This window comes from Xiphias gladius, chromosome 12 (assembly GCF_016859285.1).
Source record: "Xiphias gladius isolate SHS-SW01 ecotype Sanya breed wild chromosome 12, ASM1685928v1, whole genome shotgun sequence".
Classification (NCBI taxonomy): Eukaryota; Metazoa; Chordata; class Actinopteri; order Istiophoriformes; family Xiphiidae; genus Xiphias; species Xiphias gladius.
Genome location: NC_053411.1, coordinates 5,972,568 through 6,260,160, shown reverse-complemented (window position 1 = coordinate 6,260,160; position 287,593 = coordinate 5,972,568). Strand labels below are relative to the sequence as shown.

Genomic DNA, 287,593 nt, shown 5'->3' with positions numbered 1-287,593 from the left:
TGGGTGTCTGAGTGTCATTTACAGATAATGAAACAACGCCAAAGAACTGGAATGAAGAGGCTGAAATGCTGAATGACTGAGAACTAAACCTGAGGACTTCAGTGGAATACACAAGAGAACTATTCAGTGACTTGAAAGAGGTTGCTTGAAGGTGAAGGACAGAAAAGGTGCTATTCAGCCAAAAGTCCTCGTGTGACCAAGTGATGAAAAGAACCTTAAATTAGGATGAAAACACGAGAATATAAGCTATAAATAAGATCTTTACACAGAGATCTTTAAGATCCCAACACACTGTCAGCTATGAATCAATTAATTTCTTAACATAAACATCAAAAATCAACATTAGACTTATATGTGTTTATTAAAATGTAGCTTTAATATTGATTATTTATTATTGAGTCTTTCTTGTAATAGTTATTACATATTTATTTGTACCAATAATTTCTCAGTTATTGTAAAATTGTATTCATCAAATCATTCTTTTGTCAGCTAAGAATAATTATCATTATGTGCTTACACACATTTCCTCATGCTTGATGATTTCTTACAAACATCTGTTATCAAAAACACATCCTTTGCTCTTTTGGCTTCATGGAGACAGAGGGGCTGATCTCTAAATTGTTATTTTGTACAAAAAGCATCTAAGTTATTTAACAAATAATAGAAAAAACAAGGTATGTTTGTGTAATGTACAGTATTTTTCAGATATTGAATATTTCATTTTATACAACACTTTCCTTCAAGGCGACAGCAGAGGAGAAATAGACGGCGCGTCTGACACTGTAGAGAAAGGACATATTTATATAACCTGTTATCAGTGTTGTATCTTTACCTGAGGCACACAGTAGCAGAAAGAGATGAGGGGGGGCAAGAGAGGGGAAAACAGTAACAAGAGAACAGGAAAGAGTGAAACAGATAAAGCAGGAGAAGGAAAAAGCATATGTGTGCTGACGAAGGAGCAAATAAATGATTAATGGAGAAATCATTCTTAAATATGACTCCTTATTAGAAAGTATTTGCTGCTTTACATGATGCCTTACATTGGTTTCAAAAGATTTTTGCTCACACGCACACACACACACACACACACACACACACACACACACACACACACACACACACACACACACACACACACACAAGTTCAGAGAATGTGAGGGTTATACATACTGTAGGTGTCTTTGTGTGATTTCTGTCCATTCTATCTATTCTGCTCATGGTTATGTGTTATGCCAAAGCTTATCCCATCATTGAGAGGGTACACCCTGGAAAGGTCCACAGCTGTCACAGGGCTGATTACATATAAACGGACAACCATCAGAGTCATCAAATCACTCGACCTGCACCTGACCCCATCTGTATGGATTTCTTCCAGGCATGTAGAATAAACACAAATCCAGGACTTTTTATTTGTGAGGTAAAAATGCAAACTACCGCCACTGTGTTCTCTGTCTTAAAGTCTATGAATTTTATTGATGTATTTCTTCTTATTTGTCCGAATGAAGTCTGAGGTGTGATTCCACTTGGTATTTGTCCCGTGTACATCCTTTTAAAATTTTTAACAGCTGGAATTCTGCAAAGTATAAGACCACTGAAGCAGAAAGGCTGTTACATTGATATCATGTTTTCACAGACATAATATCAATGTGATTTTGATGTTTTTTTTTCTGTGCTCAGCTACCTCCACTGTAAGATTCAACCCACTCTGTGCCACAGTCACTATTGTTTCATCCTCCAGAGGCGTTCTAAAGTGCTCCTGTTTAAAGCCATCTGTTTGTCTGTCTGTCTGTCTGGAGATATCTGTCCCCAATGCACTGTGGGATGGAGGGGGTGAGTCATCGTGGAAATGACCTTCACTCAGACAGACAGACAATTAAACAACTTTCACTGAGACCTTTTTGCTTGGCGCACACGCACACACAGGGGAACATCCATCACATATGGCATGCATGCCTCTGCACATATACACGCGCAGTATTATAAAAAACTATTTCAGAGAATGTTCCAAACAACCCGACCATCAACTCTATAGTGACGATAACATTAACCATCTGTCTCGGTCCCACTGCTTACACCACAACACATAAAAACGCACACACTAATTACCTCATTTTAATGTGGAATGAAGGCTGCCTATTACTCGGGTTGTGAGAGCACAGGAAATAGATTAGTTAGGGGTTGAAACCATTAGAGAGAAAAAGGCTGGCATTGGTATAATGAGGGCAAACTGTAGCTTTTGTGGCGTTACTGTAGCTACTCATGTGAGACCAGATCATGTGGCAAACAGAATGCCCCTGCACATTAAAAGGTTCGTTGTACACTCTTTCTTTATCTTTTTTTTTTCAATATTCAATTATTCAGTGCGATGACCCCTGAATGGAACTACTTCATTTGAATATACCATTTATCAGGGATAGGCAGCCATTGTGCAAGGCTGAGAGTCTGCAGGCTTTCATTCCAAACAGCAGGCAGTCTCACTGAGTAACAGCCCTGCAAGGAGGAACTATTCAGCTGCTTTTGTGTTTGGCTAAAATGATAATCTACATATTCTGGGCAGTTAACGCCACATGGTTGGCTATGCCTTCTATAAACTGTTACAAATTCTGATATCAATCCTCCATTCGCCAAAGCTGAAGAACGTAATAATCAAAAACTCCACCAACAAACGCACAAAAGAGAAACAAAAATTTGTTGGGTACAAGTGGAAAGTCTGACCTGACTGGCACTAAAGGAAACATCTGGGGTGTTGCTCAAATCATTCGGAATCATCCTTGGGGGACTATGAATATCTATACAGATAATTGCTCTGTGCACATGTGTTGACAAATGAACCAAGCAGCTGACTGGCTCCATCCATAAGCCCGCCACTTTTTAAATTTGACACAACAGAGATGCAAAGCCCTAATGTCACCTCTGGGTCAGCTTCTGTTCCATTAGCTTCTGTAACTCAAAGCAGTCTCTCATTTAGCACGTATTTCATTAATCTTTCAGAAAGAAAAATTGCTGTCCAAACTGTCCATATTCTAAGACAAATTAACATCCATTGCAGCAATTGCTATTAGTCGTAGAAACCTTTGTTATTTAAACAACCTTTAATTCGTTAGCATACAAAAAAGTGAAAATTTACCAGTGCAGCAGCGTGCATGATTATACCATCTTAATTTGGTTTTGTTCATATCAATTATGAACACTCAGCTTCCAAAAATGTTTATAACATCTTGTCTTCTCTGTTATCATAAACATGTCTGGACTAGCCACAGCCACTGGACTCACCGGTGAACTTGCTTCTCCTCTTGACCTGGTGACATTTATACCGGGATGGTCTAAGGCAGGGCTTTTCCAAGTATGACACTGTGGACCCGCCTCAAAATCAAAAGCTCTTTATCAGCAAAATAAAGGCAACTATGCCCCCCTGAAGTAAGCAGGAGGTATAACTGTAATGTTGCCATGGAGTCAGTGAGTTAGCTGTGGGTTACATCTTGAGCCCTGTTTTTTCATGGAATATATTTGTTTACATTTTGGCAAACTGGCACTAAAAAAAATGCACTGAATTAGCTTTTAGCAGCTCCTGTTTGCAAAATACCCATGGCTGTACAGGCAACCATCACCAGATTACTTTGATAATGAAGAAAAACTTAAAAGTGGGATGATTCTCAGGCAAGTTCTGGAGTTATAAGATGCATCGTTTTTCTATGATTTTCTAAATGGATTTATGGACATTGGAGATAATAAAACACCCAGAAAGTATAAGCTGGAACTAAATATGTGCATCAAAAGGGGCATGATTTTTTATGCAAATTTTGGCAATTCCGTGTCTATTGAAAATGGTTTTCTTTAAAACCAACTAAACACAGAAATATTTAATAAAAAACAATATTAATTCATTTTTTTAATTGCCATCTACATATAGACACATGGAGTTGAACCACACAACATATTTTGAGTAAGGTTCTATTCCAAGGCTGGATTGAGAAATTGATTTGTTTCCAGCTTGAATTTTAAAAAAAAAGAAAAAAGAAATGTTGTGCAGCACTGTTAACAAACCTATCCAATAACTTCTCAGACAAAATTCAAAAAGACAAAAAGAAATCCACTTTTTATAGAGTATTTGGAGAGGTTGTTAAAAAATTGTATGCTCCACCCCTCCAGCCAATCACAACACAATCTGTGGCATTGCAACCAATGAAAGATCGAGTAAAGGATCCATATGGGTGTCCATGGCAACGGCATGAAGGCCACAGGTGTCTATCCTTGAGAAAGACGGCAAACGAGATAGACAACAAGATCCTGTTGGGTTTATGAGACAGAACCTATAAAACTTCAACCAGCTGAGGACTAGATTGTGTGAGTGTGTGTGCGTGTTTGTGATTTTGGCTTATGCACACAACCAAAAGGTTGAAAACAGGTTCACTGATCTCTTGCCTTGACATTACCTTTGCTGTCATGGCAACGGAGCGCTGTACTGGCTCCAAGGTAGGAGGGCAGCGGAGTACATCCGTTACCAAGGGAGAGGATGACAAATGGAGGAAGGGTAGTCGGAAGAGAAGCAAGGGAATGTCAGGCAGGAGGCAGGAGATTGATGGAGCAGGCAAACAGAGGTGGGAAGGAGAGATTGAGGGAGTGGATAACTCAACCAGCCTGAGCGGTCTGCGCTCTGTCGGCCTGGCAAGGAGGCAGAAGAAACAGCAAGGAGGCAGCATGAGATAATGGGCATGAAAGGAAAATTTTGGCCCGACTGCACTGATAAATTCTTGCTTACAGCAACAATTCCGAGCACTGAAGGCCTGTCCCTTGTTTTTAGAGAACAATACAATTTTTATGATGAGGTCTAAAATAACAGTAAATTGAAAAATATACATACAATGGAGAAGTAGACAGGAAATGTGGGAGGTACATTTGAAGGAAACATCAATGGGGAGAACAAAAGTGGTGGGATTAAGCAACACAACAGTCAATCATACCAGTGAACAGTCTCTTGGGCTCACTTCATTTCTCTGTTGGTGTCTCTTTGCAGGAGCCAGAGCTCATGAGAAAGACAGAGAAAGCAAGAGGAGATGTAAAGTCGCCGTCACATCTTAATCTGGTCACAAAGCAAAAACTCAGATGGCGAAATAGCCTTTTAGGATGTAAACAGATTTGATGGATTGACCATTAAAGATGGTACATGCAGCAGCTGCAACAAGGGACACTTTAACATACGGGGCTTTATGCAGTTATGCAGTTCTAAATGCTGCAACAGTGCTCTTGAGGATTATTTAGCATGAAAATGATCAAATTTCAAGAACATAAATGATGGCAATATTTATGTAATGTATTTGCTATTGAAAAAGCATGTCAAACCCAAATTAGAAACCTATCTAATTTCCTGTCAGAGTCACTCCGAGCAGCATCAGTCAGACAACTTCATCTCCAGTTCTCCAGATTTAGTCCAAAGCCATCTAGGAATCACAGAAAATACAAGCCCATTAGATATTAGAACAAGTACTTGCCGTCACTAGCAAAGCCTCAGAGGTTGTATACCCCTGTTAAGGCTGCACAACCCTCACAACTTTTTACTTAATAACAAAATATTTTGTGCCACTCAATGAGTGATGTTTTGGAAAATGCCTGAATCCTGTCGGCAATATCAGAGCTTTTGATAAGGCTGAATTGTGCAAAAATTCCAAGTGAGGCACACTCATGACCTCTGAGTAATTTCCGTTTAAATGTATTATGTTTCTGTAGAGCCATCTGTAGATGCAATGTCATTAAACATTTTGCAGGACTGCTTGCGGTAGATACATGCACCTGACATCTTAATTTGGTTGTAATTCAAGTTAGTGCAGTTAATGTCAAATTATTCTCATCTGCAAGACTTCAGGAACCAATTATAGCAAATGGTAAAAACAAATGCTTTTTTTGGGTAGGTTCATCCACATATGCTACCAAATGTGGTGAAGTTTGGACTTAATCCGTGGGCGATGAAAAATACTTTCATAACACAAACAAAATGGCGGAAAATCTCTTCTAATGGAAATAAAGAACAAACTCGCATATTGTATTAGATTGTACGGGTGTTCAAGATTTTTTATCCACACCCTACAGTATAAGCGGCGGTCGAGCAAGACACTCCAGAAGCTCACCATGTCAACAACCCCATACTCCTCAGATGAGGAGTCCTGCATGCAATGGTTTTTACTTTGTTTCACAGAATAGTCACAAGTCAAGTATCCAATTAGTACAGTTTCAGGTCGAGCTTATGCTTCTGATCTGCTCATGACTGCTTTAACACCTGTAAATTATGATGCGATCATGCTTACATATTGTGAAAAAATGTAACTATTTGTGTTTGGTTGTTTTTCATTCAGTTTGTGAACATTGGCTTGTAAACCATTTCCACACAATATTACACGCAGATTCCTGGTTGGAGAGAGCTGTTGTCACAGTATCATCCAATATTATGCCAAAATGAGAAACCTAACATGCCAGAAATATAGCTAGCGTTGTCATTTGCCCAAAGTAGCTTTATGATATGCTCACATCCAATTTAATCAGGGTAACCAGATTTGCACACTATGGTATAATACTCTCCCAGCAAGCATTCAATGTGCAGGAAGGCCAACACCAAAAGAACATATTAACATTTAACATCCAACAAAATAAAGGCAAAGCCTTAACATTTGATGTTTTGGAACATAAAATGGCCGGTGATATTTTATCATATAAAATCATTTTGTATTGTTTTGCATTGTATTATATGGCATTAATTGTTCAAAAATGTTTGTTTTAAAGAGGTATGAAATCCGTTTTAAAACAGACAAAGCAACATCTGTCCCATTGTTCTGGTTGGCTCTGGTCCTTGGTTAGAATGGATGATTGTAAAGCATCTATACCATGGCTGTTGATCTAAATGTATTTTTAACATGTTTGGAGAAACATGCGAATGAGATCAGTAGTACCCACTGAATTCTTCAGAATCCGCTGCCTTAGACGCTTGTCTCTAAGCAAAATGGAAAGCCAAATTTGTTTCTCGGATTGAATCTCCAGTCTGACAGACCTTCATCGTCTTTATGGCCTTGCGTTTCCTCCGCTGCTTGCAGAGACAGGGGGAAGGTATAGCGGGTGGTCTGCGGAGAGGAAGAGGAAGATCAAAAGAGCAACCAAATCTGAAAAGGCAGGACTATGTAAGAACATGAGACTGGTGTGAATTTCATGTGTTGTTAACAGACATTTTACAGCCTAAGGCGACAGTTGAAAGCAGAGAAAAACTTCCTTTTGATCTCTCCCATGCCACCCCCACTCTCACTTTCTGCTTTTTCTCCATCTTCATCTCTCTCCCTCTTTCCTTGTTTTTATTTATCGCCCTCATTCTACCGCTCCCTGTGCAATTCCCAGAGCATCTTCTCCTCTTCCTCGCCGCATCATCTTTCAGGTGCAGCTCGTGTTACCAACCATCCTCTCAGCTCTCTCTGACCTTTTTCATCACATTCCTTGTGGTCGGTAGTAGCCTGCCATGCAGAGCCATCAGTCAAGTCACACACACACACACACACACACACACACACACACACACACACACACACACACACAAACACACACACACACACACACAAACACACACACACACCCTTGATCTCTGACCCCTCTTTCTCTCCAACATTAGTCTCCCGCCATTTTGTAAAACCACAGAACTCGTTTATCCCCCATCGATTGCCACTCACTCCTCTTACTTCCATCCCTTTTCAGTCTTTTCCTCATGTTTTTCCATTTGAATCTCTACTTGACTCAGAAGAAGGAAGTACTGACAACACTGACATTAGATTCTACAACATGACTCACTTACCAAAGCACTGCACTGTATGACAATTGACAACATGGAGGCACACACAGCATCTCTATTGAGTCCCGAGTGAAATTAAGAAAGATACAGAGATTGTAACCAACACACATGCACCACATTCTGTCCATGTTTAAGGCTAAGCTCGGTGTAATTACCTGCTTAACCTTTTGCTGACTCCCCATCACTCATGATGTGGATGCATCTGTGTGTTTTTTAACAGTGTCTTGGGAAAAAGATAACTTCTTATTAGAGTCAAACTAATACTAGTCGTTTGTTTGAGACAGGAACATATTCAAGGTGAAGTCAAAGTTTTAAACGGTAAATATGGTCCTTTTTGTATAAATGTGAACCACGTGACTTCCCTGGATTTGACCATGGTAACTGGCATCCATATAAAGTATGGGGCCAAAAAGATACAGTAACTGTTTTGCTAATTGAAATGGCTTTAATTTGATGAAATGGAGAACGAGAACCAGTTTGTATGAGTTTATATTTTAGTGTCCCGGGATAGATGTGTGTGGAAGCCTCCCAGCATGCACTTGGGCAATTGCTCCTGACATTATTGTGTTTATCCAACTGATTGCATGCAGGTCAGAAATTGTGGAGGTCAGATCAAATTAGGGAACACTTTAGTTATAAAAGGCTCTTTGGAGTTCACAGGTGCCAGGCTGGGTGGATTACCAGCTGAACTATGCTGTTGCAGTTGGTGTTAAGGAGGCTATTTGCTTGCATGGTGCTGTTTGTGCTGCAACTTAATTTGCATAAAATTCAAAGTAAACAAGATTGTGCTCTTTCAAGCTTTAAGATCCAGGAACTGAGGCAGAAAAAGTCACATATTACCCTCATAACAAATTGTCTGCAAAGCTAAACAACTCAACCTATTTTCCCAAATTTTCCCCTAAACCAAAATTCTCAGTCTGAATGTGTGGAAACTGAGGCTACAGATTGATGCCCATTTACCTCTTTTGAGGTCCCAGTGACTCTTACTCTGGCACAGATAATCCATCCTCCTCCACTTCTTGTTGTCTAGACTTAGCAGAGGCAACCCAGATTTTAAGGGCCAAGTCTTGGCCAAGAACCCCGGAGACAGGCTTCAGCTGTGGTCCTAGCTGAGGGTCAGCGCTGGTTTGTCTGGGACACAAATGACATTGACAGTGCAGACATGACTGGCTTGGGCAAAGAATGAGATAGACAGACAGGCTGACAGATTGTGCATATGTGAATGTGCTGATGCTGCATCCCAGAGCGGCTGTAAAGACAGAAATCTGCATTTCCCTACGACATTAAAATGCTTTGGAATGGGCCCTAAGGATACTAGGCGAAATTTCTCGAGCTCACTTTCCTGGTGCAGCCATTAAATATGACATTTTAAATGCTACACTTTCAACAAATTTCCCACTTGAAATTGCAGCATTGCATCTAATAAGAGCCGGAGGAGGGATGAAGAGTATTAAGATCCGAGGAATAGATTCCAAAAGGCAGAGTCATGTCTAGCGATTTTCTCTGTCGACCACAGCAGAACCTACACATTTACTGAAACAGGAAGAGATACAAAAACACACACAGCAAGCATATAAACACTCATAAACGCATATGTCATTGTTAGGGCTTAGTCCCCGTAAAGATCCCTTGTCTTCGACTGCTTCTGCTGGTTAAGTGCTCAGACGCTGGAGGGAAGAAGGAAGGTTATTTCACCAACTTGACACAAAAGTTTCACTCATCTCAATCACACAACTCTCTAAGAAAGCAGAGAGTTGTGTTGCGGCAAAATTAAAACATCTCGCCATGGTGTTCTGAAGAAATTGTCATGGTTATCTACAGCAAAGCTATGTTCTGATGTGGTCACGCCTTTAAAAACCTGTTCCGAGAGGGAAACATATTTTCAGATGTGCAGGAACAGTAGAGTATGAAAACTGATTACAAGAAAATTACATGCATTTGGGGAGCACGTTGCTTTTTTAATTTGAGATTTGCAGCTGAATGAGGATACGTGGGTAGATAGGACACGCTGGAGTTAATCAAACATGTAATCTGAGATCAGTAAGGGAGAAAAAGGAAGCTTTTCTTCAAAGAAGTTTTATTTCTAGGGAGTGCTAAATATATATAGGTGCTAGAATATAAGGACTTAACATGTTGGGAAAAGTTTTTCATTTTATTGTGACATTAATTGAAGGTTTGACTTTAAAAAGTAAATTTTGTTGTAAATAGAACAGTTTAACCTGAACTTGACATCAAGCTATCAGAATATTTGTTGTGTTTTTTGTCTAGGAGCTGTGGCTTTGAATCATATATCTTACATAAGAGCATCAGCTAAATTCCTACTTGAAGTGTAGATCTTTGGTTTGTAACAATAGTCTGGCAGTTGTTTGTCATCCCATCTTCCTCTGTAATAATGAAAGAAATTGAAATTTTCTGAGGCAAGATCATTGCATTCAATTCACCTCCTAGGATTTGAATTGCTTGTGTACAAAAAAGTTGAAAATGCAGCTTTATTTTTCAGCTGAAGCCCAGAGGAAAGAACATAAAATGTTGATCTAACACGCCGACATTTTGGGGAAAAGCATCCCAAACTTCCTGTCAAGCTTTCACTGAAAACTGCTGTTTTCACAGCCTGAGATCCAACAGCTGACATAAACTACATAAAAAAATATTTTAAGATCAAGGACTTCATATCAAGACTTTGAGCTTTGATAGGACATATGAAATGTATGGATATTTTTAGCACAACATAAACGGTTTAGACTGAGCAAAGTCTAAATTCCTAACAGCTCAGATTGCAAGACTACGCCCCTGTAAAAAAAACTAAAAAAACAAAAAATGAGCCCGAAGGTCGTAAACACATTATTATGACCCATGGTTCCATTCTATGGTTACGCGACCTCTAGCAGCCGTAGTAACTATGACGGGAGCAAAGGAGGAAGTCGGGGGACGTAGTGTATATAGCGACAAGGTCCGCGTTAGGAGGAGGCTGGGGTGGATGGGTGAGTCAACAAAAGACAGGACTTTCCGATAGGAGACCGCCTTTTGCTTCCCATCTGAAACCGATAGTCAGCATTTTTATCGTTTATTATTGTAACCATGATAATGAAGAAAGTGCTTATTTTAACCCAAACCATGATCTTTCCCTAAACCCTAACCAAGCAGTTTAGTAATCAAATCATGATTTTTCCAAAACCGTAACTACGTGTTTATATGTTCTGTTACCATGACACCGAAGGTCCAGTACATCTGCCACTGGCACACTTCTGTGGGTTGTGATATCGTTACCATGATGGCAAAGGTCTAACACTGTCACAGTTGGTGTATGGAACACAGACAAGAAGACCCAAATGCACACAGGCAGGCCGGCAGATGCAGTGAAGAGACTTCAATAAAACAATGGCCGAGGTTTGCAGGTAAGAGCTTAGGTGACAAAACCAGGAGTCCACGGCATGAAAAGCACAAGGGACAACAGGACATACTGTGATTTAGCAGGGAGCAGGTGGAAAAGGCAGATTTAAATATAGTCTGGATATCTGGGAAACAAGGAACAGGTATGCAAGTCGGGGAAGGTCACGTGACTGGGACAGGCGGGAAAGTCCGGGGGCATCTGGTGGACGCCTGAGGAATGACAGTTGAGAAGAGTCCCATACAAAATCAAGGGCCTGAGGGAGTGAGACTGCCACTGAGAGGGACAGAGGGGTAGACTGGACAACATTAACAAGACCAGGGCAGGGATCGTGACACATCATATTATTGTTACCTTGACAAAAACGTTTCAGTACACCTGCCAGTGGCAAATTGGTCCCAAGCGACCTGTATAGTCATTTAAGTTAGAGGGCTTGTTGGAGATTGCACATGTTTCAACCAGAGTTTTCTGAAAAGTAAACACTTGGCTCAAAGTTGCCGTCTGTCCAGTCTATTTTAATTTACCTATAAACCACTTCTTTTAATACAGACAGAAGTGGCAATTATCTGCCATACCCGCAATACTAGGATGAAATTCATAACATTTTACAGGCTATCCATTTGACACTGCTATCAAATACCATCTTACCAAAAATACAGATTGAAGTGAAATAAAGTAGGGGAAAACTACAGAACTGAAATAGTAACCTAAACAAAAGGTCTTAAAAATTGATTTTGAAGAAGTCCTGCACAAACAAATTAAGCTATGTGGTCAATCCTACAGAGCATCAAACATTTATGGGCTTCACAGGGGAGGTCAGAGTACCTCTGACTGGTGTCGTTTTCAAGGACATGTTAAAAGAGATGGAAACCGAATCTGGGCTTCCCTTGTGAGGGAATACAGCGGGATCCGCCAGGATACCTTTAACTGTCAAAGCTGGTAAATCCCCTAATCTGGACGAAAACAATGTAGTTTATATTCATCTTACTTTGATTCAAGGGTACCACAAAGATGCAAAAAAAACAGCCCCCTACAGCTGGGATTAAGTGTTAGCTCAAGGGCGCTTCAGTGGACATTAGTTTGTGAAACTTTTAAGAAGGAGTAAATCTGGTTCAGTTTGCCTGCTGTGATTTTATCTGCGGAAGTGAACTGGACCCTTAAACTGAAGTTAACTCTGCGGCACAAACTATTTCAACACTTTTGAAGTCAAATACAGTAGCTGATTAATTTTTCTGAGGTTCAACTGATGATTTCCCTTTCTAACCTTTAAAGGCCATTCCTCCACTATATAAACAATCTAAAGTGGCTACAAGTTGATTGAAAAAAAACAACATGCAATAGATTTTTCTTTACTCAGAACTAGGACAAACACAAAAGAAGGAGTCCAATAGTTTTGATTGGAATTTAGATTAAATGATAATGATGATTCCTTTTGAGGAAGAGTTAGTTACTTAAAGCAACGTTTTACATCTTGAGAAATATGCTTATTCTCAATGAAAGTTAAAAGAGAAGATTGATACCACTCGCGTGTCTGTAGGCAAAGTAACTGTAGCTAGCAGCTGTGAAAAGTAGTGCCAAAATACATAGTAAAAGTGATTATGTCTGGGATCCTCTTGAAAATATATGCATGCAGACACAAAAAGTAGTGAAATTAATTTTTCAAATAATTTAAATGAAATACCTTTTAATAATGGCATTACATACACTTACAAATGAAAAAACAGACGGCTGAAAAGCCCTAAAGTGTTTTTGCTTGATATATAGATCTCATTTTCCTCTTCATTTCATCAGCCCTGATGTCACTTTGGTTAAAACGGTTCATGCCTATATAAAACACCCAGCCAATCCGTGCAGTTACATGCACAAGACACAGCTGGTGTATCACGTCCTGCTGAGGAGCTCAGTAGTCTCGGGTGATGAGTCACAAACACCCAGCAGTCACTCACCACCTCCATGTTGTCTGTTCTTTTTTCCTCCTCCTTATGTCCTAAATTAATTTGATTGGACTAGGTTTGGTTGTCCTCATTTCTGCAAGAACCAAACAAGGAAACATTCATTGAAGGAGAACTACGGAGCGAGGAAGGGCTATATTTAAAATCCTCACTGGATTAAATTCGCTGTGGCTGTGGACTCATCGACCAGCACTGAGTTTCTGGGCTTCTACTGTGAGATACACACACTGACTAAAACCACACAAGGGTTTACACACTGTCTACTTAAAATTAGGAACAAGGTAATCAATTCTGAAAATGAAACTGATATGCTTTTTGTGTGTATGTAAGAGGGAGAAAGAAAGAGTTATCACCTTGGGGAGAAATGAAAGTAGCTAATAGCTGTGAGTTGCAAGGTTTGCAGCTTTCATGTTGTAAATATTTGATGCCCTTAACTCTCCAGTCATTGCGTCTACTGATTAATATCATTGTATTTTTCCAGAACAGTGAACCTCAAATGATGGCAGAGCTAAACAGTTCCTGTCCTTGGGTGATGTACAAGGTTCTGCATTTCAGGGAAGTACCACACTAAATTCACAAACACGATGCATGAGGCATAGGTTTAATATTGCTCTGTCAGATGTGAAGCACTGTTTCAGAAAATGTGACAGGATATGTTATGTTCATGTGCTTAAACACAAATACTGTAAAACAAAAGCTTGTTTTTGCCAGGAAAAGGGAAAACATTGATAAAAAGTTATTAATGAAAAAATAATAATAATACTCATCTTCAAGCAGCTATAATTAACATTTTTATAATTACAATGATGACATTGTGAAAACAATGTTAAAATGTGAAAGGGATCACTCATAGTGATGAACCTGCAGAGAATTATCACCCAAATTTGCAGCTCCCTTCGGCTTTACGGAACTTTTTAGTGAATTTCAGCGCATCATTAGCTTGTCCAGCCCGCAGCTTCTACTGTTTTTCTTCACTCACACTGCTCCTATGGCTGCAGCAGGTAGCTGTCTAAAAATCCGCAGGTAGCTGTCTAAAAATCCGCGGTACACTATCTGATAAGCGCCAACTGATGAACAGACAAAGTGAGCAACTAGCTGGTGAACATAGTGGAGCATTCAGCAGCAAAAAAGCCAGATTCCTTCAGGAGTTGGTAGAGACCAGAAACCCAGGTAAAAGAGAGAGCAGGTGGTCAGCGACATGACTCTAAAGGAATGATAACGTTTCTCCGTAACTGCTGGATGCCGCTAACACAGGTCCTTTCCACTGCCCCCAAGAGGCTAAAAAAATCTGTTATGTTAGTTTTAAGTCAAAATTATGAGATAGTATGAGATGGTGTCTCTAAAGTTTGACTTATTGAGTCACAGTTATGACAACTAAATCATGCGAAAGTAAATCAAAATTATAACAGATTAAATCAAAGTGTTGCTGTAGTAGTGGTTTAGGCATATCGTTTCATAAATTTGACTTATCTTATCATCCGCCTCACCATCTCTTAATCTTGAATTATTAAGTGAAAATATGATTTTTTGAAAATATACCTAACTTTTCATATATATTTTTTTTCTTTTGATGGCCTAAATGAGCTTCCATACTATATACAAAATTTTGAAATTGTAGCTACTCGAATGTTAGGAAGAGGCAGGGCTACCCTTGATGTATAAACAATCTCATTGGTTGTTTTAAAGTTTGTAGATTGCAGACTACTTAACAGACAAACAAGGAACTCAGAATGTAAATGATAGTGACCTTTCATTTGTATTCATATTAGTCAAAATGTTTTATCCCGAAAGACACAACCCACTGATTAGTAATCCTTATCTGTTGAGGTGATCAATTGGAATGAAAACCTGCATACTGCTGACGCTCTGTGGTTCTGAGCTAGTTTTGCCCATTACGGTTTTATTCCACATTTCAGAGCAGTTAGGCCATAACTGCAAATTTGGCTCTGTTGTCTGCAGCTGCCACCCAAATTTAGTGATAAGGTGAGGGGTTAGAAAAAAAGATTACAGCTGCCACACTTTTTTCATTAACACACAAGAACTAGAAACTGGAGACGTGATTTTTCATATGATATTTCCTTTTCTTGTCTACTAAAAAAAGTAATGATCAATAATAACTATAAGTAACTCATATGTTCCAAAATTAGCTCATAAACACAGCTCATGTTGGGTACAGTTGGAACAGTACCATGGTGCAGAAACACCCATGTGTAATGCTGTAAAGCTGCCTAACCAATTCATTGCAAATGTAAAATACCTTCAAAATTTGACCATTCTACAAAAATATTTACTCTCAGTTCATCATTTTATTTGTTGAGCAACGGTTAAGAGAGTTAATTTGTAAAACACTGAACAGCAGTTGTAAACAGTAACAACACAGATGGAGGCAACAACTACACAACTAATACAAACAATAACAATAGCCTAATAAACCATAAAAACAAAACAAATAAAGGTCATTCAGTCAGTTACTCACTCTGTCAGTCACCTCAGTCACTCACAGTGGTAACAAATGTAGTTGTGGCCTCCAGCGGTGCATTCTACAAGTGACCCCAGATGGAAAAATATCCATTGCTTCCATGGCCGGGAGCTTGAATACCATTCATCACAGAAAAGGCACTTTTCTTGTTTTGCTTTTTTCCTCCCTCCTTTTGTTCTGGTAAGAGTTTCCATTTCACCTCCCTCTCTCCTCTTCAAGGGCTGCCTTTACAGGTGTCTCCACCATTGTACATTGTCCTTCCAGGGACTAGCTTTGGGGTATATCCTTAGCGTTTGGGAGAGAATTCTGGGACATGCTCCTGCTGATTGTCAAAACACACACACACACACACACACACACACACACACACACACACACACACACACACACACACACACACACACAGGCATGATTATTTCATTTTCAAAATTTGATGGGCATACACTATTAGAGGTGAAATCAATTAATTTCTCTTACTTCAGTGGTGACTTCCTCCTCTTGTAGTGATTGAGTAACTAAAGTGAGGGTAACCGCCTCAAACTCCCTGAGTTAATGGCACAGGAAGAGAACTGTTGGCACAGGAAGAGCCAGGGACTGGCTACTGGATACAGAGCAGTAGTGACTGGTTCGGGGGGAGATGCAGCAGTGGATGGCCTGGGGCGAGATGGAGATGCAGCAGGACGGGGTCTGTCAGTCGCTGAAGCTGGGAGAAAGCTGCCTTCACTGAAGATTACTTGGTTGTACAGCCAGTGCAGCGAAATCGCTGCCGGCAGCCAGATATTGCTCATCATTTCACCATCCCACTTGCCCACCTCACTGTTCAATGTCTGTCTGTTGGCTGCGCCAATTGATCCCTCTGGACCACCTCTGATTAAAATTTGTAGCGCTCGATAAGCTTGTTGCCTGAGGCTTTCTCATAGAAAGTTGTGCATTCGTTCTCATGAAATTGGTGAACCAACTTTCACGGCCCATGCCATTTTCGAGCCATTTGCAAGGATCAGGCAATCCATAAAAACTAGCCAGTTGAAAGGCCAATTTGCAAACCTGAGACAATAAAGACATAATTTAGTTGATAATGCAGTTGTACTAGTATAATTTAAGTTGTTTCCTTTTATAATTTAAACATTTCATATTTATCTTCAGTGCAAATGTTCATTTATTTACTGAACCCAAAATTTCTGTGTTTTATGTGTCTTTGATGATAACATTGTGCTTAATCCTGGACATTTCCTATTGGTACTTTAACATTTAGTCTTCAGTGTATTCCTACCTCTTTTTGGGGGGGCTGCTGCCTTTCTGACATAAAACTGCAGCTTGAGCTCCTGCTCATCAGTATTAACTGCAACGTGGCCCTCTCTTATTTGACATATCGGGTCAGGCTGGCAAGGGGAATGCTCATTTCCTGTGCCATGCTCCTAATTGATTTTCATTCCTCAGCTGCTTTTAATGTCCTCTCTAAAAGACGCCTGGCACTCCCTTATTTGTACATCCTGGAGGATGGAGCTCCACTCATCACAAAGGGGGCTCTCTACTCGAGCACGATGGATGATCTTTTCTGTCAGTCGTTCAACTCCCCCTTCCTCTGTCTTTTTACTTCACCAACGCTTTTCCTAATAGACCGTGAAGCCAAAAAGCCTATTGAAATGATACTCATGCTTGAGAAGTCAGTGTTAATTAAGATGCTACTGTATGTGTGTATGTTAATGTTCTAAGGGCAGAATGTCTTCACAAAAATTATGCTTGGACAGGCTGATTAATGATGAAAATAGAAGGAAAAACATCTGTACAATGGCACTTCTCAAGGTCAAGGATGAAATGGTTTTCGATTTACAGTTGCAATCAGAAATATTCAACCCCCCAAAGATTTTAAGGATTTATCAACTGAAGTTTTCTAAAAGAGCAAGATCCTGCTTCGGATGACTTCTTTATGAGTTGAGTGATACATAAAATCAATACAGAAAATGTATGGTGTAGTACTTGTGTGTAACAGTATATTTTGTTAAGATAGCCGTGTCACAGTTATTCAACCCCTATATAATATTGTTGTTTTCAAAGCTGTCTGACAGTTCTTATGGCCTAAAGTGGAGCTGAAACATAATTAGGCCTTTGGGAACTCTATAATGATCCTTCATTTGCTTCAGCTGTGATGCATATATAAACCCCTCCCATGAAGGTATTCAAGGTGAGTTGCAATCATGGAGTTAAACAAAGGAGCTTCCACAAAAGCTGAGAGAGGAGATTATCTCAACACACCTGAAGGGCCTTGGGTATAAGAACATTTCCAAAAAATGTAATATTCCAAGAGACACCATTGGGAGCATTATAAGGAAGTTTAAAACTTATGGAACAGCTGCAAACCAGCCTGGCTGTGGAAGAAAGCCCAACATTTCATCAAGGGCCCCTTAGAAACTTAGTCAGAACAACTAAGAGAAACCCGCGTGTGACTGCAAGACACCTACAGGATGACCTGATGGAGGCTGGTATAAGTGCTTCAGTGGCAACTGTAAGACGTGCACTGAATAAACAATCATTGGACTTTCCAGCAAGACAATGATCCCAAGCACACCTCAAAGTCAACCAGAGCTTGGTGGAGAAAAAGATCCTGGAACGTCCTGGAGTGGCCTTCTCAGTCACCAGATTCAAATCCGATTGAAAATCTTTGGGATTTAAAGAAGGCAGTTGCAGCACAGAAGCCATCAAACATCACTGAGCTTCAGGCTTTTGCACGTGAAGAATGGGCAAAGATTACGATCGAGAGGTGTAAGAAGCTTGTAAGCACTTACCGAAAACGTTTTTTGGAAGTTATAACAGCTAAAGGATGCGCCACAAAGTACTGAAGCTGGGGGTTGAATAATACTGCACATGCGCATGTGCTAAGAGTTACATTTTTCCTTTGAACTTCACAGTTAAGTCAACTTCTTTTGTCAAAATATCTCATGTATTAATAAATAATTTTTGTTGTTTAATGTGGTTTTCTGTCATTTATTGTCATTATCTTTCATCCACACCACTATGGCTTTTGAGGTGAGGGAGTTGAATATTTCTGATTGCAACTGTAAGAATCAGGTCTGTAAGGTCAGGATAAGTAGGGGTTGTTACTCTTTTAAATAAACTGTGTCTTTGTGGTCAGGACAAACAAAATAAAATCAAATAAAACCCTCCTGAGCAAGTATCAGGTCACGGTCAAATCTCAACAGGCCAAGACAAACAAGAGAAATAAAAACCCTGAGCAAGAGTCTGGCTCTGCTGATCAGCTCACCTATAGTTTTGATCCCTACTCTGTGGATATTTGCACATTTCAGAGTCAGCATTTCCTACAAGAAGGTGAATTGTCAAGAAGGTAGAGTTCAACCAATCCACAGTGCAGTCAGAAAGTATTAGCATAATGAGCTGTGGTGTTGGCTCTGTGCTGCAGTACACTGAATTTTGAAATAAAACAAAGTTGACTCTCATCTTTAATTTATTAGTCTTTGCATTCACATTATATTTGCATTGCAGGAACTGTAGCCCTTCTTAGATACAATACCCCCATTTTAGGAGACCAAAAAGTAATTGGACAAGATAATATAAACTTAAATTAATAATAGAATATATACATGTACTGTATATTAGTCAGTCAAACAGTTATCTCAGACACAGCATCCTATAAAAAAATCAACCAATTATTTTAGCAACAAGTAGTTAGCTGGTTTGTCTAGTGCACTACTTACATACTGTTACTTACTTTCTATAAAAAGCTTTACATTCTCTTGTTACACGTCTGAACGCTGGGCTCATGAACTGGCCAAGTTTTACAGCTACAAGCAGCATAGCTACTGAAAGAGGGCATTCTTGAGCCATAACCCCCACACCACTGGCTTCATGGCACACTGTAGAAACCCTGTTACACTCTGCCAGGCCTGGGCCGCAACCACCTTCACCTCCTTCTGGGCTTTAGCGGATGAAACACATGATCAGCAGGATTGAGGTCAGGTGACCGATTGATCAGTCAAGGATATCACAGTGCTTGACCTTAAAAGTTGTTTCTGGTTAATACGTGTGAGTAAAGGTTCTGGATTAAGTTAGTTTGCCTTTTTGTTGAAAAACCTAAATTTCTATTAGATACCTGCAGACTTCCAGTAATACACCAATGTCCCAGACTGAAAGCGTCTGTCAAAGTGGAGTCCAAACTTTGACATTTCAGTGTTTTGCAGTGAAGGCGGGATGCTTTTGAGCCGCTCACCTTGACTCTTCAGGGCTTTGGAAAACTGTTTCAATCATCAGGTATCATGTTAAACTAAAGTGGCGAAATGAGTGCGCATGTCACACAGTTTTCCTACTTCAAGCATGCATTTCGACACAGGAGGAGAGAAAGAGAGGTAGAGAAGAAACAATGAGGGGAATGTCCATCGCCTTGGAAACTGGGAAATTATTGCACATTTTCTTCTCCTCTCCTCTGCTCTCTAATCACTCTTCTAGATAACACAGTAATCTCGTGTCCTGCCTGTTATCAGTGTGTCCTCCACCCTCGCACCAGGACTGTCTTCTTTGGGGTTTTAGTAATTCACTGCTTACACAGAAAGGAAATGCTAGAATATTATAAATCGATTAGCCCTTTAGTGTTGACTTCTGGGAAAACTCTGAAGCTAAGTACCATGATGAACAGTTCAGATGGGCCGTAATTTCAGCACCTCATTTGTGATGTTATCAGGGCCTCATGCTTCATTTGCTTTTGAGATTGGATTTTTTTTTCAACTGTTTGAGTAATTAGATATTTTAGTAGCTTTGGGGAGTTTCTGTGAACTGCTTCAAACACTTGCATTAGTTTTCATTGTTATCTTGTTATTTATTTAAAACCTGCCTGAGGTTAATAACATAATACTTGCAAATAAAATTGTGTCCCTTTGAAGTTCAGAGGAGTTGTTGGTACTTCTGTGTTGCTCCGTTCTCAGTGGGTTTTAGTGTATCACCAAAGAAAAAATAGAAAAAAGACATGCACAAATTTAGCTCATACTATGTGAATTAAACTGTGAGTTAGGCTGCTGCTGTGGGGATGTAACTCGGTTGTAGAGCATGTGCTTTGCTTGTACAAGATCCTGGGTTCAATCCCCAGCATCTCCAGGTTCCCACTGATGATTCTGAAGTTACAGGGGTGTAGGTTTATGTTTTGGTGTACAGTTTGCCTTCAGTAAAACCCACATCGACTCACACGGTACCTGTTTAATTCTTTAACAGGCAGCTGCCAGTGGGCCGGTGCAGGCTGTTATTGTTCAAACACACAGAACTTTATTTTAAAATCTAATGGAGCTCGCAGAGTCTCCTAAAATACCAAACACTGTGTGTTAAGGAGAATTTGAGCAAGAAAATAGTGCAAAGATATGCTTTTGTTTTGTGTGTATTTTTTGTTGTTTGTTTTGTTTTGTTGAGATGTGTGTATTTCTCTCAAGGCCAATCCTGGGACATGCATGGCTAACTAGCTTGGGCTATGAACATTGTGGTCTGTGGCATTATTCCATGCTTTATACTTCTCCCTTGTAGTTATTGAATTAATAGATAAATGCAGAATCCTTCCAATTGATGAGGTGTTGCCACAAAGACAGAGTCTTGTTTTTTAATATTTTGCTCATAGTAAACATCATCACTGTATAATTTCAATGGAAGCAGGGACAGAAAACTTTAGAGCTACTTAAGGGAAAAAGTGGAAAAAGTATTTTAGTAGGTTAGCTGGTGGCCGAGTTCCAGGGCATCTACATTGTCTCTCGTTCACTCTCATTGATTAGCAAAACCACACCCTACTTCACGATATTTTTGAGTATTATAAGTATTAAGAAGTACATGTTGAAAATTAGCAGTTTGAGGTGTGTATTGTGCTGTTATTTGTGTTACTGATGCATGAGCGTGTCTTCAACTGCATTCGCCACTAATAGCCGTTCCTCTTGTGCCCCAACTTTCTCCATTTCAGGTCAGTTTGACCGATTGTTGGGCTGCACAAGTAGTTACCTCTTATTTGTGTGGGAGAACCACCCTGTGTAACACTTTCTGAAATGCACATTGCTCTGTCTGCATATTCTGTCAGCATACACATTTAATACAAACACAAGAGTTTCTTGCTTTTTTTGGTCTGTTTACCTCTTACTGTTAAGCGTTACACAGAGATTGGAGCACACGTGTATTGTCTTGCAAATTTGCAAGTCATGATGCAAACAGTAAAACTGAAAGTGGTGGAAATTGATTTTTCCTCAGAACAAAGGTCTTTATGTCAAGTCGTATCACTGGGGTCAGTAATCAGTTACACACAGGTAACACATTAGTGCAGACAAGCACATACTTTATACTTCACTGTATGGCTCCACCATCTAATTGTAGTGTATTTATGCATTCAGTGACCTTTGGCCTGTGTTAGAATTAGTCTGGAATGGAGCACACAACATGAATATTAAACCTGACTCTGACTACAGTATGGGGGTTAAGCCTTAATGTTGTGTATATGTGCGACTGCATGTATCTTGGGGTTCTTGCGTTAACAAAACTATGTTTAAGTTTAATCTTCCAAAGTTTATCTGCATCTGCATCTTACTACAGCCCAGACTGCCACGTCTGTTCATCTGTGCCTTTTTTTTCCCTGGGCTTTGCAGTCTGCAATTGATGGAATGATCCAAGGAGCAGAGACAGACAGAGGAAGGCAGATGTATTTACTGAAGCAAATAAAAGATGGATAGAGCGAGAGAGAAAGAAGAAGTGACAGAGAGAGAGATGAGCTTGAATGGCACAGCGATTTCCACCTGCAAAAACAACTTGCTGCACTTTGAACCTGCTTATGTATGTGCACCAATGGCCATACATATTCGCACAAAGATAAACACATAACTGTTAATACACAACGTCACATTTTTCTGTTTCTCAGGTGGACGTGAAATCAAATCATTTTTCTGTTGTTTCAGATCATTCTGTGAGTCAGGTATAACTCCAAAATTGGAAAAGGGTGACTACAAGAGGTAGAGTTGCGGGTACGCATGTAAACACCTACACACACTTTTTCTGATCTCCAAATGTCCTCAGCTGTACTAGAGTAGAGAGAAAATAGAAGGAAGAAATACTTTAAAGGCAGAAGCAGGGCGAGGAGCTTGTTGAAACTGATGTCAACAGAAAGTCAAAAGTAAAGTAAGTGCCTCCCAGAAGTGAAAGAAGAATGTAGTGTCAACAATATTCTCCTCCTCTGCATCTCAAAGAAGGCAGAGCACCAAAATTAGCTGGATTATATATTACACCTTTTGGAAAAACTTGAGATAACACAACACCCACTAATGGCTTTACAAATGAAGGAAAGACAAACATTCTTGCTCACGCTGCAATAAAAAGTGGATGAATAGCTTAAAGGGACAAACAGTGAGCGGGGAGATGTCACAGTGGAGCTGACAGAGAACAGGAAACTGAGGAACGAGGTGATTGTGAAATGTAGAAACAGAGTAGGAGGGAGGGATGGACCGATCTCCCTATTTTCGACCAGTCCTGATGAGGGTGGACTTTGTTCTTCTCTGGCACAGCCGGTCAAGAGCTGAGTGAATACGTTACCTGGTCCAGCAGTTTATAAGTCATCCCCTTAAACCTCACTGGAGAAGGAGAGAGGGAGAGAAGGAACGGGGAGAAGGGATGAATGAGAAGCAAAGTGAGAAAGAAGCAACAGGAGAACAAACAGAGGTGTGAAAAGAACAAAAAGAACCAACAGAGTGGAGAAAAGCTTTGGGTTTTTCCCAGCATCGCTACAACATATTTATAACATTTATAGCACTGTGGTCCAGCAGCTGCTGTGATGTGGATGGAAACAAAAGCAGAGGTGGAAGAGGCCAGCAGGAGTCGTGCCAGCCTCAGCCGGCGTGTGTTGAGCAGCCTGCTGTTGTGTACTGGGGACATGATGCACTTGAATGAGTACATGCAGGGTAGGACGACTCCACGCTGCTACATCCTGAATTTTGTCTTACTTCTAATCTTTGAAGTATAAAATGGCATGACCTTTTTAAAAATGTATTTCAAAAAAATGCATTATTCATCTAGTCCCTTCATAATGTGATTAATGACAGAACGTTTTGAATAGAGGTAGTTCTCAAACACTTGAAATGTGTTAAACTGCCATAATCATACATAAATGACTCTGAAATGCTTGTATTGCCATTAAAAATGCAGATGTAATCATTACACAACTCCCAGGGTTAATGCTGTTGCACATAGAATATAATTATCATTAAAATCCCATTTTGATTCTTTTATAAAGTCCTCAATTGGCATCAAGAAATCCAACTGAGAACAAGTTTTGTGCTGCAGTTTGCTTCTTTAGTTCCACTTTTTCAGGAATTTGTGAAAAACAAAACTGGAAATATTAATCATCTCAACATTGCTATAAAGTGTGGTTTTCAGAGTCCATGTTTTTCTTCCTGTCCTCAGACAAGTCATTTGTGCTGCAGCTGGCAGTGTGGGGCCTGAGAGGGGTGACCAGAGTGATTCTAGCCAACAACCCGCTGAGCGGCGCTCTCATCCTGGCTGCATTGTACTGGGCTTCCCCCTGGCAGGGTCTGCTGGGAACTCTGGGTATACTGGTCTCTACACTAACAGCTGTTGTCATGGGACAAGACAGGTGGACGGATATGAACAACTACACACAAATAGTATATAGGCTCAAAAATGCACTCAATTATTTGTCCATTTGTAATTATCTAGGTATTTATATAAGCACACAACATAAAAAATGTCCCTTTTAAACAATCGAACCCTCATTAAAAACACAAGCCTATAATTTACTCTGCCCGTATGACTAAAGTTGATTCAGGCCACTACTTGAAATTCGTGAGAAGAACAGCTCCATGACCAAAGCCCTGTGTGCACCTACAACCACCGTTTAGCAATTCTTATTTCAGTCCCTGTCCCAATATTTACGCCACACACAGTATAATATGCCAATAGGCAACCTTGTTTTACTGCATTAAAAAATAATTCCAGCTGACTTGGGGCCACCAATGTTTTTTGTCTGACATTTTGAACATATTTAGTGTGACCCTAGGGCCTTTTCTCATTAAAACTGAACAACTGGTTTCATGAGGACCCATAAAAAGCTATGCTAATGAGTGTTTTGGTCATGAAAACAAAAAACATTTTTTTGATCTTAATGTACATCGCTGTGCAGTAATGTTGCCTTCTTTTGTCTTCTAAATAGAAAAAGCAAGACGTAATAATATGTGTATCTCCCTGTTCGGTGTGGGGATGTGTGTGTATGTGTTTAGCGCTGAGGTGTCAGGAGGTCTCCATGGTTTTAACGGCATGTTGGTGTCTCTGCTGATGGGAGTGTTTAGCTCGGCTGGGGACTGGTACTGGTGGCTGCTGCTGCCTGTCTGCTTGGGGTCAGCTACGTGGTGAGACACACACGCGCGCGCGCACACACACACAACTCGACAGTCATGGCAGGCCCCACAACTCCTCCAAACTAAATGAATAAGTAGGTCATTTTACACTGGGTTCCCTAAACCACCTGACCTGGGCCTTTCAAAATTACATATGACCATGACAAAAAAATGATTCATCTAACTGTTTTCTGAATAAATTCGTGGTATTTTGGGCCACGGTGGTTGTGAGTCACTGTTAGAAACAGTGGGATCCGCTCCTGTCTCCAAGGGCACCAAAAGACACTATTCCTATAGTTTGTCAACTTTCAAATATTAAGACCTTTTACACAGAGTTCAAGACTTATAGCTAAAGAAAATATGTCAGCAGATCTCTTCTCACTACAGATTGTCATCGTTCTCCCTCCAGTTCACTTGCACTTGTAAAATCGATGCGAAAGTGAGCCCATTTTGGAAGGGCTCTGCATTCATTCTGCATTTGAAACACACCTGTCTGTACAAATTAAGTTTGCACATTTCATTGCAACATGTAAGTAACGTCCATTTTATTAAATATAATCGGTCCATCCACTCTTTTGTCCCCCTTCCCTTTCTTCAGTGTCTTTCTGTTCAGTGGTCTCTCCTCAGTGTTGGACCGCTGGGACTTGCCGGTAGCTGTGTTTCCCTTCAACATCATCATCATCCTCTACCTCCTTTGTACCGGCCAAGACAATCCCTATTTTCCGCAATACCCGGCTGTGCCACCAGGGGTGCTGGGGCCTAATGACACCAAACTCGTTGCAGTGGAGGTAAGGAAGCAAGCTACCGTTGATTAAATGTTTGTGCGGGGGCTAAGTCAAGAAAAAGTCGATGCTTGTAAGCTGCCTCACATCTCAGATGGCAGAGTTTGGTTTACTTCACCGAGAGCATTTTCCTACTTTTTTCTTAAATTGGTATAACCACTGGTCTGTTTACAGGGCTAATGACCTGTACTGCATTATACAGAGAGGTGTTCGCTTTATTTAGCCTATCCTCATTGATATAAATGGTGTGGACAAAATCACAGACCACCATTGAAAAACCTTATGACATAACTGTACTGAAATACTAAAAGAAGAAGACAGTTTTTATTAAGTAACTCTAAAAGCTCTATAAAGAACGTTATATACCGTATGTTAAATATTTTTTGGCAGTTATATATATACAAAAAACCCCCCCGCCTTATTCCATTTATAAATCAAGCACTATTGATGCAACTTCAGTACAATCATTTCATTGTGTATTTCAGTGGTCTTCCAATTATTGTTAACGCCACTGGTGCCAAACAATGCGTGAGAGTGCCAGATTTAAATTTGAAAACATGGATAACTCCCTGATTTTCATACCCCAGGTGCACCTTGCCCAGTGCAAAGAGGATGTTTTAGCATGTATGGAAAAGGTGCACTGGGAGAATTTCATTATAGTACTTCTAGAGGTAAAATGGGGGGTTGTTTGGATCCAGTGCAGATCAAGGCCAACCTGTTTAATGATGCCATGAGTCTGGGCCATCTTCTGACAGGAAACTAATATTCTCATCAAAGATGTACTGCAAGTGTAAATAGTAAGCAGCTGAAATATGCTGCCAAGGGCAAATAATGTCTAGTTTTGTTATTGATTCATGATTTGCTAGTCCAGCAGCCACTACATTTTGGCACACAATTTTCACAAAAACCCACAAAGAATGACCTTGTTACCATGTATAAATAACATATATGGTGCATTCATTTAAATAAAAAATTTGGTCTATTGTTTTGCCTACATTTCAAATCATATGTGCATCAAGTCACTGCAACAAAATTTTAAACTGGAGAGAGAGGAGAGTAGAGGAAGTCACAAAATTATCCAAATCCAGTCTCTTCTGTGAGTTAGAATGTAATGGTGAATGACCATTGACCTTATTGTACATAAGGTTGTGTTTGGATTAAGCTGTTTATAAAATCTATTTTGCATCCTATTCACGGCATATAGCAACACTCAAATCTCACCAGTAGCTTAGTTTGTCAGCTGATGACTTCAACAGCTGAAAAACTATTTTTAAAATCATGTCTGAACAGCAGTAAATTATTGCATGGTTATTTGACGTAAGTGTTTGCCTTGGTTCTCCTCAATCATAGTTACTTTTCCTAGTGTCAGCTCCGATGGGAGGGAGAGCACGCTTCGAGGCTCAATTTACATTTTTACTTCATCAGCATTTCAAACAGCAAGCTTCCATCATGAGGCTATCTGTCAGAGTAACATTTGCATTGATGTTTAAACAGAGGCAGCCCATTAAGTCACATGATGAGAACAACAGGCTCAGTTCATCAATAGTCTCAAAGGGAAACGTTAGATTACATAATGAAGCAAGAATACAAAAAGGCAAAAACCAAGCTGAAATAAGGCCAGCGTTTTCCTCTGTGCGGTTGCCACGTTGCAGTCCAGTCTCAAGGCAGATCAAGTTACTGATAGGAGCACAATATGCATAAGATCAGCCAGCGATGACTCCCCAGTTACTTAGCAACAGTCACTGATGGAGCTCCTGTTAGGAAATTATAATCAGCCCAAACTGTTTTAATTAACAATTCTGGTGACTGAAACTCACGGTGGAGGTGCATTCAAGACACTGTGTTTTTCATATTTCGTTCACTTTCTGTGGACTGAGATTGTGTATAATATTTAGAACTGTGATGGACGAGGTAGCTGAAGATTAAATATCATGAGTTTCAGTCAGATTTACGGAATGGAAAAATTGAACGGGAGTTTATGGGCAGCTGTTACCTTGGTAACCTAAGGAAGGAAAAAAAAACAACAAACAATAACAATAAGACCTTAAAGCCTAAATTCCTGTGCTACTGAAAGTCCTGACGAGACCTTGGCAAAAGAATCCAGACTCCCGCCACCTGCTGCACTGGGCTTTTGATCTCTGTGAGCCAGCTGGCATCTCAGTGCTTAAAGAGCGACTGAATTTTAATCTTCATGCTTTTGTTTGGAAATAGGCAGAACGGATTATGTGATCCGAATCGGAAAAGCTCAATCTTCTTCCAAATGTAATGAGAGTAAAGAAAGATAGAGAAATCTGTGTTTGTGTATTGACAACTTATGGTTTGACTGTATGAGCTGATTAAATGGATAACAAAACTCCATTCACAGATACAACAAACTATAGAAAGTCCTATGAACGTATGCACATATACAAATATATTTAAAAAACATCATTACACAATATATATTATGAGCATAACACATTGTATGAAAAATATTGTATTATATCCAATACATGAGATAATTTAAAGCTGCACCAATCAATATTTTCATATTAACAATGGCTCAGATAAGTATGTGTAATGTGGTAGAGGTCACTCATTGTAGAAAAGTATCACCCAACTCTGCTGTTCCCCTCAGCCCCTCATAGTTATAAGCCAAGTGAATACTGGCTTTGTACTTTTCTGGTCACCAGAGACATGACTCCAAATGAATGCTAATGTTGCTCCTTGTCTGCTGGATGTGTAAATGAAAATTGCTAACGCATTCACCACATTAACTCTAAAGGGTGCTCCGCTGCCCCCAAGTGGCCAAAAAAATCAAACGAATGTCTTTTACGATGACAAACTCCCGCATTATGCTATAAAGTATACACCCAAAATGACCCTTTCCACACAAGGCTGACCTTAAAAGAACATCTGCATTTTGCAGAGAGGAAACAAAAACCGTAAACGGTAACAAGATACAAATGTGGTACCTGAGAGAACAAAGAGAAATAAAAAATACAGCATTTTAGAACATCATCTGAGATGTGCCAGTGGTCTAGGACCACCTAACCGCCATGTCCCGAGTTCAGTTCCACCCCGAGACCCTTGCTGCATCAAGGCTGAATGTAAAATTCATTACATTCATCCACTACATTAGCCTGACTGTAGATGTAAATGATCATACTTATTATATGGTGACAAAACACCTTTTCTGTGTCTCCAGTATGACCTTGCTTCAGTGTTTTTTCCTGGAAAAACCCTCTTGAAACATAACACTGAAGACACGTCACTAGACGTATAAGAGGGCTTCTCAGTGTGAAACTATCCGACAAAGACAATTGACTGAAGTGGTTGGGTTTATTTAGAATATGGCGATTGTGTGTGTTAGAAGAGAAGGATGTTGTATAGTGTATTTCTGCATACAATGATCTGCAAACTGACTGTGAAGTTGTGCAAACTAGATTAGCTACGCTGACTAAACCCTCTAAGCGCTGATAGGTGTCCTGAATATAGAGCCAAGATTTACACAGGATTCTATTAACAAGCATCATATCCCGTGGCAAAGTATGTCCCTCACGCTAAATAATTACTTTCCACAAGTTTCAGCCCTTCCACCTGAGATTATTTCTCTCTCTTCATATTTCTTACTCTATTTCAGAGTCTCTCCCTCATTTCTAACCCCTCCTTCAATCTCTTTTTCTTTCTTTTTAAAATTCCAAATTTTTTCCTTCCTGTTTCCCTCCCTCTGTCTGTCTCTCGCCTTGTAAATGATATCTCTTTCATGTTATTAATTCCCTTTGGTTTGTTACTTGGGAGATCTGAAACCTCTAAATCTTACTTTTATCTCTGATAATCCTCTCCCCAGTCTCTATCCATCTCTCTGCTCTGCTACGCAAATGGCTTTCCTCCTCCTCCTTCCTCTTCTTCCTCCATCACTTCTTCAATCGTCTCTGTCTTTTTTTTAATCCCTTTTCAGTTTACAATAAACAACTATCTAACCACATTTTCAAGGACAACATAACAGAGTCATAGATTTTTTTCTGTTATAGTCCTTGTGACACAATCTCACCCCCCCATTCACCTCTCTCTTTCCTCCTCCTCTTCTCTCTCTATTCTCCCCTTTTCATCCCATGTTACTTCTCTATTGCTCTCCTCCTTCCTTTTCCTCCACCCATCTTCATTTCCTCCCTCCTTCTCTTTCCCATGGTTCTCTCTGGAGATGACGATGACGTCAGTCCTATTTATATTTAATGTCTTGAGCTTTCACTCTGCTGAGGATGGCGCTCCGGCTGCACTACCGCAGCAGCGTATTTAATCTTACTGCACACAAACACGCACATCCATACGCACACGTACAAGCACAGAATCGTGCAGGCACGCTCAAACGGTTGGTGGTGAGGCAGCGATATAATTGAAGACCATTTATGACTTGTAAATAAAGGCAGGTGCACCCATCACGTCGCCATGGAAACTTCTCACCGAGAGTTGGGAATGCAGCATATGTGTGTGTAAGAGTGTGTGTGTATTTAACTGGGTGATTTCACATATGTTGTCATGTTTTTGCGAGTGTGTCTCTTCTCTTGGGATTTCATAATTGCATATAAGACTTGTGTATAATCATGATGCATCTCAAGCCCTTTATTATTAAATGGTGCCTCTCTTTTCTGACAGATTGTATCCAGCATGTAAAGGTCGATAACATCCTCTCTAGCACCAAATCAATCAGTACAGGTACCACCCAGTGTTGTGTGAGCTCTCCAGTGCTTTTCACATTGTATATATTAATAAGTGTGTGTGCATACACCCGGATAACTACATATTTAAATTCTCTGATTACACTATCCTGAATTTACTGTACAGACACAATGATATATCACCCTACTAATCTGAAATGGAGAATTTTGTACATTGGTGTGATGTTAACCACCTCATTTTGAATGTGAAGAAAACTGAAAAGACGGTGTATGACTGTGCGATTATCCACAACACTCTCATTAATCAGGTGTGCTCCTATAAGTAGCCTGGCGTTTACCTGGCAAGCCCATGTTGACAGCCTATGCTGCAGGCTACAGCAGAGGTTGCACTCTTTGAGAAGGCTCAGAGTGTATGGGATTAACCAGAAATGTATTTATCTGTTCTACTTGGCAGTGTTGGAAAGCCCAAACAGGTACTGGATACAGGCATGGTATGATAACCTCCCAGTACAGTTCAAATCTAGGCTGGCTCGTCTTATTCAGACCGCCATGAAAGTTACAGGGAAGATAGAATACCAGTCCCTTCAATCTATATAGGAACAGTCCGTGCTAGGAGAGAATGCTCACTGATCCATCCCAGGTCCTCCACTCTGAGTACAAGCTTTTACATTCAGACAGACGATATAGAGTAGCCAAGTGGCGACTCAATAATTTTAAAAACTCATTTATGCCTTCTACTATCAACATGTTAAATAGTAAGGACATTGTATGAGCCATAGAGGCCATAGTCCCCAAAGTGAGTTTTTTGGGATTGACGGGTTGTGAAATATGTTGTTTTTAAGTTTTTACTAACGGCACTTGAATGTATGTACATATGAATACTAGTATCTGGGTGTCTTGTCACATAGCTACATAATCTGTATGTAAAATGTAGAATGACATTTGTTAAATGCAGCAACACCAGCCCAAATATTTCCCTAAGGGGACAGTATATCATATCGCATGGTATGGCATTGTATTGTATTGTATTGTATCTTATCGTATGTGCAATATGCTTCATAGTGTGATCTCCTTTCCAAATCCGCCTCCATTTTCTGACTCCTTTCTCTTGACCATGCAGGTGATACGTGGCATACCTCTTGGTGTGGGTCAGATCTTTGCCTGTGGAGCCCTGGGGCCCTCCCTCCTCATCCTGGGAGCCGTTCTGCTCTATTCACCCCTGCTGGCCATCCACGGTCTGCTGGGATCAGCAGTTGGCACGTTGGCTGGTGAGTCTCAATCCGTGTGTTCATGTGTCTGCGTGGGAGGAGTGGGAGAGTAAGTAAAAGGGGGAATATTATTGGATTCATTTGTGGTAATGTAATACAAGCCAACACCTGGTTACTTTTTAACATTTGTTTTACATAGGTTGCAACCCTGACCTCATACCTGGCTACAGTTGGTGTTGTTTTTAGGTTGAACTAATCAGGGATTAAGTTTCACATTGAGATTTCATTAGTGTCTATGGGCACCACACATTTCTCAGTGCTAGCATCGCACTTAGGTAGGTCGTCTTAGGTATCATTACATCCAGGGAAACTACTAGTTGTATGGAGCACTACTCATCCTGTGAACATTCATGTAATACAATGTCTTCTGGGGCTCTGAAGGGGCTTTGTGAAGTTTGACAAAATAACCCCTAATGATGTCGTCAGGGTTATCTCAGCTTGGGCTCAGAGACAACATTTATAACAAGAAGCTTCCAACAAATTTCTGTGCATGGAGTTTGAAAGATGTTGCTTTAACCATGTAGGAAGGGTCTAACAAAAATATTGTATGGGGTTGCATTATGTGGAGGTAGGATCCAGGATTTTTAGAGCTTGACCCAGAACCCCCTAGTATTTTTGAGGATACACCCCCCGTTCTGTCTTTAATGTCTCTTGTGAGTTCCCCAACTTGGAAATCCATCTATTATCTACAACCATTTACCTTTTGTATGGTCGCGGGGGGTTATAGTCTATCCCAACTGAGTTTGGGTGAGAAGCAAGGTATTACCATTTAGACGGACAAACGTTCACATTCATATTCACACCATCCAAATAGCCTGCATGTCTTGTCTCATGGACTGTGGAGGAAAACCAGGAGGAAATTGTGCAGGCATGTTGAGAACATTCAAACTCCAAACAATATTGCAATTTAGATGTACAATAGTAAATGGCTGGAGCACCTTTTACAAGCACAATATATAATCTGACAGTTAAATCACATCAATTCATATTGTTTACATTTACTTTACTAATTCCTCGAGTCATTTGTTATACTGTACTGCTTAGCAGTGGGAAATTATTATTGGCTGCAGATGACAAAAATAAAAGCATAAAAGCATACAATACTTTACCATGCCTTATTTTGTTACTGAAACCATGTACTATGTTCATTTAGAAAACCATCAGTCAGGACCTCAAATAGATCGCAGGATTAGCTGCCTGCATGGCAGATGTTAAATTACAGTACGTTTTACCGAGGTTAAAATCGGGTGAGGTTTATGAATCCCTTTGGCAATAAGACAAAATGTCAACAGCACATTTAAATATGAAGCTGTAAGACAGGCAGCAGCAGCCTGTGGGCGGCTGCTCAGCTCCAAAAGAAACACAGCAATTAGCCAGGGTGCTGATAACCACCGGCTTATATTGAAACACGCAGGCCTGTAGCTACGTATGCCTTTTACATCTGCCTCACTGTGACTATTCAGGGAGTTAGAGAGAGCGAAAGAGAGAAACAGAATAAGAGATGCTGAGAATTTAAAACTTTAGTCCCCTGCTTCCGTCTTCTGCTATAAGTACAATACAGTGTCCTAAAATACTTTGGTGTGGATGCGTGTTTGTGCATGTGTTTAAAGCTATGAGTCATACTGTAAAATAACAGAGGGGTGGGAGTGAGCTCATACATACACACACTTGGACAAACTTCTGGACCGATGCTTACAGCGGTGGGAACACACACGCACGCTGCTGCAGTAAAAACAACAGTGTGACGAGAAAATGATCAAAGCGATGCGGCCGTAATGAGATTGTGTAGGCAACAGAGCCGAAAGGAGTAAGGCTGGAGACACTTGATACTTTTCTTACTGTCAACAAATCCCATAAAAAGATCAAAACTAATTATGATTGGAACCTAGTCTGACAAAGCTTGTTCTTCTGTGCAACAGAACTCCACAAACTATTAAGAACAAATCAATAAGCCCCACTGTTGGACTGCGTGTTCCTTCATTATGATAAACATTTGCACTGTTGTTTATTTGGAGTCAATCACACACACAGTCTTGCTGTATATACTCATTAGAGTACCAAATGTATATTAATCCACAGTTACAATTGTCCCCAAGAAATGGACTGTTTACTCCTGTTTGAGTAACATTTATTAAAAACTACAGCCTCAAAAATATAAAGGGAATTTTCTTGTGTTTATCCCCCTTTTTTACCTCTGTGTTTCCTCTCATTTAATAATACTTTAGGTCTCTTTATTCTTTCTTTTTGTCTTGTAGTTGCTTCTTATATTGTTACTCTTGTTAGTGTCACTTTTTGTTAGGACAGTTTTCAAACTTTGTTTGGTAGAATGTGATGAGCAAGTTCATTATCACTTTTGTTGGTGGTCATAAGCAGAATATGGAAATTTGATGTACAGTATGGTGTATCTTTTTCCATGGAGTTCGGTAGCCCTGAATAAATGTAAATGCACTAAAACACACCCACGCACAGAAACAAATGAAGCCGCAGTACAGAGTGGGAAAGTTAAAAGTGTGAATAGGTGCTACAAGGTCAGATTCAAAACTTAATCCTGTCTGGGGAAAAGAAGGATCAGTGTCAGGAGACAAAGAAAAAAGTGTCAGATGGAGAGGAGAGAAAAGAGATGAAGAGCCGAGGAGGAAAAAAAAACGGGGGGCATAAATTGAGTGAAAGAGAAAAAGCTGCATCAGAGAAAGATGCTAATAAATGCAACAGAGAAGAAAGAGGACTCCAAGAATGAGCAAAAGATCTGAAAATGTTTGTGTGCCAAGGGTATTGTTGACACCGTCTTTTTTAACAGTCTCCCCCCCAGATACTCCTTCCTTTTCATGAAAGAGAAGGTGGGGGTGTGCATGTGTCATGTGTTTGTGTGGGTGTCTGTTTGCGTGTGTGTGTGTGTGTGTGTGTGTGTGTGTGTGTGTGTGTGTGTGTGTGTGTGTGCGTGCGTGTGTGTGTGTGTGTGCGTGTGTGTGTGTGTGTGTGTGTGTGTGTGTGTAATGTCAGCGTCATCACCATCCCCACTGTTAACTGATAACTGACAAGAACTCATAATTTTTGCGTAAAGCCTGTCCCCAATCACCCCCAGTCCGTGATTGTCCAATCACAGCTTAGCAACCCTAATCAGGCACAGCAAGCCTGTCAAGATTTGGACTTCTTCACATGCTGCAATGGTGTGCAAGGCCCTCTAATAAAAGATACTCAGTATCTCACAGTTTGGAGGGTGGTGTCTTTTCTAATCACCTTCTAACGTTAGAAAGAATAACTGTCATTATTTTTATTCATAATACTCTACAATAATAACTATCTCTCTGCTTGAATACAAGAGCAGTGCTGCTTCTTTATCTCCATGTCTTCTAAATAATTTACTTTGTTTAAATACATTACATATTTAAGACCTTTTTATAAGCTTCTTGGTTTGAAATAAATCGGCTGGAAAAATTAAAATGGCAGCTGGAGTTTTCACCCAACCCACAGAGGATTAGCGTTAGCATTAACTGACACTTTGCACAACATTTACCATTATCCTCGTTGTTACCGGTGTCATTTTCCTCATGTCATCATCATCCTCTTCATCCTTAGCTATATGCCTCCCCTCACTGTCATAAGTTTCAATGGTTTATTATTTTCATCATTATTTCCATTATTAATCTCTATATTATAATCAATACTTCTGTCATTTTCATTTGACATCACCATCATTTTCCATTGTCTCCACCGAAAACACTGTTGCCACCATTGTTTTCATTCACCACTAAAGAATATCATTGCTGGAGTCACCCGTCTTATTCCTCCACACCTTTGGTGCTGTTGTTATTGGTTTATCTTTTTTTTCTTTCAAAGATAAAGCTAAGGTGAGAGACCAAATGTGGGCAGACAGTAAATGTTTGGAGATGTGTGTATGACGACAGGCGGGTAGCTCTCTATGAGTAATCAGCTTCATCACCTTAATTCCTGCTTTGCCTGCGAAAAGGAGCGAGAATGACGGCGAGATACAGCAACGTGGGTCAGACTGAGAGAGGAAAGAGACATGAAATGTGAGGCCATATTTAGAGCTATCACTCAAAGCATTGTGGTGTCAACTATTCCCACAAGGGGTTTCCGGAGGAGGGGATCACGGGCTGTATGTAGGCCAGAGCCTCTACCTTCTGCTGCATTCATGTCGCGGGAGAATAATTGTAGAAATGCTTCAAAGAGGGATCAGAATCGGGAGGTAAGAGGAAGTGAGGCAGTTAAAGAAGTCAACTGGGGTTCACTGCTTAAGTCTGAGACTTTTAAGTAGCTTTATGTTTATGATGTGAAACCCCACATAAAAGGCATTTTCAAGTAAAAATCTCACATCTGCCATCACTGGTTTGACAAACTGTCTGCAGCATCAGACAGGAGAGAAGTAAAAAAAGCAGGGGGCTCTCGGTCAGCCACTGCAAGCTGAAAGTAAATATTTTTTTAGGAGGGTATTTGTCTATGATCTGTATTACAGTAATGTCGTAAACCATAGGGAATGCGATTTTCTTTTTGCTATTGGCAGAGTTATTTTCAAAACTGTACACTAATAGTCTTTGAGTCAGACCTCTGGGTGTTACATAACAGGCCTTAAGAGGAGCTACTGTCTGTATACAGTCTGGGGCATGAATGAGAATTCCTTCTAAATGACTGAACTGAACAATTTGAACTGTCTATTTAGAAAAGTTATCCATGCTAGCGTGGATCTAGGGATGGCTATGCCGTTCGATCATTTGATCAGTCTGTCAACCACTTTTGTCCAAACTGACTCTATCTCAAAAACTATTGACTAGTTTGTCGTGAAATTTTGTACAATTATTCATGGTCCATTAAGGAGGAATCTTACTGACGTTGACTTTTCATCTACAGCCACCATGAGGTTGACCTTTGTGGTTTTGAGTAAAATGTCTCGATAACTATTGAGTAAGTTAACACGAAATCTGGTACAGACCTTCAGAAGGAATTTTATTTATTTTAGACATCCCCTGAGTTTCCTTCTAGTGCCATCATCAGGTCAAAATTTAATTTTTTTTTTAAATAATTTGGTTTATGACCAAATACCTGCAAAACTATCTACATGCCCATCAGCCTCAGCTGTACATTGTTTTAAGTTGTAATTAGCAAATGTTAGCGTGCTAAAATGGTAAACTAAATGGTGGTATTGTCATTGCAATGGTGTTAGAACACTGATTTTAGCACTTTAGCATATTAGCAAGGATTTAACTTCTAAAAAGAGCGGAGAATTTCATTGACCTAATGGTAATCCTAGTAGGATAAAATACAGAAATTCTTGGCACGCATTATTAAAAGCAGTAAAAGCATTCACAGAGAAAGAGAGTTACAGAAATAGGCCAATACAACATCTGAAATGAGGCTATTAACTACAGAAATGTTGATGTAAATAGAGACTTATCACACACACAAAGCAGTGCAACACTTAAAATTCTGAAATGGTGAGCAACAAACAGTTCCCTCTACAGCTCATTTTGCTGATATCTGGACAGTGTTAACAAATGGGCCCTCATCCATTTAGCTGCATCTACAAACAGTTTTCCCCTCGCAGGCATCAAAGGACACAATGATGGATTTACCGGCTGAATGAAGAGCAAAGGCCCAAATGCAAAGTTAGCCATTACCCACTCACACCACAGGAGATATTATGTACAGTTCATTTCAGTGTTTCATTCCAACCTATTACACTGTCCTCCATTTAGTCCGCAGCCAGTCACTGTGGTGTGATGCAGGCAGCCACTGGAGGAGAGGAGAGGATATATTGGGCTTCATATGATGAAGAGCTCTCTGACTCATTCTATTAGCATAGACAACATCATACTGGGAGAGATTCACGAACAAACATACACACAGACACACACACATAGTAGAAAAACAGTAAAAATTTTAGTATCCTCTGGGGCCTCCCGCCCACATTGCCATTAGTCTTTAATGACACCCTTACACGGGGAGGAAACAACTAGACCAGAGGGATGTGATGAAGGGAGTTAGGAAGCAAGTAAGGGAACGAGGGAAGTACCGTGAGGGAGAAACAAAGGGAAATGGTGACAATGAACAACAGAAGGACGGCGAGCTGGATAATGAAGTGTGGAATGAGGAAGCGACGAGATGAGTGCGGAGGGAATTGGAGCATTTAAAGACCGCAGGAGGGGTAGCTGTGAAAGAGGAGTGGAAAGAGGGAGAGGATGGCAGAGTAGCCCACCAGACACACAGAGTGAGGAGGCAGTACTGGGGTGTGGTCAGTCTGCTTCAGGACCAGACTGCTAAACTGCAGCCCACAATGCCTGGTAATAAGGAAATCAATCATGGCACAGCCTGAGGATCATTTATCTACCGAAGAGCTTCCAAAATTTACAGTTACTGCAGATGAACTCTTTGGAAAATCCTGCAGTATTAATACAGGGAAGATGCAGGGTGGAGCAGCTGCAGCAAAGGCCAGTGTGACAGGACTGCTTCTGTAAAATGATCACAAAATTTTAGTCCCCCAAGTGGAAATGTGTTCATATGACAATGGAAACAGACTAAGGAGCAAAGGACAATTCCTTCCCACTCCCCCAGGAGCACATTCCGCTGTCTGCATGCTGCATGTGTGCGTAAATAATATATGTAGCTAGAGCAAATGGAGGATTAGAGGGTCACTCTTCTCCGCAGTCAGACAGTGTTCAGTAGTTTTTTATTATATTACTCTTACCCAGGAAGGTAAAAATACACAATTTATGCTGAAAGGTTCATGCTCCCACAGACATAAGTGCGGTATACATCAATGAAACAGTCAGTGAGCAGGTTTAAGGCTCATTCCTTTCCACAGCTGAACAGTGGCAGCCGATTATGAACCTGGGTGGGGCAACAGGGCTGACGGCCTCTGCTTACACACACACCGCAGGTTTGTGTCCATGTACAGCTGAATGCAATGCAACTCTGGAATGAACACGTTTTGCTGATCAGAATGCTTTGTTTGCTCATGCCATATGCAACCAATGGAAATTAAGTCAGAAAGACGAAAGCATTAACCTCCTGTCGAAACGGGACAAAATTTGAGCAAGAGTTCAGATTAACATCAGGATACGGAAAAGAAGAACTGAATTAAATATACTTACAAATGTAAATATTTAAGCATCGTGCTTTCTGATTCTGATTGAAGCTTGATGGCCTTTGCAGCTGAACTCAGTAGCCTAGTCTTGCTGATTCTGATTCCCTGTCACATGTGGGTTGAAGGACACGGTGCAGGTACTGCTGAAAGCCAGCAGAGTAAAGGACAGTGCTTCTGGACTCGCCGAGATGTATTAGGGTCAACGTGCCCCCCTGTGCAGTCTGCTTATAGCTTCAGCATCACAGTGGGGCGTTTGTTTAGAATGGACGCGAGTCAGAGTTGAGACACTGACCTCATGCTCATCCACCTACCGCATCAATACTCTGCAGCGAAACGACTGGATGATGGAATCAGGACTTAAGAATGTAAATGTGTAAGTGAATGTGAATGTGTAACTCCAGCTCACTGGAGGCAGGCAGGGTCCTTGTTATCATTTCCCCTTGGCCTGGCCCTACTTGCCATCGTTACTTTGCTGAACACAAATGGTCTGTTCCAAACTGGGAAAATCACAAATATAACAGACAAAGGGGCCAACTTAGCAATGATGGTACATAATATCCCATAAACACTCCAAAGACCTGCAGACAACAGAATGATGTTTTTAGCAAGTATTAAAAATATCCTCCATGTTGGATCAGATACCTGTATCCCTCCTATGTAAATATGGGGCAATAAAAAAGGAAAATCAAGAAATGTCCTTATTAGGTTACACACAAATAAATACAGCTATGAAGGCAACCATACAACAGTATGTGCCTACCACCACCACATGGATAATTCTAGTACTGCAGATTCAGCAGGACATAATTATGATCTGTGTGTTTGTGTGTTTGTATTTGCGTGTGTGTGTGTGTGTGTGTGTGTGTGTGTGTGTGTGTGTGTGTGTGTGTGTGTGTGTGTGTGTGTGTGTGCGCGCGTGTGTGTGGCAGGTTTATCCGTGGCGGTGTGTCATGATTCTCTGTACTCAGGTCTGTCAGGGTTTAATGGAGCTCTGGGCTGCATGGCTATCGGAGGACTCTTCTTCACCTTCAGCTGGAGGACCCACCTCTTTGCCATTGCCAGCGGTGAAAAAAAACAACACACACGCACACGCACACCCACAAACACACACACACACACACACACACACACACACACACACACACACACACACACACACACACACACCCCCAGACACAGGTGTTATTTGTTGTTCCAAGTGCATAATGACAGTGTTAGTAGCAAATATAACTGTGTAGTATTCTTAACTATAAAACGTGGGGGGTTTTTTTTTAAAGGTTTTTGACAGAAAAACAAGAATTGTATGATCATTATTTTCAGGGTTTTAAAAAATAAAAAAAAAAGTTTCTACTTCAGATGAGTTGGCCTTATTTTTATTTGGCAGTATTACTGTACTCAGCCACTGGAGGGATACAGAGAAAATCAAGCTCCATCAACATGCTCTGTCCATGGTTCTGAAACATTCCACTTCAGTCGCTCTTGTTGTCTCTGTCCAGCGGATTCAAATAATCACATCTTTCTCTTTATCTCTGAAAAAGTCAAAGCCATTTTCATTCTCTCTCTTTCTGTTAATCTTGACTTTAATTTAACTGAACGCCCACAAACAGATATCAAATGCAATGCACTGCATGTCAAATGGACAATAATAGGAAAGGGTTGGGAGCAATGCTAAGCCCTCACCTTTTTAAATCCTTCAACCTTCAGCCATGGCCCTCAAAACTTCCTTTACAATTTCAACAGGTCCCTTTGAACTTTACTGCATTGAATGTTACTATTCTGTGTACTTTTTGGGGAAGAACTTGTTTCACATCTTACCAGACTTTGTGATGCATCATGTTGTGAGTTTATTTAATTTGCCTGAGCCCTTCCAGGCAGCAAGATGTCGCTTACTGCACCGTTGCTCCTCCCAGTAAATCATGAACTCATTCTTCTGCTGAATCAACCACATGCTGAATCTGAGTCATTCCTTCTGAAGGAGGGAAAGGGCTCTTTTTTGTAAACGGGGAGTACTGGGTCCTACAGCCTGGTTAAACTCAGCGGTGCTACTAAAAACAGCTAGTAGGTAAAATAAAACAAATTAGCTTATTCAGCCCATTCGTTTTACTCTACATTCTTTGCATCTCTCTACTTATCTAAACCCATCTTCACATCTTTTTACAATGTCTCTGTGCTGAATGGCTGTAATGCAGAGATGAGGTTAAAAATTTTGTCAATTCAAAGCCTGATTGAATTGATCTATTTAGACTGGGCTTTCCTGTCTCCCTCTCTACTTCTGCTCTCACTCTTGACAACAGACAAATTCACAAAATTACATGTGCACACATACACACAACACATCTGAAAATGCAGCTGGAGCACCATGGACATGAATACTTACCAGTTTTGCAGGGAGCTAATCTATTCATATTAGGCAAATTGGTCTCAGACCAACTGCAGCCAACCTCTGTCTGTTCATCCCACTGTATGTACATCAGCAACCTGGGAAAAGATACAGAGTGAGTGTGTGGAGGATATATTTAGCCTAAATCTCCTCTCCTCTGCCTGCAGCCTTCCTCTCTGCATATGCTGACATCGCTCTCAGGAATCTGCTGGGAACTGTAAGTACACACACTTTAAGCCATGTGTGTATGAAGCTCCAACACATTTTTTCCATTTCTTTTTTTTTTTTTTTTTTCCATTTCACACACTGAAGAGGTCTGGTCCATTTTGTTTTGTGGATTCTTGCTTTCATTAACTAGCACAGTCTTGTGCAAGAAATAAAACACTTGGGAAAAACATTGGTTACCATACAGTGGACCCCCCCCCCCCAAATAATTTACTTGTCCTTCATATGTCAAACATCCAAAAAATATAACATGTATCCTCCAGCAATGCATAAAACCAAATGAAAAGAAAAAAAACACCAGCTACAATATTATATGAACTTTTACATACCCTCAAACAACACATTTATGTGAAAAACGCCACACGCCCTGACACACTTTTATGCACTGGAGCACTGCGGTTGTTCAAGCAGGCACCGAAGTCCTGCATGACCTGCCTTCTGCAGTAAAACCCCCTCCATCTCCTCAGCCTCCTTTAGTATTAGCATTAGGTGTGGTTGCAGGATACGTATTCTCTGTGGTTGTGTTCATCAGATATTGTGTATCTCAAGCTTGCTAAGATTCGCTCCAGAGCAGCACATGAGCATCCACACCGCAAAAGAACAATGAATGTCATGTTGAAATAAATGGTTAAACTTGAAGAGTCCTGTCTAAATTGGCATCAAAAACCTAACAGGAATATTGGGTTAATGCTAGAACTCTAAACTCTTTGCACATATATAGTACAGAGCATATACATTTACATACGTATAAATTGTACTTGGACCTTTTGAGTCACTTCACTCATTTTTATTCATTGTTATTCTCTCTGCCTAGGTGGGTCTCCCAGCATGCAGTTGGGCAGCTACTCTGATAGCCACACTGATGTTGCTGCTGACCGGCAGTTTAGCAGCATACCGCATCCCTATTGGTCAAGTTATGGCCCCTGAACACAACCTGCGCTCTCGCAGCCAATGGGCAGCTGGGAACAATGCCGAGCAAGAAAGCACTGATGTGTAGTGCTAGGAAACACACACACACACACACACACACACACACACACACACACACACACACACACACACACACACACACACACACGTACACAGATTGCTGTGCACCATTTTATCAAAGCCTTACAAGTGACTTAAAAAAAGTTGATTCAACAATTTGAGGAAGCCCTCACTACCTTTTGTCCACAAGGTGGCAACGTGTGCTCAGCAAGAAAATGTTTCTGAAGCATCTCAACCTTGTTATGTAAGGCCCTGTATTCAGACCCACCCCTTTCTATTAAATGTCAAATCTTCGACCACGTATTGTGCACGTTTTTGCCATCGGTTTTATTGCAGTATGTGTTTCCGTGCTTTGCATCAGTTACCCAGCTTTTTATTGTGTATTGTATTCCCTGCCATGATACACGTAAAAGCCAAAAGACAACCAAGTTAAAGGGAAAGAAAACATCTTTTAATTGGCATGAAATCAACAAGTCAGTTCAATAAAATCATTAATTGTTAAAATGACAGTTTTACTGTTATTATTAAAAACACGGAATGATTTCTACAGAAATTATTTGTAACCCTTCATTACCCTGCATAGACATACTACATAGCACTACTGGAACTCACTGTATAAACATGAACTTCAATGCAGGCAGTGAGACAATGAGTACACACAGACGAGGTAATGTGTTTCTGAAATGGACGGAGTGGTCGGCTACTTAGGCCTGGAGTTTGAAGGCAACTTTTATCATCATCATCATCATCGTCATTATTTTTATTATTATTATTGTTATTATTAATCAAAAATGATCTTAAATGAAAAGCAAAAATATTTTTGCTCTGGTTTGTTAATCAGATTTTGTCCTTTTTCACAGTGCTTCATGTTGCCTGTGCACAATTTATGTATATTCCCCATCACCAAACCTATTCCCAAACACACACATGCCTACATTCACACACATTTTTGGGTGAAATGACAACCTTGTGCGAAAAACAGTGACATCTTTTCTAAAATGTTTCTTTACGTCATGCATTTCTATCTCAGTGCTTTAAGATTTTTTTGTCTACATAATTTTCAGTTCTGGGACTAGACTCTTTTACCATGAAATACCTCACGGACAATGGTAATGAGGTTGGTAACAAGAAGAAACATACAAAAGTGCCTTTCAGTCTGTGATTGATCAAGCCTAATTAAAAAAAAAAAAAAATCAAAAGTATCAATATAAATACTTGCACAAACAGTAGTTGTGTCTTTTTTAAGCTGTATTACAAAAAATGAACATTCATATTTCTACATACTTTCAGTTGAAGATCTGATTGAGTGCTGTTGTGCTTCTCTTAGCATGACTGTGTGTGTGTGTGTGTGTGTGTCTCTGCTTGTATGCTTGTGTTCATCATGGTTTAGAATAAAGGCAGAACGACATATTGTAGCTGTCTTAGTTGGTACATTTGGCACACACTCACACATACATATGCCTCATACAAACTATACACAGACATTATACATACACACCGGTGATGTTTAAGGTATGGGACAACAGTGTAAATTATGTGAAATGAGGGAGAGGTATCTATTACATCCAACTGAACCAAGTGTAAACTTCAAATAAGTGTGTGTGTGTGTGTGTGTGTGTGTGTGTGTGTGTGTGTGTGTGTGTGTCTGTTTTATGTCTCTTATATGTCCGAATGATCGTTTTCATGCGCAGAAATCTGAAAACTTGATACTTTTTTTGTTTTTTCTGATGAATTTTAGAGTGCATGCACTTACGTTTTTATTATGTTTCCTCCTAAGACCTTACAGCTACTGTATGATGGCTGAGAAAAGCCGAATAAAAGATCTTCATTAATGTTGCCATGTTAGAGAATTCCATTGAAATTATATGTTTATGTTTGTGTCAGTGTCAGAACATGTACTCCCACTATGTGAACAGCCACACAATCATTTGTTCTTCATGCATGTAAACATTCATCTAACCTAAACAGGTGTAGACAGTGACACTGTGCCTGGGTCTGGTCCCGTGTTAGCAGACCATTTAACCAACAGGACAGGAGCTAGAAAAACAACATCCTAACTTTTAATTAAAAAAATGATTGTTTACAAGAAGCAGAGAGGGAGCAGAGCACAAGACGGACCATAGCAGCTTAACTGTGGTCATGATCAGGAGGTGATTATTTTATGTGATCTTAAAGGAATATTTTGACATTTTGGGAAATACCCTTATTCTCATGTCTGTACTCTAAATATGTAGCTTAGTTTAGCACAAAGACTGGAAATGGTGGGAAACAGCTAGCCTGGCTCCATCCAAAGGAAACAAAATCAACCTACCTGCACCACTAAAAGTTCACTAAGTAACAAGTTATATCTCTTTTGTTTAATCTGTACAAAAGACAAAATGTCTCCGCTGCCTGTCTGGCAACCACACAGTAGCTTGAAGTAACTTACTAATTATGGCCAAGAAAGAGTCTGGCACATAGCCCCTCATAAAACCACGTTTTTTTACATGGTTTTTGTGGGTTTAATATTTGCCACTCTCCAGGTAGGTCAGAGGTCATGTCTGACTAAGAACGGTCGCTCTGAGGCTTGTAAGGATTTAGGGCCTTGCTTAGGGACACTTCAGCAGGGTAGATCCTTGAAGCCACATCCAACTCTCCAAGCTTTTTCGCTGAAAAAAGACGCTTGGAACTGTTGAAGGCTCCAACAGTGAAGGAAACAGTAAAGTTGTGGGCCGGAAAAACAAAACAATGAGCTGAAAGATGCTAAAACGTGCCGCGGAGCTGAGGAGAACTGCCGTGGAATGATATTTCTCTGTGAGCTCTCCAAGTCACTATGATCAACCCCCTTCACATACAAGAAGTCATGTGATCCATTGTTACTAAAAAATATTGATTATAGCCACTTAAAAAAAAATATTCATATGATTGAATAACACGTCCCACAAAGGAGAACTTTGTTGCTGCTGTGATCTAGCACTCTGCTCCCATATCAGCCTATTCTTTTACGGACTTCCTTGAAACTTGACTAAATCTTGTAATCCTCAGCCAGGGGTAGAAGCCACGGAAGATTAGCACAGCTCTGCTCAAGGTTTAAATTCAAAGCTTATTTTATATTTTGTAAATCCCTCAGAAATCTCTGGGCTCATCCCCATTACTGCCACACAGACTCACAGGAATCCAGGACTGTCCCTTAAGAATTTTCTAACTCCTCAGTATGTGTGTGACCATGTGAGTCTTGGCGTGTATGTGTTCGTGTGTGTGAGATTGTGTGTGTGTGTGTGTGTGTGTGTGTGTGTGTGTGTGTGTGTGTGTGTCTGTTTTATGTCTCTTATATGTCCGAATGATCGTTTTCATGCGCAGAAATCTGAAAACTTGATACTTTTTTGTTTTTTCTGATGAATTTTAGAGTGCATGCACTTACGTTTTTATTATGTTTCCTCCTAAGACCTTACAGCTACTGTATGATGGCTGAGAAAAGCCGAATAAAAGATCTTCATTAATGTTGCCATGTTAGAGAATTCCATTGAAATTATATGTTTATGTTTGTGTCAGTGTCAGAACATGTACTCCCACTATGTGAACAGCCACACAATCATTTGTTCTTCATGCATGTAAACATTCATCTAACCTAAACAGGTGTAGACAGTGACACTGTGCCTGGGTCTGGTCCCGTGTTAGCAGACCATTTAACCAACAGGACAGGAGCTAGAAAAACAACATCCTAACTTTTAATTAAAAAAATGATTGTTTACACGAAGCAGAGAGGGAGCAGAGCACAAGACGGACCATAGCAGCTTAACTGTGGTCATGATCAGGAGGTGATTATTTTATGTGATCTTAAAGGAATATTTTGACATTTTGGGAAATACCCTTATTCTCATGTCTGTACTCTAAATATGTAGCTTAGTTTAGCACAAAGACTGGAAATGGTGGGAAACAGCTAGCCTGGCTCCGTCCAAAGGAAACAAAATCAACCTACCTGCACCACTAAAAGTTCACTAAGTAACAAGTTATATCTCTTTTGTTTAATCTGTACAAAAGACAAAATGTCTCCGCTGCCTGTCTGGCAACCACACAGTAACTTGAAGTAACTTACTAATTATGGCCAAGAAAGAGTCTGGCACATAGCCCCTCATAAAACCACATGTTTTTTTACATGGTTTTTGTGGGTTTAATATTTGCCACTCTCCAGATAGGTCAGAGGTCATGTCTGACTAAGGTAAGGTTTTAGGGCCTTGCTTAGGGACACTTCAGCAGGGTAGATCCTTGAAGCCACATCCAACTCTCCAAGCTTTTTCGCTGAAAAAAGACGCTTGGAACTGTTGAAGGCTCCAACAGTGAAGGAAACAGTAAAGTTGTGGGCCGGAAAAACAAAACAATGAGCTGAAAGATGCTAAAACGTGCCGCGGAGCTGAGGAGAACTGCCGTGGAATGATATTTCTCTGTGAGCTCTCCAAGTCACTATGATCAACCCCCTTCACATACAAGAAGTCATGTGATCCATTGTTACTAAAAAATATTGATTATAGCCACTTAAAAAAAAATATTCATATGATTGAATAACACGTCCCACAAAGGAGAACTTTGTTGCTGCTGTGATCTAGCACTCTGCTCCCATATCAGCCTATTCTTTTACGGACTTCCTTGAAACTTGACTAAATCTTGTAATCCTCAGCCAGGGGTAGAAGCCACGGAAGATTAGCACAGCTCTGCTCAAGGTTTAAATTCAAAGCTTATTTTATATTTTGTAAATCCCTCAGAAATCTCTGGGCTCATCCCCATTACTGCCACACAGACTCACAGGAATCCAGGACTGTCCCTTAAGAATTTTCTAACTCCCTCAGTATGTGTGTGACCATGTGAGTGCGCGTGTATGTGTTCGTGTGTGAGAGATGTGTGTGTGTGTGTGTGTTTTATGTTCAGAGCAGCCTTCCCATCACCACTCCCTCCCTGCTCCTGGCTTCTCCTCTGAGGATCTCCAGGAAGCCCAGTTTTGTCAAAAACTCCAGCCTCTGACGGTCCGTTGGCTGCACTTCACAGAACACACCTTGAGAACCTACACACAAACACACAAATAAACACACACACACACACACACACACGCAAAAGAAAAAAATCATTTAAAAAAATGTTGTTTCAAGACTGTTAAATGATTTACAACTAAATGAATTTAGTGTCTTCCCACTTGAATCCTGCTCGCATTAATGGAGTATGTTAAGTGTTACTTTGTAACTGCTCCACCCCCCCGTATTTTTCTGCTCTTCTGTTTAGTGTTGAGCCGGTGAGCACGGAGCAACTAATAGTTTTAACATTTCAGATTGTACCATCATAATCCTCATTTTGTCAGACGTGGGGGTTAATAGCACTTTTAGTATTCCATGACCGGAGTTTAAAGCAAATGAGGAACACACATACATACGAACACACAACGACTCAACACTCTGTCTTTACCGTTTGCCTTGAGCGCAGTGAGGAGGGCGGTTAGCAGGGTGCGGCTGACGCTGATGTCCACTAGCTCAGGCAGGGCATCCAGTCGCAGCTGAGAGGGGAAGTGATAGAGGAGAGAGTCCGGGTACTCACCCTGGTCCTCCTCCATCAGCTGGATCAAGTCCTACATAGAGGACACAAGGATGTTCTCACAGTGCGTTGCTGATGATAGATAAAGATCCTGAAAGATAACTTGGTCCTGTCCAGCCTAAATGATTGTTGGGTGGTGGACATTTTTCTTGTTGGTGCTTGTTGAGGAAAACGGCTTTTGAACCGTATACTCTATATTCCTATGTTGTTGTAGTTTCCTACAGCTGCCACTAGATCTTACTAATGAGCCATATTTGACTGACTGCACCTTACAAACTCATTAGACTAGGGTGCTTTCAAGTTACCCAGCAACCAACACCAAATTATTTTGGAGCATACATTCAATGCCTTGTAACATCAACAGAGTCTCTGCTGCATCAGCTTTTATTGTGTAGTCACAGACCTCTGTGAATGGTCTAATGTACTTCCTGTCTGAGAAACTGGTAAGAATTTTTTCTTGAGGTTTTCTTTGTCTAGTTTTTATGTAATAAATACACATTAAGGCAGATATATGTATGGGTAACAAAATACTTACAGTACTAAGTGATTACATAAAACACTGGTGATAGTTCATTAACCCTGTTTAGCCAGTAAACAGTAAATCCTTCAACTGTATCGCTTATACATCTGTGGCTGCAGCGTAAATGATAGTCACGCAAAGTGGGACTGTCAGTGTGCAGCATGACGCACAGAGTGGGCAGATAAATTCTCCACAGATGTCGGGTAGTGACTGTTTCTGTTGCTCACCACCGGTTCTGTTTGGCTCTTTACCCGAGACCACTGAACTGTTTGTCATGATGGGCAACAGCAACACTGTAACCAGGTGTGTTACAGTACATCCTCCCGTTTTCAAAAAAGATACTTTAATGTAAAGTGCTCTATATTCACAAGTGTGTACTTACCAAAAGGTTGTCATTGCAGAGAGGAAAAATAACTTGATTGGTCATGACTGGCTTTTCTCTACCATGACTACTGATCTATTTTTTTCTTTTTTCTTTTTACAACTGCATCACTGTTGGGCTAAAAGCACCTGGCAACACAATTGCCAAATCTGGTTGCCAATGCGGTGCACTGCTGATCCAGAAACTACAACCCCGTAGTAACATGGAGAGGTGGAGAGAGAATACTAAGGTTGTGTCTACATTTCTGTAAAAAAATATTGAGTCTAATCTGTGTCTGTGTGTGTCTAAGTGTATCCGTATGTGTGTGTGTGTAGGTGTGTGTTTTTGTGTGTGTCATTCGCTTTGTTTACCTGAGTGTGCCATCTAACTCCCAGTGGGTTATTGATTCACCACAGAGGGATCCAGATTGTGTGACTGCAGGTACTGATATGTCTAAACATTTGTTTTTCATGATTGTACATGTGTGTTGGGTTTGAGTGTCTGTCTCTAAAATGGTTAGACTCCTGTGCTGTTGAGAACGACAGAATAGCTATTGTTAAAAAGTGGATGTTCAGTGACTTCTTGGCTTCTTCTATTCCTCGTATTCACCTGTGTGTTGGGGTGTGTGTTGCCTCCTTTGGGTGGGTATTTGTCCCTCATGGCAGGCATCCAGCTGGCCTGGCACCGTTTGGCAAAGGAGCGAACATCCAAGACACCCAACACACAGCCACACACACCCAGCTCATCCTCCAGGATGAAGCTGTACTCGGGGCACAACGCCAGGCACGGTCCGAGACATCTATAGAAATGATAAATGAAAAGACATGACTGTTTAAAAATATGTGAAATGTGAATATAGTGGAGTAATGTGATAAATATCTATTATGGAAATGTTTTGAAATGCAGAAGATTTCACTCACTCCTCTTTCTTCCTCTCTCAAACACATACCTGTCTCCTACGACATCTGGGTGAGCAACACTGGACTCTTGGCCACCCTGAGTCCTCAGGTGAAGTTGGCGGACCATCCGATACAACTCCACCTACAGACACACACACACACACACACACACACACACACACACACACACACACACACACACACACACACACACACACACACACACACACACACAATGGAAAGACCATTGTAAAAGAATATTTGGTATCGGTTTGAGAGATGGCTGTGATTTTATGTCTCTGTCTCTTAGGCCGTGTGTTTCCCCTACCAGTGAGGGGAAACATTTTGAACTAAAAATCTACAGGTGACTGAACAATCAGGGTCCTTTAAGAAATCTCTCTTTAATTTTGCAGCATTTCTCCATATAAGGATCCTACTGTGGCACTGATTGAAAATTCCATAAATTTTGCAAGACTTTCCGTCACTAAGTCAGAGCATCTGCATGACCTAAAAATATTCTTCCTTCCTGGTTTGCTTCCAAGTAAATAGTGTACTTTCCAAAGCAGCTATGCCGAAATGTTTCAGCTGATGCAGTGATTGTGTATTCTGTATCTGAAAAAATTTACACAGATATTCCCTGACTTTCCCTATCTTGAAAGCACCTCTTTGACTTCCATGATATTCCATGAATTATCCTGGCATTATGTGTGAAACGATAATGTGTGTGGGTGAGACTTCTCCCATATACCTTGTCCTTGTTGTGGTAGGGCCTGATGTTATAGAGACGAGAGGTAGGGAAGAGAGGAGGAGGATGACTGAAGAGTTCACTGTTGCTGCCTATTGGGAGAAGCATCTACACACCACACAAACACACAAACCAAAACATATACGTTAATGCGGCTGAGCATTAAACGACCAAGGCAGGTAATAAGTAATTTACCGAATCCATGGAAAAATGACATGTTATACTAACACACACCCTACCTGCACCTCCCCAGACACACCCCCTTTGAACACCCATGGCTCTGACTCAACTCCCAGTAGGTCCGCCCCTGTGGTCTTCCCACACCCTACCACAGACAAAAACCGGATCTCAGGTTGGTGACATCATGCGGTTAAGGCCAATGAAATGCCAGAAAAGTTATCAGCGTAGACGGAAAATTATCGCACAGTTACACCTGCTTAAAATATTCGTGCCAACATAAAAGTTCAGTGTTTGAACGCATTACAGATCCTCAAGAGATGTTGGCTGAAATAAACTTCTTTTTCAGTTTTTATGCCGCTGAGATCCACCGAGCTAGTTGGGTGGCAATTGGTCAGGCCAAAGTTACTTGAGGTCAGGATTGATTTGTGCAGCAGAGGCTACCTTTAGTTACCTCCCTATCTATGCCTTAGATAGGGAGACAAAGAGTTTAAAGGTCATGCCTACTCACAGTGGAAGCAGTTCCTCCAGGAACCCAGGGTGGAGCTGTCACTCAACACTCGTCCATCTGAGAGAGGTAAGTGAGTGGGTGGGGCGGCGTGCAAGGCAACAGACAGAGTAATTAAAATGAGACAGCAACACCACACTAATCTACAGAACCTTTTCAATTATCCCATGTCCTCTCTCTAACACAAGTACTACATGTGTAGTATTGTGTGTTTAGATTATAGTATATAGTATGGTATAGCATAACAACGAATAGAAGAGCTATATTATACTTCAGTATAGTATACTAAGCTCTACTATACTATACTATACTATACTATACCACGCTATGCATATATAGCTACCCAGCTATCTATACAGAGCTTATAAACTGTATATATAGCTTAGTAGCTATACTAAGCTATAATATACTACACGATAGGAAAAGTATTGTTGAGTAGTATAGCATAATATTACTATACAACACTACATTATACTATGATATGCTATTCCATATTATACTATAGGGTAAATATTATAGGGTTGTATAGAATAACATACTACACATCACTGTACTATACTATACTATAATGTACTATAAGCTGAGTATTACTGGGTAGTATTGTATAGTATAGTATACTACTGGATAGCTATAGCTATATATAATGTACTATGATATACTATACTATACTATACTATACTATACTATACTATACTATACCTTGTGTTAGCAGAGCATAGTACATTCTAGTACAGGTAGAAGACCAAAGAATAGCATAGCACAGCATTTTACAGCACAGAGATAGTATGACAATAGTAACAACTCAGTATACAGTAATACAGTACAGTAAAACACATTATATTACTCTGTTTCCAGTATTTTTCCGACTACCATCTCTCTGTATCCTTACCCAGCCAGCATATGAAGGCCTTTGCCACCAGGGCGGTGTTCCTCAGGTCCCACACATAGGGGTAGAGGTCATAGAGCACAGCCCTGTTGGCCCCGGCCACCACGCTGCAGTGGAGCTGCGCTATGTCTTCACAAAGTGACAGGAACCTGGAGGCCCGACCACGCCACTCATCAAGCTGAGGACATACATACATGTAACAAGGTCATAAGGACACTGTCATTGTGACTATCATGCCCTAACATACACCATTTGTGTGACTAATGCAGAGTTTGAAGTTATAATTAGTAGGAAAAGACATTGAAATAGAGAATGTCAACTACACAAATTAAAATTTCACTAACAAGAAATCCACACAGAACAAACACCAACCTTCTGAGGCGGTGTCTTCTTACTGTTAGCGCTAACCAGGTTGCAGTTTGTTTTAAGCCAGGTCAGATCCTGTAGCAGTTTCTGGGCAGATGGGCCGTGTTCATGGGGAAGAAAGTGAAGCCCAACCAACAGCCGCACCTGGGACTCACTTAGCAGGCCCTTCCCACTGCAGACCCCCCGACCCTGGGCCTTCTGTCCCCGGCTTCCAGCTGAAGGTGCTCCCGGTCTGGTTCCTGGAGGCTGGTGATTTTGACTAGGCTGGTTTGACCTCTTCTCCTCACTGTCTCGCCCCTCCCTCTGCCCCTTGAGCTTAGTGGGTGACGGTGGGGGTGAGCTGGAGTTCAGGGGGAAGACCGGGAGTTTGGCCACAGCAGAGGTCCCTCTGATTGTGGAGGGGCAGTCCGATCTGTCCGGAGGTTTGCAGCGAGACATTGGATCAGAGGAACGCTGGTCTGCTCGTGTGCTCTGCCGACCTATTATGATTTTAGAAAAAAAATGGATTATGTTTTTAAGCACAAATACAATGCTGTGGTCAATAGAAACTCTTGTTCCGTTTGTTGTCAACAAAGCACTGAAAAAATGGCGTTAAGGTATACATTGATTTCAGCGGTCCGTTCAAAGATCATGAACGTGACTGAGCAGCTGAAGCGTTTGTGTTCAGTCTAATATCAACACACAAATACACAAGCGCAGCACCAAATCCTAATTATTTTACCTGCTTGCAGTGGTTGGTTGAGTTCCTCCATCCAATCGTGTAGTGCAGAAGACAGAGCTCTATCAGGACAGTACTCACACTCCTCATCTAGAGCATTTAAAAACATTGTGTTACTATATATGAGGATACTAAATTACATATATTCATGCAGTGAACAATAGAGAAAACGACGCTCAAATTCCTTCGCATAATCAGTCAGGTGGACAGATCTATGCATTACTAGAAGATACACACCTTTCTCAGAAGGCAACTTATCTTGTGTTTGCTGGTCTGTTGAAGCTACTGCTAATGGATAAACTGAATATATATTCATATATAAATATGAAAATATAATTTTACACAGTTTCAAGAGGACTAACACTAAAACATGACAGGTGCAAATGTTCTTCTACATTACATTTTTTGCAAAAAAAAAATTCCCTTCTGTACTTACACTGCACTATTATGTCATGTGTATTTGAAAAAAAAATGAATTGTGGGAATTAAGACAATACAGCATCAACCAAGAAAATGACCCCAGAAGTGCAAGCAACGTAAACAAAGGCTGTCTGGTGTGATGAGTGTTCAATATGACAAACTCAAAACAAATAGACAAGGGCAATTAAAGAACTAGTATAACCAGATCAACTTGACCTTGATGCTTAAATGCAAAACATTAAACACAATTACATGTCTAATCTAACCTCTGATCCAACCTGTAATTCTTCCTACTCCAGAAAGTAAACATTGTTCTTGTTTTGTATTGTTTTCATCAAATTCGGACCACAGTAGAAATCAGAAAGTTAGGTCCCTACCTCTCAAAAACACTGCATCCAGTAATTACTCCACATACTACCAACAACCCATCCCCCTCCCGCTCATGTAATCATTAAGATTCCTTTCTCATTTCCCTCCACATCACAGGCCTCAGCCTGCCCTTCATCTCTTTCCTCATCCCCTCCCTTAAAGCCTATTTCTTCTCGAGCCCTCCGCCTTGTTTCTCCTCCACAGAGGGACCTTCCTCTCTTCTCATTTCTTCCTTCATCACACCACACAATTACCTCCATTACCACCTCTCCCCCCACTTCAGAAAAAACATCACAGTGGTGGCTCCCCTACATTTTTTAATCCAACTTCTTTATTTCCTCTTTCTTTCTCTGGCTGTATTCTCATGTATTTTACCGTCAGGGTAAATCAAATACAATAAATATGAGCCAAACGTGAAATTAAGGTGATGCAAAGGCTACCACAGCTCTACCACTGTATGGGTCTTACACAAAGTCTTATAGTACGAAGGCTCAGACGAAGCTCTTAATTCCGAGAAGTTAATTTACTTGTTGTGTAATATCAAACAAAATTTCTGCCTGGTGGTTAAAACTGTGTTTTGTTGCCAAGCAACACTGGCTTATTAAACACTTTTCCGGAAGTAATGAGACTAGCTGCACATTGCTGTGGTCTGGCAGAGCCAATATTCGTTTATTAACTCGGGACATCCCCTGCCTCATCAAGGCTACTTCCTCCTTTCATCTGCCTTCCCTTAGCCGATCCCCTCACCCTTCCATTCCTTTTTTCCGGCTCTGTACCAGCTCCCCAGCGTATGCAGTGGGATGTAGTTGGCTTCAAACTCGCAGTTAGGGTTGAGCAACAGGCCCCTAAGGTGGCTCCTCAGCTGAGGCTCTCGACCCTTGAAAGGCCCCAGGAAGAGACGTCGGGAATCGTAGTCATTAGCGTGCAGGTTGTCCCAGATGAGCGGGGGGCGCTGGAGGACAGATTCCACCTCAGCCAGGCAGTCTACAGAAAGTTTCCTAGAGATGACCTTATTGCCTGTAGGACCGAGAGAGAAAAAGAGTGAAAACTGTTTCTCTGAATAGACTATCAGGTGTCCCAGCTTTGCTCATATGTTCCTAACACAGTGATCGTGCATATATCTTGAATAGCTTTGTAGAATATTTGCCCTATTGAGCTGACAGTGACCTGTCTTTGTTCAAATAGGCCTCCTGGAAGTGCTTCTGTTTTCCTAATTCAATGTCCTATAGTGAAAACTTCTCAGAAAGTTGGAAAAAAAGACCTAATCCATCATACAAAGGTTGCAGATCCGAAGGAAGCATGTACCAATGCAATACAACCATACTTGTGATCAATGCATGAGCACCTGACCCGCAATTTTATCTGCAATTTGCAAACAACAAGAGTGAGCGAAGCATGTCAGGGCTGAACATAAATACAGTATACAGTATAATATACATGTATGTGTAGAGGAAAGTTTGCTTTGCCTTTTCCTCTAATGCTGTTTTAGTAATATAAATAATATAAAAAAACAACATTATGTTGCCCAATGTGACATTACAATGAAAATTTTAACAATCACAATGCAACAGAGTGGCTACTGGAGAATATCTTCTGATGCTGAAAAATAGAGACAAGATATAAAATTCAAGAAAAGAAGTAAAAGAGAGTGGGCATAAAGTGTGTACGTGTGCGCTTGTGTTCCTACTGTACTTCCATATGCATGTGGGCTGGATGTGCACCTAAATCACTTTTTGGTCTGTGGAGGAGGTTGTGTGTGGAGTTATTTGCATGTGTGCACGCTGAGCTCTCTTATTAGCCAAGAAACTGTAGGTCAACTAATGAGGCTAAAAAACCAAAAACAAGAAACTGTACTTAAAGATCCTGGTTTATGTCTGCAGGATTACAGCCACATTACACAGTACAGTGTGGTAAAGAAGAGAGTCTCACCCGTCCATATTACTGTTATGTTGGGCAGTAGGTCCTCTCCAACAGTCTGAAGGTATGGAGACTTAGATATACTGGGAGAACACAGAGAACCACAGTATTCTACAGGGAGAGAGAAAGAGTTACGTTTATTCATTAAGTGTAATGATCGATTTTATGAAATCCTGTAGACCAAAAGTTTTCCACCTCTACTCCTACCTGTTGGGCAAAAGAGGAAGACTGGTGGTTCCCCCAAGAACCGATAGATCTCATTTGTTACATTGACCTGAGCGTGGGCAAATGAAGAGAAGGCCTCGCTGTCAGCCTGACACATGGAGTGATCGATGTCATCAAACAGAATGGCAAATGCCTGGCAACCCAGGTCTGATACCTAGAAAGAGAGGGATGAGGTTGTATATGAGAGATTAAAGACACAGAGGGTCAAACAACGAATCGATGACATTCAGCAGTATTTATTATCTTATTTCATGTTATTATACCTGTCTCAGCTTGCGTTTGAGCAGTGTCAGGTCACAGGGAGAAGAGAAGACGATGTCCTGACCAGGAGAGAGGGCGTAAACAAACCTCAGGCCTCTCGACTGGGCCTCCACTATGAGAGTATGCAACTGACCTGAGAGGAGGAGGAGGAGGAGGAGGAGAGAAGAGAAAAAATCTTGAATTTGAAATTTAAGGTGAAACAAAATGAGACAGGCGGGCCAAAATAAAAGAGGAATAAAAATTATCGTTTTAACTAATAGAGAAGGAAGGATATATGAGGGAGTGTGATGCATGGAAGGGAGGGTAGTAAATTGAGAAATACAGAACTTTTTGCTAGAGTCATTCAATACAGTGCATATGCAAGAACAAAAAATGTAAACAACAATTGCAGATGTCTGGGAGAGGTGTATTTGTTCTCTCTAATCTCTATTTTATGCATCTCTGAGGGAATCCAGCTTGGCTCTAAAGCCTCCTGACTAACGCCATGCAGTCTTCCAGGGTACAATACAAATAAAATAAAGGACAACATAAAAACTGTTGACGCTTTTATGATGGTACTCAAAAATAAAATTTAAAAGTAAAATCAAAAAAGTCAATTTCATATTTGGCATAGTGAATATCCACCCTGATGGAAGAGAGAATATCTTGGTGCAGTTCCGGTGCAGCTCTCAAACTAGTTCGTCTGCAGTCAGTCTACAGTACATATTTGAGCTCAATTCATAAAAACATAAGAACTGTGGTACACCACCGATTTAGCATTTCACTCCTATAACATTGTCAGACACACGAGGGACAGTTAAAAAAAAGCTGATGGAAATTTATAGCTCAGCAGCAAAAACTGGTTGCATATATGGGTGGATGGATGCTCAAATACATAGCTTGACAGATGGGTAGATCGATGAAAGGGATGTCCTTACTCTCCTCTTCAGGAGAATACACTTCTCTCCACAGCAGTCTGTGCTTTAGGTCATCTTTCGGACCATACAGGTAGGTGTTCAACCCCCAATGTTGCATCCTGGTGGACAAAGACAGGGACATTATTTCATTGTGAAATCTGTGTATCAGGAGCAAGGCTGGGAATACAGATAGTAAGAGAGGGTTTTTAATTTCACAAATCAAACGTCAGAACTTTCATTTTCAATCCCTGCAATTTTATTCTTCTGCAACCACTTGATGCACAAGATGCTTTGTTAAACTCAAACATGTTTTTCTTTTACTTAAATACTCCTTTTTGAGCAACATCAAAGATGATCTAGCTTCTTCCATCCAGGCTTGCCACTTACAAAATAATATCTTAAAGCAGATCCAAGCAGTTAATCATTATTCATTAATCATTAAATTAAATTAGTGCTTTTTAAATTTAATTTGCACATGCATCATTTGAATCCACTATATCTAGATTCTGCAGATCACATTTTGATTGGATTTTATTTATATTCTGCTTTAAAGTCCTATTATTCTATAACTCTCTCTGTAAATACTTTGTAAATATAATTTATTTCTTTGGATTTATTATATCAGATGTCGGGTTGGACTCCTGGAGGGACAGAGAAGAAGAGCTGAGATTGATTGAATGAGGCAAGGACAGAGGGCGGGGGGGAAAAAAAGGAGAACAACAAGCAGTAAGAAAATACAGTTAGGTAGGTAAATATTAGGACAGTGACACAATTTTCGTTATTTTGCCTCTGTAGTCCACCGCAATGGATTTGAAACAAAGCCATCAAGATGTGGGACTCTGTATAAAAGCGGCTGTAACTCCTAAAGGGTTAATGTGATATTTCTGTTAAACTACTTGAATTAAAGCTGAAAGTCTACTCTTCAATCACATCTCGATGGCCTCATCAATTGTGTCACCGTCTAAATACTTATGGACCTAATTGTAGATCCACTGTATTGATCCAGGGGCTCAATGGCCGCCTCAGTTACAGGAAATGACCTCCTGAATTATAAATAGAGCATAGTACATGGAGTGAAACAATATCTACATCAGCATGCACTCACACACACACACACACACACACACACACACACACACACACACACACACACACACACACACACACACACACACACACACACACACATAAAAACATGAATCTAGCTCTCTCTCTCTCATTCTCTCTCTCTGGACATGGACCAGCTCTCGTCTTCCTTGACATTTGCGGGTGGACTGTGTTCTCACTCTCTCTCTGCTTCATTTCCTGGACAGATGGTACGTAAGTCGCCTCCACAAAGCTGCAGCCTACCTCCCTCAAACACACAACCACACACACACACACACACACACACACACACACACTCACATACTGTACACACATCCACAGCCCCACTCTGCCTAACTTATGCAACACACAGTGAATATGAATTTTGCCTGCACCCCACACTTGAGTCTAAAAAACAAATCTATAAATAAACCTGGAGCCCACACACTCAGCTGCTGCTACACTGACAAAGTTTTGGAAGTCAAATTCATCTTCATATTATCTTTATAAAGCAGTGATGGCCTGTTCAACAAAGTGTAGCTACATCTATACAGAAAACATGCATCGTAAGCATATATCACAAGAAAATCAAAAGAAGATTAGGGACATATTCCAGTGACTTGATCATGATTACGGATTGTCTGTTTTTATTACAAATATTATCAAATCATAATGATTGGAACCGAAATATTACAGTATGATGGTTTGGTCTGTATATTAAAGAACAGTGGAACGCAGAGAGCAGATAGAACAACTGATCTCTGGGGATGCAGGTGGCTCTTACTATTGGCTGCTGAGCTACAAAACTGTGTCACGGCTCCCAACAGGGATTTATGTCGTTCCACTCATATATCTCATAGATCAGTGTGTCATCAAGAATTAATTGGTTCCCTACAAGGTAAAAACATGACTCAATATAAATGCGGATGAAAAAGGGAATGCTACATACTTCATTAGTGTATAAATTCATATTTGACACACTGTTGTTCCATTACCAGTGTGTTCATGTTTTGATCTCCAGATGCTTTAAATGGCACTTCAACTGAAATTATCTTTCAGTCTTTTACCGTAGTTCACTGTGATGGAAATCCCTGTGAGCTAATGCACGCTAAAAGAGCGTGTCTCTCTTTGTGAGCTGATGAAACTGTTAATGAAAACTGCTGTTGCAGACTCAGTAAGGAGCTGCCTTGGTTTTGTTTAGTCAAAAGAGACTATTCTTTATGCTTCCGTCCTTTATATTGGATTACCGTCTCTTGGAGCACTCATATTTTATAAAACATTTGATTATCTCCTATTTTCCGTTGGCTTTTGTTCACATTGTTTATGTTGTCATGATGCTTAGGTCTCATCTGCAAAAGAGGGAGTCCAGCATTAAAGTGGTATCGTCGCATACTCTGTGGCCAACAGTGACTGAGCAGCTCTCTGGTATGAAGGTCTCTGCATGGAAAAAAACAATGCTGTTGCTATATCAAGAGCTTGGGGCCCAGCAAAACTTACCCCAGTAAAGGTTACGAGGACACATAAATTATGTCGTAGTTATTAGATTAAGAAAATGTAGCAAAAAATAACTTTTACTACCATTTATTCATTCTTCATTACAAGGAAGCAGAATATGTCAGAGTTGTTTTTACCACTGCATAGTTTAACAGAATTTAACAGGCTTCTCAATCCTAAGCAAAACACACTGGAGGAAACACTGAATACTTGTGTTTTTGTGCCATTAAATGGACATCAAAAAGTCTTTGGAATTCTGCAACACACCATTTACTGATAGTGCTGACATGCAAACATTGGACAATTCTACAGCCATGCTAGTGGCTCTGTGAGACTGTGCAGCTGTGTATTGAGCTAATGCTAATGTCAGCCTGCTAACAAGCTTTAGCAGGTTTTAGTTTAGTGTGTTACAATGCTAACATTGGCTAATTAGCACTAAATACAAAGTACAGTTTAGGCAGATGGGAATATCATTGGTTATGCAGGTATTATAGTCATAAAATAAGGTAATGGATAAACTGCAATTTTGACCTGATGATGGTGCTAGTAGAAAAGTTAAAGGATCACCAACATTATTACAGTTCACCTGGAGGGGAACATGAATGTCTAAACCAAGCTGCACGGCAATCCATCTGATAGTTGTTTAGACATTTCACTTAAAACCAACAAATGCCAAATTCATGGTGATCACCACAAGTGATCACCAAAGTCACAAGAATTCATCCTCTGGACACCACAATTCTGTACAAAGTTTCATAGCAATCTTCAGTAATCGGATTGTTGTTTAGAGACTTCAGTTTTCACCAAAGTGGTGGACTGACAGACAGAGAGTACCATCCCTACATCTGCAATGCTAGCATAGCTAAAAACAATATCTACGGAACCAAATGATCTCATATTTGATCCTTTTTTCTATCCTTAAACCATAAAAAAATGCATTATCTGCCCCCTCCTTCGCCCCCTCCTGTCATCCATGGCTGAGCCTCAGGCCTGCGGATGAGCCTCCCCTTTGCTACGGTGTCCTTCTGCGTTAGTGATTTCTTTCTGCTCTGCCTGTCACTGAAATGAACGTGGGTTTAGCCCAGAGGCCTCAGGTCAGTGGCTCCTAATCTCATACTATTCATGTGAACACAGAACCATCCCCTCTGACAAAGTTAAAAGGACATATGCACACCTGTGATCACATACTGTACATTCAGAACAGTATATGCAGGGTTGCAGACAAAAACCAAGTTAATTACAGTTTACAAGCTTCTTAAAAGGGTGGTGACAGACTTACCATTGAAAGAGAACTTTCCTCTGATCCATAGACCAAGGTCTCCCATAGAATCCTGGAGTGGAAAAATAAAAAGGAGTGCATACATGTCAGGTCAGTACACATGTTAGCAGGTGTATGTAAACCCTGAAAAAGAGACTTTAACTATAGATGTTATTTTTCCTGCAAATGTTAATTTCCCACATTTGAGTTCAGACAGATGCATATTCACCGAAAATACATCATGGGAATGAGGAAAATGCACTGCATGTTTGTAACTCAGTACTTTGTGAATATATATTACATTGTAAAATTTTCAATATAACATTGATAACACTGATGGCCAATATTAGTATATGTCATATATAGTTCCCTGTTTTTCAGTTCATCTGCAGCTCTGTATCTTTTCTTCACAAACTGGACAGTTATGAGCTACTGGGAACAAACAGCTGACATTACAGCTACAGCTCTGTATGTATGGGCATATAAAGCAATGAAAGCTCCTCCAGAGCTTTCAATGTGTTTGGCGGAGGCAAAATTCCTCTCCAGCTACACTCTTTTAGAAATGGGAGCCTCTCCAGTGTTCGTTTCCCCTCCTTTGTGTATTTGAATAAGTCTGCAAAGTGGGTGTGTGTGTTTGCATATGTGTGTACAGTAAGTGGGTCATAGTGACAAGTAAAACAGAACCACTAACAGTTGAGACTGCTTTCTGCTGCGTGCTTGTGGGAAGTGTGTATTTTGGTGTGCATGTGTATGATACGTCTACCTGTTTGCATACATGTTTGCATGCGAAGTGCTCCCCTCTAAGCCAGACCCAGTTACTAAGAACTCTGTTGGATGCCACCACATGGGATTTCGAAACACCCAGATTTGAGGGGTTCCACCAAGAATTTGTAATAAGGTGTGTGTGTGTGTGTGTGTGTGTGTGTGTGTGTGTGTGAGAGAGAGAAAGAGATGGAGAGAGAAAAAAAAAGAGAGAGAGAGAGAGAGAGAAAGTGTTGGAGCTAGAACTGCAAAGCATGTCATACTTTTATGAACAGTGCCATTCGAGTTTCCACAATAAACACGTCCAGGTGGGTCTGTGAAAGCAGATTAGCTGAAATTCATAGGGCTGGAGTGTTGAGACAGTGGACAAACAGACTGGTGCTGAAGCAGTTAGTCCACTGACCAAAACTAAATTGGCAACATTTTCAACCATCGATGTTTTTTTTTTTTTTTAATTTAACAACCATAAATACCAAACATTTGGATCCACCTTCTCAAATGTGAGGGTTTGCTGTTTTTCACTGTTTTATAATTCTTTAAGTAAGATATTTTAGGGTTTTGGACTAGTGGGCTGACAGAACAAAACATATAAGGATGGCTCTGCTAACTTGCAGTTATTTAAATCATTAAAATAAATATAACGGATGAAAATATTTTTTTAGTTGGAGCAATTGCAATTCAGCTTATTCACGAAGGTTACAGACATATTTCCGCATCATTTTAGCATCACATAGGAGTGCTCTCACTATCAATAAGCCACCCTATTATTTTGTGATAACATAAAATCTCATCATGTTCCTGATAACTACTCAACACAATATATTGTGGTATCATGGCAGCACAACTATAAAAAGTAACAAATGTTGGTATTGAATATTCTTTTGTATAATTGTGGATGTTTCGATGGGATTCACAAGAGACAGAAAGTTGTTGTTTTCACCTGCTCTCACTGGTATGAACAAAAATGTATGAAATGCATATGGATTGTTGTTATTGTTGTCTGTTGAAAAAATATTAGAAATCCTTCAGATTTCTTTACACAGAAAACACTACTTTTGTCCTTGTCATAACCTGTAGCGTCATTATTATTATTATCACTACTGCTAGTGTTGTCGTTATCTTCTCCTATTCTTTATCATCATTATGCACATTATCGTCACCCTTATCTCCATCACTTTCAACATCATCATCTCCAATATTAATGCTCTTCACTGGAAATATTTTTATTGGGGTCCTAAAATTGTCTTCTTCTTCATTGTTTCATCATCATCATCATCATCATTATCATCATCATCATTACAGCCTTCTTCCTCACATCCTGTGCCAGTATCTCCACCATCATCATCATTACTGTCATGTCATCCCAACAAAACACATCCTCAGTCTCCAGTCATCAGTACTATCATAATCATTATCATTACCATCTTAATCCTCATCTTCACCTTTAGCGTTATTATCATTATCAACATCCTCACAGCATCTTTGTTTCCACCATCATCTTTGTTATCATCCCTATATTCATCACTTTATCAATCATTATCATCATCATCTTCGCTACCACCAGCCATTATCCAGAGTATTTGCTTCCCTTAGGCTGCAGCCTTAGAACCAGTCATTACTGAAGGTTTTTCACCGCCTGCTCTTTGATCTCCACTTCAAGCCTGACTGATCACCACCACATCATCTCATAAAGACCTTTGCATCCTACCTACGCCAGGGTCCTTACACATATTCCCACTCCCACGCCCCCCCTTACAATAGGTGACCAAACATTGGGTTGCAAATATAGGTCAAACGGTGGTCTATTCGAAGTCGCCCCCCCAAGGGAAGAAAAACGAAAATCACATGAGCTGACAGGAGGTCAGTTATGAAGTCGGCCGCTCTTACCTTCCACCACTCCACAAAGAAACTGCTTCTTCTTCTCCTCCATCCTGTTCTCAGCCCCGCTGCTTCCCTCCGCTTCCAGTCGGCCCCTAATCAGTGAGGGAAGACGAGATGCTTTTCCCCTCTGTCAGCTTAGATACCGGGTATATTCTTCATGCTTCTCCTCGATCTGCCTTCCACCTCCTCCTCCTCTCCCTCTCTTTCTCTCTACTACAGGAGCTCTCGTGCTGCGTTCAGGTGCTCAGCAGAAACCCCTGCTTACGAGCACCAAAGTTGCAATTGCAGGTACAATAACGTGATTTATCATAATTAAGGATCATGAAAGATAAAAAAAACAAAAAAAAAAACAATCACAAAACTGTGCCTGCAAAAGAGGTCGTTTTTGGTGGCTGAGTTTTTTCAGCAAAATTATAACAGAGATACGCCTATCCAATTTAGGTTCATTGTTAAATATTAGGTTAAGGTTTAAATAATAATAAAAATCTAATTATAACTTTATTTTTTATAGCAACAAGGCTATCTAAACAGTTAGGGTACTTCAACGTGAAACAATAAATTATGCTAAAGTAAAGACAAACATAACTGTAAAATTTTAAAAGCAGAACTGTATACATATATATATATAAACAACAATAAAATAAAATTAGTATGGTTTTTAATGGGCATATATAGAGAGAACATATTTTCACAATTGAGACGAGAAGCTATTTGACTACAGCAGAAATCGTGTCTAGATCACCAAGTATTTCATTTCAAAGTGCTTTACATAATGCATTAAAACCACTAAAAAAGAAAAAACTGCAAAAAGAAAAAGAAAAAAAATACAAATTAAAAAAAATTATACTCGTTTAAAGAAAATTAAAAAGTGAAGAACAGTTACATAAATATGGCATAAGTACATATGGTAGATTAATTTGTTATATTTTTGTAGCAAGTTTGGGACTAAAAAAACTGCATCAACCATATTCATTGTGGCAGGAAAAAGCACAGGCGTATCTCAGCTGAGGTGATTCGCTTCCACGGCCCTGGTTTTATACCTGTTGCCTCTCTGACTTGGCAATGGGGGAACGGGGCCTCCTAAAGCCGTGCCCTATTTTGGCCTGCAGGGAACAGGGGACCTCGGACAGACACAGCCTCCGTAACCTGTAAAGGTACACCGACCCAGACCAACTTTATCATGCTTTCGAATTGATGTGTCTTGCCTCTTGACATGAAATGTAACGCTATTTGTGATATTCACTTGCCCTTTAGCTCTGTATGGTCTTCACTAACTCCTTAGCTAAACTGTTAGCTAGTTTGACATTTTTTCATCAGCTAGCTTAACATTAGTTGCTAATTTTGTCGGCCGTTTAGCGCCGGGAGGGTAACATTAATGTATATTAGGTTGATCTCTGCAACTAAGTGCCCCCTTTCCCAAAACTGTTACAGGTAATAATTCCATTCAGTGTTAATATGAACATTTTGAGTAATGCCACTAACGTATAAGCGAGGTGTCAAAATAGATGTACAACTTTCTTTGCATAATATAGCTAACGTTAGACAGATTTTAAGATTAATAGTTATCGTTAAAAGTGTATTTAATTATTAAATGTTTTCTATAATTAAAGTATAGCCAACTTAGTTATTAGAAAGTTACACAAAGCATGACAGATAAAACAATTACGGGAACACTAGCTACACTATAGAGTAAAGATAGCTGTAGACAGATTTTCACAGGTCCTACTCTTTGTTACCAATCGCACATAAAAATTTGCATTCAAGATACAGCTGTTGTCAATATCTTTATTTTAAGATAGAAATACATGTATTTTCTGTAAATAAACTTAAGTTTCACACGCCATTTCAGCATGGTCAAAATTAATCTATGGTTAAAGTGTAGCCACATTCATAAAATAAATTTGTAATTGATTCTGTGACAGAAGTGTGCGATAAAAACAATCTCAACAACCTCTTCCCTGTGACAAGTTCTCCACTAACATTTGTGGGTTTTTTTGTTTGTTTGTTTGTTTTGTTTTGTTTTTATCATATTTCAAATTTTTTCGGTAGCCGTGAAGGCAGCCTTCGCTTTCAATCTCCAGCCGCACAGGCGCACTGGCTTCATGCTGGCAAGATGAGTAAGTGGTGTGTGTGTGTGTGTGTGTGTGTGTGTGTGTGTGTGTGTGTGTGTGCGTGTGTGTGGCGCGCACGGTGAATGAGTATCCTAATAATCACATTCAGTGGCCATTTCGTTAAAGCCTAATCTGTCATATATGAATCATTTGGCAAATTCTGAGATGTGTAGAGCATGATGGTGAGATGTCTTTACTGACCTTAACCTGTTCACTGGATACTTCAATTCTACACACTGCTATATGAGATGCTTTCAAGGAGACGTTTTGGAAACTATCAGGATTATAGGTGTAATTATAAACCTAACTGAATGTATCTTAAGCAGTCATGCCAGTATGCTGTCCTACTTTCTGTCCTTTGTATTAAAATACTACGTGATACACTTTGTTACACACTTTAGTACACTTAAAATAGTAGATTTTTTATATGTCTGTTTGTAGCCTAACAAATTCATTTATCATGGGATATTTGTATAATATCTTTGTACATTTCCTATCCTATCATTGTTAATAATGTTAATAGGCTACTGTATTAATCTGACTGTGAGCACCCCTTGCTGGAATTGAATTTAATTACACCAGTGCCACATCAGAGGGTGAACTGATAGTAGGTCTGGTTAATTTCTCATAGTGGATACCAGAGAAAATATATTATATATTTATATATATAATAAATCTACATTTTGACAACCTTTTATTTGTGTTTGTTAATGACTTATACAGTATACACAATAACATATATAAAACAGAGGGTACTAATCACCCACAAACAAATCATATTTCATTTTATTAATTCTTTTAAACAATATGAGAAAAACAACTTGGGTTTAGGTAAGCAGGAAATTGTTCTAAACTCATTAGCTAAACTGCTAGCATCAGGTTTTAAAGAGGAATTCACTGCACTAAAGTAAGTTTTACATTTATGAAATTTTGGTGAAACTGATGGTGTAACAATTTAAGTTAAAATAATTCATTGGTGTAACAACAGAATAGAATAAAGTTATTAATGATGTTGTTTTTTTTCCACAAAAAAATTAAAAAAAAAGACTGAAATCTGTTATTTTAAAAAACTAAATAGAGAGGATTATTTATGTGAAAATTAACCAACACAATAGCTATAATGTGATTCTGCTTATAAAATTGGTGATGGGTGTGATTTAGAATGTAGCGAAGCAATATTCTTCCATTTAAACATCCTTAGTAAAGGTAACACACAAAATACTCAAAAGTGCAGTACAATTGAATATAAAAGTTAACCAGTGACATTAATGAAGCTTAATGTAAATTGTTACTTTTATTTATGAGAACACATTAATCATAAATGACAAAAGACACTGCTCTATACTCTGTAGTGTTAGACAAAGGAGGATAAGCACGCAGAGTTAAACAGATTGGGTTTGCCCAGACCTGCATATCTTTCCATAAATGCACTTTGAAGAAAAAATGGCTGATAGTAAATTGTCTGGCTTAGCTTTTACTTCCTGATTCCTGCACCAATGTTGTCTTGGCCATAAAAGAGTCTTTTTTCCTTCTCTAAAGAAAGTACACCCATGATTAAGAACTTTCAACACACAGCAGCTGAGCACTAATAAGCGTCAAACAAGTACCCAGCTACCGTACAATAGCATAGAGTAACTGACAGTCACGGATGTTTGAGGTCCTGAATTTTTGAGCAGCAAGAGGTTAAAAGGATAATGGTAAGTAGAATTAATAACTACAATATTTTGCGGGGAAATGTATTGGGAATTTATATACTGGCAAATATCCACACACACGACATAAAATGTGAGTGGAAACTTTAAATTAAATTGAAGTTTATGCAGAAAAATAAATAAATTAACATTATGTATCTTTCAAAATGCATTTTTTCAAATTTTTAACTCATGGATTATGGGCTGATCATCTTTTTGCTCACATGTTGGAGCCTCTTGTTTGACTGTTTGTCTTTATAAAGCAGGTACAACTTAATTAGTCTTCACAGAGGGCTGAATATAGGTATTTCTGCACTAGGTGGAACTGAGAGAAAGGGGACAATTTATTAGAGAGAAATTGCATAAAATGACAACAAATGTTATTATAATGTTATTTCATTAGTTTTTGATATAACACAGTTTATTCCTTTCCAGATTTTTGTGGAAGGAATTACATTTTTTTAGATTCTGACCTTAGTCATAAGTGAAGATGATGGTACAGTGACAAAGAAAGTCAATAGATGCAACATTCAATAGGGAGAGAAGAGAATGTGTGTATCAACTTACTTTGAACACTGCAAATGTAATCACACGCATTTATACAAATATTTCTCGAAATTATGGACTGTTGTTTTAATGAAAAAGGCTTATGAGGGTATTTTTTTAAGCTCACTAGAGTCCAGTGCTGTAACAGTTTATGTTTTCTCCTCAGTTTCTTCGGGTAGTTTAGCTGGTTCTCCTCTCTGTTTTCAGTGGTGAACAGTGAACACTGATTTAGTGAGACAAACTGAAACTTGATCTAGCTTAAGCTTGCGGTGGACAAATTGTTCAGGCATTAGACATTAAATCCAGCAGGGCTGTTTAGGTTCACTGGAGCATTCACTGTTTCCTTGCACATTAGTCATGATACAACACAACCCAGTCAGTGACATAGCAGAAGAGTTGGGGAGGGAATTTTCCACAGTGTTTAAATATTTTACTATGATTAAATGAGAAACTTAGATAGACCTCTCACTGTATGAGCAGTATCCAAAAACATTTCTGCTCCGTTCAAATTTCTGTTTATTGCTTGCAGATCAGAGTTAGCTTACGGAAATCTCATTAATGAGGAAGAATCTTTGTAAAACCTCACAATAATGTTGCTTAACCCACCGCATGATGCATGGTGCATGGTGCATGGTGCATGGTGCCTCTGCATATTTACTGTAAAAGAATATAAAGTTGACATACTTCTTAAAAAAGTAAGTAATAAAAAACTAAATATGCTTTGTTTTAGGAGCACTGGTCAGCCTTGCCTCTGCCCAAAACTTGTAAGTACCACTTTGTGAGCAGGCCACTGAACTGGACTGAAGCTCAGAGCTTCTGCAGACAGGTCTACACTGACCTGGCCACCATATAAAACATTGCTGACATCAGTGCAGTAAACACCACCATATCGAACTATGCAGGTAAGTTCTCAATATTGGATTCATGTACTGTACATTAGGAGCATTAGGAGCATGTTTACCAACATGCAACAATGTTGGTAAACTTGCCTCAAATACAGGCAGTTGTAAAAGACTATAATGTGGATTGTGAAAAAATGGTTAATAGAGGATGCATAGTTTCAAAAAATTAATCGAAGTCTATTCAGTAAAATCATTGACATTTTAGGTCAATTTAGCATTTGAAACAATTTCTCACTGAAAATGAAAACATTCCTGATGGTGAAACACACTATGAATGCCTAGTGTATCTCAGAAATAGACTTATGCCAATTTAATGATTTCTATATTAGCTTCCAGTGTCTTGGCAGCCATTAACAAGATAGCAGCAGGAAAAGCGATAGCCACTGTGACTGAAACAAAACGAAATGTGGATGAGAGTAAATGTAAATTATTTTCAAATTTCAATATCCACAACTACTTTACAATAAATACTAGCAGCAATAGTACATGGACACGATCAATAGATTTGTGGTGAGGGCTCTTAAATAGTAAGCTCTGTTGAGTAAGCATCACTGCAGTTACTGGTGAGATTTCACTTTTTCAGTGTGTCATTAATTTAACTACAACGTTCCTGTTCTATCACTGTACTAGATGATGGAATATACATTTGAATGACTAGTGTATAACAGAGGTGGTTTTATTGTTAACGACCTTTTGAACTTAGTTGCAATGTATTGGTGGCCACTGCCTAGTGACTGAAAGTTAGCATCAGCAAAATCAGTTAGCAGCAGCAGTAGCTTATTTTGCACCAGATGTAGGTGAAAGCTGATTCATTTTCACATTGCAATGTGAGTAGGTTTTGCAAGGAGAAAATTAATCAGTTAATAGTAATACTACGTACCTGCAGCAATATTAGTCTTTTGCTTTTTACATTTAAAAATCCTTCCCCTTCCTCCTTCATGTACTTAAGAGCTGCCCTTCAGATTTTCGTGCCTTTTTTTTCTTTGCTCTGTAAAGCAATAAAGTAAATTATGTTTCATTTTATTTTCAGTTTTAAATCATGCAATTAAAGTTTGAAACATTTTATAGAGACATTTACATATCAGAATTTCTAGAGTTTTTAACAAAATATTAATTTATCTGAACATATTTTTCTTTCCATTTTGCCAAAAACGTTTTTGACACCACATGCTACAACAAAAGGGCCTTGTCAATACGTGCATTGGTTATATTCGTTGCATAGTCCTGAGCCTTTGCTTTGAGTGCCCAATTAATAAATGTATTCTCATCAGCTCAATTATAATTCATATCCTAATCATAACTTTACTATTTTTATTTTATTTTACTTGTATGTATTTTTTATTATCTGTTATGTTGTTGGATCTACTTTAACTGTTGCTAAAGCAGTAACGGGGCTAATATTCTTTGTGTGTTTACAGAAGCAAAGAATAAATGCACAATTTTACAATTTTATAAATATATGAAATTTAAACATGATTTATAAAATAGTGACGCGTACTACTTAAAGTAGTATTGTGTACAGAAAATACATGTCAGTTTTTGGTCTGTTTCATAAATTTGTAAGCGTAATAGTTTTATATAAATATGGTGAAGCAATTTTTATCAATTATATATAACTCATAATTACTAATAGTATAATCTGATATAAGTACAGTATTTGTAACATATTGTGCATTTATGTCAACTGATTATGTTGTTGGATTGAACATCAGATTAAAGTCATTTATTCAGCTCTCAGACTCAGACATGGATAGTGTGTTGGTGGAGGTGAAACTAACCGCTGTTTCAGTATCATGCCTAGTTTGTATTCATTATTAATTCAAATCTAATAATCTACAAATTATTTTGTTCAGTATTAACATAATTTTTCTCTGTGTGTGTGTGTGTGTGTGTGTGTGTGTGTGTGTGTGTGTGTGTGTGTGTGTGTGTTTGTGTGTGTGTGTCTAGCTCTTCAGACAGTACAGATTGTCACCACGGTTGTTGTCCCTGAAGGTTCAGTCTGTTGAGACAGGAGACCTGTGGAGGAAAGACAAAATGAGATGGAGGAGAATGGAAATCTGTTTATCAGATGAAATGTAGTTTAACCTATTTGGAGAATTTTCTTAAAATAAGACATGACATATCCAAAATCTATACTTCAATAACAATTCTTTACAGTGTGCCCTACATACTAATGACCATATAATACTGTTTAACAGTCACCATACAAAATAATTTGATGATACAATACATGCACTAATGAAACTGCAGCTTTTGAATGCACTGCTAGTCAAATAAAAAAAAAGAGAAATCAAAGGTCTTCCTAAAATGTTGTACTGTTTTTTTGTTTGTTTGTTTTCCAAGATCTTTTGGAGCTGTTTCACCACCATTCAAAATTTTTTCAAAATTGTCCAGGTGTGAGTAGTGCTTCCTTTGTGCAGTGCATTATGGGAAAATAGTGTCTATCGACAGTAGACTTAAAAAAAATCAACTGTATTTATTGTGCATATTGTTTGGTTTGAGTATACTTCACTTCATCACTTCTTTGTGAAGATACTGAAAACGTACTTCAACTGGTTAGTATGGATTTCGGAGGTGCCATGATGATTCGCAGTCAAGTAGAGGTCAATTTAGCCAGGATTTTTATTTTTTTTTAATTTATGTGTTTTAATGTGAGGTTTGAAAGAACTTTATGCAACCTCACTTTATGCACTCCATGTAGCTGTAACAGTTGCAGAGATCAGTCCCAAAACACATATACAGTACTGTACTTAGCTCATCTTTTCTGTAATAGTAGAATCATCTCTGCTTAGAAAGTGGTTATAGCTGTGAGAATTTTTCTTTGTCAGTAAGATTAAGATTTTATTTTTAAAGTATTGTGGAAATGTGTGTGACTATACATGGTATGATTCAGTCAGTATGAAATAAAGACCCTTGGAGTGGTGAAGTGATAAATGTGACTAAACTTTATCCAAGTACTTCCTTGTTGTCGCTCAGTGCATTTCAAAACAGTACAAATACAATACTATCATAAAGTACAATACAAAGAAATGCTAAACAATACAAACCCAGTAAGGCACCTGTACTAGACGTTACTCCTCCCATCTTGGAACAACACGGTGGTTATACTGTAGAGCTCTGGAGTGAAAAAAATTCCCAGAGGAAGTGGTAACAGCAAAGGGAGGAGGACTTTGGCTATGCAGCCTGAGTGTTTGCCTTTGCTACTTTACAGGTCAAGTTTCACACTGGGCAACAAGGTAAGATCAAAACAAACTTAACAGACTGGTAGGTTTAAGTTTTTGATTAAACAGATACAATCATTTCAGTGATGTTTGTGCTTAGTTTTGTGCCAAGCAGGTAAAATGGAATATAGGGGACTAATATTTGAAGCCATTAGTCTTCATCTCCTGGTGGGGTGTACAGCGAATTATGGGAGCATGGTACATTAAAACACTTGAAGGCTGATGAATTACACCGGGTGGAAAGGAGCATGCATGTTAGTATTTGGATTTTAATGGGTGTACTCAGTCCATGATTGAAGTGGAACTTAGAGTGAATTTCTGAGAGTGAAAGAGAAGCTGAGTCATTGACCATGCAGCTGGACTTTGGCCAGTGGGCAGCTGTGATTTGTTTAAAGTTAATGATAAGTAAGTTTAGATGTTTCTGGCTGTAATAAAAGTACTTACAGTGCTTTCATTAACAACAATAAGGACAAAAGCTCTGAAAAATTCTGTGGCCTATTCCATATGTTTTGTTAATGTCTTTATTTTTTATAGTGATTGGTAATGTTACCAAAACACTTTTCCTCTGTGACTCATAATTAGTTAACACTGATATTCTTTCTTAATTTCTCAGGTCATGGCTTCCCCCAGCATTCTCCTGTCAGAAGTGCAGTTTCAGTGTTGCGTCTGTCAGGATGTTTTCTCTGAGCCAGTCTCCATCCCCTGTGGTCACAGCTTCTGCTTCACCTGCATCACCTCACACTGGGACAACAGCCTTGCCATCAGCTGTCCCAAATGTCACACAGTCTTTGAGGGCCGTCCAGAGCTTTGTGAAAACTATTTTGCCAAGGAAATGTCAGAGCAGATCCGAGCAAGAAGGCAGAACGGCATTATGTCGATGGTAGGAAATACCATATATTGTGATGTGTGCGTCAGGAAGCAAACTGAGGCCTATAAGTCCTGCCTCGTGTGTCTAACTTCGTACTGTGAGAGTCACCTGGAGCCTCACTTGAGAGTTGCCACCTTGAAGATTCACAAGCTGATTGAACCTACTGCAATGCTGGAGAACAGAATGTGTAAAAGGCACCAAAGGCTCCTGGAGCTGTATTGCCGGAGCGACCAGAGGTGTGTGTGTGTGCTGTGCACCGAGACCAACCACCGCTGTCATGATACCGTCCCAGTGGAGCGAGAGAGTCATGAGAAAAAGGTGAGGTCCTAAAATACTCATCATCATTTTGCCATCATCCCATCAAATACTTTGGCAGCCTTTGGACTTTGACTCCAGTTTTGTTTTAAATTCTTGTTGTGATATTTCAGACTCAGATGAAAAGGATCGAGGCTGATGTTCAGCAGATGATCCAGGACAGGCTCCAGAAAGTAGAGGAGATCAAACACTCTGTGGAGCTCAGCAAAGTGAGTTGATATAAGATCATAGAACGATTTAATTGGATGTTTGGAAAACTGTGTACTATTTGTAGCAGCAGTTAAAACAGTTTATGTATAAGAATGTAAGAAAAGAGGCTGAACACACCCAACTAACTGTATGTATAATATATATATATATATATATATAAATATGTTTGTGTACATATATATATATATATGTAGATGCATATATATATATATATATATATATATATATATATATATATATATATTTGTTTGTATATATATATATATATCTATAGGAAGATGCATATATATATATATATATATATATTTATATAAATATGTTTGTGTACATATATATATATATGTAGATGCATATATATATATATATGTGTGTGTGTGTGTGTGTGTGTGTGTGTGTGTGTGTGTGTGTGTGTGTAGATGCATATATATACATACGTGTGTGTATTTATGCATATTTATACACTTAAACAATTTTTTTTTTTCCTCATTCAATGTCTCCAGGAAAATTCAAAGAGGGACATTGGGGATAGCATGGAGGTCTTCTCCGTTCTGTTTCGTTACATGGAGAAAAGTCAGGCTGAGCTGCTTGACATGATCCAGAAGAAGCAGGCAGCAGCAGAACAGAGGGCAGAGAGGCTCATCGCAGAACTGGAGCTGGAAATCACTGAGCTGGAGAGGAAGAGAAGTGAGATGGAGCAGCTCTCTCACTCTGAGGACCACCTCCATCTTCTGCAGGTCAGGAGTTGACTCACAGCAGGATGGAAAGATGAATGGGAGAAGGATCATGTGTCATGGTTTTGCTATCAATTCTTGCAACAACAGTTTTTTTTTTTACACTCACCATGAAAATGTGATTGTCATACAGGGAGAAATCCATAGTAGAAACAGAGTTGGTAGAGTTCTCTACTATGGAGTACTATGGAGTTCTCTAACTAAAGTGAAGTTTGATACTTAGTACAAAGTTCTTGTTTTTCTACTTTCTCATTTATTTTATCATTATTCCCATCCCATGTCACGTTGTCCAGTCTCATCTCTCCTTTAAAGCCATTTCTAACTTATATGGCTTATTGTGCCAGAGGTTTCCAGCTCTGAGTTCTCCTCCATCTACCAAAGCCTGTTCTGACATCATCGTCCATTCAAACACATGTCTGGGAACTGTAAGAAGAGCGGTGGCCAACACTGAAGAGCAGCTCCAGTTGGCTTTGAAAAAGCTTTCCATTCGAGGTCAATTTCTACAGAGATTCACCATTCCTCTGTGCTACAACACTACAGCTATTTTAATTGAATGTCAATGATCACAGTTTGAATACATGAATGATGTCTGTCTCATTTTGGCTCTTTTAACTTACAGAGCATGAGAAGATGCAGCAGTATGCAGGTACAGTTTGACTTAGACAGTAAAACAAAGTCAGAAAGAGTCTCGCATCTTTCATCATCCGTCACTGTTCTCTTTTTGTTACGTCTTTTGTCGTGTTTCTCAACAAAACTGGTGTCAGTAAATACAGCATCAAAGGATAGAAAATGAAAAATTAATGTAAAAATCCAACTGAAAAGTTGGAAATATATAATGAATATATAATTTAATATATAATTTAATATTTAATATGTTATATATTTTATAAAATATACAATGTTTATAAAATTTATAGAACGGTTTAGGACTACAGCGTTTGTCTCCATTCTCAATTAATCTATTGATTTTTATTTATTTTTTTTAATTTATTGCCTTGTCTATAAAATGTCAGAAAATAGTGACAAATGCCCGTCACAGGTTCGTAAAGCTCAAGACGACTTCTCCAGCTTGTTTATTTTCTCCAACCAACAATCTGAAATCCAAAGATAGTTAGTTTAAAGTAAAATTTAGTAAAACAGCAAATCCTCACATTTTAGAAGATGGCACTCGTGATTTTTTTTTTTTTTTTGTATTTTTTGCTTGATCAGTTGAAATCTTGCCAATTCATTTTCTGACTATTGACTAATTGATTGATTGATTAATTGTCTCAGCTCTGATTGGGTTTTCTCAGCCATAAAAACAACAAACAAAACTCCAAATCATCTGTGTACAATTTTTCTGTGCATATTGTCAAAAAGACAATCCACAGGATACTTAAAAGTTTTGTAACACACTGAGAAACAGTGATTTAGTTACTTTTCATCAAATACTTTTCCTGAACGCCTCAACTGATAATTTGATTTTAGGAGAAAGAGGATTATGAAGTTAAAGGTCCATATAACCTGTGTCTGTCTACCAGTTGATGTTCATCTGGACCCTAGGACAGCCAACCCTTGGCTGGTTCTATCAGAGGATGGGAGACAGGTCTGGGATGGAGATGTTGAACAGAACCAGAGTGACATACCAGAGCGTTTTGATACAGCGCCATGTGTCCTTGCCACCCAGGTAAATAAAGATGTGGTTTGAATGTGTTTGTCCCTGTAGGAATGTTAATGTCTTTCTGTTTCACACTCTGAGAAATGAGTGACCTGAACCGGTCTTGCTTTGCAGGGTTTCACCACAGGGAGGCACTACTGGGAGGTGGACGTGGGAGACAAGACCGCCTGGGACTTGGGTGTAGCGCAGCAGTCAGTCAACAGGAATGGTGTGGTGACGCTGTGCCCAGAGGATGGCTATTGGACTGTTTGTTTGAGGAAGGGCAGTGAGTACTGGGCATGTGCAGGACCGGCAGAGCTGCTGTGTCTTTCTCGGAGGCCGCAGGTTGTTGGGGTGTTTTTGGATTACGAGGATGGGACGGTGTCCTTTTATGATGCAGAGGCCCAGTCACACATCTATTCCTTTACACAGTTCCAATTCACTGAGGCCATGTTTCCCTTTTTTAACCCAGAAATGAGTGACAGCGGAGACAACACATCACCACTTATCATCCGCCCTGTCAGTGGAGTCAATAGAGGCGGGGATGTAGATGATATTACAATATGAAGTGAAATGTATATACAGTGTCTGTTTTTATCCCAAGGTTTTTTTGTGTGTGTTTTTTTTTTAAACAGCATAAAACAGCTGTCTGTGTCATCTCAAACACTTGTGGTTTTGCTTCACAACTTTCAAACACTGTATTCTGAAATCTCTTGTACAGAGATACGATTAGTTATGCTCTTCATCACCATTTGATGTTTCATTCACAATAGCTACTTTCACACATGGATCATACATATCCTATTTCCAACTTGCCTCCTTGCCTTAATAAACTTTAACTGTTGTATCTGTATAAATTTACGTTTACTCCCCCTCCTTATTCATCTTCCCTTCCCTTGTGCTCTCTAAAAAGTAACACTCTCTTAAAACATAACACCTTGAGCACAGATCTTAGACCTGCCCTTTTCAAATAATAACTGTCCATAGTCATTACAGGCTAGAGGTTAGATAGTACAGCCTGACAGTTGCTAATCAGATTAGCAAAGAGACAAGATTAGCTTCGAGACAGATGGAGCACTGAGATGGACTTCAAGATAGAGTCTTGGGAAAAGGAATTATACACACATGCTGTACACAAACAGGTATGTCACTGAAGTAAATGCATGCACAGAAACACACAGTCGTTGCACATAATCATTTAACATTGTTGTTAATTGCTGAAAGAATTTCAACCAGGAAAAATATCTGTAAAGACTGAGCCAAAAGTGGCTGTGAAAAAAGAAGAGAGGAAGGGATCAAGAGAGATTAAAACTGATATCATCCAAGCATAGGGCGGAGACACACATGTAGAGAGCCTACAGATTACAATGGACACCAGGCTAAAGCAGGAGCATTACACATTTCTTTACTAGAGGTAAACTGCTTTAGATGGCCAGCAAACAACGGTAAGTCAAATATTTAGTTGATATAGTTTTCAATCTTGATATGTGATAGTGTAGGAGGGAATATCAAAATGTTCCACTGTCCTACCAGTATGATTCCTACTGTTAAACACTAACTGTACAGCATTGTAGACCTGGAAACAGCTAACTGTCAAAATTGAGCAAAGACATCATTAAAAATTTGTAGTAAAGCTAAAACTTTTGGGGATGACAGGTTTTCCAGGCTTGAACAGATTATAGTCTTTTATGCCATTTTTACAACTCGGTTTAAAAGTTCATCTCTGTATGTGTGTAATGGAAAGCATTTCTTCCAGCAGCTTGGGTCTACATTAAGCCCCACAGTGAAGTAAGGGTTGAAATATAGAATTCATTCATCATAATGACAAAGACTAGGAAAGGAATGATCTTTTAATGCTCTATAATTACACAAACGTAATGTTTAAATTTATCAAGTCATTGTCACAAGATTGAATTATACTTTTTTTGTTTTTTTTTTCAGTCCTAAGAATCTATAATATAACCATTTTTCATCCACATGTCAGTTTGTAATTTCACCTGGATGGAGGCCAGTGAACCAGCAGTTGATATCAATGTGACAAGTTTGCTGTTGTGACATTTTGAAGACTGGAGCTCTCTGATTGGATGAATCGGTGTGGAGAAGTGTGATGTCGCCAGTTGTGGACGAGACAGCCGGGGATCTCCCAGTCAGAGATGTGGGACTGATGAGGGGGGGGCTTATGCCAACTGTCCCAGGTTTGTGTGCAATGGTCTGTATTATGTGAATATGTAACACCAGAGATCATAAGTAAAAAAAAAAAATAAAAAGGAATTTTGGGAGATGGGTCAAAAATTACAAAATAAATAGAAAAATTAAGATTATTGGGTCATGTGATTGTTCCTTATTCATTGTAAGCAGGATAAGAAGACTGGCCTTTCATTAGTTAAAATCATCATGGCTTTTAATTAGTTGGGTTTTCATTTTACTCATTTTACGGCGAATTTCGTGAACTGAATTTGTTCGTGTAGCTTAGTTTATTTTGGAACAGTTTTAGGACACCAATTATGTATAATGTATGAGCTGATGATCGATGCGAGAAACATAAATTATCTGTACAACCTCAGCAAAAGTCTAGGGTATTCCTTCAAGGTTAGAATTACAGTTAGCTGTAGCTTTGAGTTAAGATTAAGAAAAGACATTAATGGTGAGAGTGGAGGTAAGGCTTGGGGGTTTATACAGAAGGTCTTCATGAATTCTGCAATAAAAGTGCATTTGTTTACATTATGGTAAATACAACTTTCCCCAGATACTCTACGTGATGTAAAGCCATGGAAGAAGCATCCTGTCATAAAGACAAAAGGTAAAACCACTTTACAAAGATTTTCAGACCCTCAATGGAAAGCATATAAAAGAACATTTCCTACTAATATATAAGCAATTGTTACTGCACCAAACATACAAAGAAATAATGCTTTTCTGCATTTTTTTTTTTTTTTTTGCTTCTTTCTCTCTCACTCTCTCTCCAGCAGATCCTCAGCGCCTGTTTCGCTTTCCCAGAGAGCACCTTGAGGATCTATGTCTGCGGCTGCAGGAGGAGAACAGTGTGCTGAGGCAACACACACGTACACAGGAGCAGAGGCTACGCAGGTAGCACACATTAACACAAAAACATTGATACATACTCTAACACCTGTACTTAACACCAGACGTCTGGGCCAACACTGCAACAAACATAGTATGTCATTTATTACCAATGCTTATCTTTGTTGCAGCACTATGATGTGATTCAAAGAGATATATCGTGAAGACAGTTAGCCCTAATAAGGCTGATTTAACTCCTCCTCCTTGCCCCAGGATGTCCACCAGACTCATGCGTCTTCGTCAGGCCTGTCCTGGCTCCAGTGGTGTGAAGGAGAGGGACATGGAGGACACCATACAGGAGCTGGAAGCTTGCGTGGCTATGCTGGAGAGCCAGAAAGGGGTGCTACAAAACAAACTCAGCCTGGCCAAGCAGCACATTATGGACCTAGGGGGACGCACACCATACAAGTTCAACAAAGGTGTCTGTACTGTGAAAAAAATCTAGCACGTGAATAGAGTCCAGGGTGACTGTTGCTTCCTCTTCCATCTCTGACCTTCTTCCTTCTCTTCTTCTTCTTGACAGGTAAAAGTATGGAAGTGGAGGGCTCAGTCAGGAGGGCAGCCCAGACAGCCCCACCCCGCTATGGCCCCACGATGGAAGACAACAGGGCAGAGATGGAGAGATTGTAAGTGTCTAGTCTGTAATGTATTAGATGACCACAGCAGAAATGCAAAGCAAAATATTTTTCTGGTAGTACGTTATTCACATTTCTCAATATGACATGCATCCCCCTTGCCTCCTCCTTGACCTCACCAACTCTCCCTTCCAGCAGGTCCAGTGTGTCAGAGCAGGTGAGGGTGGCAGAGCTGGAGCTGACTGCCCAGGCCCTCAGAGACACACTGAGAGAGAAAGAGAAAGAGATAGAGGGAACCGTGAGAGAGATAAGGAAGCAACAGGCCGACAGACACAGGTGGCTACAGCAGAGATATTACCGCCACTACTCTTTCTACTATTTGTACTGATGTTACTGTTGCTGCTTAAGTTTTCTCAAGTAGAAATTTTAAAACTTAATTTATACAATAACTAAAATATCAGTGAAGCAGCACCTTCTCTACACAAGGAGGGCAGTGTAGTGCTCTTTCCACCAGTAGCCATTCTTACTGCAGGTACAGCTACAACTTCTTGTACAACAACAATGTAAATAAAATATTTTCCTGTCAGAATAACTATCAGAGAGAATGTGGATTTGATTCGTCTACAAAAGCAGCTTTCAGACAAGAGCACCACCCTGAGAGTTACGCAGGAGAAGTTCAATGACCTACAAGAAGTAAGATGGCCTTTCTGTCGGCCGTTTATTCTGTGCATTAGTCGTTTATTCTTCTGTTTTTTATTTGGTCTGTTTCTCTCAATTTCAGTACCGTATTTATTGGTCCACAGAATAAATTGTGTCCTTTCTTTCTTTCTTTCTTTCTTTCCAGGCATATGAGAATCAGCTAGAAGAGGTAAAAACCTTGGCATAAACAAAGATCAATGAATATTTTACTACATGAGTAAAGACTCATAGATTAGTTTCTGGTCATAATTATTTTGAGGGTGTAACGTTTTCACCCCAGAGTCAGAGGTCACTGAGGGAAAGTCAGGGGGCTCTGCTGGAGAAAGTGGAGGAGCTGACTGAACAACTGAAGCAGGAGAGACAGAGAGCGCTGGCCCTGGAGGGACAACTTTCCACTGCTACCCTGTCTCTGCAGACCCTGGACAAGGTATTGCATCTGTATTTGCATGTATGAACTCCGACTAAGACACAACACTGCAGATGACGAAAAGGGGGAGAAGATTTAAAAATACAAGACTAAAGATCATGTAACGTCTTTAAACTTAAATTTAAATCTTTTTCTTTCAGCTCCAGGAGAGGATATCAGACCTGGAGGGAGAGAGGGATCTGATAAAAGAAAATTATGACACTCTGCTAGAGAGGTAAGAGTTAAAGGTTTGTAGCCATCTAGTTGCCATCCAAGAGTACATGAGACTTCAGAAATGGTTTGGTTATGACGGTTATGAATTCTTGTCTACATCTTAAATGACACTATCAAATCAATATCACTGAATTAAAAAGGGCAATATTCACAATATAGATCACAACACATTGCATGTTGTTACCATTATTGTTTATACCTGCCTGTTCCTTTCCTAGTACTTTGTCTGCTCAAAGAAACCATAACGGCCATGTGGAAAAACATCGCAAAGTGGACCAGAAGAGTGCGGAGGTGGGGGAAAACTTCTGCAGGCTGGATATCCGGAGACTGGAGGAAATACTGCAAGCAGAGAGGGAGGAGAGAGGCAGACTGGAGCTGGAGAAAGAGAAACTCAGACAAGAGAAGGAGGCATTAGAAGAGCAGAGAGACCGAGAACGAGGTAGGAGTCTCAGCATGTTGGCACTACATCTGTTGCAGCTTGATGAAACAAATCGATTTGGAGATAATCAATGAAGATTCACTTTTGAAGATAAATTTTGAAAACACCTGAAACACCTGTCTTCCGCTACAGAAAGCAGTTAGATTCCCAGGAGAGAAACATTTAAATGTACAATCTCATTTATTCGTTTTCGCGTCCCATGTTGTTTCTTTTAGAGTTTTCTGTGATGATGAGAGACAAACGAGATGATCTAGAACGGGAGGTACTCAAGTACAGAGAGCAGGTCCCTGCTCTGCAGGACAGACTGGACTCTGTCACTAAGGTCAGAGATGAAGAACTGAATAATATACCCCTGAACTGTTTCACACGTCAGTCTGTATTGTGTTGTCTGTGTGATGGCCTGCTTTTGGCACATATTCTGACACAGTTTTCATCCTCTCTTTTTCTTCTCTTCTAGGAATTCGACATGAGTGTTGAGGAGCTCAGTGAAACTCTTTTGCAGATCAAGGTTTGTACTCTCTTGTACCTCACTGCTTTAAAAGACTGAATAAATTGCTTTTAAACGTTTTTGTCATGCTCTCCCTCCAAATACAGGCATTTAGGATGCAGCAGGAGAGCAGGGAGGGTCTGCGTTTCCTCTGGGCTGATGGGAAGGTGGAGAATATACCCAATGAGCTGGTAAACATACAGGCATCGCATGCTGAGACTGTGCTGGAGTTACAGAAAACCAGAAACCTTTTACTGCTGGAGCACCGAATCAGTAAAGACCTGCAGGTAGCAGCACATACACACTAAACACAGTTCTATCAGGAGAGACTCAATTAAAGGAGAGGCTCGCGGAGTAATGATGACATATTTATTTGACATATTGTGCACATTAAGGAAAGTTGGATTGGATGAAAACTGGTGTTTAGTGGGGTGGAGGTGGGTTGCATCAATCTGACACTGAATTGACAGCTCAAAGCAGCAGAGAGAGAGGAACAGTTTTAAAAGTTTGACAACAATAAGCAGTTGGCTCACAGATTGTGGCAGAGTCTGATTAACTGAAAGAATGAATGCCCTCAGTCAGCTGACTGAGTTGAAAGCAGGATTACAGAGAGAGAGAGAGAGTGTGTGTGTGTGTGTGTGTGTGTGTGTGTGTGTGTGTGTGTGTGTGTGTGTGTGTGTGTGTGTGTGTGTGTGTGTGTGTGTGTGTGTGTGTGTGTGTAAATATATAGAGTAAGCATGAAGATAGTTTTCGTGATTGAAATTTCACTAAGCTTCATTTGTCAAATGCAAATGCAATTATCACTGATACTGTTGTGACTGCCATCGTCAATTTCTCTCTGTTTTTTCTATTTCCATTTTAACCCCAAGGAAGAGTTGAACACAGTCAGCCACAAGATGGAAAGAGAGAGGGAGGAGAGCAGGAGGAGGATGGCAGAGAAAGACAAACTTTTATCAAAAAGAACACTTCAGATCAACACTTTGGATGGTATGAGCAGTAGCCTCAAAAGCAGATCAACCTATATCATAAAAATAAAGTTCAGAATTAAGTACTCTGAATGACTGTTTTTGTACAGTTATTCACTCATTGACTGGCATGCAGGAAGTAATGTGTTTTCATTTACTTTTCCTTTAGAAAGCACAACTGGGTATAGTTAACATTAGTGAAAGAATCTCAAGCTTTTTTTTTTTTTTCTTTGTAATCCAAAGCCCAGTTGAAAGAGTTAGCGTACAGCCCCAGGAACTACAAACGGACTATACCAATACAGTACACCTGGCCAGCTGGAGATCAGGAGGTGGTACAGCCCATTGAAGATGACATGTCTTTTTCTCAACTGAGAGCTGGGGAGTCACTGCTGGAGATCCACCTTAAGGTGAAAACTCAGACTAGATTTTTTTTTTTTTTAATCCTAAATAATTCCACACAATTCTCCCAGGAAGCTGACATCTTCTGTTTTTGCACCTCCAGGCTGCCACCTTCACTCCAGCAGGGCTTCGGATTATGGGCAGGATCCGTGCAGGAGTGGAGAGTGGTGAGGACATCGTGACCTTCTGCACCTACAGCCTCTTGGACTTTGAGGTGCATTCCACTCCTCTTGTGTCAGGCAGTCAGCCCAACTACGGCTTCACATCCCGCTACGCTCTAACAGCCCGCGATCTGGGCATGCTGGGAGGCCAGGGGTCAAGGGTCAGAGTGGAGCTCCACCAGGCATTAGGAGGGGTCAGGTTCGTAACACATGGAAGTGGGCAGATGTCCCTCATTGGTGCCACGGAGAGGAGAGCGGAGCGCATTGGTGGACATGTCAATATCACAGGTAAGTAATTTTGGACACTTAAACGGTAATACTAAATTTTATGCCACTTCCCCATACAGTCTGTTAAGATCTTGTATATAGTTTGAAGATATTCTATACCTTAATATCCTACTTATTACCTGTGTTTGGTCATCTCGATTGGTGTGAACAATACAGGCATCAACTCACGTCAAAAAATGTCTGTCTCTCTCTAAGGCCCTGAAGCTGAAATTGTTGGTGTTGTGGATTTCTGGGTGCGCCTGTTCCCTCCTGCAGAGCCCATGGACACTGTGGTAGAGAAATCAGCTGAAAGGAGAACAGGGACACAGAGGAGGCCTATGCAGATCCTTCATAGCTGGCAAGACAGTGGTCATGAGGTAAGAAAGAGAGAACAAGTTCTAAACAAAAAACATATTTTTTCACTTATGTCTAATAAGTTCTTGTAATACAAGTAGTTTGGGTTATTTTTTCCCCCAGTTTGTGACAATGTATTGTCATGTCCAGTCTTGCTGCTGCATACAGTTGCCTTTCTAAGGACAATTTAAGTTGTACTGGTTTGAATTTAACTGCACTGGAGTGGAGGCATAATTTTCAGATTTATCTAAAATTCCCAGTTCACAAAACCAAAACCATATGCAGGGCTGGACACCACTAGAGATAAGCAATAAAATAAGTACTTTTCATAATTTTGATGAAATCATCCCATAAACTAGGATGTTCTGCTCCTAAGCATGTACAGGACCAGTGTTTATGACATTATTTGTTAATTATGACAGGAGTTACATGACTACGGTGGAGGGATCCCCAATGAGTTGGTGGTTATGTTGGAGCGTTGTGTGGGCCTCAGTGCTCGCTTCCCAGGACTACTTCCTGACGCCTACCTGACTTACAGGTTCTATGACCTGCCGCCACACGTCTCTCAAACAGTCCAGTGCACTGCTGACCCGGTGTTCAGTGATACCACCAGCTACCCACTAGCAGTAACAACTGATGTGTTGCAATACTTCAGGTATGGTGTATATTTTTAAGTTCAAGTTGCCCCATAATTACACAGTCTTGGCCCAAATTCATGAATATCATAAAAAATATTAGAACATTCATATCAGTTCTTAAGACGTTACCAATTATTTTAATGCTATAGAACCCCTGTTATTTCAAAATACTAAAAGATTCAACTGCACCTCTTTCCAGGTCTAGTAGTCTCTGGGTGTATGTCTTCGATGACAGCGATGACCAGATACCACCAGCCTATCTGGCCAAGACCCCTATCCCACTGCGAGCCCTGGCTACAGGCAGGGAGATCAGAGGTGAGGGAGAGAGAAAAACAGAATTAATACTTATCAGTAAATGAGTCATTGATACTGTAAATGATTACAGCATTACATCAAGTTAGATGAAGGTGAAAGCAAAACATTGTTTTCATAGTTACGTCATGTTTAATTAATATTACTAATATTTAAAGACAGTCTAAAGGGCAAAATGATCCTTCTAGAAAAAAAAATGTCTGCATTTCAGAATTAGCACTTTAAAAAGTGAGAGGATCTGGTCTTAAATGACCCATGCAGCAGTTTGGAAATGCTTCTCTCTGTCCTGCCAGGTGACTATGTTCTGAGGGATCCAGCTGGTGGACCTCGGGGCATGGTCAGAGTCATAATAAAATGGAAGTACCCCTTCCAGCCACCGGCGGATGACTCGCTGGGTAGACAGGGAAGACAGGCCAGACCAATGGTTAGCACTGAGAGGGAGGAGAGGAGGAGGGAAGAGGCTGAGGTGTCACAGAGGCCCATAGCCAAGCCCAGAGTGAAGGTAATTTTTTAATCTGCTGTGTCAAAAAGTTTGGGAATTACCAGTAATGCTCTCACTGTATGCATTTTGTTTAAAGAGTACATGAACTGATTAAAAAAAAGCAATGACACCATTAACCCCCCCAATAACTAATGTATTTCTAAGGAGCGTTCAGTTTACTGACATTATGTCAACGGACTTCTGGGTGAAGAATTCCTAAAACATTGATGTATAAATGCTAAAACGCATGTTCAAACATACCCCCAGTTCACTAGCTTGATTCCTGTGTTTCTTTGGCTTTACCACAGACTCAGCTACTTGAGCCAAAGGAAACCAAAGCAGTGCAGAAAGAGACAAAAGCCCTGGTAATGTTTAAGCACCTACAAAAGTAGAATATTCACAGCTGAACTGCATGTTTTCATGATAATTTTGTTCACTAGTATATTCATCTCTTTACAGCCTCGGCCTCCAACTGTCAAACATAAGAGCTCACAAAACATACGACCAGAGCAAATAACCTCTGTGAAACCTCTGGACACAAATCGGTCCACAGACCGGAAGAGCTCCACCAAGAGGTCACCTGACTTTTACCAGGGCACACCTCGGATGATATCTGAGCCAAGACTGACCACACCCTCTCATTTACCAGCTAGCAAGTAAGTTAATGATTTTTTTCTTTTAAAAATCCATTATCTTTTTGTCGTCATGCTTGATGTTCTAAAAGTTGTAGGAGTTTTAATTTTTATATGTAGAAGGACAAAAAAGGAAATAGGATCTTCTTAGAGCCAGCTGTCATAAAAAGTGTAAACAGATTTGAATTGTTAGAAACAATTCAACTTAAATCAACCTAAACACTCAAAATATATAATGTGATTAAATATGTCATGCCATCTGTGCTTTCTTATAATGTCAATTATTTTCAAGATTAATTAAGATAAAATAATGAAAAGATATATATAAAATTATGGAATCTTATTTTAAGATTTTCAGAGGGAACGTCTCCCAGACAGTCACCAGCCACACTGTCGAGAAGAAGCTCTGCCAGCGATGCCAGGACTCAGGTAGTAGCTCATTCACGGTTTTGTAATGGGCCTTAAAACAGCATGTGGTAGAGCCATTTTCACAGAAAACACACATCATTTAAAACAATGTTTTGGAAGGAGAAGCAAGAGTAATTAGAAATTAGAAGACACCAGTTGACAACTGGCTGGCTGGTGTATTGGCTCGTATCTCATTTCTTTTCTTAGGACCTTCTCTCTGTGGATCAGGTGTCAGCAGATGAAGAGGAGGAAGAAGAGGGGAGGAGTGAGAGTGGTAACTATTCACATACACATAATAGGCCTGTAAACGCATGCCTCAAGTATCTCTCTGTAGTTTGAAATCTTACACTGCCATTGTGTAAATAAGCAAGGAAAAACCAAAAACATTATATAATAACCAATTTAACCTCAAAACATTTACAAAATATAGGCGTTTATTATGCAAAATATGCATGGTACACATATGAAGCTGTCACATACTGACAGGCCTTTAATTTTCAGTTCTGTCAGTCGAATTTAAAATGAAATAAATCCTGTTCTTCTCATGTTTTTTGTTTTGTTTTTTTTGTTTACTGTACAGCTGCTGCAGGAGACAGTGAAGCCCCTGGGTCTTCAGAGTCAAGTTCCTCACAAAGCGTCATAATCGTCATTCCACCTAAACGAAAAATGAGAAAGGTACAAATTACTGAGTGATTGAGAGAAAATGTATAATGAAAAGAAAAGAAGGAAAACTTAAGCATCGTATTGTCTTATTATTGTCATTTGTAGATCTTTGGATCTAGTATAGGTCTGAAAAAAGTCTGAAATATCTATAAATAGATATATGAATATAAATAGATTTATAAATATGTCAGTCAGGGGTGAGTGTGTTTCATCTGCTCAGTAACTGGTTATGAAATGAATTTCATTTTGTTTCAGGGAAACAAGCTGAGAGTCGAGATTCTGTCCCTGGCGTTTGAACCGTCCTCACGCGTGGCACTAGACGAGTCGGTGCAGCGTGTTTATGTGGAATATCGGCTGCTGGGCGTCCCCATGGAGACGACCGAAACACCAATGTCCCTCCGCAAACCCACAGAGGGAGAGGAGATCCACTACAACTTCACACGAGGTGAAAGGCGAGCTTTTTGTGGTTCTATCGAGTTTTTATTTCATAGCTCCTTTATAAAGCCCAAATCTCTCTCTCGTCTTTCTTAGTGATCTATGTGGACGGTTCACAGTCAGCTCCGCTCAGACAGTATCTCTACACCATGCTGGAGGGCACTGACCCCAACCAGGGCAGGTCGCACCATTTGTGTTTTTTTTGTAACTGTACACATTATGTCTCTTCTCTTTATGGATGTCTGTAGACCCAAACCACAAAATTTAACGATGTATGCCCGTGTGTCTCATGGCAGGTTAAAGTTCACAGTAGTCAGTGAGCCTATGGACGATGATGAAGAGTGTGTGGATGTCGGACACGCTTTTCTGGACCTACAAGAATTACTGCTTACAGGAAATGATGTCATTGAACAACAGATTGACAGTGGGTACTGGTAGTGGGTGTTATATTTTGTGGGGGGGGGTTTTGCAAAAGAAAAATTGGAGAACAAAAGGCAAAAACCCTGAACACTGTCCATCACAATGTTTCACTCCTCAGACCTTCACCAGGTAAAATTCATCAGTTGGGATTTTGCCTTTTGTTCTCTAATTCTAATTTTTCCATCCGACACACCTACCGCTGAGACTTCAAAGTGAGTGTGCAAGAACTTTTTTTGTGATCACGCAAAAGAAAAAGTGAAAATACTGTATGTTGGGTGTGTTTTTTTTATATATGGGCGACCATAATTGATGCCGCTGAACTAAAATACAAAGTCTCTTAAAACTAATTAAAGCAACAGTGATTAACTTGTGTTATACCACTTTCACCTCTCCACGTCCAATATTTTTCATGCTATAGCTATAATTATTTTATACCTGATTATTAATGAAAATTTATAAGCAGGCTGCTTAGCAAACCGTGTAGATGCTGAAAACAAAAAGGTGTGGCTGGTACCATAGTAAGCATATATAAAAGTAGGGGTTTATGTAAAGAATTTGTACAGTGTTGTGTATATTTATCATTTCCCTACTTCAGATTCAGGCTGTGGCAGATGCTCTTTCATATTCCTGCTTGGATACTGTGTAAAGACATGGAATTTTCTTATAATATTTGGACCTCTGTGTTTCTGTTTCCTCCAGTCATGAGTATGGATGAAGACAAGGAGGTGATAGGAAATCTGAAAGTGTCTCTAGAAGCAGCAAAAGCTCTGACAGGGATATACCAGGAGTATCACCAGAAAGATGAGACCACGAGAGAAGACAAGACAGATGAAGAAGAAGAAGAGGAGGAGGAGCAGAGGGAAGAGGAGGAGCAGGAGGAAGAGAAGAAAAAAGATCAGATACGAGTGATAGATTATGATGATGATGACAGTGACTTCTACTGAAAGTAAAAAGTATGAGATGAACAGATACAAGTTGTGTTCTGTATGAAACAGTTTTGAGCACACAGAGGAGCCGTTCTCTCCCTGTTCGAAGCCTCTTCTTCAACATTTCCAAAAGCAATGAAATAAAGAATGTTTTTATGAAAGGCATTTGAGGCTGTTCTTTTAAGTTTATTTATGGATTTTAAAAATTTTCCATCTCCCAATTCATCCTGTAAATCCTTATCAAAACTCTTACTGGCAACACCTTTCTGAGTATGCTTTGGAAACATCTTTTCCTGCATGAATGTCATTTGCTTATCCACCAAAGCAAAGCCCTCTCAAAACAAGTGTAGAAGGACTGTGTGCATTGATCTACATTCTACAATTCAAATCTTAATCCTGTCCTAAAATTGAAGGTAACACAACCAGTATTTGTTGTTGAGTTTATATATAAGAACCTTATTTTAGTAAAGGCATTGTCTCTCTTTAAAGGGTCTCCCCTGTGCCAGAGTGGTGCTAAACTGACAGTGATCTTTACAGCTGATAAGTTGTTTGAAGAGCTTGATAAGACACATGGAGTTCTTCACCATCAGAAACTGTTGGTTAGTTTGTTAATTAGTGTTTAATCAATTTATTTCAAACTAACAATGAAACATTGAAGGGCAAATGAACAATGGACAAACATGAATATGCAGGGTGTTGCAGCAAGATTGTTTTTGCCCCTTGGCCCCTAACAAATTAATCTGACTGTAGAATATGATACACAAGTAAATGTATTAACAACTTGTTCAATTTGAAAGACTTTTTAATATTCATTTTTGCAATTCCATTTTAAAAGTGAATTAATATCATAATTTAGAGACAGAATCCGAAATTTAAACTGGCAAATTTAATCTTCATTTTATTACCTTTTGGCTGGGCCGCAACAGAGGCCAGCCTTACAAACAGATTGTCCGTGACTGACTGACTGACTGACTGACTTAGTGTTGGAGTTACACCATTGGTCGGCCGGCCGAGTGTTGGAGTTACGCCATTGGCCGTTGCTCTGTCAAGATAAAGTGGCGCGAGTAGTTTCTATTACGCCGTAGAGGGGAGGGAGGCGTTTACTGCCAGTGTTGCCAATTTAGGGCCTTTGTCGCTAGATTTACTGACTTTTCACATCCCTTAAACGACTTTTTTTTTTTTTTTTTTTTTTTTTAAATAGTGCCTAGCAACAAATCTGCTCACTTTCTGGACAAACCTTAACTACTTTCCATAAGAGGAAGTCGCCAGTGTTGCGCTGCAAACGCGAAGTCGGGCTTTCCCTATGGAAAAAAAGGTACTTTTAAATTAGCAATTGCTTTTAAAAATGTATCCGTTTATTTGATTTTTACTAAACACAGAAAAAGTCAATCTTTCCATTTGTCTTAATTTATTATGAGGTTCAAAGCAAACACGAAAATTGTGATATTTCCCACAGTCAGTAAAAGCGTCATCAAATTGGGTAAACCTAAACCTGTGTCTCTCGAAGTAATGGCAGAGTCGAAATATACAGTAGGTTACAACTTCTATGTTTTAGCTACAAAGTGAAATAATTTCCATAGTTTTTTCCCAGCTGGAGTTGTCAAACCACTTTACCAGGGTCCTGGAACCAAAAACGTCCAGACTGTGATGATTCACTTTCCAGTAAAATTCGTTAACGTTTGCTAGATTTAAAAAAAACAAACAAACAAAAAAAAAAACTGCTAATAGCGAGACCATTTTGAAACGGCTAGAGTTGGTAGGTAGCTTCAGCTTTAAGGAAGTTTATTAGTAAGCGAATGCTAATTGAGTAATGGAAGTGTGAATTTCATGTCTTAGCTACTATTACTAATGATGGCTACGAAATTCTGTAGCCTAGTTTTAGCCCTCCTGGGAGCTCCTCTAAAGCCTACTCGCTTAATGTCAACTACCTTATTTCGTGGGTAACATCTCATTTTCAAAGTATTTTCATGAATAAAAATTTGGCTTTTTAATTAACAGAGGGAGATAATGAAATGTGTGGGTCACCAGCAGGCCAGCCAGCTGCTCCATAACAAGTTCATTGTGGTTCTGGGAGACTCCAGTAAGTAGTATTTAAATTTGGATTAACGGCAGATTAACTTGTGCATGTACTTTAAACAGTCTAGTCAATGTATATTTAATCTGTAAGTACCCCGTGCTAGAGTGCTGGGTTGTGAACATGGATCAACTTGTCACACCACCAGTTTTGACAAACTCTCTACTTCCCCCTCAGTTCAGCGGTCTGTATACAAGGACCTTGTTTTGCTGCTACAGAAGGAGAAATATCTCACGTTAAAACAACTCAAGACCAAGGCAAGGACTAACATTCACCAGGTGTACTGATAAAAAGAAGAGGAAGAGCAGGAAGAACTGATATCAAAGGAATTTGTATGTTGCTTTGGACAAAAGCGTCTGCCAACCGAGTCAATGTATATTCCATAATCATGAAATCAATGGGGTTTTTTTGTCATTATAAACTCTAATCTCAAAGAGTTCAGTGTAGCAACATCTCCACATGAACGTAAACACACACATTCTGATTTCCTTCTTTCCTGAAATAGATAGCTTGTGTGTCTCTCTTTCTATTTGTTCCTGTTGTCCTCACTCTCACGTCTTTCTTTTTTTCAGGGTGAGATGAGCTTTGAACAGGACTGCCTGGTGGAAGGGGGTTGTTTAAGTCAAATGCACAATAGAACGGAATACCGAGAAGTTCGACAGTTTCACTCCGCCCACCACCTAGTCCGCTTCTACTTTTTGACACGCATCTACTCTCACTACATGCAGAGCGTCCTAGAAGACTTCCGCCATGGCTTGAAACCAGATGTAGTCATTGTCAACTCCTGCGTTTGGGACATTTCAAGGTGGTTTGACAAGAGTAACAATTAAAAGTACTAGCAGTACTAATTACTTAGCTATTCATTTGATATTGTAAAAATATGACTTGGTCATTAAGGAGCCACTGTACCGTAATTTAAGATGGTCTGACGGGTTGGAGGAGGAGAGCTGTGCACGAGACCTGTTGCAGTTTCCAGCTGTTTGCCAATTGAGGTTGATACAAATCATACTTTAAATCATACTTTACTTTAAAGACACATTCAAAAAAACAAAAAAAACAAAGTCAAGTAATTATCCCGTGCTCCTGGGTTAGTTACTCTTTTTGGAAAATATAAATAAATGTCAGTTTTGTTTTGTCTTTTTGAATATTTATTTACCAAAATCCCTCTTTAACACCATATATTTAAAGGTTCAACCTGCACTTGGACACATATACATAAATGTATCTAATCAAATGTGGTTTGGTTGAATCATCTTATGCCTCCAATCATATTAAACTGCACTTGACTTTGTTAGCACGTGGAGGGTGAGATAGCTGAGCAAGTTCATGGGCTGAAGGTGTGTTTGGCAAAAACTTTGTTTAATTTTCCATAAGGATGTGGTTGACGTCCAATTTGTTCATTTCTGAGAGGGATGTGGGTGGAGGTGAACACTTTCCTACAGCTGCATATCTGGTGGTATCTTGCTCCAAGCAGCTTCCACAGGCTCTGCAAGTGTCAAACCCAAGTTTAAGAGAGAGCAGTGGCAGAGGACAAAACACTGTTTAGCTTGAATGTATCAAGTTAGCCCGCACCGCAATAAGCACTTTTGAGGCTGTTGGTCTATCCTAGTCCCTGGTGTGAGGTGTCACTGAATGTGTTTTGATTAAGCAGTTTGATTACTTTGTGCATAATAAATTAGTTTTTCACTGGTGTGTCTGTGTCTATTTTGGGGTTTGTAGGTACAATTCCAGTTGGATCGATGACTACAAGGAGGACCTCTATAGGTTCTTTGACGAGCTGAGTGGGATTCTGCCTGAGGACACCCTGGTCATATGGAGCCTCACCATGCCCTTATCAGAGAGGATCAAGGGTGGTTTCCTGGTGCCTGAGGTACATCGTTGCCAAACAACTGTACCATAAGTGGACATGGAAAGCTGGACTTAATGGGTCAATTTAGGAAACAATCTGTCACAAAATATCTCCTGTCACATCCTCTGACTGGGAATTCACATCCTGTGCGAGACAGCAGTAGTACGTAACTACCACTGAGATGTACATTCATTCAGTCCACACTGACTGACCTCAGAACAAGCTGTCCTGTCAGCAGCACAGCTCCTAAGGAGCTGAAAGGACAACAGATTTACAAACTTCACCATGCAGAGTGACACACAGGAATTAAACAGACAGAGAAATAGTTTTCAAGTAGAGACGATTACAAGAAAAACATTTTTATTTATTGATTGTTTAATTTTATTTGCTCCACCAACAGCGGGACTGAATGTCCATAGTAAAACCTGTCAGTTTATAGTAAAGCAGGGAGTGTTACAGATATAGTTAATACGTTCACAATGTCTAGACAAAAGGAGATTGGTGTGATTTGAACAGGCCTCTGTTGCATTCTGAAGGAAGGAACACAGAAACTGAAGGAAGTGGAATAGGTTGTATTTTCTATACCTTTTTGGGTTTTTTTTTTCCATATTTTGTCTGATGGACAGGAGGAGGCTTATTACTCTGTATTTCCTCAAGACTACTGCTGCTCTTCCAACTTTGCAGTGCAGTCAAACCAAAATTTGCCTCCCTTTCATTTCTATGTTGAACAGAGCGAGACACATTTGTTTCTGGTCATGAATTGACCTGCCTACAAGCAGCAGAGAAGGAGAGATGCTGCCTGGTTGCAGTGAGTGTAGGACAGTGACACAGTAAAATGTTTGATAAAATGCTCTTTAATTTACAAATTACTGGACTGCTGTTGATAACCCACTAGCCATGCTAGCCCCTGCAAGTTATGTTCACAACCCTACCCGTGCTATTTTCTGTCCTTCCTGCCTTTGGCCGCACCATACAAGTATTTTGCCAGGCAGAGTTTTGGTCCGACTGCACCATCAGTGCTTTGTCCTCTCCGTCTTTCACCTCAGATTGAGTACAAGGCCCCTCAGCTGCGTTATGATGTGATCGAAGCTAACTTCTACAGCGGGACCCTCGCTGATGCCTATGGGATGGATGTGTTGGACCTCCACTTCCAGTTTCGCTTCTCCCTGCACCATCGTACAAAGGACGGAGTCCACTGGAATGCTCTTGCCCACCGCAGGATAACCTCCCTGCTGTTACATCACACTGCACAAGCCTGGGGCGTCATTATGCCCTGTCCAATGACAGCTGTCGGTGAGGAGGGAAATTGCGTGCGCGCACGTGCTCAAACACACACACACACACACAAGAAAATACACTCCCGCTGTAAGACAAGACTTGTGGTTTACGCATACTGCAATAATTGGATGGTAGTGTTTGTTGTTGTTGTTGTTTTTCTCCATACTGTATTATATACACCAGAACACTGGAGTGAATGAATGAATGTATTTTATTAATTTAGGTTAACATGAGTTTTTTCATTTTAGAACATACTGAGGTTACTGTTAAGCAGCCAGTGTATGGAAATGCCTCCAACGCTGAAGTTAAGACATCAGGTGGTAATGATGTGTTTTAAAAGGATTGATTTTATTAGTGTAGGACAAGGCAATATGGGTAATGCAACAGTAGACTTTCTGAAATTGATCAATATTAGGGCATGTTTGGGTTTGGAAAAACTACTTGTTGAATTTTGTATGTTATGTCCATCACATTGGACTGCTTAATTATTGGAAGTCACACCGGAACTGTCAGAAGTCCAAGTACCCCAGAAGTAATTTGGGAGGATCTTAGGGTTTTTTTAAATTTTTTAATTTTTTTTATGAAATAATCAGGCAGTTGTGTATCTGCTCATAATATTTTAAAAAACTACATTAACATCTCAATGATGGACTGTAGTGCTTGGACAGTAAATATTTTATATAAAAATTTCAGGCCTTAGGATGATATTTGTGATTCTCCATTGAATGTATAATTTATTCTTTTCATCTTGAGTTTGTTTAAGCTTTGTGAAATTAAATTGCAGGTGGTATTAAAACGTAACATTAGCTTTCGGAAATTGCAGTTTTCTGATGCATGTCTTTCTGCTTTTTCAGGAGTGTGTCAAGTAGAGTGTTCCTCTAACTACCACACCCTTCCTCCTACCAACTATTTTTACATTTTGGATGAGGTTTAAAACATAGACAAAGAGGTTTCCAGGGTTTTTTTTAAGGTTTTTGCTTCATGTCAATTTGCTGTGTTCTTGATTTGTGTTCAAAACGGGAAAAAACAGCTTAAAATACTTACGAATACTTGTTTACTACTTGTCTGAATCAACAGTCCAAATAATGACATAACATTAAAATATTGTAGCTCATTTATAATGTGACCTAGACATGATTTCAAAAGACAGGACTGGAAAAATGTCTAAGCGCTCACTGCTGTCTCACACTATGCATCCTCAGGTTCTGATGGTTTTTTATTGTCATGCTGGCAAATGTAGGAAATCATACAACTTAAATGTTATACTTATTATTATTATTATTAAGATAGAAACATTTTCCTCCGGAAAGAATCCCTGCTTCAAAGACTGATAACTCAGTCTAAGTCAGTTTTGTCTTTCGTTTTTTTTTAAACATCTTTTACCCTCTTCTCTGGTCACCACTTTGACATTTTGTTTGTTTTTTGTCATCCGTACCCCTCTTCCCTTCCACTCCTGTCTCTCTTTCATAGAGAGTCACCCAAGAAAGAGAAATTACAACGGCTACAGGAAGGAATTCTTCAGCGATTCCCTCCCTTTTAGCTACTTGAGCTTTGAGGACAACAGCCCAAAGCTACCGACATATCGCCATGAGGCTGCTGGAGCTTACAGACCTTCCCTCCCACCACAGTCTCACCTACCAGTCCACAAACACATTAATAAACATGAACAGGTTGGAAATGGTAAGTGTACATATGGTAGTACTGCAGGGGAAAGATTTCTTTGGCTTTTGCTGTTATATTGCATATGTTTCAATACGCATGCATGATTATAATATTTGTTTAAACACAACGTATCTGTGGGTCTTCTGATCTAGTTGTTGAAGGTCTTTTTCAACACTTAATGACAGGTGTCTTTAAGCTGCCATATTAACTGCAGAGCCTTTTTCCATGTTCTGGATGTTTGCAGGTTTCAACTACAGACCTCCCCACCACTTTCAGCCCTACAGTGAGCACCATCATCAGTACGTGATGAGGAGCCGACACAGCAGACGCCACTATGCTCCATACACACACCACAGACCCAATCCGTACACCCGTACTGCCAATTACTACTGAGGTGTTTTAAAAGATTCAGACTTGGTCGGATTTCTCTTATGGTGTTATCTACTCCCATCTCATGCATCATCTGCAGTACATTGTATTTTACAACACTCCTCTGTGTTATAACTCGACACCATACAAAGGCTTGTAACCAGGACGAAGCATTAAACCTCACATTGCTTAGTTCACACACAGATTTTACTTAAGTGAATGTCCTCAGACATACATATATATTGGTCCTTTTCTTGTATTGTAAAATAGTATACTTTTAGTTGTTTGAATTTTCAATTTTTGTCTGTTCTTTGGCAACAAATAGATTTTAAATGTATATTTAATTTGAAGGCATTTTTTAATTCTGCACTTGAAATGTATCGGGTGCAGTGTTCTAATAAAGCTGGCGTTAAGATTTCAAAGACAACTGTTTTTGGCTCGTTTTAAAAGTAATCACTTATTATAGTTCTAAATCGATCCTTCTGATGTCTCATATCCCCCTCAGGACAATAGTAGTGTAAAGATATTGTTTCCTTTAGGTCTTAAATCTAGGGTTTGCCCAAGTCGGTAACAATGTAATCCTGCTACATTTTGGTAACATTCACAACGCCCTCTGGTATAAAAATAGCTTTGTCAGTAGAACTTTGGAGGCCTTGTTCCCAACATTACTATAACAAGCTCTGGTTCCTGATGTTGGAGGGATTAACTTCTTTCTACTTAATAAACTGGGGTCAGTAGCAGCTTAAAATGATTACTTTTGCATTATGAGATAGAGCTAGCATGTAATTGTGTAATGAATATATGTAGATTTCCTAACAACATCATTTTAGCCTGTCACTAAGGCAGTACAAACTAAAGTTACTTAGTTAAGAAGTTACCTACGCTTGCCATTCTCCACAACCAAAACATGCAGTGGACCTTCATATTAGACTGTAAACTTTGGAGCAGCTGATATGTCGACGACACATTACCGATGGTAAACAGGCTTTACATTTCCCAAGTCGAAATTCACACTGACAGTCATAAATGGTGTTTCCTGCTCTGAAGTGAATTGCTTAATTTTATTGTCTTAATTACTACAAATACAAAAGATACAAAGAAAAAACTAAAGAGGTGCAAGTACAGTAAAAATGATTTGTTGCTAGTTAGTTTTCCCCATTTCCAAAGAGTTGCCTAAATTGGTGCATACAAACGGTTTCAATGATGAAAACGTCACCTCAATGTGACGTTCAGGAGTCAAATCCGTCTGGACTTCATTCAAAACAATGAATCACCAATCAGTTTAACATCAGTATAAAGACACTGCTGTGCCTCAGTTTTTATTAGTGCTATAGTCTTAACTTCGCAAATACTGGATACAGTTTCCTGAGAATAGTGAAAAGCAAAAGGGATAAATGGAGGAGAATGTTGACGTGAATTGGAAGCTGGAATAAGAATAAAGAACAAAAGCTTTTCTTGATGCGCCATCAATCTTGGCTGTGGGTCAATGGCATGCTGTCTTACGCCATGAGGAGGCCGTGCACTTGCTGCAGCTGCTGCTGTGATAGGACGAGGCGGTGGACTTGTTCCTGTCCGCGGGTGCATGGAATGGAAACACGACCTACAAACACTGTTCCTCCCCGCTTCTCCTCCTTGGCCTAACAAACAACATAGGTATGTACACATGATATAATTTTACATGTGCAAAGCACTGAATAGAAAACAAAAAAAACTTTGTTAAATGATGAAACTAATGGTGTGTCTAAGCACTGTATGCTTTTACCTTAATAAAGGAGGAGACAGGGAAGGTGGCAAAGTCAGACGAAGCCTTTGCTCCAGGCTGATATGAGACTACATGTTCAGCTACTTCTCCCTGAAACAGAAGATTCCAAATTTTAGGTTTTTTTTTTTTATTTGTCAATTTATTTACATGGTAAGGAGAAGAGATTTAATTCTGAAGTTGTCACCTTGAGTTTGTCCAGAGCAACACTGAGGTTCTGCAGTCGGGCTGTCTGCTCCAGCAACTGGGCACTGGCACTAACTGCAAGAAACACACGAGAGGAAAGACAGAAAGTGAAGCCAAACACTCAGCTGAGAATGGCAGCAAACACCCAGGAGTAAAGAGTCTGGAAATTCCACTGACCAAAAGCACATTTTAAACAGTAGCTTATTGTTAAATAAGTGTGAAAGCAGGCACCTGCTGTCTTCCCAGTGATGTCCACCACTTTGAACTCTGCACTCAGCTTGAGCAGCGTTGCCAGCAGTTGGTCAGTCCTGCGATAAATGCCAGTGTTCAGTCCCTCTGGAGGCATGGAGCTTTTTTTGGACACTTGTGGCAGTTTGGGAGGGCAGAGGGGAGGCAGGGAGGCCAGCTGGGCTCTCATTTTCTCTGCCTGTGGGTAAATACACTCTAGGTCAATATTAACAGGGTTTAGACAGCAAGAAAAATACAACAATATAATAATACCAACTCCAAACCAGTGTACCTTTAGTCTGTTGTTTTCATTCTTGAGGTGTTTAATGCCCAGTCTCTGAGCCTCAACCTGATGCCTGAGGAGGGGGGAGTCCACCACCTGCACCGGCCCTGCGATGGATGGAGGCAGACCTGCACGGGAGGGAGGAAGGGAGAATGGTGAGAGACATTAAATCACTATGACATCCTGTGCTTCTCCTCTGGTGTGCTGTGTCTTTTTTTTCCCCATAATTTGGAGACTATTTTTATGATTCACAAAATCCGGTTTGGTGCCCGGTGGGAATAACACATTTACCATTATTGGAGTACTACAACTACACTATCCATAGGCAAACCATGACCTCATTGTCAGCTGGTTGAAACTGCTTTTCAGGAGGTTGAATTAGAGGCCATCACATCTTTTATCAAACATCACATCACAACATTTTGATCTGCTTACAAAAAGTGACCATAACCACCCAATAACTTACCTCCTGCAGATCCCTGAACAATGGAGGCGATTCCAGAGGCAGGTTGGCCTCTTAAGCCTTCGATGGTCATCTTTGATTGGTTATTGATACGTTGTTTCAGCTCTGCCTTCTCTGCCTCCAGCTGGTCAATATCAGCCTGCAGAGCATCCATCGTCTCCTCAAACTCCCTGAAGATGAAGAGAAAGGAGGGCAAGTGAGAGAAAGATGAAAGACTGAAATCTGCCTCCAGTCTTGAAATGTGTTAATTCTGTTTGCTTCTTATGGTTCTTACTTTTCTTTCTTCTTCAGCAGGGCGAGATTCTCGTCCAGTTTGGTCTGAATCTTCTCCACCCGTTCGTCTGCGTCTTTGGTGGAGGTGTCCAGCTTCTTCTCCAGCAGGCTCAGACGGACGCTGGCCTCACTCAGCTCCTCACCCTGGGGGAGAGAGGTACAGCCACATCAGTTATACCTGCTCTGTTTCTGCTTCTTTTCATTTCAAACTGGCAGGCTTATTTACAAAACTTGACTTCTCAGAGGAAACACGAGACAATTTTTTTTGCAGGTATTTTCTCCACTGTGTCACCTTAATCTTGAGAGACTTCTTGAGCTCCTTGATGACCGTCTCTCTATCTTCAAGTTTAACTCCTAGACCCTCAGCATCAGTCATCTCAGCCCTGACGGTGGCTGCTCTTATCTCCACAGGAGGAGTCTGGGGACACGGGGGGGGTGTGATAAGGAGGAGAGAATTTGAATGGGGAGAAAGTGACAAAGGGTAGAATGTACTTGGATTTCAGTGTCTGAATTATGTGATAAAACAGTGTGAAAAAGCTAAGGCATACAAATACCTTGCCCTGAGGTTTGTCAGCATCATACTCTCCTTCCTGCATGGCTGTAGCCATCTTGTTCATGGTAGCAATGACAGAGCTGCAGGACTGACGCAGACATTCCAGGCCACTCAGGCCGTGGGAGCCATATACCTTGGTGGAGAAAAGAAGTCAGCTTAAGATAAAAAGAGCAGGAGATAACCCAAAAACCCAACCGCAACTTCAAACCAACTATCCATGTCCACTTGTCCCAAAATTAATAGTTATCTTTACATTCCTAAAGCAGAATTTAGTGTTATAACTGATAGTTAGTGAGTGATGTAGGAGATCATTCATTAGCTCCCAGCAGAGCGATGGCCCCTTCAGACACATTGGAATGTGCACTGCACTCACTGCTGGGTTCAGCACTATGCAGGTATTCCTCAAAATAGCAGTGGTCAAAGTTTAACTAGGTTGGCGAGCTCGCCGTGCGGCAATGCGGCAACAAACCGTTGTGGCGCGGTGCAAGCCATTGGAAATAATGGATTTCAGAGCGTCGTGGTGCCGTTGTCGCGTTGTGTCTGAAAGACCCATAACAGTCAGATGGTACATAATTATTAACAGTACCTGCTCCACAGCCTTGCAGGCGATATCCTCCATTTTGAGGGTGTTGAGACCCTCCTGTTCTGCCAGTGGAGCAACCATCTGAGCTCCAGCTGCAGCCACCTCCTGCAGCACGGCCACAACACGAGTCAGCTGGCGCCTGCAATCTGTCAGCATCTCTGACACCTGCCAGATGAGACGAAATATGTCAGCCAAACATACTGTATACTGTAGATCAGTCATGTTTATGTGTGCTTTCAAAGGTCAATAATCATTGGACAGTGTCTCAATCATACAAGGGATAAAATTTAATGGTACTTACTCAAACTTGTTGAAGTCAAAGCTGCTTAAGCTCAAGCGTCATACAGCCATTAACTACGTGTATGTTTGTTTCTGTGAGAATGTGTGTGTATTTTTTTCGTTTGGACCCATACCTGTTGCCCAAAATTGAGAGCAGCAGGTACTCCAACCACATCTGTTCCAGGCATGCGACGGCGGATCTTCTTACAGAACTGTCTGATATCAGAGCAGGAAGTGTCCAGGTCCTTCAGAAGCACAGCGAGGCCAGAGCTCTCTTGACCGGCTGCCAGGAATGCCCGCAGACGAGCCACCTCCACTCCCATACATTCCAGGGCACTCTGGGTAAACTGGGGGTCAGAGGGTGGCATGGATGAAGTTAGGAAACTCTACTGCTATGCTTTACTTTGCTTGGCAATTTCTTCAACAGGAAAATTCCACCACCGAAGAAGCTTGAAGTACCTTGATGTGGTCGGCCAGCTGCACCGTGCAGTCTTCAGTGTGATCTGCCAGATGGACGCTGTGCAGTTGCTGGAAAACAAAACAACAGTGAGTTACTCTTCTATAGCAAACAACGTTATCTGATTAAGTGTACATGATGTTGGTCTAAAAATGCTGTTTAGACTGAATGGATAGGATAGATTTTTAAGATAATAATACTGATTTGGAATTTTATTAAGAAAGTGTGGTGATGCAGTTCCTTTGTAAAATCACAGGACTGTATTCCTCATATAGGAAAGAATATTATGGTGGTAACAAATTAGACAGACTAATGATTTGAATTGAAATATTTAAAGGAATACTGTTATATTTAATTTCAAGATATAATATCTCAATTCCCTGCATCTTAGTAATTGCAAATGTTTATTAAGAAGCTCTTTAATGCAAAACCAGAAGTTTTTATTACCTGATAGTACTTGATGGCTTTCGTCAGGGGTTCTACCTGAACAGTCTCGTCTAGCTGGTCTTTATGCAGCAGGTCGATGAAATAATCCAGGGAGCGCTCATGGAAGTTCATTTCAGAGTAAAGCGTACCCATGCGCTTAAAAAGCTCCACGCTGCAGGTGCTCAGAGCCCTAGAACCAGGGCAGGGGAGAGGGAAAAGAATAGAAGGACCACTTTGGTTACTGAGCAAGGTTTACATTATCATAGCAACAGATTTGAATATCCTAAAAAGATCTAATATTTTTCATTTGTGAAAAACTATAATTCTGCTTTTATTTCCAACATCCTAAAAACAATTCTTCTTTTATTTGTAACACACAAGTGATGAAGCTGCAGTGCCTACTGTTCATATTTGTGCAGGGTGGCCTGCAGCAGGCTGAGGGAGTAAACCAGTCCTGAGGCAAAGCTGCGCTGTTCTCCTGGAGGCCCTCTGAGCCCCGTGCCCTGCTCCAGGTTCCCATTCAAGTCAAACTTCTCCTGGGCCTGTTTACTGATCAGCTCAGCCTACCAGGTATGAGGATACAAACACCTACAGTATTAGTTACAGAAACAGACAGTGTAAAACAACAGGAAGTCGGCTGAAGTCTCAGAGAGCTTCATACCTTGCAGATGAGCCTAGGGATGAGCAGAAGGACCAGTATACAGTCATGATCGCCACCATGACGAAGGAAGGAGTCAGGCATGAAGGAGGTTAGGAGGGACACCTGTCTGTTTGACTGAGCCACCTCCATTTTCCTCAGCTCCATCTCAATGGCCTGGAGACACAAATGATTATTTTTCAAGTAAGAGAATGACTGACAATGAGCACCCTCGTCTCAAAGGTGTAAAATTAGTAAAATCCTATAAGTCTCAATGCAGGGCTCCTACCTTGGCGTAGGCCTTGGTCTCTGCAAACTTGATCTTGAAGTCAAAAAGTTCTGTAGGTGGTTGCTGAACTTGTTCAGCATTGGCATTCTGCTGGCTGATCAGCTCCCTATTGGCGTCCTAATGCACAGGGGAAGAAAAGCACATGCGGCTTTAGGGTATCCATTTGCACAAAATGTAAGCCCAATGTGTCCACGTCAAGCTCACTTCTTAGAGTGTTTCGCCTTCTTTCCACCCACCTGTAGCCTGGTGGTGAGCTCTCTGTATTTGCTGATGGTCTGCTGGTAATCAGCGACAGTCTCCTGGGCAGCCTCCACCCTTTTTTCGGCCTCTCTGACCTTTGCACCACTCAGGTCCAGCTGCTCTCTCAGCTCCATTTCTGTCTCCCTGGCATTCTCCTGGAGCTCATCATTCATCTCATTGATCGCTTCCTATTGGTGCAAGAAAAACACAGGAATTTTGTTATCTATCTAAGGTTGTGACCATACTCACTTTTGGTTACTTTCACAATAATGTTTGGGATTTAGTCAATGACAGTGAGATTTTATCCAGGATTTTTTTCTTGAAATCATACTGTGATTACTTGCACATTAAGAAAACAATGTAATGGATAGAGAATAGAAATTTCACTCATGTTAATATTGAAGATGACTCATTAATGCAGCTGCACTGACCAAATCAGTGACTGTTTCTCTCAGCTCTCTGACTTTCTCCTCCAGGTCGAGGTTCCTCTCTGTCAGGGTCTCAACCATTTCCTCTGACCCCAGAGCAGCATCCACCTGGTACAAGCACACACACAAGCACACAGGCAAAGCATATATGCGCGGTTAAATTCTGAGAGGACAAACAAACAAAACAGTCAGTGCTTCTTTAAATGCCTATACTTAGATGGAGGGAGGAACTTTTCTGTCAACAATTACATTTAACTTTGTTTCTTGTTTTGTCAACAAAGTAAAAGATTTCCTCCCTGACTTTACCTGCTCTTTCAGTTCATCTATAGTGGCCTCTGCCTGCTTGACCTCTTCCTGCAGTTTTTCCTTCTGAGTCCTCAGAGTCTCCAGTTCAGTGTTCTTCTTCTCCATCTGTTTCTGCAGCTTCACATGTTCCTGTTTCTCTGAAGCAGACAGGTCACGCATCCTGAGGAGGAACAGGAAAATAAAAACAACATTTTTTTCATTGGGTGCAGACCAAACTGCCGACAACCACAACCTATTTCTAAATCTCATCTTCACAGAACCTTTCAAGGAGGTTGTGCAAGTTATCTGTAAACTGCCATATTTTCTGTGAAGTTATCCCAACTAATTTAAACTGAAAGTTTTCTGTGGACACTGAAAAACTTACAGCTGAGGAGAGATTATATTATCCATCCTCTCTCCACTTGTTTCAATTAAAAGGTACTGTGTATACAGTTCCTACATTTTGACATGAACATATCATGTAATATTAATTTTATTATAACTACAGTTAACATGTTAACAAGTTCTATTTTTTACTTTACTCTTTTATACTTTAATTAAAAGGAGCTCTTTAGAAACCTTTGACCGACCTGACCAGCGCCTCCTTCAGTCTGCCGTTCTGCTCCTCCAGCTGTTTGACATGGTAACTGGAGGCAGCTCCATCTGAGCCTGCAGAACAACATAAAATAAAAAAAGGCAACAAACTGAGGAACAGCAGTACATAAATACGGCAGAAACATGACAAGAAGAAAGAAAGAGGGACAGACACAGATGTCAGACATTAAGGGGACTTTTTGATTTTGTGAGTGGAGTATAAACCTTTCTCTGAAATCTCATGTCTAAGGATCTCCAGGTCCATGGAGAGCTCCTCCACTTTCTCTTTCAGTGTGTCCACCTCCACTTGCAATGACTCTGCCCGCTCCTCAGCCATCTCTTTGTCCAGTGTTGCCATCTCGATGGCATCTGCTGTGTCTGACATCTCTTCCATGTAGCGGTCCTTGGCCTCCAGTGCCTCACGGGCCTCCTGGCATTTAGAGGTACAAAATAAAGCTTTAGAAAGACATGCATGATGATAGTGGAGCTGCCTCTTCAATTCAATTGGTCTTGAAGAAAGCATCCATTGCATATTGTACAAATTGGTGTTAATTTCATCTTTGTCACAATATATTGTGAACACCATGATAACACTGTAGTTTAGACTTTCAACAGATTAATTATTAGTACTTAATTTTTCTTTGTACCTTCTTGGCCTCTTTGAGTTGTTTCTGAAGCTCGGCCTGCTGCTCCTGCATTTTGGTCTTCCATTCCTGAAGCTGCTCCAGCTGGATCTTGTGTTTTTCAAGCTCCTTCAGCTTGGCCTTGTCCTCTGTCCGCTTCATCTTAAGCGTCTCCAGCTTCTCCTCCAGGTCCTTGACCTGAGCTCTCAGTGATTCCTCCTCCTGAGAAGGAAGACGGAGAGTAGGAGGGCACAGTAAAGAAACAACAAAAACACTGATCAAGTCCCAACACCGAAAACTCAGAACATGATGATAAATGCAAATACTGCCCTAAATTCATTCGTGAATAATTTTCTCTATTAAGTGACTTCAACCTCTGAATTCACTACCTCCACAGTAAACCCTGCCACAAACATTAAAGCACAATGAAGAATGCTTGAATTCAGAATTTCATTCAGTGTCTCAGAAAGTTAAACCATGTATCATCACCATAAAATTCACTGTGAGATTTCAAAACCATAAAGTAGTAGTGAGGTGTTCTGAGGATCATTTCACCCACTGATGTTATGAGTTTGTTAGTAAACTCATGCCAGTTATCATCAGCATGCATGTAGCCATTAGAAAACTCTACCTGTTTGGAAATGGCAGGTTCCACCTGGTCAAACAATAACAACATGGATGAAATGGGACAAGCTCATTAAAATGACAAATATGATGGAGATGTGACATTCTGACAAAGCTGGAAGTACTGAAAATAAACCATACTCTTGAAAAGAGCACATATATCTTTTGTGGTGGTGATATTGTAATGAATTCAATATGAAAATAGGAAATGTGTGATTAAATATTCTCGATTTTAGGTCTTTATGGGCATATTTTCAGGTGTGCCTACAATAAAATTGGCTATTCTAACTGTCAGTGACCCACCTTGCTCGGAGTAGCTGGGACTGGGGCCACGGCCGCCGCAGGTGACCCGCTGGGCTGGGGCACAACAGGAGCTCCCAGTGCACCCTGGTGGGAGGACAGGCCCCCCTCACTGACATCAGCAGACAGAGAGGATGACAGGCTCTCACGAGATGCCTGTAGAAAACGACAGTAAGTGTCAGATTGTGGCAAAAGGGAGAATATGAGAGATGAAATAGAAGAGGAAGGAAAGAAGTGAGTGAAGAAGTGAGTTAAACCATTGCAGTCTTAAAAATTATACAAGCATCATTCATGCGGTTTTAAGGATGTAAATGTCAGTACACAATCCAGTTGAAAAAACAAGAGCTTCTCCCACAGTGACCACACAACTTTAATGAACCCGGTAAAAGAGTGAATATCCTGGGCTTAGCTGTGCTGCTGTATTCATCTTATAATAGCTCATATGATAAAATATAACCAAGTATATTCCTGGACAAAATATTTCACCTTCCCCCAGAAGAAATGTTCTCCGAGAAGGTCAGAAAGACGCTAGTTATAGTGTTTAAATGCTCGACCCCTCTATCTGTGCCATGAAACATTGACCAAACATTTCACCACTCCCCGTGAGGTGACAAGTGAGATACTCGGATATGACAGAGCGTACCGTGAGCGACAGGCTGGGGCGGCCAGAGTGACGTACCAAGAGGGAGGGTAGGGAGGTGGCAGGCGCGAGACGTGGCGTGCTCCACTGCCACAGTAGAGACTGTGTTAGGACTCGCAACGGTTATTTTTAAAACTCAGCTGCAAAGTGAGCCTGCTGTTACAAAATGGAACCTTGTGGTACCGTTCATATACGTCAATTAACAAGTCAGTGTTCTAGTTCTTTCGTTACTATACATGTTAATGGGTATAAATGCAAAAAATGAAACAAATGTTACTACCAAACATGTTGATTTTTGTCACAGGACAAATAAATGTTTTTTACATAAATATAATACACAGAATTTTTAACATTCTGATCACAATTTTAAGGCAAGTTTCAATCTAATTCAAAGGGTAAGGGAAAGCAATACACAATCTTTTCCCCCTAGATAAGAAGGAATTCCAATGCTGTGTATTCAATTAATAGTTAAATGTCACATGCCTTCAACACAAATTACAACTGCTGCCACTTACATTCCACTGAATAAAAAAGGTGTTATCATTTATGGTAACTATTTCTTCAGGTGAAAATCAGCTTAAAGAGGGTCACCTGCAGTCCACGCCTTCAAACAGTCAAACTGTGCAGCCATGATGAGTCTACTACTATAGCGAAAGCTTTCAAATGTAAGTCACCAAAACCTGTCATGAATTTGACTGCCTAAATGACCAAAAGCCTGATCAAACTATGCAAAAGGACCATTATTTAAGGTTAAAAATGCTGAAAAATGCTTACTGAAGGGTTTATATATACACAACATAAATGTAATCTGAATATTACACTTGTCAAACTATTATAATCCTGATTGTTTACTCTGAAGTATGTACCCCTTATCACATTAGACAAAAATGCATGGCTTTATGAGGCATTTTAGACATTTAAAGCTGTGTCCTTGCACAACTTTCCCAACACCCTCAAAAAGTTGAACCATTAAAATAAAGCTTTTCAGAATTAACTGCTGTTTTAAATCATTCTGTTTTGATGCCATTTGACCTCCCCTGTCTGCTGTAGACAAGCTCACCTTGGCAGAGCGGCGGGTAGAAGACTGGAGGAGAGGAGGAGGTAAGTTGCAGAGAGAGAGATGCACACACACACACACGCGCGCACACACACACACACACACACACACACACACGCACGCACACGTGCACGCATCCAGTGGTGAAGCAAGATAAGAGATAAGAAGCAGCACATAAGAAGCATACCCACTGTTAGTTTATATCCATTGTGCATTGCTTTGATGGCTGCATGCACCATTTAAAAGATTAGTTATTTCTGATGACTCAAGGCACAGAAGCTTAATAAAATGTGAATTCATGCAACAAAGTTAAAATGGTGGCTAAACATCACTGAATTGTGAGGCCAAGAGAAATGATAAAAGACACCTTCACGATGACCTGAAAACAGTCATAACTTTGGTCTCTTATTATTTATACTGGATCCTGTCACTAGAATAAAAAAGCAAATAAAATAAAATATTTTCTTCTTGTTGTGCACAAAACAAGAAAAGGGAAATACAGTGAAAATGACATTTATCAATGACAAGTGATGTCTTTATGTCTCGTGCAACACATGAAAGGGTAACTTAAATGCAAAAGATGAGTTGCCACATTAGTGTGATTAACAACAACCAAGGCAAAGCAAATGTGCTGAATATAAATATTTCTACCTTCTTAACATTCACTGGTATCTGAAAAAGGTATTCAGAGAAACACAAATGAGACATCAACCCAAAAACTGTGAGGCAAAACAGAAATTTGTTCTCAATGTGCATAAAAGAGAAAAATTGGGAGAAGATTTTGACACAAAGCAGCTCTGGTCTGCAAACCGACGGCAAAACACAAGTCATAGAGAGGGGTGATAGTCATATCACCATTCTTTGAAATTGATTTAGTTGCTTTTAAAAGGTCTGATTAATCTTGTTCAAACATTTAAACCAGCATAACTGCTCTGGAAAGGACAGGTACTAACTTAAAGTGTTCCACAGATTCCAACCATCATCAAAGCCAAGTCATGGAAACAACAGTAGTTTATTACATTGACTAATGAAACAAAGGCAGTGGGGTGTAGGCCATGTTTGCCTACCTGTTTGGATGTTTTGGGGGTCTCTGGAATGTCTGGTGGAAACAAATTTAGAATCTATTTTATTATTTACTTTTATTACATTATTTACGTTTCTAAAATATGAATTTCAGACACAAGTGTGGTCCAGGCTCACCTTTTTGTTTGAATATTTTGGCAGTGCCAGACTCTGGAGTATCTGGTGAGGTGGCACTGGAGCCGTCTTCCACCACCTGGATCTGTACACACAAACACATAGGGGTGTGACCAGGACAACATGCAAACAGGGGCGGAAGCAGGAACAAGCAAATGTTATTAGGAGTAAGTGCTGAAACAGAAAGGATTCTCAAATCATCCTGTAAAACAACTTACACTTTTCATTCATAATATATGTGTTGTTTTATTAGAAATATTTCACATGACCTAATCATCTGTTTTCCTTTCATGTCTACTACGTTTGTGATACTTTGAGAATTGGACAAATCCTTACACATTTTAAATGAAGTCTCTGTTGAACCATAATAACCATGCCCCCCAACCCATTCTCACCCAATCATGTCAAGCAATTACAATTACAAGTGATTACATGAGTGACAGGAGGCTGCAGTGCGCATGATCACAACCCTCTTGCATAACACACACTAATCATAACATCAAAACACATTTGTGACTAACCTGCGACTGTCTGACAAATATGCCATGATTTTCCTCACAGGTGAAGTAGCGTTTCCCCTGCACGGTGCCATCATTCTTGCCTTTAGGTTCATCCAGTATGACACCCACCCATTTCCCGGAGGCAAAGAGGGTGGCGCCGACGTAGGCGACAGTGCCACGCTGACCCTTCCCTATCACCTCTACTATAGAGCCAGTCTAGGAGAGGAAACGTAGAGACGAGAGGAAAAGAGACTGTGAGTCATTATATGTTAGATGATAGTAATTAATGTATTTCGATTTCTTCTTTCTTTTTTTTCCTTTCTTGTCTGTAGTATAAAGTGACCTACCTTTGGAGGCTTAACACTCTCCACCGTTCCTGTACTGCTCATTTTGCTGATCAGTGGGCTGGTCAGCTAAATGATTTGGGAGAATACAAATGGGGAGAAATAGGTAGAAATTTGAGGAAACGTGGAAAAGAGAAAGTAGAGGAGTGAGAATGAGGAGTATGGTGGGAGAAGGAGACAAACAATGAAGAAGGTAGATGAGATCATTACATACCAGGGAATTTATTGTTTAAATTTCAGAATTCCTCAAGTATGGTATTTTTTTTATATCTAAATAAATTTTGGTTAAATAGACTTAGCTTAGTGGGAGTATGTATGACAAAGATTTATTTAAAATATTTTCTACCAGACCTGCAAAAGACCCAACGAAACAGCATTGTTTTATGTGTAACAATAACGCCCCATAATTCTCCCTGTTCCAGCTGTTGTCTGTCTGCTCCATAGAGTGGAGATGATGCAGTAAATAATACCCAGTGGTGAAACAGCACTTTGAGGATTCAAAAATATTCAGTGACGAGAGTTCTAAGGCCGCAAAGCACAGAAACATACTCATGCACCCAGTCATATGTCCTGGAACACAATAGACTTCCTAATGAACAAGCCATCTCTCTTCCTTGCTCACACAAAGATGCTCATTCAGGACAAACTAGGACTGCGGTAGAGTGTAATCCTTAAATGGAGCTGTAGGGACACGTGAATTCACCCTGCCTCACAGTTTTTAACCACGGGGCAGAAAACTGGATAGAGAAGGTTTATCACAGCTCTATGATAGAAGCTGTAACATAGGATTTTGTTAGTTTCAGAGAAGCAGGGAGACAGTTTTGAAGAATCCTCTAGAATAAAAATTACTTAATGGGAACAAAGCTTGCCTATGGGTTAAACAAACTGACACTAAATTCATCTTTTTTTACAGGATAATCTAGGTTTACCCAATTATACACATTTTATCTGATGTGGACACAATATGCAACGAGATGAATCCTAGATCCACTTTATGGTGAGTGTAACAAACCCTTACTTTTTATAGGTTTAGCTATTATAATGTAATAACTTCTACTGATCAAATGCATCGATCAAAATTAGCACTGATGTATTAAAGAAAACATTATTGCATGTTTAGTGTCCATGTTACTCACCCTGGGGGTATAAGAATGTCGCCTGTTCAAAGCCATAGTTAAAAGTTAAAACAGTTTCACCTCCAGTACAAAGATACGACTCAAGTTCTATTTTTCGACTACATCCCTTCCTGTTTTCCGGAGAGAGGAGATGACAATACATGAGAGTGTTTTCAGGGAGGGATCCTAGTGGTCCGTCACAAAACGTCACAGCTGATTTGAAGTGAGAAAAGGGGGGTAAAATCTAGCTGCTGTGTCTCCTACAAGAACTACATATGATAGTTAGCTTTGTTATTTACGTGGAGCCACTTCAATAGTGATGAGATAATCAATTTACTGGCTTACCTTTATATAGCTAGCTAGACGTATGCAGCTCAGTTAATACGTAGTAACGTGTAAAGAGATTGCTGTGTTTTTCCTTTTCTCTGATACATTATACCCTTTTATTTATTATACGTTATATAACGTAATCTTGGACGAACTAAGAAATGTTAACAATGAGCTCGTTTTATCATTCAATAGGTTACCAGCTGACACAGTGGCTAACGTTAGCTATTATTCTTTCGCTAGGTGCTGTTATTTAAAAGCCATGAGCTAAATTTATTCAATGGTTGGTTTTTACTCTATCATAAAATAATTTATAAGTTAAGTATACCACCACAGGCTCAATCAGCTTTATGAGGGAAAAAAAAGGTGGACAAAGCGCGATAGGGGTAAATATAATGAAACACAATAAAGCTATTTCTGATTTAACGTTGCTGCATTGCTAGCTTGAGCTGAATTCAAAAGAAAACTGACAGCCAAACACAAAATGAGTTGAAAACAGCTCAGCTTACGCTTTACTTTACCATGTAGGTTTAGTTAGACATCAGAATTGATGAGCAAGCTTAGCCTTGTAGCTAACGTTAACGTTAAACACTGGCCAACTGGGCTTGCAACGTTAGCAATCAAGCTAAAGTCAGAAAGAAACGTACTGTTAAGAAGCTGACATAGAATTGCTGCATTTTGTAATTTAGCTTACCTGGCACACACAGAGATACCTGTCTTTAAATGTAGCTCCTTGGGTTGTTCATGCAGACAATTAAAAATCCTCTGTTGTTATTTTTTGGCTACCTATCTTGGAAATCCAGTTGTCTATTCCGTTTTTTGACAGGTCACTTCCGGTGGCCTGACAGTCCAAAGATATGAGGAGAAGTGAAAATTAGCGCCCCTGGTGGATGCAACCACTCTATCATTAAAATCTTCAAGCCTAATTTGACCCCCCAACCCAGAGCCCACTACAGGGATTGGCTTTGGGATTGCCTTTCTTCCTCAAATTTTAGTTTTAGCCACTGACTTTTCTTTACTAGGTCTAAATTTAAGTTTGCCATCTGCTTCCTCTTGAGGATCTAAGGTTGGGTGGTGTTGTTTCTTTTTTGGCCTCATATTATCATTATTGTTACTGAATCTGTGACAACAGCTGTGAAGTAACCTCAAATTGGCAAATTTAAAAAAAAAAATACATGTATAAGTTATACATAAAAATAAATGTACAGGAAAACAGAAATCAACGGGGTGGGGGTGGGGTCTTGAGTTTTCACAAATGGTCAGGATTTTAAGATCAATTAATCTATTAAAAAAAAGAGCATGTTTCGATGTTTCTGACTTGACAGACTTTAAACAATTAAATTTTATTCTTTAGTGAGATTTGAATTCAAACATGGATAAGGATGAGTGGGCAAAAACTGTCTATAGCAAGACAGCTGATGAGAGGAAAGGGTCAAAGTAACACAATAAAAAAATAATTATTCAATCGATAATTCATAATTAATCAATATTATCTAAGGTTTTTAAACTTGCCTTTGTATTAACACTAATTAATTTTTTGGATTATTAAATGGAAAAGTAAATTAAACTTGTGTAAGAAGTTAATGGCAGACAATGCATCATGTGAAATATTACTGGGAATGGGAAATAAATAAACAAATAAATATGCATAATAAATTCATAATATATTTAAGAAATATTATGCAAAATATTAAAAAATAGAATTAAAAAATATTAATAAATATTAGGAATATTATATGTATCTATATCAAGATTAATATAGAAATATTTATATTGCTGCAATAATTTGTCATTTTATTTAGTAGTCAATTGACAAAAAAAAATCTCTAAATCTCATTTAAGTGTTTGTGTAAAAAGTGTAAAGTTGCAGAATAATCTCTGTTTCCACCTTCTCAAATTTAAGGATTGTCTTGTCTTTATTTTTTTATTTTTATTTTTTGAAGAGGCCACAATTGGCGGGGATTTTTAATTCTTATATTCTTATTCTTATCTTATCTATCAACGGATGGGTCGATAATGGGAACGATTCTTATTCTTATTCTTATTGGCACTAATTTATTTAAGAGGAGGATACTGGTTTGTGTGGAATTCGTTTTTGTCTTTTCGGAGGAGAAAAGTGAGTAGGTGTTTACTAAAAACTGAATTAAATAACGGTAAGAGCCCAGTATACCGTACATTCCTCCAGAAAAAGTAATAATGTTTGTGATAAAGTACTAATGTTTGGTGGAGTCTGCACAGGAGATGTGTCCTCTGTCTTATGCCGCGGCCCGTGGATGAATATTGACGTGTAATTAGCCAGAGGCCCACGCACAGCCGACCAATCAGGTGGCGGAGGAGAGGCTGTGTCTGGACCGGCTGGCAGACACACCGCGGACAGAGCTCCGGCCACAGCTCAGCCCTGCGGCGGGGACAGCACTGACAACGACTGGACCAGGTCCTGACTTCACCACCCCGTCTGTTTAGAGCAAGGTAGAATGTTTTTTTTAATTTTTTTTTTTTTTGTAGCTTTTATTCTGACTTACATGGACTTTTATAAAACTCAATCCTGGCAAAGTTTTGCGGGGTGATTATTTTTGCCCACTTCTATACTCCCGGCTAGGATGGCTCGAAAAACTTTAAAGCCAGCTAGAACACAAAACTGTACTTCCGGTTGTGACTTTCAAAATGTAAATTTGTGTGCTTCATATGCCTAGCAAAAGCCTATCGATGCGTCTCTGTAGTTTTATTATGAAGACAAGGTTTCTGTGCTTCCGGTCTTCTGGTAGCGTTCCCCGGCTAGCTTGACAAAGCCGCTGCCTCGGAGGTGGCTTGAGGATTTAACTCGATGTCGCGCGCGGTGCCGTTTCCTGATAGGACAGTATATCCAGTCCCGTACATTCTCCGGGCGTCATTCTATTCGTCCGGACCATTTAGGGACAGTTTTATTCAAAAAACGGTAAAAAAAGGCAGGGGAACTTCATCCAGATAGTTTGGTCCCGGTGGAGGGTGTGGAGTCCAAGTGTCACGCGTTACGTCATTCATAGTTTCGCTGTTCTCTGCCTGTCTGCGCTGCAAAAAGTGGCCGTTTCAACAAGTGGCCTAAACTCATCTCATACTGAAACATTTCCTTGTGAGTAGCAAGGTAAATCTGGCAAGTTCATTTCACTTGTTTCCAGTGCAGCTCTTTGTCGCACTTTTCTTCATCACAGTGCCGCTCAGGCTCAGTACTGATTAGCCTGCATGTACTGTATATCTCTAATTTCTTCAATTAACAGAGGATAGTCCCGAGAGGAGACAACATTTTTTGTTACAAACAAAGGTGTCTTTCCAAAAATGATATTAATACTTAAAAGTGCCGAGGGCAGAGCACAAATACCTTAAGATTATTTCTGAAATTTAAACAATGTTAGACTTTTAGAGGGCGATTAGTATGTCGGCCAAGTGTTTTTAAAACTACACTGGACAGACGTCTATGCGTAAAATTGAAACTGCTTGTAGAGGGCGTGCCTCCAGTCTGCCAGAGTCCAGAAATTTCTGTGACACCGACTCTTTCTACTGCTTTCATCACACTCTCTCCCCGAAGATCATAATGGATGAAATCTGGACTTTGCAGCAGCTTTTCCAATTCCACTACAGGGCGTTTTGGTTCGAGCCAGGATAAAAACTGAAAGTGAAGGGAGACGGAATGTAACTGGCTGTAAAACGGGAGGAAATCAGGAACATCTTAAACATAAAGCACTGGAACAAAAATGTCTCTAGAGCGCTACAGTAATACTTGGTGGATTTAAAAAAACAAGGGAGAGTTTGTACGAGAATGAATTCACCCATGAATGCCTACTTATTAGACGATGAGTGGAATGGTAATTGAAAATTAGCTTTCCTTTCCCTGGAGAAAATCAGAAGGAGTAGATATATGCTTGTTTTGGTCCTTGACAGTCACTATATAACACAAACTATCTGCCTTCAAAAAGTCTAAACCAACATTTGGCATCATAGCCATGCAGCCTGTAACAGGATTTTACGCTGACTGAAATACAGTCAGCTTAAAACTGTTAATAAAAACTTGTCTGAACAGTACACCGTTGGCCCGCAGGGTGAACTCGATCCAAGTGCAAGCTAATGCAAATGTGCATGGGTCTGCATCATCATCAGCGACAGTCACTCTCAAATTTACTTCCTACCTTAAAAGGTTTAGGGAAAATAACACTGACAAAATGCTTTTTATCCAAATTCGTTTGTTCTAGATTACAGTTGATTGTACTGGATATTTGGCATTTTTCCCTGTTTGTGTTCTTGTTTCTTTTTTGTTTACATGCTTTATTTGGAACTAATAAATATTCTGTAAAATCCTGTAAAATGCTTCTTCATTGCTTGACTTTATAAGTTGAACTGTCTCCATTTTCACCCTTTCTACTCTTCTACCTCTGTAGCAGTTTTAGTTTGTTTATTATTATTTATTTATTATTTATGGAACTGCTTCTTTTTCAGATGGCTGACGGGGAGCTGGTGAAGAAGATGCTGCGGGCCATCCTCCAGGCCAACAAGGGCGGAGTGTCACTGTCACGTCTGCAGTCAGAGTACAAGGAGCTGACCGGCGAGCAGATTCCACATAAACAAATGGGACACAACCACCTGGACGCACTGCTGACCAGCATGCCCTCTGTAGTCCGCATGGAGCGCAACCGCTCTGGAGAGGTGTGTGTGTTTTCTGTTTCACTGTTGCCACACTAGTCTAACGTTTCAGAAAAGAAATATCTTATATAACTGAAAACAAATTCAATCTAGATTTAATTCAGAGACTGATGACAGCAGGTTGCTTATAAGTAGGTTGTTAGTGTAAGAGCTTCTATAATCAAATTTCCTCTGCTGTTACTCCTCTCCAAATGCTGATAACATTTTCTCTGTGGGACGTTGGCGTTATGTGGATAAAGGGAGCACGCCATAAAACACTGCATCCAATTATTAACTGCATAATTCAAATAAGATGCACAACTGTAACATCCTAAACGTTGTTAACTAAATACATTTGAGCACTGTCTCCGATTTTACAATGTTAACTGATCATAGCTATAGCTGACTAGTTATGTCCAGCTGCCATGACCTTCACAAAGCCAACATAGATGGGTTACACAAGAGATTTCTCCCTTTTTACCCACTCTGGGGTAACACTGATGACACCAAAAGTCCAGAAAATTACATTAAATAATTATCTTTTAATGAATTAATTTAATAGTTAATAGTTAATAGCTTCCTCCACCTTGTGATCAGTTTCTTATTGACAATATGATCTGTATGTATACCTCTCTTCCTTCAGATGGTTTATTTTGCCTCAGGGGCAAACGAGACAGCCCATATAGCCAAGGTGGTGGCTCGCCAGCGCAGCTCCAAGAAGACAGGCAGACCTCACCTGGTCAACACCCAAATGAGGGTCAAACCAGCAGCACCACTTGTCCTCAATGGTAAGATTTTTGGACAAATATCTTGGAGGATTTGCAAGCAGTAACACAGCTACACAGCCATTTCTTTAACTTATCTTAATATATAAAGTCAATGGATAATTTATGGAGGATTTGAAAACATAGCAAGTCTGCCTATGTTCATGTGGGATTTCACAATTTCTGTGTGAGAGACTACAAAGTAATGCATGCAGTAAATTAGGGAGAAACAGAATTAGCAAGACAATGGACTAATTTGTTTATAAGAAAACTAATCCAGTTTCACAAGCTGCATATACCACCTGTAGTCCTATAGACTGTCCCTTTTATCAGTCTGTTGTGGAGAAAACACACATTTAGCTCTATAAAGTTACACAGATGGTCTTGACTTATATTTACTGAGGGACAAGTTGGCCTTAAATCAGTTAGGTAATGGTTTTTAAAGTTACTGCAAAAATGTAAGGAGTATACATGCAGCATCTACTTTATAATTTTTATCTTATTTATAATTTAAAAGCATTACAAATGCCTAACCTTTGAAAGCTTGTAGTTTTACTTTTGATTCTCAAAGGTCCACGGCAGGCTGAAGAAGACTTAATCAGCAATCTGCATGTATTTAGTTAAGGAGTGCAAATAAATATGGACATTTAAAAGACAGAATTACGAACAATCTGGAGACACTGTAGCTCAGGAACAACTGGGATTAGGTGTCTAGTTTTTGTTGGACCATTGCGTGTATGCAAACACTGGAATAGAACAATACATGTTTATAAAGGACTTGAATTCTATTCAAATGTTAGTGGAGGATTACTTGGCTGTCTTATTAAAAACATGTTTGACAACATAGCAAAGAGAAGTCTGAATAAATGCAAGCCTTTTTTGGGTGGATATCAACACTGATATACATGTGGTGTGACACAAAATTCTTCATGACTTCCCGCTATAAGTCCTGATATCATTGTTAATATACAAAAAGTTTTTTTAAAAGTAATGAAATAATGATCAAATAAGTGCATCTAAGAAAACTCAATAGTATTACAGTAAAGGTATACAATGAATTACAGTAGATGGTTAGTCCCTGTATGTAGAGAAGCATATAGCGATATTGGAATCAACCTAAAAACATCCATCAAACACTTTATTTGAGATTGAAAACTCCATGTGGTTTCTAAACTGCCCGAAAGACACCAAGACCTGACACCAGTGCCCTCAGTGGTAGCTGTGGCCCTGCTGACAAGATGGGACAAATAATAACAGCCTGTTCTGTTCTTTATTTCCTCAGTATCACCCAAAGGGCCTTTTTGAAATGCTCAAAGGCTTGGATTTGGCAAATAGGCCACTGACTGCATGTCTCAGCTCTATAAAATCCCTCTTATCTGCATAGTGATGATGACAGAGCAGTTTTGCTTTCTGTTCCTTGTGTCTTACTTACTTTGAGTAAATAATGCCCTGTTTACTCTTATGCTCTATTTATTATACATTATTTCACAGCAAAAGAGTGATTAGACTGATCAAACTAATGTAACCCCAATAAGTTGTGGCCTGGAAGTATATATTTAGTTCTCCTGTGGCTTCTCTGGCATTAATAACAAACAGATAGTTTCTTGAACGCTTCCCAACCTTTTCCAGACTCCTCTTGGGGCTGGTGCTACAGTGCAGAAGAACTGCAGCGAGAGAGAACTAGAAAGTGTCCAGTGTGTGCATCAGTACTGTGACAATGTAACATTAGCCAAATGCTGTGTGCCTTTGGTGCAGCCCAACAGGATGTGGATGAATGACTGGCCTGTTTTAACTGTTTCTCTGTGGAGACCTGCAGTTCCTTTGGTACTAAGAATATCACACAGACACATATGGAGACAGATACACAATGTTCAAGGCTGCTCAGGTACCAGGCTTATATGTGTTCAAAGATGTCAGGTCAAACACACACGCATACTGTATATCCACACACACACACACACAAATCTGAACCTTTATTAATCAATGTCTGTCCTTATTTACTCTATAAACATACTCACAAAAACTACCATACATGCACATATGCAAACATGCAATCAAACAAACACCTCCACACCTGCACACCTGCACACACACACACACACACACACACACACACACACACACACACACACACACACACACACACACACACACACACACACACACACACACACACACACACAGAAGCATGTACACAAATTTGGTTTGCAGCGCATACACCTCCGCTTGACTGTGATGCTGCAGAATATTCTAAAAGAGTCAGAGGAGGAAACAGGAGGTAGTAGTGCAGGGAGGAAAGAGAGAAATGAGGAGAGGAGAGAGGAGGAGGGGCAGCAAGACGGCTGGAGGAAAAGAAAGGCAGAGGGATGGTGAAATGGTAAGGAGGGAGGGGGTGAAGAGATGACAGGGAAGGAGGGAGTCAGAAAGAGCGAGAGTGGGGTGGGGTGTTGAGATTTGAGGCTAATAGAGCCTATAGCAGCTGAGACTCAGCTACAAGCAAAGAGCAGCTGATTCACGAGTCAACCTCTCCATCTCTCTCTCCCTCACTCTCTCTTGATCTCTCCTTCACTGCCTGGGGATATTGATATTCAGGCAAAGACAGACCAGGGACTGTGTGTCCATGCCGGTGAGGTGACGCGGCATCTGCTCTGAGATGTGTGTGTATGTGTGTGAGTGCTTGTCTTTGCCTGTATTTGCATGTGAATTTAAGCTTATGCCTGCCTGCGTGTATAACTGCTGACTTTCTGTAACATGTGTGTGTCTGGAAGATTTGTTGAGTAATTAATTGGCTGATTTATTAATTGATTGACTGCCAGTAGCTCAAAGGGTATAAGTAGCATATCCAATCAGGAAGAAAAGAATAAGATTTAGAAATTAAAATGGCCTGTTAATGACTTTTGAAGATGCAGGCTGATGACCCGGCTTGTTGTTGTTTTGTCACTGGAAAGATTTAATGAGATTCAGCAAGAAGAGAGAGGATGAGAAAGCAGGAGAAAGTTCTAGACCTTGCTGAGGAAAAGAGAGATGAAGAAGAGAGTGAAGATAAAAGAACAAACAGTAAGAGGAAGAACTGAAAAAGAAGAGGGAGTGTGGGAGTGGAAATGACTAAGGGTTATGCACGACAAGGTATGATGGTGATGTCACTTAGCAGAAATGTGATGTCATGCTGTGAATGATTTAACACCAAAGTGATAACGGGCTGGACTGGTAGGTGCTATGTTAGGAGAATTAAACTTTGACTTTGGGGCTTTTTCACTCACTACAGTAACTGGATATGGTAATCTTATTAAGAGAAAATCCTGCTACGTGTTACATGTACTTTCCATTGGAGTTAGTAGTGATGTTTCCAGCCCTAAACTGAGGAGATAAATGTTAAAAAATTTTTTTCAACAAAACAACTTAATTTTTATTTTTCAGGGTAAGTTTACAGCAGACATACTGTATATATACTGTGCTATATTAGATAGTATTGTTTTTTTTTTATGTTTACACATGTACTTTCATTCACCACTTTAGACATTCCTAGTGTAACCAAAGTCTCCTGTTAGGAAATAATCTATTTCCCCTCAGCTATAGATAGCAGTCTTTTAAGCATTAAAGTAAATTGTTCAACATTTTGGGAATACACTTATTCTCTTTCTTACCAAGGGTTAGCTGTGAATATCGATACCACTCTCATGTCTGTGCAATAACTTAGAATCAAGAGTTACTTTAATATAGAATAAAGAGTGGAAACAAGGGGAAACAGCTGTCCTGTCTCCAAAATTTAAAAGGACACCTACTAGAACCTCTAAAGCTCAGAAATTTACACATTAAATCTTGTTTGGTTTATCTGTACAACAACCGTAATGTAAAAATGACAAGTTGTGGTTTTACAAGGAGTTACTTGCTGTAGCTAACTATTCTTTGGGTGCACTGACATCCTGGACTCTTCTGCCCAGCGAGTTAATTATTAAACTTAAGAAGAGCTGGAAGGTGTATTTTTGATCTTCGAAGACAGCATGGCTAGCTGTTTCCCTCTGCTTCCAGTCTTAATGCTAAGCTAAGCTAACTGACTCCCTGCTCTAGCTCCACAGACATGAGTGTGACATCAATCTATTCATTTAAAGCTACAATATTCAAGTTCGGGAAATCGAGCTAGCGCTGGCATGAGACTCTCCTACATCCTTGTGTACGCTGTCTTGGCTGATGCATGAATAAGGAGCTTGGAAGCCTGTGAGTCAGCCATAGGGATGTCTTCCAGCAGCTAATAGTAGCTTTAAGCTTCAGTGTGAGAGGAGTCGACTAGAAGAATTCATAAACAGTTGTGAACCCCCATCCCTGACTTTGGCCTCCTCTGATTGGTTAAAAGGGCAAGGCTTGCTCAAAAACTTTAGAAGGGAATATCTCTGCACTGCCGCATAGCTGTTCAATGAGTCCAGGTCTCAAAAGCCTTTGACAGCACCTCTCCACAATAAGAAATGTTTTGGAGCATATTACAACTAAAAAAAAGAAAGCAAACGGGCGTATATCCTTCACCTTCCCCACCCATATACTGTATATTTACATAATCCAACTGGGCAATTAAACTGACAAATCCAATAGTATAAGTTCTCAAGGTGAAGCCATCTGTAATTTGTGATATTGTGTTGTTGCTGCTTGCTGGCTCGCTAACTGGAGTTATGATGTTATTCATCACATCCAATGTGTCTACAGATATCTATCTATGACACTGTGCTCTCCAGACAGTTACACTGCCTTGTCTCAGGATCAGGTTTAGCTGAATCAGGGAGTGCATGTGTGTTTACTTTAAGTCCATAGTTTTACTCTTGTTTGCTTTCTCTCTCTCTCTCTCTCTTTGTGCAGCCAAACCTCAAACCTCACTGAGGCAGCCAAACCACCGTGGGCGAGGTGGGGGTAAAGGAGGTGGCGGCGGCCGAGGGGCAGGACATGGAGACTTCAGACAGGCCAGGGACATGAGGGATGGCCAGTCAGAGAGTAAGACTGGGGCGCATCCAAACAAGATGTCCAATCAGAACACTCCCAACAGGAAAGGGAACCCACCTACGGAGAAGTGAGTGAGGAAGAGAGTTTAGAAGTAGATGGGAGAAAGTAGCTGGGTACAGAGGGGAAATTTAGTAGAGTAACACATCTAAATGATGTGATTTTTCATTTAAAATCACATTATGAATTTGGACAACTTTATTTGATCAATTTTATGGTGTTTGGTATCGGACAAAAAAGTAAATGTTAGGAAAAATCATCTCAAGTTACAACATAATTTAGATTTTGTAGTTGTGAAGGAATAAGAATTTCCACAGGCTTTTAGTTTTAAAAGACCAACTTCAGCTCACATCCCAATAATTAAGCTCAGCCTCTACACATCTGTGGGATTTTATAGTGCAATTATATGTGGAAGTCATCAACCAGTCTTCCACGCTGCTTTGAAAAGCCAGGTCTCATGCCAGAAAATTTCCTGTACATTCACTGTGCAGTGCAACATGCTTTGAAAAGGATTTCTATGACAGTCTAAGATCGTTAGTAAGATAGTTAATCTAAGAAATGTCTTCGGGGGATTATTTTTAAGATATTTTAGAGTGGCGAATTACATATCTTTAACTACTTTGTTATGTTTCCTTATCAGACTCCACCATCCAGTTCAAACTACAGCCAAATGTCCATGAAAATCAGTGTAATCTTACATGCCACGCATTCTATTCTTTCTTTCTTTCTTTCTTTCTTTCTTTCTTTCTGTCTATCTTTCCCTGTCTCCCAGTGCTGTCTCTTTCTGCCCCCCCCCCTCCCACCTGTGTGGCCTGAGCTGAATCAGAATAGGCTCCTGGTGAATGGGAGCCTGGTTGAACTCTGGTTGGTTTATGAGTGCAAACAGCCTCCCTGCTGCTGCTTATTCAGCACTGGGCTGATAATGTGCTCTCTAGATTATTCTGTTTCTCCAACTGTCTAGCTCTGTATACATCTTTCTGTCCTTCACTCTCTCTTCCTCTGTCCACCTCTTTCTTTTTGCTTGTAACAAATATATTTTCTAAAATCAAAACTCATTCCAATAGTCTAATAGTCTTCATACTGCTACTGTCATTCACCATGACCCTGATTGAGTTAAACACCTGATTTTTTGTTGTTAAAGAAGCTGTCCAACATTGCTAGATATCATCTATTTGCATTGCTTAAACAATGAATCAAGATTAATTCAGCTCATTGACTTGTTCTCCCACTTCCATCCATCCATGGCTCTGTTCGTCCGTCCACTGTGAAAACAACTGACATCAGTCCTCTGTCTGTGTCTCCATGGGTGTCCAGTGGGCCACTGGCTCTCTGCAGCACAATGGGGCAATGGGGTGGGAAGCCTGGTGTGTTGGCAGAGGACACGAGCCCAGAGCAGGGGGGATGTGAGCCCTTTCTAATCCCTGCTCTATTCTCTGGTAGATTAACGCTTCTAAACCGACACAGAGTGAATCAGCACATCTCTCTGTATCCCTCTAGAACTTCCACTGGACAGTATGCTGGCAGGCCAGCGCTATCATCATTTGAGTGTGTGTGTGTGTGTGTGTGTGTGTGTGCTTACGGGATGCCTGGCAGTGCAAGTGGTAAATTCAGCAAATGAAATTAGACAGCCAACAGTTTAACAAAAACTAACTTTTACAAAAATAACAGCACAGGGGGCATGAGTAGGATAGACTTTTCTCTGCCTGGATAGGAGAGTTTTGTTGAATTCAGACAAATGCTGGCTCCACTTGGGGCTGTTCAAGGCATAATCCAACAAAAGTGTTCACACTCAAGTTAGAGACTCACTTGGCAAAGGTTTGACAATTATGGAGACAAAATCTAAGCAAAAGTGCAGTCTTTAGTCTAACAGGCTCCAGACAACCACCACTTTAACTAACAGTTACTGTTTGTGCCAACTTTACTCTTATTCCATTAGATTGCATTGCATAACTGTCAAAGTTGCAACATTTTCTTATAGAATAATACAAATTAAACTTCTAATCGAAAAATTCCTCTCCATTGCTTCCAATGTACACCTCCACATTTATTCTACAAATCAAATATCATATTGTAAAGTCAATTTTGGTCATTGGCTTCCTTCAGGAATTGATGAGTTGAAGCCTAAACTCTAAGTAGTATAAGAATTTGTCTCCCAAAGCAACAGTGCATTTGTGTTCAGTCCAGGGAATCACCAGTGGTGGTTGACCGTGCTGCTTTTCACCACTTCCACTAGCCACAAATCAAAACAAATTTAGGTCAGTGGAGTGCACAGATTGCTGACCTTATGTTTCGTGATCTACAGTGGCTTTAGAAAGTATTCAGAACCCTTCACTTTTTGCATGCTTTACTGTATTGTAGATTTAATTTATTTTAAATAACTAATATTGAAATTTTGCCCATCACTCTACACTCAATAACGCATAATGACAAAGTGAAAAAATGTTGTTAATTTTAACAAAATTATTAAAAATAAAAAAATGAAGTCTCTCATTTCATTCAAGTAAGCATAGATCAGGGCAGGGGGATGAAACCATTTCTTTCAAAGCTTTGAGTGTTTCACAATTATTAAAGTGGAATAATTGTTAAACCACCAGGACTTTTCCTAGAGTTTGGCTGTCCAGCCACATTGAGTAACAGGGCAAGAAGGGCCTTGGTCAGGGAGGTGACCAAAAACCCAACGGTCACTCTAGCACAGCTTCTGAAGTCCTCTGCAGAGATGGGGGAACCTTCCAGAAGGACAACCACCTCAGCAGCACTCCATCAATCAGGCCTTTATGGTAGCGTGGCTAGATGGAAGCCACTTCTAGTAAAGGTATATGACAGCGGCAGGGACAGTGAGACTGGTCAGAATTGAGGGAAGGTTGAATGCAGCCAAACACAGAGAGGTCCTTGAAGAAAACCTGCTCCAGACTGCACGTGACCTGAGACTTGGGTGATGGTTCATCTTGTGACACGAAACACACAGCCAAGACAATGCTGGAGTGGCTTCGGGACAAGTCTCTGACTGTCCTTGAGGGGCTCAGACAAAGCCCAGACTTAAACCCCGATAGAAGATCTGTGAAGAGATTTGGAGATGCTAGTTCACAGACACTTCCCATCCAATCTGACGGCGCATGAGAGGATCTTTCAGAAAAATTTGGATAAACTGCCCAAATCCAGGTGTGCCAAGCTTGCAGAGAATTATCCAAGAAGAACTGATTTTAATTGCTGCCAAGGGGTCTTCACCAGAGTACTGAATTAAGGGTTTGAATACTTTTGTAAATGAGAGATTTCAGTTTTTGATATCTGATAAATATGCAGAAATTTCCAAAAACGTGTTTTCACTTTTCATTATAGTTAATTAATTAATAATTATTATTATTGAGTGTAAATTGATGGGCAAAATGGCAATTTTATCCCTTTACAGCTAAATCTACAACACAATTGCAAAAAGTGAAGGGGTCTGAATACTTTCTTAAGCCACTGTATGTATGGGCAGTAAAGTCCTTCAGACTTTCTCACAGCCATTTAGGGTCACAAAGTATGAAATATCCCTTTTGCTCTGTTTATTGATTGCCTTCTTCCATTTTTAGCTACAGTATGTACCTGGGTGAGTCAGAAGTTGTGACGGACAGGGGGGAGGCAGTCAGGTTTAATGAAGAGAGAAGGGAGAAATGTTTAAGTGAACTAGTTACTGTATCATTGAGGTAACTGATCTGAATGACTGGCCTTAAGAATGGGAAGAGGAGGATATGGGAGGGGTGGATAGAGGTAGAAGATTAACCTTTAAGATAAAACTACTAAAATTCAGTTCATTGTTATGTGTACACAAAGAGATGGATATTTTCACTTAATATGAGATCTTTCCATGTATTCTCAGTTTGCTACTGTCTAGGTCTTTGGAGGAGCATCTAATATGCTACTTACAATACAATGTATTACCCAGTGTGCCATATCACATAACCCATTGTTCTAGACCAATTGTAGATGGAGACAGTTTGATTCATTCTTTGTAGTACTGAGGACAAACCAAAAAAAGACTTTGTCTTGCACTCAACTTTGGCAGGTATCTGATTAGACTTTGAGATGTTACCTAAGTCCTGCTTTGAAAATCTTGGACAGTAATGATCTGACTTGAAGCAAAGAGCCAGACCTAGCCGACCCTTAAAATTTAAACCTAAATTTAGTGATATTTTTAACTGTACTCAGAGATGTCATAGGATTTGGAGGTTCTAAAAATTGAGAAAAAAACTGGTTCCCAGTGTGTCTTCTTCAAAATTTCTTTCTCTTCCAGAGCCCTAAGAAAGTAATCCTCCTCCTTGTTAAATTCTTTTGTGTCCAGGTCAGACAAGAGGATGACCCTCCCGTCACGGTTTCATAAGGAGGTACATGCTCACCTTTCCAGAAACTCCCAACAGACTGGTCGTAAGTACAGGACAGGCTGCTCTTTGTTACGCTCAAAATGCATTTTGTGTAGCTTTTTGTCCGCTAAACAAACAGAAATGTTGCCAAGACCTGTATTACTTCAGACAATTCAAATGGTCACCAGCTGCTCAAAGCACAACCAGCGGACTCCACCAAGTAAGCGACAGCTTTCCATTGTCATGATGTGACATCATGTGCTGAAGTATCAAATTCTGTCCTTCCGTTTCTTACAGACCTTCATAGTTTCGTGGTGTGTAAAAGAAACAGAGAGCAACCCCATCCAAGTAGTCTTTCTGAGGTTCCTGTTGACACGAGGTCTAATTTGAAAGGTCTGAAGTTAATTCACCTCCCAAGTGCTGTGCTGTCTGTGTGAGCCTTCCTCCTCTTTATTGCGTCTCCCACAAGCCTTTACTTAAACTTAGGATGTGTTTGTTATCATGTTGCCTGTTTGAAGAAGGGCCATGTTTTGTATAGCCTGGGGATAAGCAATGCCCTGTAATATGCTGCATAGTTTTGAGGCACACATTTTAAAGGTCCAGCAATTTCAGGAGCCTAAAGACAGGGGAAACTGTTAAAGCTGTGATACTGACTGCTCTAACAGCCTTTACTTCGTTTATGTAAAGAGACAACCCTGAGTGAAGAAGAAATTGTATTAATGTGAGACCCCTGTTTAGAAAATTCTGTTGTTTACTCCTCTTCTTATGTAGCTCATTTCAACATAAGGAGAAAGTCCAGTCCATGTAAAGGCATATCCAGGGTAAAAAGGAAGAATATCTTGTGCTTTGAATATGCCTGATTATCATTCTTTGATCTTTCGCTCTATTTTTATTCAAATAACCCTCCTCTTTCAGTGTCCAGTACCTTTGTTTTTTGGAGAAAAGGACACTATGCAATACAGTAGTTTCAGAGGCAAGAAGCTCAGAGTAGTAGAAGCAGTATCTGCCTGCATGTGTGTAATCCCGATTTCTTTGTTTTTTCTCTGATCTTCCAGCACCCTTGAATCTGAATGAGAGCCCCAGCTCGGGGAAAGGAAAGCCCTACAACCCCCAGCAGGTCCAGGGTCGCATCAGGGAGATCCTGGGGAAGTACAGTAATGGGTTCTGGGTATCCAAGCTGCCTCAGATCTACAGAGAGCTGTACAAACAGGACCTGCCCACTGAAGCCATCAAAGACTTGGAGACCTGGACACACATATGCACTGTATGTACTCCTTATGTCACTATAGTTAAGGAAATGATTCGTTTTTAATCTTTTTGCCTTGTACAGTTTACTTGCATAGGTTATGATATCATATATTGTACATGTAGAGCAGCTCACCTGCAATTTTATATTAGTCTGTGTTTTACAGAGAACACAGAGGATGATGAATGCAAGTACTAGAGTGCCAGTCAACAAATTAATCATTTTTAAGCACTATTTAATATATGTAACCCTAACTTATTCTGATAACATTCCATAGAGAAATGAGCAGATGTTGAGTTTTAGTTCAATTAAATTTAAAAATTCAATTTTTTGATTTTTTTGCTTTATCTTTATTTCACATAGACTGTGTCTCCACATAGAAACACAAAAATAGTTAAAGTAATCTGTCATGCTACTTTATCATCTACATTGAGACAAGTCAGGTCGATTTTATTTATAGAGCACAGATCACAAATTTGGTCCAGAAGGCAAGAGAAAGGAATTTTGGAGCACTCACAAATCTGCATCAGGAACTCAATCTCGTCAACAACAAATTAATACCAGTTCTAAAAATGGATTATTGTAAACAACAGTCATGTTGTTGTCATGTTCTGTCTTTTATACCGAGTCTTTTCCATTACCTCCTCTAGGTAGAGAAAACGTGCAGCAGCAACCCATCAGAGCTGCTTCTCTACCCCGCCAAGGATCAAACCACTACATCCTCCCCTTCACCCATCCTTACCCCAAACTCAACCACTGCCCCGGTCCCGACTACAAACACCCCTACAGATAAACCCTTGCATTCCCCTGCCCAACAGAGACCCCCCACCACCCAACTGACTCGCTCTGGTTCTCGTTCTCCTCGATCTCCGCCATCGTCCTCCTCGTCCCCCAGCCCTCCTTCCTCCCCTGCCACCCTCAGCCCCGACCTGAAGCTGAAACTGGAAGAGCTGCTAGTGAAGTACTCCAACGGCCTTTGGGCACACGCGCTGCCCAAGCTCTTCCAGGACACCTATAAAGTCAGTAACATTTTGAAACACTATCATATACATGTCATTACCTAATTCTGGAGCAAGCTGCCCTTAATATTTCTTTAAAATATTTAATTTTATTTATTTAAAAGACCAAACTGCCCGGACATGTCCTGGAAAATCTTCATCTTCTCTCCGACATCTGCACTATTGACTACCCTATGCCTGACAACCCCAAGAGGGCCATCCTGTACAGGAGGAGCAGCACCGGAGGTGGAGGAGGAGAGGATGAGAACTGCAATAGGAGGAACTCTTCGACCAGTGAGGAGGAGATGAGGGTGAGGCAGGAGCTGGGGAGGAGGCTCAGTAACCAGGCGGTGCCTTCTCTACAGATCCCCAAAGAGGAGTACCCCTCTGTGCTGGTGGTGGAGGCCACCAACACCAACGGAGTTATACTCAGGTAGGCGAGAACTGTGAGTATGAATGGTTATAAGACTCAACAGTTCGTGAATATCTCACTATCTTATGTCCTCTCTCAGGTACATTGGTGAAGGTTACTCCCAGGCCCAGGAGTCCATGGAGGATGAAATGAGGGAGTTTTACGGCCTGGACCAAAGCAGTCCAACTCCTGTGTCATCTCCATCCTCGGGCCAACTTGTTGCTGTCAGAGCCGAGGAGGAAGAGGAGATTCTGAGGGCTCAAGTGTGCGAGGTCATGGCTGACAAGGTCAAGGTGAGAGGTTGAAAACAGGAAATAAACAAGGACACTGATTATGGAAGTGATCCAGGACAGGAAATTGAAACGTTAAAGTGCGCAAATGAAAGGTGAACTGTGAGGATGACTATGACTTGCTTAAGATATGGGAAAAGTTAGCAGGTGAACAATGATTTCCTCTCGTATTTTACTTTACAGGGTTGTTGTGGAAACATTCAAAATGAATTTGAAAGTTAGTAGATAGATTTGAAATCATATGATTGGGGAAAAAAGCTTTTTGCCTTTTTTGAAATAATATGAGTTACCATCATCCCAGTTCATCCTGCTCAATCACCCTCTCCTGTCAAAATTAAGGGTTCCAGTCAGGAAAAATAATAATAATTTTTGGATGAGAGGAAATATTAGTGATCCCTGTGGTCTTTGCCTTTGGCTCTGTAGGTTTACTATGTGGATCACGGCTTCTCAGAGGTGATCAGCAAAACCAAAGTGTTTGAGCTGCATGAGAAGTTTTTCAAACTGCCTTTCCAGGCGACCAAGTGTAAACTAGCAGGTGAGTCTGACTTGACACATCATCAGGACATCCAAAAGTCCAGTAATTATGATTAGAAAGGAACAGGGATTGGAAAACAAACCCTTTCCTGCTTTATCCTCCTTGCGTCTCCTGTTTTTACCTTCGCCACGATTGTGACTTGTAGTTCAAATTGATTTAACTGTTTGAGTGCGTGTTGCCGTGTGCGTGTCCAGGTCTGGAGCCATTCTGTCAGGAGCCTGCAGTGCTGAAGAAGTTCGAGATGATGGCAAGTGGTAGGATCCTATTGGCTGAGATCCTAGAGAGAGGGCAGACCCCTCTTGTCGTCCTTTATGACACGTCGCAGGATGATGATGTCAACATCAACGCTGCCTGCATGAAAGCTCTGCAGGACAAGACGCTAGCAAGCCCGTTACAGGTACAGAAGACAAATGTGTGTATATGTGTGTGTGAGTGAGAGTATCCAGCACACTAAACTTCTATCAGTCGCTCTCCTCAGGTGAACAGCGCTTATATGAACGTGACTGTCAGCAGTGTCTGCTCAGATGGGACAATCTACTGTCAGCTGCCCTCCAGAGGCCTTGCCAAGCTGAATGAGATACTGGAGAATATAGAGACGTACTTCCACTCACAGGTTAACACCATGCTGTATTTCATGTCTCAGTGCCTTTTTGAACCTGTAAAATCTTGTATTTTCTCTGTTGGTGATACAAACCATAGGCCTCCTCTGTTGACTAAAAACTATTTAAAACACATTAATTAGCTTCACTGTCGCACTGGTTGACATGTTCCTTCATTATAGCAAACATAGCCGCTGCAGTTTAGTTTGAATACATCCCACAGTACGGTCCTAGTGCTGTAAATGGAAACCAAATGTTTATTAATCCACAGCACAAAACAAGTCGCCAACAAATGCACTACTCTTGTTTAAGTAATGTTAACCTAAAAAAAACTACAGTGCCAAAATTACTGTGCCTTTTAAAAAAAATTTGCCCTGCGTGTCAGTGAGTTGGGTGGAGAGATGGAATAATGCATTGTGGATTTTGGTCTATACATGCAATATGTGGACAACAAGAGAAATATGGAATAACACCAGCCTTCCAGAGTTTATGACTACAGGCCTCCATCCGTTAACATCATTTAATCATTTTATTCATTTATGGTGCAATTAGTATCATTACATTGACAAAAAGAACCATACCTATGAGGACAACACTGACATTCTTGTCATTTTCAGTTCACACACTGATACATAGAATACTAGTAGTACCTCACATGTAGAAGAGCAGACTGTATATTTCAGTAAGGAATGGCAACAGGCAGGGAATTTCTATGATTATGTGACATCAAATGAAAGGACAATTGTTGTTGTAGGAGGAGGCAAGGTGTGTAGCAGGGTAACAAATCCCCCTGCAAAATGTATATGTAACAAACACTGTAGTTCTATTTATGTTATTGATTTCATTATAGGCCTATACAGTAGGCCCATTCGTGCCTCTGGTACTATGCCTCTATATTCATTCCAGTCCGCAAAGCATTTACAGCCCATTTCATTTACTTCTCTGTGTTCTGTCCATCTCAGTTTTTTTCATGATTGCCAGCCTTTGTGTAGCTTTACACTTCACCCTTAGTTCAGAAGGTGCAGCAATTGCATTAGCATATGTCTGTATATATGTATTTATTTAAACAGAATTACTTCTTCTAAATGGAACACACATGGGGTGCACACAAATGTGCTGCATGCTCCTGACTGGGAATGAAAAGACAAAACTATATACCTTCCTCGCCATGTGCTTATGTGTCTGACCGGAAGCTTCGCTATGTGTGTGTACATCCTAGCATGTATAGTTAGGCTCCATATTATTAGGGAGTGAACGGAGTAAGCTCAAACACTCATCTTAAAAAAACCTTTTGTGAATGTATTTGTGTTGCTTCTCTTGGGCAGAGTTGTGAACAGATTGAGATTAGGTTGATAATCTGAAGTTAAGACATTGCCAAGCCACTTAATCTGTTATCAGGACGGTGGAGCGGATGCTTTTTCTAGGTGCGCCACTGATGTCCTTTAAGGCATGTGGTTGGAACTCAGTAACACTTTACGTCACTGTTTAGTTAAATACAGTGTAGAGTCTGGTAATCTGTTTATTTACGTATCTGATGTTTTTATTTCCAAGACAGTGTATGCGCAACCATTATGCATTCAGGAAAGTAATAATATTTTCATGAATTTGTTCCAAAACCTGAGGAAAACAGAGTTATGAGTTGTAAGAGAAAAGCTCATAGAAGAACTTTTGCAGTTTAATATTCAGTTCGGTAAACCAGCAACATTATTATTATTTATCTGTTAGGGTAATCCCCCCCTGCTAGTGTAGGTAACTTTGGTGTCATCAATCAACTGTTGTGATAAATTTAGAAGTAAGATGGCAACAGAACTCTTCTGGGGTTAAATTAACAATTCATAATTCTAACATATGCTATTCTAATTTCTAAAAACATCAACAACCTTATTCCATTTCAAGTAACGACAAATTTGAACTCTTAATCTTTGATGTCATTGCAGTGTACACCTGCAGCAGACTGGGTGGACCTGTGAAATGTTTGTGTGAGCCTTTACAGTATCATTTTATTGCAGTCATAAAGCAGCAGTTACACATACTCAGTAACCTCACCAATCCAAAGGAAGAGTGGTAAAATTTGAAAATGATGACACTTCCGGTTTCTCAATGACACCTGATGATGAAATATATTTTATTCCAGGTAACATCAGAGTTCCTGGTATCCAGACCTTTTTGTGGGAAAGGATGTATGGCTCGCTACAAAGGCAAATGGTCCCGTGTAGAGGTAAGATGGCACTGTTCCCTGCAGTACAGGCTGTGAATTATTAAACATGTCCACATATGATTTGTGTTAGTCTGACAAAAGGAATAAAGTCACAATTGCAAATAAGAGGCAGATGTAACTGCCTTGTTGAGCTGAGATCAAAAAGAAAGACTTAATGAAGTGTATCGCCATAGAAAATTCTGTATTATTCCCTGCACATAGGACCCCTCTCTATTGTTAAGCCACTGAAAAAACAGAGTAATTAATGTAAAATAGGTTTTGAAGTTTGAAATCTGACTACCTGGCTATGTAATCCCAAGCCTATCATGATTTAAATTTTGTGGCAATCATTTCTTTAAACGTATGAGCTACGGATTACAGCACAGAGACATCATTTGAAATAGAAAACCTGTGAAAACTTTTTATTTTCTTTATATATATATATATAGTGAGAGAGGGAGAGAGATATTTCTATATTCTCTGCTATGTTTTCCCGGTCTATTTTTCTGTCTTTAGATCACCAACCTGCATGGCAGCAGAGTGCTGGACATCCTGTTTATCGACGTGGGTGTCCAGGCATCTGTAGAGGTGTTTGAGCTGAGAGAGATCCCACCGCTATTCCTCCGGGACCTTATGGCTATCCCACCACAGGTCAGCATCTGTGTGTTTGATAGACAATGGGAAACAGTTGACACTTGCTATTACTATTACTATACTAACATTTTAGTCATGTACTATTGTAGTTGCGTGTACTTCCTTGCTTCTTTATACTGAGCAGCCAGTAACAAAATGACATCCAACAACCTGTGTTCAGGCTGTGAAGTGCTGTCTAGCAGACCTGACTGTCAGTGTTGGATCCTGGACTCCAGATGCTGTCCAGTGGCTTCGAGAGAAAGTGCTAAACATCACTGACTGTAGCATGAAGGTAATTGTCTGTCAGCCCTTCTTAAAGATATACTGTAGTTTCTAGTTTCTTTGTCCTCAATTACTCGTACTCTCATGAGCATGATGATGAGCCAACACCTAGAAATTCAATTTTAGATTGAAATCATACCAACAGCAACAAAATATTCTTACATGACAAAATCCTACTAATAGAGCTTCAAATGTGTGTCTGTTTGACAATCTAAGACTTAGAAATGTTCCTGTTCCTTCCCGCCTCCTCCACCTTAGTCACTTTGTTTCTGTCTTTTTGTTCTTCTGTAGTTGCTGTACCTGTAGCCTTCCTTCCTCTGTCTTTCTGTCCTCATGTATGTTAGACATTCATCTTTTTATTGCCCCCTAGGTTGCCAAGGTGGATGAAACCAAGCGCTGCATCTACGTCCACCTGTTCACCGATAAGAACTTCCATGACCCGGCCCGCAGCCTCAACCATCAGATGGCCCAGTCTGACCTGTTCAAGCAGCAACCAGATGTTTTCCTGACGAGCCACAGGTGTCCGCTGCTTTATACTCAGCTATATTTTTGCTTCACTGTCTAGGTTCATTATCTAGCTTATGTATTACCTTTGTGCACTAAATTTCTTGTTTGTTCGTTTCATTTCACAGCCCTGCTAAGATCTCCACACCCACTTTATCTTCCAAGACCTCCAGTACCAGTGACTCCACTAATGGCAATCCGACGTCAACTTCTGTACCAGCCAAGCCTCATCTCAGAAGGGCTATGTCAGGACCCAGAGGAGGTGGAGGAGGAAACACAACCATCACCACTCCAACAGATACACCATCATCTCCCTTACCTTCTCTCCAGCTGCCACCACTACTAGACCTGCCCCCGGCTGGTAATAATGTTATTAAACAGAAGAAGAAATGGAAAGGGCTCATTATAGTTATTTTAAAAAAAAAAGCTATCTTATCTATTAAAGACAAAAATTTCAAGGCATTTCAGTCCCATATTTGACCCTACTGTAGATGTTTTAATTGAGAGGTTTAATTCTAAGCTTTATCTTCTCAGGAAACAACATAGATGTATACGTATCAGTGGCGTGCCATCCAGGCCACTTTGTGCTGCAGCCCTGGAGAGATATGTACAAACTGGTGGTGCTGATGGGGGAAATGATTCTATACTACAATAAAACTGAAGAGAAACCACTCAACATTGAGAAGAATCAGATATATGCTGCTAAAGTGGAGAACAAGTGAGTGATGGGTTTTAATTTCAGTTTATGAAAACAGTGGGCACAAGCGAAAATGTCAAGTTGCTGAGAACAGCACAGTCTGGGAGGACCCAAACACAGACTCAGACAGGCTGATGCAATGAAGGAGCTTTAATGCGAGTAAACAGGTTTACACGCAGACGGGTGGATAAACATGCAAGTGAGTTGACAGGCAGACAGGAACAGCCAACAGGAGCCAACATGCAGCTAGCAGGGACACGAGGACACACAAGCCAACATAAACAGATGAAGTGACAAGGAGCTGGGGACAAAGGCAGGTTTAAATACAGACTAGGGTGATGATGTAACTGGGAAGAGGTGTGTGAGTGGGCGGGGAAGCACAGGTGAATGCAAATGTGCAACAGTGAGCAGGTGAAAATGTGAGCAGGTGGAGAAGACAGGAAAAAAGTTTGGGGACATCTGGTGGGCAGATGAAGAATGGCAGGTCTGGGGTAATGGGGAAATGGGGAGAGGTGACAATGGCTTGGGAGAGGTGGACGGGGGCTGGAAACAGGGGCCAAGGGGAACTGGGAAGCAGAATTTGACAGAAAATTTGATCAAAGCTGTTAACATTTTGAACAGTCTTGCTCAAAGCTAGAAAATAAAAAAGTATGAAAAAAGTATGAAAAAAGTATGATCTATTACTCTGATTTCCACTGAGTATTGGTGACATCTGTCCTGTTTCCCTCTCTAGTGGATAATCAGTAGCAGGCTAAACAGTTGTGATCCAAATATAACTACTCTTCATCCTTCTCTTCTCTCAGCTGGCATCGTGTGTTAGTGAAGGGAGTTCTGACCAATGGATTGGTGTCTGTCTATGAGTTGGACTACGGTAAACACGAGCTGGTCAGCTGCACCCAGCTCAGACCTCTGATCAAGGAGTTCAGACAGCTGCCGTTCCAGGGAATCACTGCTCAGCTGGCTGGTGAGTAGAGTCGAGCTACATCCAAAGCTCTGCTAGAATACAGTCTGATGGCTGTTGCCGATGTCATGTCCAAACTCTACATGAACCTCAGCTATATCACATGCCATTGTCCCATGTGGCATCATATTAGTAACATTTGTTAATTGAGCGTAGAAGGTAATAAATACAGTATGTCCACAGTGGGAGGAAAGCTCAAGCTTTCTTTGAAGCCTATCTTCACTCTCCTACTTTCTCTTATTTGTGAAGACACTAGTGATTGCCTACCCGATGCCTGCCAGATGTTTCTTTTACGTAATGCTAAAATGTCAATATTGTTTCATTAATGTGAAACTGAACTTGACCTCATAACTGATTGTTTCCTCTCTGTCACCCTCCACAGGAGTGAAGCCGAGGCAGTGGTCAGAGGAAGCTTCCATCGTTTTCAGGAACCACGTGGAGAAGAAACCGCTCGTGGCCCAGCTGGAGGCCATACAGGAGGCCACTAACCCGTGGGACCGAAAGTTGACGGTCTTCCTGGTCGACACTTCACAGGAAGAAAGGGACATTTGGGTGCATGACATCATGGCTGAGTTTGCTGACGAGATTACCAATGAGCTGTAGAAAAAGAAGCTTCTCAACAAGTCTTACTAGTCAAGCAGTTGTCCTCTTGCACAATGAAGACACCATGAGTTGTGGATAGATGAAATAGGAGAAGCTTATCCATCTTTATCTATCTAACATCTAGGGAGACTGAAAGAAGAAGGAAGAGAAGAAGAAAGAAATGAAAAGAGGGAGAAGTTAGAGTTACGAGAAGAAGGGAAATTGAGAGGTTCGATAGTATGTAGAGACTGGCATTGACAGAAAGATAAGAGGTATAGGCGAAATAGCCACGTGCTTGTTGTGTGTTTAGTGGCTGTACAATGAAGGATGTTGTGATGTGATTTTGAGTGACTACAGTTTGAACATTGGATAATACACCCATGCATGATGTTGTGGTTAAGTCCAAACTCGCTCACATTTACGGTACAAAAGCTGTTATATCTATCCATATTAGTCTCACAGAGGTGCGGAAATGATACAACAGGCATTCTTATACCATTTGGTATGGGCTTTAATCCAAAGCAGCATCCTAGAGTACCGTGAGCGCATGCAGTTTTAGTGTGTGTCATACTGGAATACCCAAAGGCCCTGCCAATGTGAGCACCATGCAAAGGGCACAAAATGTTCCCATTGACTCAGCAAGTTCTCTCATGCTAGGAAAACTTGTATGCATTTGTTTACAAAACCTGCTTTTTGGACGGTATGTGTGATTGTCATAAAGTTTAAAAAGTAAGAGCAAACATTCCCCTAAGAGGAGGAGACTTGGACGAGTCAGTGAGTTATTGGAGACAGACATAGAGAGAGCAGAGGGGGTTGAGTCAAACTTTTGGGACAAATTGTTTATTTTGTGATGGATTTTATTTAAACTCAGACAGTGTGCAGAATTTACCTTCTCGGTAATAGACAGGAAGTGTCTAAAATGTCATGAGAAACGGTTTTTGTTTTTGCAGTTGCTCCTTTTTAGCACATGCATGCTAACACAGAGTCTGCTGTACTTACTGGACAAGGAAGACAGAGAAGTTAATAGGGTTTGCTGACAAGTGATACATTTAGTATCATATGTTTTGTGTTTTTTTTTTTTTTAATTCTTACATCAGTTGTTTTTAGTGGTACATCCTGGCCCTGCCTGTACTGTAAATAAGCGGTGGTTTGGGATTTTCTATTTAAATAAAAGACTGAACTTAAGGCTGACAAAAGTATCAAAGTTACATTGTGACCGCTTGTAAACAAGATAAATGTGACTTTCAAATTTATTTTTTGAAGAAAAAAAAAAAAAAACACTAACATATCAGTAAAATGCATGTGTTAAAACCCAGGTCCTGACTCCTGTGATGGCAGTGTCTCATCCATCTCCTCTCCACCTGTGAAACACTGACGCAATGTGACTTTATGCTCTGTAGGGGGTTATGGATCTCTCCTTTCTTATTCCGTGACAACAAGACTTTCTTTTCAGCAAATTACATGTGCTGCATGTTGCAGATCTTTCTGAGCTGTGTGCACATATAGTTTGATGTTCTAATAATAATAAGATTAAGTTACCAGTAGTGTTAAGATAGTAGATTTTCAAATAGAAGATAATTTGATATTCTGCTTATGGTTGGTTCTAGTGCCACCATCAAATGTTGGCCTGATGTGGGATTTTTTTCTGAAATGTGACTTTTTTTCTGACACAAACGCACTGTGTTTTTGGATGTGCAAATGCTTCTCCAATTCTAAAGACAGTAAACCTGACAAAGCTCAAAACTGCATTGTTGTTAACAATTGAAAAGTGACAGGAATTTAATTTATATTTAACTTATATTCTGTAGATGATAATAATTACTTTATCATTTCCATTTTGTTTAACAGTGACCAGGAGGTAATACGAGATGTTTTTGGAATAAAGTCTGTATGAGAGGTTTAAATGTTATCAGTTCATTCAATTATTTCTTGCACTGTATCTTAAAGTAGTGTAATGGGGGTTTTTTTCAGTGAAAGGCAAGATTAATTTAGATTTCTTTATTAAAATAGCAAAACACTCTTATTTACATGATTTATCACTGCAAAAATTTCAGGTATCTACCCAAAGAAAACTCTGTATTTGATGCCACATATTCACAATCTCACTCCTTTAGCAATTAATTATTCATACATTTATTAGAGTTAGGCACACATTATTTGGTAAATGCCTATACCTACATTTCAAACACTGGTTACCAAAGTAATATAACACCAAACCAAAATGTGAATATTTTGGTAAGCAAAAGTTGTATTTCCTATCCCTGGAATGATTCAGGAGCGTTTGTGTATTCTGTCCATGTGGTAAGTCTTTTCAGCAGTTAGCGAATGGAGAGCATCATCACGAACTCTGAAGTGCAGGAAAGAGAAGACAAAACAGAGCAAGTTCAGCCAGCACTGCGTTTATCTGACTAAGCTGCAAAGAGCCACTGATGTTTAATGCATCTTGTAATGGTAAATGTATAGACTGTAATCCGTGATTGTGATCAGCGTTATGAAACACATTCTGTCTACCGTCTGAATGTGCTGATGCCCACCTTCAAAGTCGATGTTTCCATCTGAATTAATGTCCAGCTCACTTAGGATCTCCTCCAGTTCGCCTTTCTTCAGCTTCTCTCCTAGCAGCGTCTTGACTGCCTCCTTCATCTCTTCCTGGTTAATCTTTCCATCTCCATCGAGATCAAACTTTCAAATGGTGATAACAGGAAGAAGCGGTGGTTGTAACGGAAGTAGATCTTATGTCACTACAATATCATTTCTAAATTAAAACTTGCTGCACAAATGTTTTTTAATTTGGTGGGCTTGCATGGAAGCTCACTGGTCTGCACCTTGTAAGTAAGACACGACAATTTAATTTGCCATAATTTATATAATTTTAAAAAAGATACGCTGATTTTTTTCAGTCATTGAATAAGATACATTAAGAGAAACCTAAAGTCTTACGTGTTAAATGTCGGCTCACATTAATAAAATTCATCTGACGGATACTTTTCTTTCAACTCGCCTTAATTGAATAACTCATGAATTATTAACTGACTGACCTGTACAAAGGCAGACTGGAGCTCCTTGAGTCCCAGCATGTCAGCGGTCTCTCCCATCATCCTGGGTCCCATCAGTTCAATGAAGTCATCAAAGTCCATTAATCCACCCACTGTGGAGAGGAAAGATGTCAGAGGTCAGGAAATTGTTTTAAAAAATATGTTTGTTTCAAAGACAAATATGCAATTTTTATGTTAACAGATGACGGTCTTGTTCGATTTAGAGCATTTTTTGAAAAATAATTTAAATAAAATGTCCTACTTTCCTTTTTACTTTCATACTTGCTAGCTGAACTGTGGTCTTTTAATTTAATGGAATCGTTTATAGCCATTGTTTTGCTTGTATTCCATATTTTTCCAAAATGGCTCTTGTTAGCTCACTTCTCATCTTTATTTGTTGTACTATCTCCAGCAGCTCCATCTCTGTGGGCATGTATCCCATTGTCCTCATGCATTCAGCCACATCCTTGTAGTTCAGGTAGCCATCTTGGTCGTAGTCAAACTCCTTGAAAGCCTCTTGCAGCTCTGTACGAAAGGTCAGGGGATCACCAAGAGTGGTTTATCAGGATAAAATGGTTGAGGTTTATGCCATTACTGCAATATCACAATTCTAAAAGTGACATTCTAAAATATAACAGCCAGGTTTGTCTACTTATTTAACCCATGGGGACCTTTATCAATATGAATAACACCTTAGTGTCATAGAGTCCATTACTACAGTGTGGTTTCATGAAGGTGGAAAGAAATGGGCAGGAAATTAAGAGAGATTAGACTGAAAAAAACCAAATTAATAAAAACTTAATTATAATTTTTTGTTTGGCAGTAATATTAACAGTAAACTCATCATTACGTATGGTTATGTCCTTGTTTAATGCAATATTTCAGTATTGTAAACATGATGGATGGGTTCGGGCTTTCAGATATTACTTGAGATGCAGCTATTAACATGTTAATAACTGTAATGTTACTTGATATAAACACTGAGCTCCGGCAATGAGACTCACCATCTAACTCAGCCTGAGCCAATTCTCTGTCCTGCAGAAACAGTAATCAAACACATGTTGCAATTTAACATAGTAGGATATTACATAATACCAAAACATATTGACATCAAGTTTTAATGATACCTGAAATGCCTATAATATCAAAGATTTCTAACTACTGTGCAATTTCAAACCACAAGAGTATATATTCAAATTATGCAAGTTAATGAAGTGGACAAAATTCAATGACACAACACACAAAGGACAGAGGACAATATCCTGGTATGCGGAGGAGATTCCTTAGGTATAATAATGCAAGTGGTTACGAACTGCTTTCCATTGTCTCGTGCAAGACAACAATATATACTGTATGTAGAGCGGAAATGGTAATTATTTTCAAGTGGAATCAAACAAGTGGTTTGGTAGTGCTCTTCAACTGGATAACCCTAATGAAGTGTGACATTAAGCCCCGACTAAGGAGCTGCTAATACTGCAGACACACCAGGCTTAGAGATAGCAGCTCCAGGAAGATCAGGAAGAGGACTGTAAGTACACTGCCTGACTTCCAGCCCACTTCTGACTGACATTTCAATATCTGACATACAGCGCCTTTATGCCTGATGATAAGCATTCACTGCAATGTGGAGATCTGTGCCCCAAGATCGCCATCATATAAATGATAGTTTGAAAGTAAAACAAGCGATCACAGATAAACTTCAACTGTTTTACTCAACAGCTTCTTGCAGTTACAGGTTAAAGGTCACAGCAGAGGTCAGGTGCCATAGTAGCCAACAAGAGGACAAGGATCCAGTTCACGTATACAGTATGTGTTAATCACAAAATGTGGTTGTCAGCTACTTACCGCCCCAAAGACACTGTTGAGCACTGACGTATAGACTTTGTTCATACTCTCAGTGTTTTTCTTGGACTTCTTCGATGATTTCTTGGGTGTTTCAGAGACTGAACCTGATGGGGAGTCTTTAGCCGTGCCATCTTTGCTAAAACATCGAAAAATCAAACATTCATGCATATTTTATATTACCCTTGAAATTTTACAACACCCTCTTAATGATTTATCGCAAAAATAGACTAATACCCCTAACATAAGAAGAATATTGTAGTGTTTTTTTAGCCATTGAAGAAGTGTAAAAAGAATTGCCAGAAACCCTGTACCTCTACACTAAGGGTCATACATTAAAAGGGTCACCGACAGGACACTTTGGGGCTATGGCTATAATGACTGCATCTCCAAAAACTGCATTCTGTGTCAGACTCGCGGGAAAATTCAAAAATACAGTGGTAGTTTTGTGTTAGTCTAAATGTACCCGTCTGTTGAGGCTGAGTCGACAGAGGTTGTAGAAGGGGTCCTCTCTCCTGCCTGAGACATGCTGTGGACGGGCAGAGGCACACACTGGGTATCCAAAGGTAACATACAGGATACTGAGAAAAGTCTGCAGGCGTTGCACCGAAATCATGTTTTGACCACGGTGAAGAAATATTTTCATAAAGGACGAGGTTGCAAGAGGATTAAAAGCATATTTGTGAAAAAAAAAAGTTTGTTTTCTATCATTGCCAGCCCTTCACTTCCCAGCTGTCTCCCACATCTTGAATATGAATCCAGTCACTTCACAGCAGTTTGCTTACCTTAATTCCCTCTCTTAAATGGTGAGGAAAGAAGACATGAATTCGAGCGGCACGGGCCCTCTCGTCCTCCCGGAGCGGTGCTTCTCCGGTGTGGGGAAGGGCTGCACACCTTCCTGTCCGCTCTGTCTTCCCTTGCCTTGACCTCCTTCCGTCGGCGAGGCTTAACAGGTAATTACGTGGCTGAACGTGCAGCCAGCGATTAGAAAGCAAAACGTGGTGTGCCTGGTGTGACCTTTGACAGCTCTATTTCCACTGGGTTCAAACCCAGTCTTTATTCGGGAAGGCTCTCACGATTGCAACGAGCTTATCTATGATGTCTCCACTCACGCAATGGCTTCTTTTGGACGACCTATGATCACAATGCATCTAAATTAAAGGAGCTGAGAAAATGTAGAAACTCAAAGCTTTGTGTAACGGCTGATTGTTAATCTTTGTTGTAAAATTCCTGGTATAGTAGTGTACGTTTGCTTTCTGCTGCCATGACCCTGTATCATCTTTTTATTTTTAATCTGCTTCAGGACTTATTATTCTTATTCTTATTCTTAATCTTATTCTTGTTATCATCATCATCTCAATGTCTGTTTTTCAACCTCCATCCGGGCAATTTGCGTAGCCCCCTGTCGGCGCGACTCACGTGTACGTGGTCAGCAAATTAAGAACTTTTTACCCGTTTTTCGCTTCCCGCGTTACCTGTGCAAACCGACGCATTTATTACTTCTATAGTATCTTTATTATTGTAGTATCTGCGTGGGGGATATCGAGTACGGTTGGCGGAATGCCCGTGACATGAGCGGGAGACAGTTTTTGAGTTTAGTGGACTTGTCCTGCTTGTCACGTCGACTCCCAACTCTCAGGTGAGTCTGCTGCTTAGACAAGCCTGTGGAAACTTGTGTCGCCATTGACACTGGATTCCGTTAAGGCGCATGTGTTGACATAGCTGCGGTTGAAGGTGAAGAAAAACACGGGTTTGGAGGTTAATTGGCGTAATTGACGATGCGGCCTGTTTTAGCCAAGCTACGCACAGGTCGAGCGACCTTGAGTCCAAGTATGAAACGGCAGAACATCTTGTGGCTCGTCAGACATTGAACTGCCATGATTGAATGCAAAGTGTGTCTTTCCTAAAGCAATTTTTGGAATCAGAGGCCTGTGCTCTCTGCACAGATGGTGTTGGTTTGACTTCCAGAGGACCCACTGTGGCCCCCTCCATCCTCTAGCGTCTTAAATAACGGTGTAATTGGTGGGATTATCCACCAGATGGCGCCATAGCTCACGTTATGTGTCCCATGTGTTATCATGGGACAGTGATATTAAATGTGTCATATTCGCTGTATTTTGTTGCTTTAGTTTGTTTCGCAGTTGTTTATTATTCCCTTTGTTGCGGCGGTGGCTCGCACAGGCCGTGCGCTTGGCTCGCTGGAGATCTCTAAGCAAAATCTTTCCGGAAGTAGCCTACGATGCGACACAACCAGTGCGGCAAAGCATGATGGGAAATTGCAAGAGTACTAATCGCTCAAATTAAATGGGTTTGTTTTCAAAGTAATGTAATGCGACTGATTCACGAATGTAAAATCTTCTGACCGCCGTGTTCTACCTAAAAGTGTTACCGCCGCCTATTTCCGCCACACCGTCACGCTGACTCGCATGTGGCCGAGTGACTCCCACCCGTTGGCCGTGTACAACTCATACTTACCTGGCAGGGGAGATACCATGATCAAGAAGGTGGTTCACCCAGGGCGAGGCTCAGCCATTGCACTCCGGCTGTGCTGACCCCTGCGAATTCCCCAAATGTGGGAATCTCGACTGCATAATTTCTGGTAGTGGGGGACTGCGTTCGCGCTCTCCCCTGTAACACTGTTGAATAAAAATATAACACTACGTCACAGGGGTGGGTGACATTGATGGAGTAGCAATATCGCAGTAACTATCGACTTGCTACTGACTGCGTGCTATTAATTATTAATCAATTAATAGCAGCGGCTCCCCAAATTAATCTTGTGCTGGAAAGAGGAAGCAAAGTATATTTCTATAATACAAAGCAAAGTTGAGAATGTTTTTATCGTGACAATTTCAGTTACTGGACGCATTTACCTCCCAGGGCCTTTTTAAAAAGATGCTCAGTTCAGTGAGTCGGAGATGGGAAAAAAAAAAATCGCTCTTCGACCAACTTGTTCACAACTCGTAGACGCATTCAACCTTTTGAGTGGCTGCAAGTAGACTTGGCTCCATTTGAATATAGTCACAAGCCAAAAAGGAATCGCAACTTACCAGCCAAATGGTGCATGTAGTATATTCTTTAGAATTATGATACATGTTCATTTTTATCAGAACACTGACAGAGTACTTAGTCCCAGTTCTTTAGTCTTGTCTGTCATTCCACTCATTCACCACTTGGGGGTGACATGAACCCCGGTTGAGGTTTTATCTGCTCAGTAACAAGGCTGCCTTTACCCACATGCATTTTCAAAATTCCACCTTAATTACTCAGGCCGGATTTCTCCAGGGACATTTTCTGACAAAGGCAGTGTAGTTTTTGTGGCACATTGACATCGGTGTTGGCTGGTACTGCAGTCGGATTGTTGCTCTCGAACGAAGAACAATCTCACAGAATCCTTTCCTTTTCCTAGTAGTAGACTCGACCCATCCAACACCATGCTTCTACGGAACAGACATGACTCCAGCTGAATCCAAAAGGTTTAATTATAAAAAAGGAAAGAATTCAAGGAATGCAGTCAAAGTTTGCTTTACAGAAAACTACACTGGACAAATCTGTTCTTCATAACAGAAATGTGATGAGATACAATTATGTTTAGTGTCAAAACCACCTTTTGTGAGGTGTGCTGTTTTTAGCTTTCGTATTTCTTTTGTTTCATTCAGGAAATTTCAGTTCATATGCAGGTCAGATAATATGGTTTATTTATTTATTTATTTATTTTTGTTATGATTACAACTTATGCATATCCAATTTGCTCTTTGAACCCCAGCAGTTGATTTTGTTAGGCACCTTTCATTATTTAAAGTAATTGCTGATGTACAGAGTCCCTCTTGCTCTAAATGATTGATTTGGCAAAATAGTCAATGTGTCCGGTGGAATAATACCAACAAACAAAATTACTCAGTACACTGTGTTCATTTTTTCTAAACAGTGAATAATGTTGCTCTGACGTTAAGGCATGGGAGTAAGTTATCAGTGTGTATAACAGTGTAACTTGTCTTCCAGGATGTTCCACTGGTTATTAAAGAAACAGCCATTTACAATTTTCTCCATTCGCTGGTACGCATTTTGCTGTGTTTACATCTCTTGCCTTATCTTAATCATCCCCTGCAATCCCCTACCCCCAATTTGTTCCTTTTGTCCAGTTCCCTGCATATAGTTAATCTACTGGTCTTCTTCACCCCTCTCTTTTGTCTCTCACACCCAGACTTTTCCCTTCCCGCTGCTGTTGGCTCCATCTTGGCTGCCACAGCAGCCAGTGCCCAGGCCACGGTGCTGTGTGGCTGGCAGGTTCTTGTACACAGCCCGGCTGTAGGGGATGAAGCACAGACCCAGCTGAAGGTGTCGGGCCAGGCGACAGTATGCAGCGAGCGCCAGCACGAGCAGAGGAGTCACCAAGAGGAAGCCCACCACCAGCAGAGCCACGCAGCCTCCATCAGTCAGCAGGTCTGAGCAATAGGGGGTTGTCCCGTGAGGGCGGACCTGCGGAGACAAGAGGAGAAAGACAGCATTTGGTGGAAGGATATGGCAAAAAGTTGTCACAGAGGTCAGTTTGTCAGTCTGCAACCCGGGTCAATGTTTTTTTAACCTTTATTTGACCAGGGTAGCTTCACAGAGTAATAGATTTTCAGGAATGCTCCACTCTCACATAGTTACACACATTCCCACCTGGAAGTTGCCAAATAAACCCCCAGTCTGGTAGTAAAGACCTTGCTCAAGGGCACCTCTGCTGTAGTAACGCAATATCTGTTTCACTTTCCTCACCCACATTTACTTTATTGGTCCAGGTATGAAAGCTTTCAGTCACAAGCCTTTTTCTTGTGATATTCAAATGTTTTATCAGTGCTTAGACCAAACTTTTTTTGCCTTTAGTGGCGGGTCGACAGTCAGGGGCAGCTACAGAGCAACTGGGCTTACAGCTGGTAGGGACTCGGTTGTCTTACTCAAGGACACTTCAGCAATATGCAGTATATGACGATGTAACAGTGAAACCACAACCTTGTTGTGAGAGAGATCCCTCTAAATGACACAGCAATACGGGATAGGATAATACAGGATAGAGATAGTGTTGGTGTATTTCTACTATAAATCTATTTTGTTTACATTATGTAATCAAATTTGTCATGTCAGGCAAGGATTTTAATATTTGATTATTACAGATTTTGCATTTGCAGTATTTCTGAGTTGTGTTTTCATATATAGAACATCAACCATTTAAATACTTGTGTTAAGTGCTGGGAATTACAGATATAGACAGGAGATGACGTGCGCTGTGTGGTATGTGTGTATGAAGTGAGGACAGACACTGTTGGTAGTCATGTGTGTGTTTGTGTCTCTCACGTGAATGCACTGAATCAGTAGCCCAGTAAAGACTATTTCTGACAAAAAAAAAGGTTTAGGACCTGCTAAAAACAGCAGTGAACCATCAGTTCCATCACTGTCGAGAAGATTCAAAGATGTTATTCATTATATACCACATGTCAAAGCAAGTGTACTTGTTGCTGAGCAGTAACACTGGGGGAGTGGGAGAAGAGGAGGTGAAGAGGTCAGGATTCTAGTGTGGGAGAGGAACGGAGAGACAACACGTCTGAATCATCCTTATCGCCTCATGAAGGATGAAGTGAACATTTCAGTGCAGGGAGTAAAAAAGGTTTGCAGGACTGAGGGAGCTCTGGGGGGAGAAGAGTATTTATTATAGTAGAGCGCATGCTGACAAGATAATAGCTATTATGTATCTTGCATCTTTGAAAATCACTGAACACTAAGATAATTCTTCAATAAGATCAAAGTTAAGGTTTGATTCATAAACTTTTTAGGAAAAAATTGTGCATTAGTTTAGTGGTTAATAGTTTACAGGAATCTCACACAGTTGTGAAAAGTCTGAAAATGGTAATTTTCCAGATGTTGGTAGTTGGGTACTTTCAACACATGAGTACAGAAATATTGTGATGCTAATGCGATACATGTAGAGTTACCGCTGGCCAGAAAATAGCATAGAAATACCAGCTGGAGAGAGAAAGCAAAACATCAAGGAGGGAGGGAGTTAGGGAAAGAGTCAGCAAATGAGAGAGATGTTTTAAACTGCAGTACATAGTTTAAAAAAAAGAAAAAATGGGAGAGAGTAAAAGGAGAGAGTAGAGGAGCTTTGGGGGTAGGAGTTGTAACAGATAAGACTCGCACAACTATGCCCATGTTTGTTTTTACTTGGTGTGGCTTCATGTATAGCTCCAGATCTAAGCCAGGTTTTACAGAGAAAGCCCTTTAAGAGTGGGCTTATTTTTGCTCATGAAGTATTGTGTTGGGTGTGTTTCTGGATGACTGTTGCAAACTGAAGTCCCTCAAAAATCTTGGAAGTGTGCCCCTGAATAATTAAGCCACGTTTTTTTTCTTCTACTATTCTTCTCACCCTTTTTGATTTCTCCCCCTCTTTCCATCCTCCCCCTCTTTCCATCCTCCCAGGTCCTGGTTAATCCCTCTCTAAGCTGCTGTCACATGAGGTCTAACTGTGAGAGAGCAGGAGAACAGAGAGAATCCTGATCTAGCCGGTCATTAAGGAGGTCCTTGGAGTACAGAAATGCCATTGGTATGCATTAAAAGTCTTTGAAACCTGATGACTTTTTGGGGCAGTCCAGGATAATGCATACTGGTTCATTGGTCAAATAGGTTGTTTTGTTTGAGTAACATATCCATTTCTCATTGTTTTCATCACACACATCTATGCAATTCCATATTTTTTCTGGTCTCAAGCGTTCTTTAATCTCCAACTAGCTACCAAGCAGTCTTAAAATTTTTTTGTTTGACGTCTGGCTCCCTAGACTCCCGACCCCTTGCCCCCCTCTAGTTCACCCATCTTCTCAACATCTGAGAGAACCACAGACTTATCTGATTATGAAAGCTAAAGCTAAACCCCACCCACAGCCCCAGGCAAAACAATTTCAAACTTTTGGATCAAAGTTATGAGATTAGGACTTTCAGGACTTTAATAAAAAGATGTAGCTATCTCCCTGTTCTACTCACCATTTGTTTAGATGAAGCAAATGTGTGTGTATAAACATTTATTATTACTAACATGCAAGCACATTTTCTCTCTCACACCAAAGAGCACCGCACTGGTTATAAATGTCTGTTGAATAGTCATATATATTCCCATCGCTGCTAATCAAATGAAGGCATGGTAATATTTTCTGAGAGCAAATACTAGACTTAATATCCATGGATGAACAGACAAATCCTGCAAAATGCTGTTGCGCAAACACTTAACCAGCTCCAGTGTGACGGCTCACTGGCCAGTTGTAGATGAGTATGAACCAGAGCCTTGCAGAAAAAAGCATCCACACTGAAAATCAGAATCCTTAACCATGCATACAATGCTCACTCTCTCATCGACCCTCTCCCCCACCTCCCCCTTTCTTACTGTAGAGTGGCAGAGGAAGCCAAACACCACCATGACAATGGCTGGCGTCAGGATGGTACCAAACACCAGCCCAGCAAGGCAGGCATTGATCGTGGCAATCACCAGGTTCTGAGCGGTCACCAGTACGGAGCAGGCCCAGCAGTCCAGGGACCCCCGCAGCTCCAGTGGAGCTTCACTGCCCCCACCACCACTCTCAGCTGCAGAATAAGGAGGAGGTATGACCACACGTGAAGGTGTTTCTCTGCCTCCACCCACAGCAGTGGTGGAGGCCAGAGAGTTGGAGTGGTTGAGATGCTGGTGTTGGTTGGTGTGATAATGATGGTGATGAGGCGACAGTTCCTCCGACAGGTCCAAGGCCTGATGATGCGCCCCCTTCTCTAGAGTACCAGTCATACTCATAGTGAACTGTAGGCAGAAACAAAAATGCACTAGTGGTATGAGATGGAAATAGGAATTTTATCAGAATGACAGGGTCAACAGAAATGCCATTGCAGATGTTTTAAAACTGTCAGATCGGCTCCGATTGGTGTGTTTAACTGTATTTGTGGAAAATTCATCTGAAGAGAGTGGATTTGTACAGTAGTCTGATTGTGGTAGTTACAGTACATTCAGAGAGTATTTAGACCCCTTCACTTTTTTAACATTCGGTTATGTTGCACCTTAATGCAAAAATCCTTTAAATTCATTTTTTCCCCCTCATCAATCTACACTCAATACCCCATAATCTAAATGTGAGAACAGAATTTTAGAAATTTTTGCAAATTTATTAAAAAAGGAAAAACTGCAATATCCCATGGACATAAGATTGTGGACCCTTTACTCAGGACCTAGTTGAAGCACCTATGGCAGCGATTACAGCATTGGGTCTTCTTGGGTATGATGTGACAAGCTTTGCACACCTGGATTTGGGGATATTTTGCCATTATTCTCTACAAATCCTCTCAAGCTCTGTCGGGTTGGATGGGGACCATCGATGGACAGTCATTTTTAGGTCTCTCCAGAGATGTTGGATTGGGTTCAAGTCCGGGCTCTGGCTGGGCCACTCAAGGGCATTCACCGAGTTGTCCCTAAGCCACTCCTGTGTTGTCTTGGGTGTGTGCTTAGGCTCATTGTTCTATTGGAAGATGAACCTTCAGCCCATTACGAGGTCCTGAGCACTCTGTAACGGGTTTTCATTAAGAATATCTCTCTACTTTGCTCCCTTCAGCTATCCCTCAACCTTGACCAGTCTCATTGTGCCTGCTACTGAAATACACCCCCACGGCATGATGCTACCACCGTCATTATGGGGTATTTTGTGTAAATTGATGAGGGGAAAAATGAATTTAGCATAAGGGTACAACATAACAAAATGTGGAAAGAGAAGGGGTCTAAATACTTTCTGAATGCACTGTACACAGCACTTTTGACCCCAACCATTTTCACTCTTCAGACCTTGAGTTCACTAAGAGGTTTTATCTGCCAGGAAGCTAGCCCTGTGTGGCGTAGTCTGAGAGGTGATGATTATCAGAGCTGATTGGCCAAAAGGAAAGGGGCCAATAATTGCTATATGTAGTTTATGTCGTAGAGGGATGAAGGCTGGCTTTAGTCTGTTTGTGTACAAGTGGTGGTTGTTTTCTTAAGTTTTATTATATTATATATTAAGTACAGATAATTTTAAAGTTCAAGTGCCACCACTCCTCACATCAGAATTTCCTTAGAAAACGTGATGTAGAACTTGTGCTACCTTAGTACGTAGAGTCAATATATTAAAAAAAATTTTTTTATATCATGTTAATGGAAAAAAACTAATAAGGGTCTTATCATTTTTGTCATTTTCATTTATTCTCTCAAATAATAGCAGCAGCCTAAAAAAAAAATCTATTAATTAATAAGTAGTGGCCTCATAAGCGTTAAGTGTTTCATATATGATGTGATTATGGCAAAACACTAGTTGCTTAACTTGCTTTTCATCTTAAAGTTAACATTTTATGTGTTTGTGTCATTAAACAGTCTTAATTTGTATTTTCAAATTCCAGTTCCTCCATGGTAAGGTCTGCTTTGATCCAAGCTCCTTTTAATTTGCATTTGTTCTGTGTAAGGACAGATTTTATGTGGTACAGAGCTGAGTCTGGTACAGGATATCCTCACTTCTGAAGGGTCAGGAGACAGCGTTGTCCCGGCCAGGCGGGACATCTCTGATAACAGGGCCAGGTCAGCTGCCAAGAAACTACAGCAATGGAAAAATCCCAGTACAGATCAAGATATTTAGTTTTTAGGGGGTCACCTGTGAATAAGTCTCTAATATTGCAATGGTGGTAAATCTCTCATAGTAATTTAATTGCTGAAAAATTGGTATCATCAGTATCAGTATCTGTTGCTGAAAAGGTTGGGGTCTGTTAAAGTTGAGAGAGCATAAAGTTAAACAGCTACTTTATTTTTTTTATTCAGCCAGTCCAACAAGTAGTCATCCAGCCCTCCAAGAGTTCAGTGTCTTTAAGCTAAGCACTCACTCAGATAGTTCAGCTAGCATGGAAACATAATCTCTCTGAGCAGAAATACTCGTCTTATGTTGGGTTAATAATCTATGTTATGTATTGGTATTTATTGTGTATATGTGCACCTGTTTAGGAAAAAAAAAAATCAAGTTGCGCTTCTATTTCACGTTCACTGGATATTGGCAGTAACAGTGGAAGACATTATTTATGATGCTGTCCTGGGTGCTTTAACGTTCTTTAATTTCCATGTCTGTCTCCCATTGTTGTCCTAAGTGTTGTTGTAAGGTTGAAGGTCACGCAGGAGGGACTGGTAGGGAAGTGTATGCAAACACACACCTGTGTGAGATTACTCATTGAGCCCCTTACTGAAAATACATTTGGTGGCTCCACCCATTTTACTCACTGTCCTTGTTATTGTTTGAATAGCTTTTTTATAGTCATACTCTTTTTATTTTTTCTTTCGTTATTTTTTTTATTTTATTTAAAAAAAAAACCCAAAACATAAAAAGCTCCTATCATACTATGATAGGAGTTTTTTATGTGTACACGCTCAGCTAGTTTTACAGTGTTATTGTGCTTGGATGATGCAGGGAGATTTCCTATTGTCCTGTCATTCTATAACTCTATTGTCTGGAACGAAGCATCTGAAGTAATTAATTCTATGTTCGTCAGAGCTCTTAATTGTCTGTGTTGAACATCAGAAGTTCATAAGCTCTTACTGCTCATTTTCACTATAACTTGTCGTGTGAAGATGTCCGAGTGGTTCAATGATACTATGATTTAAATGTTTGAGTGATGCAGCTTCTCTTGTACTCACGTTGTGCTGTGGGGCCCGGTGGAGCTCTTGCTGTTCCTCCTCCAGATTGCTTCTTCTCAAGACCACTTCTGTCCAGTCAGTCCTCCACGCAAACGTTTTCCCCTCACACTTCAATAAAGTCCTCTTAGTTTTCCCCTTTATCCTTTCAACTCTCGGCTCCTCCGTCTAGAATAACAGGGTTACTTTCCCCTCCTTTCCTCATGTGAAGTTGAAAGAGCTTTCGGAGTGTTTTTGGAGGCTTATCTGTTTAGTGGTGGTATGCTGGTATGTTGGCTTCCTGCAGCTCTGCTCTCCTACTGCTTCTTCTCTCCACTATCCAGAGTTGTCAGTTGAGCTGATAGTCTCCCTTTTCTTTTTCACGTGCAGCATCCAATTCCTATTCTGTTGTGACGAAATCGTAGCAAGAGAGGCTCCTTCTTAAGCTGCTGAAAACAATTCAACTCACAATTGCTGTGGTCTTTGTCTTAAGTATGTCAAACTTCTGTTTATTTACCCTCCCCTTTTTTACCCCCTCCATCTGATTGAGTCCACGGTGCTCTCTCTTTCCCTCCCTCCTCCCGTGCTCCATTCATCCATCCACTTTCTCTCCACCCACCAGGCTTATCAGCCCCTCTGCTTTTCTCCACATCTCCTCTCAGCACATGTATTCCACCGCTCATACCAAAGACATGTTATACCCCCCTTTACCCTGTCCCTGTTGCAGTGGGGGCTGGGTGTTGCGTGTTGGGGGTCAGAGTGAACAGGCTTGCCTGATAAATTGTGATTCAGGAGAGCAGAAATTGAGGGGGAAGGGCATCGGAGACGAACCTGGTATGTGTTACGAGTAGAAGAGAAGAGATAGCATGGTGTTGAACACATTATTCTGGTTGTCTATTTTGTTATGTTTGGTTGTGAGTCCAAAAGTGTTGCCATTTTGTTGGCATTTAAGCTTATGTTGGTTTTGACATTTTGACATAATACAAAAGGACAAATAGTAAAAATATGAGTTGGCTAAATAAAAAAAACAACTGTATAGACAAATAAAGGCAGTCACAAAAAATTAAAACAAAACCCTGGCACCCCAACATTCCTTCATATTCTGTAACCAGTACCCCATGCCCTCTCTAACATGTTGCACCTTTTAATATATGTCAGTTAATTTGACTTTGGCCAGTATTTAGCCTTGCTATCAAACTTTCAACAGAAGTAGTCTCCATCATAAGTTCACTCCACTCTGTACAGTCTGGTCTATGTGGGCTCTTCCAGTTACGTAAAATATGCCTGGCTGCTAAAACAAAACCTGTTACTACCAGCACATACTCTGTTTTAGTAAGCCCTGGTGACATGGAAGATTTATCCCCTAACAGACACAGCTCTGGGGATTCTGGTAGGGATTGTTTGAGCCACTCAAGTTTTTTAGTACTCCTAGCAATATAAAGGAAAACTCCCACAGAACACAGAGGAATGTGCCCACTACCTTTGTTACATTTCCATCATTTATTAACCTATGTTAAGCTGATTTTTAAACAATTTCAGGGCTGTAAAATAATATCCAATGTACAATTTTATGATGGATGAACTTACTTCATGCATCCCCTGTAGCCCGGCCTATATTTGAGATCATATCCTGCAATAAATCTTCCCTAATCTCACCATCAAGATCACTTTTCCATATTAATCTTAGGCTTTCGCAGATTTTAGTCTGGGAATTTGAGATTTAAGAAAAAAAAAAAAACTCATGCAAAGTGTAATATGCCAGGAAAGTCTTGAACCATATTCTCTTCTTCTTCTTCTTCTTCTTCTTCTTCTTCTTCTTCTTCTTCTTCACTCTTTAGCCCAAAGACAAAGCCCACACTGCTCCTAAATACTAAATACTTCCAGAAATCCTCTTTATCAGTGAGAAGAAATTGTTCGTTCTGATGAAGGTGTTGTGTGCCCTTGCCCATGTCCATTGAGAGTGTTGTAAAATTGTTTTTTTCTTTTTTTTTTCTGTTGTGCTGTATCCTTCTCTGATAATAGTTCTATAATGATAGATGAAGGATAGATGAAGTACATTTTCCAGCTTTACCCGCCATGGGTAAGAATCATAATTTGCCCAAGGTCTTGCTAGTTTAATCATTTCAAATGTTATGTTATAAAGTTCCATGTTTGGGAGAGCCAGTTCTCAATTATCTCTTGAGGCAAACGTTTTTTTTTTTTTTTTTTTTTTTTAAAACTGATTCTCAGCTTTTTTTTTTCCATTTTATAGATACTCCTCAATCAAATGATTATATTTTCTAAAGATTCCCTCAGAAATGGTTATCGGCATCATCATAGAGATATTATTATTAATATTATTTATATTAAATCATGGAGCAAGACCCATCTTAACATTGTTAATTTTTCTCCATAAAATGACGTTGATCAATTTCCGTTTATCCAGATTGACCATTATATTTTGAATTAGCGGGGCCATATTAATAGAAATGATATTTTCTAATTCTGAACACACTCTGATACCTAACCTGGTATCCACTGGTAAACCAACTGGAATCCACTTAAACTGGAATGGGGTGAATGCTGATTGAAAGCACCCTTTTGATATCTACATAGCTTCCAATTTTTGCCAGTTCATGTTATAGCCTAATATTTCCGAAAAAGATTCAATTGTAAATAACTGCGGAGACAGGGTCCTTGATAAGTAATAATTTCTGGCAATTTAATTTAGTATTTGACAAGATTGTTTCAAATTAACTTCTGATTTTAAAAATGTGGTTAAAGAAATTTAGAAATACTTTATCGTCCCTTGTGTTTGTCACCAGTTCTTCTTTGTCATTTTCATTAGCAGTTTAAACGTAATAACTAGTCTCCTTTTGGTATATTTGTCTAGCTCACACTTTTTCTCCGCTCTCATAAAAATTACTTGTTAATCTAAATAGGGTGTACTCAGCTTTCTTAGTGTATATGTCATTTATTTTGAATTTCAAGTCGAACATTTTTTTTAGAAGTTTTTTTTTCTTCTTCCTCTAGTTCTTTAAGTTTAGATTCAAGCTCCTTTTACTGTTTGTATTTGCCCCCTTTATTCCTACTGGAATAGGCTATGATTTTTCCTTTTACATAAGCCATAGAGGCTTTCACACTGTCCCAGCCTCATCTCTTGTACCATTATTTAATTGGAAAAAATTCTTCAGCTCCTCTTCTACTAAGTTACTGAATTCTGGGTCCTGAAACAAATATATATTTAGCCTGTACTATTTTCCTTTACCAAATCTGGCTCCATTACTAAACTTAATTGCACAGTAGCGTGATCTGTCAGTGCTATAGGTCCTGTTATGCAATCAGAGACACTCCCCACCAGATTCTTGCTGATCAAAAAAAAAAATCTATCCTTGAGTGAGATTTACAATTATGTCCGTATGTATGTATATTCTCTCTCTCAAAGGTTGGCAAGCCTCCAAATATCCATCAATCCAAGATCCCTCATTAGTGGTTTAATTCGAAAGTGCTGCTTTAGTTTGATTGTTGACCAAGTGGAGCAGGATTAATTACTAAAGCAATCCTCAAACAACAAATTAGGTAAATTAGAGTGGTTCAGTTCAGCTATGTAAGGCAGAGGATTCAAGATGCATTGTGACTTAAGCAAAAGGCTTAACTTCATGAGTTAAAATGAACCTGTCCATATTTACCAAAGTCTTAATCACAATTTTTTGCTTTAACTGCAAATAGCCTTGGATTCTCTTCTTTCTATGTGTGAATTGATAAACATTCCTTTAGTGAAGACAAAAATGAACACTGCTTTGGAATTTATCTTTCTCTTGGCTGCATTTTACTATGGTTTATAGGTGGATGTGAGATTGTTGTTTGTGCCTTAGTATTATCCACGACATGTTAATGTGATATGAATGCCGGTGGTGGCAGGCATTGCTTCATTTCACACACAGGCCTTGCTCTGCATGCATGTTTTTAAGAATGCATGCAGGTTTTGCGTGTGTATGTTAATGTAGCTGTGTTTAAATCCAGAGCCAAGCTAGAGTAAGAATTTAAAAAATGTGTTTTCAGAGTGATAGAGAATCATCTCAGTCTGCAATGTAAACCAGTCTGGCAGATTTTGCAGAATATCTAACCCAGTGACCCACTGTACTGCAGAGGCTGTTGATCTTTTCAGTAACAATCTTGTTTGTTGCCACTAAATATGCTAATGTACTAAATATAGTAAATTAACAAGTGCTAATTTACCATCCCCTGTTAAAATAGTACAATTATTAATCCCTGTAGGGGAAGGGGCTATAAATTAGCACCTGTGGGGCTGAAAGGGTTTTGCTTAATGACTCTTTAAGTAGAGGAAACAGTGTTTAGGCCTCTTTTCCTCCTCTTGAAGGACATTGTCTCTAAACACCATGTTACCTTGCTGCTCTAAAAACATCCTGTTCTTAGGACTGGACAAGCTAAGCCTTGTGCTTTCATGACAGATATCCATGTAGTTCTAGTAAAAAAATGGTGTTGTTGGTTTAAGATAAATTAGTTAAGACTGGATAAAACAATCAGGTTTATTGTCTTAGGTTGAAAAGTTTGTCACAAACTTATGTAGTAGTTTGCAACCTATGTCAGTTTTCTAAAGTGTGGTTTGGGAGCAGAGTCTGTGGAGGCCAAGAAATGATGTATGCTTTTTTCCTATTGGTTCAGACAGTGATTAATTATAGCAGAGGTCAAACCTCAGGTTTAGTAGGATAAACAGCTGAAAGATTTACAGAAGATATGACATAAAGATACAAAATGTTGTGAAGCCCAGCAAGAGACGTCAGTGTGCACTGTTTACAATGTATGATGAAACATGCTTGCATTATCAGGAGATGCGAGTTAGATAAAAGTTTGGATCCTCTGGAATACAAGATTAGAAAAGGAGGATGAAGTAAGAAGAACAAAGATTGAGGAAGACGGTAATCAGTTAAGTGATAAGAAAAGATCAGAGCATAAGCTCAGTAATTAGTCTTGTCTGATCCTGATTTTCTACCCTTTTTCCTCTGCTTTGAGCTTGCAACTTTTATTTACTTTCAACCCTGCTATGGTGCCCATGCAGACCCCTTTTTTCTTTTTACAGGCCCATGTGTGTAGAAACAATCCAGAGATTTTTCCCTCATTTCACAACAAGATACAGGTTGCAAATAACTATTTTTATATGTACATGCAGCATGATGGTTTACAGTAAAAGTTGAGGAACTCACGGATATATTAGTGTCATCATTCATCATTTGATGATTTTTGTCATTTCATTGTTGGCATTACAACATTAGTCTTTGACTTTGTGTTGCTGTTATGTCACCGCTGACAGAATAGTTCACATGGAATCTTCTTCGGGAAACTTGTCGTTACAGATGAAATGGTTACTACGTAATCTTTAATCTCATGCTCTACAAGAACACCATAAACAAACTTCAAAGTTTTGTCCATCACGATTACACCATGTGCTGGTGATTGGACTCCTGAAGTATTTTGTCTTTGGGGTGGGAAGAGTGTTGACCCTCTCATCATCACCTGACTGCAGCAGGGTAGATAGACAGACGGATGGAAGTGGTCTTCCTGTGTGGTTTGAAGAAGGATTTCCTTCAGTCTGTCCAGTAATGCTCTGCCCCTCCGCTGGCCTTGTGGTCCCTAACTTGACCTGAGGACACGCTGACCCACTAACGCTCTGTCACTCTGCCTGGGAACAATGAAGATTTTTAAAGTCAGGCTCGATGACCGCTCTCAAGACAGACCTTAGAGAATATACAAGAAGAAACTTTCTGATGCTCTTAAGAAGAGTCTCTTAATTGCAATTTCCCAACATTTCTTAAGATTAGTCTCATCTTTGTTGAAACTCAAACAATATTAAACATATATGATGATACAGATTTATTTTTTAATTTGCATACAAGACAATGAGCTTTCTTTAGTTATGTATGTATTGGCTGCATTTGTTTTACTGAAATAAGCAACTTTAGGAGAAAACCTGAGACATTGGTTTTTGCCTGTGCCTGTGGTCTAGCTCAAAATTGTAAGAGTCAATTTGCAAACTTTGACAAACTTTTCTTGTATTTTTCTTAGGAGGAATATTAAAAGCTCCACTCTACTTCAGTAGGGTACAATGAGACTGATGGCTGTTAAATGAAAACAGGATGAAGTAACAATATTAAGGCTTTGTTTGTTTGTTACAATGGTTTTTAAAAAGAGAATTATCCACCCATACACCCAACACTTTTCTGAATTTACTATTAAGATACAGCAACATGACATAAAAACACATTCCCTCATACAGTTAAGGTACAGTGTAGGGGAATAAAGAGGAGGATGTATTAGGTAACATAGTTTGCACTCTGGGACGTAACCGTGGCAAGTCATAAATGTGACTATGAAAGTCAGGTTTGTCATTGTTGGAAAAACAAACGTTAGTGATCTGCTGTTTGTGTACAAGGTTTAAAAATGTTTTTTGACTCCTTATTGAATTTCACTAAGGAAACTGAAGTCTGGGCTGTCTTGTTACTGCTCCCTGCTATTTCCTGCTCTGCTATCTGTGAAGTTTTGCTGCTTGTACAACCTCCTTCCTTAGTTTACCCTGGATGCTGATGTCTAAATGGAAACTTTTCTATTGACTTGACCCTTATTTTCTCACACGCATATCTAACAATAGCAAGTTCAGGGTTGAGGATATGAATGACTAAGTTGTGCCAAACATTTGTCACAGCCAAGGGATATGACTTGCTATTGTAGCAGTGGACTTAAAATGGATGCAAGGTGGGCTGCGAGTTGGCTGGATGGCAGCAGGCCGATGTGCAGTAGAGAAAGATCTTCACCCAGGTTCAATACATCATTGACTGAAATCCAGCAACTAGGCTGCTGTTGTATAATTGACCTTGATTAAAGGTGGGAGGGGGGTGTGTAGTGAGAAAGAATTACTCCTATGGAAAAAGTTGATAGTTTAAATACTCAGGTTTCCAATGTAGCTTAGCTCATTCCTTAACATTTTGTTGAGTTGTGGTGATTGTCCATTTACAATTTCATGGTTGAGTTTCCAATAAGTGTCTTGTCACATTACATATACACAGTAATGTGCAAAAGTTTTAGGCCCCCTTGGATGTTTAGATTATGTCATGCAGTACCATCAGGAAGGCTTCTGATCACCCCTAAAATAGACAGTGTGTCACTGTCCAAATCCTTATGAGAGCGATAATGTGCTATACAATGGCATATTGCTCAACCCAAGGACCTAATATATATCAGAAAAGTACAGTTAGACTTTTGCTTTGCTCTTGATGACAAACTAGGAGTTGAGTTGAGTCAGACTTTGATGCTGTTTGGTGCTTTGAGTGGGATCAAACCATCTGTTGTACCAACTTATTTGACTTGAGGTCCAGAGGTGGATCCCTGTCTACTAATGTGTTAATGGCAGATGAGATGTGACGCAGCAAGACAACAGAAAAAATGCAGATGAATCTTACGCAATTCTGGATTTATCAAAAAGCGTTTATTAATAGTCATAGTAATGTCACACAAATTCACAAGTGTTTAAGACATGTCTGGCTCAGTTTGGTGTGTGTGTCTGCAAGTATGTCTGTGGATTCTCTAAACAGTGCAGTTATAAATAAATGACCACAAAGAGAAGGAAAAGGTTAAGGTAATATTGCAACAGGAAAAATAGAATTCTCATTTTAAGAAGACAAACAGAAAAAAGGTTGTTCAAAGAGAACATTTAGCACCATCTATCCCGTTATATTCAACAGATAATCATTAAAATCTTGTCTAAAAGCCCCCTACATAATAAAAAAAAATTACAGTTTCTCAAAACACTTCGGAAAAAGTAGTTTTGTTTTTTTTTTCCTTAATGAGCATACAAACACAGCATTCCATTAGTCATCTTCTCTACGTGAGCAGTGTGTCTATTGTCTACAGGAAAGGTGGTGTTATATTCAAGATAAAGATATCATTTAATATATATCAGGAGAAAAGGGCAGGAGTCGTGAGCGGCAAGCACCAGAGAAACAGCAGCCTCCACTCCTGCGGATACACAACCCCTACATTTCAGTTCTTACAGAGCAATCGGTCACCATAAAAAATTAAGGAAAACAAACCTCAAACTTGTACAACTCTATTAAAAAAAAAAAGAAAAGAGAACATTGATATCCAATAAATAGAGGAAACTTTTTAAATTAAATGTACAATGCCAAAAAAAAAAAAATCCAGGAAATACAAAGTCTGCATATCAGAACAAAACAATCAGAGGTACAACACACAAACACCAGATGACAATTTTTTTTTCTTTCTTTTTTTTTTTAAGGAGAGAGTTCATAGAGATGGAAGAAATGAATAAAAAGACCTGATGATGTGTGACAACTGAATATTAATCTCCAGAGGAAATAAAAGTATAATTGATAAACAAGATTTACAACACAAGAATCTGAAGAACAAAACTGAAATCCCCCCCAAAACAACCAAAGTTGTTAAAACCCGTATGTTTTGAAGCATTCAAAACAATTTTTTTTAAATTCTTAATGCTTTAGAAAAATGTTCATATCTCTATTATTAGTATTTTTCATTTTGTCTCTTTTCTAAATACAAGGCCAATGTGGTATATATCTAGGCTGATCTAGTTTAGAAAAAAACAAAACAATAAATTATTTTAAAAAAAGACAGCACCCCACAAAAATTGCAAACAGCTTGTACAAATTTCAGTATTCAAGACGACGACGACGACAGAAAAATTTCTTTCTGGTACTGACAAACATTCCATTGAAACCATCAACTACCCTCCACATTTTGTTCAATGGCAGCACCACCTGCCCCCTGGTTCTCAACTTCACTGTTGCCAGGGTTTCCGTTTGAAAGCACCATCTGAGAGTAAACTGGTATTTTATTGGCGGCTTGGTATTTCTTTTTGTAAACAGTAATGATGAGTAAACGTATTCAACTGGCTGTTCGGCAAGTATTAGCAGTAGTAGTAGCAAAAATGATCTTAAATAATGAACGGGTAAGTTGAAAACCAAAGTGAAACTGTGTCTTTTGTCCTGGCTTGCAGGAATTTTGGTTATGGCTGAGGAGATTCAAGAGGGGGAGCTCTGTCACCGGGAGGAGGAGGCCTGGTAAGACAAGAAACACAGCAGAGAATTAATGAGTGACATGAAAAAAAGTTTCACTGAAAGTTATTTTTGTTTCAGGTCGGAAATGAACCTCCAGTTTCTTGGAGATGGATACTTGATACTGAACAAATGTCTGACAGGGCAGCAAAAGAGGTAAGTCTTTGCTCACCAGGTTGAAGGAGTCATATGTGTTCATGAGCTCCTCTATGCGGTACTGCTCCAGCACCACTACGTTGGTCAGGTTGGGGCTACGCTGACGTGCGCAGTCCTCACAGTGAACCACATATGTCTTCCTGCTGCTGTTCTCACTTGTCACAAACAACAAATTGAACACCTCCACCTGTGAGAGGAGAAAACAGGTTAACAAACATTCAGGGTGTAGAAAGTAATGTTTTCAGTACCAAAAACTCTAGCGTGGTGTTATGATAAATGAAATATTCTTTTGCTTGTCCTTAGGATACAGTTGCCTGTTTTTTTTTTTTTTCCCTTGTGTATGCATAGCTAATACTAATAATACAACAGCTCTGTAATAAGTCCTACCTTGGGGGTCTTGTTAGAAGCTGTAGTGTTATGCTTAAGTATATGAAATATTGTTGCTGTTGTTTGCGCATCGACGGAGGAATAGCTTAAAACAACCTTAGGGTTATTCATGTTTATCAGGGAGCTTTTGACACTTGCTGGACTCCGGAGGCCCAGATAGCTGTAGTAATAAAACCCGAAGAACGAAATGCCTCAACACAGAGAATAATTTGGACTATTTTTACTGAACATTGATGAGAGGTGTACAGGACAAAGTTGGCATCTCATATGATCATATCAATAAAATCATTTGTGCAGGCAAAAAATAAAAATCTGAGCTCCCACCATTTGAGAAACTAAGCATAGGCTTAAGCACCCCATTAACATCCTATGACGCCAAAGTGGTGACTCACTTGTTTTGCTTGCACAAACAAGACCACATTGGAGTCCTGACATAGTAGGCCTATGCTTAAAATTTGAATGTTTAATTTCTCAGAAATGGTTTAAAGACATTGAAATAGTTTTATTCTTATCCTGATCACATGGGGTACCAACCTCACACTGGTGCATTACCTCAGTAATTAATATGAAATAGGCTGCGGTGGTTTTGTTTCATCTGGAATATTAACGAACCGTGTGAAATTTCAGAAGCGGCACTGCTGAATAAATTTAGGGGAAACATTGAATCAATGAGGGTACAAACTACAACCTTTAAATTATATTCAACAGAATTTTCTAACCTTCATGAGGTTTGGATTATGTTAATGTGTTGTTGCAGTGCCGTAGTTTTAGCTAGGCATCCCTAATAGACTGGGAACTGTGTGACTGAAAGCTACTTACGTCACATTCGTTGCAGTAGTAGGCAGGCTCATCCTTGACCCGACTCTGATAGGAAATCTTCTTGCCTTCAGCCACCAGTTGGTCTCGCAAGAGCTGGATGTGCTTCATGGACTGCAGCAGGCAGTGTCTGGCAGCAAGAGACCAGCATTTATATATATTATTAAAACTAATGCTATCCAATGCGACAGCTCTGCAATAAAGTCTACCTTGATGTAGGTTATATTTATGATTTTTGTATGTCATTTTTGGAGGCTGTAGTTTGTGGCACTGTGGAATTGTTATGTCTGTTTTTAATATTGTGCCTACCTCATATTCATCACAATTTAAAAATAATAGAAATACCTCTTAGTATAATATACTGCAATTTAACAATCCAATAAAGGCTAATATTTGAACACTTTTAACAGAAACTACACATAACCTTCTTGAGGTTAGGACTAATTGCAGAACTTTCACAGTTTGAGCTAGGTACCTAATAAACCGACAACTGAGTATACTCACTTGATCATCTTGTAGGTGTCTGGGTCTGTGATCTTGACAGTGCGGGCCACATTCCAGGACACATGAATCATGGGGACGATGGACTTGACCTTCTTTACTTCATTCCATTCAAATCTTTCCAGGGCCAGCTGGTACTGGTAAGCTGTAGATATACATGAAACAATGTTTAAGAATAAAACAGTCCTCAAAAATATTCTATATTTGGTCAATCGATGGTGCACTCTTTACCATTAAGAGGGCCAACATTCCAGGCAATGTTGTTGCACCAGCCCACAGCCTGAACCCAGTGAACAGTTCCAGCATTGATCCACACTAAGTCTCCAGGCCGCTGGATGAAGCGGTACACCGGGATGTTGGCGTTGTAGAGGTCCTCTAGCACTGGCCACCAGGACCCTGTCAAGTAATCAACTCCATGTCTGGGCACACAGGATGAAAAAGTTGTTACAGCTTGCATTTAATATTGGTATAAAGTTAATTATACTGACTACAAACTGACTGAATAATGTCAGCTTGGATTCTGAGATTTGTCTCCGTCTACTCACTTTTCACAGAAGTCACTGATGGCCTGCCAGTAGTTCTCATGGACAGAGAACCACTCACAGTCTCCAGGACCAATGTTGATGTTCACCGAGCAAAAGTTATTGTTCTCCTGGTGACCTGTTGAATATGGACAGAATGTCCCCAGTCATATTTAATATAATAAGAATAAGAATTTAACAGATCTTAATGAACTTGTGCTGTATATTGTTGTTGAACTAAAGGTGTATTCCACCAATTACAGATATAGAGCAGTGTCCTTTACCTGGTGTACGGCTCCCTGGAACCTTCATGTAGAGCTGGACAGTATTCATGCCTAGGATTGTATGCCCGACATGGCTCAGCATATTGCCACTGGATGCTACACGCATAAAAGCTGGCAGCTTCTGCAACTCTTGAAGCTGGGGCTTCCACCTGAGCAGAGAGACAACAGGTTAGAACTCTGTCAACTTTCAGCTTCAGTATTGTTTTTAGAGTGATGTTTTGAAGTTGCTCACCTCTTGGGATCTGACAGGTCAATGTTGGTGCCAAATTTAATGACCTTCCCTACTGGTTTCTGCTCACCACTGAGGAATAGGTAAACATTACAGCATTACTACAAATCACAAAACACTGGAGTGCTTTAGTAAACCTTTAGACTAGCTTTTTAAAACTGTCTTTACCTGCTACTTTCTTTAGAGTTGTCCTTGCTGGGAGTATCAGAACTGTTGGATGGTTTCTTCTCATCGTCGTCATCCTCCTCCTCATCACTGCCTTTCTCCTCCTGAACACACAGATTACAACATGTGTATCAACTGGATTGCAGCTAAAACCATTAAACTGATACAATAGTATACAGTGGAGAAATATAAGTTTTAACAGTATCACACATAGTATGAGGCTCTCTACCTGCAGACTCTCTTGGAAGCTGGAGGCCTGGTACTGGGCATACTTGGCAATGGTGGTGTGGGAGCGGCTGCTCTCACAGGGCCACGTCTGACCTGTCCCACTGGGGTCCCAGTTCTCATCAGCAGGCTGCTGCACCTGAGTCCTCACCTCCACTGCCTGCTCTGCATTGGCTTCAACCAGTGACTTTGTAGAAAACAGCCCCAGGTCTAAACACAATGAAAGGGAACATTATGGCATGCTTTTGAGGGAGTTGTGTGCACTTGCCTAACTGCTCAGACAAAAATTATGTGCAAATGCATAGTTATATCTTTCTGCAACTAATGGGCCAAAAATGTTGGGCAAGTTTGGGCACCAATTTTAATAACCTTTCACAATACTAGAGTCATTATTTCTTGAATCCAGAAGTATCAGTAGATCTTACCTTGAGTTTTGCATATTAACATATTGAATGTGTTAACCAGTTACTATAATTGTGAACTCACTTAGTCGTAGAGATCCAGCCAGGCCTCTGATGACAGTAACAGGATTCTTGGGGTCTGTACAGAACTGCAGCAGCACAGGAGAGAAGGCATCTCTCTTACTCTCCAACTACAGAGAAGAAAATCATGTCAGCGCACAGTAGCACAAACTGTTTTAACTTACTTGGATTCATGCACAGTGACTCACCACAAGAGGGCGCACCGGCACGTTTAGGGATGCTATATTTTAATGTCAACTGTCTTGCGTGTACCCTAAATATTAAGCCAACTTAATGTTCTGTTGCCTTAAAGAAAGTATTCTTTCTACACTTTCTGATTAAACAAAGTGGCCCCTCATCTTGCCTTTGGTGGTAAATTTATAATCATACTTCCAGCTATTTCTTATTCACTACCAATCATGGATGAAATGAAGTGCATGTAGTGACATACATAGATACTGGGTGTAGGTGGGTTGAGTTTCTCTCTTGGAATTGGTTCCTCTGAGGTCATGATGGGCTTTACAGAGAAGGCTGGGAGCAGGTAAGATTCTCTGAACTTCCCTTTGACTCTGGACCCCCTAGAACGTGAAAAATAGAACATATTGACAGAGGCAAATACAGGTTTCTATTACTAATGTGCCCATTAGCTATCTGGTGGGTCATTTTACTATGTTCTACACAAATATACACATCCAACCTCATTCTGATATGCCAGTCTTTAAGATTCATAAATCCCAGAGATATCCAAAATAAAAAGCCTGGTGAAATTTTACATTTTAAAACTTTTTCAGAAAAGTCGTCTTCAAATGCACTTACTTGCAGGACCTGATGATTTCACTGGCAGTGTTCTTGATGCTGATTTCTTCCAGTGGGATTCTTTTTTCCTCCACCTCAGAGGCAATGAATGTCTCCCTGTCCCCGCTCTCCACTTTAATAAGGCGAATCTTCAGCTCCTTCGGTGGCCCATCTGACAGTGCCTTCAGTTTCAAGAAGTCCGTGGAACCCAATGAAGAACCAGATTCAGAGCCTTTTTTGTGCTCAGAAAATCTTTCTCCCGAATTCCTTGAGGTCCATTCTGCATGCTCCCCTTCACTGGTGGAGCTGGCACCTGATGCGTCCTTGCGTTTCTTTTTATCTGTGTCATAGTGACTCCGATTCTTGTCTGACCCCTCTTTACTCTGGAGGTTGAGGTCACCAAGAATTCTGCGATCCTTCTTCTCTTTATGGATCTTGCCATCCTTGTGCCGTTTGTGGCTAGAGGTGGAATGGGTGGAAGATGATGGTGATGATGATGATGAAGAGGAAAAGGCCATCTCCTCTCTCTTTTCTCTATGCTTCTTTTCTTTTCTGTCTTCATGCTTCCTGCTGCTACTGTGGCTGTGACCATGCTTTCTCTTCTTCTCTTTCTCCCTCTCTCTATCCCTATTCCTGTTTCTGTCTTTATCTCTGTGTTCCTTAACTTTCTCAGATTTGTGGCTGTCCTCCCGTCTGCCATGACTGTCCGCTTTATCAAGGGAGTTCTTGTTAGGAAGCGACTGTCGACAAAGCATGACCTCACAACTCTTTCCCAACTCTGCAAGAGAAGACTCAGAGATGGCTGTTAACCGTTGTTCCTCCTTGACAACCTTAATAGGCTTTATGGTAGGAATACTGTCCTTTTTGATAGAGTTTACTATTTCCTTTGTAGTTTCTCCGTTATCTCTCCAGATGTCAACATCCTCTATTTTCAGTTTCTTGTCCTCCAGCAGAGGAGGAGGAGAGGACTTTAGAGGTGGGACAGCTGGACTGAATGGTGGATTGGTTGAATCTGATGTGGGAGAACCACTTTGCTGCTGGCGGCAGATATCAGGGCCTAGTGACAGTGAAGAGGAATATTTAACCCCAACCAGAGCTGATGGAGGGGGTCTCCCAAAAGGCCCACCTCGGTACGCATACTTCTGGCTCTCTAGGACTGTCGCTAAGGACTTGAACATGCTGTTGACACCTGTTTGGTGGAGGTGAGGTCTTTGGGGTGGTGGAGAACAAGATGGGGTCTCAGAATCGTCTTCGTCATCATCCTCATCGGCCTCACTTTTAGTCTGCTCAGGGAGGCCATAAAGTTTAGCAAGGTCACTATGGCGGTAATTGGTGTTCCCTACTCCCATTCCCATGTCTATTGACTGTTTAGAGACATATGGAGAAGGTTTAAGATAGTCGTCGTCATCCTCGTTGAGAGATGATGTCCTGCTGCAAGGGGATGCCAGAGAGCCTTGGCGACTGAGGACAGGAGGGCTAGAATGGGGATTTGATCCAAAGTCTTCCTGGTTGGGCTGATGCTTTGTTGCTGGAATGAGATCTGGGGCACAGAGGTAGCTCTTGATAGGCTGGACGCTTGGAGAAAAGTTGTCAAGGAGACCTGTGGACCCAGTCTTCTCACTGTTATACATCTCCTCTTCCTTTTTGATAGACTCATCCAGCATGGCCATAATGTTTGCTAAACCATCAGGGAGCAGTGTTGACAACTCAGAGGGCTCCTCCTCAAACTGCGCACTGTCTGAGCTGCTGCTGCTGGCATTTTCCAAACCAATTCCTGTCACCCGCTTGTTGAGAATTCTGCCTGTGGAGCTCGAGGATAAAGGTGGTGGTGGAGGGTTCTCTCTTGGAAAAGCCTGATACAGTTTCGGAGGCTCTCTAAGTGCCAAGGTAGGAAGAGAGTGTTGGCTGCAGTCTCTCTCCCTGGTTGAGTCTTTGGATTGGTTGGGTGCGGCTTGCATTGCCGGGGGCTTGTTAGGGTACACCGGCTGGTTCATCCCTGAGGTACTGTGTGTTGATGAGGGACTGAATGTCGTTCCGCCATTGTTGCTCCACATCTCCCTCTGCCTTTGCTTTTCTCTGGCATACTCAGTCTGAGGTGTAAGAGGAGGCGGCCGCAGCCTTTCTACAGAAGTATTGGTGGGTGTCTGACCGGTTGGACAGGGGAGCACGCCACCACGGCTTAGCCAGGGGTAGGGGGGTGAAGCCTGGGAACTGGGGGGTGGTGGACCTGAAGGATGTGCAGTAACAGAAGAGAGGCGAGGAGGTGGGGGTGTTGGGGAAGAGTTACTGGAGAGCAGTCTCTCCAGGTTTTCAATTGCAGCCTGCTCTTTGCCTTTTGCACTGCACACTTCCTCCTGCCTCTTGCGCTCCATCCTTTTTTTCTCCTCCTCTTTTCTATCTAGCTCTCTTTGTTTTTTCTTTTCTTCCTCCTGCCTCTCCCGTTCTCTCTTTTTTCTCTCCTGCTCCTGTCTCTCTGCTTCTCTCATCTTTCTCTCCTCCTCTTGCCTCTCCCGCTCTCTTCTCTTCCTTTCCCGCTCCTTCTTCTCCCATTCTCGCTTTTTCCTCTCCTCCTCCAGCCTATCTGCTTCTCTTCTCTTCCTCTCCTCTTCTTGCCTCCTCTTTTTCTCTTGCTCCTGCCTCTCCCATTCTCTCCTCCTCCTCTCTTCTTCCCGTCTCTCCAGTTCTCTCTTTTTCCTCTCCTCCTCCTTCTTTTCAAGCTCTTTCCTCCTCCTCTCCTCCTCATCCTGCTTTTGTCTCATCTCCCATTCTTTCTTCCGCCTCTCTTCTTCTCTTACTTTTCTCTCTTGCTCCTCTCTGTCCCTCTTCCTCCTTTCCTCAGCTTGCATGTGTCCCTCTAGCTCAGCATCAAGCTTGTCTAGAGCCTCCTTGATAGACTGGGGGACAGAGGTTGGAGCTGGCGGATGAATCTGGGACTGAGAGTACACCTGTGTTGAAGCAGAGTCTGGCTGATGACCCAGTCTGGAGGAGAGGGTTGGATTGGATGGCTGAGGGGCAGAGCTGACACTGGAGCGAGGAGCAGGGCAGTATGTAGATGGAGAGCGGGGAAGTGGATTGGAAACTCTGCTTGTTATTACACTGTCCCCTGCCCGCTGGTGCCGTGAGGAGAACCAAGATGATGATGAGAAAAATGCAGGACGTTGCTCCATTTCAGCCTGAGGATAATATGACGTCTTCCCCTTCACGGGCTGGGACTTGGTGGGTCCCTGTTGTTGTGGTCTGGGCAGCCCCTGTTGGTGAGGCTGGTTGGCAGTGGGAGCTTGGCCTTTGTGACAACTTGGTCGCAGCGGAATATCCAGCTGAGAGACGGGGCTAATGACGGCACTGGTAGAGGTTTGGGATACTGGCTCTCGTCCTCTTTGCCAACTATTATTACTGCTGCCTTTGTTCACAGAGCAGCCAGCAGGGGGTGATGTAGTCACCGTGGCAACAGCAGCCATAGTTATGCCACTTGAGCTGCTGTTGTTGCTATAACTGCTGATAGAGCTGGGAACATTGGGGGTAATGACAGGTGTTCGGGTGGAATTGGTTGGGGGCAGAGGAGGGCTGATGTGGTGGTGATGCTGGGAGGGACCCCGACTATCCACAACCTGATTGTGGCTCTGCTGGCGCTGAGGTAGCAGCCCTGGAGTCCTGTAGATGCCTGACTCCTGAAGAAACACATACAAAGCATATTTCAATCAGTTAATTTCATAATGATTTCTATGTAAACAACTGCATCCGGGCTACAGTTAAGATTTGAGCCTGTTTAATTCAGAATGAAAACGCCCACTGCCTTTTATCAAATGTTTATAAAACAAAAAATATAAACATGGTACCAATGAACTACTGCATGGATTTGACTTGTACTCACCAGGGTGTGACTGCTGGGCCTACTCTGGTATCTCCAGTCCTCATGGGGCCGGCTTTGCTGTTGCTGAGGTACTAAGGTGCTGCTGGCAGGAGGAGGTGGAGGAGGAGGAGGAGGAGGAGGGGGACCCTTGTGCCCCAGCCCTTGATGTGGCTGGAAGTGGCTGTAAGGCACACTACTGCTGCTGCTGCTGTTGTTGTTTGCAGGAGGGTTTGCTGGTGACGATTGGGCATGTAGGTGTTGATCTCTGTCCCCTCTGGTTGGGGTAGATGCCGTGTAAGAGGTAGCTTGGCTGCCACCTTGGCCCCCAATGAGGGGGCCTCTCTGGTTGTGAGGACCACGTGGTTCCATGGCCCGACAGGGTGGAGCTAGACCCAGTTTGGAGCTTGGGCTGGAGTAAGAGGAGTGAGGGGACTGATGTTTTACAGCTTGAGGTTGGAACGTGTCTTTGTGGAGCTGAGGAGAACATCCCTGGTTGTGTGGAGGGGAAAGATTTGAAGAGGTGGAAGAGCCAGGAGATGACTTTTGGGTGTAGGTGCCCATTCCCTGTTTGTTGGTTTCCTGTTAAAGCATACAAAAAAAAAAGCAAGAAAGCAACGGAGGATGATTAGAGTGATGTAAGACTAACAAAGGATCTGATCACTGCTGCACTTAACAAAACAGGGAAAAGCAATCAGTTTTGGGCTTGGTTTTTCTGTGCAGCAAAGCAAACATTATTCTTTCTGAGGTTTAGACAGCCTATAGAATCAATAAATCATTATGGCACCACTCAATCCAATGATGGTTTTCCTATTGATTGTGCTCAATAGTAAAATATTAACCCCTTGTATCCAAGTACCGTATATTCAATGAAGTGAAATTTTTCTACTTTTCAGACCTGGAACTCCTGCGATGGTGAGTTCTTGCGGTCAGAGGTGTGGGGCTGCCAGGGAGTGTTATTGTCCTTGTGAAGAGGGTTCCAGAAGGCAGGTTTTGGAGGGAGGTGGTGGACTGACGACTGCTGCTGAGACAATAGAGACTGGCCAGGACCAGAGAAACGCTGCAGCCCAGGATGGGATACCTGCGCAGGGATTGGGTCATTACAATATTTACCACTCAAAGATGTGACAAACAAAACTGTACAGAAATTCAAATATAAATTGCCACTTATTGTGGCTGTTTTGGTATTCAAAGAAAAAATGTGTTTGTTCCTGTCTGATACCTGGTCTGAACTCTTTTTCCTCTTACTGGGGCTGGGACAGTCCTCGGCAGCAGGAGGGCGGGATGACGGGTGCAGGGATGGCGGAGGAGTGTGCTGGATAACAGAGTGCTCTCCCAACGGAGGGCCTGGCCTCTTCAGCTGACCCCCTAGCATCTTCCCTGGGTAGCCCCTCTGCTATGAACAGAAAAATGGAAGGATCAGTATTGTGGCCGATGAAGACAACTAGAGGAACTATAGCAGTGTTAGTCCAAAAACATTCCTTTGCTGAAATATTCAGCCAAAGCTCAGTGACAGTGGCTTTGACTGGAGTATGACTTTCATCTGACTGGTTGAAGCAGAAATGACAGCCAGGATAGGGATTGTTCTGTGACTATATGGATGATGAAACATGATCATAGCCAATTAGAGAGCTCTTACCTGGTGCACCTGAGCCCACATCTCATCTCCCAGCAATGATGGACCCCGGGGAACATGCTGCTCCTGAGGACCCCCAAACTAAAGCAGACAGCAAATACGGCACACCAAGTGAGAACTGAGACACTTTTTTCATCTATGAAACACACTTTTACTCTGGTGCATAAGTCTGCCATGAAGTAATCTATAGCATCGTTCCTCACCTTCAGCAGTTGGTTGGGCCTGCTGTGGGGAAGATGTGGGTTGGGGGGAGGTCCACCGCTGCCAGCATAGCCTCCATTATGGAGACGGAGTGAGTGCTCATTGGGCAGGGGCACAACAGGATGTCCTTGAGGAGGGAGGTGAGATTCATACAGCTGGCCTAGTTGCTCCCACGCTCTGTGAGGAGGAGGAGGATGAAGATGAGGAGGAGGAGGAGGTCTCTGCTGCTCCCTCTGCAGGCCTGGTAACATTGGCTGTGGGAGCTCAAGCTTCTCTCCTCCTCTTATGGGCCTGGACAGCCAAAAAAGACAGAAGGACATTTAAATGACACGAAAATCTTGCTTCGTCATGGCATTTCTGTAAATAAATTACCCTCAGCTTTCTAAATTTGGATCTGTCACTAATGATTTTGTGCATGACTTACCCATTACTTAAGAATTTACTGGGATGGTTTAGTTCGCCCATAGGACCAGGAGGTAGATGGGGAAGGAGTTGGTGTTGGTTCATTCCAGGCGAACACCTGATGAGGAAGAGAGACAGCACACACAGTACAGTCAGGAAACATTTCTTAGCAGTTTTTACACCAAGGTTAAGCACATTTGAGCTCTAACTTCAGTTCCACTGAAAAAATTCCCACTTTTGGAGTTCAAATGACAGGTTCAACCTGATGGACTTAAGCTAACAAAGAGGTTTTTGAAAGTTTGTGTGTATGTGTTGTTATGGCTACAGACCTGGGAGGTGGCTGCCAGGCGCGGCCGCCCACGGGAGCCCATGGTCCCCGGTTGAGTCCGTCCAGAGGGAAGGAATCCCGTGTGCCACGCCCGCCAAACTGCTCTACTAAGTGATGCATCCAGCCTGTGGATGTTAGAAATACGGTCATATAATTAATGCACAGCCATGCGGAAAAATGTGGCCTGTAGAGCATAATGACAAGTTATATCCTAAATTGTTACATGTTTTGAAAAGGTGGTAATTACTTAAGCTTATAATGAAATCTCTGTTCAAATACAAGATCTAATCTCTCAATGTTTTCCTGTTTTTAAAGAACCATCATGTGTTGTAATAGTATAGCACACTGCTAGTTAGCCAATTAAAATTATAGACTGCCAAGGTTTTAACCTGATTTAGTAGTGTAATTACTTTTGGATTGCCATGCCTGAGTGCTTTATAGTTAGAAATTATAACAGAGTGCTCATAATTACCAGACTAGCTATGTCTGTGAAGCCCTCCACTGCAGCACAGAGAGGGCCTCACTCCAACACTGAGAATATCTGTACTGTCCGACTCTTCTTTCTTCACCACCAAGAACCCAAAAGCCAATTGGCTGCAGAAACAGAGAAGGGGAGCCACTATGAGAACAAGTGAGACACAGGCACTGAAAAGTCAATAACCACCCGTGGGTTTTTGTATTTTATAGGCTAGCTGGTGGGTGTTTGTGTGTGTGAGTTGGAGAGCATGACGGCAGAGAGGGGAGGGTGTAAGTAGCATATTGGACAGGGGAGAGACAGACAAAAGCCAGGACTGCGACTGCAGAGGCAAACTGAGTAAAACGCTCCTGCTTATGCCCAACGATTTTCCCATTTCAAATTTATTCTGCTTCTATTACAGTTAGGACATTTCACCTAGAAACATTAGCATAAATTAAATTCACTTGAAGTCTCAAATTATGATGACTTCTTTGTCTGTAGCTGGCTGCTAGGCATCAGTCAGCCTGTAGGAGGCGCCAGTAAACCAGTTGGTGCAGAATAGGTTTATTACTGAGGCCCAGATGGCTCAGTGGGGAGCTCACCTATGAGGACAGATCTGGGGTTACTGTAATCCTTACCATGGGCCTCCTGATAACAAGAGACAGAGGGAAAGACTAAGAGTGAGAGGCGTTGGTCACATGCCAAGTGTGTGTATGTTTGTGCTCAAGTGTGTGTGGTGTTGGAAGCAATGCCAAGTGTGCAAGCTGCATGGTCGTGTCAGGCTTGTGCTGGTTTAGTGCATGTGAAAGAGAATAGTGTGCTGTCTTTTAAGTGGATGATTATGTGCGTGCATAAAGTGTGTGTATGTGCATGCCCGGTGGATACACCAAGGTTTAATCTCATTACAGCAGGCGTGATGGAGAGGGAGAGGGGGGCAGCAGCGACAGACGGTCTGAACAGGATGGAAGGATAGATTAAGGAGAAAAGATAGAGATGGAGAAGAGGGAAGGGATGGAGGGAGATGGAGTGGAGTGGAGGGTAGGAACAGTGCCATGAAAACGCCCACACACCTTCCCACACACATACACGTACACACACATACACTGAGACGACACAAAGGAAAGCGGTTGAGGGGAAAAGACATAAAAGAAGCTGAGAGAAAACTCCCCTCCCTGCTTTCTGAAACAGTGGACACACGCACGACAAGACAGTAGGTGTCAAGATACAAGGAAGTCCATGTTTCAAAGTATCTTGATTCAAAAAAGACAACAAAAGAGAAACCTGACAAAACCTGAGAGGATGTGTTTACACCTGCATATTCACCTCTTCTGTTAAAAACTAGTGTAACCAACACATACGTCATTTGTCAAAAATCACTGAAAATCCTCATTTGTGTCATCTCTGTTACGTATCAGACGGAAGCTGAACTATCCAAAAACAATAAATATCTCATCTCATTACACCCTCATACTAATTTGAAATGACACCAATTTAAAGGTGGCAAGACCATTAGACATCTGGACACACACACACACACACACACACACACACACACACACACACACACACACACACACACACAGAGAGAAAGGAGGTGTTAAGATTCAAAGAAGTCCATGTCCGTCTTTATTTGATTTCCGTCACCCTGGTGGTGTAATGTAAAAGTAACGAGTTGTTCAATGAATTGCAGCAACTAAATGTAAAAGAAATGATAACACTTTAAAGTAAGTGACAAGTAATGTGTAATGCATAACGGGAGAGTAACAGATAGGCATACACAGGTTATGATTCATTTCTCTTGCTCAGCACAGCCCTCTTCCACCACTTTTCCTAAATTAGCTCTGGTCATACGCAGTCCTTCCACCCACCAGTTCCTCTCCTCTTCCTTTCTTCCTCCCACCAACTCTGGATCTCCCCGTCTCTATTTAAAGACTAGTGGGGGATATTTGAATAGCTGTACACTTTTAGCTTGTCAGGAGGAGTGCTATACGATGACACACACACACACCACCCTCCCTGTCTCGTCCCTTCTTCCTCACAGGGATCATCCTCCACCGGGCGCTGCTGCTTTGTGAAGATACGCTGGCGTTAACTGTCAAGACTGCACTCGACATGCTTTAAGACAAACTGATACAAACGCATTCTCATGCTGAGCGTACCTTTTAGAGTAGCACCAAGTTATTGATTCACAGTTGTGTTAAGTCTCAGCTTCGGCTACCAATCATCTCTCTGGGGTCTCCTCAACCCTGAAAGACAGGTGAAAAAAAAAACATGAAGCAACATTAAACACGATTCTCAGAGATATGATCAAAACTCTCATCAACCTAAAGTCTGAAAGCAAGTGATATAATTCAAGGCTGAGGGTGGTCTTTGATTGCAGTATGAACTAAGAACCTCATTGTCCTGCTGGCTCGCTTCTCTGGCTTTCTAGACAGTGAATCGTCATTACCCTCACCCCTCCTGGTTTCCTGACTTCTGAGCTAACGCCTGGTGTCAGAGCAGTGTGGAAAACCTGAGGGTGGCTCAGAGGCCAAGGGGTAAATCAGCAGGGAGGCCGACACAATAGGAGCAAGGGGGGCTTTTGTTCTTTCACTCTCTCTTTCTCCTCTCACAGACACAATGGTGAGACTGACTATGCAGCTTAACAGGCGAGCAGACACACAAACAAGGCGGATCTCACTCTAACAGGAAGAGCTGGGTAGGCTAAGTCAACAATCGAATGCGAAACAGTAGCGCTGTGGAAACCTATTAAGATAATAAAACACATGGCATTATGGGGAAAGACGAGAGGGTGTGACAGAAGGAGAGATTTGAATTAGAAACATAAAAAAGGATGTACAAGAGGAATCCAGCAAAAGACCCAGTTGTGACTGGAGAGTGCAAACAGGGACACAGTGCTGAGGTTGCAATTGCCACTTTTATGGAGGGTGTGTGTTTATGTCTGCTGTGACCAAACGGTCGTCCATTCCAGTTGCTATCCTGGCTATCACATTGCTCACAGCCACTCCACCAGTACAGTGTGAGAAACTCAGTGCTCTGAAACCAGATAGTGTACACAGACGGCAGACGGTGTTACATACCAGCTCGGGTTCTATCCGATGATACCAAAGCGATGAAATGTGGTTATATCAGCTATGAGTTAGGGTTCAGTTTATGAGAGGAGAAAACTGTGAAAGTGCGTGTCTGTGTTTGAGCATTACGCATTTCATTTTTGGGGGAACCCCCGATGACTCAGCGCCCTGGAAGAGGGCTTACCCCAAACCGCAGCTCTAAATCCACCCTCCTGGGATACCACTTACAGTCAGGTGACGGGGGGCGTGTTTCTGCATCATCGCAGATGTGACAACAGCGGGAATTTCTTGGACTTCGTGATATCTTTTCTGCTTCCTATGCAACACCCTGCATGGGTTGATTGTGTGTGTGTGTATGTATGTTTATGTAGACAAACAGGATGTGATGACGAGCTACAGGGGGGTTTCTTGGCCAGGGGAGGAATTGAACTACCAAACTGAGAGTTCAAGAGAAATGACAGAGCAAATTATACAAAGATGTTGATCAATCTGATGATCACTTTCGCATAAATTATTCAGGTAGTTGTGTTGATAACTCCTGAGCAATCAAAACCGTTAAAATTTTGCTCAACAACTTAAATATTCAGCTTCAGTGGCATCCTGAACACTTTAAGTTGTTTAAATTGCTTTCTGCCTTCACTTTAATCACAATCTAACAAGCCGCAGTGTTCTCCTATAAAGCTGAGTACAGTAAGTGAATCTAGGTTAAGTGAAACTAAGTTACGGACATTTGCTACTATCATTCTACTCTGCTGCTCTGCTCTACTAAGCTGATATATTTATCAATTATTACGGAACAGATGACATAATTCACTGTTACATCAAAAATTCCCCCATGGTACGTCCTTTTCAAGTGAAACCCCCCCCCCATTGACATCAGACCTAAAAGCGTGGTTCCTGTCAACACCCTCGTAGTCGTAGTTCCGCAAGTTAGTTATTGTCCCGGCAGCACCAGCTATCAGCTGGGAGGCGGGGCCAAGCAGACAAAGCCGTGCCAACTGCCACACCAACCAAGAAGCTAGAGAGAAAATAAAGGAGCTCTGTTGAATCCTCTGTGGCTTCTAACAAAGAAACTTACAGCGATCAGCCACAACATTAAAACCAATAACTGGTTTTAATGTTGTTGCTGATCTGTGTACACACACACATATACAAAAATAAATCTATCCTAATCCCATGTGACACAGAAAACCCAAGTCACAACCTAGCGGCTATGAACAGGGAAGCTTGCGTAGTCACCAGCACAGGCTGGCGGAAACAAATGGTTGAAATTAAGATGTTCAGATGACGCCTGTCTCAGTGCCGTGGCCTTAATCTATTCACCCTCACCCTTCCCTGCCAACCACTGGGCCTCGCTGGTCCCAGGCCAGACAACCACACTGAGGCCATGAGAGGAAAATAGACTGGAAAGGGGGGGCAGTGAGGGCATACACTGCAAAAAATATCCATTTAGAAATTCTACTTCTTTCCTGAATCGTGAAAAACCTGAAAAAAAGCAGACTTCTCTCATCCTGGTGGACGATTTTTCTATTCGCTGAAAAAAAAAATAAAAATTCAGATTTTAAGATTCAGTACAAGATGAAGATATGTTGGGCTGATGATTTGACTTTCTGCAGCACAGTAATGATGACCAATATTGCCTGGGAGAAGAGCAACAGACGGATGGGTAAGAAGACAGCTTAAACTGAGCGTGTTGGAGTGACCAGATGAACAATGACAGAGGATAAGAACACTGAAAATCAAGAGCTAATGGCATACAGCTGGGGTGTGTTACTGTCCTAGTAAAGTCACTGCAGAGCCTGTCTGATAAGAAATGACCAGATAAGGCTGGGAGAAGTGGCAGATAACAGAGCAAGGGAAAGTTCTGGCAGCAATGACTTTCTGGCTGAGGATGACGGAAAGGCCATGCATGGTCTTGCCTCTCTCTCTCTCTCTCTCTCTCTCTCTCTCTGTCTGTCTTGTTCTGTCCTCCCTCGCCCTCTGTACTCCATTTGGTCATTACATAATCAGTCCCAGATAGAGATCATGTTCGGGAGGAAACACCATGCATTTCTCTCTCTCTCTCTTACACACACAAAGAGATACACAGAGAGGAACAGCCAGCCCCTGCATAAGTCCGCCCCCACCTCGTTGCCAGGTTCCCTGTGTGTGTCCGTGTATGCATGCGTGTTTATTTGTTTGTGCGTGTGCAAACGTCAGCGCATGTGTTCCAAGACAGTGATCGCTGACTAACTTCATCCCATCCACATCCTTACGCACACACACACACAAAATGAAGCGACTCTGTTCTAGGCAGCACACATAGGGCAATGTGGGTCAGCCAAGGACACAGCAAGCAAACATCGTTCCTGGACACAAACACAGAAGCATCTGACTTCCGTGATGGACCATTATCTCCTGCTAACATCCATCTCGACAACACAAGCCTCCATCTAGGGGACAGAGTGCTGACCTAACCCTGCACCAAGTCACAACCAGACCTTCTATGCGTGCCAGCCAGCCATAACAGACCAGATAAAAGCTCCTGTTTGTTTCACTTTGTCTCCTCCCGGCTTATGTGTGTACCCCCTTACATCTGCTCTACATTCAGGCAATGAAAGAGAGAGGCAGTGAAGCACAAGGGGAGGAATTTTTCAAAATATTCACATTTAACCTCTGCTGGGTTAACAATACTTCTCATTTCAGTGTTCAGTAGATTTTGAAATGTCAGTGAGAAGCTTCAAATGAGCAGCAAACACCGACCAAACGCTGTCTCTTTTTGGCTGATGGTGGTCAGCCTGTCAACGTGCCGTCTGGCTTTTCACCACCTCTTTTTCCACCCATTTCTTACTCTTAGGAAGTGCTTTGACTGCAAGACATTTAACCAGATGAAAAAGTTGATTTCCGGACCCTCAGTGTCACAGTGACGAGAAAAATTTAGCCTACATTTTCATCTGCTCATGTAACAAGAAACCGAACACAGAAGAGAAGGGGGTTGTGGAAAAACATGAAAACATGAGGCCCCTTTTGTCTCCTGTATTCACCACCCTGACATCTGGGCTGTGACTGACAACACACAACTGGGTTAGTGGTGTGCATCTCTTTCTCTCTTTCACACATACACACACATGCAGATCAGATGCACATGTGTGTGTGAACCTTAAAGAGAAGGGGAACAGAGCTCGGAGGGGAGAGGAAGCTGTCGTCACAACTACAGGAAGTAGGCATCCCTGAGGGGTAGAGGGTGTGTGTGTGTGTGTATTTGAGTGTGTGAGTGTGTGAGTGAGAGAGACAGAGAGAGAGAGAAAAGAGAGGCCTTAGGGAGGGGTTTAAGGCTGTGGCTTCCTGTTGAACAAATATGAACTGTATGTGTTTTAGTGCATCTACAAAGCCTTGTGACCATAAAAAAAAGTAGACAAAAGTGATCTTGTGTAAGTAATATAAGTCTGTGAATATGTAAAAACAAGAAGAGTCAATCCAAAAACCTGACCAGTTTCACTTATGGTTCCTCAAATCCACCTCAGACACACAGTCATCTTTTGTGAACCGCACGTGTGTCCAACTCATAACTCACACGGCAACAGAAACAAGACCGTCAGCGGCTCTGAAAGCCGTTTACTCGGCTCTGACCATGAATGTTAAGTGAAAAGCCTCGTTTCCCCTCTTTTTAGTTTTTGTAAAAGTGAGTGACAAACATATGATAACAGAATGAGTCTCTGAGTGGGTGTATGTGTGTGATGAATAACTCCTCCGAGTCACTTGTGGTCCCTGCTTCGTTTCCACAGAAACTCTTGTGTTACAGAGTAAACATCAGTCTGGATTTCTCGACAGCTTCGACACTACTTTTGGTCACTGAATCGAGAGGTGTGTATGAGAGACAAAAAGAGAATGACTCAACACCTGGCTTGTGACTCTAAAGAAAGGAAAGCAGCAAATAAATCCCGACAAACCGGAAATCTGAAAGGATGTGGGCGTCTCATTAAGAACTGACAATGGCTTGATCATCGTCACTCTCGATTTCCACACTTGAGCAACCTCAAAAGCCCCAGAACTTTTCTTTTTGCTTCTCTGGCTCATTGTTTTCAATAACAAGTCTGAGAAAAGCTCAGGACAAAATAGAACATTACGCTACCTCTTTTCATAGGAAAAACTGTCTCAAAATCAGAAGTGCAAAATCCCCCTCCCTCATACTGCTTTGTCTCTCTCCAGGTGTTTCTATTCCTCATCCAGGGCTAGCTGAGACAAACACGCACACGCACACACACACACACACAACTAGCTCAGAAATGTGCTAAACAAGAGAAGAGACTGCTCCCTCGGTAACAGTTGCCAGGGGAACCAGTCGCGTCTTCACTAACAGTTATTAAACTAAGCTAGAGAGGCAGAGACAAACACAGTGAGAAATCATAATACTGGTTTATGACAGGTCTTTACTGATCAACATGTTTACTGACACACGGGCAGTCTGACCTCACACACCATCCTCTTCCTCTGATCAGCAGCCTGTGTGTATGAATAACAAAAAACAACATGGACGTATGCATGTGTGAGTGTCTTCTATGCCTCATAGTTAATGACAGCATGCGTACAGATGACCGGTGCAGTGTTGTTCTTACAGTGGGTGTAATTACGCACCAATCGTTTTGACTTGATCAGAACAACTATGACGCAGACTGAGTGGCTGTGTTATGACGGCGCCATTTGTTCATTTAGTTCAGAGGACATCCAAAGCCTGTTTAAAGATTCCTCAGATACCGATTTGTTGATCTTTAAGGCTTCTTTCTCTTCCTCCAAGAAAAAGTGAAATGATGCATATGGGTCTGAGTTATCATTTATTCTGCCAGTGTGTTTGAGGTGGGTAAAGGTAGTCACAGGAGGTGAGGGGATGTAAAGGACGATGGAAGAAAATTCTTTCCAAGGTGTATGAGTCTCTCTCTCTCTCTCACACACACACACACACACACACACACACACAGTGTAGGTCCATACGCCTCCCTTCCACTGTGGCATCATCATCAGTGGCAAAGAGCCAGAGATAACAGAGAGGAACTAAACTCTCGGGGAAAACTTTCCCTTTACTCTCACTTGGTTCAACAGACAAACAGAAAGTACACGCCCTCTTATTCCACAGCTCTCAGGGTGGATTAAATCCTGATATTTTTCTTCTTCTCTCTAATATCATTGTTGATTCTCTATTCAAAATTCTACCATGTTCTACATTACCTTATTTGCTTGGCTTGTGGCTGCATTTAAATCGCTGCCCGCTCCTGTAAAAGCTCCCAGTAAGTACAATCCTCAACTTCGGGACTAAACTATACCAATCTGTTTTTCCTTACTGGTCCAAAACAGAGTAACAGAATTTGGAGCGGAGTGTGACTAATATTTATAGTAATGGATGTCTAAGCCTCGTGATCTGCTGGAAGTAAAGGAGAGCCCTGCTGGTCCACAGAAACTAATGAGAGATAAGTATAAGGACCATGACTTCATCCAGACATGATAGTTTTTAATGTAATCAAAACAGCTATTCCATATTTCAAACCTAAAAAGCCTATTAATGTATAAAAAGTGACACTGGTATCGGTATGTAGCCCCCTGCATTTGTTTGCACTCTTTACCTTTGTGCCTATTGCCCGTTTTATTGTTTTGCCTATTTTTGTAATTTCACCTTTTGTAAATTCAATGATCATTAAAGCTTCATCCCATGATATTCTACAACATGACTGATGTTACATTTGATCTCTCTCACTCTTTTCACAATTTTTCTTGTTTTTCACCTTTGACTAATACCTAACTGAGATAAAATGCACAAAAATAACCCTTTTCATACGGCAGACCCAACGGAAGTGGAACCGCGGCCTGTTTTTTGGGTCCTGGCCCCCACTTCGAAAGACTAGGATCCACACCAGGCAGTCTCACACTGCACGGTGGAATTCCACACTTGGTTGACTGAGTTTTTGCCCCCCTTGGCCCCAAGGAAACTCTAAAAACTTCATTCTGTCAGGACAAGTTGGTTGTGCTGAAGTCTTTCCACGCACCACAGGAGATTAAATAAACTATCAGGTATTTTACTGCACTACTCAGGGCAGCCAGTCAGTGCTTAGCCCAGGTGTAAAGCAATAAATTCAGTTACTGTTTCAAAAAATAAATACTAATGTACTTACTGTCTATCAAATAAATGGAGGGGAATTGGAATAGGTATGGTGGCACCCCTTTCAATATTCAGCATCTCTGCTGACATGAAGGGATGGGAAACGCCTCCACTGGTTCCAACCTTTGTGCCAGCTAACACGTAGCAGAACTCGTGTTTTAATGTCTGATCTGTTGAGGCGTGTGCGGAAACTTTCAGCGGGGCTGAATGTCGCCCTGCGTCTCCCCTATTCCTTCTCTCTCTCGTTTTGTGTTGCTCTCTGGAGAAGAAATGGCACCCTTTACTGGAAAGGCTGCTACAGTGTGATCTCACACACGTTTCATCATTACATCCAATCACTTCCCCCACCCGCCTCCCTCTGAAACACAGACACTCGATAGTATTTGCTTTCTATACCAGGCACACAAGTTGTCGCGAGGCAAGACAACCGCCCAAAATCAAATGGTGTGTCACGCAGCCAAGACACACACAGCTCTTGTTTCATCACAGTTAACTGTGGAAGTCATCTTAGATGAGTAAGCACTTTAAAGCAGCCTACTGACCCATTTCCTATTCGAGCCACACACAAGAGGAAAAATCTTAATTGGATCAAAGTAATCCTTTGTTTGCTTAGGACACCTTGTAACACCCCTATCAAAGCTACATTTGATTGATGGGGGTGGGATTGGGGAAACTGTCCTGACACACACACACACACAATCCTCTTCTGCTTACTCAAGTTGTGTGACTCACTCACTCACTATTGTTGAGTTAGCGGCTTTATTTCCACCGCCATCTCCCTCTCCCCCTCCTGGTGTGTGTGTGTGTGTGTGTGTGTGTGTGTGTGTGTGTGTGTGTGTGTGTGTATCACTTTAATATTCCTCCATGTTCGTCATCACTCATAGTAAAATGGGCGGCGATTGTTCATTCACACACACGCACGCTCCTATTGAGATCACGGGACAAACGGGGGCGGGGGAGAGCTGAGGCAGCACAGAGCCGGACACGAGTGCGTGTGGAGCGATTTGAAGCTTTAACTTTTTACAACCTCCGACATCAAACGGGGAGACACAACGCGTCGCGTCGGTTTCCATGCCAATCGATGTGACTGGGCGGAAGTGAACCTTCAAAGGCTCTCCTTTTTTTTTTTTGTTGTCTTCGCGATCCCATGCCAGCACACTCTGCTCCTCCTGACCGGGGCTCGTTTATTGCGGGGCAGTAAAGTGACAAATAAGCCCCGGGGACAGCCACAATTTCTCCGCGACTGCGTGTCCGATGCCCAGTGAAACGCATTTAGCGGATTTGGGCGGTGAGGCGATCACCACCGATATCAGCAACTGTGAATCACAATCCCAGAGGCATCACCGCATCCCCAAACCAGTCGCCTTTATCCTCGTTTAGCCGCCAATGGTTGTATACGCTTTGCTCATCGCTGCGCTCAGCCTCGGCTCAAACTGTCCGAGGCGCTCGCAGGCGCACGCAGCAGAAACAAAGGGGCGTCAGCTGGGTGTGTGCGCGAGGAGCGCCGGGAGCTGCCAGACTCTGCCCACTCCTGCGGGCTTCATTATCGTCATAGAGAGCAGGGATCAAGATCGAGACGCCAGAGGTGTTCGAGGGTCAAAGGGTCCCTTCAGTTCGCCGTTCGGGACCAGGGTGATAACTGGGTAACAGATCACGGCGACCAAACAATACACCGTAGTCAGACGTGAGCACTCCGAGTACCGCTGAAACCCAGACCGAGAGGACAGCCCCAAAACACTGCCCCCCCCCCCCCCCACCCGAAAAGTGAGGTGATGCAAATCACTTCCTTTCAGTCCGGCTCTTTGTATATGTAAGGATTGACTGGGGGGTGCCAGCTTCCATTCACTTTATACGGCCGCCGACCTCAGTGATCCCTGCCCACCCCCCACTCCTACTCCAGCAGAGCCACCCACTCCTAACAATGGCGTGAGATCCCCTTACACAGGCAATTTTCTCTCCCTGTCCTCTGGCTCTCCTTCCCTGTCCGAGCCGTCGGGTGATCACGAGGTGAGTTTTCGGGGCAACGATGACCAAACCAGGACCGGGGCTGCCCCAGAGCCATATGAGGCTCCGGTCAATTTCACAATTTCGTGAACAGACGTAATAGGACGACTACTTTGTACTCTAGCCAGTGTCATTATCAGTCATTTATACGGGCTGAATACTACACTGAAACACACAGAGCACTACACTCTAGACTTCTCTCTGGCGGATTATTTTTCAATGTGATTTTTTTTTGCCACAAAACGTCCATGAACCCCACAACTCTCATCGCTGCCTCGTCACAAGAAAATGCTCCGATCCACGTGCGCCGAATGGTTACAACATGCCCGGTAAAGATGATCCGTGGTGGATATGAGGAAAACAATTCGCGTAACTGAGACACGCGCACACGCGTGGGATCTAAGAGTCACCCGTGGTTGAGAAAAAACACGGCGAAATTCCCCCACCTCATCGATTACAGACAATCGAGGCGTCCATTTGAATCAATTACTATAATTCGCTCACTGGTGTCCTCAATGCAACGCAAACATTATACAACTAATGGTGTGATAGCTCGGCATATTGAGGTATGTTACATTAAAACGAGCGCTAACTTCCCTGGTTACAACCAAAACAAAGTCGACTGGACTTTTAAATGCTGCCAGTTCTCACGGCAGCCGCGGCACTCACCTATAATTCAAGTGGTTGAAACGGACGCTCCAGAAATAAAATCATCCCCATGCTGAAACATGTATCCGGCTCCTTGGGCTCCACGGTGGCCTCGGTAGTCTTTGTATCCGCAAGTTTGGAGCTCCGGGGCTGCAGAGAAATTCCAGACCAGCCGGCCGAGCGGAGAGCAGCGACAGCCCCGTAATCCCTGTTAGTCTCTGTCGCTTCCTCTCTAAACAACCGTGAAACTTGAGCCGGCTGCCGATGTCCTTGATGGGCTCGCTCTACTCTGGATTCTGTGAAGTATTCCCGTTTGGTGGCTGCCTCTTGGCCGAGCAGCGACAGCCCCGCTCGCCGAATGTCTCTCCGCGTCGAGCTCCGCTTCTCCCGTCTTAAAAACAGTCGGAGGGAGCCGGACGGGGATCGCTGGGGCGCTGAGCTCCGTTTTAAAAGGAACAGAGTCACGACACTAAAACACAGAGTAAGAGCGAGGAAGGCGTGCGCACGCTCGCGACGTCACCGCACCGCCGCGGAATTCCCTGAGAGCGCCAACTGGCACCGAGTCCAATTCCTCCTCCCCATGAGTCGACTTATTCAATCGTACCTTTTCATTTTTATTTCGCTCCAGCTTTTTTAGGCAGCCCCGTGACCGACGGTTGGACTCGCCGAACAGCCAGGAGCAAAGCCTGTTTCCGTGTGACCGTCTATTTTTGGACGAGGAAGAGTATTAGCCCCTGACGCCATATTACACTGTGATAACCCTATCAGAGTAATGATTAGATTTAGTGGAGGATAAGTTGGCCCAGATCTAGGCTTTACAGGCTGAATGTTGTAAAAATAAACTCATGTAGGGGTTTGTATCCTTGTGTGGGTTAATGAAGCATACACACTGTAAAATATGTTTACTTTTATATAACTGCTATGCATCATACTATGGCTAACTGGTAGTTTACATGTGGATTCTAGATATATACCAATTGGTTTATACTGCTGAAACTTGTTATTCCCAGATCAATAACAACAAACGATGTCTCTGACTTCAGACTTTTAATCAGTGAGAAAAATTGTACATAAGCCAATCCTTAACCAAGCTCTCTTGGAAGACATTGTGAGACACACTTTAGATTTTACATTTTCCCTGACAAATGTTATACCTTCTATATATTTAGTTAAACCTCTACACAGGCACTTTTTGTAAATGGTGTGTGAGCTGTAACTAATGGCTTTATAAAAAATTAAAACAATTTTTCCAAAGATTTATAGATCAGTTATTAGCCATCTTAAGTACAACCTTTGGGTTGCCAGCTTGTGAAAAAAACCAAAAAAAACAATGGAATTTGGCCCAGATCCTCTGCAACCTTTTCACTAAGTGATCATATGGATCAGCATTGTTCAGTCAAATTGTTGAAATAGGGACTGTATAAGATTTTATGATGAGATTTATAACCCACTGTGAGGTTTCTCTGGAGAATATACACATTATGTATGTATACTAAATGAACTTTATTTAATGTTTTTAAAGTGCAGTCTGTATTAGACAATGTAGAGTGCATAGACAGCTAGATAGGTAGATGCTGTAAGTTCTCTGAAGGCTGAACAATATCTAACTAACGTATTATTTGTTTTTGCAATACAGTCCACATTGCTTGGCCTATAAATAAAACCAGAGTTATGAGGCTACTATCAATACTAGGTGACATGAACATAACTGTGAACACAGAAGTACAATAATTATATGCTGTGTGCTCAAAGGCAGCCAGCTAAGATCCTGTGATCGGTGAAAAAGGCTTTGAAAAACACCAATGGGTCTCTCTAAAGCCGGAAACATTTGTTCCAGCTTTTCCTTGCCAAAGTAACCATCCTGTACTCTGTAATAACGCCAAAGGGCCACATTGGTACAACCAACAGTATGTGCATCTCACATACACACGTGTAGGGGTTATATTTAGAAAGCACTGCCTCAGCAGGACAACAGGAGGCAAAATTAGCCAGCACTGGGAGGACGGGAGTGTGTCATGGATGATGGGGAGACAATGATATAAGGATACAAACACACACACGCAATTTATTTATGGTCACAACAACTATAAAAAAACAAAAACGAAACAACAAAAACAATAAAATCAGAACATCATGAAACCGCTCTCTGCCTAGCTATGAGTCAGTGATGCTCAACACAACGGGTTACTCATAGAATATTTTGAGATAACTGAAGGCATTTCTACTTCTGTTAGTATGCAGTGGAGAGTAGATTCACACCCCTGATGAAGTAAGAGCATGGCATGTGCGGTATGTACCACCAGGGCGATTCTAGAGTCTATTGTTAAGTGACAATGAATGTTCAATAATGTGTTTTGTGTTGAGACGGGAGGGATGCAGCACAGTTGGGGTCTTTGACACTGGGAGGCAGTGTGTTTGTATGTGGATGTTTTGTTTTCGTTTGTTAAAGGCTGTGTGGAGAAATCAGCTGCATACTCTGACATACCGTACATACAGTACTATAGAGTGAGCTTAACTATAATGAATGCAAAAATGGAAGCCTTTCCAGCTGCCAGTTTGTCTGCAAAAGAGAAATCATAAAAGTAGAAAATTCCAGTCAAAAATTCAAGAGGCTGCTTGCATTTCTAGCTTAGAGTAACTGTGGAGCAAAAGCTTACAGCAGCTAATAATGCTACAGCATGTCAATTCTTACTACATTCTTCTCTAAATGGATGGAAGCTGTCCAAAACTGTTTGTTTAATTAAATTCCAGATGATGTAATTACATACACAGAAAACCTGCACCCTTAATATTATAATAATCTGTATGTGTATTATTAAATCAGCTGTAAAGACTTTTTATAACATCATCTGGAAGCTATTACTTCTTGAATTGCTCAGTCCCTAATTATCCACCCCAGAGTTGTAAAGTAAAACTTTCTGTATGTAGGCTCTATATTATCTGCTTCTCACTGTTGTGTATGTTGTCCATTTTATTTCTACACGGTTCTCTCCCGCACTAAGACAAACTGACAGTACTATTCATGCAAACGTTATGTTGCTCGCGCTGCTTGCTTTTTGTTGCGTGTATGAAGAAAGATATTTCAGTCTGCTATTTTACCCACATCATCTAAAATCGTTTTGTATTCTCATATTGCTCCCACTGTGAGAGATTATTACACCATATCTTCCACTAAGCGTGTTGAGAGAGTGTCTGTTGTCTCAAGTGAGTGACTTTGCTAGACTTAATGTGTGTCAATGTGTGTAACTGCACTGTAAAGAGTGTGGTGGGAGACCATTAGCCCTGCAAAGGGAACCGGAAGAGGATTGCTGATTGATGTGGGTATGGGTGGGACTCTAGTGTACCCCACACACTGCCCCACACACTGCCCCCCCCACACACACACACAGTTGCCTTTGCATTAGTTGTGAGGACATTCGTTGACATAATGCATTCCCTAGCCCCTTAAACTGTCCTTATCCATGACAAATAAATGCCTAAACTTAACCTTAACTTAAACCAAGTTTTAACCCTCAAACAGCCCTTTAGAGTTGAGAGGACTGGCAAAAAGTTGTCCCAACAACTAGAGAAAGACATGTACACACACACACACACAGCTTCCTCCAGCTGTTTCCTCTCATAGATGTACTGTACTGTATATAGTTAAAGTCTAAGAATAGTAACTGTATGTCTGAACACAGTTCCCTTCCTTATAAGCTCTCCAGGGGGTCTCAAATGTGTGTGTGTCTGTGTGTGTGGCAGGAAGGGACAATAAGAGGAAAAAGATATTTGTGAGGCACTGTGTGGTTAAGTTCTTACAGCTCTTATGCATGGCTAGCAATCCTGTATTCATGTTTGTGGAAGGGAGGCAGACATGTGTGTGTGTGGTAGTAATTAAAGAGATCAGGGACAAGGATGGCTCAGTTCTCACACTCCAAATATATATATAGCAGCCCTCTCATGGGTACAAGCCCCTAAAATTCCTGTCATACCAGTCTCTCTCTCACTCACACACACACACACACACACACACACACACACACACACACACACACACACACACACACACACACACACTCTTAACAAATAAATAGCAAATAATACTGCGAAGGTCCAGACACAACAACAGTAGAGGAAAGTAGGTATGCATATGAACTACTGTGTGTGTACTCTGCAGTTGTTGGAGATTGTGTTCCTGGTACAGATGGTACTTCTCAGGCTCTAGTATGTAGGATTGTGTGTGGGACTGTGTGTGTGAGTTCATGTGGCATACCATGAGTCAGCCATTTGGGTACACAGAGACCGACAGACATGATAATAGTCACCTCCATGCACATACTCACACACAGTCACACCGTGAAGAGAGACAGACTGGCTTAGCACACTCACATATAGCAGCTATGCAGCTGACTGAATGGTTTGCTACAGCCCTCATAATAAAGGCCCTTATTCAAGGAGAGGAGGGCCGATAGGGAACCTGGTTTTCCCTCTAGTTCCTCAAAAAAACGGCTAATCCTGACTGTAGTTCTAAGATAAGCTAAGCACTTCGGTCCTGCTTAATATCATCAATGTCCCAAAGTTATATAAGTGAAAAGTAAACCCAGCTTAGAGGGGCTTAAAAAGCTTGGATGGCTCTTCGAGGAATACCTCATGTTTTCATAAGATTGCCCATTGATCAGTTTTCCTCTTAAAAAGGTGAACGCATGGAAACCAAAATCATCCATGTGTCCTTGATTGGTAGAATATTGGCTTCGGTTCAACATGCTAATATTTTAGCATTGACTATGTTGAGGCAGCAAACATTCAGTAGTATTAAAATGAGAAGCTCTGAAGCTAAATGGTGTCTCATCTAGAATAATATAGACCAGCTCCGGCATTTCTATGTGAAAGATTGGTCAAATTTACATTAAACATGGTGTAAAATAACTATACTGCTTTGAACTACATGGGACTAGTGTACCTATCACTGTAGCCACTACTAGTTGTTGTGAGGGGGAGTCTGAAAATCTATCAAGTAGTATCACAGTGAATGCAAACACTGGTTAAAATGTGTTGCTTCTTGCGTACTGGCTGCTTTGAACGTTGTGTATTATCTCCAGGAGCGATGCATTTGAAGAATAAAGATTATTTTTGTGATTTATTGTTTGGTCTATAAAATGTCAGAAAGTAATGAATTAGGCCCATTACAATTCCCCCAAACTGACTTATTCAAACTGCTTGCTCTGTCCTACCAAGGAGAAAATAGTTTACTATCATAAAAGACTACGAACAGTATTCATATGCCAGAGGCTTGTCACAGGGAACTTTTGGACTTTTTACTTACAAAATGTCTTAAACGATTATCTGATAATCAAATTTTTGCTGATTAACTTTCAGTCAATTTAGGATCAATCGTTTGTCGAACCGTTTCAGCTCTAATTTTACTAAAACAGTAACAGCTATTTATCCCTAACATGCAAGTCTAAACCAAGATGACATATGGATGATTCTGGCACCTATTAATTTCGCAAGTTAATGGAAAAATCTACCATTCGCAACCAGTGTTTTGTGAACACTGGTTGCCAACAAAAAGAGCAAGCCAATCATTGACCTTTTATTACTCCTATGCGCCTCTGAAGAGCAAGCAGTTGAAAGTTTGATATCTGACTCAGAGGCCTTTAAAGTAAACAACTCTTTGAGGACTTACACAACACACACAAACAAACGCACGCTATTGAATAAGAACAGTTGATTGTGTGAGACGGTGTAAAAAGGAGCAGCACTCCACTCACATCCATGATTTCACAACGCACTACCTTCTTAACTATTGTAGTTGTTTGTGTACACATTATCTCTGTTTTACTCCTACTCCTATCTTACTCACTCTTTTGACACATCTTGATCAACGGTGCTTTTGTGTGAGCGTATGTACTTGTACACTGGTTACGTGTATGTACTTAGGTGTTAACCTGTTATTCAATATCTATATTTAAATGCAGATGAAGTGCTTTGAAGTAAATCAATATTATAAAAGGCCTACAATTAACGGTACAGTACTATGTTTATGTGTATATGTGGACGAAAGAAATTGGTAAGATAGAAACAGTGTAGACTGCGTGCACAATTATTAGGCAGGTTGTATTTTTGAGGATTACTTTTGTTATTGTACAACTACAGTGCTCTTGGTCAATCCAAAATGTTAACAAACCCTCAAACCTGAACATTTAAGTAGTAAAAGTGAAGTTTTGGCTTGCTTAAGAGAATATCTATATGTACACCATTATTAGGCAACTATTAGTGTTCAGAATTATTATGCAACTAAATGTAAAACAAAGATTTTCCCATCTCACTTGTGTATTTTCACCTGTTAAAGTGAGAATAATAAACTCAAAATACAAATATACAAATAAACATTTCTGAAATTTAAAAAAAAAACCTCAGTGACTAATATAGCCACCCTTCTTTTCGATAACAGTCACAAGCCTTCCATTCACGGAGTCAGTCAGTTTCTTGATCTGGTCAGAATCAACTTTTTGTGCAGCCGCAACCACAGCCTCCCAGACACTGTTCAGAGAGGTGTACTGTTTACCTTCACTGTAACTTTCCTGCTTAAGAAAGGCCCAACAGTTCTCAATAGGGTTTAAGTCAGGTGAAGAAGGGGGCCATGTCATTAGTTTTTCATCTTTAAGACCTTTACTGGCCAGCCACGCAGTGGAGTACTTTGATGCATGTGATGGAGCATTGTATTGCATAAAAATCAAAGTCTTCTTGCAAGGTTCAGACTTTTTCCTGTACCACTGCTTGAAGAAAGTGTCTTCTAAAAATTGGCAGTAGGTCTTAGAGTAGATTTTGAGTCCATTTTCAACCTGAAAAGGTCGAAGTAGCTCATCTTTAATAATACCTGCCCATACCAGTACCCCACCTCCACCTTGCTGGTGTCTGAGTCGAAGTGGAGCTCTGTGTCCGTTACTGATCCAACCATGGGCCCATCCATCTGGTCCGTCCAGTCACTCATCTCATCAGGTCACAAAACCCTTGAAAAATCTGTCTTCAGATATTTCTTGGCCCATTCTTGACGTTTCAACTTATGTGTCTTGTTCAGAGGTGGTCGGGTTTCAGCCTCTCTTACCTTGGCCATGTCTCTGAGAACTGAACACCTTGTACTTCTTGACACTCCAGGTAGGTTGAAGTTGTGGAATATGGCAGCACTGGAGGATAATGGGTTCCCGGTAGCTTCATGTTGGATTCTACTCAAATCTTTGGCAGTTAATTTGCGTCTTTTCTTCTTGACACGTTTCTTGCGACCCTATTGATTATTTGCAACAAAACGTCTGATAGTTCTGTGATCACGCCCCAATATCTTAGATATTTCAAGAGTGCTGCATCCCTCTGAAAGACTTTTTACAAGCTTTGACTTTTCAGAGTCAGATCTCTTTTTTGACCCATTTTTCCTTAGGAGAAGAATCTGTCTAATAATTATGGACACCTTGATATGGGGTGTTGATCTCCTTAGGCCACACCCTCCCTCCTTACACAAATACACATCACCTGAAATGCATTTAATCCAATAATCATTCAAGTTTATACAGCTTGGAGTTGGAAATTATGGATAAAATGATGATATGGTCAAAATATTCACTTGCCTAATAATTGTGCAAACAGTGTAGATTGAAATCAGAGTAGAAGAAACAATGTAAACTGTAAGCTAAAACAGAGTCTTACCTGGTGATCATGGGTAATGTAGTCTGTCTCTTTCAGCAGGCCACCATTGCACCTCCCACCTCCTGAAACCACAATATGGAGAAAACATAGGTCAGTCTAGAGGTTGAACAGTGACAGCAACAGCAGCAGTGAGGAGCTTGACACAACTTTAAAAAGGAATCTTTTGCATTACTTGATCAACCTTCGCACAAAAAAAAAAAATCAGTCACTATGGGCTGAAGTCAACATTAAGTCAAGTGTGCCATTTTCTATCCATCAAAACTCAGTTTGGTAACAATAATAATTTTATTTAAAGACTTTGTCCATAAATCTGCAGCCTGAAATTGGATTGCAGTGATGTGTGTTGAGGATGTTAAAGAAGTGTTTCTATTTTCACCTTTTGTCAAAACTAGGACAAGCACATCTGTGACATTCCAGTGCAAGTTGAAGCAGCGGTCAGCAGTTCATTAGCATTTTAGTCAAGGGTTAAAAGAAGACAAGATACAATAAACCAGAGCTCATTATTTATTGCCTTTGCTTGTTTTATAGTGCATGCATGACGTTTGCTGACTGTTTTGTGGTCATGCAGTTGTCGATATGTCATTCAGTGTGGCTTATGAAACCACAGTGCGTGTGTGTCAGCCAAAATGCACAGCGGGGCCTGGACCAGTGCTATGGCCATCTGTGTGTGTGTGTGTGTGTGTGTTCTTCATGTGCCGCCTGTTCAGTGATTCACAGTGTCAGTGCTGGGCCACATGACTGAGAACAGGTGGCACTCTGGTGTACCTCCCCACCCCCAACACATAAAAACATACACACACACCTCCATGTACACCCTGAGAACACAAAGCACCTCTGATGTGTTAAAAGACAAAAGCAGGCATGGTTACACACAAAAGCACCACACACACTGCAGACCAGGGAAAGAAGAATAAATTGACACACATGTACTCACTTTCTTTCATATACACTCACTTACACACACACACACACACACACACACACACAAAATATGCCCTTTTAACTCATGGTAGTGGTTGACACTAGTCGCAACTTAAATATCACCACCTCTCTCATCCTCCTCCTCATACTTCACATATAACTCAAACTGTTTCCCTTTCCCTTCTCTGTCATTCTATAACATCTATGTGACCTTTGACCTACAGCCACAAAGACACTTATTTTTTTTGCTTTTGTTAAGACCGCACAAATTGTGTTATTAGTCAATATCTGTTCTCAAATGTTAGTGTGGAATTGCAAAGTGAATGACCTATCAAACACATATAGATTATTTTGGTGTCGTTCTAAAGCCAAACCTCTTGTTCTTTCAGTCATCTCATCTTTCCTTCATTCTTCTTCTGTTCTCTACTTCTCTTGTCTCTCTTTTCTCTTGCTCTGATATTCTACCTACAAGGCTTCAACATAGAGCACACCTACACGTGGTGGCTGCTACGTGGTTCTCTACTGAGCATCACACACACAACAAATGCAGTATATGTAGCCTAAGGCAGGTTGTGTGCGTGTGTGACAGTTGTGTCAATACAAGGCAGATATAGCTGGCTCAGCCTTCAATGATCTTGCAGCCTGGTAGTTAAGGCCTCTGACCTTTGAACTCAAGGTTCAAAGGTCAACTCAAGGTCAAAGGTTACACCCCCTGAAGGGCCACAGCTGGCCACACTGTAAAGGTGTAAACCTGCTGTGTGTGTGAGCAAGCGAGAGTCTGGTGGAGGCCAAATTGATGCGACAGAATATATTCATTCATGACACATTGAATAAGTGTCACGAGCTCTGACATAATCGTTTGACCTTGATCGATATCAGGACTTTGAGGAGAGGAAGAAGGGGGAAGTTTTTGAGAGTGATAAAGAGAGAGACCGTGGAAAGAGAGAGAGAGAGGCCTTGAGAGGCGTCGCAAGGTAGGGAGGATGTCAAGGCATAAAAGAAAGACAAAATTACAGCAAAATGTAATGAAATACACTTTTAAATTATAGTTGTATTGATATAGGCAGTGACAGATGAAGACAGAGACTGTATGTGAGAGAACATAAGAGAAATAATGATGGACAGAGCAAAAGAAACAAAGATATAGAAAGTGTTTGTCTTTTGTCTGCAAAGGTTAACCAGCGGGAGCATCTCCTTTTGATATTGACCAGCACAGAGACAGAGGGGTAGAGCAACAGAAACTCTCAGAGGTTAGGAGCAGAGGAGATGAAGAGGCAGAGAGGGACTAGAGAAGGAAGATGGGGATAAGGCCTTGGGCCAGACAAAAGATTAAAAAAAAGAAAGAGGAAAAACCAAGATAGGGTAAGAGAGATAAGGAGAAAGTGAAAACAGATCAGGGCTGGTTTGACAGAGACAGATGGTAGAAAGAAAAAAAAAAAAAGAAAAAAAAGAGGATTTAGTATTTGTATAGTGCAGAGTCATCTAAACTGGCATTCAGACCAAAAACAACACTGTGTTTAAGAGCAAGGGGCTCTCTTGGAAAAGCTAAGGGTACAGTGAGAAGATGAAATACAATCCACAAAGTCCAGTTTGAGTAGTTAGTGAAATCAGTCTATCCACCGCCATGACAGTCACAAAGTTTACAGCAGAAATATCCAGTTAAGTAATGGGTGCTTTCATGTTCTTGGGCAACGCAGTGAGTTGCTAGATGACGCCTCATTGCGTTGCAGCTAATATTGAGCCAGGTTTAACTTTTTTTCTGAGTGTCCCTGCAATGTTTTTTGAAAGGGACCATGTTTTTTTTGCAGTGCTAACATCTGTCAGAGCACAGCCTTAATGCTCTGTCATTCATTGCAATGGTCTTAATAACTGAACAAATATCTCTGCGAACCTGAACGTGTACAGGTTTGTCAGAGGGCAGCGCAACTTGGATAAACGACAAACCATTCTTTTTTCAATTCATTTTAATTTTATTTTTTAAAGACTATTTGTTTGGCATTTTTGCCTTTCGCCTTTATTATCTATGACAGCCGACAGTGAAGGCGGACAGGAAACAAGGGGGAAGAGAGAATTACAGCATGCAACAAAGGTCCCTGGCTGGAATTTAACCAGGCACATGGGGGTTTATGTGGTATGCAATGTAACCGTTCGGCTACTAGGGCACTCCTACACATCCTTTATAAAGGTAACTGAACAAGCACCACAACAGTTTCAGGATATATACATAGATGCTAGGTAAATTACCCAAGCTGAGAACCACAAAAATGAGTTCAACTCAAAAATAAAACACTTTGAGAAAACATACACACACAGTCATTTAGGTCATTGCGTGAACACACCATCTTTTCTAAGAAGATCTATAAAATATGAAAACTGCCAAAAGTGCTATTGTCCAAGAAACAACAACAAGGCTACACATCTAGCTGTCCAACCCCAAAAATACAAACACGCTGTATATACTGTACAAACACATGAAAACTTATGGAAATATGCTAAACCCACGTGTGAACATATGCAATTAAGAAATCACACTTCTGTCCAGTTATTGCCAAGGCATATGTTAGTGCACAATCTGACACCTGTTTTTCTTTTCAAATGAGTACTGTCTTGCTGCTTTGCTGCATGCTGTACATACTTACCTATTGCTCAGGTATATCAGCTTAACACATTCACCTTATGGCAAACGCACACATTTCCTCAGCGTGTGAGAGCCTGCAAGGCGTCAGTAAAATAGCCTAGCTTGGACTGCTGGAGCCCTTAGTCACTGGTGATTCAGTAGGTCTCTTCATGTTAGGGCAACAGGCTTCATACCTGCACACACACATATACATAAAATAGTGGGCTGCTGCAGGGTTGGTGGTAAATGACAGGGTTTTCTTCTTCAGTGTCTTTTAGTCTAGATTCACTGTTCGTTTGCATGCTTCTTTGTGCCACAGACGTTTTCTGCTCTGCTCACTGTTGTGTGTTTAGAGGAATTCACTTGGAACAAGTTAAATCCTTAAATGAACCTTTAACAAAGTCACTTCCTTGGGGGCTGATACTATAATATGAGTGCTGATCAGCATGCACACATCATGGAGCTAGTCATGAGCAAGAGCACTTTGTTTTGTGAACAACTTTAGATCTCCTTGAAATGCTGTCACACCCCATCCTGAACTTATGTGTGAAATCAGGATGCGGGTAGATAAGGACATTTGTAAGGGGACACTGTTTGAATGAGAGCGGGGTGGTTAATTGCCTTATTGGCTCACTGTAACCCAATTTACAGATTCCATGAATCACAGTGGATAATTTTGACTCATTCATTTGGCTTCTCAGGCTAATGTTCATGTGTTTATCCACTCTAATCCTCCAAACTTAAACAGTTATTAGGACAAATCGGTTTTTTTGCATATTCTATCAGATTTGTTGGTATTTGAAAAGCTACATGCTAATATATAAAACGTCATGCCACTCAAGCCCAATATACTGGATATAACTGGGCAGTAGTTCTGTTTTCTGTCTCATTTGCCTGTAAACATGCATGTGCTTGTGAGGCCAGAGCTGGCAGAGCTACAGACAGTGAGGAGGAGTGTCAGGTTGACTGTGGTCGGGGCTGCTTGGCTCGGTGAACTTCTGCCACATGGCTTCAGCAAAAGGTCATGGTCAAAACCAAGCCTGGCTCACAAACCATCACAACCCACTCCAACTCCCACACACACACACACACACGCAGGCACATATGTAAGAGACGGATGGATAGATGAAGTGACAGACAAGACAGATTTCCTCCCTCTTTGTACAAGTAGGCAAATGACATCCACATAAAGAGAATGAAGGTGACAGACAGGCCAAGCAACTAGAGCCACACCACCTCTGAAAATCCAGCAGCAGTGAGCACACAGACAGACAGGCAGACAGACACAGACGAGTAGAGAAGACAAGAGTGAACAGTTGGTAATAAATTGTGTCTAGACAGACGCTCATGAAAGCAGCCTGGCTCTGGCTGCTTCCAAAATCAAGACCTGTGAACAGAATGATTGTGTGTCTTTATGTGTGTGTGTCTGAGTTTTTTGAGGAAGCATGTGTAAATGAGTGTTTGATGAATATAACCCTTTTAACACTTGCCATGTGCCGTTTTTACCCTCATTGTCCTTTATCTTTTTCTCACACACATACACGCAGGCGCTCACAAACAAACCACACCACAGCAGAGGGGGAGAGTGCGTTTCTCACAGCTGTAGAAAGCCTTCTGAGCCACGGTAGACGACGCCGGAACAGTCTAAGACGTCAATCCTCCAAAATAACACATGGCTTTGTCGTCAAACTCTGAATCCCTTACTAGTCAGCTCCATCCCTAAAAACAGCATCTAACTTACCTGAGTGCAGAAACACTGAGAAGAACACAAACACCTTTACTTTGTTACAGCAGACTCAACATATTCATGTTCCAGAGGGGTTGAAACCCTCAGGAAAACTTTACTTTATAGATTTTTGCCAAATTTTTATTCATCATTACATTACTGTTTCTATTAAAACTGCAGTTTGACTGCCAACAAAGCAAATACAGATTATAAAATGTCATCTTTAACAGACTGTAAAAGGCTGGAAACATGACTTTGTAATAGCAAAATAGTCAGCTGGTCACATTCAAATGGAAACCAGACGTGAAGAGACACTGGTTTTGCTGATTACTCAAACTTGTAACATGCAAGTTACACTTTGTCAGCAAAACAATTCAAGTCTCTGAGTACTTAAAACTGTGTAGTCTGACACACTCCTCGTAGCTCAAAAACAAAAACATTAGAATTACGAGGAGCACGCAGTTGGCATGCCTAAACTCGCTTCACACACATTAACACACACATACACAACCTGAGAATTGTGGCCTTAGGCATCCCAGCAAAATAAACACTTCTTCACAAAAAGATGATAAGAAAGTGATCTTTTTGTTGAAGGCGAAAAGTGGTGGGCCTCTGATAATGAGTCATAACAAGAGTATTTTCCTCACCTCTAAAGAACTCCGTGTGTCATTTTTTTGTGAGTGTGTGTTTAATGCTGTATGCATTACCCTAGGATGCACTCTTACTGTCTCTGGGGTCAAGTGTGTATGTGACTGTGATTGTGAGACAGAGCTGGCGAATGGTCAGGCAAGCCCTGCCAAGCCCACATACCTGTGCAGAGGTGCTAAACTGTACTATCCAGTTGCACAATGCCATTTAAGTTAACCGTCACATACTAAAAGAATGACTCAGGCTTTTATAATTAGACTGCTCTGTGTGTGTTCGCTCCGGTCCACAATGATTTCATACCTATTAAATATAAAAGGATGAAAATGGACATTTCTAATTTGCAACCAGTGACACTGGGTGAGTTTAATAATGAGGGTGTGTTTAAAAATGAACGTGAGCTGAGGTACTGCATGTGAAAGAGCAATAGTGTGTGTTCTTAGAGGTCACAGTGTGTGTATGTATATAGTCTATGTGTGCAAGCACATGTGTGTGACTTGAACTGCAACTTCTGCATCTGCTCACAAAGACTTCTTTATCTGACTGTGGCACACGTGATCCCCACATGGTGGCTCATACCATCTTCACAGGACCACACACACACACACACACACACACACACACACACACACACACACACACAATATGACAAGCACTCAATCACCGACAAGTAAGCATACAACCCCATAACGTACACATACCAACCCTCCTCCTCCTCCTCCTGGCCCTCCTCTGTTTGTATGGTAAGTCTCTTCCTATAGGCTGTGTTCTTAAAGGTAAAGTATCAGTGTCTGGGTATTTAAAGGGGAGGGAGGCCACCTGGCTCCCTTCCAGACATTGTAACCCCACACTTCCTGAACTAGGTAGGCGCCAGAGCAGACTGGCACACACACACAAAGAAACACACACATACACTAACACACACACGCAGATCCATCTACAAACACACATCAGACCTCAAGACATAGAGTATAGTAAGTATAGACTGCACATATAGTACAGATAATAGGGTGTGTGTGTGTATATACATATATGTGTGGGGGTAGTGAGCTGCTCCAAGCCTTACCTGTCACACTGGTACTGTGTAAGATCTATCAAAGTGGAAATGCCATAACAAAGAAACTAAGTCAAGTGGGGAAACAGAAAGCAGAGGAAAAGAAATGTAGAGAAGCTCTGCAGAAATCTGTTTCATGGTGTGGATGATAAACATTTCACATCCTGTATCTCACCGTACAGAGGTAAGGAAAGTAAAAATAATTTAGCTTAGCTTTCAGATAACTGAGTGTGTCATTCTGTGCAGCACGAGAAAGAATGTGACCCAATGAGCTTTAATCTTGCAGCCTTTCTACTGCATTTTATTATACTGGAAACCTTAGTGGAAACAAAGCAAGTCATTTTAAAACATTTTGTACTTCTTACTGTTGGCTGACTGTAATATTGGTGATGTAGGATTTGAAGATCACTACCGTTTCACTTAACACTAAATCAGCTAAATGCCTGAAGTAAAAATGAAAATTTAAAGTGTGGAAAAATGATTGGAGTGGTAGAGTCTTTTGAAGGCCAATGACCAGCTCTCCCGAGTCCTATAAAACTGTGCCTTGACATCAACACAAAAGCTGCTACTGTCAGCAGGGAGTGCCGTAATGTGTGTTTGTGAGTGTGTACCATGATCATAATGTTCCTCCACTGTTGATATATTTGATACCAGCATGAAAAATGGACAGCCAATATCAGCGCTGTTGTGTAAAAAAATAAATAATAGAACCAGCTCTAAATATTGCAATGGTTACTATAGTGTTGTGTGTGTTTGTATTAGATAATGTATGAATATAACATGCAGTGGGAAGGACTTGAGGAACTTGGCTGGATTTCCACCATTTGCAAATCTGTCAGCGTCGCCATGGAAATACTCTGCCAATCGTGTGGTAATTATTGCTGTAATCCTTTCCATAGGAATTCAAGTGCAGGCTTATGAACATGAACACACACACACACACACACACACACACACACACAGTTTATGCTAATGCTGCATTTGATCCTTCTACATCTTGTATTGTGTCTTTATTTGATGTGTGTGCAGTATGCATGTCTCTGTCCTTGTATTTTAAGTGTGTGCATAAACATGTGTTGAAGACATGCCTGTGTGTGTGTTTGTGTAAATGTGTGTCCTTGACCAGCTGCACAGGGCAGAGGAAATGAGGCGGAACTCAATCTGGTCCACACCTGTCTGTTTCTCTCTCTAGAGGGAGGAGCCTAGGGTCTCAAACGCACACTTGCGCACACATGTGCACATGCACACACAGCTTCATAAGAGCACTGTTCACATTCTGTATGAGCAGATAGATTATGCATGCAGCAGCCAGCTCAGGAGCTTGGATCTATTAATGTAGGCCTATGCACTAAGACACTTTTATGTTTGTGTACGCTCGTTGAGAGAGGGGGAACCCTCTCCATGTCTATATTTGTTTGTACTGCATGATGGGTTGAGAGAGTGAGAGAAATTAAAAGCATGACACATATTAACTAAAGAGTTCAGGAATGACAGTCTGAGCCCCACAAAGAAAGAAAGAGAAAGAGAAAGAGAGAGAGAAATATTGCACTGGCATTGGAGGGTGAGGGGGGTTACTCCGGGACGCCAGAACCCAGTGACATGACACAGATGCACTGTGCTACTGTGCAGAGAGCAGAGGGGTAGTGGAGGAGAGTATGGAGCAACAGAGGACAAGAAGAGGGGGATGGGTGTGTGAGAGGACCCTGCCTCTCTGCTCTGTTTCCATACTATTAGAGAGGACGATGGCAGGCACAGTGTGCAGATGATTTCACGTTAAATGAGTTACATGTAACATCATTTCACCATTGTAGAAAATTATTGTAATTGTCGGTACAAAAGGGTTTTAACAAATTCAAAGAGAGTAGATCATATCACCACTGTTCTGGCCTCTAATCAATGGTCTCTTTTTATTTTATTTTAAGATTTTACAGTATGTTTAAAGCACTTCATGGGCTGGCCCCTTGCTAAATTGCTGAATTACTGGTTCCCCTTGAAGCCAGATCCTCAGGAAAGGTTCTTCTAACTGTTGCCAAATCCCAGTCAAAGACAAAAGCCCAAATGATACTTTCAGCATCTGCACAGCTGCAAGGGTCTAATCACTGTACACTCCCACACATACACCGACTGCCCATGTGAGGAACATGTCCATGGACCGTAGACAATACGTAGACATACAATTCAGTATGTACAGGGCCACATATGCCTTGCTATCTATTTCCTTTGTGGAGTATATCGGGGACTTGAAGAAGTCCATGCTTTTGGAGTCAGTGCCTCAGCACTCATCGAAATCAGCTATTTAAAAAAAAAAAAAAAAACCTATTAAAATTCAAAAATTAAGTTATAGATGCCATTTCGTCTGCTGAATAACACACAAACCCATGCACATTATCTCATTTCCAAATTGTATGCAGAGGACCTTACAGCGGAAGAATGTGCTTCCACCCACACCCACACACACACACACACACACACACACAATCTCTTGTATTTCTTTTCACTACAGAATGTCAAACATTACCATACATATATGCATGCAGGCAGGCTATCAGTCTGCCAACATATAACAGCAGAGCCCTCCATCCATCCATGTCTCCCTTCACCCTCTCCCCCCATTCATCTCATCCCCTGCCTCCCTCCATCCCTCCCCTCACACCTGCCACGCTTACAGCGAGGTCACACACCTCAATTACCCTGTGCACGCACGCACGCACAGACACACACAGACACACACACAATTACACACATTCACAAAGAGCAAGGGAGGGAGTGTGATAGGGAGGGAAGATAAGAAAGGAGGGGGCGAGAGCAGATTTCATGCTACCCTGAGCACTGGCTAGCATGCACCAGCGTTTGACATTTTATTTATGATGTGCAATGTTCAGTACCTGCCCTCTCCTCTCTTCTTTATCTCCCTCTTTGTGCTTCCTTTCAGACGACCACATCAGCATTATTGATAAATACCTTTATCAGCCAACCACATGAATAGTAAACTATGGTATATGGACATGTTCTGTGTAAAAACAAAAACAAAAACAAAAACATAAAAAACAAAAAAAATACAGTATTGCAACGGCCTGATTAAAAAAAACTAAACATTGACTATGACTAAACCTTTTTTTTTATAAGTAGGGAGTAAAAGTGACTGATCAGATTTCAATATTCATAAAAAAATGTCAATGTCAACTTTTTTTTTTTTTTTTTTTTTTTTAAATCACAACTGCCTGCAGCAATGTATTGTGAGCAGCCATTAAGAGACTTAATTATCACCAGCTCAACATCACTAATAGTCTGGATATCAGGCTGCAACATTGTCACTAATGTGCCTTACAAATAACACACATCCCAATGTGCCTAATAGCCATATTAATGTACTAGCAGTGAATGTGATCCTCCTATTAGGGCTTTTTGTATCTGCAGGCAGACTGCTGTTCACCCATGCAGCCACGGGAGGCAGCCAGCTGTGTTTACACTGTGGGCTAATACAGCCGCCATATGGCAACACAGTACAGGTGACACACAAGGCTCCTGGAAACACTGACCAGACAATGCACAGTGCAAGCTCAGCGTGTGTTTTCAGCTCCAAAAAAGTATCAGAGGACTTGGTCTGAGCCTAATCTAAGATCTGATTTCTGAGAGAATATGTTGCAGCAGTGGGCAATGGGAGGGTGGACAGTTCTAGTTTTTGGATTTTCTATATTTCTGCTGAATGAATACAGAGGGAAGAAGAGTAAATACGCAGTTTTGACCATCTGACAGAAGAGATCAAATACACACACCTGTAATTCAATACATCAGTTATAGAAATCTTGTGCTAGAGATTCAGCCTATCTCATAACCTCCTCCATCACCTTGCCCCACCCAACACAAACGCACACACTCTATACAATATCATATCAGTGCAGTACAGTTTAGGCAACTTCCAGAGTGCTGCCAGACATCTAACACTAGTCAAACAAAGGAAAAAGAGAAAATCAATTACAACATCAACACTGATCCCCCAAATACACACGCACACACACACACACACACACACTTCTCCCTCCTCTGATCTTTGCAATCAAAGCCATCTGATGACAGTGTGTGTGTGAGAGAAAAATATGTATTTCTAGGTTAAGAATTGACACAGATTTAAAATTTAGTGTTAAGAGGAGAAAAAGTGAACAGAGAGAGTGAAAGAAGGATAAAAGACAGGAAAAGGGAAAGACAGAAAGGAGAGAAGGCTGTAAAAAGGATAGGGGAAGATATAAGAGAGAGGGTAGGAGAGGGAGGGAGGGTGCAGACAGACCAAGGGATGGAGGGCTCAACTCCTCGAGACAGATCATGTTACCGGTCTGGGGGCAAACAGACAGACACACACTTACACACACAGACCCATAAAGGTCACAGTGCACCCGCTGCCCTCCAGACACACTCATGCAGAGACACAGATATCCTCGTAAACAATCCAAGAAAGACACCGCTTTGATTTCTCACAGTGTTTTCTACACACAATGAATACACCTGCCATTTAATTAAATGCCTGACCAACACAATTGCACTTACAAAACGTCCACATACATAAAATAAATTTGCGAAAATAAATAGAAAATGACAAGAAATAGAAAATGAGTCTGGTCATAAAGTTGCACATTTGAAAGCTTCAACAGCATCTTACCAGAAAGAACAACTCCTGTGTGGCTCAACCACGACTTCTGACTCACGTATTGAGAAGAAGTGGAGCGAGACATTGTGGAACACACATGCGCACACAAAAGCACAGTTACCATAGACGTTACACAAGTGAGAGGGGTCGGAGTTCAGTGTGGAACTGGGTTAAAGAGACAGTCGATGTAACACAGGGAGAGAAAGGATGAGCAGGAAAAAAAGGATGTAAAGGGAGACAAAAGGGAGAGAAAAGCCAATGTTGCAGGTTACATAGAGAAAGAATGAAAAAGAAAGGAGGCGGAGAAGGGGGAGGAATGGAGAAAGATAGGGAACAGGGGGCAGAAAGGAAAGAGGAAGAGATGAGAAGAAAGGAAAGATAGTGTGGAAGAGGAAGAGAACAGACTAACCAAATAAACAAATACAAACCACAACTTCCCCATGCTCACTGATCAGTTAATTAAAGCTGTCAAACCCTCCAGACATAGACCAACATAAACCTTCATCTTCCTCCTATTCTTCTCTTCTTAACCCTCCATCTCCTCAGAAACAATCGGTTTAATGCATTACTGTAAGTCAATCAGCTGGGTCGATCAAGGTCACTGGGGTTTCAATCACATGTCATGTATGTGCATGCGTGCAGGTGTTTTTTGCATGTGTCATTAATGAATGGCCAGACGACGTGTACTAACCTGATTACTGGAGTCGGATGTAGATTGTAACTTGTGTGTATTGTATCACTCACTCACTCACTCTCTCACACACACACACACACACACACACACACACACACACACACACACACACACACACACACACACACACACACACACACACACGATTCATTTGCTGTTTGCTTGTGTTTATTATGTCAGGCACGAAAGTACAGTGTTTCAGTCTTGTATCAGTAACATAGAAGCCAAACACATACCCGCAAGCAAACCCAGCTCCCTGACAAAGCTGGTGAAAGTCTCACCTTGTCATTCACAAAGACACCTGGGCACACACACTTGTGTGCAAAACTTAACCCGTGTCTACTTTATAGAGTGGTCTCAAGCACATGCACTCAGCTTCGCGCACATTCACTAAACTCGAATGCAGACAACTACAGAAACGAGCTCACATGCACACACAATGAGAAGCTGGGCAGGGCCACATTACTTGATGAGAAACACCACAAACAAACAAATACTCAAAAAAACGAAAGGGAGAAGAGCGTAAGAGCAGGAACCTTCAAAGAGACTGCACATTTGTTGCGTGCAATTACAGAGTGCAGTAAACACGGGGCATGGGCCAAATGTCTTGTGTGTTGTGTGTGTTTCTGTGCACTTACTCATTCTATTTTTTGTGGTTTTAGATTTTAAGAATTTAGCAGCTGCTCCTACCCAGTACAACAGTATGATAAGCTTCAGTGCAGATATCACTAACATTACAAGCAGCTAATAATGAATACAAGCAATACAATAGAGGGAACTAGAATTACTGCCTCATGGCTGTATGTCTCTGCCAACCAGTTAAGTTGCAGTTTATGTGTAGTGAAGATTTGAAGGAATTTCATTAAAAGCTATTAAGTGTATTTTGTCATAATTAGCATATGAATTCTTGAGTCATGGCCAAAAACATGTTTTGTGAGGTCACAGTGACCTTGACCTTTGACCACCATATTCTAATCAGTTCATCTGTAAGTCCAAGTGAACATTGCTTCAAGGCGTTCCTGATACACTGCGTTCATGAGAATGGGCTGGATGGACAGACAGACAACGAAAAACATAAAGCCTGCGGCCACGGCTGTCACAGGCACGGAGGTATAAAGACACATTCCCGCATCTGAGGGATATTCCCGCATCATTAACAGGGAAATAAAGGAGTTCTTAGAGAAAAATAGGAGCAAAGAGAGAATGTCAAGGAAAAGCCACACCCAATCAAATACCTGACAGCTTTCAATTCGAAAACTCAACTCTCTTTCTAGTGTTTAACCTCCCTAAACATTTCTCTTCTTCACTTCCCTACCCTTTCATCATGAGCTATAAAGAACTCTATGTGCTTTATTACAGAGCTAGCACACTTTAACAATCTACAGCCTTTCACACACATTATGCAAGAGATGCCATAAACATAGACACAGTTCCACTGTTGACCTTTGCCAATCTGTTATAAAATCAGCCATGCAGTGAGGACCCGTGCGTGCAGACACGCATACCTGTATCAGTCAGCCGGTCGGTCAAAACCTACATGGCACAGAGGCCAGTCACACAATCTCTGTGTGTTTAGCTGCATGTGGGAAGGGTGTAAGTGTGTGCGTGTTATGGATTTCGTCTTGACTTAGCCTACCAATCTCCTGTCTATCCCTAGTGGTAGTGACACAGTCTTCTCCTGACTGAGACAACTGGAAGCCATTACCTTAAATCAACAAAACCCAGCCCGTCTCCATCACACAAAGAAGCCATGTGCACACTCAGCATACTACCTCTGCCAGTGGCCCCGTGTGTCTGTGTTTGCGTGGATGTGAGCGTGTGGGAGCATTCAAAATGTGTCAGCATGGCTATTTTTCTTTCACTCTCCCAGACATCTCTTCATCTCCAGTTCTTTTTCTTTTCTCTCAGTCTAATTCTTCTTTCTCTTGTGCGTCTCTGTGACTGCAGCTCACATCCAGACCATCCTGAATAAATATGGAAGTCAGGTTGCTGAACGTGGATCTGACCTTCCACCAGACCGCCTAGCCTCTGTCTCTGTCTTTCATCATGTCTCCATGGCTCTCTTTGTCTTACTCTGTTAATCATATACAGCCACTTTTAGTTTCTATGGTGGATATTAGCTCCAAGGCCAAAACTAATCTGCCTGAGCCCTTTGACCCTGCATAATAGAATTAACCACCTAAGCTTTATCCCTCTGTGCCTTAACGAACTGTGCTTTTGAACATAAAACTAGTGTGTCATAGATAAAGCAACAGACTAGAACATTTAGCCACAGCATAAAATGCAGCTACTGTGTGTGTGTGTGTGTGTGTGTGTGTGTGTTTGTGTACTGCCCTTAGCAATACAGCGTGGATCCTAAAGGAAGTAGCACAAATGCTGGCATACTGGCTCTCTGAACAGCTGACTGTCGTGCAAGGAAAATACTGTTAAAACTTGCGCCAATGTATATGCACTATTTAAGACACCACACTGCACATTGGAAATGCTTTGGAGACAACAGAATGCCAGCTGGTACAAACTAAATAAATACTGAACATTGGTGTCATATTCCTTTAACACAAACCATCATCACTGTCCAACACAAAACCAAAATGCATCATTCTAGCCTCAGATGCACATTATACCCAATATTTGCTATAAAAGCACTCTGTTTAAAGTTGTAACTTGGAAATCTGAACATAAATATAAGAATGGATTTTACTCTTGGATGCTATGCTGCTAAGCCAGGAGGAAGTCGAGCTCCTATCTTTGAGTTTACTGTGAACATCTTGAAGATGAAAAAAAAAAAAAAAAAACATACAAGAACAATGACCACTCATTAGCAAAAGTTGTCGCAGAGAATTTATCCCATCTCACACCATAATCTACAGAAGAGCACTTCCAAAAGCTTTCATGAAGTGGCTGTAGGATGAATTAATATTAGAGTCTATCAATCAGAGTAACAGACAGACATTTATTTACATGAAAGTGTCTCAAATTAGTACTTTGACATGTGTTGTTATTAGCACAGCTCCAGCCCCTCTCTCCACAGACACAACCCAGCCACGGCGCCAGCCAGCCATTCAACTCCCCCTTACCTCCACCCCTGAACCTCCTCTCCTGCCTGTCTGCTCCTCTCCTTCTCCTCCCCCTTTTCCCCGTTTTAAACACAAGGCAGCCCACCCCTCCCCCCTCCTCTTCTCTCTCTCTCTCTCTTTTCTTTCAGTCTTCCTTTTTCTTCTCCAGGCAGCACACTCAATCACCGTCCCCCTCCTCCTCCCCCTTGCCATCTCAGCCTCCATTCCAATGAATGCACAATCTCCCCCCTTCAGCCGTGGGGGGACTGCCCCGGGGCTGAGGAGGGGTAAAGAGGAGAGCCGCACACATGTACATACAAATGCAATCACAAAAACACCCTCTCTCTCTCTCTCTCTCTCCCCCCACCTACTCTCTCCGTGTGTTTGTGTGCATGTGCACATCTGCAGAGGAACACAGGAGCACGGTGGGTGACAGACGGGGGTGGAAGGTTTCGGTGGCATCCTAATGGCTCTTAGTGCAAGAAATGGCTTGTTGCTACACAGACAGCTCCAGAATCAACTGTCATCACAGGCCACATCCCAATATTTTATGTGCATCAGCAAAACACACACGTTCACTCACAGCTGGGCTGGGTCACTCCCTCCTCCAACTAATGACTATGCAAAACTATAGCCCACAGAGAAAAAAACAGTCAGAATGGAAAGTAATGGAATCTGTCCTCGCCCCATTATAGATGCTATTACACTATATTACTTTGTGTCTAACTAAGAACACAACACTTTGGTTTTTCTAAGTAACCTTTTGTTTTCTATCGTCTGTTTACTGGGGACCTTGTTCTGCTTTCTTAAAAGGGATGATGCACAAAGGCTGACATGACTATGTGCAAAACAATTAAGTTAAACAGTTACCTGAAGAAACCTTGGGAGATGAGGTAAAGAGCCACTTCAGGCATTTATTTTTTCCCGGCTGATTGGTGCACAATGTATTTCAAAATCTGCAAATATATGTTTTTAAAGTATATAGAAAAATATACATATTATAATTGATGTTTTTCTTCTGGTTTTGAATAGGTGGAAGGGATCCCATTATGTTTTTGATGTTGGATATGCAGCGGTGTCTCATAATGATCCCATGTAAGGCCGCCAGATGTATGTCATGACACGGAAACAAACTAAAAAAAACAAACTGAAAAATCCACTTCCATTGTGATAGTTTTATCTTAGACAAACAATTCAATTCCACTATATATAATGTTCTCTAGTATACCATATGTTGTTGAGTGATGTTCAATGTACCACCACTGATGTTTCCTTCTATAACATAATAAAAGTCTATTCATTTCTTTCTTAATCAGTTACATTTTACCTTTTAACATCCTCATTTATCCTACCATATTATTTGTTGTTTTCTTCCCAAACCATTTAACTTTACAGTAAATTTTATACAACAACTTACTCAATTTGATCAAACATAACAGAACTCGATCAAAAAAATAATCCATCTAACATAATCAATTCTGTCATACAATAATGTAATATATAATTCCATTTCATATTCTCCTGTAATACAGCATCCTCTGTATTCAGTATGGAAACCAGCAGCACAGTATAAACAGATTAGCACAGCATTAGCGCTGGCTGTGTCCTGTATACAGTATTTCCTAATCGGGCAAGGCTATGTCAGATAGCGAGCCTGCAGCTATGATGTATTCCAGTCCACAGCAGGCGACCCCGGCTGAACTGCGCCTGGCACACCACTATTGGATAATCGCAGCTGGACAGGAAGTGGTGGAGGAATAAATAAAAGAAAGAAAAGAGGAAAGAAATGTCAGAGTTGTAGAAGATGCTCTACTTCCACTGGTAATAAACCAATGAAAATAGAGAAAAGAGGAAATTCCTCAGGGGGAAAAGCAAGGGTGGGGGGCGGCAAACGGAATAGTTACAGTGATTTTGCCTTGTGTGTGGAAGTGTGTGTGCGCATGTGCTGGCTGGTCGCTCACGTGTGTGTATGCGTGTGTGTGTGTGCGTGCGGAGGAGTACTGTTGGGATCGGTTTACAGTAGTATGCATGAGATGGCTGTCTAGCGAGGCTTTTATTCTGGGAATGTTTGTATTGGTTTGAACATGGGGGGCACAAACTTAATTAGGACAGGGACCGACACACACACACACACGTCACATACTGACACCAATATTAGCTCCAGGCAGACGCGAGCACAAGTGTTGTGTTTCTCACACAACACTCAGGGAGGAGCATGCATACACGCACACACACACACACAACGCCAGCTCCTATTAGCTCTTTATGTGTCAATCACACACACACACACACACACACACACACACACACACACACACACACACACACACACACACACACACACACACACACACACACACACACTTACAAAACGGGGGCTGACCATGGAACAGACTACTGACTAGAACAAGCAGAAAGCCCCCAGACCACAACAAACTGGACGGGACAACACACACTTTGTATTACCAAACTCTGTATTTATGTGTGTGTGTTTAACTAGTTCAGTGTGTAAGAAGCTAATGGGAGCCGGCATCGTGTGTGTGTGCATGCGCAGAGGAGATAGACATTCACTGATTAATGCTTAGGCAACAAAGTCACAAGACCTATATTCAATGCAGTAACCTGCCTATTTCGTGATGGCGAGATAAAGACAGAAAAAAGGGGATGAGAAGGAAAAAGAAAGACAGAAACCTTTTGTGCAAACTGGCATTTAAATCAGCGTAGAGTGAGCAGTGAAGGTGAAAGAGACAGAAAAGACATGGGGACAGGGGGAAGAGGATGAAGGAATGAAAAGGGATAAGAGAAAAGGAGACAAAGACTTAGAGAAGTTAAAATGAACTACTTTTGTGTTTTGTTTTCTGTGCTGCTGAGCCGACTGGCTGTGGAGCCATCAGGGCATTAAAATTGCCCTGCTCTGACATGAATCAATGTTGGGACTTTCAAGACTCTTCTTGATATGGTTTTCTTTGGTTTCCCAGTAAAATGACATTTAGTGTAATTTCAGAATATTTGCTTTCATGTAAAGCACTGGGAGTTACTATATAATGACTGGTGATAGGAGCTTTCGCTCTCTCCACCTTCAGTTCACAATCTGCCAGAAATCTTTTTCAAAAAGGGGGTCTGTAGTCTGGTGCTGTCTATTTTGGGGCATCCTTCACATGCAAAAGTTTAGGAAGCCCCGTGACATAAACATTCAAGTCCGTCCACAAAAGACACACACACATACACACACAGCCCCAGCTGGAGCACACAAGCTCCCTTTGTGCTGCATTCCTCACGCCTTTTAGCCTTAGCTTCAGCCTTTAGCTTAGCTCCTCTCCATCTTCTCTCTCTCTCACACACACACACACACACACACACACACGCACACACACACACACACACACACACACACACACACAGACACACACACACACACACACACACACACACACACACACACACACAGCAACTTTCTCCTGCTTTTATCTGCAGAGCGGCAGCGGTGAAACACCTGAGAGGTTGTGGATAGGAAGCTTGTCTTACCGTGGCCGGGCTCAGGCTGATCATAGAGGGAGACACAGGGTTGGCTTGGTGGAGTAAAATCCAAATGAGGGTTTGTTGGTTAAAGCGTCAGCCAGCTCAGCAGCTTCCCACTACCTTTCCTTTCCTTTCCTGCTGCCTTTCCTTTCTGCCTGCGTTCCCAGCTTTGTGTGTGCCTAGTATTTTCCCTTTAAATTGCACAGGCTGCCCCCCCCCCCCACCTCCTCAGCACACGCGCACCGAGCTAACACACAAAACACACACTGCTCCTGAATATGACACTGTTGTCAAAAGCATGCAGTGCTGTTGTTGGTGTTATTTATTTATGTTTGTTATTCTACAGCCTGCAAGGAAAAAAAGAGAAAAAAACTGACTAAAATAGAAGCCCCTCTTTGTCTTTCTTCTCTTCCTCTCTAAAAAAAAAAAAAAGTGACTCTCGTTTTAGATCCTCTTGTTCTTCTTCTCTGTCTGTGTTTCTCTTCCTCACTCTGTCTCTATCACTATATTCTGTCTTGCTTTTTTCCCCACTCAGTAGTCAAACAAAGAAAGGAAAGGAACAGAGCGAGCGCACACACGCGCACAAACACACACAGACATACACAACACACGTTTGCTTGCTGCTTTCTCTCCTCTCTCTCTCTCACATACACATGCACAGGCTTGGAGCCCAACCCCCCAGCCTGCCTCCCTCTGATTTTTTTTTCTCTCCCTGCCTTTCTCTAAACAGCACCTCCCCCCCCCCCCACATCCCTCCCTCAGCCTGATCTGGCCTCGTTCTCATTCGTCTACCACCCCTCCCTCTTTCCTCCCTCCCTCTCTCCATCCTTCCCCTCCCTCCCTCTGTGTGTCAAACAGATGGGATTGGAGAGCAGAAGGAGTCTCTCTGCTCGCTTTCTACCTCGATATCTCTTCTTCATTAGTGTGATGTAAGGCTGATGGAGACATGCTTTGACCTACAGTGCACACATTGATGATTTAAAAAAAAAAAAAACCACACACAAATTGATACAGATGCAGATAACCTTCGATTGGGGTTATAAAACTCTGCAGCGTGTTGTCGCGCAGATGTGAATTTATTACACCAACATCTTTGCACCAACAGCTGTGTGAAGCCAGTAATAAGACTTTAGCATAAAAACCAGCTATAATGTGGCACGGAGAGAACAATGGCTTCCACACTCCAAATCTGGTGCCAACATGACTACCCGAAGACTTAGTGACTCTTCTCCTACATTTCTTCTTCTCTCAGCATGCGTTCAGTGTTTTGATTGGATTTACTACATCTAATTTCTGTTACTAATTAAATCGATTACATTAGATGATTGCTTTACTGCCGTTTCCTCTTTTGTCAATTTTTGAACCTTAAAGGATCATTCCGGTGCAAGAAACGCGAGCAGTCAGATGATCAGACAGGTTGAAACCAAGCCACCATTTTAGCCACATTATCTAAACCACTTTACTTTTAGGTAAACCAAAAAGTTTGACACCCAAAATGTCTGTAATAATCGCAAATGCCCAGAAAAACTGTAAGTGATCAACTACTGCAAGTATGGTAGCGCAAAGTTGAACCAGGGAGTGAGTTAGTAATGGTTATGGATGTTTACAACAGTCAGTTTGGGCTAATAATTTCATTATTTGCTACTTTTCTTTCTTCCCAAACAAACCCCTAGGTTCTGCTCACCTGGGGGCTTGTTTAAAACCTGGCTGATTGTCTGACTGCTTGTGTTTTCTTGCTCTATGGTACCTCTTTTATTACTGATAAGAATGATGGCCAAAACTACTAAAGTAAGATCCAATTTGAAAAAAACAAAAACAAAAAAACCCCTGAATTAGAGAGAATGAATGTCAGTTTCTTTTCACATTGCATTATGGATTTCTTTCCATTCTTCTACTTTAATCAGTCTGTGATTTTTTGTATGATTCCTTGAGGAAATCACTTAACATTTGCGGAACAAAAGGTTTCCAGATCAATAATACTTAATGTGAAAATTAAAAAGTCTGACAAATGAACAACCAACCAAATCTATTCAAATGACATTTAGAGAGTCTAATATTATGTTTCCAAACACATAATCTTTGGTTCAGATATATTTCAGTTTTGTCTACTTCATTAAATGTGTGGGTACAAAATGCACTGCATTTACAGTGGGCACAGTAACTTCATTTGAGTTCTACAGAGCTTACAGGTTGGGACAGTGGACAGTATTGCCCACTTGTTTGCAAGTTTTACACACACACACACACACACACACACACACACACACACACACACACACACACACACACACACACACACACACACACACACACACACACACTTCATGTTCTTCATTGGGAGATGTTTCCTAAAGGTCACTTTCAGAAACAAACCAACACACACACACACACACACACACACACACACACACACACACACACACAACTTCATGTTCTTCATTGGGAGATGTTTCCTATAGGTCACTTTCAGAAACAAACCAACACACACACACACATACACACACACACACACACACACACACACACACACTTCATGTTCTTCATTGGGAGATGTTTCCTAAAGGTCACTTTCAGAAACAAACCAACACACACACACACACACACACACACACACACACACACACACACACACACACACACACACAACTTCATGTTCTTCATTGGGAGATGTTTCCTATAGGTCACTTTCAGAAACAAACCAACACACACACACACACACACACACACACACACACACACACACACACACACACACTTACTTCATGTTTCATTTTCTTCATTAGTAGATGTTTCCTATAGCTCACGTTCAGGCGCGCACACACAGCATGCCCTCTTGAGTGCTGGGCACGTGCAGGAAGATGGAATTCCAGAGAGGAGAGAAAAAGTACAGTTGGGAAGCTGGGAAAGAGAGGGAGAGGGCGGGTAAGGGGTGACAGTATGGAAAATACAGCATGGAGCTGCTGCACTCTCTGACCAGGGCATAGGCTGGAGGAAATATAGGCACTATTACTGCACTCACTGACTCCTATAGACTGCCCCCCCCCCCTTTCTTTCTCCCTCTCTCTATAAAGAAGGCCAGGCAACAGGAGAAGCACACTGCATGACCAGAACGGGAAGGTAACAGACAATATTGAGACAGAATCACTGAAGGCAAAACTCAAGACTTATCATAAGATCAGTAGCTGAGTATGTGCCAGTTGCTGAATGTATCCGCCCTCTGAAAGAGGATCATTTCATTTCAGCTTCTGGTGCATTACTATTAGAGATGAACAGTGCTTTGATGCAAATGTAACATTTAACATGTGTGCTGATGTGTGATGCATAAACTAAAGTTGTTTGAAGTGAGAACCTCTCAATTTATGAAACATTCTTGCAGCTGATAACCGCCTCTAATTAGTGTATTGTGTTCTACAGAAGTAAAACTGATTGGTCACAGATTTTAGCTGCTCAAAGTATAATTATATTATTATAGATTCTCCTAGAAATTTAACCAAGGTTTTTGGTTATAAACCAACAGCCCCTCAACCACTCAAGTGTTCTAAAATTTATAGTAGGAGAGGTGGCTCCACCTCATGATTGGGATACGAGACACTATGAAATAACTTCGAGAACTCCAACTGTTGATATCCATGTTCTAAGGCGGAGGAATGTTGTTTGAAAATGTGAAATTTATGTACTGACCTCAGGCTTCTGCCAAGATACATGTAAACATTACTCGGTATAGGGATGCAGAGAAGGGCTTTCTGGGTTAATAGCTCACAGAGGCTCACAGAGGAGCCAACCAGCACACACACTGAAAACTTTGTTGTGCTTCTGCATCTGCAGCCTGGTGCATCAAACAAACAATGAGTGGTTAAGCAGGGAAGGATATCCATTATCAATGGAGTTGGGCCAGCACCAACAAGGAACTGACACAATAAACCAACAGAGAATGTTTATATTATTATTATTACTTGATTTAATCAAGGTCTTGCCAACACCTACTGTATGTGAATAGCTAGAATACTAGACTTGACAGTGTAGTAGCACTATTTAAAATTTAGCCTATAAAATTTAAAAATCAGCAAACTTGCTTGGACATAGAAGCAGAAACACATCATCCCTAACTTCACATAGAAAGGTCAAAGCCGAGATACAAACCTAGAAATATGTTTTTTCACTGAGCTGCCACTGGGCAACAGGTGAGGATTGAACTCACAACGTAACTTTGCAGATTACCTAGTACTCCACACGGACACACTGCACCATTAGAGTATATACGTACAACAGCAAATACTTTGTGTTTTTCCATGTTTCATTTCAAGTCTACTGCCAAGGGCTCTGGGTGTACTGTAATTTAGCATTGCACAAGAAAAAAAAGAACCAGCACACACACAGAATATCTAAAAATGTACTGCATGTAAAGTCACAAGATACTTTCCTTGTAAACAAGGCTTTTTATTCTGAAATTTGAGTCAAAGTTTGGCTTTAAATTTGGCCTTTTTAATGACTCAAACCACTGTCAGGTTGAACATCTAATTACATTTCATCACATTTAAGCTTAGATGTTTTCTCATTATCTGGAAATTATTCTACTATCACTTCCAACAGCGTACAATTGTTTGATGACAGCAGTTGTACTCTGTATGAAGCTGCGTGTCAGTGTATATCGCATGCCTTCACCCCAAAACTAACCCCTGAGGCTAATGCTGTAAATAAGACTTTGACAATTTATCTGGTTAAAAGAGGGTAAAAAAAAAACATACAAAGGGAAATAAGACAAGGTGAGTCGATGACAGAGTGCAAGGAGCAGAGGAGGAAACCACGCAGGGAGGGGAGGAGGAGCAGGAGGAGAGAAGGTCAGTCAATATGGTGGCACATTACATAATTCTCCCACTGTATTGATTTACAGCCTTTCTGATTTGGCCCCTAGCCAGTAAGCAATAGCATTTGTAATATTTGAAAGGAGCCCAGACAGAGAGAGAGGGAGAGAAAGAGAGATGTAGATGGTGAAGGAAGAAAGATGCGAATGATAGAGAGGACAGTGAAAAAGAGAAAAAAAGAGGTAGAAACACAGAGAGGGTGAATAATAGCTGGGAATTTTGGGATGTAGCCAAAGTCACACAAATAAAGAGTGGAGAGAGAGGAGGAAACAAAAGATAATGAAAAGAGTGAGAGGGAAACAAAGCATTAAAGAGAGTGCTTCATTGCGCAAAATGGAAATAACCGACATCTGGGGGAGAGGAAACAAGTGTGAGCAGGGCTGAGGAGATAGTGACTGATCGAGCGAAGGTGGGAGAGAAAGAATGTGTGTCACTGAGTGCACTGCAGGTTATACTTGTTGCGGTAATAAGTAATGTTATATAAGAGACAGCAACAATGGGCAGAATAACCTGACACACTGGATCTGCAGGACAGACTGGGTTTACAGCACACACTGTGTCTTCAAACACTTTACAGTAGGAACAGAAAATGCCTGTGGCCACATATGCTGGACATAAACTACAGCAGCATTCACGGTTAGCTCTGAGAGTACATCCACACTAGCTGGCTAAATCTGAAAATGCACATTTTCCCTTGGATTTGGCTCTCCATCCACACACTCAAAAACTTGAGGGTACAGCTTCAGCCGAAGTGCTTGAGGGCTGGTCAAACATCATCTGAAACTTTCTCCCCCCACATCTTGTTGATGTCATAACTTTGGTGGGGTTGGGGAGCTGCGACACCGTGAATGCGTCAAAGAAAGACTGAAAGTGTGCACCATAATCCCCATTTGATCAGTTATTGATCCTTCCCCTCCCTTTGACAGCAGGCTTTTCACCCTTCACTTTTCACCTTTGAGTGTGACTGTCCGGAGCAGCGATAAAAAAAACTTTTGCCTTCAGACGTGTTGGGACAACATGTCCCATGAAGGGACCTTTGGTAGAGGTCACACAGTACAGGTCTCGACATTATGCTCCATTTATGTTTATTTTGTTATGTGACCGTGTGATAATAAAATGCTGATCTGGCTGATGTACAACAGCGTAGGTGTTAGCATTTGCCCGGTTAGCAGGCAGCATTTATGACCTGCGATTAATGGATATTTTCTGCTCATTGAGTTCCGTGATAACAGAAACAGAAAAATATGTAAATCTAAATCATCATCTAAAATGTGGGTTTGGCTGTATCAACACACAGTATAGTTTATCATGGAGAGCGGAGGGGGACAGAGCTGAGGTTTAATCAGCTGAAACTCAGCAGAGTAACTGGGCTGTTTCTGTTCACTACTTGCCAGGTATTGGCTGTAATGTAAACTCTTGCATTCTATAAATCAAAGTAGGACAAAGAAGAAGAGATTATGCTGTTTTTTCTACTGTGTAGGATGAACATGTTTACAAAAACAACCTGAAAATTTAGCCTGAAAAAATAGCTGACTTAAGTGTAGATGCAGTCCCACATTCAGTTCACTAATATTCCTGTTCTTCACGATTCCCTTCATACAGGAGCATCAGGGCCTCTTTCTCCTCCTCAACTTCATCCCTTCTTTTCCCTCTGGCACTTCCTCCTTGTTGTGACATCTCTGTTTCACTCCCTCTCTCTCCATCTTTGGATGAACTACCAACAGATGAGGGGAAGGAGGCGAAGATAAAGGCAGAAAACTAGATTAATGGGCTGAATGGAGCACAGAGAGGGAGAAGAACAGTGAGAAGATGGAGGAAAGAAAAAGTGGAGTGAGAGATGGAAAAGGAGGCTGAGCTGGAACAGGCTTTCCTTGTGCTACTTTGAATAATTTACTTTTACTATTCCCCACTCTCTCTCTCTCTCTTTTAAAAGATATATTCAAGAGATATTCAACTGGAGGGGGGTGTGAGCTGATTAATTGCCAATTAATGTTTAACGAGGTACAGCTGTGTTCAATTAACACTGGTTTAGGCACTGTCTCTCCCAACACCCCCCCCATCATCAAATACCATATTCTCTCCTTCCCCTTCCACTGTAGATTCCTCACTACAGCGAGTCTTACTTAAGAGACAAATTGAGAGAAAAAGATGTTGATCCACTGAAATGACGAAGCTGATTGGAGAAGCACTATTTGATCAATTACTGCTGAAAAATTACATGCTGACTTTTTGAGTCAGTAATAGAATTATCCACCAAGTATGTGTAGATACAAATGTGTCAGAACTAGGCTGGAACATCTCAGCTGTTGTGGTTTTACAGGACATTATGTGCCGCACTATTTCTTTGCCTGCAGCAGTAACTTCCTGAGGTCTCTGCTGGTTGCCTGGAAAAGTCACAGTGTTGACCAGACTTTACAATGTCCATTTTCCCCTGTTTCCAGTCTTAATGCTATGCTAAGCTAAGCTAAACGACTGCTGGCTATGGCCTTATATTTAACTGACAGATATGAGAGTGGTATCAAATGCTCGAAATAAAGTGAATAAGTGTATTTCCTGAAGGTCAAACTATTCCTTTAAAAGGGATAGTTTTTGGCATTAATGGTCCAGTTTTATTACAGAAAAGTTAAGGGATGGTTTGGATATTCTGATAGGTTGTAGATTATCAATAAAGCCCAATACTGATCATTGGCTGAAAGACTATTTCCAGATTTTGTAGTGGATATTCTATTTTGACATCCACTGAGCCTATTTATTCACTTCAAACTGACTCATGGAAAGCACCACATTTTTATTTTACTTTTTTATAACATTTTAAAAGTTTTCATAAAATTCTCTTGGAAGCTGGATGTAAACATATCAAGAGTTGCGACAGAAAGTGGTCCGGCCAGAAAAAAACTTAAACTCAACTGATTTTGACAGGAACACTGACTCCATGCTGGCAGTACATTTGACCAACATGACTGGCAGATAGCTGACAATGCATACACTCAGTGACAATAGAAGCCCACTTATATGTGCGCGCGCACACACACACACGCAAATACATACACACATGTGATAGGTCTGTGCTTAATTCACATAAAAAAAAGTCAAATTTACCCTAGTGGCAGCACTCTTCAAAATACTTAATTGTTTTGTAAAGGTTTTATGGTAAAAAATTGCCACGTTGCAAGTGCTACTGAAATGGTTTGAAGCTAAATTCAGCCATTGTATCAGTCTAAACTGAACTGTCATGCTGCACTTTCATCTTATTTGGCCACTAGAAATTCTGTAATTATCAGGATATTAATTGAACGAAGAGGTTAATATAACTTAAAAGGTGAAACGGGTCAAGTCTTTCCAATCTGAATCTGTGGACTCATCGTAAGAAAAGTTAACAGGTACTTAATTAAAGTTTTGGGCTTTGAACAACATCAAACAGCTACTGTTAAATAAAATCTTAATGACTTACATTTTTATCCTGAGGGATAAAGACTGTAATTGTTGTGATTTATATTCATTTTTTTATTTCATTAACAGATTAAGTAATTAACCAATTTTAAACCATGCAAGTGTATAGTTGTGTTTTACTTGGTGACTTCCTGTCCTTGCCAGTATAATTTTTATCCAACAATCCATCTGATGCCTTTGTAATTTGTTGGTATAAACAACCATGGTTGTCACATTTGATATAAATGAGTGTACTGTCTGCAGTTTGCTGATGCCTACAATATGTCAAGGTGGTGAAGTTCTTAAATGTCGAACCATTACCTTTTCTGTGTCCTTTGAAGTTGCCAACACAGAAAAGCCCCCGGAGTAGCTTTAAAAATGTAACACCACATGACACAAATTTCATCAGTTCCAATGACAAGTAGAGTGTATTTTGTGATGTGCAATGGATTCAGCACAGATTGCTGGTGAAATCACTGGCAGAGACACATTTGAATTCTCCACCATGCCTCTGCAAGCAAAGACCCGTGGGGCTCACAAGTTTGATGCCTTCTTTTTTCTCTCTGTCTCATGCTCCTTTTTCTTTATCCTGCCTTATCTCTTTCTTCCCTCTGTTCATCTGATTCATCATCTGCCTGGAGCCTCTCCCTCCTGTTCTGTGTCTGTCTATCTGTCCAGGAAAAACATAGAAATCACTGGTCTCAGTTCAGATTTGTTGCATTGGCTGTGGGTACAAGATTGCACAACCCCTCTGACCTGACTAGTTCAGGACCGCTAGGCACAAAACACACACAAACTCCAAGTGATCATGTCATATGTAAATATGGGAGTGAGGAGACAGAGCAACAAGGGAAGTAAGGTATTGCATCTGTCTGGTGGAGTGAAAGTGTGTGCAGCCATGTGTGCAACCATGTGTGACTGCCAGTGTGTATGTACTGTACATGTACTGTATGTATGTGTCTCTTTCCCTTTTTTCTGTTTTGGCTTTCATTACAATCTGATACCTCCACCCATCTGTTCGCAAAGGAAAGAAGAAGGGAGGAGAGGCAGAGCATGCGGCGCTGGCTATCACTCTTCATACCCGCTCCTCCTCTTCCTCTTTATCTGCTTTCTTTCTTTGTCCTCTACCTCCCTGCCTGTCTCCCTCTCTTTTTCTCTGCTTCCTTATCCTCCTCTTCCTTATCCCTCCACTCCATCCTGCCTGTTTTTCCTCTAACCTTCTCCTCCTTTCATCTTCAGATACACGCAGAATTGAGCTCAGCTTCCTGTAAAGAACCAGCAGGTGTGTGGTGTGTCTAATTGTACGTAAGTGTTTGTGTAAGTGTGTAAAATGTGCTTTAAAGTCCTGCACATGAGAGCTTTTTTTCTGAGTCACATTGTGCCTGTGTTTGTAGCTACTGTATGTGCATGTTAGCTGTGTGTATTTTTTGAGTGTGTGTTAGAGATATCTTGTTTCCTCAGGGGAGTCCAGGCCCATTTCCACTGTCTGCTGTAGCAAACTAACCCAGCAGTGCATCGATAATCTTAGGGTAGAAAGATACACGCACGCACGCACGCACCACGCACTTATAGATATGCTTCTTCTTCTTACCTGCCACTACTGTGAACAGAAGGGGTAGGTACTGACTAACTGGGTAGGCCAGATATCACCTGCACCTGAAAAGCAAGCATACCACAGAAATAAGAAATGATCTAAGCCATTTATCAGTGCCATTGGCTCATATATGGTGCAGAAAATAGTGCTATGCTTTAGTAAAAAAGCTATTTCAAACAGCCAGCCCCATCTATTGCATTACATCCTCTTGTGCAGACTTGCACACTCCTTTAAAGCTACTTCAAAAGTATGTAGACACTAAACATTGCGCCCAAATGTGATTGTAGAACATCTCATTTCAAAACCATGGGCATGAATCTACTGCTCTAGCAGCCTCCACTCTTCTAGTTTCAGGCTTTCTACCAGGTTGTGGAACCTGGCTGCAGGGATTTGCCACATGAGCATCGGTGAGGTTTGGTGTTGATGTAAGGCAATAAGCCCTGGTTTTCAGTCAATGTTCAAGTTCTTCCCAAAGGCGCTGGACAGTGAGGGCTCTGTGCAGGCCATAAAAAAAAATTTCTTTATGGCCTTTGCTTCGTAGACAGGACAACAAAAAACGTGCCTCAGACACAGGAATGTCCACATACGTCTGGCCATATAGGGTAGATGTCACAACTCAGCTGACTCACGAAATGTATGAAACTTTAAATTACACATATTGTGCTAAAAGATTCCTTGAATTCATTTTTCTGCCACACACCTCAAAAACTACTAAAACTGATACTGAAGGAAAACTGTTCAGGCATCATGATTTAAATGTCAAAATTAGTGCCAATATGTTTGACACCAATATGTTATTTGTCTCAACAATCAAAATCATCTCAATAAATATGCACCAACACTCAAACAACTATTTAAGTACTGGGATCATGCTTCTGTTCTTCTAATGATTGACAGTGTTGTAAAGTATGGAGGGTGTATGTACATTAGCCTAGCGGTAAAGGAGGTTCAATTAGTATTTAGCCTGTAAACATATTGCACATACCCAGAAGCGCAGTGAGCACACAGCCAAAAAAATCACCAACAACAAAGACAAATGACAATATAGCAGAATATATGCAGAGGCATTTTAAAAATAAACAAAATCTGATGTAACTCCCCATGTACACATGAAAACACAGAGACAGAGACAGTAACAGACACACAGACACAGACACACCGAGAATGGTAGTGATTACAGCTGTCAGACAAGACATGTACCCAATATCTTTAGATATCCAAACTAGAAACAACACACACACTTGCAGAAATATTGATGGAAACGCGGAAATAACCAGACAAAATATATAAACAAGATACCAGCATGATGTAAGAAGGCGCAATATTAGACATCACCATAATTAAAGCTAAAGCCTGTTTACCGACCAGTTAAGTAGGACAAGAGGTGCTGAGCCCAAACGATGCAGCTTGTTTACACACGGATAGTGTAACAGCATTTTAAACACTAATCTCCTGCCAACCTATATTTATTATAGCTACATACAGAACACCACAAAGTTTTGTGTGTCATATAAAGAGTGTCAAGTAAGGTCCAGAGGGACTGTGAGAAATTTGCAGTAATAGACAGATACAACATACTAAAAGTACAAATTGATGAGTTTCACTAGATTATGTAGTGGGTTATCTTTAGTCTCAGTTTGACTTAATTAGGGCTGCAAGTAACTATTTTCATTATCACTTAATCTGCTGATTATGTAATCAAGTAATCAATTAACTGTATAGTGTATAGAATGTCAGAAAAATTGTAAAAGACGAGAATGGTGAAAAATGACACTGTTGCAGCATCATTTTTGGACTGACTTCCATGGTCAAACATGTCATCAGACTGGCTGAAAAGTTATGCTACGGTCAAGTTACACAATTTTAGCGTTAACAATTTTTGGAGGTCGCTGAGAAAAGGCAAATCGGCCTTTGCTCTGTCCTGGAAAATTGACACTTGATCTTGGTGATGCATTGAAGACACTCGAAAGATAACTAGCAGGTTAAATATCTGGACCTGTGGGGGAGTCCAAATCTAGTAGTGTGAAGTGTTGTGAACCGGTTGTGACTGGCAATGAGTGCGGTGACGAGCTACAGCCAAATAGAGCGCAAGACACAGAGTGAGGGGAAACCCGGGGGAGGAGTTGTACAACATCAAAAAGCATTGCTACAAGAAAATACATTCTCTCACCCATATTTTTTTCTTTCCCTTCCTTGTTTTTTCACTGAAAATCAGCATACAAATAACTTGGATTGCTCGTTTTCTTCCATTTTGGAAGAAAAGAAAATCCTGTCTCACACATGGAAATGAGCGGTTTCCTGTGTCGCTTCTTGTGTGTGTTTTCGTGACAAAACTTTGATTCCCAGAATGCAATCAAAGTAGTGAAATCAAGCCATTGTTGACCCAGTGATCCATAATGTCATCAGGGTACACTTTAACAACAGTGGCAGCTTCAATTTGTAATTGTTTTTAGAAGAAATGCCAAAAAAAAAAAAAAAAAAAATGCACACAGAGACAGAGACACACACACACACACGAGCAAGAGAATTCTATTTACACTGATGTTTCGTCAATTTTTATCACCTTATTTATGAACTGAAATCAGTCATTCTGTCAAAACCCAAGCAATCATTTCACATAAACCCTTAAATATTCCATCATCTACCATTTTCCTTTATGGATAATCCCTGGATTCCTGCCTTTTGGAATTCCTCCACAGATTATCCCTTTGCCTTAACCACTCCGGGGCCAAGGGAGAAGGGGAGGAGGGGAACGAGGAGAATGAGGAAGGGGAGGGGGAAAGGAGGAGAATCTTGTTTTAAGATGCTGGGAGTCTGTGAATCTTGCTTGCCTTGCAGTTCCCCCTGTGGACATTTTTTGTGCACATCAAGGAATACGCTCGCTCCATCTCTGTTGTAACCTCCTCTTCCCATCTCCTGTCTCCCTCCTCTCCTTCTCCTTCTTTTGTTTCACCTTTTTTAGGGAATAGAAGTATGTAGGTAGACACAGACAGCTGAGCTAACTCGCAGCAGCTCCTGTGATCTGCCTGACAACAGCCTGAGGGCCCACACATTGGCATACATAGAGGCTCACATGCATACAGTCACAACTGAGAGAGAGAGAAAAAAAGAGAGACCAAAGAGAGGACCCGGGATGGAGCCTTGAGGCACTCCAACCTGGTGACACAGCAGCAACAGCTTCCCTCTGGCCCCATAGCTAGTAAGCCCAGTCAACCACCGGTTGGAAACCGGTCCACTCCTGTCTACCAGAAAACAATAACTAGCCCCCCGTTCGCTAATTTACAGGGGAGTTGGCTCATTCCTGTGAGTGGAATGTACAGTGGGAGTAGCTTGCATTTCATGAAGGGGTGGACAGATCAGTGATTTGGGTGGGGGGGGGCTTATCCGGCCAGAGTGGGACTGAGTTGAGGGAAGGGTGAGTGAGTTTAGTAGCTATTTTTAGATGATATGTCATTTTAAACTCTTGGTCTGTTCCTGTACTGTGGTCAAGGAATGAAACACTAGTAGAGATATGTGGACTTGTACTGTACTCACAAACCTGTATGATAAAGTACAACCATGCAAAGAGGAACTTCAGTCATACTTTAGCAACCAAACCTGCTCTACTTTGGGTTAGACTGCAGCTTTGCTTTTACAAAGAAATCCATTATCAAACAATAAGCAATGTAAAAACAGGACAAGTTAAACAAATAAACAAACAAAAAGGAACGCGCAAATAGAAATACCCAATAAACACACCTGTGTGAAGACAAATGATGGAGGCTGTTGACACTTTCTGAAATGCACATTAAAGCATATGCAAACAGCCACACAATCACTCTGTCTCCAAACTACTGCCAACTCAATCCCACTGTCACCTTACTTAACCTGCAGTATACAGCAATAGCTGCTAAAGATGCTAGGGGACATATAGAATGGAGAAGAAGAAAAAAAGCAATCCAAGACCAGCTCATCTCAGTGAGCCAGTGCAAAGTCTAAAATGAAAGGGAATGAAAGAGATTCAGAAGAAAGAGGGTAAGATGGAGAACATATGGCGTATGAAGACCTAGTTTCCTTCCCCTTCCCTCATTTCCTCCATTTCCCCTCATCTCACACACCTGGGACTATTACTCATGGAATCAACACCCAACTAAAACTCTCTTTAATTAGTTCTCTCTCTTCCTCCTCTATCCTTCCTGCATCCATATGCTCTCATCTCTGTCGCCTTTTCTCTCTCTGTCTCTTCTCCAATCTGCTCCATGTCTTTTGTCCCCTGTTGTCATGATGTCGTACTAACTTGGATTTTTTTTTCTTTTTAAACACCTGTCTTTACACCTTTTTCTATTCAACTACTCATATAGATTTAACTAATATTAGACAGAACATCCTCACAGTAGTGTATAAAATATAAATTTGTAGCTCTCACACGTTCCATGTCTACTGCCTCTGTCTGTATACTGTATAGTTTTGTTTGTCTGGGTGTGGTAGGGAGGCTGTGTGGGAAACAGGATTGAGGGAGTATGACTATTTCAACATTCTACTTCTTAACTTATCAATGAAAAAAAGAAGGGACAGACTGTATACTGCTAACAAATTAGGTCTGTGTGTACGTGCACGAGATGAGGGAGAGAGAGGTACACATGACACATAACAGGCCAAGCTAAAAGTAGAGTGGAGGTAATAATTTAAATCCTAAAAAAAACAAAAACACTAACAATACTCAGTGTGATTTTTAAAAAAAGTAAACACTGGTCTGTACAGAAAGCGAGATATTATAACTAGATAGTGCCTGCCCAATGCTACCAAACATTATAAACATAACTTGAAGCCATTTTCAAAGCCTCTTCTACACCGCATGAGAACATCTCCTTTACAACTTAAAACTGGCTCATTTGTGATATTTTATGTTTTTTTGTAATTTTATTTCCCTATGCATAAAAATTTATAATTAAATCATTCAAGTGCCTTATTGGAACAGGCTGTGCATGTAATCTCCCTGCCTAATGTGTATATATAACCTTTTTTGTGCTGTAGCCTTTTTGTAATTGCATTCAATTACGACTTGAGCCCTGTAGCAGTGTTATGGAAATGCTACCATGTTCTATGTAGTTAGATTGTTGGGTTGACTTTTGCATAAAAATGACTCAAACATGATGTGGACACGTTGCCAGCACATCTATGGAGAAAAGTGCATGTCTGAAAGTGGCCACTGACTTGGCTGTTTGCTTGGCTTTGATGTGTGTAAACCTGGTGCAACCCTGACCTCAAAGGGACAAGTCATTATATGTGTAGTGTGCCTGAGAGGGACATAGACAGGGCATGAAAGACTTTATTGCTTACTTAAATCATAGAGACCTTAAGCCTGTAAGCCCACATCAAAGTTGTCAACATGCTATTTACTACATGTAGTAACGTTCTCTTTAAATGAGAAAACACAAACATATATTTATGAGTACCATGTGTAAGTTCCCCAAAGAAAACTGAAGTAAACTTGAATGCTTCTTATAACTTGAGAGTGATGACAAGACATTTTAGCAGGAAAGTAACTGAAAAAAAAGACCAAAAAAAAAAAAAAGCTGTAGATAAATGCCAACACTGGATAACAAGTAACTTTGCAAAAGTAAATATCTTGTCTAGGGATGACTCACTTGAATTCATGGCATCCATTATCATCATGAGTTACAGTAGTTTTAATGAGAACAGGTCTACAACAGTTAAATGATGTAGACAAAAATGGAGAGAGACAAATACAAGAACACAAAACATGACCAGTCGATTCCATCACAAAGAGCCAGACTTTCCATCACAAATAACAGGTACACAGATCCCCCAAGTTGAGTAAGTCATGATGGAATCAAAAACTTCTAAATGTTTTAGTACAGGCACCGAGTCTATTTGAAAAAAAAAAAAAAGCAACTCTAAAGATTAAATATGTAATTTCACACTGTGTAAAAGTTACATAAATTAGGAAATGTATTTCGAAATTAGTTTATAAAAAAACAAAAACAAATATAAAGTTAAATAAAGACATGTTTGTTTTAGTAAGAGTTCTGGGAAAGCTGCACCCAAATGTGCCTTTCAGTTTTGTCACCGCATCATGGCGTGTCATGTGACTGGATGAAAATACAGTGGGTGATGTTGTTCTGCAAATTAGGCTTTTTGTTGTTCTAATTAGAGGATGGAATGCAATGAAATTCAGTGGGTGGAGACGACCAAATGACGCAAAAGCACTAAATCAGACCGAGAAGGAAAATCCCACAACTGTGTTCAATATCCTGGAGCATGTGTTGCATAGTGGTTCTAAATTTGTGTCGGTGAGAGAATATGGGTGTTTGACTCTTACTGCTTAGGTGTACTTCTACCAGTGTACATTTGTAAACTTCTCCTCCCTCTGCCTGGTTGCTAGGACACCTGCTTTTGGCACGTGCAGGGGCCTGACTGTCTGGCCTGACCTTTGACCTCACAGAGCTCTAACCCTAATGACCTCAGCAGTGGTCTGGCACTTCTTCTGATCACTCCCACCTCAATTTTCTGTGTGTATGCACACAGAGTGGATGAGGGGAAAAATGTGTGCGCGTGTGTGCTTTCCGTTTGGTCTACATGGCTTCTCTTTGCATTTAAGTCATTTTTTGGATGCTAAAGCTTGGATCTTAGTGGCTTTTCGCTGAGCTGTTTAAGAATGGCACTGAAAGCTTCTCTCAACACATACACATCCACAGAACGATACACATACACACTGGGCCAGCCTCAGGCTTTTAGGGGCCAAGTCCAAGATTTTGCTTCAGGGGCCCCTGACCATATATTAAGTCAGACGACATCAACTGAAACTCGAAGTGTTTTCATTCTTTTATAGAGTTGCTCCTGTGTATACACTACCATTCAAAAATTTTATAACAACTCCATTTTTCCAGCAGTTTAATTTAAATGTACATACTCTAATGTCTCAGTGTTTCTGAAATTAATGCATAGAACATATAAACACCTGGAGATTTTAAAAACAAGGAATCATGGAATCTTCTTGAACTAAATTTAATCTAAATTTTTGACTCATCCAGCAGCCGAACACACTCGTGACATTCTTCCTACAATGGAAATCAGATATTGTTCAGAAAGTTTGTTTTCCATCATTTGAAGCCACCGTCTAGTAAATTTTTCCTCTAATGGTATGGGTCATTATCTTAATGTAGGACGAACCCCTGACCAACCAGTCAGTCTTCCTTTGTTACTTGCCTTTTCTCACCATTAATACCAATATACAGAACTACTTCCTGCACCTGTAGAAATTGTTTGCATTAACAACCAGGCTTAATTTACTTCCGTTGTTGCAGAAAAGCTGTAAATTAACCAATCCCTGAAAAAGGCCTTTTCTATGAAATTATATATGGCCTGCACAGTGTTCAAATCTTGAGTTGACTAAATTTCTCTGCAAGTATGTGAGGCTGCACAGTGTTAGACTCTGAACTAAAATCTGCACCAGGAGCCTTGGATGCAGTTTGAAAATGCAACTAAGTGGGTTTTGAAACACAAAACAACCTCCACACATGGAGGCCACCAGGAAAGTGCGGGGACCTGGACCGTTGATTAGTTTGCAACACACCCACACATACACCCCCCCACCCACCAACCCAAACAAGCCACCCACCCACACACACCTAGAAATGCTCATGAATACAGAGGCACAGAAAAGGTAGAATTCGGGGTCAGAGCATCACAGACAACCAACTTTATTCCAATGTACAAATATAGACCTGCAAACAGAATGGGTTGCACATATTAGGGGTCAACCAATATGATTTTTATGGGCCAATACTGATTATTAGTAATCAAGGAGACTGATAACTGATATTTGGTACCAATATACATTTGCAGTAAAAATGAAAATCATGGTGTCAAAATGTAGAACACCACAAACTCCTTCTTTAACAGGTGCTTTAAAGCATATGTTTAATTAAAAGGAAACTTTTCAACATTATCTTAAAACCAAAAGTGCAGGGAACTCCCAGCGGCGTTTCTTATAAAGTTTACAGAAAATTTAAATAAATAAACAAGCTGTATGTATTGCAGACTGTTTATAGAGAAAGAGAGAGAGAGAGAGAGTGTGTTAAATGTGGGGCCGCAGGCTGACATATGCTTAACACACGATTATGCTTCATTTGTTACATCAAAAAGAGCTTTCAGCTTTGGAAAGCCTTTTGTTTGTTTCATTTATTTAAATGTTAAACTAACAACGTGTGATAGCAGGGAACCTCTCATTCAAAACTAGGCTACTTCATTACTAATGATTACTATAGCTGAACTGGATGCATTCCATGTATGGATTAACACAGTTCCATTACATATAAAGTCTCTAACAATAATATCCTGCACCTCTCTACAAGAGAAAGCTTCAGGACACACTTCAGTAACGTTACTGGTTTTCGTGGGATGAGACAGAGTATGACCAGCCCTGGTAAGTGACGTGCAAGAAAAAACATAGCATATCAGTATGCTAGTCAGCTGGCTATTATGGATCAACAAAAACTTGTTGGCGGTCGTTATCGCATTCAAGTTAGCTCTACAAGACAACATTAGCTTACGTTATTATGACCATTGGCTACTATAATGTAAAAAACACCACACCAACTCATACGGGCGAGTAATGTTATGTTCGCAATATGGTAGCTAAAGTAAGTTCCAGTAGCACTGGCAACAATGTTACTCAAAGATATTTAGTACCTATCGCTACATAAATAAACTATTATCTTGTTATAGTTAGCTGTAAATCACTAAAAGTGTACCATTTAGGCATTTCCAGTGTAACTGAGAAAAAGGGAATGCTTGTCATCATCACAATAGATCATAAAATTGTGATGTTTAGTGCAACTTCTGCAATATCTGCTGCCTTAACTTTTTAAACAAAGCTCAGCTTGCTCACCAGAGCTGCTCCAGTCTGCAAATGCATTCCTCTGTGCCTGTCCGTGGCACGGTAGCCTTTAGTATTGATAGGCTATTACTTGTGATGTGTAACCAAGCAGATAGTACTGCAGGCGGGACATTGCTTGAGTGCACAGTGCGATGACTACAGACAGACAGAGGCGGCTGTGTCAGAGCCAAAGTAGCACATTTTTAATTATTATAATCAGCAACTGGAAATGAAAAAAAAATGTCGATTCTGATGATCATAAAAATGCTGCCTTCAGATCCAATAATCGGTAAACCCCTAGTAAACATGGGTGCATATGAACCCACACACACACACACACGCACACACCTACTTTCAGTTCACCTATAGAATGACCATATACTGTATACAGTAAATAGTTCTTTTTAGGATACCTGTGCCAACACATATACTGTAATGACTCATGTTAAATTGGTATCACAGCACACACATGCAGTCTTTTTGTTTAGAGACTTGTTGGCTGACTGGGCCATGTATCGGAGCCCAGAAAGCACACAGACCCTTACACGCTGCCGGATCTGCAACACACACCTTATAAAATGCTCCAGATGAGCTGAGTCAGCATGCCAAGAGAGAACAGCCAGAAGTTTTAGACAAAATGAGCTCCATAAGCAGGAGACATACCACACACACACACACAAAACTTTACTCATGATCACATACAGTATGTTGACATACTGCATGGCCGAATGTACACAAATGTGTGTACAGTAACAGAAACACCTAGGAACAAAGGAAACTTGTTAACACAAAGGAACAGGCACACAAACACATAAAATGCAAAAACACACATGAACACACCAGTTTTGGGAACACAAGAATGTGCATGTGTTACTTTGCATCTGGCTCCTCTTAGAGCAACACACAAAAGTAGCAGTATGTGTAGTGAATGTGGCACTGTGTGTGTGTGTGTATGTGTGTGTGACTGAGTGACAGTGAGAGAGAGAGATATTTGGTCAGTGCTTTGATAGCTGGTGAATGGGGGGGGGGACAGCCGCTGTCAGATACTCAAACACAAACCACATGCAGCTGTTAAGCGTCTGCCTGAGAGACACGTGACACACGTACACACACACACACACGCCAATCCACACACACAAAAACAGACAAACGGACACCGTAGCAACAGAGGCAAACATATCTTTGTTACCTGGGTAGTGGACAAGTGTGTGAGACTTTTTCAACACCACGTGCATCTCAGTGGAAATCCTCTGGTTGTGTGTGTGTATGTGTGTGTGTGTTTGTGTGTGTGTGTGTATTTGGCTCGTAGTGACCAGTGAGTCATCTAGTGGGTTGTGGGTCTGACTGTGGCGTAAAAATAGCCCTGTGTGTCTAAAATGGTTACAGAATGATGATGAAACAACTGGCTGTACCAGCTGCTCACACACGCACATTGTTTTGGATGCATACAGCTCCATAAAGTCATTGTCTCAACTCATTGCACAAACACTGTTACTTGTCAGTGCTCTCTCTTATGTGATGTGTGTGTGTGTGTGTGTGTGTGTGTGTGTGTGTGTGTGTGTGTGTGTGTGTGTGTGTGTGTGTGTGTGTGTGTGTGTGTGTGTGTGTGTGTGTGTGTGTGTAAGTGTAAAGGCGTCAGTATGTCTAATCTTACTTGCTCCCACTTTATCTGCAGGACACTCCTGTGCTAGTCTCACCAGATCACAGAGAAGGGGGAGAAGGAGGAGGCTGAGATAAAGGGAGGGTGGGTGACCTGAGTGTTTGATGTCAAAGTTTGGAGCCGACCAAGGAAAAACTTCAAACACTGCATAGAGTTAAAATGATTACATTCCTTGTGCACACACACAATTTTTTCTCCAGTAGCACATGTGTGCACACATATGCACGTACACAAAAACAAACATACACACACACACACACACACACACACACACACACACACACACACACACACACACACACACACACACACACACACTATCAGTCCACAACAGGTCAGCATGCCCTTGAGTGAGAGACAAAGAAAAAAAAAAGAAGACATGGAGAGAGACCCGTTATCTGCCCTGTAGTCAATCTCTCATTTTTCTGTAAAGACCCTTGATCCTAAGCCAGTGCTGTCTCAGTCCGGAAAAACTGACCTGAAGGGACAGAAAATAATCCCAAATAAGTCAGTGAGATCTGTGAGAGAGAAAATGTCAGTATAATCTAATATGACTCAATTCATTAGCCTCAAGGGAATCCAACTGAAGCCTGAAATACTGAAACATATAATGTAATTCATTTTAACTATAATTTAATTTTACATAAGTACACTATAAAACTGTGGGTCTATGTGCTAATGTGTTAAGTGCTGATCAGCAGGCTGCCTGCACTGATGTTAGTATGGGTGGTGTTTTGTGTGCTATGTTATGCTATGCTATGCTATCTCTTTTGTGGAAACTACACTCCCCGAACACTTTATTAGTCACACCTGTACACCTGCTTATTCATGCAACTATACAATCAGCCAATTATGTGGCAGCGGTGCAGCGGATACAATCATGCACATACAGGTCAGGAGCTTCAGTTATTGTTCAAATCAAACATCAGAATTGGGTAAAAAGATGATCTCAGTGACTTTGACTGTGGTATGATGGTTGGTGCCAGAAGGTTTGGTTTGAGTATTTCTGAAACTGCTGATCTCCTGGGATTTTCAAGCACAACGGTCTCTAGAGTTTACTCCGAATGTTGCGAAAAACAAAAGACGTTAGGTGAGCGGCAGCTCGCAGACAGAAACACATTGTTGATGAGAGGGGTCACATAAGAATGGCCAGACTGGTTCGAGCTGACAAAAAGGCAACAGTAACTCAGATGACTACTTTTTACGTCTGTGGTGAGCAGAAAAGAATCTCAGAATGCACAACACGCTCATCAAAACTGCATCTGAAGACTGGATTCATCAGACCAAGCTACATTTTTCCAGATTACTGCTGAGGCACGCAGATGGTACGGTGAGAATTTGGCATCAACAGCAGGAATCCATGGACCCGGCCTGCCTTGTGTCAACAGTCCAGGCTGGTGGTGGTGATGTAATGGTGTGTGGAATGTTTTCTTGGCTCACTTCGAGCCCCTTAGCACCAATCAATCATCGTTTTAAATGCCAAATCCTATCTGGGTATTGTTACTGACCATGTGCATCCCTTTATGGTCACAGTTGACCATCTTCTAATGGTTACTTCAGCATGATAATGCACCATGTCACAAAACCAAAGTCGCCTCAAACTGGTTTCATGAATATGACAATGAGTTCGGTGTACTTCAATGGCTTCTTCAGTCACTACATCTGCATCCAATAGAACACCTTTGGGATGTGGTAGAACGGGATATTCACAGCATCAATGTGTATCTGACAAATCTGCAGAAATGATGTGATGCAATCACCAAGGAATGTCTCCAACATCTTGTATAATCCCTGCATGAGGAATTTAGGCCGTTTTGAGAGCAAAGGGAGGCCCTACCCAGTATTATTATGGTGTTCCTAATAAAGTGCTTGGTGAATGTACATTGGTACCTGCAACAAAATAATCTCAATGCAAAGGTTCACTTACAAGATCGTATGTTTTTGACACCAGCTAGTGATCTAAGATCACACTTTCCTCTCATGTTAATGTGGCACTAACATCTACAACCACAAAACAACCTCAACCTTTATTGAATTAAAGTGTCTAAAAATGTAGACAAAGAGCTTTTAATTGCCACTACTTTGAAATCAAAAGAGTTATAGGTGCTATATGTAAGTTTTCTCTGTCGCCGAATATGGTTTCTTGCCGGTAGTGGGTGTTGGTGATACTGGTCGCTTGCAAAGAGCTTCAGCCATCATTGCATATACAAGACAATGGGTTAGAATACGGCATCTGAGCAGCACTATTTCTTCTTCCCCTTGTGTTGGACTCCGGGCGGACCGGACACTACGGAGACTCACTATTGGAAAGGGATGAGACGGGCTGGCTAGCTGGTTAGCATGCCAACTTCATCTGAAGAAAAGAAGTGATGGAAACAGAATCAAAACAAGACAAGAGAACACTGCTGGAGACAGCTCTTGGCGAGTAAAGAAGTTAAGTTCGATGCTGAAATCGAATGTTTCTTCTTGACTGGTAAGTAAACAGCCGTCAATGCTAACGTTGGCTTTGTAGCAATAGCAAAAACTAACATATAGCCCCTTTAAAAAGAGCATCTTCATAATAAAAATAAACTGGTAAGGATTTTGCAATGGGTTGTAATGGCCACACTCTCTACGTTGTTAAAGACAAAGTCCAGTAATTAGGATTGCGCAGCAGGTGCTGGAACCCCTTTTGCAATTTTAAGGATTATTATTATTATTATTATTATTACGATTATTATTATTATACTCAGAAACCCTAATAACTACAGACACCAAACTTGGCATATATGCTTCAAAAAGCTACCCGCAACAAAATTCCCCTCAACTGACCCTCATGATGAAACGCATGAGCTAGAAACAAATTTCTTTTTTCCCGGGATTGTGTGGATAATTTCACAGCCTTTTTGAATGGAGACCCACCCTCTCTGATCATGTAATTTTCTGCCAATATGCATTATGTCTAAAACCTCAGGTATCAAATTTGATTTAATCTTCAAAAAAATTCACACATGAAAGGTTTGGACTTAGCCACACAAAGGTAAGTACTTTTTATTTTGATACTCCAGTCTGATTTGGAGTCAAAACTGTGTTGTTAGGGTTAATTTTAATTAAACACTCATAAATCAAATTTGGTTTAAGCTATTGTAAACAAATTTGGTGCACTTACTCGGTTCCAAAGTTTGCTGTGTAGTCTTGGGTCGCTTGGCCACCAGCTGGTGCCAGAACTTCTAAAAATTACATCTCATAATTGACTGCGTGTGTTTTTCTGAAACTAATTCAATTCATGAAAGTGGGTGGGGTTTATAAGTGAGTAATCAAAAATTTTGCAATACCGCACTCAAAACTTTGCTTTACTGCAACCAAAGGTCAATTACGAAGTCTCACACTCTACTTTAAAAAAAAATTTGCATAATTAATTAAAACTGAGTCAGATTGTTTAGAATCTGGAAATGAAATGTTATAAAAAGTTTTGAAATCTGTTTAAAATTGAGGATTTAATGACAATAAATGTTTTAGCACAACATGTAGTGTATAAAGAACATGTCCTAACTTGCCAAATGTGTGACCAACCTTACGAAAATCTCAAAACATTCTTTAACTGATCACTATCATGTGATTTGTCTTTCAGCTTTTTATCTGTAAAATTAAACCTTGGTGAAACTTAAACTGCATTAATTCTCATAGTCCTACGTTAGGGTTATGAAAACAAAATATGCCCAGTTTACCAGCAGAGCTGATAGCCTAGGGGTAAAGGTACTATCTATAAACCACAAGTTCTCATGTTCAAATCCAGAGGGGGGCCTGTCCTAAATGTCACTCCTCCACTCTATCACTTCACTTCGAAGATGTTGACTGTGTGCTAAAGACATGAGTGGACAATGAAATAAGTCACCCTTTTCTAAACTCACTATGACCTGTTACAGCAAGGTCACTGGTTCGAATCCAGCTTGGCAACTTTGGTGTGTACATCTTCCTGTTTCTCTCCCTTGTCTGTTGACTCGTCGTATAATGCGTATATATACACAGTGTGCTTGGACCTTGCTTATCCTCACTTGTGGCTAGATCATTAATATTGTATTCATCAAGTTCACTGCTGAGAAATTGGAATGCAGTGATGTTAAAAAGAAGTCCGACAGCACAAGAAACAAAGGCCGGGTTTTAAACAAACCCCCAGGTTAGCTGAAGTTATTTGGAGTGGAAAACATAGGCAAATGGTAAAGTTATTACCCAAACTGTCTCTTTTAAATCCTGCAGGCCACATCAGTTCACAGTGAGGAATGTGGGCTTAGCAACACTTGTGATGCTCCCATTTATGTTTTCTCCCTGAGTGATTGTTTATCTGACTAAAGTTGCTTTCACACATACACTGCAACCGTGAACCTATCTAGACATTACCTAGAGGAGCTGTATGTGAGAATGAAAATGTCCAAATCAGTTGGACTGGACATTAAACCAACTTGACTCTGCCAGCTCCATAGTTCCAAGTCTGTGTACAGTCTGATTGAGCCCATGTGTGAACAGAGAAGGTCACTGTCCAGAGAATTCACAGTGAGCAAGTGGGTGTGTTGATGACGTTAATATTATGCAACTGGCGCGTAACCAGAAGAATACAAACATACGAAGGTGAAGAAAAAGGGTCAATTACATATAGACAACAATGAAAATGTCTAACTGGAGAGACGACAACATTCAGAAACTTCTGTCAGTAAGGGCCGATGACAACATCCTCTGACAAAATGAAGTAACGGCAAGACTCTCAATTGTTGATGATGTGAACAAAACACTGATTTATTTATTTGTTAAATTTTGTTTTACAAAGTTAGGAAAACCAATGTTAAAGTCAAGCCTGATGATGCCTTACACATAAAAGAAAGATCCAAGTCTTTTCCACACATTGAGGCATACAGCTTATTAATTATTAAACACTGGTATCAGATTGGTACTCGGTATTGGTCGATTCCCACAGCCCAGGTATCAGTAACAGTATCGGGACTGAAAAAGTCGGATCAGTGCATCCCTGAGTGTAACACTAAAGGTGAGGGTTTGCTACAAAAAAAAAAAGTATGTACAATGTGTTGTTCAACCATTTCTGAAGGCAGAAGTATTTAAAGCTGCTTCGCATAGCCACACTCAAAGGCAACGTCAAAAGCTGGCTGTCACAGAGAGGCAAGACGCAATAATTGTTTAAATAGAGATAACAGCCTAAGTATTTAGATAGTTTCCCGTCAAAGGCATTCATGGTGCAGCACTTGGTTGTAGATACACCAAGTAATAGAAGTAGTTTTTAAAAAAAAAAAAAAAAAACAACTTGAGAGAGAAGTTCAAACCCTGTTAAACATTCTTATCTCTCTACACTTGGTCAGTCGCTATGTGAAATGGGCATGATTGTTGGATTGTAGGTTTCAGAAAGTTACATTATTGTCGGACACCTCAATTTTAGAGGTGTCTAAATTTTCAAGGTGGGAAAGTATGCAGGAAGGCGCTTTGTTTGAACCATACTGACCCTTGAGCAGTCCGTTTTTACTCTTACCACCCATGATTTTGTCTATGGGATGCTAGTACTATAAAAATGTTAGGTGAATCTAAAGATATAGTATATGTATTCATTCATTACACTGGTCTTTTTTTGTCATTTTCAAAAAGAACACCTGTTGTAAAAATAATCCAGGTATTATGCACAGTAGATTATACAACTGAAACCTCAGGCCGGTTAGTGTTAAAGATTTAAAGTAAAAAGCACGGTTCTAATGTAAAACAGCAAGCGTTATAAACATTAGCAGCCTCAGCAGAGCAGGTCAATCACACATAGAAAAGACAGACTGAAGAAGCATTTAAAGTGTGTGTGTTTATGTATGTATGTATGTATGTATGTATGTATGTATGTATATAAATAAATCGAATTCTTAAGATCATTGAAAAGTAGAGAGGGATTAAGCTAGATTGCTGTGAGTTAACTGTAGGTGTGTGTGCGCTCATACATTCAATAACTGTTGCACCCCGCCTTGTGTATGTGTGTACTGTTCTTTCATGTGCGGTGTGAAGGTTGTGGTTCGGAGTCATTACGAGACAAAGCAGTAGTTACAAAGTTGTGGGTGATAGAAAAATAATGAAAAAGAGTAAACAAAGGGAAGACGAAAAAGAAAAAAGTATTGAAGAAAGAGAGAGAGAGAGAAAGTCAAATAGTGCAAATAAGAGCAAATAAATGAAAGCTGAAAATGAGGGTGAGGGTGTAAAGGCGAGAGTGACAAAGAAAGAGAAAGAACCACTCATCTCCCCATAAAGTCAACCAGTGTTGTTAGTTGCAGCACCGTGGGTGGCTGTGGAAGATGGAGTGCGCACACGCACACGCACGCACGCACGCACAGTGAGTGATGCATGCTAGCCAGTCTGAGTCTGGTGGCTAATGCTAGCCTTTATTGGTTAGGCAGCTGGTTTGATGTGGAGCCCACACACAGCGACAGGATGATAGACATCCTGTAACACACACACCACAGAGAAAGGGGAGCATATTTGTGTGGGTGTGGGAAGGGAATGTGTTGAGTTGGGCTATATGTATGTTTATGTGGGAAAACTGCGATAGTACATCTGTATGTGGGGGTTTGAGAAAGACGTGTGTGTGTGTGGAGAGGGTTGGAAATTGTGTGGGAGAAGAAGAGATGGTGAGAAAGAGAGAGAGAGAGAGAGAGAGACTGAGTATTTTCATGCATGTTAACGTACAGGTGGACATCTGATACCTGTACACCCGTGTGTGTGTGTGTGTGTGTGTGTGTCTGTGTGTGTGTGTGTGTGTGTGTGTGTGTGTGTGTGTGTGTGTGTGTGTGTGTGTGGGAGCTTAACGTTTGCCTATGACCCTGAATATATGTGCAGATGTAAGTAACAATGACTATGTATCAGGGGGACAAATGGTAACCCTGGACACGCGATTAGGCACAGTGCAGACAGAGTAAAAAGGTAAGATAAACCAAAAAAAAAGAAATGAAAGCACACATAACATGATTTTGTAGAGTAGAACAAAAAGCAAAGAAACAAAAAGAAATAAAGAAAGTGTACATGGAAAAGGAATGGTGTGATAAAGAAAAAAAAAAGAAAAAAAATCAGAAAAAAAAAAAAAAAAAAGGGGCAGGATGACCTCTAATGATTGAAAAGAAAAAAAAGTGAGTATAGAGAGAGAAGGACGGGAAAGATGGAGAGATAAACAGAGTGCGTGGAGTGTCTGGCCGTGACCCAGCTTTGTCTTTGGTTTCAGGGGAGGGAGGCTGGCAGAGGCAGGAAGGCTGGCTGCTCTGGCCTGGGGCCAGGCCACACACTGTGCCACGCTGCCCAGGAAAAGCCCCGTCTTGAGAGGGCTGGGGGGGAATCAAAAGTCCAGGCACCCCCAAGGCACTTCAACAGGCCCCGGGGGGCACATTACGCCCCCAGCTCAACCACTTGACACATCTGGTCCCCTCAGCCTGGTGAGGACTCGTTCAGTCTACCAGTGTGCTGTGGCTGTGGGGCTACAGAAACATGTCTGAGTTCTAACTATACAGACATAAGGGCAAATAGTGGGTTTAAAATAAGTTGCTTTTGCCATAGGCTCTACAGTACAATATCACAATCAGAAGATTTGAATTATGGGTAATTACTGAACACCAAGTTAGGCAATGTTCATAAAAGTCAAATTCTAAAATTTGTAAAAAAGGTACCCGGTGGAATTCTCTTGTAAATGACTCACTAATGTTTACATTCAGTTTTGCTCTTGCGTTGCTGCTCTTCTTGGTGCGATACCATCATCCACTGTCAGTGGAATAGCGTAAAATATGTATTGCATCAGCTGCACCCAATCAGATGGGTAATGCAGTACACTTCTTAAACAAAACCGGGACCCAATCATCAAGCCATTGCTTCATGGTGCCGCTAGTGGCCAAAATCTCCCCAGTGTAAAAGGGCTCCAACAAACAATTATTTTCATAATCAAATAATTTACAGGTTATTTTTTGATTAATGGTTTAATCTGTGAAAAAAATGTTATCCATCACAATTTCTTAGAGCGCCAGGTGCCATATTCAAATTATTTGTTTTGTCTGACAAACACAGCTGATAATGATATAAAACAGAAAAGCCAGAGCCACCAAATATTTGGCATTTTAGTTTGATCAACAAATCAACTAATTATAAAAACGACTATTTTTCTGTCAATTGACTGATTAACTGTAAAAGCGTTTAAGGTCTAGAGCCCTACCAATAAGTAGAGCTAATACTTCCAAAAGTTGCAACAGCAGTTTGCCTGGAGTAAACAGAAGAATTGGATAATAGCATGAGCATTTATAACCAAACCTGCTGAGCACAAGGAAAACTCCGCCACATGCAGACACTCAGGTGTTACCGTTAGAAAGTGCAAGTACAGAGCTGTCATAGTAACGCCCATACTGGTTTATTAACAGGTTATCTGTGGAAATTTTAGTACAGAAAGAACTAAAAGCACTTAGCAACAGAGTAGAAGACAAGATCTAATAAAAACACTTAAAACACTATTGGTTAATTGTGCTTGTGAAGCAAAATAGCTGTTGAATCATTGGGCCAACCAATATTACCGCAATTCATGATTTTATGCAGTCAGTTGTGTGCACATCAGTGTGTATTTATATTATGTTGTAACTTATCCTTCTAACTCAGCCAATGAAATCTGATCAACTCAGTTCTAAATACCTCATGTATCAAAGAATAAGGCCAGCGTGTCCAGCTGGGCAACAAATCAAACCAACTCAATGGATCAGGACGAGCTGGCCAGTCTTTGAGAAACTGGACCAAGTTTTCTAAACTTCACATTATACAATCAATGAAAATGTGAAATGCAAAAGTCTGCATCAGAGGCCAAAAAAAGATCAGTATTCAGTGAAAAAAAACTTGAAGGCAAAAAAAACAACTGCAGCATTCAGCCCAGAGCCACTCACCAATGAACACTGTTTCACCATCACTCGCTATGACTGATTAAAACCCATTGAAACCTCCCTTATGTCAGTCTCTGGCTCTTTTGTAGATTTCTCAGAGCTACACAATGCTTTCTGTTCTCATTTCTGTCTCCTTTTCTATTTCTTTTCACCTCTGAGAGTCTCTGTTATGCATCTTTATCTCTCTCCCTTTCCTGTTTCTAATGAACACATTTGAATGAAGTCGATTCACTGATATGACTGCTTATAAGACACAAGGCCAAGCTCTGAACAAACCTTCCAACAACTGACAAACAATAGTTTCATCCATTTAAAACATGCTGAAAAGATGTATTATTTGGTTTGAAATAATGTAATAGTGCATAATCCTCACCAGCCATGAAAGCATTAGCAGCAATAGCAAAACTGAGCTCCTGTGTTTCCAAACGGAAACATCCAAGTCCTCCACCTCTTTGCTTTGTTTGTTTCCACCCTTAATGAATCAATTTCCCCATTTCTTTTTTTCCTTGTCTCATCCTTCCTCCAGCATGTCTATCTGGGTGGAGTACATGTACTGTATGTACATTTGTGTGCAGGTGTGTGTTAGAGCATGTAACAGCCTGAGGGCACAGAGCTGACTAAACTCCATTTTCAGCCACCTTGACAAGCCAATCAGCCATAAACCTCAGAGCCCTCTGTTTACAGAGGATGGGAGAGGACAATCGCCACGGCGACCCTGCACTGGGATTACATCACTGATAGGGGGAAGAAAATATGTTTTTCAAATGTGTGTTTGTTGGATGTATACATACATTTTGGCACAGGAGAATGTGTGTGTGTGTATTCACTCATATCCAGTGTCTACAAAAACGACCTCTGTGTTGAATTTACAATCACCAAAGCTCAAGTTACTACCAACCCTTCCTCTCTCTGTCTCTCTGTTTTGAGATATAAGGTTACCACTGGCTCCAGACAGTGAGGCTAATACTCCTCCTCCCTCACCTCCCTCTCACCTGACCGGAGAAAGGGAGGAAGGCAGGGAGGGTGGGACAGAATAAAAGGATGAGAGAGCAGAGACGGGAAAGGGGAGAGGAGGAAGAGGAGGATAAAGAAATTGAAAGGGAGGCAGGGAGGCAGGGAGGGGTTGAGGGATAGAAGACACACAGACAGACAGAGAATTATATAGAGGGAGAAAGAGAGATGAGAATGAGTGATTGTCTTGTCCACCTGCGAGATTGCCAGGAGGAGAATGGACAGGAGATACGGACACTGCAACACACACACACACACACACACACACACACACACACACACACAAGGGGACATGAGATCTGAGATCGGAGCAGCCACACAGCAAGCAATGGAGAGAATCCTAAAATGGCGGTAGTTTGGTGGGCCCATATGAACCCTCCCTGCTTGCACCCCCCCCACCTTAATCGAACTATGCTAGGGGCCCCATCAGGGTCATGCACACACAAACACAGAGACACACACGCACACACACACACCCCTGACCCTGCCCTTCCCCCAAACAAGTCCCTTACTGATGAGGTCACTGGCTGAGAGGTCAAATCCAAGGGACAGAACAAGATTGAGAGACTGAAAAAGTAGAGTTTTGGGAGAGAAAAAAGGAGAGAGGTTCCTAAAAGCCGGTTTTGTCAAACTTCATGCAAAACGTTTGTTATTGCACAAAAAATGAAACATGATTTTGCATATACATAAGATAGAAGTAGAGATACTCACTTCCTACATCTAAAAAAAAAAAACAAAACCTCATTCAACCCTGAGACGAATGGAAAGTCTTAAGTACAGAGTAGGACAGAGCAGAAGCTGACAAATACCAACACCTGGCCACTTCCTTTAAATTTGAATTTTGTGCTACTTAGTATAAAAGTCTGAATACAAAATATGCCTTTGTCCAACCTACATATCCACTGTCACTGTATTTCACCACGACAAGTATGTGATTAAAGGAAACAGCAAAGGAAACTTTAATGAGAAGCTTGTTCTGATATCCTGTCTCTCACATTGTTATAAGAAACGGTAACACCGTCTGTCTTTTGGTCTTTCACCTACGCACAGACTGACAATACCTACTGTATGGTATGAACTCATACAGATACACATTTGATGAGACACACTGGTGTGACAGAGAGCCTGATCACCACTGCCTTCAAGTACTTACAGTAGCTAAACTTTTATACTGAATTTCATCAGTATAGCTGGAGGCAACATCTAAGTGCGTGGTTGGAAATAATAACAAAACAGACGCAAAAAAGAGTGATTTTTTTTGGTGCCTGTTTGAATTTAAAACATTAAGCAGTGGAGTGATGCTTAGTGTTGCAGCCACAATGCAAAGAAGGAAGAATGAGCATTCCAAGACTTTGATTTAGTATGTATATTCGATATATAGAAGTATGTTTCAGCTGATTTATTGCCCATCAGTTGGCTCTATTGTTGCTATTAGAGTAAACTTTATATCTTCAAATGTCAAAATTTGAGAAATACATGCAGTATTTCACAGTCAGACTCATGCCCTGCCCAGACCAACATAGTGCAACTGGTCAATATAATTTCATGATACTGACATTTAAAAGACAGTAATTGTCCTCTTGAAAAGAGAGAGCGAGCAAGCAAGAGAGATAAAAATGTGCATGTGTGGGGTTTCGAGAGAGTCTGAGCAAGTGTAAAAAAAGAGGAAACTTTATTTGGCAATTTTGGCACACTAGAGGTCTGCTAATGGTGTCAACCTAAGATTAACCGATGACAGCTCTCTCATATGAATGTGTCTAACACAGGTTGAACACGTGTTCAGCAGACCTTCATCACATACACATGTCCTGTATGGAAGTCCTGTCAGACCACTCGCTGCCTTTAGCACTGAATTACTACTTCCCATGATGCTTTTGTGCTTTGAAAACTTATTTCTCTTAATAATAATCTTTACAAGGTCAATTTAGCATTGTATCAGTGTCTGAATCTGCCCCCTAAATATCACATCTCAGCAACTCAGATGTAATGGAAAAACATCCACCTCCACAGCATTACAGTATTTACTTCTTTTGTTGTCTCATTCATGTCCAGTTGAACTTGTGATATTTTCAGCAGCACATCAAAGGCAGCAAATCTGAGTCAGAGTGAGCAATTCATCCTGTTTGATCTGCCTGCACTTGTATTTGGAGTTTTTCCTTTTACTGACATTCTTTGATAAAGAAAGAATTGCCATCTACACTTTTATTTTAAAATTTAGTTTCACATTTTCACAGGCTGTCAGACAGAAAAGTCAGGGATGAAAAAATACTTCACAGACACAGCTAGAGAGAGCTAGAAAAATAAGAGTGAAATGGAGAAAGACATCGTGCAGGTGAAGGAATAGAGAACGAAAATTCGTCTTTGTTCCTTTCCTCTTTCTTTATCTCCCTGCAGCTCCCTCTCTTCAAAGCCAGCATTATCTTAAACTGCATAATCATCTCCTCTCTCTCTCCTTCGCTTTCATCTTTCTCCTCCCTGTGTCTCTCTCTCATCGTCTCTGACATCAAATTTCTACTTCTTATCCCTCCACACATAGGGAGAGGGGTGGAGGAGTGATGAAGAACTGCCACTGGACTGCATGGAACACACACACACACACACACACACACACACACACACACACACACACACACACACACACACACACACGGGTGGTGGAAGGAACTTGTGTGTAAACAGATAAATACTGGCAGTAATGGTATGTTCTGTTGTTCACCATGACACCGGCTCTACCCTCTCACTCAATCTTTTACTCTTTCAGTTTTTCCTTCCTTTTGAACCTAATTTTTTCTACATCCGTCTAAATTTTACCCTGTGAAGCAGAGAGAATACTAAAATTCCTTCATCCTAAGTCTCAGCGTCACTATCTGCCACAGACATTTCAATATATGCAGACTTTGCTATTGAACACACATAGAAGGCACCTGCACGTGCGTGACCCAAACACATGCACACGATGCTGCAGTGATGAAGATGATTAATTTTAATACTTCTTTCTTGCTCACAATCATTTTTTGTCTTACCTCTTTGCTTTCTTCTCTTCTTTCTCTTTGTTTTCTGTCTGAGACAGAGTGTACAGCAAGCAAGAGAAAGAAAAAACCAGAAAAGCACAGATGAGACAAAGAAGGAAAAAGAAAAAAAGAGGAAAAAAGAGAAGGAAAGGGAAAGAGACTGGGCTCATCCACTCAGATGCTTTTTGCTTCCTCTATTTCTGATCTGCAAGCTGAGTGTGTGTGTGTAAATGTGTGAGTTCTTGCTATTTTTAAACTCTCACACAGCGGCTGACTGCTTGCTTCTCTTTCAGTAAGTCCCACTAACTGCACAAGTGCACACTAGGAAACTTTCTGAGTGTGTGCCCATGCACATGTGTATAATGTTTTCCATTATTACAGAGTTGGAAAACTTGCACGTGTGTGGTTTTCTTGAAAACACACCTATGTTTACTGAAGCATTGCTTTAGGCTCATTCTTTGTTATTTTTTATATTTGGATGTCAATATTTTTTGCATAGAGGGAACACACACATATACATATATAAACACACAAATACACTCACCCAGTATCAATAAGAGGACCAGGGTGATAACCCAAATGAAACCAGTTGGAGAGTTAAGAGCCATCTGGGACTTCTGCTTTTGATCTCATCTTTAAACAAACAAACAAACACACACACACACACACACACACACACACACACACACACACACACACACACACACACACACACACACACACACACACACACACACACACACACGACTAATAATGCCTGTAATTGCTTTGTTTTCAGATTAAGTATGTGAGGGGTACCTTCTCCCTCCTCCCAATTTTTCACTCATACCCCTTCTCCCTCCATCACTCATTCTGAATAGCTGATTGTGAAGATTATTATGAATGAATGATTGGGGGCTATGGGACAGCCATGGTGTCTGTGTGTATGTGTGCGTGTGTGTGTGTGTTATGTCATCTCAAAGGCAGCCATGCTCTATTAGTGGAGTTTGATTCATAAGTAGGAAGCTTCACTTCAGTGATTCCCCTGTCAGCACAATAGATCCATTACACACATACACGGAGGGGGAAAAAAATGCAAGAAATGACAGCGGAAGGAAAAAATGTGCCGCATGAGAGAGAAAGCTGAACAAAGACAGGATGAGCGCCAGGAAACAGGAAGTGTGGAAGGAGGAAATGAGAGGAGGAAGGAACCGGGGGGTGGGAACAGAAAATATCTAGACAGAGCGGATACTTTGTTTCTGCTTCTGTCGACTTATCGGGTGACGTACAGTATTCTCGCCTTTCCAAAACTGAACAAAAAAGGCAATTCTTTGTGTGGCTGCTGTCTCCCGGCGAAGTTTGATCACTGACAATCACTGAGTATAAATAGACTCAGTACAGTACCTCACATATCCTCATTCATCTAGCTTCATCTAGATATTAAACTCAACTTGCACTGCCTGGAGACCAACTCATGCAAATCAAATGCTACAGAAATAAAGTCTGACAGTTGACAACTAACCCAGCAACTGTGTCATAAATAAATAATTTACGCTGTCTCTATGTGACTTATGCTAACCCACACTCTCATGAGTGGATGCACACGCAATACTTCAGCCTACTCCTATGCAGAATGTGAGTAATTAACACACACAATGGTACTGGAGGCAAAGAAAGTGATGTTAGTGAAATGGACAGCTCCGAGCTTATGTATTGTGTATGTATATCAGTAAAGCTGTTGTCCAGGTTACATGAAAAACTACTATTAAAAAACAACAACAATAACAACAAAAAAACCTCAACAAAGACCACTAACTTACACCTTGGTAGTACAAGAATTGGCATGGCAACCACTAAAGCACATACAGCAATGCATTACAGGAATCATCAGCAACGAGCTGAAACAAGTCACTGACATGTAAGACTGGGACTAGCTACCCTCTACTGTATATCCAAGACTCTTACACATCGAGGAAGCCACACTTTTATATGGAAGGTAAGGATTTACGCTTAAAAAATATGGATTCTTCTGTTTTGCATAATTTATTATTTCGAATATTTCAAATTGAATTAATTTTTTTATTGATTTATTCTTAGTCTAAGTGATTAGTTTGCCATGCTTTGTAGTGGTAAAATGCCCATTTACTATGTTTTTAGTATTCCTTTATCACTAATTACATCTTGCTACTACTTGCTGCTGTAGCAAACCTTTTTTTAATACACTGACTCAAAGAAACTTGTAGTTGAGGGGTAAGCAATTATGGTCAGCAGGGTAAAGTTAAAGGGTGTGAAGCAAATGGTGGTAATAACCAAGCAGTTGGGTTTGGGGTACTAAGAGGGTGGCGGGGGCTCAGCCCTGTGTGACACTAGACGCGTGCCCATCAGTACCTGGCTCCCATTCAAAACACACCCCACTTCAGCTGGAGAGCCGCAAGTCCCAAGAGAACTCCCTGACACAAGCCCACAGACATGAAATACACACAAAGATATACAATCCCTTCACACACCTAAAAGACCAGAAAGACACAAACACTGAGACATAAAACACAGTATAAATACACGAGAGCACAAGCATATAAAGAAAGGTACAAAGAAATAAGAAAATAGTAACAAAGGCCCAGACAGATGGGCATTCTCAGAAAACGCACATAATAAAATTAACAGACAAACAATGAAAACTTCCATGCATGCAGGAAAATACACACACACACACACACACACACACACACACACCACTTTATGTGCAGGGTGTCTCTAAATAGGGCCCCGGCCCCACACAGCAAGCTACATGAAATATTCAGTGAATTTTTCAACATGTGCTCTTTCCCCTTTTGCACGTGTAGGACTGAAAAAAAATGTAGGGGAAGAGCAATGGGGAGACAGGAGGGAGGGAGAGAAGGAGTCAGTGAGGGCAAAGGCAGACCGAGCAGCAGGAGAGACTGGGCGAGCAAGCCAGAAACTGACTAGGAGACTCAGAGAGAGAGAGAGAGAGAGAGAAAACCCAGCTGACTCCATTCCAGGCTACTCCCCTTAGCAACAGCCCTGGCCCAGCCTGCTCCCATTGGCCAGCTGACAGCACGCATCACAATCCCATGCACGGCTCCTCAGCCAATCAAGGCTTTCCTTGCAAACTCTGCATTTTGGATTTCATTTTCACCATGGCAACACAACCATGTTCTTGGCCCTGGATGTGGCCTGTGTAGTGTGTACACACACACACACACACACACACACACACACACACACACACACACACACACACACAATAAATTAAAAAAAACAAAACAAAAAAACAGTAAAAAGTTGATCAAACCTTGATGATGAGCTCAGGCCAAAGCAATTAGTCTGAAAACACCTGAGATATAAGCAAAACTCACATGGACAGGCTAACTCAGCTAACTCTGCTGCGTCTCCACACCTGTACATGTGTAATTGAATGTGTCTAAGCGTTAAAAACAGTAAAGCACTTTGAAGAGCTGGAATGTGAGTTCATCCAACAGACAACCCAGGAAATATTTCTGATTAGTATGCACTGACACTCATACCAAAGGAGAAGAACCCATTGTCACATCCAATCGTCAAATTAAACTAAACCATCCCTACAGTCCTCCCTCACATTCACTTTCAGAGTTGGAAGGGGAAGCGTTAATGTGAAGCTCCTTTCTCACATGTACATGTACTCTGTAAATGCTCTAGCAATCTTACAGTACATGTTGCCATCTCGTTTGAAAAGGACCTCAAATTGTGTTTCTGTAAAACTAGCTTTGGCAGTTGTGCTTTAATTGTTTTCCCCACAGCTATTTTGTTTACATCCTTTCATTAACTTTTTGATATAGGAGGGACAATGGGAAGATCTGTCACGTGACAGAATAAGACTACTGCCATGGTATTGTTATTGTGCTTATGTTCTTTCATTCACGATAGAAACTGACAATTGAGATGAGCAGAAGGTTTGCAGTGGCTTTTTTCTAGTTGTGTGACACAGAAAAAGAAAAAACTACTGAGTATTCTCTTCCGTAATGTTGTCTTGACTATCAACAATCTGCACCAGCTTCAGACGCTTGTAAGGAAAAACACAAAGAGCCTGGGCTGACCAATCACAGCTCTTCTGGTATCCAAGGGGTATCTCTGTTCCAATCTCCTCTTATATCTCCTCTCATATTTATGAGGAGATGCACATCAGCTATGGCATAACGTACAGTATAGCCTATGGTGGAAGCTACACTACAACCTCTTAACTATAAATCCAGCATCACATTGTCTCAATGTCCATTGAATACTGTCTTCAAATATTTGTGTAAGGTAGGGTTTTTTTTGGTATTGTTGCAGCTTCTGTGTATGAAAAGGGCTGAATAAACATTTTTAGTGACCCACTGAAAGTTATGATTAATCCTACTTGTAATTTATGATTACTGTATTTTAACAGTTTCTAAACAACATGGTTACAAAGAGACCCATAAAAGAAGAAGTGGTACGACTGGTTACACTGGTAGCCGCACATACAACACCCAAATTGCCGAAATGGAATAAGTGCGTATTGAAGATAGATGGATGGAAATTAACATTTTTATGATGTTGCATGGTGAAAACAACATTCAGTACAACTGGTTAATGTAGTACTTTTTTTTTTTTTTTTTTTTTTTTTACATAAATACAGTGTAATCTGAGGACTGTATCAACGGTTTAGTTTCATTGTGCTAGTATCCACACTATAATGAATACTAGGGGGTGTTGTACGAGCTGATATTTACTGAAGGGCTAGAGCAGGCTGCATAGCAGGTCTCTGTTTTAGGTTCTTAGCCCCCTATATTACTTAAAACACTAATAACTGTTCAAGTGATTCTTTTCCACCGGAGAAACTAGCTTTGTGAGATGAGTCCTGAACATCAAACTTAACTAGCTATGTCCTCTTTGTTCTCTCAGTGCGGCGTGATATATATAAAGGGTGTGAGAGAGGGAGGGAGAGTACCAAAGATATAAAGACAGGAAGAGAGAGATGGAGGGGGGCAGAAAGACAAAGAGAGAAGTAGTGAGGGAGGTAGAGAGAGAGTATGAGGCAGACTGGCTGCTGGAGAAAAAGCAGAACGAGAGACAATGACTAGCAGCTCCTCTACAGACAGACGCAAGATGAATGGGTCTGCTGCCTAAAAAGCCAGTGAACAGAGGACGCCAAGAGAAGTGTGTCTGTTCACCCCACTGTGTGTGTGTGTTTGTTTGGGAGCATGTGTGTGTGTGTGTGTGTGTGTGTGTAACTACAGACGCGATCCATCTGGGCCATTGTGGCAGTGACCACACTAGAGGAGTTTGATATCCAGTATGCCTTCCTCTCCCAAAAGATGAAACATAACCATCAGCTCCAAAAACAGCACTCGGGGGCAGTTGTCAAAACTTAACAGCAGGTAATTAAAAGTAATAGCAGAGTTTCCCCTTGGGTTTGACAATAGGCGATGTATGTATCCCACCAACAGCAATTAGTCAGCCAATTACCCTGGGGCCTAATTATAACTGCCGTCCATAGAAAGGCTTTGGGAGGGGCAATAATGGGCTCTTAGGGTTGCCTGTGTTTATCTAAGTGATCAATGATTAGCATGATCAGTGGGAAAGGTCAGCACCTCACATGAAAGGCTGGCTGCCTAACTGACATTTCTGCGGTTAATTGGTACTACATTAGCAAAGTGCTGTTTTCTATTAATGGTTTTCAAAGTACATATTAGGATGCCATCTTGGAAGCTACATTGGGTACAATGAATTTAAAGACCTGCACACCAGACATTCCTGAAGACTGAAGTCATTTTTCATGGTTTAATGTTTCTGAAATGTATTGTAAACAATTAACCTATATATTTTTATGGTCACTGTGGCTAGCCAAGCTAGGTTTTCTTTTTCATTCCCTTGAATACTGCTGGGCTGAGCCCTTCTGCTTTGGTACGTCTGAGAAAGCTTTTATATTATCGGTATAACATATACATGTTACTGATGGAGATTTATTGGCAAAAGCTACAATAAATCTATAATGATTATGATGTAGGGTTTGTTGGAAATTTTATGCACTTTATTTTGGCTGATTTAATTAAATCTAGAGTAGGGGTCCTCCAATGTGTGTGTGTGTGAGTGTGTGTGTGCGTGTTGCAGCTCTCAGAGTAGAGGGCTTGGCAGCCGAAGCTCCTCTAATCGAGTTAGCTGTGATAACAGGAGTGGCAGCTGGCTTTCCAGGAATATACTCTCCTACTGAGCATGCACTCCCTGCAAGTTGATTTCACACATACATACACACAGATACACAAGCAAATGCACCCAGCGTGACCTACCTTTCTGTTTCCTGGGTTTTAAAAATGCATGTGTGTTGCTGTGGGTCTTTGGACAGTAAATGCATAATGCATGTACACATACTGAGACAAGCTTATTAACACATTCAACTGTACATTCACATGCCGGCCTGACTGACTTGCTCTCTTACACTCTCACACGCCTAATCAGTTTCAGTCCCACATGTGCTCACATGTCACTCTTTTATATTTGTGTGTGTGTTGTTTATCTGCTGGCAGCTCTGTGAGACACTTAGGTAGGTCAGTAGGTAAATGACGCCTTCAGTGTCTGGTCACCATCTTTAGTTAATGAATACACTAACCTTAAAGCCCTCTTAGTCACATAATGGCCCATTTCCACTGTCAGAACTCAATGACCTGTGCAGCAGTGTGACGCTGTGTTCATTGGTTGTGAATATGATTTTTGATACAGCTTTCAGAACCTTTTTTATTTTTTTTATTTTTTTTTAAATAGGTGATAACGGGCTACTTGAGGTCTGACTTCTAGAACTGATTACCTCAAGTGTTTCTGTAGTCCTGCAAAATAATTCTAAGAAATAACCATCTCCTTTTCACACATTATTTTTTAAACAAGTTATACTAACTCAGTAAGGTCATGTAAGCAAGGATGTTGCTTGTGAATGTAGGTCTTTACTATGCAATGGCACTTTTATCATTGCCCTAAATTATATACTGCATATATAGGTATACTGTATACTGTCTGTACTGCTTTATATTGCCCCGTATTTAGTCCCTCTGGAACATACTGTAAATACACACAGATACACTGGATTTATATCCCTTTAACTACAGCTTGTCTATAGGTTTATTAAGGCCATTCAGCTCTGTGTGTGTACAACGTGCGATTGCTCTACACAGGGCACACTAACAACATTTTTGTGCAGTTCTATGCAGATGCTGTATGTTTGGAAAATACCATGTGTATGCATTTTTTTTTTAAAGTTAAACATGACATGTCAGTGCTATGTACACACCGTAGACACCTTCTGCAAAAGTGGAAAATGTGTGTTTATTGTACATACTCGTGCGTGTCTGCTTCAAAATAATCCTAAAGCATGTAGTATTCTGTGGGCCTCATTGACATCCGGTTTTTAGAATTTTGTGTGTGTATGTGTACTGTACGTGTTTAATATTACTATTAGAAAGCACTACACAGTCCATAAAGAAGCTCAACATGCAAGTCAAAACAAGTCAGCTTAACTATGAAAAGCTATTCTGTGGCTAAAGAATGTAGAACTTTAGTCTTTTTCCCCAGAAACATATATAAGGCTGCCATGAAACACAAAAAACACAATATTCCTATATGTGGTGTGAAATGTTCAAATGTTGCAGTTAAAACGTAACTTTTACTATTTTACAAACTTTGAAAATTATTCAGACGAAACTGAAAAATCAGGTACTATACTACAGACTATCAATTTTTGCTTCCTGTCTGGGTTTCTCTGTCCTTGCATTGTAACTGTTCATTTGCCTATGTAAAACATGTAGCAAATATCAACATTTCTAGCTTTGATCAACATATGAGCATCACTAATCTTTCATACTGTCACATAAATTTGGATTAATGGGATTCATATGCATGTTTCTCAGGCTGGATGAGTGGTCAGCCACAGTGATCCAAAAATGGACAGGACATGACGAGGTTGTTTTGTGATGTGCTGTGTGTAGCATGTAAAGCAAGCAGAAGTCGTGGGCTCCAAAGGCTTAAAAGTGGACTATGCTGTGCAATTAAAAAAAAAAAAACACTTAACTTGAAAACCTGCATCATCCCAACTTTGATTCAGGCATTTCAATTTTTCTCTGATTGTGTAATCCTTTGCATCGTCAGCCTTGGCCAGACAAAACGAAATTGGACAAACAGAATTGAAAATGACATATAGGGACAATTCAAGTTAACACACCAATGTATTTCCAGTAGTTGCTCTCTTTTCAAAAGAAACTGGTTGAGTCATACTACAGTATACATTATAGTAACACCAATCAAACCCATTAATTCAAATGACGAGAATTAGCAAAAAGAACAAGTATAAACTAACAACAACAACAACAACAACAACAACAACAACAACAACAACAGTACACTAGAAGTAAGTAAAATAGTGACAAAACGTGTATTCATCTCTATACTACATTGCTGTTCACAGGACATTACTGTTCAAATCTATATGAAACAGGGACAAAAGGACAATGACAACACTTCAGCAGGTGAATGCAAGCTTTCACTCAATGTGCAAATCAATCAGTCAAGTAGGAGCATGTAAAAAGGCTTCAAGCTCTAGTTTCACATCTGATCTATAGGATCCCTCTCTTTTAGCTCTTGTGTCTCACTCTCCTCCTCTGCAGGCTCCTTGTCTTCTCTCCCTTTGCTGGCCCCTCAAACACAAAGACAGGGGGAGGCAGAGGTGGAGGAGGGATGGGAAGGAAGGCACACAGGGCTGCGAGCTGCGGGCTTGCCCTCGGGAGAATGAGGGTGAGGGGGTGGATGGGGGGTAACAGGGTGTCAAAGGGGGGCCACGGGAGTGTAGAGGTCTGGGGGGTGGGGAGAAACCTGAGAGGCAGAAAGCCAGAACAGGAGCAGGGGAGCGATAGTGGGAAGGGAGGGTCTGAGGGTGAGAGAGCACAACACAAGACATCTTATGACTGAAGTGATTTTCTTTTTTGTTTCCACTTTGAAGGGGGCGTTGGCACTGGATTTTTTCAAGAAAGGGATTTGGTTTGGGAGAGTTGGGAGAAGTTAGGATTTGGTGAGATTTACATTTTTTCTTCAAAAGAAATGCACATCCACTATCTACTAAAGCCTCTTTAAGCTTTTAGCCACATCTCTTTTTTTAGGCGTTTTGTGCAACACTACTTCCCCAGTATAGAGACAAATCACAGAATATGCACCAGGAAAAACATTTTTGGATGTATTTCTACAACTACAGAAAGCTGACTGACTGGCACATGATATGATTCATGTTTGCAACAGTATTACTTACTGTATTACTTTTGCTTTCCTTAAGAGATATTGCAGCTCTTCCCATCTATGGGTTTGTTTTTGGTTGTCTGGCGGTGACGGTTGTTGTATCACATTGAAAGGCAACACCACTGCCTACCCTCCATCATTATTGGATCAGTGCACCCCCCCATCCCTCCATTTTCTTAAATCATCACCACCTTGCACTAATCTGATACAATCTAACCTCCCTCAACTGTCTCCAAAACCACTGAGGGGCCTTAGACACAGGTGCACATATCAACACAGACAAAGTATATAGATAGCTGCACAAATAAACACGTAGTTATGCACACACTGGTGGATGTACCAACACACACAGACCTTATAAGCACATACACACAAATATACAGCATACCAACAGAGGCCTGTGACAGTTGGTTAATGCAGGCCAAACAACAAACCCAGCAGAGAACAGGAGGCATGTTGGGAATCTTCCTCTTTGCAAACTCTGTCACCCCTACACACAAACACAAAAACACAGAGCCTACAAAGAGAGCTCACATGAAAACAAGCAAGCACACACACAAACCCAATGCCCTCTTTCACAGTAAAGTTATATAACCAGATAGGCAGAGGAGCTCTCTTTCTGCACACCTCTTTCATCACATCTCTCCATTCCCCTTATCTTGAGCTCTATCTGTTCCTCCGTCCCTGCCTTTCTCTCTGTTAATTCTTATTCAGAGCCAGTTTTATTTATATGCACTCAGCATCTCTTAAATGAGATTTTTTTCTCTGCCAGCTGTTCTGAATGCATTAAAAGCCCTGTGATGACATAAACGTGACTGTTAAAAGCTTTAATATGGAGAATTTGGTAATACGCCCTCACAGACCTCCAGGAGGTGGATGATGTCAGCTCCACCTCTCCTCCTTCCCTCGCTACGCCACTCCTCCCTCAATGACACCGCTGATTACGACAGAAGAGGAGGAGTGGGTGGAGGAGGATGAACACGAGTCTCTCCCCCTCCCTCTCTTTCCTGTTCTCTTCCTCACCCACTGCTTCCTGCCGTCCTCAGGCATCCTGACTCAGCTCTCACCACCTCTCTTCCTGTCTCTCTCTCTCTCAATATCCTTCCTTCAGCTCTGTTCTCATTTGATTCAAAAGCATTTTTTCTTTTTATCCTATGCCCTTCACTGTCAGGTTCTAAGATGGTCTCACACTTCTGTAAAGATATGGTATTATTTGACACCAGCAGCATATAGAGGGAGACAGAGAACAATGACTAGAACATTATTATTATTATTATTATTATTATTATTATTATTATTATTATTATTATTATGTAAATATCCACAATTCATTACTGCGGCGATAGACTGAAGTTAACATTAAAAAAAAAAAAGAATTTTCTTAGAACTGTTCAAAACACCACTGAACGTTCTGAAAGCATACATCCTTTTCTGTGCTCCCTCCATGGATGTCTGGCACATGTGGAAGGCAAATGGACTGCAGTACTTAGAAGAGAAAACAGGAGGAGGATATAGACAAAGCAGATGGGAAAACAGCTGCCAAATCTTGCTGTCCTGTCCTACACTGAACACTCACAAACTGATATCACCTGCACCTACATATTTCAAAGGTTAATTTATAAGAATGTAAATAGTTCACTTCATTTAATCAGTAAAAAAGTAATGTCACACCACTTTTAAACATTATTTTTGACATATCTGAGCTTCCTATGACATCACTGTTCTAAAAATTAAATTTAGGGCTTGTTCCCTCCATCACATCTCCAGGACTGTGGATTTACTGTGGACTACTACTGATCTGCAAAGCAAAATTCTGCTGCTGAACATATGCCACTCACCTACCATGTCTTAAACTTGATCCCTGGCCAAACAACACTGGTCCCAGGTGCAACATATGGAATTATTTCACATACAACCAACCGACATCAAAGCCCTTGTGTAAAGGTGCTCTTTTTGGAATTGGCTTTTTGGAATTGTAAAAACACTGGGGGAATGCCACACAAAAAGGCTGACTCTGATTCAACCGACAACATTTGGGGTACATAATAAACAACATATCTTACTTGGCCACCAGGATACAGTAATAGCCTTGGGACATGTAGCTAAAAAATTCATCTGTAGCTCTGTATATATAAAAATAAATAAATAAATAAAAAGCTAGAAGCTAATAATGACAGTGGATAAGATACACTATGACATCGAAACCCCAAAGGGAAGGTGACACAAGGCACCATGTTTATAAGCGTGAGAGTGTGCAGATGTGTGTGAGAGACAGATGCAAGCTGATTGACATGGTTGCTATGCTGATTGATGCCAGCGCACTCAGCTCTTACAGCTTAAGAAGAAAATGTAAAGTAACACTCCCTTTCTCACACAAACCTATTAATACTCACTAACACTCAGTCCTTCAACATGACAGCAGGTATGACCGATAAGGTATGACCACAAGCTGTTTGTGTAAGAGAAAGGAACAAATAACAAAAGATGATGTGTAAGAAACTACCACAAACCATTCTCAGGGCTTTTTATATCCCCAAAGAAAAAAAAAAACCATAATCAAGGGATGGAATAAATATATCTACCAACTACCATATGTAAAGCAGGGCTTCTGCACTTTAAAAACTGTAAATAGTATTACAAAAAAGTTGTCAAGATTTATAACAGAAGTGGAAAATATAATGAGATAATAAGTATAATGTTAAATACAAGGCAGCAAAATGATAAATAGTACTTTCAGTTTTAGACAACTGGTCATCATATTATTTAGAAAAGGACTTGCTTAAAAACAAGCTTTACAGGACCAGTCTCTCAACATGTGAATGTGTCTTTTCATCATGTCAGTCGGGTGTTTTTATTCAGTGTATTATCTTGATTCATCGATAAGATAGACCTGAGTCTGAAGTCCTGGTCTATGCAATACGGTTCAAAGAACTCTTACAGCAATCGTTCATACACTGTATTTCCTTGGTCAGTACTGTTTGAACCTCCTCCAGGACTTACAATAATCACAGCAACGCTCTTATTTTCATGCTGCTATTTCTTCTTTTCAATAATCCTTCCTCTCTCCCTTCTTTCTACTAAATAAGACTCTTTCTTACAGAAAGACTTGCAGCCAAACTGTGCTTTATATGTATGTGTCTATCTGTAATGGAGGGTGTCAACTTGGTCTTAAGCAGGATTGTACTTATTTGTGTATGTGCATTTATGTGTGTGATGGATCTGATTCATGGCCAGCTGTAAATGTGTATAATAAAGCTGAGCGGGCTAAGTGATGGAAAAACCCAGGTGTGTGAGACTGGGCAGGGTCCTTGGAGACACCAGCATTAGAAAGTGTGTGTGTGTGTGTCTTTGCCCCAAAGGGAGAGATCAAAACAGTGTTTGAGATGTGTGTCAGAGCGTGTTTGAGGACTGTGTGAGAGAAAATGAAACAGAGCTGGTGTTAGGTTAGGTCTGTGTAAATAAGGGTGTTGAATGTGTAAAGCTAAACCTAGGTCTGTATGTGTGCACGCACACTTGGCTCTGGGCCCAATCGCAATCAATTAGTAGCTGTGGTGAAAATGGCAACCCCTCTATAAAAACAGAAAATGAATCACGTCAACAAAAAACTGAGGTACATTTTTAACACAACTTCTGTGGTCAACAAGTCATGAATTTGATCCAACACTGCAGAGCTGGTTGATAGCTCATAATGTTCAGGCCAGCACAAACAGAAACAGAAGAAAACCTTTAATGGAGGCAAACAATTTTAAATGTGTGGGTCAGTAAATTTAGCTGACCGCTTCTTTCAGAAAAAAATCCTTAGTCACAATGACTGTTCCAAACCATGCAAGGTACACACTGTGTCACAGAGGTAGCCTCTATATCCCAAACACACCTTAGGCATCAAAACTATTAAAACCATATTATTATATTAAAAATCGTCCAACACAATGCTAATCATTGGAATTTCCTTTCTACTGCTTGCAGTTTACGAGAAAAGAAGACAAAGACCCCTATGTGTTCTTGCTTTGCTCAAACACTTAGGAAGGCTGAGATGGAAAATTCAGAGATGTTTCTACAGTGATCTGATCCCAGATGAGCAGGGTTACTTATGTCTCCACCACTTCTGCACGAATGCTACTAAACTGTTGGCAGTTACAGTACACAGTATCACAGACAAGCTACACATGAACATATCATACCCACTGTTTGGGTATTTCAATACACTGTTCTGAAAGAAGCTCAGAGAAACATACATCTTCTGGACAGACAGAACAGGAATGACAGACAATGTCACTGCAGGCCACATGCAAGCAGATCAAAGTCTGGGTAAAAGGTCAAAAGTCTTACCTGAGCAGGTGGGTGCTTGCAGCCAAATGCAGTTGGCTCCCCTGCAGGAAAATTATGTCAGTATGTAAACAACGGGTCTGGAGCAATTGGATCAATCCAATTAGCCAGCTGTCATTGGTTATCAGTTATCTGCTGCAAGTGTATGGTGGGAAAACCAGGTGAACACCAATATTGTGATGCACAATAGCACAGTACGGCAGCTAAGATTTTTCTGAGATAACTTTAAATGTTAATGAATCCTGATGGTGATTGTCATAGAATATATTGCAATTGTATTAAAAAAAAAATCAACTGTAATTATGAGTGAAATGTTATCAGTTAAATAGTTTAGTGCCTTTTAAAGCCCACAAAAGGAAATGGAAACAGTAGTGGGTTTTAACACGTAGTGAATATGCCGTGGTGGAATGTTAGTGGTGCAGTAACTTATCCTGTTTCCATCCTAATTAACAAACCGGACCCCCCCCCCAAAAAAAAAAAACAAAAAAAAACAGCATCAAGTAATGATTGTGAGTATGTGTACGAGCACAGCTCTTAAACAAAACAATCATGCATTAAATTATTAGTTGTCTATGTCCATCTTACCATCACTGTGTAATGTCAACAGCGTTTTCCAATCCCAGACCATGGCTTTGATTTTGATTTAAAGTTTGCCCGTTCTTGCCTCCAGTAGGTCAGACACCCAGTCAGACATTTCACCTATGGCTTCAGTCAGGTAATGGTGGTTCTTCAAACACAGCGCGACAATTCACGGCCATGTTCCTCACTCCTTCTCTGTGAAAAGGAAAAACATATGGTGACCTTTCTGGTCAGGGGTAAAAAAAATATTAAGCAATAATCGGGCAGAGAATTTGCATCTGAAAACATTCATCGATATGAGAAGGTATTCAGAGAATCTGTCTGTCACATACATTTACATGGCTATTTAGGGAGTAACACTTAGACCACAATGGCACCAAATTTAGTGGTTTCATCTACTTGTCAAATTGAGAATATTTAGACAAAAAACATATCCTGAGAGACCACCGTCTGCTTTTCCACCACTACACTGTGGGAAGGAAGCAGCTGTTCACAAAGGACATACGCAGACCAGGGTTGGACTGCGAATGCGTCGCCATCTAGAGGAAAAGACACACTATCGCACTTCAGCAATTTGTAAATCCAATGTACATTAGTTTTGTACATTATTGTACATGCATACAACAGAAGATAAAAGAGGTACTGGATGCACTGCTTCAGTGTTGGCATGTTGTTATTCCTTTCATGAAGTATGTAGACAATGTTAATCTAGGTAAAAGACTTTATAGCTTAATGATTTGTCTTCTAAAATAAATGTCTATCATATAGGATGAGATCAAGCCAAAGTGACGGGCAAGTCAGATGGCATTTGAAGACATTAGACAGGTGAGATGTGAGCAGGGGAAAGGGGCAGTAACTGAGCGTGTATTTGGGAATAATACAAATTGTGCATGCAGTGCACAGTTTGTATGACTCAGAATGAAGATAAGGGCTGCATTTTCATGTAAAAAAAGAAGTCAAGTGGCACTGTCAATCCACTGTCACATATACCATGTTCCTCTGCTATACTGTAGTTGGCTACATTTCATAGCGGTGTGACAGGAAACAACTTTGCAACGGAAAAATCCGGGAAACTGTCAGGCTCACAGCAACTTACGCCAATAGTGTTTCAGTCCTGGTTCGGCACAATAGTTAACACTGACTAATTTTACTTCACGCTGCGACGCGGACCGTGTCTTTAGTTTGATCTCAACCGTGAATTTAGCCGCCTATGTGTGGGTCATCCCAAACACAAATGGCCAGCACGACACCTGACCACCCGACTTGATGTCCTAACGTGCATTCAACCGCTGGGCGCACACTCGGACCAGAATTACATACGTACCTGAGCAGAAGCTTCGCAAGTGTGCGGTGAAACGTTTGCTGCAGTTTTTTGCGTTTAGCAACAATAAAGCTAACCATTCATTTGAATTGCAAAAAGTCTATTATTTTTATTTTTCATTTTTTTTTTGGTTTCCTCTTGCCGGACAAGTTCGCCACTGGCCACAATTAGTTTAAATTTCTTGCAGCTGTGAGCAGCTCGTCGACTTGCACTGCATTGTGGGACATCAGTCGATCAAAAGCACACGCAAAAATGAAGATTTATTATTCCCGCTGACATATTTAAGTTGATTTTAGTCTGTGATCTTTCAGTGTGGACACGCAGACAACAAACTCAAACCACTCTTGTAACATCAATAATTTAAACCATTTCGCAATGTGGAATTTGGACGCAGTATGAGGGACCCCCATTTGGTTCCGTGTAATACGGGTTTGTATGTGCGCCACAAGTGCGATGCGCTCGCCCGGTAGCTGCCGAGAGGGCAGGACCACTTGCGCAGGGATTTTGGATTCACCACACTGGAGCCCCGAAATCTCTAACTGCTCCAGGATTGCCGGTACTTAGCCTCGTGGAGGTGACCCTCAAATAAGTGGACTACTCCGTGGATAGGCCATCAGAAGTAGGGATCAGTATGATCAGGTCTAAAGTCTAGCTGATGTCGGTGTTGGTTCATTTTAGCCCAGTATCTAAAAGTTAAGTGTAATAGTCACTGGATGACCTTGGTCCAAGGCTTGCTGCAGGCGAACTGCCACCCCGCTTAAGTGCTCTTGAGCAAAACTGGATCCCGTACGTGTCCTGAAGTAGGTGTAGTGCAACCAATTCAGTGTCCTGGTTCGCCATCCAGTGGCAAACGGTCCGAAGTGCCACGGGAACAGCAAGGAGAGGGGTGGAGACACAACATAAATCCAAGGGAAGAAAATTCAAACGCTCTTCCTGGAAATAGTAGAGAACCCGCCACAACTTCACCACATGACATTTCTGAAAGAAAATGCGACACTCCTTTCTCCAACACCAGCGAGCCCGCATTTCATTCAGCGAGGTGCGATTCGCCCCAAATCAGCAAAATGTCACAGTCGCACCATGCGCTTTACACCCACGGACACGATCCACGGCATTTTTTGTGCATTTATAAACGTGTAGCCGAGATCAACAGCGGGCGATTGCGCCATCGCCAACTCCAGACCTACCTTCCCGTAAACTATTCCTTCCTTACCGTAAAAACATGACATCACCAACATCAGTTTTCATATGAATTTGGGGAGAACAAACGAAACAGCTGTCAGCAACACAGTAATATGAAACTGCTGCAGTATTCAAACTTATCGGCCCTATTCATGTAAAGTTAAGAGATGTGTAGCCGATCACACTTATGAGCAATTATATAATACCATCAAACCATCCCCTTCAGAAAAAATTACAGCCTTATGTTTTCATATACATGCATGTGTTTCTGCTGGGCAAAATCTTGAGTTTGCAGGACTTACCCGTGTCTCCTTCTGGTAGTGGCTTGTATTTTTGCCGTAATGTTGATCGCTTCCTTTAAGATTTATTACAGGATGAGGATACTGTAGTTCAGCTTGTTTTCAATGGAGTCTCATTGGTTCCCCTGTTACAATTAGGTAATACAGGCTGTAGACCCTCACATGTCAGCGTGTATGCCTGATAAGAGTCACACTAGGCATCATGCTTACCTTTTATGTGCAATCCAAAATCTGCCGGGGAGGTGCCGTGCTGACTCCCTATGTTAAAACGGTGTAATAGTGGAAAATCTGCCAGGCAGTCCATCTCCTTTCCCAGCCACGGATGACGCAGCCCCCTAAAAGCCCTCTCCCAAAAAACATGAAACCCCATTCAGCACCCATAACGCGTTTAGGTGCAAACGTCGACACGGGGAGCACTGGATACGCAGACAGATCGCAGCCCAGGCTGAGAAAATGTGGATGTGTTCGGCCATGGGCAATACATGACGGACAGACTCATCACTGATCTTGCATCTCTGCACAGTCATATCGCCGTTCACCACGATTGCACAGCTCTTTTCCCCTCTCTGAAGACCATCTGGTAAAAAATCGCCAGCTTCTTTAGCCTCAAAGGCAGCAAGGGAGGCAATGGGCACGGATACCTTAATCATCCAAAACCACAACTGATATCCATTTCATAGAGAGGAATGGTCCACCGTGATCCGAGCAGGCAGCCCTTAAAGAAATTGCGCAGTTTTTATTCCATTGAAACGGAGACTCTTTCCTTTCTGTCCCCGTTGAAAGGCTCCTTCCCTTCCTCCTCCTCCCTCCCTCCTCTCCCTTTCTCTCTCCTTCTCTCCTTTCCCTCATGCAGGTTTATTTTCGGTGGAAGAGTCTTGGACATTAACTGCCCCGCCTCCATAGTCACTGGCAAACACACCGTACAACTTGCCCAAATTCCATTATTAACTACTATTCAATGGAGAACAACTGCACCCCAGGTTTTCCCCTTATAACTGTTTGGTTCAAGAGTCAAGCTCTCAGTTGGAAGTAGTAACTGTACTAAAAGGGCCAAGAGCCACTCAAGGAATCAAAAGTTGTTATTTGGAGGTGTCTGGCAATCTTGCAAGAGCTTGCAAGGAAATCAAATGAAAGCACAAGTCAAACCCATCAAGGCCAGTAGCTACGAAACAGAGATTGAGTTGGCCGTTAAGGGTGCTTGAGGTGTTGTTGGGGGATCCTCACCTGCAGACTGGGTTAAATAGTGCTATGCTCATTAAGAGACAATCTTACGTGATCAGTAATTTCCAATTGCTTGTCCTCTACAGTAACAAATAACATCTTCAAATCCAGATCCTTTACATGATGAACGTTGGATTCCATCATCCCAGATGTTCAATAAATGTCCACAACATTTCTTCGAAACATAGGAATTTTCGAAGAGGCTGTTTCAGAGTGGCTAAGCAGATGGAAAACGTTGGCTTCCAATGCCCTCAAGAAATGATAATTTATATGGACTGGGAACATTTGAAAACCTTGGCTCTAAACTGCGATTGAACACAGAGTCACCACCTCTTAGAAAATTATAAACATTGTAAATTTGTGTGATTGTAGCACTTTTTTTAAGCAGCCACAAAACTTGGATACTGTATTTCTGTCCTTGGATACACAAATCCAACGTATTAGGCAGGAAGGTTAATTAATACTGCATAACAAATGTATCCACACCACATTTACATTCTAGGTCATTTCAGTTGAAGCTTTTATCCATAAAAACACCTCCCTAGCCTGACATTTTTTTACAACCAGGCCTGAGAATATGCCAATTTGAATTTGAATTCAGCATGTTGTTGTGAGTGCCCCCTCCATCTCCCACCCAACCCGGGACCACCAGAGACACACACACTCACATGGACCTGAGTCTGATAAAGAGGCTCTTAAACCCTGAGGAAGTCTGTGTTTGGTCTTTCAGGGGGACAATCCTTAAGTCTGAATACAACCTTGAACTCAGGCCCCCTTCTCTCTGGTTTCCCTCTCTCATTACTGGACCATTCTTCCTCCCGACTCACTTTCTCCAGGGTTGTTCTCTTGTTTTTCTCTCCCTTCCTTTCAGGAGTTTGGGCTGAGTCCTTTCCAGTGGGGAAGTCCCGGCCTTGTCCCACACAACGCTGACCGACTCCAAATGTCTTGTCTGTGAAGCTTCATTAGGATTCATTTGTTTGAATAGGTTCATTTCTCCTTCAGATGCCCCTCCCTCTGTCCTCTTTTTCAGCTTGGGAAATGCATATTAGCATAAAAATGTCCTTTACCTCACCTTGATTAACTGTATTGTTTGCATGCACATGTGCCTGCATGTGTGTTCTTACTGTGTGAAAATTAGTGTATCTGAGTGTGCTAAGCCAAGTAACAAAATCCAATTTGCAAAAACGTAAATATTATTCTTTGGTTTTTAAAACTACCAGTTACATACTTTTAACTGTTAATTTCAACTGATTTGGGTTTCCATGACTGTTTGGTCTATGAGTGCACAAATTCAGGAAGTGATTTATTATGGGTTTCATAAAAATGAAGGAAATATCTGGAAATTCAGCACATTCCAAAACTGAAGGGATCATTTCCAATAATGTTATTTAGCACATATTTAGCACATATTTTATTTTTTATAGCCCTGGGCTGTCTACACACAGGTGCTTTGTAGATTCTGTTATGTTAAGAAATATTGCATAAAAGCTCATCAGATTACCAAGGAATTCAATGAGCACAACAGACACTTACATGACCAGGCAGTCACTTGATCCACATGTTACAAAGAAACAAGTTTCCAGTAAAACACAACACTTCACAGTAGGTAACTATTCCCAGTCTGGTTGAGCAGGATAAAAGAAGGTCAACATGGAAAGACTGATGCAGGTCTGTGGAGAGGAGTGAATAATCGGTCAGCTGACAGCAGAGAACAGAAACAAGAAGGAAAGAGAAGAGAAAAAGAACTTACCAGAATTGTGTCAGACCAACTTTAAAGTGTCAAAGAATGACTCAGACCATTTATTGCTAAAACCCAGGTGTGCAAACCAGCTCTACAGAATGTAATACATTTGCTGTCAATTGTACCCTTGTAGCCTTTACAACTTGAACATTAGAAATAAGGATAACATCAAATTTTAGTGATGTGAGTGTGTATGTGTTAAGGCCTTTAGTTGTCCAGGCTCATGAGGAGAGCAGTCCCTCTCTTGATCCAGTAATCTGGGGTCACAGCTCCAGATTTGAGCTCTACACCGACCACAAAAGATGCTCGGCCTGCTGAGCCCGAACGCACTGGGAAGTAATAACACGGACACAGGTACATACCTACACACACACACACACACACACACACACAAGAGACAGAGGAACAGAGTTGAGATAGTGAAAACATAGGGGATGACCCCAGAAACTACATACAGACAGATGGAGAAAACAATAAACCAAAAATAAATAATTTAAAATAAAATAAAATTAAAAAAAACAAGAGAAAATGTAAAAAATGAGGAGAGGAAAATGGAAAGACAGTCAGCAGAATGTAGTCAGGAAATTCATGACAAAAAGTCCCAAGTAACTCACCCTTGCCCATCTTCTTGCGGTTTTCCACAGGTTTAAAGTGGATAGTGGGGATGGGACAGACCATCTGCATGGGTTCAGCTTCCACCAGACAGGAGTTCTTTTTGTCCCAGCCAGCCCCCTCCAGGTACAAACCTCGGACAAATACGCCATCCTGGAAGAAACAGAGAAACAAGTGAAGGGGGGAAGGGGCAAAGGATATAAACACTTGTTTGGAGGTGACATTTTGCCTACAGCTTTGAAAAAATGTTTATGACAAACAGCCATGCCAATTAAGTAATGCAACTGAGAGAAAAGAAGAGGGAGGGGTGAAAAAAAGGGAAAGGGGAGGGCTGCAGGAGAAAAGAAGGAGGGAGGAAATGGAAGAGGCAAAGAGGAAGACAGAGGAAAGGGTAAAAGGAAGGAAAGGGGAGAGGAAAACAGTAGCAGCACAGAAGAGAAAGGAGAATTGGAAGAAGTAGTTCATGAGGGAGAGAAAGGGAAGAGAAAGGGCAAAAACTGTCAAAGGGAAAGATGGTGGGGAGAAGAGGGGTTGGGGGGGCATAAGAAGAAAGAGGGAGGGAAGGAGAAGAAATGCATAGAAGAGAGGCAAGAAAGGAAAGGTAAGTTTGGACAGAAGGAAATAAAGTCATAGAGCTAAAAAGAAGCAAGGGGGAAGGAGCAGAAAACCCAGGAAGGGCTGGTAGTGTGCATTGGTTTTGGAATAGCACAGGGAGGTAAAATGGACGTAAAGGTGGGAAATAATAGGGGAGGCACAGAGGAGTTGATACAGAGAAGAATAAAATAAGATAAAGTGAGTGAGTGAAGTGAGAAATCAAGAGTTACAATGACAGAAATTCTGAAGAGGGAGCAACAAGACAAATGAAAACATTTTACCCCACTGTCAAAATTTGAAATGTAAAACTTCTCTGTAAAAAAATAAAATAAAATGTGAGAGTGCTTTTGTGGAATGAGAAGAGAGAGGCACAAAATGATGTGCTGATGCAAGTGAAAAGTTATTCAGGAAAAGCCACAGTGTCAGTGTTTGAGTAGCAATGAAAAATGTGATGGAAAGTGGCAATGACAGCCGAAAGATGAAAAGGTTCAGAAAAATTGGTCTGATGGCAGGTTTATGGAAATCTTTATGGAAACAGAAATGTATGTACAGAGAATCACCTTGGGAGGGTAAAGGAGGTTGCTGTCATCTACAGTGGATACTATAAACTCCCAGGACAGCGTGTCCACTGATATCTGCAGGAACAGTTTCACAGTGTTAACTGTCGGATGGACAAGATATTGCTACTATCACTGGTCCAAAGTCAAACAAGGACATTTCCATTTCCTTGTCATTGCAGTAGAGCCATATCAGATTTTTTTTTCAGATAAACAGTACAACTGACAGGTATGAATACATATCTGTAGATAAGTTACTCACGCTTCTTAACGTAGAACATTAAATGTGGTAGCTGTTGGCTGTGAGATGCTGAGAAGCTGAGATTAATGTATGGACTCAAAAGAGACAGGGAGAAGAGTGTTCAGCAGGTTGCATTTGCCAGCACTGGGAGTGCCTTCAGTGTATGTCTGAAAATGACTGTCTGCATCAAGTGTTTTCTATTGTGTATTATATGTGCTGTGAAGATTAAACAGGACATACATTAACTGACAAAAATTGAAAACTGAATTGTAACCGTTTTAATCTCCGGTTGTAGAATCACATAGTTAACTGGGTTAACCCTTTCAAAAACCTACTGGATAAATTCACAAATATTTGGCCATCAATCACAAGCAAGACAAAACAAGTAGTGTATCCTAGTGTAGTGTTTCACTACATAACTGTCTTTCTGCCTATTTGAATGTGGTTGTGTGAAATCTCACGTTATGCTGTCGAGCAGAGGACTGCAGTACAGCTGTGAGGAAACCGTTGGGAAAGGTGAAGCCGGAGAGCCAGAACAAGTTAGGGGGCTGGGCCGTCTCTGCCCAGCGTGCAAACAGATCGACTCGCTGGCAAAGATCCCTGGTCCATGCTGCCAGGGGCTTCAGTGAGGGGTATGCCTAGTGGACACGGAGAGTAAGAGAGGGACAGCCAGAGAGACAAGGCAAATCTACAGTCATTTCATGCTTCCAGCTGTTGGCAGCCACACATAATGGGAAAAAGTTCAGTACAATGCAGTAGCACGGAGTGCTGATGGCCTGTAAGTCCTACCAACACAAGTAAAGGGATGCAGAATTGGTGTGGAGGAATTGTGTGAAATTTCACACGGTGTGAACATAGTAATGTTAAAATTGTAATATGACAACTTTTGCTTCCGCTGGTTAATTTGATATCCCTTAAGGAGCAAACATGATTTGAAGATCTACCATATCACATTCATGATTCTGAGGGAGGATATGTAACAGTTAATGGTACAAATGTCATCTTATTTTATTATCCAATACACAAAGGTAAAAGACACTACAGATGATCAAGTTTGACAAAACTTTTAGCTGGCTGTAGGTAATTATTAGTTAATTCACTTAATTCACTTTCAAGTAATCAATTAACATTAGTCTATAATACATCAAAAATCATGAGAGGCCAGTCTCAAAATGACTAACACATTTTCTGTCAGTCAGGTAAGTGATTCACAAATGTCCTCATCCAAAACTGCAATTATACTGACAGTCCCACAGTTCATAAATCTAAACAGAGTGAAATAGAAGATCCTCTATGAAACAATTCACCAATCTTCAAGCTGCCATAAATCTGCCAGCAGGTCTATATTGGTCCTCTGTCACAGAGAAAAAGACCAAACTTTTGTAGGGGAAGTCTTAGATTCCACTTTCTTTTATTCCGCCTTAAGAATATTGATCAATTTAGATCAACACAGAGTTTATCATTTTTATTTGATTATTTGTGTCTTGCTTTCATCCCATATAAATTGCTGGTTATCAGCATACCCATGCATTTTAAAAAATGATGAATTCAAACTTCAAAATGAGGCTGCTATAGCCTATTTAAAAGAGAAAAATCAGTTTATGTCACTGCCATTGATGCATCTTTGCACTGGCACCTGCCCCCACTGATGTTAAGATCCTACTGATAGCTTTCTTCAAGACTTTACCGTCTGGTATTTAGCTTTTTGTCTGAACTTTTGACCCCCTCTGTGCTGATCCACAGCAGAACATTAGGCAGAGTCTTCTAGGCTGACGGCTTAAGTGAGTGGACCTTTGCGGTTTGGGCCTCAGGTCCCTGGAATGCTTGCCTCTGCAGATCTGGCAGGCTGACAGAGCGTCTTGCTTTGAATTACTTTTCGCAACTCACTACTCTCATATGCAGAGAAAAACTAAAAGGATGCACAGCCTGGGCTGGGGGCCTAGAGAGCTACCAACATATTACAATATCTTTTATTGACATAAAATTTAATTTTTCATTTATGTTGTCTGACTAATATACACAACACACCAACCATTCATTGCATGTGGGCACAAACATTAACGCACAAATACATACTTAGTGGACTGGGGGGATGAAAGCGTTTTTGCATTTTGCCACCCAAGAAGGAATGCATTTTAAACAGAGCCATATGCCATATCTCTGTATACACTGACATGTGCATACCCTGTATACACTTGCATAACGGATATGCACATCTCTTCTGAATCTTTTACATACACAAATGCTACACAGCCCCTAAACACTGACACAGACAGCAGACCCATGTGAAGAAACCAGATACAAAATGGCTGGAGACAGAGCGGCAGGCAGGCCAAAATTAATGCCATGAGTCTGTGAGCTCAGAACTAATGACAGGCTGCCATGCCAAGGAGGGGCGGAGAAGAGAGGGATGCAGGGATGGAGGGATAAATAAGGAGGACAGAGAGTCTATGAGGGGCTGTTATTGCCGCTTGGACCAGATGAGGCATGAAGAGATAGAGAGAAAGAGAGAGAGAATGGATGGAACAGTAGATGGGAGATGTACAAGGAACAAGAATGATGAGAATGAGTATCAAAATACACAAAAAGAGAAACATAAGTGAATGAGAAAAGACAGAGAGATGGATGACAACCAGAAATAGAAAGAAAAAGAGAGAAAGAGAGTTGTCTAGTTTACAAGTAGTCAGTAGAAGAAAGAAGCTCAGTTGGAGGCAGAAGCCCTAATAGCTGTCCAATACTCCTGTAAAAGGAAATAGATCAACACACACGCACAAACACACAAACACACACACACACACACACACACACACACACCAATACAGTACATCCAGCAGGAATAAGCCTCTGGCTAAAACACAATGAGCTCAGGGTCTTTTTAGGAAAGTGGAGCAGGAAGGTTTACTTTGCTTATTACACTGCAATTAGTCCACAGACGCAGGCTTTGTACAGCCACCGAGGGCCAAGGTATGCTCCACCTGATGAACAGCTACTCACAAATACATGCATCTGCACAAACACACACGCAGACACACGCATATGCTACATGCTTTCATGCACAGCCCATACTGAGGACAGAAACAAGCACTTGAAGATAAACACGAAATGCCCTAAATGACTCCTGCTCAGTGAACAGACACACACACACGCTCGCGCACACACATACACATACACATACACATACACATACACATACACGCACACTTGAACAGTAGCCAGAATCTTTCCTAGCCCCTTGACCCAAGCTGACAGCACCCTGTGTTCTCTCCCCACTGTAAAGAGAGGTCCAGCGATAATGAAGCCAGAATGGAGTATTCGGACAGAATTACACCTGGAACGCTGCCAGAGCCCCATCACCGTGTGTGTGCGTCTGTGGTTGGACAGAGGAGAACAATAAGTGTGTGTCTGTGCAGCCAGGCAGAGTGATGGATAAATACACCTTTAATAACAGACCAGTGAGTCAGTACAGAGACAGGCCTGCAGCTGTTGGACTGGCTGAAGAGAGCAGAATACATTAGTGTTGATCAGATCACAATTACAAAGATCAATGGGCAAACTCCTGAGTGGAAATCTCAATGATCAGTGTTAAAGGGCAGCACACCATAGAAATCTGTCATACTTGTTGTAGAGAGAAAGGCTTAGATGGAAATGAAGTCAGAATAAGTAATGGAAAAATAAACATAGCAGTCTGTCTGTATTGAAACATGATCTATGACCCTCAAATAGAAATGCTTGGTCAATACTTGATTATACAGTACAGTACAGCCAAACCAATAAAGGCTATAATTGTGCCACTCTTTACCTTGGATGTTGTCACGCTTTGCTACCTTTTTCAAAGCATTCTTTTTAAAATTTTAATCCTGACACAGCGTAGTCTTTTTTGTCTTGTATTATTTAAGTGCACTCAATTTTCCAAAGACAAAGCTGATCTCACTATTATGGATCCTAGCAGCACTCCTTCATTCCAGTCTGTCTTCACATTATATGAAGTAAGACAAAAGAAAAGTAGCAGGTGCAGCCTCACTTCTCACTTCAGGAGGTCTCACCTCTCATACCACCTGTGCATCACACATGTAGTATGAGAATGTGCATCACACCTACAGTAGGTGTATGTGCATCATATATACATTATAAGAAGTGATAATTTGAGAATGCCAGCAGAGAAAAGATAACCTCAGAATAAATGGAGACAATGAAGCATATTTGTGATAATTTATTGTCCGTTGGCTTAGAAGAACTTGTGCTGGAGGATAATTTAAGAAGACTGTATGGGTCATTGTGGGGGATCTGTGTGCGTGTGTGTGTGTGTGTGTCTGGCACCTTCTCCCATAGTGTTGGTACACGGGCGTCATAGATGCAGTGGAAGGTCTCCTCCAAGCTGGATGACATTACTACTAAGCCTTTGATTCCTTTCTCCAACTCCATCAGGGACAAACTAAGACACAAACATACACAGTTGCAATAACAAATCTGTTAATTTATTGTAGGTGTTTAGTAGTCGCTACTTCCTAGTCTGGATCTACTGGAAATACCCTGCACTCAGACATAGAAATACAAAAAAGCAGGCTGGGTAATTGTTCTCTGTAGCATATTCATTTTATGCGGGATCCAACCCAACACTATCAATTTGCCTGACTTGCGGTAGCCAGGACTTTTGTATAGAGTTAGACTTTTCGCCACTCCCTGATGTTGCACGGCTTGCGTCTGATTTGCATCTTTGATGCTAGTGCCTCGTCATGTAGCAGGTTTCCCTTGAGAATTACTGCTTTGTTATCTTTATTTGTCTCTATTTAAACTGGTACACAGCGTGCTGAACACTTGAAGAAAGAAAGAAAAAAGAAAGTGATTATGTAAGCATAAACCTGACTAAGTGTGTAATTGCTAAATATTGACTGCTGATAAATTGCAAATAATGTTTTGATTGATGTTTTTGAAATAAAGGGAGATATTCATGTTAACAACCACCCTCAAGTGATCTGCCACCACTCTGCTAAATGTTAGTCTACGCAGATGTGTGTTCCTCCCTCTATCCCACATTATTCCCCATTTATTCATTTTGTATACAGTACGTTTATCTGTGTAAACCACCCATCAGTCTTCTGGTAATTACAGCCCTCGTTCTTTGATACTGGCACCACTCTTATTCATGGCATTTGACACACACATCCCTATCCCCATTTCAAACTTCAGTCATACTCAGAGAGGTACAGTGTGTTCGACAAACTCAAGCACACACAAACACACACACATACACACTCATGCAGGCACATGCACAAACAGGCACGCACGCAGAGTTCATACATGATGGTGTCCAGCAGAGAGTTGTATCTCTGGATCTCTTGTAGGAGGACCACATTAAGAGGTGAAGGGTTGTCCTGGAGGAGGGATCTGGTGCCCTCATAGTCAATCAATGCTGGAATTTTCCCACGAACGTCTGCCAACAGCTCTAATACCTGGAAGTACAGATGAATTGTTGTATAGAAGCAGATGGGATACAAAGGCAACTCACAGATTTATTTGCAGTGAAGAAACTGCAGAGACAGTCAGATCATGGAGCTGCATAAAATTGGAGGACTTACAATAGCTCAGACTAAGGCTCTTGATAGAAATTCTTTCCAAAACACACAAACATACTCTAACATACCCCAAAAACCACAAGAAACACTAAAAAGGAGCTGGATGATGACAGTATATTGCAGACAGTCATTATCAGTTAGACTTACACCTATTGGTTGGCACTATTATTCTACCATAACATGTAAAGCACATTCAAAGCACGCAGAGAAACGAATGCCATTGTTAAACAACAGCCAGTGTGTTTCAATCGAGAACACAGAATTGGCAGATGGCTTCGTTCCCTTATCTTCCAAAACAAATCGGTCAATTCTGGCTTGACCTCAGTGGCCGTAGGATCAAAGACATACTGTATCTAAACCTGAATGCAAAACATTTCAACAACAGGTGATAAGAAATATTTTAAAATGGCACCTGAGTGGGATCAGCATGTGGTAGTTCTGTTGAGAGAGTTTGAATTTTGTGGTATATAAAACTGTGTTCTTTGTCTTGGACTAACAGAACACTTGTTAAATCAATTTCAGACAAAAAGTCAGGATGAAATCCTAGTAGCAACAAAAAAGATTCAGTTCTGAAGTTTACTGACCTTTACTCAAACTTTATAATTCAGTGTTCTCGATAAAGAAGCACAGATTCCTAGATCTGTATCTTATTACACTGCTGACACTGCCAGTGCGATGTAACCACATGGATGTGTGGGAAAAATCTGTCAAATATGGACATTGGCTTCTTGAAGAGAGTCTTTTACAGCTCCAACTGTGAAGGTCCTGAGTAGCTATTGCGCTAATATCTCAGAGTGTATAAACATAAACAATTTTTAATTGATTTTCTGGAAAATTTACTATATCACAACATTTATATTGTGACATAAAATTATACTGCGATACAGGATTTTAGGCGTAACACCCAGCTCTAATATGGAACTTTGGCCAGAGAGAAAATTCGTCCATGTGCCGGGCCAAAGACTCCTCTGCTATGCAGCAGCTGAACTTGACTGAAAATAAATATACTCTTACTACCCGGATTGGTGAACATGATGAAAACAACCACAAATGCCGTAGGAACTAATCTAAAGGATGAAAACAGTGTCAGGCAGACTGTAAGTAATAAAACAAGCCACCTTGTAGTTGTAGAGCAACCGGGGTATAGTTGCATATTAAACCTGACAGGAATTAATATTTGGCTGAACTTCACTTTATTGTGAGACAGTAGTTTTTACTGTTGCTGATTTAACTGAAGGCGTGATGATGAGGTCTGATGAACTGCTGTAAGCCTTAAGTAACCTAGAAGACAATCAGGTATGAAGAACGGATCACATCATTTCCAAACATCTATAATATGCGAGTAGAAACTTAAGTTTCTTCCTGGGGCTTGTTTTACTGGCTTTCTAGTTCATGTCACTCAACCTGACCCTTATCTTGGTGTTGTTATTTCTTTGTTGTATTGTGATGACTAAAGATTTATAGCCCTTTCCAAGGTGACTGAGAGAATTCTGACAAGACAGGTTGGCTTTTTTTTATGCCTATCGGGCTATAAATCAAATCAACCATGAAAAACTTTCTTAAAAAATGAACGTTAGAGAATTATCTAAATATATACTCAGTTTACTGGTATGCCTTCCAGATCATGCAGGCAGATGGGGCTGAGCTACAGGCTGGAATATAACAGCTTATCCATTCTTGTTCAAATTGTATACAATATATGTCTTGGGCAGTTAAATGCTTGTAAAAAAGGTGACATTTTTGATAATTTCATAATCATTTGTATTTGTATGCAGATGATTTAGTTATAGTTTCTTCACAAAGTGCTGATCTTCAACAGTTGTGCTCATATGCTCCCAATACAGCACTAACTGTGACCTCAAATTTAATGCCACAGAGAGTAAGGATAATTGGATTTAAAGAGGACAGGAAGTTAGAACTCTACTGACATGGAGATTCTTAAATTAATCTCTATGCATACTTTATAACAGAGATGATACTTACTGTATGGCCAGTATACTGCTCAGCTAGGGTGTAGATATAAAATTGATGATCTCATCTTATGCCAGTCTATCATACTCAACTAGTCATCTCTGCCCTCCCCTTCTCCCACCTTGCTTCCCTCACCTTATCTTCCCTACTCGGCCTAGCCCCTGCAGTAGTGGGGCTGGTGGCCTGGGGCTGCAGGGAGAGCAGGGTGTCAAACAGCGTTCTGGTCTCAGCAATCTGACTAGCAATGTCAGCATTAGGGTGCTGTCCAAACACCTCAGGGTGCTCTATGGCTGGCAGCATGCTGATATGTTCTTTGTATGAGGACTTGGGACCATCACGGGGGATGTAGTAGGAGGTTAAGGAGGACAACCTGACAGAGAAAGGAGGGTGATGGAGTACAAAGTCAGTGATATAAGATGGTATTTATAAACAAAAGTACAGTAATGGAAAAAAAGTCATCTGCATGTTCTGGATTATAATGTAACAAAATTAATAGTTGACAGTAGACATGAGCTCATTTTATTTGAACTCATTTCTGAACAAACGGTGCATTCTCACATCTGTGTAGCTATTGCTATAAATAGCATATACTTTTAGCATCAAACCTGTAATGCTGTAAACCAAGATGTTGGATCTTCACTTCATTTGTTTCAGTACCGAGATGTTCTTTTCTGAATATTATTTCCTGCCAATGTAATGACCCATGACCCAATTTCCCTGTATTATTTTCATCACATCTAATGTAATTCTGTGTAATAATTCAAGTGCAGTGATACACAACCCCTACAATATAAATAACAAAAATATACTCAAGTTTTAATGCATTGAAGATATGTAAATAAATGTTCTACTGGGGGAAGATACAGGAAGTGGTGTTTTCATTGTACTGCAGGATACTCACTGCCCCTCAGCACATCCGCAAACATCCATCCTCTAATTCACTCTGCCCGAATGCAGTGCTAGAAAGCTTAGTCTTTAAATATACATTCATGTACAGTACTCTTTGTATGGTCCGTGTTAATTTGAGCTGATGCATTAAATGCTTTTTTAAAAAGTGGTTGATTAGAAATAAAAGGAGTGGATACGACATTTATGCAAGAAATAAAACGAAGAAAAAAAGCTGGCGACTAAGGGCTCTTGCGTTCATCAAGTGCCACAATGTGTCTGCATTTCATAGGTTGTAATAATCTGATTGTCCACTCGGTAGTGCTGGCACTCTGCAACCTATTACAACCCAGGAGCTGTAATAGGGAGTTGAAGGGGCCTCTGCCACCTTTGAACAGCTACAATTTGCTTCCACTGGGGAAAGAGCTTTTACAGTGCGACAGTACCCATTTGAAGACTAAAATATCTAAATGTCTTAGTATGTGAGCATCTGCAATGCCTATGTTTGTAATAAATTATTAGCAGCTTACATTTGAATTTAAAGTGCCTATACCGGTATGTATTCTCGTAAAATAAGATGTGGCAAAAATAAATCTGTGTGTGTATTGCAGTTTCTTACTTGAAGAAAGGCTGGTTGATAGCAGCATCACAGAAGTAGTCATTGATGTATGTGGTTAGAAGACGTCTGTCCCAGTCATCTGTGACGTGACCTCCATAGCTGACCCCAGCAATGAGGTACTTCAGTGCATCCCAGGGAATCTCCTCATACTCATCCAGGTACAGACTCAGCAGATTCTCACTCACCTAGGGGTGCATGAATTTCATTATTTTAATGGACTGACCTTGAAATGCAAGACAACACAACACACCGGGAGCAAGTGAAATGGTTCTTCTGCAGAGAGTAGACAGAAACAGTTGAGATAGAATGGAGAGACAGACATCTTAACAAAGACCATAAGCACAGTTCAGTCTCATGCACTCGAACTAGATTGTCATTATCCATTAGTCTAATCGGCCTTTACTCTGACAGGGTATAAAATGGCCTTTCTGCTTGACTTAAGCCTATATTTGTGGTTTAGAGCGGATTACTAAGAAGTAAAACGTCGGCCATGCATAAATTCCACTCAATCACCACCACCATAATCACAACCACATCACGATCATATTCACTGCATCATTCACTAGTTTTCATTACCAGCACCTTCAATAGATGGAACAATAGACTGGTCTTTCTGTTTTTTTTCTGTTCTTTTCAATATCTGTCACTGTTTCCTTCAGTATGAGATGATGCCCTGACCTCAAAGTCAGAATCGTTGAAGCCATAAACAACGTTCCAGCCCAGCTGTAGAAACTTTTTCCTTTCCAGCAGGATGCTGTGAAAAAAGCAGAGGGAGAAGAGCAGTTTCCGGTAGAAGACAGGTCTTGAGCAGCGACTGAACTGAGCCTCTGTCACCAGCTGGTACAGACGCTTCATGTTGGCTTTCACACCCTGAGGAGGAGTGAGCAGTGTTAACACTAGGGAGGGTGTTACATGTAGAATGTATATCTTACTGTAAAATACATATAGGAAAATAAAACTCATTATACAAAGAACTCCTGTGTAGATTTGTTGTTATGTATATATGCCTGTATAGTAGATATCTCAAGTATGGAACACATGCACCTTTGGTGGTTCAGCTGTCATCTTGATGCCAGCCTGCAGGATGGTAATTGGAAATTCTGGGTGTGGCGAAGAGCTGAGCCAGAGTCTGAAGTTTGAGTGGGGCTTCTGCACTTGAAGCTGCTCCACCAGCTTGTCCAGGTCAGGCATCCATGAGAGAGAGAGGTGGCAGTTGGCAAGGAATACCCAGTGACCTGGTCAGAGTAAAAGAGGGCTTGAGATAAGATGATATAACTTCTTTAGTGTTTTTTTTTTTTTAATGTCGAGTCTAGATGTATTCTAGATGTGTTTAGGTAATTCTGTGGTGAACCAAAGAGGAAGCAAAAATTCAAAAAATGCATAATTCAAGTACTTTACAAACTTTGTCAAGCACAAGTGGCTTTTGAAACTAAAAAAAAACAAATTGAGGGAGAAAAAATAACACTGCTAAGCAACAGTATAAATCAGAGACAGAAAAGCAGGAAGGAGGACGGAGCAACTGGTGTTGTACCATTTTTGATGCCCTCTTCGATCATGCTCTTGGCAATGGAGGCCTGTCCCTGGCCCAGAGAGATAGCATGGAAGTGTTTGCTCATACCAGAGGCCTCAGCCAGCTGCAGCAGGGCCCCGGTGGGGTCCACCCCAGGAGACAGAACAAAGATCAGAGGAGTCCTGCAGGTGGATTCCTCCACAACCTGGAGAGACAACAGAAAGAAGAATCAGCAAAGAAGGAGAAAAAAACTTAGAATGGATGAGCCAACACAGTGTAACTCACTTAACATCTAATACTAACACTGTGATTGGCTTTCTGAGTTTTCAAGTGAGGTAAAATCAAATAGAATCACTTAAATGAAATGTATGAAGCATTATTCAAATTCAAAGCCTCAAAACTAAAACTAAAGACAGAGAGGCAACAGGCGATAAATGGACAAGTGCTGATACTCACAGCCTTCATGTCGAGAACAGGCGGCTCCACAAAGCGAGAGCCAATGTTGTTAACAATGAGGGAGGTGACACAGAAGGAGACACGGTCCTGACGCAGAGAGCGCACTACCAACATCTTCTGGAGCTCATTACAGTTATTCTCCCAATCACCTAGAAAAAAAACAGAGGGGAAGAGAAGATTGGGGGAATTCAGAGGTGAAGGAATGCACTTTGGAAATAAGTCAGGAAAAAAGAAGTGAAAGAAAGGATGTAATGAGGGGAAAAGCTGAAAGAAATTTAGGACAGAAGTATACTTCCACAGCCCTGAGCAGGGCCTCTTGTTCCTGGTACCATATTCATACAAAGCCTAACTTTGTCAAATCTAATTCCTACGGGTGAACACAGCAACGCACCCACTCTCTCAGTATAGTATGCTTCAACATTATTTTTCCTAGTGGGAAGAATTTCCTTCACTAAAATAGTACCAAAGAAAGAGAACACCTCCCCCTACATTTACAGACCCGGTAATGTGGCATCCTCTGGCTCAGCACTCTTGAACCAATGATTCCAGTCTCGGGGGTACTGCTCAAAGGAAGCCATGATGCCGTGAAAGTTGGTCAGCTTATCCAGCTCTGTGATATTGTCCCAGCTGGAGTCTGCCAGCCAACTGGTACAAGGATTGTCCATCTGATCCTCCTTATCAAGTACCTAAAAAATACAGTCATCAGTTTATAAGTAGTCAAACTATCCTTCCATCAGTTTATCAAAAGAGAAAACAAACAACCCACTAATTACTTATACAGTATCAGGCCAGTTCCAGGGATATTAAGAAATTCACTGCTGGAGAAATATTGTTATAACAAACTTATTTCCCATTACCTGTTGTGTGTGGGAAAACACACTGTGATTGAAGGGGCTGTCTTTGAGGGGAAGCATAACTTCTACCTGTCTCAACATTTAAATACACAGTGGAGTGTCTTTTTGGACATTAAGTGTATTCGAAAATAAAACATTTATCCAGTTGGATTATACTAAATCAGATAAGGCGAAGACAAGATGTTTGTCTGACTGTTCTGTGTTTTCTTACGAGTCCTCCTCGGAGGAAGAAATTGTACTCATCCATGTTGAGTTTGCCAGCAACCTCCAGGATTTTGACACACATCTGGAAGCTGAAGAGTAGCTTATGGACCTCAAACAGACCACGGCATGTGTACCTGCGGAGGATAACACACGGAGTTAGCTAAGGTAACTCTACAGACATAGTGTATGTTTCTGATTGATATATCAGAAACTTCCAACTGATACGTGAACTGGTAATTTATGACATAAACCTCGTTAGCAAGCACAGTCAACAGTAAATTTTAAGGTTTAGTATACCGTACATTTTTTAATCTCAGTGATACACCTTACATGCAGTATAATTGCAGAAAAGCTCTTTTTAACTTAAGTCAATGTTTGGAAGGTTTACAGCCCTTTTACACAACACATTGCTACAGCTTTAGTTTATACAGCTTTTTTGTACATCACAAGAAGACTCATCTTTCTTTCTATGTCCATTAAAAACATTTACTGACTGGAATTCCCCCACAAATACCTGTATGCAAACAGAAATGATTAATGAAAGGGGCCTCTCTTGTTGCATCCTAGCTTACCTGTATACTGCGTATGTGTGGTAGTCATTGAGGTTGGTGATCCTTTCCTCCAGCCTGTGGCTGCGCTTGCTCTTTTCTATACTGAGGTTGAAGAGGTTAATGTAGGCATCCAGTGAGAACTGGTACATTGGGTCAATGCGGCCCATGTCATTTAGGATGAAGAAGAGAATGGAAGCACGCTGGGCACATGGGCGGTAGGCCTGTTAAGACACAGTACTTTAAGCTATATAGACATACTCTAGTCACAAACTGACAAGCAAATGTACAGGGACGACCACAGATATAGCTTCTTATAGTTTACAAAATGTACGGATTAGGTTTGCAATGCGTCATAACAACCAGTGAAAAGCAGCAATCCCCCCCCCCCAACCCTCCCATCCCAACGGCCGACCTCTCTGGCAGAGTCGATCTTGATTTCGGTCTGTTCACTGCTCTCCAGCTGCTCTGAAACCTCAGTGGCCGTCGTTTTGGATGTCTGCAGGGTGTTCACCAGCTGCACATCGTCCAGCAGTGAGCCAGACGCCTCATTCAGAAGCCTGGTAGAGTAGACCCATGCGCAAATACCACATAAAAAACCTATACAGATAAATCCAAAACACTATACTAGTAAAAGAATTTTGTATTATTTTGGGCCTTTACAACTGATACTCTAAATGTGCTTACAACAAATACTTCTACTATTACTGTTACAGCTGGTATTAATACTACTACTAATATTAAAAATAGATATTTCACCTAAACTGCATTTTATCTACTTTGTGAAGACAATTTGAATAAAAATACATAACAGGCCAGTGTCCAAAACAGTCAGCTAAACAACCTGAGGATCTCATCCTCCAGCTCCTGCAAATTTCTCTTGCCAGAAGCAATGCTGATCACCAAAGAGTCCTTCTGTTCTTCTAGCTCTGGGCGCTCCTTACGCACCACAATTCCCAGTAGTTGGGCTTCTAGTCCCTGCATTCACACACGCGCACGCACACACATACAGACAAAATCCCATACACAGAAAATTTAGGGCAGCATGACATACTCTAAAACTATATGTGCACAAAAATGAGGATACACACACAGGTAGAAAAGTGCACAATAGTGAACTAGAGCCAAAACATACAAAAGACACATATTCATTCAAACACTCAGACCTGCTCCTTGACAGCGAAGTTGACTATGATGGTCTTTGTGGAAATCTCTGGTGTGTAGTGGGGGTTAGACAGCTTGGTGGTTATGTAGAAACGGAACTCTGGACTGTACTCCACCTCCTTATCACCCAGCTTCAACAGCAGCCTGCCACCTGGTCAAAAGCACATTTAATTGTACACCCAAGGATTCAGGCAACACCTGATATTTAGCTGAAGATTTTCTTCAGAAAACTTTGACAGTTTTTATTTTTATTTGTGAATTTGTGTATATGTGTGTCTGACCTATCCGTGTCAGGGACTTGTTGAGAATTGGATTGAGAGATGGATCCAACTCCTCCTGGACATTCTGCAGCAAAACAGGATTCCCAAACTGGATGGCATTCTCCAGCACCCGCAGGTAGTCTGGCATTTGAAAGTCTATTACTTTCAGACCCTGTACATGTTAACACAAATACGTGCAGGAGGACAGAAAGAGCAATTATTGTATATACATTTTATTTAACCAGGTAGTCAATATATCAAGATCCCTTTTGCAAGAAAAACCTGAGTAGAGCTAGAGAAATAGAACAGAGATACAGAGCGAGAACAGCATCACCAACAATCACAGAAATCTCTAAATATGACTTTGAAGCGTCAATGTCATTTGAAGTTCATTCCCTTAAAATTGTGCAAACCACTGCTAAGCAGTCTTCCCGGGTTCAGTATTGACTTGCTTGGAAATCTAAAGTTGGCCAGTTCTGGAATCTGGCCTGATAAACAGTAGTTTTAAATTTGAACAGAAGTGATATATTGAGGCAGCTCTAGTAGGAGACATTGTTGCTAGTGAGGACCAGCTTACTTTTTATATGTTACACAGTGATTAGTAAGATATTTATCTCATGTAATGAATCACAGGGCAAAGTGGTAAACTGTTTCAAGTTGTTTTAAGTTGTAATGGGCAGTGTGAGAGTACAGGATATCTTCATAGGCAAGCAAGAAGGAGATATCTCCATAGTGAACAAATTATTGTGTTAAAAGAATGATTTCAAAATAAAGAACTTATAGATAGATAAAGAGAGGTAGATAGACAGACAAAGAAAAGCTTAAAGAGGAAATCAACATCAATACAAAAATACCACTTAAAAACACTGGATTTGCAATCTGCCCTATTACTGCCATGTTCCAATTGTCTATAAATCTTACACTTTGGCTATTTTGAAAAGAGGCAGCTACAATTGGTGGGAAGAAAGCAGAGCAAAGACTTGCAAAGAGAGAGAAAGAAAGTGAAAGGTCAGAAACCAAAAAGGGGTGGGCTTTCTGGATAGGACACACACTAATAAGGAATTGGCCACAAAAAAAGAAAGGGGAGAGAGGAGGTGCAGTGGAGGGAAAACAGAAGTTCTATCATAGTAGTTTAGGGAAAACTGCTATGACTTTCCACCACTGATGCTTTATCTGATATCCAGTCAAACTAAATATCCTCAGATCTCCAGAGCCTTCTTGAAATATATTACCCAAATCCATTGCTTTCTGTCTTTGTTGATAACAGCTCCAGACAGTCTAGCGTCACTTTTTCTTCCTTTTCTACAATTTTTCTACGAAGGTGTTAGGTCTAAAGTAAGCTGGTTGACATAGCTTTAAACAAAGAAAGGGAAAAATATGGCAAAAGATTATCAGAAGAAAGGCAGAAAAGTTGGTTTGACGTTAAAGTGTATAACTTTCTCCGGGACAACAAAGATTGTTAAATTATGAATTGTTTATGAATTCAATTTGTTTCGTAGGGCCATTTCCAAGAAGTCGGTTCACAGCATCATCTGGATAAATTTGCTGAGTAAAATCCTGCCAGAGGGTTTCCAAGGTTTTGCTTAAAAAACTTCCCAAGATACCTCTGGATAACCATTGATATAAATATTTTAAGTTGATGTAGTAATTTACCTCAGCTTAAATGTAATGGTACAGTATACCTTACCAGTGCTGCTGTTTCAGACAGAAATTTATAATATTTTCAATTTTCCATTTCATTTATGATCAGTGGAAATAAATGGAAAACAAAATGTGAAATATTGAATAATATTAACGGTAATTACATTGACTCATTTGTAAAATTTGATTTCACTGCCTGTCTGTGTTTCCTATGCAGACAGATGAATATCCATGATTGTTCCAGACATTGAACTCTCCAACAGTAAAGACCGTATAAGATTGAAAAAGATTCAGGATAAGATTGGCTCATTCAAGACTTACTCTTTTCATCTCCATATTCTTGATCCACTTCAGAGCTTGGCCTTGAGGGTCTACCATCAGTGGCCATCTTGAGAGAAGGGAAAGAAATAAAACAAGACAACTTGTATTTATAGTGTGAAACACTTTTCATACAGTGAACAGAACCAAATCCAAACTGAAAAAAAAAAAATCTCAAAGCATTTAATTTAGTATTCTTACTGGAGTACAGCTATTCTAAGTTATTAAACAATTTAATAACAAATTGGGTCTACATATACTGACCGGTTTCCACGGGTGACAATAACCCCATTCTCAGTAGAGAATGCGTCAGAGGGCAGGCCCTGAATATTCCAGTCCCTCACTGCTGTAGGTTTGGACAGGAAAAGTGCAAAACTGAAACCTGGTGTGCATGGGATCTCTAAGTCCCTTACCTGAGTAGAGGGCAAACAGAGAGCAAGAAGGAAAGAAAGAGAAGAAAAGAATGGGGTAAAGCTTGGGGTGTGTTGGAAACACAACCAAAACATGTTTCATTTTAACATTTTAAGTGGATACTTCTCTTTCATGACTAGCTAGTAACAGTACAGGGAGTACAAGTACATGGCAAGCTTTGTTTTTATGTGGTGCGTTTGTGTCTGTCTCACCTCCTTCATCCAGATGGCAAGCAGCTCATCTCTATAGTTGGAAAGGAAGGGTCCCATGTAGGACAGGAAAGACGCTGCTAGCAAACAGTCTCCTACGAGGTATCCCATGTTTTCTTCAAGACCCTGATGCATAAACATAAACACAGATACAGATTACATAGGTACAGGTGTCCAAGTGTGTGAGTTACTGTATGATTTGTTTTTTGCTAAACCTCCCTGAACAAACCCAGAGAAAGATGTTGACTTCAAAGCACCAATTTTCAGGCTTGAGTAGGAGAGGGGTTATTACTTTTGTTGTGTATGTATGTGTGTGTGTATGTGTGGCCTACAGAAACTCTCTCCTCCCAGCGGACCCTCTCTCCTGCAAGTCCAGTCACCAGTTTGTCGGCTCGGTCCAGTTTAACCTCCATCTCATCGGATTTCTTTCTCAAACTCTCCTTCATGGCCAGCTTCTCACCGTGCTGCTTTTTCAGCTCATCTAGCTTCTCTGCCACCTGCTCAAACACACATACACAAACACACACACACACACAATTATATTAGGTAGTATAAAAACTTGACTTAACATGAACTAATGTCTAAACTTCTATCAGGCTTGCTGCTAGATGCACTGAGCTCCGTACCTCTCGTAGTTTGTTCTGGGCCTCAGCCAGTGCAGCCTGTTTCTCTGCTAGCTGGGCCATGGCAGTGTTCAATTGGGCCCGCTTTGGCTCCACCACCCTGTAGATACGCCCATAAACCTGGAGGAACAGTGTACACATCCATGGATTTAGTTTTGCTTCCTCTTTTCCTGTTCATATATTCATTTAACTGATAGGAGGATGTTTGATTCACTGTTTTGTGATTGCTCCTTTGCTGTGCTTTTTTTTTGGAAAATGCTTTCTACTGATGCTATGCTGTAATGCACCTAATGTATACAGCTCATTGTGAATTTGTGTGAGTGTGTATACTTTGCAAAAATTTAGCACCAAAGTCTGCATGCATTAAATAACTATTCAAAAAATGAGTTATTACAAATGCGCTTGTGGATTTATGGTGTCTGTTAATATCTGCACAAATGTGTGAGAGAATGTGTGTGTGCTTGTGACACCCTCTTACCTCCATGGCTCTGACCCACATGCAGAGGGACTTTGCAGCCAGTGACACTTTGCCGATGATCTCTGGGTGGAAGTCTACCTGTCTGCAGTACTGACCGATCTTCTTCAACACGCGGTCCGTTATATTATCCTTGTCAAAGTTAACTAACGTTTTTATGAAGTTGGCCTCACCTGCCAGAAACATATCAAGGTCAAATAGGTCAGAAAACTATAAAAATAATTTATTTTGCCCAAATCCTCTTATGCGAAGCTCTCAGTTTGAATAATTTCCTAGAAATCATCGTTCTCAAAGGGTTCTCCCAAAATCACAGTACCTTTTTAGTGTTACCTATTTTTTTGTGAACTCTGTAGCTTTGTGATCAAAAGGTGGGAAATACCAGTTTCCTTTGCACTGCTCTTATGTGATCTATACGCCCCAGTGTACTGATGAGGATTGCACTTTATAAACTGAGAGCTTTTTAGTAAAGTTAATGACAATTTTAATCACAATCAACTGTCATTATGGAAAGAACCAGGAAAATAGGTCCCAGTTATTCATTTTTTTCAGTTACTTTGTTTCTTTGACAAACACTCCCTTCAACCATCCCTAAATTCTGTACTGTTGCTGTCTCTCACCCAGCTGTCTCTTGGCCTCTGCCCAGGTAGGCTCCTTGCCCTGAAGGGTCATGACAGCCTGCATCACTGTCTCCACCAGTGCTGGGGGGCGGCCATATGACTTGATCTCTGTCATGTCTTTCTTATTCAGAGACTCCAGAGCCTATGTGCAAAAAGTGGAAGAAATAGAGAATGTGTGGATATAAGAAGGCAAGGTGAGTCATGTTTTATTCAAATTTAGACAGACAGAACTCACACAATCAAATGACTAAGTGCTTACATTAGGGCAGAGGTAGTAGACCAGTCAAATATACTGAAAGGTCAAGGATCGTTACTCATCAAATATCAAGGAAATGAATCAACATGACATATTAATGAACAAAGTGAGCACATAAAGTAAAAAGAAAAAGACGGAGGGACTGGCTGGATTAAAACCGCCAACAGGACAGAGATCTACCTTCATAGCCTCTTCCAGGGCAGGCAGGGCCTCGTCCAGGTCTCTTTGTGCATTCTCAGCCATGGCTTTACACTGTAACTCTTCAGCTCCGATTTTCTCACTGTTAGCACTCACCGCCTCAAAACAAACACACACAAACATAAACCAATGTATGACTGACTGTTATGTGCCTCCTTCTTATTGGCCACCTACCACACAATCTTCAAAACATAAGCAACTGATTTCAACTTTTTCTAATCCAATAGGATGATTGGGTAAGTCAGGTGGATGTGAACCATGTAAATATCTTAATCAAACCATTACTTTAATCTGTTTAGTAATTTGTATGCATGTGAACATTTTTGCTGTACTTACCTTCTGCTGCTTGTCAGCCTCTATCTTCTGCTGCACAATGACAGACAGGTACTCGTCACACTGTTTCTGGAATTCGGCTACCTGCTTCTTGGCCTCCTCGAGCTCAACAGACATGGCTTCCAACTTCTCCCGGGTGTCACTGATTTTGAAGAGGCCGTTACGCAGCTTGCACACCTGCCCCCCCAACTCACTGCGTTTCTCTGCCAACAGCCTGGATGGACATGCACACACAAAAAAGAAAAACACACACAAAAAAATCAGATGATTGACAAGGTGACTGGAAGAGAGAAAGGGTGTTTAGAGAATTGAGTAGAGCGCCAGAGCCACTTATCCACAGAGGAGATAGCAATTGTAAAGTGAATAACTTCCACACTAGAATTAAACAGGTTAGTGTTATGCTCCTGCTTGTTCTGGTTTAGTGTATCTTTATTAACCATCTGTGTGGCCCCAGAAACACAAAGGAAGAATTAGAGGATGGTATGGTTAAAAATCTAAAAGAGGAGCAAGAGTAAGGAGAAAGTTAGAGGGTGCCTACTTCTTGTATCCAGACACCAACTCCAGGTAGTTGGTGGGTGTCACATAATTATGTCTTCTCAGCTCAAACTTCATCCTTTGGGAGACCTGTGCTACTGACTGGTGTGTGGTCACAAAGATGCTGGCAACCTTTATCTGGATCTGCAAATTCATGCAGCATATGTAAACATGTTGATCTGATGTTCAAACAAGAGGAATGCAACTTAAGCGGTCAAATTATTTATTATTTACTCACTGACATGGAGCCACTATACTGTAAGTGTCAGAGCCAGGTTTACTACAGTTCACAGTTAAAGTTATAGATTTTTGTTTTCTAAACTTCTAACTATTTTTACAACAGTTTTTATTCAGTACTACTACACTTTTTGGGAAAAGACTAGCTCTACAATAATATGGAGCCAGCTTTTTTAATTCAAATTTTAAATGAAACTGAAGTAATATTAATTAAAACCAATCCCCTAGAAAAGGATTAGAAAACCCCCTGTGAATGAGGTGTGGTTTTAAAGCTTGTACTGTAAATGCAATTTGTGGTAGATCATGTTTAGGGGGCACAAAAATTACGGCAGTTATTGTGGAAAACAGAAAAATGTCTCCTTCAGTCATGTTCAGGTGACTGCCTTCATTCCAAACAGCCATCCTCTCCCCTCTATCCAATTTAACGGGTGACACCACAGTCACATAAAGGTAACCTTACAGATGTTGGAAGAGTAGATTCATGCGTGAGATCGCATCACAGTGTAAAATGGGGACGAGTTTAACCATGTGAAATCAACTGTCCACATGTGAAAATGTGTGTTTATGTGTGTTGGTGCATGCCTCACCCCCTCCAAGGATCCCAGATCCAGTCCATCCAAGTACCTCTCAGCTACCTCCAGCAGAGCATCTTTGGGCCACTCACTGAACCAATCAATGGTGGTGCAGTTGACGAGTGCTGGGTACTGGAGAATGCGGTTCCTGTTGGTGAACAGCTATTTATGAATTTTATTCATATATATAATTTGTTCATATAATGATCCCCATTATAGCATTAAGTGGACACAGGGTCTATAAACTATTGTAGGTACATTTAGCAGACCACTGAAGAGAACAATGAAGCCATTATGCAACCAAGGATATGCTTCAAAGTCATGCTGTTTTTTGCTGCAAAGGCAGTCTCTTCAGATTGGCACTTTAAAATGGATGTGTAAATATCACTGGTTCGCTTTATGCAGTATAACACAAAAAAGAGAAACCCATTTTGAAAGAACCTTCTACAGTAAAGTATGGCAGAGTACGCTCTGCACCTTCAGTGTGAGTCAATGAGTTTAGCTGGTTAATTGGTGTAGCAGGGCTCCCTGAGCTCTAGCAGTGATATGGATCCTGCTAGCAGCTAGTGGTCAGAGGGCCAGGATTCCTCGTCACCCAGAGAATGGTGATTAGCTCTGGGTAATGGTGCCTGCCAGCCCAACAATGTGTGTGATAAGGGAAACAGAGAATGAATAACAGAAAATGTGTGTCCATCTGTGTGCATACTGTGTCTGTATGTGTGCAGACAGCTGGTCCTTTCTGTCATAGCATCCACACTGTTTGTAATTACAGCGAGTCTCAAGTCCTTTCTACAGAATCATCCAAGTTACTAAACCTCAATTGCTCAAGACCAAATGTCAATCAGCCATTAACACACTATTTCATGGTGAGGCATGTCTCAATGCCCCCAGTGTAATTTTGAGAAGCTGCTGAGAGGAACTGTAAGAAATAGTTACCATGTAGAAGACCACCAGTATATTTACATTTTTTTTAGTAACAAACTCTGTGACTAAAATTTAGTAGCAAAGAGATGCTTTTTTTCTTTGATTATACTAGGAAGACACAGGTGTCTTGGATGTGTCAGCTTGCATGGATCAAAAGTCAAAGGTGCTGAAACACAAATATTAATATCAGATAATGGCAGAAATCTGTGTAGTTATAGAAGTATAGACTACTCGACACTATACTGGCACTACTGTGAAGGCCAGTATTTAATTGTGCGTAAAATAAAAGTTTCATGTAATCCCATGATGTTAGGGTAACAATGCACATACATCCTGCTAGAGAGAAGCTGCTGAAGCACGGGGGCTCTTCAGCCTATAAGGACTGCAACGTGATTTATACCGTGCTAATTTCCATAAACTTGTGTTGAAAACCAGAGCATACAGGACTCTCAAAGAGAGGAAAAAAAGAGGAGGGAGGAACATACTGTGATAAAGGACATATTATAGGACACAGTGTGCCGCAGGAAACAGTATCAGAATCTACCTGAAGGGCTCTCCCACTGGGCTCATACAGAGCACTATGTGCAGGTTGTTCCTGACTCGCTCTATGAGGTAGCTGAACAAGGAGTCGGCAGTCTCCACCACATTGTCTTTCCTGGCAGATTGTGACAGAGCATTGCATACCTAGAGGTAGAGTTACATGTTATGAGAACTGGAATAAGGTAATATAAACTTCAATGATCTATAGATGCACATGATCTCACAAGTGAGTTAAACACACATGTATGTTACTTCTGTCTGTTACTTAATCAAGATTTCAAATGCAGACTGTAATTCAGCCACTGCAGTCTGGAGTCTAGTCTTACAGTACACAGAGATTGTCTGAAAAGAACCTTGACTCTTTATACTGAGGATAAT

The 287,593-nt window shown here is 40.9% G+C and overlaps 11 protein-coding genes, 4 long non-coding RNA genes and 1 other non-coding gene across 37 annotated transcripts in view; 9 read left to right on the top strand and 7 right to left on the bottom strand.

Annotated features, from left to right (window-relative positions):
- Positions 1–15,513: 15,513 nt before the first annotated feature.
- On the bottom strand, positions 15,514–16,982 carry LOC120797576. The gene is made up of 3 exons (XR_005708542.1): positions 16,909–16,982; positions 16,116–16,682; positions 15,514–15,960 (listed from the first exon to the last, which is right to left on the bottom strand). It is a non-coding gene; the product is annotated as an uncharacterized LOC120797576 (long non-coding RNA).
- A 6,445-nt stretch (positions 16,983–23,427) lies between these two features.
- On the top strand, positions 23,428–42,415 carry si:dkey-183c6.7 (urea transporter 2). The gene is made up of 8 exons (XM_040141346.1): positions 23,428–23,554; positions 24,057–24,246; positions 24,890–25,018; positions 25,605–25,794; positions 31,567–31,714; positions 39,743–39,877; positions 41,361–41,410; positions 42,233–42,415. The coding sequence occupies exons 1-8, from the start codon at positions 23,428–23,430 to the stop codon at positions 42,413–42,415; spliced, it is 1,152 nt and encodes a 383-aa protein (XP_039997280.1).
- A 3,414-nt stretch (positions 42,416–45,829) lies between these two features.
- On the bottom strand, positions 45,830–63,890 carry si:dkey-183c6.8 (protein O-GlcNAcase). Its single transcript, XM_040141174.1, has 17 exons — positions 63,720–63,890; positions 61,092–61,143; positions 57,254–57,351; positions 56,339–56,469; positions 56,058–56,229; positions 55,863–55,961; positions 54,681–54,950; positions 53,148–53,234; positions 52,433–52,905; positions 52,064–52,238; positions 51,178–51,234; positions 50,729–50,814; positions 50,493–50,597; positions 49,795–49,886; positions 49,455–49,644; positions 47,839–47,998; positions 45,830–47,443 (listed from the first exon to the last, which is right to left on the bottom strand). Exons 1-17 carry the CDS (start codon positions 63,760–63,762, stop codon positions 47,307–47,309), a joined length of 2,427 nt encoding a protein of 808 aa, XP_039997108.1. The 5' UTR covers positions 63,763–63,890; the 3' UTR covers positions 45,830–47,306.
- A 1,859-nt stretch (positions 63,891–65,749) lies between these two features.
- Positions 65,750–71,868, top strand: LOC120797556. The gene is made up of 3 exons (XR_005708538.1): positions 65,750–65,830; positions 68,792–68,963; positions 70,911–71,868. It is a non-coding gene; the product is annotated as an uncharacterized LOC120797556 (long non-coding RNA).
- Positions 71,869–72,099: 231 nt separating this feature from the next.
- On the top strand, positions 72,100–76,773 carry LOC120797548 (E3 ubiquitin-protein ligase TRIM39-like). Of its 2 annotated transcripts, none has more exons than XM_040141305.1 (8): positions 72,100–72,199; positions 72,798–73,370; positions 73,481–73,576; positions 74,078–74,311; positions 74,653–74,800; positions 74,928–74,954; positions 75,829–75,974; positions 76,080–76,773. In XM_040141305.1, exons 1-8 carry the CDS (start codon positions 72,140–72,142, stop codon positions 76,509–76,511), a joined length of 1,716 nt encoding a protein of 571 aa, XP_039997239.1. In that variant the 5' UTR covers positions 72,100–72,139; the 3' UTR covers positions 76,512–76,773. The 2 variants fall into 2 exon arrangements, with proteins under 2 accessions (XP_039997239.1, XP_039997240.1); XM_040141306.1 differs by having other exon boundaries at positions 72,112–72,227.
- Positions 76,774–78,049: 1,276 nt separating this feature from the next.
- Positions 78,050–89,045, top strand: rpgrip1 (RPGR interacting protein 1). The gene is made up of 30 exons (XM_040141303.1): positions 78,050–78,139; positions 78,691–78,744; positions 78,914–79,031; positions 79,239–79,444; positions 79,549–79,651; positions 79,796–79,936; positions 80,188–80,293; positions 80,445–80,468; positions 80,580–80,726; positions 80,867–80,940; positions 81,158–81,378; positions 81,594–81,700; positions 81,836–81,886; positions 81,973–82,152; positions 82,735–82,852; positions 83,074–83,237; positions 83,333–83,678; positions 83,874–84,034; positions 84,434–84,666; positions 84,849–84,964; positions 85,255–85,463; positions 85,751–85,807; positions 85,902–86,098; positions 86,425–86,503; positions 86,690–86,756; positions 87,063–87,157; positions 87,401–87,590; positions 87,677–87,761; positions 87,877–88,004; positions 88,700–89,045. The coding sequence occupies exons 1-30, from the start codon at positions 78,052–78,054 to the stop codon at positions 88,942–88,944; spliced, it is 4,110 nt and encodes a 1,369-aa protein (XP_039997237.1). The 5' UTR covers positions 78,050–78,051; the 3' UTR covers positions 88,945–89,045.
- A 1,085-nt stretch (positions 89,046–90,130) lies between these two features.
- On the top strand, positions 90,131–96,401 carry LOC120797498 (PC-esterase domain-containing protein 1A-like). Of its 5 annotated transcripts, none has more exons than XM_040141204.1 (9): positions 90,131–90,241; positions 90,925–91,006; positions 91,178–91,257; positions 91,573–91,805; positions 91,921–91,992; positions 92,720–92,870; positions 93,896–94,142; positions 95,598–95,807; positions 96,034–96,401. In XM_040141204.1, the coding sequence occupies exons 1-9, from the start codon at positions 90,230–90,232 to the stop codon at positions 96,180–96,182; spliced, it is 1,236 nt and encodes a 411-aa protein (XP_039997138.1). In that variant the 5' UTR covers positions 90,131–90,229; the 3' UTR covers positions 96,183–96,401. The 5 variants fall into 5 exon arrangements, with proteins under 5 accessions (XP_039997138.1, XP_039997137.1, XP_039997139.1 ...); XM_040141203.1 differs by lacking the exon at positions 90,131–90,241 and adding an exon at positions 90,395–90,456; XM_040141205.1 differs by lacking the exons at positions 90,131–90,241; positions 91,921–91,992 and adding an exon at positions 90,395–90,456.
- A 1,038-nt stretch (positions 96,402–97,439) lies between these two features.
- LOC120797408 (dynactin subunit 1-like) lies at positions 97,440–111,765 on the bottom strand. 4 transcript variants are annotated; one of them, XM_040141045.1, is made up of 32 exons: positions 111,543–111,743; positions 109,410–109,475; positions 109,084–109,278; positions 108,566–108,647; positions 108,433–108,464; positions 108,017–108,037; positions 107,369–107,392; positions 106,312–106,395; positions 105,672–105,824; positions 105,376–105,399; positions 104,769–104,966; positions 104,347–104,551; positions 104,118–104,196; positions 103,549–103,708; positions 103,246–103,350; positions 102,811–103,002; positions 102,575–102,691; positions 102,310–102,462; positions 102,051–102,211; positions 101,670–101,838; positions 101,225–101,293; positions 100,900–101,112; positions 100,490–100,651; positions 99,905–100,036; positions 99,643–99,768; positions 99,352–99,494; positions 99,081–99,247; positions 98,624–98,742; positions 98,335–98,530; positions 98,105–98,178; positions 97,921–98,010; positions 97,440–97,795 (listed from the first exon to the last, which is right to left on the bottom strand). In XM_040141045.1, exons 2-32 carry the CDS (start codon positions 109,449–109,451, stop codon positions 97,658–97,660), a joined length of 3,825 nt encoding a protein of 1,274 aa, XP_039996979.1. In that variant the 5' UTR covers positions 109,452–109,475; positions 111,543–111,743; the 3' UTR covers positions 97,440–97,657. The 4 variants fall into 4 exon arrangements, with proteins under 4 accessions (XP_039996979.1, XP_039996981.1, XP_039996980.1 ...); XM_040141047.1 differs by lacking the exon at positions 105,376–105,399 and having other exon boundaries at positions 111,543–111,765; XM_040141046.1 differs by lacking the exon at positions 107,369–107,392.
- Positions 111,766–113,249: 1,484 nt separating this feature from the next.
- tdrd7b (tudor domain containing 7 b) lies at positions 113,250–136,799 on the top strand. The gene is made up of 21 exons (XM_040140375.1): positions 113,250–113,317; positions 115,316–115,522; positions 116,142–116,286; positions 121,108–121,315; positions 125,567–125,649; positions 125,883–125,978; positions 126,641–126,849; positions 127,482–127,850; positions 127,955–128,262; positions 128,342–128,534; positions 128,955–129,066; positions 129,261–129,463; positions 129,545–129,679; positions 131,800–131,883; positions 132,379–132,513; positions 132,677–132,787; positions 133,148–133,296; positions 133,410–133,642; positions 133,816–133,999; positions 134,782–134,942; positions 135,322–136,799. The coding sequence occupies exons 2-21, from the start codon at positions 115,316–115,318 to the stop codon at positions 135,540–135,542; spliced, it is 3,546 nt and encodes a 1,181-aa protein (XP_039996309.1). The 5' UTR covers positions 113,250–113,317; the 3' UTR covers positions 135,543–136,799.
- Positions 136,800–137,544: 745 nt separating this feature from the next.
- si:cabz01076231.1 (calcium-binding protein 2) lies at positions 137,545–141,807 on the bottom strand. 3 transcript variants are annotated; one of them, XM_040141141.1, is made up of 8 exons: positions 141,184–141,807; positions 140,865–140,990; positions 140,402–140,537; positions 139,561–139,591; positions 138,938–139,081; positions 138,560–138,669; positions 138,056–138,203; positions 137,545–137,868 (listed from the first exon to the last, which is right to left on the bottom strand). In XM_040141141.1, the coding sequence occupies exons 2-8, from the start codon at positions 140,969–140,971 to the stop codon at positions 137,840–137,842; spliced, it is 705 nt and encodes a 234-aa protein (XP_039997075.1). In that variant the 5' UTR covers positions 140,972–140,990; positions 141,184–141,807; the 3' UTR covers positions 137,545–137,839. The 3 variants fall into 3 exon arrangements, with proteins under 3 accessions (XP_039997075.1, XP_039997076.1, XP_039997074.1); XM_040141142.1 differs by having other exon boundaries at positions 140,865–140,927; XM_040141140.1 differs by having other exon boundaries at positions 140,865–141,807.
- A 1,058-nt stretch (positions 141,808–142,865) lies between these two features.
- LOC120797792 lies at positions 142,866–143,029 on the top strand. The gene has a single exon (XR_005708580.1). It is a non-coding gene; the product is annotated as a U1 spliceosomal RNA (small nuclear RNA).
- An 833-nt stretch (positions 143,030–143,862) lies between these two features.
- On the bottom strand, positions 143,863–151,620 carry tmem88b (transmembrane protein 88 b). 2 transcript variants are annotated; one of them, XM_040141138.1, is made up of 4 exons: positions 151,104–151,620; positions 149,940–150,018; positions 147,810–148,214; positions 143,863–144,877 (listed from the first exon to the last, which is right to left on the bottom strand). In XM_040141138.1, exons 2-4 carry the CDS (start codon positions 149,982–149,984, stop codon positions 144,593–144,595), a joined length of 735 nt encoding a protein of 244 aa, XP_039997072.1. In that variant the 5' UTR covers positions 149,985–150,018; positions 151,104–151,620; the 3' UTR covers positions 143,863–144,592. The 2 variants fall into 2 exon arrangements, with proteins under 2 accessions (XP_039997072.1, XP_039997073.1); XM_040141139.1 differs by lacking the exon at positions 149,940–150,018 and having other exon boundaries at positions 151,104–151,617.
- Positions 151,621–158,559: 6,939 nt separating this feature from the next.
- Positions 158,560–261,084, bottom strand: kdm6ba (lysine (K)-specific demethylase 6B, a). 10 transcript variants are annotated; one of them, XM_040141396.1, is made up of 27 exons: positions 260,528–261,084; positions 260,321–260,442; positions 257,522–257,710; positions 256,940–256,980; positions 191,107–191,168; positions 173,736–173,822; positions 171,592–171,713; positions 171,121–171,244; positions 170,814–170,909; positions 170,392–170,680; positions 170,192–170,269; positions 169,775–169,948; positions 169,451–169,633; positions 168,577–169,134; positions 164,727–168,373; positions 164,362–164,488; positions 163,936–164,041; positions 163,454–163,659; positions 163,228–163,328; positions 163,063–163,131; positions 162,831–162,979; positions 162,571–162,685; positions 162,257–162,444; positions 162,029–162,170; positions 161,528–161,654; positions 160,338–160,508; positions 158,560–160,168 (listed from the first exon to the last, which is right to left on the bottom strand). In XM_040141396.1, exons 8-27 carry the CDS (start codon positions 171,237–171,239, stop codon positions 160,151–160,153), a joined length of 6,663 nt encoding a protein of 2,220 aa, XP_039997330.1. In that variant the 5' UTR covers positions 171,240–171,244; positions 171,592–171,713; positions 173,736–173,822; positions 191,107–191,168; positions 256,940–256,980; positions 257,522–257,710; positions 260,321–260,442; positions 260,528–261,084; the 3' UTR covers positions 158,560–160,150. The 10 variants fall into 10 exon arrangements, with proteins under 10 accessions (XP_039997330.1, XP_039997328.1, XP_039997329.1 ...); XM_040141394.1 differs by lacking the exon at positions 260,321–260,442; XM_040141395.1 differs by lacking the exon at positions 260,528–261,084 and having other exon boundaries at positions 260,321–260,482.
- On the top strand, positions 160,106–162,131 carry LOC120797599. The gene is made up of 3 exons (XR_005708548.1): positions 160,106–160,171; positions 160,247–160,321; positions 162,044–162,131. It is a non-coding gene; the product is annotated as an uncharacterized LOC120797599 (long non-coding RNA).
- LOC120797598 lies at positions 162,384–163,568 on the top strand. 2 transcript variants are annotated; one of them, XR_005708546.1, is made up of 5 exons: positions 162,384–162,491; positions 162,580–162,665; positions 162,810–162,998; positions 163,080–163,142; positions 163,244–163,568. It is a non-coding gene; the product is annotated as an uncharacterized LOC120797598 (long non-coding RNA). The 2 variants fall into 2 exon arrangements; XR_005708547.1 differs by lacking the exon at positions 162,384–162,491 and having other exon boundaries at positions 162,511–162,665.
- A 1,797-nt stretch (positions 261,085–262,881) lies between the features above and the next one.
- dnah2 (dynein, axonemal, heavy chain 2) overlaps positions 262,882–287,593 on the bottom strand; it is a 68,456-nt gene continuing 43,744 nt past the window's right edge. Inside the window, exons 57-87 of the mRNA XM_040141392.1 lie at positions 287,220–287,359; positions 285,767–285,899; positions 284,947–285,086; positions 284,412–284,622; positions 284,058–284,174; positions 283,622–283,763; positions 283,008–283,177; positions 282,533–282,649; positions 282,239–282,403; positions 281,910–282,032; positions 281,551–281,699; positions 281,290–281,356; positions 279,349–279,499; positions 279,070–279,218; positions 278,748–278,881; positions 278,319–278,463; positions 277,928–278,127; positions 277,363–277,489; positions 276,797–276,983; positions 276,298–276,446; positions 275,863–276,046; positions 275,376–275,566; positions 275,010–275,201; positions 274,332–274,516; positions 272,963–273,197; positions 270,582–270,733; positions 269,601–269,715; positions 265,745–265,921; positions 265,046–265,120; positions 263,894–264,044; positions 262,882–263,641 (exon numbers count right to left, since the gene is read on the bottom strand). Of these exons, the coding sequence (XP_039997326.1) occupies positions 263,487–263,641; positions 263,894–264,044; positions 265,046–265,120; positions 265,745–265,921; positions 269,601–269,715; positions 270,582–270,733; positions 272,963–273,197; positions 274,332–274,516; positions 275,010–275,201; positions 275,376–275,566; positions 275,863–276,046; positions 276,298–276,446; positions 276,797–276,983; positions 277,363–277,489; positions 277,928–278,127; positions 278,319–278,463; positions 278,748–278,881; positions 279,070–279,218; positions 279,349–279,499; positions 281,290–281,356; positions 281,551–281,699; positions 281,910–282,032; positions 282,239–282,403; positions 282,533–282,649; positions 283,008–283,177; positions 283,622–283,763; positions 284,058–284,174; positions 284,412–284,622; positions 284,947–285,086; positions 285,767–285,899; positions 287,220–287,359 (4,728 nt within the window). The 3' untranslated portion in view covers positions 262,882–263,486. The remainder of the gene's footprint in view (positions 263,642–263,893; positions 264,045–265,045; positions 265,121–265,744; positions 265,922–269,600; positions 269,716–270,581; positions 270,734–272,962; positions 273,198–274,331; positions 274,517–275,009; positions 275,202–275,375; positions 275,567–275,862; positions 276,047–276,297; positions 276,447–276,796; positions 276,984–277,362; positions 277,490–277,927; positions 278,128–278,318; positions 278,464–278,747; positions 278,882–279,069; positions 279,219–279,348; positions 279,500–281,289; positions 281,357–281,550; positions 281,700–281,909; positions 282,033–282,238; positions 282,404–282,532; positions 282,650–283,007; positions 283,178–283,621; positions 283,764–284,057; positions 284,175–284,411; positions 284,623–284,946; positions 285,087–285,766; positions 285,900–287,219; positions 287,360–287,593) is intronic.

What these genes read in the sequence shown, in the direction of transcription:
- si:dkey-183c6.7 (XM_040141346.1), top strand. Translation starts at nt 23,428, where the DNA reads ATGTGGATGGAAACAAAAGCAGAGGTGGAAGAGGCCAGCAGGAGTCGT. An exon ending in GTTGTCATGGGACAAGACAG is followed by an intron (nt 24,247 to 24,889) that starts GTGGACGGATAT and finishes GTATGTGTTTAG; the next exon opens with CGCTGAGGTGTCAGGAGGTC. An exon ending in TGCTTGGGGTCAGCTACGTG is followed by an intron (nt 25,019 to 25,604) that starts GTGAGACACACA and finishes CCCTTTCTTCAG; the next exon opens with TGTCTTTCTGTTCAGTGGTC.
- si:dkey-183c6.8 (XM_040141174.1), bottom strand. Translation starts at nt 63,762, where the DNA reads ATGGAGGAGAAGAAGAAGCAGTTTCTTTGTGGAGTGGTGGAAG. An exon ending in CTTCCTCTTTTGCCCAACAG is followed by an intron (nt 55,962 to 56,057) that starts GTAGGAGTAGAG and finishes CTCTCCCTGTAG; the next exon opens with AATACTGTGGTTCTCTGTGT. An exon ending in CCTACCACAACAAGGACAAG is followed by an intron (nt 49,887 to 50,492) that starts GTATATGGGAGA and finishes GTGTGTCTGTAG; the next exon opens with GTGGAGTTGTATCGGATGGT.
- LOC120797548 (XM_040141305.1), top strand. Translation starts at nt 72,140, where the DNA reads ATGCAGCCTGAGTGTTTGCCTTTGCTACTTTACAGGTCAAGTTTCACA. An exon ending in GTTTCACACTGGGCAACAAG is followed by an intron (nt 72,200 to 72,797) that starts GTAAGATCAAAA and finishes TTAATTTCTCAG; the next exon opens with GTCATGGCTTCCCCCAGCAT. An exon ending in CATGTGTCCTTGCCACCCAG is followed by an intron (nt 75,975 to 76,079) that starts GTAAATAAAGAT and finishes CTTGCTTTGCAG; the next exon opens with GGTTTCACCACAGGGAGGCA.
- rpgrip1 (XM_040141303.1), top strand. Translation starts at nt 78,052, where the DNA reads ATGTCGCCAGTTGTGGACGAGACAGCCGGGGATCTCCCAGTCAGAGAT. An exon ending in CAGGAGCAGAGGCTACGCAG is followed by an intron (nt 79,032 to 79,238) that starts GTAGCACACATT and finishes TCCTTGCCCCAG; the next exon opens with GATGTCCACCAGACTCATGC. An exon ending in ACTGACCCCAACCAGGGCAG is followed by an intron (nt 87,762 to 87,876) that starts GTCGCACCATTT and finishes GTCTCATGGCAG; the next exon opens with GTTAAAGTTCACAGTAGTCA.
- LOC120797498 (XM_040141203.1), top strand. Translation starts at nt 90,436, where the DNA reads ATGGCAGAGTCGAAATATACA. An exon ending in TGTGGTTCTGGGAGACTCCA is followed by an intron (nt 91,007 to 91,177) that starts GTAAGTAGTATT and finishes CTTCCCCCTCAG; the next exon opens with TTCAGCGGTCTGTATACAAG. An exon ending in ACATGAACAGGTTGGAAATG is followed by an intron (nt 95,808 to 96,033) that starts GTAAGTGTACAT and finishes GGATGTTTGCAG; the next exon opens with GTTTCAACTACAGACCTCCC.
- LOC120797408 (XM_040141045.1), bottom strand. Translation starts at nt 109,451, where the DNA reads ATGAGCAGTACAGGAACGGTGGAGAGTGTTAAGCCTCCAAAG. An exon ending in GAGAAACAGTCACTGATTTG is followed by an intron (nt 103,003 to 103,245) that starts GTCAGTGCAGCT and finishes TTGCACCAATAG; the next exon opens with GAAGCGATCAATGAGATGAA. An exon ending in CTGCTGAAGAAGAAAGAAAA is followed by an intron (nt 99,248 to 99,351) that starts GTAAGAACCATA and finishes CTTCATCTTCAG; the next exon opens with GGAGTTTGAGGAGACGATGG.
- tdrd7b (XM_040140375.1), top strand. Translation starts at nt 115,316, where the DNA reads ATGGCTGACGGGGAGCTGGTGAAGAAGATGCTGCGGGCCATCCTCCAG. An exon ending in TCATGGCTGACAAGGTCAAG is followed by an intron (nt 128,535 to 128,954) that starts GTGAGAGGTTGA and finishes TTGGCTCTGTAG; the next exon opens with GTTTACTATGTGGATCACGG. An exon ending in GTTTTCCTGACGAGCCACAG is followed by an intron (nt 133,297 to 133,409) that starts GTGTCCGCTGCT and finishes TTCATTTCACAG; the next exon opens with CCCTGCTAAGATCTCCACAC.
- si:cabz01076231.1 (XM_040141140.1), bottom strand. Translation starts at nt 140,971, where the DNA reads ATGTTACCTTTGGATACCCAGTGTGTGCCTCTGCCCGTCCACAGCATG. An exon ending in TCAACAGTGTCTTTGGGGCG is followed by an intron (nt 139,592 to 140,401) that starts GTAAGTAGCTGA and finishes CTGTTTCTGCAG; the next exon opens with GACAGAGAATTGGCTCAGGC. An exon ending in ACAACAAATAAAGATGAGAA is followed by an intron (nt 138,670 to 138,937) that starts GTGAGCTAACAA and finishes TCCTCTCCACAG; the next exon opens with TGGGTGGATTAATGGACTTT.
- tmem88b (XM_040141138.1), bottom strand. Translation starts at nt 149,984, where the DNA reads ATGTCCCGCCTGGCCGGGACAACGCTGTCTCCTGACCCTTCAGAA. An exon ending in TGTCTCCTGACCCTTCAGAA is followed by an intron (nt 148,215 to 149,939) that starts GTGAGGATATCC and finishes TTCTGCCTACAG; the next exon opens with TTCACTATGAGTATGACTGG. An exon ending in GCTTCCTCTGCCACTCTACA is followed by an intron (nt 144,878 to 147,809) that starts GTAAGAAAGGGG and finishes TTGTCTCCGCAG; the next exon opens with GTCCGCCCTCACGGGACAAC.
- kdm6ba (XM_040141396.1), bottom strand. Translation starts at nt 171,239, where the DNA reads ATGCATCACTTAGTAGAGCAGTTTGGCGGGCGTGGCACACGGGATTCC. An exon ending in GGAAAAAGAGTTCAGACCAG is followed by an intron (nt 169,634 to 169,774) that starts GTATCAGACAGG and finishes ATCCCTGCGCAG; the next exon opens with GTATCCCATCCTGGGCTGCA. An exon ending in ACTACTGCAACGAATGTGAC is followed by an intron (nt 160,509 to 161,527) that starts GTAAGTAGCTTT and finishes CTCCTCTCACAG; the next exon opens with GTGGAGGTGTTCAATTTGTT.